At 41.6% G+C, this 283316-nt stretch overlaps 4 protein-coding genes, 2 long non-coding RNA genes and 3 pseudogenes across 11 annotated transcripts; 3 read left to right on the plus strand and 6 right to left on the minus strand.

The window, feature by feature from the left end:
- Nucleotides 1-5526: 5526 nt before the first annotated feature.
- LOC111755147 (uncharacterized) lies at nt 5527-6926 on the minus strand. The gene is made up of 2 exons (XR_002789726.2): nt 6596-6926; nt 5527-6401 (listed from the first exon to the last, which is right to left on the minus strand). It is a non-coding gene; the product is annotated as an uncharacterized LOC111755147 (long non-coding RNA).
- Nucleotides 6927-7048: 122 nt separating this feature from the next.
- On the plus strand, nt 7049-79931 carry Tbc1d2b (TBC1 domain family member 2B). Of its 2 annotated transcripts, none has more exons than XM_013145578.2 (13): nt 7049-7402; nt 26705-26858; nt 38801-38969; nt 49069-49232; nt 52880-53055; nt 53680-54060; nt 56826-56936; nt 57998-58191; nt 64932-65426; nt 68484-68601; nt 72627-72812; nt 74249-74370; nt 77123-79931. In XM_013145578.2, exons 1-13 carry the CDS (start codon nt 7076-7078, stop codon nt 77316-77318), a joined length of 2793 nt encoding a protein of 930 aa, XP_013001032.2. In that variant the 5' UTR covers nt 7049-7075; the 3' UTR covers nt 77319-79931. The 2 variants fall into 2 exon arrangements, with proteins under 2 accessions (XP_013001032.2, XP_005000858.2); XM_005000801.3 differs by having other exon boundaries at nt 7050-7402; nt 52829-53055.
- On the minus strand, nt 27866-32384 carry LOC134474778 (uncharacterized). 3 transcript variants are annotated; one of them, XR_010045626.1, is made up of 2 exons: nt 31875-32384; nt 27866-28603 (listed from the first exon to the last, which is right to left on the minus strand). It is a non-coding gene; the product is annotated as an uncharacterized LOC134474778 (long non-coding RNA). The 3 variants fall into 3 exon arrangements; XR_010045628.1 differs by lacking the exon at nt 31875-32384 and adding an exon at nt 30215-31868; XR_010045627.1 differs by lacking the exon at nt 31875-32384 and adding an exon at nt 29090-30208.
- On the minus strand, nt 73334-128270 carry Adamts7 (ADAM metallopeptidase with thrombospondin type 1 motif 7). 3 transcript variants are annotated; one of them, XM_013145575.3, is made up of 24 exons: nt 127945-128270; nt 120697-121076; nt 118650-118815; nt 117693-117889; nt 114800-114883; nt 114352-114476; nt 113286-113435; nt 112038-112181; nt 96468-96612; nt 95905-95997; nt 95422-95567; nt 94433-94602; nt 94053-94186; nt 93200-93320; nt 91856-92103; nt 91490-91631; nt 91035-91161; nt 90495-90708; nt 89273-90280; nt 88335-88487; nt 87235-87408; nt 87003-87149; nt 86056-86218; nt 81358-81713 (listed from the first exon to the last, which is right to left on the minus strand). In XM_013145575.3, exons 1-24 carry the CDS (start codon nt 128042-128044, stop codon nt 81556-81558), a joined length of 4689 nt encoding a protein of 1562 aa, XP_013001029.1. In that variant the 5' UTR covers nt 128045-128270; the 3' UTR covers nt 81358-81555. The 3 variants fall into 3 exon arrangements, with proteins under 3 accessions (XP_013001031.3, XP_013001029.1, XP_063099497.1); XM_013145577.3 differs by lacking the exons at nt 81358-81713; nt 127945-128270 and adding an exon at nt 73334-73735 and having other exon boundaries at nt 120697-124467; XM_063243427.1 differs by lacking the exon at nt 127945-128270 and having other exon boundaries at nt 120697-124465.
- Nucleotides 128271-137606: 9336 nt separating this feature from the next.
- LOC100728490 (ubiquitin-conjugating enzyme E2 N-like) lies at nt 137607-139538 on the minus strand (annotated as a pseudogene).
- A 2571-nt stretch (nt 139539-142109) lies between these two features.
- On the plus strand, nt 142110-143248 carry LOC100728203 (guanylate-binding protein 1-like; annotated as a pseudogene).
- Nucleotides 143249-185355: 42107 nt separating this feature from the next.
- On the plus strand, nt 185356-186306 carry LOC100719568 (olfactory receptor 7E178-like). The gene has a single exon (XM_013145558.2). The coding sequence runs from the start codon at nt 185419-185421 to the stop codon at nt 186304-186306; it is 888 nt and encodes a 295-aa protein (XP_013001012.1). The 5' UTR covers nt 185356-185418.
- Nucleotides 186307-237856: 51550 nt separating this feature from the next.
- On the minus strand, nt 237857-238747 carry LOC100719291 (olfactory receptor 4P4-like; annotated as a pseudogene).
- A 39463-nt stretch (nt 238748-278210) lies between these two features.
- On the minus strand, nt 278211-279143 carry LOC100719012 (olfactory receptor 4C16-like). Its single transcript, XM_003463560.1, has one exon. The coding sequence runs from the start codon at nt 279141-279143 to the stop codon at nt 278211-278213; it is 933 nt and encodes a 310-aa protein (XP_003463608.1).
- Nucleotides 279144-283316: the final 4173 nt, after the last annotated feature.

The following is a 283316-nucleotide window of genomic DNA, read 5'->3' on the forward strand; positions in this document are numbered from 1 at the left end:
TTCTAAGCTGTCTATATGCTTCATCAGATTCCCAAGAGGTTCATAGCACAGAAAAGGCTGAGGATGTAGAGTCCAGCCCAGAGTTGGTCTGATGCCAAAGTGAGGCCTGGAAGTATTCAAATACAAAGAAATGTGCCTCTGCGATTTTCCGTGACACATTATCTCTCTACCTCTCTTAGCTTGGGTGTTTATGGGCAGAACCTGGTCTTTTTCCTAAGAATATAAAGGTTTTGTTTACAGAACAGGGCAGAGCCCAGGCTGGCTGTGGAGATTCTGAAATCAGGCAAATGAGGAGTCTATATTTATACACAAGGAAAGTGGAGGCCTGGAGAGGAGTAGGGCTCAGGCTGGGGAACTGGGTGGGCTCTGTGAGAACCTGGGATTGGGTAGGAAAAGATCGTCCTGGACAGTACTCTGCATCCCATAAGTTCAGTTCCTTGCCCTTGATCACCCAGTGAGTGCTGGCACTGGGAATAGAGAAGGTGCTGGAGTATTCCTGCCCTCTGCCTCCACCTCCAACCCCCAAGGTGTGGGGACAGGGAGTGACCTCAGGCTCTGCAGTCAGGTTGAAAGGACTAGGGCCCTCTCCATTTGTCAGCTCTACTTCCTCCTCCTCTTCTTTTTTTCTGTTTTTCTTTCTCTTTTCTTTCTTTCTTTCTTTTTTTTTTTTTTTTTGGTACCTGGGGTTGAACTCATGACCTCATGCTTGGCAGGTGCTTATGCTGCTGAGCTAAATGCCCAGCCTCTTTCTGTTTTTGTTTTTGTTTTTATTTGTACTGGGGATTGAACTCATAAGCTTGTGCTTGCCAGGCAGGCACTATGCTGCTGAGCTATATCCCTGTTCTGTTCTGTTCTGTTCTGTTCTTGAGACAGGTTCTTATCATGTAGCTCAGGCTAGCCTCAAACTTGGAGAAAATAGACATAAAGCTTTTGTAAATAAGGAGAGTATGAGGGGATAGAAGGGAAGGTAAGGAACTGGGGGGGGGAAACATCAAGTTATAGCATATACAGGTACAAAATCCCTATGATGAATGTAATCATTATGTATACGTAAAATGTAATGATAAGAATAATTTGTTTTGAAAAACAAACACAAACTTGTGGAGATCCTCTTACCTTGGAACCCTGAGTTCTGGTATTACAGGTAAGTGAGACAATAGCCAGCCTACTTGATCTTTCTTTCTTTCTTTCTTTCTTTTTTTTTAATGTGTCATAGTTTATTTCACAAATAGAATTTTACAAAGGATACCTATAAATACCAGATGAAGAGAGGAACAGGGTAAGATATAGGAAAGGAATGGTGCTTCCAGAGGGTCTGCAAGCTTTGTCTTTTTAAGTTCCTATGGCAGCAACATCACATTGGCCTGACTGATTATATCACTGGTCAGTGTCATCCATTTAACCTTCAGATCTTCTTCATTCTCAAGAAGTTAGGTGTGGCTGAAAATTCTCTACTTCTCCTTTTTTGAGCCTATGCAATGGTGACTATGCACAGGCCCTGGTGCTGTGGGTAGCCAGGTCCTGGGAGGAATGCCTGTGAAGGCTCCTCAGTAAATGCCCATCCTATGCTTTTCATGGTTACAGACATGACATTCCCATAGGCTTTGTGGACAAGACTTTCTTCCACGAAAAGGGAGTAGAGAATGAACAATCTAGTTTTGTCTTGTGCCTAGAACAGTGCTTGACACAAGTAGAGTTTGAAATTGTCATTCCCGGGGCTGGGGATTTAGCTCAGCGGCATAAGCACCTGCCTTGCAAGCAGGAGGTTGTGAGTTCGATCCTTGGTAGTGATAAAAATGAAAAAGACAAAAAAAAAATAAAATAAAATAAAAAGAAATTGTCATTCCCTTAGATGACATATCCACATGATTTTTAAAAATATAAAATGTAGGCTAGACGGAGTAGTGCACACTTGTAATCCCAGCACATGGGAGGCTGAGGCATGAGGATTGCTGTGAGTTTGAGGCCAGCCTGGGCAGTGAGTTCAAGGCCAGCGAGAACTGCACAGTGAAACCCTGTCTCAAAAAGACAATAAATAAATCAATAAATGTCATAAAATGTATTAATATTTTCTAAGCATTAAGCCCATAGATCTAATTTTGATTTCATTTCATCTCCACTCATACTTGTTCCTTGAATGTTCAAATAAATATCTGTATTCCTATTTTCCTTGTCTTGCTTTTTTTTTTGAAACAAATCTCACTCTATCACCCAGTCTGGCCCCAAACTCCCACATTCAAGTGATCCTCCTGCCTCAGCCTCCCTTCCAAGTAGCTCAAATCAGAGGTGCTCTGTGCTGGCTCCCCAACCCACGCACATAAAAGGTAAAGTACTGAACAGTGTTCTACACTTCCCCTTGTAAAATTAACATGTCTCAGATTTCCTTGCACAAAAATACAAAGAAAGTGCCATTTTTAGGTTTATAGATGCATAGATCCTACTGCTTGGATACATTATCATTTTTGTAACCAGTCCTCCATTGATGATTTTTGGGTTGTTTCTAGTCTTCTTTATTCCCCAAAATGTGTTGACTGACAATTTTGTACAGAACTAGATAAACCAGAGTAATCAGATTTACTCTAAGCTTCCCAGAGATGGGATCACTGATCCAAAGGGAATTTGCATCCATCACTCTGACGGAGATTACCCAATGGTGCTCTTTCTGCATTTTATTGACTTGTGTGCAGTGAATATTGAATGAATCCACAATATTCACTAATATTTTAAAACTCAGTCATATTGGGGGTCTATAGTATATTAAAACAAGGGAGGAGGGTGGTGCTAGTTCAGAAAAATTGCCAATTTTATTGTGACTAAGCTGTCCCCTTGAGGCCACTCAGTGAAATCATCTTGTCATTTTTAAGTATGTGCCAGCAGGAAGGGGTATCCAGAGATGTCCTTCTTGGCTGTCTGCCCAGAAAACACAGATTGTGGGTTTTATTCACAAGACAACAGCCGAGTGCTGGGAACTTTCCAAGGACCCCTTGAAATATCCGAGGCCTTGGGAAAACAACAGCAATGACACTGTTGTTCCCAAACACAAGTCACAAATGAAATGTTCATGCAGCATCTGCCTCACTTGATTGCCTCCCATGTTAAAACTGCAGAGGCTGGGTGATCTCACATCACAGGCATCCTCAGATGCCGGGAGGCTGCCAAGGGATTGTCTCTAGTGGTAAATTCAGTGAATTCCTCAAAGCAAAGCCACTCCCAAAGCAAAACCAGAGAAACAGCCCTTTCAAAAAAGTTTAAAGCAGAAAGAAAAATACATATTTTTAATTGAAGATGTCCCCCTGTTGCTTAAAAATATGTAGAGGGAGAGTCTGCCTTCATATCCCAGGCTTCATCAACAGCTGATCTCACTAATCATAGATTGAAAATACAAAGGAAGAAATTGTGTCCGCAGTGAACATTTATAGACTTATTTGTGGTCATTAGTTCATAAGTAATATCACAATTGTTGACATAGAATGAACAGAAAGGTAGGTATTACAAATGGTTTAGGTATGTAGAAGGATGTGGGCAGGTTGCACACAAACATGGTACTTTTTTTTTTTTTTATGGTACATTTCACTAAAGGGATTTGAGAACTTTCAGAGTCAGATACCTGAAGGGGCCTGGGAACCCCTGCCCTAGGGGTATTGAGGGACACCTGGATTGATGTACAATAAATGGGGACTCAACGGTAAAGGGGCCTAGGGTATGTGTTAATACTGCCAGCACCACTGCCCTACTCAGTGTTCATCTTGGGTGTCCTGGGCCTATACCTCCCAAGGACACCCAGGCCTCTACCCCATCAAGGGACTAGGAGCTTAGCCAGCACCTTGGATGCCTGCCCTCTTGGAAAAAGAACCATCAGCCATCAGATTTGCCTAGTGATTTGGCAGGGAAATGAGGCCCACTCGTAGCCAGAGCTCATGACTGGAGGCCCTGAGACTGGTGAGGCTCTTTCCTGTGGAGTTCCTTTCCCTCCTGGACCTCCCACAGCAGTGACAAGGCCCTGTGCCCACATGAACTCTCAGCATCTCTTGGTACCACAGGCAGGCATGGAGGTTTATGGAGTGATCAGTTGCATGTGGAGATTCCACAGTGTCCAGGGCCAGGCCAAGGGTTGGCTTCATCTGCTTGCGAGAACCCGCAGCAGTGCCAGATGGTATTGTTATACCCCATCTGTGGATGAGGAAGCTGGTACCCCTGATTCTCCCCAGCACCCCAGGATGTAGGCTGCAAGTGGCCTTGCACAGCCATGCCGGTAGCTCAGGAAGCCTGCTTCCTAGTCAGGGCTCCCAGGGTCAAAGCATTTCTGCTTCAAGGGCCACCTTGTCTCTCCCAGTTCCTCCACCTTCTTGGGACTATCAGGATTCTTTCTTTATATGTGCCCTGGGCTCCATGTCCCCCTAACCCACCAGCAGGGCCATCCTTGCCTCTCTGCCTTGGAGACAGTAGACTCCATCTGTGCCTTGGTGGTGCTGGTGATGGTGAGGGTGATGGGTCCCCAGCAGGGCTCAGGGAGGAAGCGAATATGTTACCCGTAGAAGCAGTGCTTTGACTAACTACAGTGGGCAGCGGAGCTCATGGATGGAGTAGAGCCCCGAGGAGAAGGGAAATTTGCTTGTGACATCTGGGAATATTAAGAGGGCTCAGAGCATGAAGACATGAAGGGTGGAGCCTCTGTTAGCTTGGGGAGCTGAGGAAGGATGACTGGGGTCCTCACAGTTAGGGTTTGCAACACTGTTACATTCAGAGCAAGCAGGGTGGGGGCTCTGGAGATCACATAGCCATCCAGCCCCTTGTACAGGTGGGAAACTGGGGCCCAGAGAGAGTGGAAAGGCACCCAAAGTCACATAGCATTCATATGACTGTAGTTGTTTTTTTCTCTAGGCTCCCTGCAGAACTTAAGGTTCACATCTTGGTGGCCCTGTGTCCCTGGGGTCTAGCAGATGCAGAAGGAACCTTTCGCCTGGGTGCTTCTTCTTAGCCTTTGCCTGCACCCTACACTCTGAGGAAATGGTCTAGGATGAGTCAGGCACTGGCCCTGTTTTCTCCAGGAGTTTGCCCAGAGGCTGGCCATGTGGGAGCAAGTTCACTGCCCCGATTTTCCTTTTTCAGTGGGCAGCTGCAACTTCTTCCAGGGTCAGCCACTTCCCTCTGATCACTAGATTCCTAGGAGGCTGGAGGGGGCAGGGGCTCATGTGGTATACAAGGCAGGTACTTTGGTCAAAGGCCTGTCTCAGATATACAGGCCGCAGGAAGCCGGTACCTGGCCACAGGATGTCAGTGTTTAATCTCGGGACTGCAATGTCTACTGGCCATTGTGTACTATGGTTTCAGTGTTTCCTCCTAATCCCAAGTCCTATTATAGTGTTCAGAGGCAGGGCCTTGGGAGCTAATTAGGAAATTAACTGAGGCTATAAATGGCCTTCATCTGCTGGATTGCAGCTTTCTAGGGGGAGGAGGAGAGACATGAGCTGAGATTCTTTGTTTGGCCACACAATGCCCTGGTTGAATGATCTTGAACTTCAGAACTGCACGCCTAATAAAGTTTTATTCTCTAGAAATTACCTAGCTTATGGCATTCAGTTACAGCAACAGCAGAAGACTTAAAACATCACTTAAGGTCTCCAAGGAATGAGGAGCCCTCAGAGATAGCTCCCTCTATATGAAAGGATGCCTTCCTCATGTCCAGCAGCCTCTGCCTCCATGTGACACCCACAGGCCTTGGTTCTGTGCTCTGGGACCCCAGGCCATTCCCATTCCCTTCTCACAACTCACCAGTAGAGCTAGAATGGGCCTGCTGCTGCTGGTGGCCTCTCCCCCTTTGCATGCTGCTTCTCAGCTTCTCCTTTTTGGTGCATTTCAAAGGCGCACTCCAACTTAACTGCTAACCCATAGGTCAAAGAATCATGCCCCTGTTACCATGAAGAGAGTGCAAGAGAGCAAAGTGGCAGCATCTTTGCTGTGGGTGCCCCAGGACAGGGGCCCTAGGGACAGTCAGATGCAGGTCGCTGGTGGGCATGGTGAAATCCTCCACATGTTTTTCTCACCTGCCTGGCCAAAAACAGGCAGTCTCATTGGTGTCTTTATCTACCTTGGAAAGCTGGGTTTTTGCCTGTGCCTTCTAGAGCATGTGTCAAATATGTAGAACCAGGAAGGGGAGTGAAGTATTTGCTTGATTTGGCCTTCTCACCAATGCAGCTACCAGCTTCCTTTTCTTTGGCTAAGGTGGAATCTGGCACCACTGTTCCCTTTGTCTGGAATGCTGTCCTTCCCTCCATGGCTGGTCACAGTGGTTCACGGCGTGTGCTTGGACCTGCTCTCAGAGTCACCTAGAGATACGGCTCCCTCTTCTCTGTTTTATTACCTGGTATCAGCATTTGCCTCTGACGTTGTTAGAAGGTTGTCTAGGTGAACACAGAAAACACAGTGGTAAGCGCTAGTTAGGTAGTGATCCTTATTTAAATAGCATCACAGCATTTAAGCAACGTGGCAATATTTACTTATTTTTTATCACTTCACTCCTTTACTAAACACAATCCCCCAAGGGCAGTGACATGACTGACTGCCACCCTTCATCTGCTGGTGCTTGGAACCCTACCTGGCACACAAGAAAGCGCTCTATGAATATTTGTTTAATTCCAGGAAGGACTGAGAAGTGGAGAGGCTGGCGGACTGCTTCGATTTTCATTCATGAACTCCACAAGTATTTACCGAGCTCCCACTCAGCACCAGGCAACAGGCCCTCTGGGCTTCACAATGTTGGCCTGTGCCTCTGGCAGGGCGGAGACTAACGCGTTTTCCATGGAGGAATCATTCAGCGTGCAGCTTCGCGCGGTCACTTGGTGGGCTGTGGGTCACTCATCCTCCTGCGGGACACGTGCTCGCGGGGCGAAACAGAAACCTGTCTTGGCGAACTACCAGCCTCCCGGAGAGGCGGGGAGGTGGGCCAGGGGCGGGGGCGGGGAGGCGGGCGAGAGTCCGTCGCGGGGGCGGGGCGGAGGTGGGACTACAGGTCCCAGGCTGCCCCGCGCGGCGGTGCGTTGGGAGCTGCGAGCTGCGGCTGGCGGGCGGGAGGGCGATGCCGGGTGCCGGAGCCCGTGCTGAGGAGGGCGGTGGCGCTGGCGGCGGCGAGGGCGCGGCGGGGCCGGCGCGGTTGTGCGGCTACCTGCAGAAGCTGTCGGGCAAAGGCCCGCTGCGCGGCTACCGCAGCCGCTGGTTTGTGTTTGACGCGCGCCGCTGCCACCTCTACTACTTCAAGACCCCACAGGACGCGCTCCCGCTGGGCCGCCTGGATATCGCCGACGCCTGCTTCTGCTACCCGGGTGCCGACGAGGCCGCAGAACCTGGCGCGGAGCTGCCCGCGCACTTCCAGGTGCACAGCGCGGGCGCCGTTGCAGTGCTGAAGGTAGGCTGCCCCCTGCGCCGCACGGACGGTCCCCTCGCCCCCGCGCCACATAGTTGGTTCCCAGGGCCCCTAGTGCGGGAGTCCCCCCGCCGGCGCCCACGCCCCGTCGCTGCACCCCTCTGCCGCACATCCCGCGTTTTGAGGTCCCTCGTCCCAGGTCTGACCCCAGCCTCACGATTTACGTCTGCTAACCTCACCCAGGGCCTGGTCCCCACCACCCGACTCGGGCCCCTAGGTCAGTACCCACGCCCCAGTCCTGCAGCCCGTACCCACGTCCCGCGTCCCGCGCGCCTGTGCTCAATCCCCACGGCCTCTCGCCCTGCGGTTGGTCACACCCCAGCACAGTTCCCTTGCCTCCTTGGACGCCCCACACCTCTTCCATCTTACCCCAGTTGGGCCCACCTCCATGCACTCTTACTTCCCCTTGCCCTTTCCCTGACCTTGGCCAGCGGGGCTGGGGGCTGTTCCTTCGGGCCTCAATCGTTGACTTTACTCCCCCCGCCCCTGCGCCCGGGTGCCCTGTCGTGTCCCCACCCCTCCATCCCTCAGATGTTAGTGGCAATCCTCCCAGAGCTGAAAGCTTCCTTTCGAAGGGCCACTTTTCTGAGTGGAGCTTGGTATGTCCTTTAACATTTCTGTACTTGAGCTGCCTCTCCTGGAAAGCTTCGCGGGAGTGTTGGATGAAATGATTCACTCTTTGCCCGTGGTCCTGGCCTAGCCTGGGCAATTAAGCAGTGTAGTAGACCTAAGGGTGGGGTGGGCTGGAGATGTAGCTCAGGTGAAAGCCCTGCGTCAGTCCCCAGAATCACACAAAGGTTTTCTGAACTGGTCTGTAAATGTTAGTGGACTTAGTCAGATGGCTGAGACCCTGAGATGAACTCCGCCCTTCTCTCTGGATGGGTGGAGGGGGTTGTGCTCCTGCTTTCTTGCCTCATTTGCACCTGGAGAGGTGGGAATGTTGCTTGGTAGTCCTGCCTTGTTGACTGGAGGCCTTGGTCCCCTAGCAGAAGTGTGTAGAGACATGTGGTAGAGTGGGTCCTGGAGCTGACAGCCAGCCCTAATCTAAAGGAATCGGATGGAGGCTTTCTTATCCTTTTTTTTTTTTTTTTTTTTTTTGGTCTTTTTGAGACAGGATTTCACTAAGCAGTTCATCCTGGTCTTGAGCTCATTTTGTAGCCCAGGCTGGTCTCAGAATTGTAACAATCTTTCTGCAGGGATGCACCACCATGCCCAGCCTTTTTGTTTTTCTTTGTTTTGGGGGGCCTCTGTCATCTTTTAAGCTCAGAGCACCCAGAGGGACCCTTGCTCACTGTCTGGTTCTTTGAGTCCCCTCTCTCAGGCTTCTTTCTAATTGCTCTTCCCTATTGCATTTGGGTGTTGCTCCAAAGCAGCAGGGCTGGGCTCTCTCAATGCTGGCTGGTGGAGAGCAGAGTGGACAAGTGCCCAGGCCTTGCGACCACAGGCCTGTTCCCGGATCCCTCCAGAGCCTGGCCAGCTGGAGCTGCTCCCAAGTCATTCTTAGAGCTTTGTGGATTCCACTTTGCCAATTGGCACAGGACCAGACTCCCATGGTCTCTAAGTGGGTGCAGGTGATCTGTTTCTGCAGAGGAAACCGAGGCACATTGCAGTTCAGTTTGAGGTTACTTAGCATCTGCACAGATTCAAGAGTGGCTGCACTAGTTCATGGTAACTTTCAGAGAGAGGCTTGTTCTCAGAGTACCTGAAGATCATCTTATGTCAGATGAATTTCCGGTGGAATTGTTTGTTTAAAAAAATGTGGAGCATCCTGTTTCAGGTTTTCATATGATTTTAGAGCCCTCCTCTATCATTCTTTTTTCTTTCTTTCTTGGCAGTACAGTACAGGGTGTTGAATCTAAGGCCTTTGTACTGAGCTGCATCCATACCTCCACAATCCCCCCCCACCCTTAAAAACATTTGAGACTGGGTTTTGCTAAATTCCTCAGTCTGGGCTTGAATTTGTGATCCTCCTACCTCTAGGAGGGCTAGGATTACTGGTGTGTGCACAGATAGTTCTGTCTTTTTCTTTGAGACAGGGTCTCACCATGCAGTGTATCAGTGGGACCACAAAGCTTACAATTAACAGTGAGGCTTCAGGCTTGGATTTGTAGCCTCAGGCTGCTGTTCACAGGTGCTGGACAAGTTTTATACCTCTCTATCCTGTTTCTACTTTGGTCTAGTGGGAGTTTTGTTCTCCTCAGGTGGTTTTGAGGATTCCTGAAAATGGCTGGTACAAAGGTGAGTACTACGTGGCAGCCATATGAAAGATCAGACAGTGTTTTAGGCTAAATCTGTGGCATATTCTTAGTATTCTTATAACAGAATGTTATGCAGTAGTGAACAGAAACAATCTCGAGTGGTGGGTGTCCGTTTGGGTGATTGTCACAAACATAAAGTTGAGCAAGAAATAAAAAATCACACAGTGATACCTTTTATATGAAGATTAAGAAGACTGAGTGAATCAGTATTATAGATTGTAGGAGTGCAGTATATGCTGCATCAGGAGAGGGAGAGCCATGTGGAGTGTGAATTTGGGGTAGTAGTTAACTCTGATGGGAGGAGAGGGAGTATGGCTGTGGAGAAATGTTACTTCTCAGACTGGGTGATTGATCAGTGCGTTAAAGTCAGCATATTTTTTTCCTGTCCAACTTTTCATATGCTCAGACTGGCTTTTTTTTTTTTTTTTTAAAGGAACTACATTTTAATATGGGTTATTTGCTTACTTGAAATTCTTTCATGAAATTCACTGACTTCATGAATATTCATGTATATATAACATTTGTCACAGAACAAGACACAAGACTTGAGGCCAAGTGTTGGCTTCTTAAAAGCGATGGAAACAGCCAAAGTTTTCCAGAAAGGAACAGTTGAGACAGAGGTTTTAGAGTCAGTGTATTTTAAGAAAGGAGAACTCTCCACAGTAATTCCTGTTGAACTGTAGAGTAACAATTTTATGGTGTTGAAACTGAAAAATAGTAATTCATCATTCTTTTCACATGGACTAATCCAAGAACTGATTTCTTTCTTTTCTTTCTTTTTTTGTCTTTTTGGACAAGGTCTCACTGTACAGTTCAGGCTGGCCTTGGGCTCACTTTGTAGCCCAGGTTGGTCTTAAATTTGCAAGGGACCTCCTGCCTCAGCTTCTCAAATGCTGGGATTACAGGAGTGCACCACCATGCCTGGCAAGAATTGATTTCTTTAGGCAGTAATGCAACTGTATAGGCTTAAGGCTGGATAATAGACCCTGACTTCCAAGGAGCTGTGAGTGTTAGCGAGGGGTTTGTCCCACTGGACTTTAGCTAGTTCTGTATAACTGCAGACTGTTTCTTCTTACAGATGATTTAAAAAGAGAAGAAAATTCAGCAATTTGCTTATTGTATTGTCATATGTTTTTCATTTTAAAGAGTCTTTCTGCCTTTTCTGGAGAAGCTGTTGTTTTGTTGGGCTTCTCCAAAATGCTTTATTGCTTGAGTTTTCATGAAAGCTGACACTGGAATTTCTTAGTAAGTGCTTTTGTTCCTAAAGTTGGAAATTGGGCTCAGTGCTGTTTTATAGAGGAGGGAAAGTAAGGGATGTGATTTACTAAAGATCATGAGCTAGACTGATACCCCATTGGAGGCGGAGGCTCTGGGAGCAGAGTGTGATGGACCATCTGATTGTCTGCCTCTGTGGTGATAGATTAGATTGATTTGGTTCAGATAAGGTATGGTGACTTTTCCTTCTACTGCATGAAATGTCTGTCCTTTGCGTGCCGAAAATAGGCCCCAGAAATGATTTATTGTTTGATTCTTTACCAGGATGCATAGATGGTGGGCATTTGAAAGTGACTGCCAGATTCTGGCAGAGCTTGGGCTGTGTGCGTGTGTGTGTGTGTGTGTGTGTGTGTGTGTGTGTAGATTCAGGTCTGGCCTGGGGCAGTTGTGAAATGAGCTGGTACTTATGGGCAGCTGGGCATGTTCCTGGCTGGGGGTAAAGCTTGAACAACCCTGTGCTTCCAGACCTACACAGTCTCCAGCACAAGAATCATCACCTGCCTGGCCATACTTGGAGTCTCTACTTGCCATGTGCTATGAATTGAATATTTGTGTCCTCCTTAGAATTTTTAGGTCACCACCTTAACTCAGAATGTTATGGTATTTGGAGGTGGAACCATTGGGAGGCAGTTAGGCCTGGAAGATGGAGCTTTAATGAATGGTGTTAGTGCCTTTAAAAAGAGATCCAGAGAGGTGTTCCCTATCTTTGCCTGCGAGGGTACAGTAGAAACATCTTGCTGTGCAACCCAGAAAGTGGGCCTCACCAGGACCTGAACTGGCCACCCCATGGCCTTAGATTTCCTAGCTTTCAGAATTGTGAAGGGGTTTCTTTTGTGTAAACCACTCAGTGTATAGTATTTTTTCTTTTTTTTGGTGATGGTGGTGGTACTGGGGGTTGAACTTAGGATCTCGCCACTGAGCTAAATCCCCGGCCAGTATTTTTCTCATTTGTTGAGTAAGGAATAGTAAGCCTTGATTTTGGTGTGAGCCTTGGCCCTGTAGAAGTGATACGCTGAACTCCCAAATCTATGGGTGTGGCATATGACCTTCTTGCCTTTTGTCATGGGGGTGGCTGCCATCAGTAACAGCCCACTGAGTATAATAATAGGCATAAGGAATCCAAAAGAGGGCTGTGATTCTTCTTTTCCCCAAGCAATGAGAGTATAGCTCTGTATTTTTGGGTATTTTGTATTTCATATCCACATTTTGGACTCTGGGTACACTGCACTGTAAGGAGAGATTTTTTTTTTTTTTGAATGGAAAGGGCCATATATCTACCTGAGAGTTGTGGGTTGTGCCAGTATCCACTGTTGTGGTACAGAAACAACCATTTAATACATGTGGCTGTGTTCTAGTTTTTCTTTATGAATTATGAAATTGGAACTTCATGTAATCCATGTAAATTTACATGTCACAAAACAGTTTTTCTTTTGCAGCCATTTAAAAATGTTGGAATTCTTTTTGACTTGTAAGTGGTACAGAAATAAGCAATGGGCAGAATCTGAGGCTTTAGGTTCAGGGCAGGGACCTGTCTTAGAAAGGCTTCAGGAACTGCTCATTTTAATTCTCTCACAGTTTGTATTTAGGCTCTAGGCATACAGACTGAATTAGACAACATACTTCCTGTCTTTCTCTGCTTTCAGTATAGTGAAGATGGGGTTAGGGAAATCATTCATAAAAACTGAGGATAGAGTTGTAGTGCATGTGTAGGGGTAGTCTGGATCTAATTTGGGATTGGAGAGAGCTAGGTGAGAATGTGATTTTGATGACTGTAGTTACCTGGGGGAGAGTGGAGAGGAAGAGGTGGGGTATAGAGGAAAGGGACGTGCTAACCCTAGCAGAGGCCTGGACAGAGAGCTGGTTACACACAGGATGTGTGCAGTGCCAGGTCATTGCTAGGGGATGGAACCTTTGGGAAAGGCAGGCCTGGCTTCTTTGCACAGTTTTTGGGAATGTGGCAGGATATTGTGGTCATCAGTGAATGAAAGAGATTTGGTGGCTTATTAACAACGGATGCATTGCTTCCAGGTCTAGGGGGATTCGAGGTCAAGGAGGCATCCGATTCCTTTGTGCTGAGGGTGCACTCTGCTTTAGAGATATGGTACCTTTGAGCTGTGTGTCTCCACTTGGCAAGAGAGTCAGCCAAGCTCCCGCTGACCTGTTTTGTAAGAGAATATTTCATATGCTAGCTTAATCACACCCCAAAAGACCCTTCCTTCCTCCTCCCTCCCCTTCCTCCCCCCCCTTTTTCTCCTCCTCCTCTCCTCCCTGTGTTAGGGATTAAACCCAGGGCTGTGTGAGTTTTAAGCACACTGTCTACCACTGAACTACAGCCCCACCTTACTCTTAATATTGTCATAGTGGGGCTTTAATATGAATTTTGACGGCACACAGACAGACCATGACATTGATGGTTTGGTCATGTCCAGGTTTTTTTAAATTTATTTTTTGCATTGCTGGATATTGAACCCAGAGCACTGCATGTACTATATTCCAGCCCTTTTTTCAATTTCCTCTGAAGTAGGTTTTCCATGTTACTAGGTTGGCTTCAAACTTGTGATTTTCCTGACTTTGCTTCTGTTCCATTGCGTCTGGCTGTGTCCAGTGTTCTTATTTAACTGTTGGAGGATTTCTTGTCTGTGTATTAAAAGTTCAAGTATTTATGTGTTATGCCCTGGCAAGCAGGTTTAAAAGTGGGCAAATATAAAACTGAGCTATCTTCAACAGTTGCTTTTGAAGCACTTTGTTTCTGAATGGGATGTGGTGAAGTCTGTGAGGGTGGCCTTGGTCTGTGTGGCTCGGACCTGTGTGTACTGTTGGGTTTCCTTCCCTGCAGCCTTTCTGACTGACTTCTCTCTTGAGTTCTGAATTTTGCCTGTTGTGCTCAGATGCACATTGTTTATTTCCTTCCCTTTAGAGGTGACCATCTCTTTACACTTTAATTTTTATTTTAAAGAAAAAAAATAAAAACCAAAACAATTCCAAAAACAGAGTAATAAGAAATTGACAGTAGTTAATATAGTGTCTATTTTTTTATTTTAAAGAGAAAAAAAAAACGAGAAAAATCAAGAAGCAAACAATAAGAATAAAAACAAAACAACAAAAACAATAACGATACAGAATTTCAAAACGAGATGATAGAAATTTAACAGTGGTTGTTATATTGCATGTTGTTATCTTCAAAATACTTGCTCAGACTATCGCTTAAGAAGTAGAGGGTTGGGCTGGGGATATAGTTCAGCAGCACAAGCGCCTGCCTGGAATGTGCAAGGTCCTGAGTTTGATCCCTGGTACAGAAAGAAAGAAAGAAAGAAAGAAAGAAAGTAAGTAAGTAGAGGGTCAATAGTCTGAGGCTTTTTTGAGACAGCATCTCACTGTATGTTCCAGATTGGCCAGGAACTGACTGCATAGCCCAGGCTAGCCTTGAGCTCACTTGAGTCCTCCTGCCTCAGCCTCCCAAGTGTTGGCATTACAGGCATCACCACCATTGCCAGTGTGGGCTTCCCCATTAATTGCTGGATTTCAGCCTTCCTATCTCCAGCAAAACAGACTACAGACAGTTACCTCCTCCACCTCCCACTGAGAAGAAACTCTACCACCTGTTGTTTAGAAATGACTTAGATTAGGGGAAGTGAAGGAGTTTTAATAGGGGATTTTTGGTTCTGATGGAGAGAGATTTGTACAAGGTTTTAATGCCATTTGAATCAGTGTTTCCCTGAGTCCTCAGATGGGGTTTCTTGCTTTCTTATAAATCTTTTCCTGGGGTGCTCAGTTTAGTAAACACTTGGGCACTTCTGAGGGGTGAGAAGCTGCAGGGAGTAACCGTGGTTGCGTGACTTGCCTAGTAGGCAGTGGCCCATGAGGTAGCACAGGAGCGCCCTGAGCTGACTGGAGACTTGAGAGGATTTGCTCTCTGCTATGATCAGGCATTTCACAGCCTCCAAGCCTATGTGCTGTGCCCCCCGGGGTGCACATGCACCACTGTCTCTCTCATATTTAAAGGGAAACCAGGCACCTGTTAAATGTTCAGGGTATGTGTATTGGTGAAAGGAATGCTTGGAGCTCTCTAGTCACCCTGAGAGAGCGGGTGTGGTGTGCATATGGATGGAAAATGGTGATTTCATGGCCGAAAGGAGGTTTGCAGTATCCCTTTATTTTGTTTTCAACATTGTGCATCTTGCTGCAAATAGAGCAGTGAAAACTTGATTGAGTTAGGAAACTATAGTGTTAAAGTGTTACACATAACTTAGCACATTATATAATTGAAGCATTGTAAGAGTTTTGGAAAAATTTCTGGAGAGAGAGACCATGTTTTTCTATAGTATTCAGCATTGGGAGATAAATATCAACTGTGTAATTTTTGATTCTAGGGAAGGTCTGGCATCTTTCCAAATAAATAGGGGGCGAGGCACCCTTTATATAAAATATTAATCTGGATAGGGCTGGGCTCAGAAATCTGTGGCTTAGCTAATAGTTTCTGAGGCCATGGTGCAGTTGGAGAGATCTGTATTGCAGTACTAGTTTTGTCAAGAGACACTCCCTGGCGAAGATGGGCAGGGAGTAGGTAGGTTTTAGAGAACTGTGGAGCTGTACAGAGACTCGGTTCCTCTTGTGACCCACTGAGATGAGGACTAGCGTTTTTGGATAAATGTGTGCACTTGCTATTGGCTTAACTCTACCGAGATCAGCTGTGTGCAGAAGTGGAGTCTGGTAGAAAAGAGCTTGGGAGCTAGCATTGTCTCCATTCCCACTGCACCCCCATCCTTTCCTGGGTTGGTATACTGGAAAGAGCTGGGTGCCCTGAGCAGACTGTGCAGGCTGAGTGTTGTGTGATGAAGGTTAGGCAGACCATGATATCAGGGGTGTTGATCTTGGATTACAGGAATTATTTCTAGGCAGCAAGCTCAGTTTTCATTTCCCTCTCTTTCCTTCTTTTCTTTTTCTTTTTTCTTTTCTTTCTCTCTGTCAGTCTGTCTGTCTTTTTCTTTCTGGTACCAGGGATTGGACTTATATGATCTTATACTTTCCTGGCAGGTACTTACGTTACTGAGCTATATCTCCAGGAACCTCTTCCCTTTTTTGGTTTTTAGAGACAATAAGTTTTAGTCTGTAGTCCAGGTTTGCCTTGAACTCACTATGTAACCCAGGCTGGCCTTGAACTCAGGCAGTCCTCCAGCTTCAGCCTCTGAATGCTGGGGTGACAGGTGTGGACCATCCCACCCAGCTTTCAGCTTTCTTGATGTTCAAGAGAAACTGCAGGAAACTGGCTGGGATTTCTATACTTTTTTTTTTTTTTTGAAATGATATGTTGCCATGTTGTCCAGTCTGGCCTTGAACTTGCATCTTCCCACCTTTGTCCACAAGTGGCTTGTACTGTGGCACATACCCCCACTAGAGCTCTGTGTACTATGGTTTCCTAGATTACTGATATATTTTTTAGATAGGATCTCACTGTGTAGTCCAGGCTGGCCTTGAACTTGTGATCCTGCTGCCTCAGCCTCCTAGTGCTGGCACTACAGGTGTGGGCCAATTAACCAGTGGCCACTTACCCCACGGTCCTTGCAGAAGAAGGGTATCTGGCAGGAATTCAGGTTGCCTCTGGCTCGGGGAGCTTGCCCCACGCCTTCTCTGGGTGCTTTGATACACTGTCATTGAGGGGTTTTGTGAAGAGATAGTCAGTGGTGTTTATGTTCTGATAGTTATCCCAAAGTCAGTGGGGAGGACTCAGTTCAGTCTGCCTTGTGCCACATGTTGTAGTGAAGAGACTGACTCTAAGCCAGGTGTTTGCTGAGTCTTCCCCAGATCTGTGAACACTACCCTTTGGAGACACTTCATACATGTGTTGTGGTGCATTAGGAGCAAAGCTGCTCAATCTTTCATTATTGTTGTAGGAGATACTCAAATTGTATGTTGAAGGATTTTGTGTTCAGCATAAGCTGAAGTTTAGTCAGAGGCCACAGCTGATCTGAGTGAAGGAAAGGATCTCTCCCTCTGTATTGTTAAGGGTAGTACCAGACCTTGCTCTTGTGGGTACTGATTGAGCCAGAAGATTAATTAGGGGAAAGGGTAGTGATGTTCCTTGAGGACATCCCCTTTAGCTGCCTCTCTGAGGGTGAGGTATTCAGCAGAGGAAGGGGATCTTGGCTTCTTTCCTCAAGAGGGAGCCAGTTTTTTTTTTTTGTTTGTTTTTGGTTTTTTTGAGACAGTCTCATTTGGTTCAAACTGATCTTGAACTCACTCTGTAGCCCAAGATGGCCCTTGAATTCATAATCATCCTCCTGCCTCAGCCTCTTAAGTACTAGGATGTAATAGGAAGCTGGAGGACTGCCTGAGTTCAAGGCCAGCCTGGGTTACATAGTGAGTTCAAGGCAAGGTACCTGAGTGTCATTGGAGATTTCCCTCCTCCTCCAGCTCCCTAAGATTCCTACTCCTGTAAAGACTACCAGAAGTCAACAGGGCTCCCAGATTCTGGGTACTGACTTTCTGCCCAAAGTCTGTGATAGATGGGACTGAATCTGTGCCCCTCCCTATCTCCTAGAGCTTCATGGTCAGCTGCCCTGTATGCCAGGTTTGAAACCAAGATAATGCAATGTTGCCCTAGAATAGTGTCAACTTCCCAAGTGCTAGGATTATAGGTGTGCACTTCTGTGCCAGCTAGAAACCAGTTTTTTTAAGCTTTCCAGTTTACCCAGCTTTCTGGTGTATGCTGTCCCAGAGGCAATGAGCTGATTGAGACCCTTTTATTTTTGTCCTACAAAGGGAAGCAGCTCCTTTAGAACTATAGTTCTCACACTTGGATGTGGGAAGAAAGCCTCCTCTGTGGAGACTGTGGGCTCCTGCTCTAGAGATTCTGTTCCAACAGTTGGGCCAGGTGGGTCTTGGGATCCACATTTCCCCCAGTATCAGCTCTTTGCCAAAGATCTCCATGGCTTCTCCCTGGAAATTGCCTTCCCCAGGTTACAAAAGATCACTTTTCTTGGCTTGGCTTGGCTTGGTAGCAGCTTTCTGAGTGGACTAGAAATAACTGAACTGCATGGGCTCAGAGCAGTGAAGCGTGAGCCTTTTGCTGCCATCTGTGGTTTGCAGCTATAAATTCTTTGCATTGTGGGTTTCTATTTGCAGTAAAATTTTGAGTCCAACTCCCAGGTGGCCTCAAGGTTCCTTTCTCCCCTGCCGGGGCCCCTCTGCACGTGTCATCTTTAGGGAAAGAGTTTTGCATGACATCTTTGGGCATTTCTGAAATGCATTCTGATGAGTGCTAGAGCCACATAATTGGTGAGAACTTTGTCGAGGGAGATGTTTTACCTGAGTGTCATTGGAGATTTCCCTTCTCCTCCAGCTCCCTAAGATTCCTACTCCTGTAAAGACTACCAGAAGTCAACAGGGCTCCCAGATTCTGGGTACCGACTTTTTGCCCAAAGTCTGTGATAGATGGGACTGAATCTGTGCCCCTCCCTATCTCCTAGAGCTTCATGGTCAGCTGCCCTGTATGCCAGGTTTGAAACCAAGATAATGCAATGTTGCCCTAGAATAGTGTCGTCCTGGAGGCCAATGGCTGTGGCTGTGAGAGGTATTTATCCTGAACTCTAAACCCTGCCCTCTACTCTTGTGCAAAGCAGTGATAAGAACTCACAGGAATGTAGCGCTGTGATCACTGGAGGCCTTGTGCTCCTGTTCTAAAACTAAGCACTTGGAGAGGTTTCCACATTTCCTGTTGGAAGGACAGGCCTGGAGAATGTCTTTTTCCTTGCTTCAGTCCCAGCACAATCCATGACCACCTACGGGTGGGCAGCTGGGCAGGGAGAAACTCCAGGTACCCAGGTTCCTCGTAAGCTACATATCCTTCTCATCCGCTTCCCCACGGGTGCATGTGGCTTCCCTCGGTTCTGTGTGTGGGCTCCCTTTGCATACCACTCTAGGGGAGGTTTCTCACTTCCATAAAGTGGTCAGCATTTAAGAAAAGTATTGCTTCAAGATGAGCCTAAGAAGTGCCCTAGGCACTGGCTTTAATGTCAGAGAAGCGGTGTTCCCCACCAGCTCCTGTCAGTGCAGTTCCCAGTGAGGCTTTTCCCTGGGACCAGCCACCACTCCTCAGAGTGGGCCTGGTGTTTGGTAGACTTTTGAGGAGTCAGACCTAGTTCAGGTGATTATCTTGGTGAGATACAAGACATGCTGATCTAAGATAATTGAAAGAGACCCAGAATGAGAATTGGTTGTGTCCCTTGAGGACTGGAGGTTTGCACAGTTGTATTCTGTCGCCAAGGAGTGGGAGGCCGAAGATTGTCTTTTGTCTCTGTCTCTGAGCCAAAACAGACCTCAGAATCTTCCAAGGGAAAAAGACATTATTTTCCATTGACACTGAGCCAGGTCTTTTAAAAGTATTTTCAAGCTCATGATTTTGAAACATTCGAAAGAAAGTTTGAAACCTAAAGTTACTCACTGAATTTTGGGTTTAGCCTGTTTTCCATTTGAATTTTGTTTTGCATTGTCAGGCTGTCTATAGTGTCCTTGTGCTTTTTATTGCTTATAGACAAAGAGTTTTAGACATGTTTTGGAAATCCAGATATCCATTCCTGAGTTGAAGAAAAAAGGAGTTCCTTTATCATGAGCAGCCATTGTTGCCTCTAAAGAACTAGGGGTGAGACTGCCACACGGTGCAGTGCATCCTGTGAGGTGTGTGGCTGTGGCCCACCTGTATGCATGGTCTGCTTAGAACCATGATGGACCTGAGTCAGATTCCCGAACAGTAAGGGTCACCATCAACTAGGACTGTGTGAGTGCTTCCATGTGGGATCCTGGATAGCCTCACCAGTGCGTTTGAGCTGGGCCTTGAGGAGCAGGAGAGGAGTTGAGGGGCACAGTGGTCTTGAGCACAGTGGGAGCAGAGCTGGCTCTAGGTATAGAGGTATGGGAGGAAGTTTGTGATCCTGTGGAGTCAGGGGCAGTGTGGGCCTCATGACTACACCAAATGCTTGCCGTTGGAAACTTTAGGAGTTTGGAGCATAGAATACCTGTGACTTCACTGACTCAGTGCCTAAGAAGGTTTGGAGGAGGAGGCTGATGACAGCAACTCCATGAAGAGGAGGAGGTTGCAGCAGGCCACGGTGAAAGAGACAGGAAAATGTCAGGGGTAGGGCCCAAGAGGCTGACGGGGTCAGGAGAACTGTCACTGTCCTCCTTGGATTTGTTTATGTGTGGTCTTGTTATTTTTCACTGTGGTTTATTTATTTTTTTGGTACTGGGGATTGAACTCATGATCTTGTGTATGCCAGGCAGGCCCATTGCTGTTGAGCTAAATCCCTAGCCCACACTGTAGTTTACTTTTAAGAAAAGTTCCTGAGAGCCCAGTGTGGTGAGACATGCCTGTAACCCAGCTACCCAGGAGGCTGAGGCAGGAGGATTGAGAATTCAAGATCAACCTGGACAACTTAATGAGACTGTTTCAAAAAATAAAAAATAGTTGGAGATGTAGCTTAGTGCCACTACTGAGTAGCACCCTGTGTTTGACTCTCAATGTCAGTGTCACATATACATACTCTCTCTCCTCTCTCTCTATATATGTATGTATCTATATGTATCTCTCTCCCTGTCTCTCCCTAGAGCAGAAATGTTGCTGTGGTAGCTGTGCTCTGTCAGGCTCAGTGATACCACACTGTCTTCTGGAATGATGGGGGACAGCCTCTTCATGGGAGTTGTCTTTGCCCTGGAAGTTAATCCACAGGGTTTAAATTGAACTTCAATGTTGCTTGAGGTCATGAGCATTTCAGTATTTGAGAAAAACCAGAGAGGAACTTGTGGTTCCGGCTGAAATGCTGAGAAGGGCTTTTGTCTGGTGGACACTCTCCTCCTTTGTAGCAAGCGGTGCAGCACTGCAGTTGAGTTTTGCAGCAGGCCGTGAGGTCTTAGGCAAGCCCTGGAAGCTGGAAAGTTGATACTTCCTGGGTACTTGCTGTGTGCCCAGCCCCTTCTGAGTGTCACACCTGGGAACCCTCTTCATCCTGCGACTGCATCAGAGAGCAGGCTTCCTAACAGAGTGTCAGAGTTCTGGACAAGTTAAATAACACAGGTTGCAGGTGCAGGGTTGGGACAACCAGGCAGCAAGGTGCCAGGTCTGTGGGCAAGGAGATGGCTCTGTTTATGAGAGTTAAATGGCAGCATGTGTGAAATGAAAGTATCTTAATGATATTACTAATAGACAGGAGTAAGTATATTAGATTGAAGAGTCTGTCATTTCAATTTTATGAGGAAAAATGCTGTATGTGTTTACAAGTAGAAAATGTTTAGAAATACATCAGTAGAGGTTATTTTTGGTGATGGCGTTATATTCATTTTGTGTTCTTCTTTGTTTTTCAGGTTTTTCATAGAAAATGTAGCTTATTTGAAATAAAATCGGAGATGTATTTTTAGAAAAATAAAGATAAACAGGTACTCACCAGGCAGAGAGGAGCTCTATGAGACCATGGGAGGTGAAGCTCCCACCCACACGTGCACACCTGGGCTTTCCCTGCATTTTTACTGTCTTTTAATTTTATTCATGGTGTTTTAGACACAGATGTGTTCTCTGCATGCTCTCTTTTTGCGTTTAAAGAGACCCTTTTCAACTCAGGATGGAAATGTGAGCACAGTAGTTCCTCTGCATTGCTGGGAAGTGGCACCCAACCCTAGGGAAGTCGCCAACTTCCTGTGCAGCCTAGCCTGCCAGTGCCCTTGGGAGAGGCTTCCAAGTGTCTGTCCCTCTGGTGTTCACTTTGAGGCTCAGTCATAGAAGAGTAGTTTGTTTTCCTGGCCTTACTCTGTTGTGGTATGCATGACATTGTGAATCTTGTGGCAAAACTTTGGTTTTGACTGTTCTGGAGATCTGTGTAATGAGTTAGATATTTGGGTGTTTTTTGTATTTAAGGCACTGAGCGGGGCACTAGTTCCTGTTGAGATTGTTATGAATTTAGGAATCCAGGCTCATCTGACCTCTTGAGTAAGCTCCTCTTTCAGAAGATGGAGGGGAAATGCACACTCACCCCAGGGAAGCCTCTTCTGAAGAGTTGGCATTTGCACAGCACTTTCGGCAGTGAGTAGAAATTGGGCAGACTGGTGTTATGAAGACCTAGGGAATAGCCTGGGGAGCTCTCAGACAGTGGACACTGGCACCTGGGCACTTGTGGGTTGGTTGCGTGGTACCTGCTGAGTGGTAGAACTTTGCTTCATTTCTGTTCCTTCCTGTGTGACTGGAATACCTGTCTGTCAGAGCTTGGGACTGCAGCATTTTAAGTGGCCAGTCTCTCAGCCATGTCTTCATGTCTCTGGCCAGGGGTATAGGGCAGATACCATGTGGTGGTGGTGACCGGCTCATCAGCTGACTTGAGGCTCAGTGGATGGACTCTTGATGATAGACTGTCGAAGTGCTATCTGTGAAGCCAGACCGTTCAAAGGTCATACCCACCCACTGTGAGGGAGCAGGAAGGATACCGAGACCCTAAGCCATCAGCCAGAACAGCTGATGTCTTGGTACTTAAGAATGTTGATGGCTGCTTGGACATCAGTAGAAGTTGGTGTGGGGAAAAATGAGGAGGTGCTGTTTAAAGGAGAGAGAAGTTGTTCTGAGTCAAAAAACACTGTGGAAGGGGATACTGTTGGCTGCCCCACATGTGTGGACCCTGTGCTCAGACCTGCATCACAACCCTCTGAGCAGTGTCTCCTGCCATAGTGTTTCTCAAGTGAAATCTTGTTTGCTATCATGATGAAGACCAGCACTGGTTGATAAAAGTACAGTGTGAGCCACACACGTACTTTCAAATTTTCAAATAGCCTCATCAGATGGACAAAATTGATTTTAGCATATTTAACCCAGTATATTCTAAATATTTCATGAGGTGGCTTGGTAGTCAGGTATGATTGGTGCCTACTGTGTTGGACAGGACAGATCCGAACTGATTTTACCAGGCCTGGCCCTGGAAAGATGTGTGTGTGATCGCCTATCTAGTAGGATCAGGAGAGGCCAAATGGTAGTCTCTCTCTGTTAAAAAGATACCAGATGGAACACGGAGCAGCAGTCTGCATTTCTGCTGACTGCGCTGTTTTTCCTCATGCTTTGCCTTAGAAACCTGTGTGTTTCTGCTTTTGACTTTCACCTTCCTAAGGGAAGCGCTTTTTGGGACTGGTACCAGGTGTCTCCAGTTGCAGCTCCAGAGGGTTCCAGGCAGACTTTTTTCTAGCTGCTTTGGGACTGAAGTTAGGATTCTTCTAGAGCCCTCTAGACTTGTAGAAGACAGTGAGCTCTAGTTGTTCACTGTCTTGAGATAGCTCTCTGCCTGTCTTGTTGACTAGATTTCCACAACATAATATTAGATAGTAAGGCATGTGATCTGAAGGCTTCTTTGCCCCAGGAATTCAGTGAGAGGTAAATAGGTGATTATTAATTGTTCCCAGTTAGATTTAATACTAAAGACTGAAAAGGAAAAGGTTTTCCTGTAGTACAAGGTTTTCACTGTGGCCACATCACAGGAGACAGTAGAGAGCTGATGAGGATCTCATCACCTCAGACACATGCCCACCTCACCGCTGGGATGGAGGATGGGGTCACAGTGTTGACAGTCTTTAATTCATATGTGACCCCAGGTACTACTTCCCTTCTGGGCCTACCACAGCAGGGAGGAGAAGTAGGGACTTTGGCTTTGAGTTTAGCCATAGTTGTGTCTCCTGTCCCCATCTGCTTCCAGAATCCCTGTTGCCCTCTTGTAGGGACTCCAGTGTTCCCTTGGCCCAGCCCTTCTGTCTACCCTGCAGTTGGCTGCTGTCTGGACTGCAGGCTGTGGGGTGTGTCTTCCAGATAGGTTCTGGGCTTCTGGCCCTGTGCTGACCTTCTCCTCTTCCTAGTCATCTCTGGAGTGGTGACATTGCTCATTGGGGCCATTATCTTGTAGGCTTTCTGCTCCCTTCTGGGTAGGAGTAGGTCCAGCCACACCAGTTGTTCTGGCTCCTGGTATCTCCCTGGGGCTTTGTAGACATCCTATGCAGATGTTCCCCTCATGGCCTAGAGCACTTCTGTTCCCTGCTCTTTCTGGCTGCTGCCTGCTTCACCTTTAAGACCTAGCTTTGGTATCACCTCCCGATTTGGTACACACTTATTCCTTCAGTATTTGGTAAATAAATGTCCTGCTGTGCAAGTGGTGCTGAGCTGGAGGTTACAAAAATGAGACCATCTTAGACTTTGTGTTTATCAAAGCAAACTGACAGGGAGCCAGTACTCTGCAGCTTTCAGCCTCTGTGTGGGTGGTGATGTCAATTCTGTGTACCTGGGTCTTCTTAGTGCTCTCCAGGCACCACGGCCCCACTTTATCCCCTCCCTTCTCTTAGCACTCAGCACACCGTGGAAACAGCTGGTATTTTTTTCCCCCTAGGCCAGTCTCACTTCAACTTACCTCGTACGTGCAGTCAACATTGGTTGAATTCACCAGTGAAGCTTACCTGATAGAATCATTTCTCATAGATACCCAGATGTATGGATGGTTTTCTTTATTGAGGACCAGTGTTCAAATGCTGCTAAAAACAGCCCTAGCTGTAGCCTCAGTGCCTGGGGGTTATCTTGTGCTTACCAGTAATGCAATGTGGTCTCTAGGTGTGTCACTTGCTGTTAGGCCCGCAGAGCCGGTTTCCACCCCGCCTCTCCTGTGGGAGTCACTGCGTCTGAGGTCTGCACATTTTGTTGGATGGCAGTGTAGATGAAGTTCTTTGGTCTTTCTTCTTGGGATTTCTTCACAGGGGCAGTCTGGAGGTCTGTGGCCTTTAACTTGTGATCCAGTCTCTTTATTTAAACCATGGTTTGTGGTTTGTTTTTCTCCTATATCCTGGTTACCTTTTTAAGATGTATTTTCTTTCAGAATACAATTAATTTATGGCATGCAGTTTTTTGGATTTGGACTGGTGCATGAAATCATGACTCTGTCCTGATAGTCACAGTGTAGTCAGCTGTCACCTTGCCTCTAAGCCCTGGCCACTCCAGTTTTGTTTTCTGTGTGTGTAATTTTGCCTATTCAGAACATTGCATAAGTGGACTCAGACAGCATATGGCCTTTATGGTCTGGCTTCTTGCTCTTAGTGGTGTGCATTTGATATCATCCATGTTGGTGAGTTAGTGGTTTGGTCTGTTGTGTAGATGTGCCACAGTCTGTTTATTCTCCAGATAAAGTAGACTCAGGTTATTTGCAAGTTTTGATGGTTGTGTGTAAAGCTCTATACACATTCACACACAGGTGTACACATAGAGTTGCTTGATGAATGTGTCACTTAGAAATGCTAGTGTTTCCTAAAATAGCTCGCTCTTTGGTATTTCCACTAACAGTTTATGAGCATTCTGGTTGCTCAACACGCCTGTCAGAGTTTGATATTGTTAGCTTCAAAAACTATTAGCCATTAGAACTAGAGATTTTTGTTTTTGTTTTTGTTTCACTGCATTGGGGAGTGCAGTCAGGGTAGAGCTATATTTTTGACCATTTTACTTTTTATTTTGAGATAGGGCAGCTGTATTGTCCAGGCTGGTCTTGAACTTACACCTACAGCTTTCTGAGTGGCAGTGATTACCGGCATGTACTATGCTCAGCTGATCTGCAACTTTTTCTGTATATTCTGGCCATTAGTTGATGTGATTTGGCAAGTGCCCTCCATACCTATTCGAGGTTTGATTTCTTGAGATGGATGGGTGCTCAGAGTGAAGGAGCAGCTGGGAAATGAGTCTTTCCTAAAACTCTTTGAGGAAAGTGTCACTGTCTTGGGATTTAAAAAGATTTCTTATTAATTGGATTAAAAATTTTTGTTAGAACAAAAGCTTCTGTGGTGGATTAACTAATGGTTAATTTGTAACACCCAGCTGAACTGAATCAGTGTGGTTCTGGTTGTAGAAGGTCTATCTGAGGATTGTTGCCAACAACATAAAAAGAGAGCTGGAAGGGAAGATGGTGAGCTGTTGACCCTCCTGGAGAAGCTTGTCATGCTGGCTTTCCTGCTATGAACTCAGCTGTTCTCATCATTGGAGGAGCTCAGGTCCTTGCTGTCACTAAGGACAGCTGTGGTTGTCTTTGGGGGAAGCTCTAGTCCTTACCTTGAGCATCACTTCCTGGCTCCAGCACAAGATCCCTCAGCCTGCTGGCACAGATCCTTCATCTCACTGGAATAGACTTTTTAGCTTCTGCCACTGAGCTTTGGGCCTACCCAGTGCAGATCCTTGATACAGACTTGCATGAGACATTGTCATTGGCTCCAGACCTCAAGATGGACTTGTAGATGATGTTGCTATGGGCTCTGGGTCTTCATCTGGACTTCTACAGGCCCTCAGCTGGATTTTTTGGATATCTACTGCATCAGATCTTTTGCATTCTTCTGCATTTGACCTTTTGGATGAATATTGTAAAATAGTCCTATAGGGGCCAGGGATTTAGTTCAGTGGCATAAACACCTGCCTGGCAAGTGCGAGGTTATGAGTTTCATCCTTGGTACCAAAAAAAAAAGTCCTATAAATTATGTGTCTTGTCTCACCTCCCCTCCAGCAAGTGTTCAAGACTATAAATTATGTGTCTTGTATTAAATTTATTATCTTGTACATCCTGGCTATAACAGCTACCAATCCTGTAATTCAAATTTCCTTGTTTTCTCCTTATTGCTCCCTTTCACATGACAAGGTGCACAGTCTCCATCAGACATAAGTTTTTAAGCTCTTGGTCCTACTTGTGGCCATAACAAATTTTTCTTACTCTCTTTCTAGGCTCCTAATCGTCAGCTCATGACTTACTGGTTACAGGAGTTGCAGCAGAAAAGATGGGAATATTGCAACGGCCTGGACATGGTGAAGTGGGACAGCAGGACGTCCCCCACTCCTGGAGAGTTCCCTAAGGGCCTTGTAGCCAGAAGTAACACAGGTAATGTGGCGGGGAGAGAGGCCATGCCAGTTCTCTCTGTGTAGCCACTTGACCCAGCAGGTCACCTTGGCTGTGGATAAACGTGAATTCAGAATGGAGATAGCAGTGATGGTCCCTTCTAAACTGGCAACATCCCACACTTATGGTGCTTCTAGGTTCAGAGTCATGTTCAGCGTAGGGATTTTAACCCTCAAGTACTCATTTTTTTTTTTTCCTGGATTCATGGCATTTGAATAACTTTCAATAATTCCTGACCGTTTGCAATCCAGGGATGTGCTGTTATATTTGAATATCAAAAATTAACCCTTATGATCTTTACACCACTATGTGGTTGTGTTGAGCCCTCTAGAGAGACTGAAAATTATTTGCTGACCCTGTCACCTACCTATCTGTCCTGTTACCTGTAATGGGGGAGGACTTCTTTTATGGCCCTCACCAATCATTTAGGGAGAAGAGTAGGCCCAGAGCAGGGCAGGAACCAGGCTCTGAGTTTTGACATGGGACTGAAATGGCCAAGCCATTGTCCTAGTAGTTTTGAAGGTCACAAAGAGTACATATATGATTTCAGCCTCTAAGGCCTGGTTCTAACCCTTCCCTGAAAAGGGTGGTCTGTACTTCCTAAAGCTTGAGGACCCACTGCTGGACCACACACAGCCCCTCTGAGAATGGTGTTGGCACATACGCAACTGCTTTGTTCCAGAGACAAACACCCTTTTAGAATTTTCTTCTTCACATTTGTCACAGTGTTGTTTAGCAGGCTATCTGTGGACAATGAGAAGTCATAGCACTTTGTGTTTTCCTGAGAGCTCCCCAACTTTTCCTGTGGATGCCATAGAACCAACCTCATGTTCAGGTTCATGTCTCTCTATTCTGTTCAGGAGTCTCCTGATGCTAGGCTGAGTCTTTGAAAGGTCACTGTTGACATGCTTTCTGTTAGGTCTGTGAGAAGGGGGAGGCGGAGAGAGAAGTCTGCGGGAGGAATGGAGCGGAGTGGACGGCCGTAACAGTAGTGGTCAGCGGTGGCTTTATTCCGGGAATGCGGGGAGGGGGCCCCCGCCGCCGGCGGTGCCGGCCCCGGGCATCTCTGCACGGAGCCCGGGGCCGGGCTGTGGTGTCTCTGGGAACACGGGGAGTGGAGACTGGCGCGCTGGAGTCTGGCAAGCTCTCTCTTTCTGGCGAACTCCCTCTGGCAAAACTCCCCGGCGAACTCTCTCAGACACGTGGCGTGGGAGATCTAAATAGCCTAAGCTTAGGGCAGCACCCTAACTTCATTAGAGATGCACAGATATCTCATTGGCGCACAGGTCCTTAAGGATGGGGATACAGAATTACAATCAAGTCCATAGGGGGCAGGGTGGGGGAGGAGTTTAGGTGCAGCCTTTTCTGGTTACAGTGTTTTATCTGGGCCGGCAACTCTTTCATATCCCGTCTTCTGGTTATTAGGAAAAGGGGCGAAGATCTCTCTCTGTAACTACTTCCTGCTGGCTGAGGGCGCTGTATTGGGGTCTAGGGGAGTTTGACAGGATGAAGGTTGATGCCCAGGTAGACACTGATGCCAGGTGTTTTAGCCAGGACAACTTCACTGGTGAATGTATGTATGTCAGACTGGAAAAACAAAGAGACATAATGTTATTAGGAGACATGGCACTATTATATTTAAGGACCCAGGTGAGGTAGATAGGAAGGTGACTTTGGTTTTGAGATGGTATTTTATCAGGGTGACGTTGAGGTGGCAAGGCAGAATTCTGAAAAATAAACGTGGGATTAGGAGGAGTGAAGTTATGAGAGGTGTTTACTCCCCCCTATGAAAGCATAAAAGTTAAAAGGTAGGTAGGTAAGGCTTGTCTCTGGTATATATGATGTTGGAGTCTGTAGGCAACCGTGTTAAGGACTCCCGCTATAGAAATGATTATTAATAGAATGTAAGAAATTAAGAATCAAACTGGACAACAAAACATGACAACCTGTGAGTCATAAGGCAGAGATGAGCATCAAAAGGATGGTTAGATCTAGGGCCTGAGTAATGTGAGACCAGAATGGCAGTTTAAAAGGGAATAAAAGCATTTTATGATTTAGGACTGGGACCTGTATAAAAATGGGCCTGTTTGTAAATGGCATAGGTTGACCATCAATACCATGTCATAGAGATTGATTTAATATAGCAACCTGAATACTCAGGAAGAATCCTGTATATATGGCCTCTATGTCCACAAATATAGAGAATATCTTACCTGAGACTGTAGTGTGACTTGGAATCTGAGACGGACACCTTAAAGGGGGCTGTTGTTATCTTGAACCCCCTCAGCCTCCAGCAGCGAATTTTTGTCGGTGACGAATCTGGCAGTGTCGACATTTCCTATGAGGGCTAGAACTTAGGATGGCTTACCCACTCTCTGGTGGCTAGGACAGTCCAGTAGCCCTGGAGTAAGGTCTCAAAGAATGCCAGGATGGGACATTTTTGTCCAGTATCTTCTGCTGCATTTGAGCGTGGTCCATGGAGGGGGCAGGCAGCTCCACCTTGTGTAGGTTTACCTGTCTCAGAACTCCAAGTGTCACAAGTGTTAAAAATATAAAAAACCATATTAAGATCTCTCTAAGGTTTGAAGGTCAAGTTTTGCCTTTTTGTTTGGGATTTGGACTATAGTAGAATTAAGTAAGTATAGGTTTAGCAATCTTATGAATAAATCAAAACTGATATAATACTGTCAGATTTTGAACACAGTTACTTTTAAAGTTGTTATTTGCAGTACTATGAATCAAGACAAATAAAATAAAACTTTGAAGAAAACCCTTGTCTTGAAATAGAGCTAGTGGTTCCCAGCAAAAAGGAATTTATAAGCTTAGTTGTTAAACAGGAGATTGGTGAAGGCTTTGATAAATAAGGTTGGTAAAATAAAATAAAACTTTGAAGAAAACCCTTGTCTTGAAATAGAGCTAGTGGTTTCCAGCAAAAAGGAATTTATAACCTTAGTTGTTAAACAGGAGGTGGTGAAGGCTTTGATTGATAAACAAGGCTGATAAAATTATCAGGTGGCCAGTAACTTTGATTAAACGGTTTGAGAATTGTAATAAAAAAGCATCTCTTGAGCGGAGCCAAATTGTAAAAAAAGCATGCCTGAGCAGAGCCGCTGAGCTGCTGTGTGTGCGGTGCCGCGGAGAGGTAGGCAAGGAACGTGTAGAGTGGGCGGGGCGAACGCGGGACACTGTAAGCAGACAGCGGAGGCTTACTGTGTCGCGCTAATTGTCATGCGGCACCAGTGGCAGCCTGTGTGTGTGGTGCCGCAGAGGGGCAAGCAAGGAACTGCAGAGTGGGCGGGGCGAACGCGGGACACCGTAAGCAGAGAACGGAGGCTTACCGTGACGCGCTAAGCGGCGCAGGGAAATGACGTCGTTCCGCTGCGATCGCGTAAGGGGGTGGGGCTTGGAGGCCCCGAATGGTGATCCCAGTTAACGCCTGGCGTCAGTGGGAGCTGCAGCTCGCGTTCGGTCCCCCGGACGGACGGGGCGACGGCCGAGGCGGGCAGCAGAGATGGTGGCCGCGGCGGGCAGGGGCAGTCAGAGGCAAGGCTTTGCTGATCCCAGTTGGCGCCTGGCGCCAAAGGGAGCTGTGGCCGCGTCCCGGAGGGGCGGGGCGGTGGCAGAGGCAGTCAGAGGCACTGCTTGCTGGCTGCGCGGAGCCCCGCGCGCGTGGGGCGGGGCGACAGAGGGGGTGGCCGCGTCCCCGGAGGGGCGGCGCGGCGGCCAAGGCGGTGGCTGTGCCCCGGAGGGGCGGGGCGACAGCCGAGGCGGGCGGCAGAGATGGTGGCCGCGCCCTGTAGGGGCGGTGCAGCGGCAGAGGCAGTCAGAGGCATGGCTTGCTTGCTGTAAGGAGCCCGGTGTGTGGGGCAGGGTGTGGCCGCAGGAGAGGCACAGCGTGAAGTTAGGTGGGCTTTGTTTTGAAAGGCTCACGGCCACGCCAGAGCTGGGCGCGCTGTGAAAGCCACGGCTTTTGGGCGGCTACGGCGGGTGGCGTATGGCGCAGGGACGCTGCCGCCATGTGGGTGGTGAAACAGGAAATGAATGGGCTGGGCTGGAGACCAAAGCCAGAGAGGCCACAGAATTGGAACGCAATGTGAGAGGGAAAGAAAGAAAAAAAGGCTGTTTTTAAAATTAAAAGCAGTTTGATGTGAATTTTAGGTTTGTCTGGTCTTATTTAACTTCGGGAGAACGGCGTAAAGTGGGAAACAAAAGGAAGAGGAGCCAGGCGCGGGCGGAGCCAATGAATGGAGGGGCCGGGGCTTGAGCCGCTGCGCCGGCGAAATAAACAGAGCTAAAACATGGTGGAGGGGGGGAGAGACGCCTGGCGCAGAGGAGCCAGGCGCGGCCCCCCCCTGGGGTGACCAGGCCCCGCGGGCCACGCGGGAGACCGTCTCATGACCGCAGGACCAGCGGCGCCTAGGCGGCGCGCGGAGGCAGCGCGCGGCGGGGAGGGATCTGCGCCGGGAAATAAAGGCGCTTTAAAAGTCCTGTAAAGGGCCCCCCTCCCTGGGGTGACCAGGCCTCACGGGCCACGCGGAAGGCCGTTATGACCGCGGGACCGGCAGCGCGGAGGCGGCGCGCGGCAGAGAGGGAGAGGAGCCGCGCTGGGAAAGAAAGCTGCTTTAAAAGTTTTGTAAAGGGCCCTCGCGCCCAGAGCCGCTGCGCCGGCAAAAGAAAGGGAGCTATAACGTGGGGGTGGGGGGGAAGAGGCGCCGGGCGTGGGCCCCCCCTGGGGTGACTAGGCCTCGCGGGCCACGCGGAAGGCCGTCATGACTGTGGGACCGGCGGCGCCGAGGTTGTGAGTGGGAGCCGGAAGAAGGGCGCGCGGGTCGGGGACACAGGAACAAAAGAGCGCACTCTGGGAGAGAAACAGCCTGTTTTAAAAGTTATCAGGGGAGTTAATTATCCGAGTGGTAGTGGATTTTTGACTGCAGAAGTAAAGAAATTTTAACAGCAGGGGGACTATAAAACAAAACTGAGAAAAGTATAGTCTCTCACCTGCCGCCGAGTCACAGGGCACCATCTGTTAGGTCTGTGAGAAGGGGGAGGCGGAGAGAGAAGTCTGCGGGAGGAATGGAGCGGAGTGGACGGCCGTAACAGTAGTGGTCAGCGGTGGCTTTATTCCGGGAATGCGGGGAGGGGGCCCCCGCCGCCGGCGGTGCCGGCCCCGGGCATCTCTGCACGGAGCCCGGGGCCGGGCTGTGGTGTCTCTGGGAACACGGGGAGTGGAGACTGGCGCGCTGGAGTCTGGCAAGCTCTCTCTTTCTGGCGAACTCCCTCTGGCAAAACTCCCCGGCGAACTCTCTCAGACACGTGGCGTGGGAGATCTAAATAGCCTAAGCTTAGGGCAGCACCCTAACTTCATTAGAGATGCACAGATATCTCATTGGCGCACAGGTCCTTAAGGATGGGGATACAGAATTACAATCAAGTCCATAGGGGGCAGGGTGGGGGAGGAGTTTAGGTGCAGCCTTTTCTGGTTACAGTGTTTTATCTGGGCCGGCAACTCTTTCACTTTCTATGAAAAGATGCTCTGTGACTCAGTTCCAAGTCACTTGAGACATGGGACACTTTGGGAAACCAGCAGCATTTTTAATGGTGGCTCATGACTTTTCCCAGAGGACACTCTTGTTGGCCTTTGTTAGTTTACTTTGGTGACTCAGTGCTGCTGTATAGCAGAGATGCTGACATGTGACCTGGAAGGATGGCAGCTTCTCTAGAACACCTCTTTTGCTTTCTTGAATGAGAGCACTGACACTAGTGACAGAGTTGTATGGAGGTGATCTTTGTCTGAATTTGGGGATTCTAGTGTGGACTTTGGAGTTCCTGCTGTCTGACATTCTGCATTCAGCCTGATCCTTGCCTCCTGGAGTTTCCAGTTAAGCAAGGTAGTCATGCAGAGACAGATAAGAGAGAGTGAGGGGGAGGCATGTGCAGGGGCCCAGGCCCATGTTTGGGCTAAGTGTGCTTTTTTAGACTTTAGGAGATGAGCAGAGGCCAACCTGATTAAAGAACAATTGAGGCAGGAGAGCTGGAGTGCTGTAGGGCCAGCAAGCCAGCCTGGGCCCACTGAGGTGGAGTTAGTGCCATAGCTGGCCAAGGAGCATCCTGACTACAGGGTTTTAGACTATGTCCAAAGCACAGTGGAGCATCTTTGAAGAGACCGTGTGTAGGAATGACCAAATTTTCTACCAAACTTTAGATAACTTCACAAACAATGAAACCCCTGGGTCATTTTCAATACCATAACATTCAGGAGATAAAAAAGTCTAAAGCAGGAAGCCAAGGAAAGGAGGCTGTATTTTAGCTGCTTTTCTTTTATCACCAGAGAGAAAAATGGGTTAAAGATAAATTTTTGGTGGTGCTGTGGGATGTCCTGAACCCATGCATGTAGTTAGTTACCTGCTCTGTTTAGCGTAGCCATGCTAACTTGAGCTAGAGTTAACAGTGAACATTTTTAATAATGCTGGTTTGCATGGGAAAAAAAACAAAAACTAAAACCTTCTACTGCTGTTGTCTCCCGGTCATCTACTTTGTCTAATGGTGCCCCCTTATCAAGACCCTTTAATACTGAAGGTACTGGGGAAAGGTTGAGGAATTGACTCTCTCTATAGATAGCCAAGCCCCTCTGATCTGAGGAAAGAAGCCCTGTGCATCTGGTTGGAGGTCTTTCATCCGGTAGCTCCTGCTAATCAGGCTTTAACCAAGTCACTTTACTTCCCAAACAAGAGTACAGATTGCTGTGGAAAGTTTGTTCACTTCTTTCATGTTGGTGTTGTTGGGATTGAGTGGAAAACCAGTTGTTAAGATGAAGAGTTATAACATAAAAGCACTTATAATATATGCATGCACCCAAACACAGTGTACATGCACACATACGTATATGACATGAATGGGTTAAGATTATGTTCAATAGCACTTGACAGTTGTTACTTGTTGCTGGGATTAAACACCTGACATCCAAAGTTAAAGAGGGGAAGAGCTTTATTTAGCTCACAGTTTGTAGTGGTTTCAGTCTATAGTCGGCTGGCTACAAGGCAGGGTAGCACATAATAGTGGGGCAACAGTTCATGGTGGTGGAAGATACCAAAAGCAATAAGAGAGGAAGGAGCAAAGTGAGCTCAATAGGGAAACCATAAACAGATGCCCCTCTACAACACCACCCTGCCCCAGAGCCAGCCGGTTATGGACTGAGACCGCTGCAAACTGTGAGCTAAATAAACTTTTCCTTCTTTAACCTTGGGTATCAGATATTTTGTTTCGGCAACAAGAAAAGTAACTACAACAACAGGAAACCTCACAAGGACTTACAGATAGTGTGTACTTGTCCCACATGATGGGCAGTGGATGACTGGCATAGCTATTCACTGCTATTGAGGGATCCAGGTATTTCTGACCCTGTGCTTTCCATTCTTGCAGTATACTTGCCTTCCTGCTCATCTTTGTTGTTCCTGGGAGTTGTGTCTATATGAAAAAGGAGGATGCTTTCCCAGAAACTGCAGTGCATGGGTCATTAGCTAGCACTGTGTCACATGGCCATTCCTCATGGCAGTGTCACATGGCTGGAAGCAGTCTGGGGAGCCAAGTGATTCAGCAGAGACATAGCCTCCATCAAAACAGAGGTCTCTGAACAAGGAAAAACATGAATGAATATTTGACAGTGAACTGGCACTGTCCCTTAGCTGCCTGCATTCATGTTTTGCCCTAAAGTCCTGTCTTCATGGTGAGACTCTTACCCAGTGCTGGATTTTCAGCCTTGTGCAGGTCAGGAGTGTGAAGCCTGCGTGGGTGCCACAGGCTAAGTGTCTGAGGCCTGTTCGAGGATGGATGCTGTTTCTTGCAGAAACTTGTGACGATGGTTTGAGGGATGACCGCACATTTCCTCCCTTGCAGCAGCTGCTTTTTTGTATTTCATCGTAACCCTTAGCAGCTGTGAGTGGGAGGAGGAGCAGCACCTGAGAGCACCCAGGATGAGTCGCCCACTAGGCTGGTTAAAGTTTATACATCTGTTCCCACCCACTGCAAGAACACACACAGCAGAGTCCTGAGGGCAAACCATTGCACACCCAACACCCAGCTCCAGAGGAGGATTCAGCTGTCATCCGTAAAACAACTATCCTCTGCACCTGGTTCAGGCTTTCTGGGCAGGAATGGATGGAAGGCAGAGCTGGCATTGACCACATTCAGTCAGTTCATGTCCTCTATTAAGGCTGTGGTCTCTCGTAGTGATCCCAAAAGCACTGCTTCTGTGTCATCCCATTTGGGAAATGCTGCAGAATGTCACATCGCATTTTAGTGTGAGGTGCTATACGCTGACCAGTGTTGTTTCTGAGAGGCTATTTCTTCATGGAGCCTCTAGGAGCCCACAGAGAGGTGAAAGGATACTATCTGGGTAGGCTGGGGGGCACAGTCTTGTGGGGACACTTGGACCTGCACGTTTGGTGGGAGTTGGTGGTGATGAGAGGGGAGGGTTGCTGTGGATGGGGGTTGGTGCCAGGTGACTGCATGTCGTTGAGCCCATCAGAGGGAGGTGATTGGAGAGGGAGTCAGGAGGGACCGTGCCTTTCTCATTCTCTGCTAAACATGGGAGTGAGTTACCATCTTCTTCACTTACTTAGCTGTTTTACGGATGACAGCTGAATCCTCCTCTGGAGTTGGGTGTTGGGTGTGCAGTGGTTTGCCCTCAGGACTCTGCTGTGTGTGTTCTTGCAGTGGGTGGGAATAGATGTATAGCTTTAACCAGCCTGGTGGGCGACCCATCCTGGGTGCTCTCAGACCCACCTCTCCATTTGTCGCTTAGATGGTGCCATGTACTTACTTGGAAGATGATTTCTCCTCATGACTGCTTCTTCAATCTGGGTTAAAACTTGATTTGATTATGAAAAAGGCATTTCAGATTCATCCACCCCATCTGCCATGGTGATGCCTTGGCTCCCATTTGTGCTGTGCTCTGAGGCATGGTGGACTTCAGGGGTGTCATGGTTTATGTCAGTGGCCCCCAAGCCTCATGAATTATGGACTCCACCAAGTCTAAGTCTAGCATTTGATTGGTTCACTGTCTAGGCTCGGATTGATGGTATGAGTGCTACACCCGCCTATGGGTCGAGTCGGCATACTATGTAATGGCAGGAAGAGGGTGTGTCTCTCTGTCTTGCTGGTTCACAAGTTGCTGTTTGCAGCTGCCATGAATGGTTGCCCACCATGCTACCCCTCGGCTTGTAGCTAGCTGAGTATGGACTGAAACCTCTACAAACTATAAGAAATAAACCTTTCCTTCCCTAATTTTGGGTGTCAGGTATTTTGTCTCAGCAACAAGTAAAAAGTAACTGAGACAGTGGGATTCTCCTGGTCGTGTAGTTTCCTGGGAGCAAAGTTGCTTGTGAAATGGTAGGCTTGGCTGCTATGGCAGGGTAGGAGCTGGAGGGAAATGGGAGTCTCCTACGGCAGGGCAGGTGTGAGCAGGGGCCTCCCTAGAAGACCCCCAGCAGGAAACCTGGGCTGTCATCCAAGCTGAAGCCTCTTAGGTTGCTGGAATTAAGAGAGTGCTAGTGGGCTGGGGATTTAGCTCAGTGGCATAAGTGCCTACCTTGCAAGTGTGCGTGGTTGTGAGTTTGATCCTTGGTACAAAAAAAAAAGAGAGAGAGAGAGAGTGCTGGAGTCAGGACCCAAGAGATATAGACATTGCAGTCTGAGCTCCCAAGAAGTGTCACTTAGGCACTGGAAAAATGTTTAAAGAGAACAAAGGAATCAAGCATTATGTACACCTGTAACCCCAACACTCTTGGGGGCTGAAGCAGAAGGATTTCAAATTTGAGTCCAGCCCAGGCAATTTACTAATTTCCTGACACATTGTCTCAAAATAAAAGGGATGTAATTCGTGCAAAGGTCTTGTTCAATCCCCCAGTATGGGGAGGGAGAGAGAGAGATAGAGAGAGAGAGAGAGAGAAAATAAGTCTGTCTTCCCTGGCCTCCAGTTCTTTTGTACTCACCGCCAGCACTCCTGCATTCCTCAGGAAACTCTTTTGGCTTGGGACAGGATTTCTGATGTTGAGTGCTCAGGGACACCAGAGTATGGTAATTGTTGCTGCACAGGAAGGAGGGCTGTCCTGAATGCCCACAGAAATGAGTGTAGCTGGCCAGCCTGGAGTCATTTGTTTTGCCTGTGGTAGGTCTGTGAGCAGCAAGCCCTGGATGCTGGGTAACACTTTATCTTTTCTGAGGTAAGGGGTAGAGCCTTCCCCATTCTTCCTGAGCCCGTTGCCTGACATGAGCTCCAAACTTGCCCAGCATGGTCCTCTACCCTCACCCTGTGATGTTGGTCACTGCAGGGACAGGCAGTACCTCTGTCCCTGGCTCTGGAGTTTGTAACTCCTGCCTTTTGCCTTGAGTTAGGGCTCTATTCCCACACCCATGATTCTTCCATCCCTAGCACCCTCCTTGGCTTTTCCTGGTCAGAACCTTGGCATAAGCTGGTGTTGATTTTCCTGACTGAACTAAATGCCCCTAGAAGGACAGCAGCCTCTTACTCATGTCACACTCTGGATGTCTCCCACATGGACATCAGAACTTTGCATATCAGTGCTGAACCAGGGTCCAGATAGTTGCTTGTTCATACATGGCAAGCCTGTCAGCAGGTTCCTGTGAGGACACTGGTCTTTGAGGATCACTCTGCTGTCTTAACCCTGCCCAGTGATCTTACAGAGGGCTTTCCTAAATGATGTGGCATGTGCTGGTTGGGTTAGAAGCTAACATTAGTCAGAAGTTCCCTTATGATTTTCTTCTCCTAGAAAGAGTGAGGGCTGATACTGCTGATGTAGGTATGCTTTATAAAAAAGTATAGACCACATTGACTATGGTGAAGTAATACTAAGTTTTGTTTCCAGATGTGTCCTGTCCCTTAGTTGTGTCATTTGAAAGAATACCAAGTGTTTGTAGTTTGGAAAGCATTTAGCAGTTTTTTAAAAGTGACTTTTAATTATGAGAAATTTTGAACATGTAAAGAGAATAACAACGCATCACTTCCGTGCTTGTTAGTTTCAAAAATTATTTCATAGCAAGTGACACAGGCATGTAATCCTAGCACCTTGGAGGCTGAGGCAGGAGGGTTGCCATGAGTTCGAGGCCAGCGTGGACTACACAGTGAGACCCTGTCTCAAAAAACAAAATGAAACAAAACAAAACTTAAAAACATTACTTAATGAACTTTTTTGGTCTCTTTTATTTTGTTATTTTGAAGCAAGTAACATGTTTGAACAAATACTATTATATATTGAAGTAAGAAAATAGCATTATTGTGAAATAAAACCTGGATATATCACATCAACCTTAAACATGTCTAAAACTTAAATTTTAGGGATAGATTTTGAAACTTGGTTGTATGTTAGCACCACTGTGTTTGCTTATAATTTACTAAACTATGATGTGCAAACTTTTTTAGTGTTGCTATTTGCAAGAACTAGCAAATACATTTATCTTTGGATTCCTCCTACTTTATTGATGGAAAGGGAGTGGCCGTAATTTGATTGACACTTTTCTTTCTACCTACTGGTTTGTTCTGAAGCTGGTTCCTTATCAGCATAGGTGAGTGGACTTTGCTCTCAGTTCCACCAGGCTTACTAATCTACAGTGGGAGGAGTCCTGGATGTTCTGTCCTTGTCCAGTGCTGGTAATACTGGGTAGTTTGAAACATATTACAGCCTTTCTTCTAGAAACAGGTATCTACTTTAATGAAAATGGCCTCAGATTGTGGTTTTTATATGATAAACTACCCACAGATGTGATTTTTATCTGGTAATCATTAAAAATGTGCTATTATTCATATAGTTGAGATTTTCTGTGTAGCGTATCAAGTCCATGTTTCATGTAGGTGATCACATTTCATGTGGAGGTTTTGAGTAACTGACATTTATTTGATTTTCTTTCAGATGTTATTTATCCGCACCCAAATACTTCCGCAGAAAAAGCCAGAAATGTCCTATCCACGGAAACTATTCCTGGAGAGCTGGTGGGAGAACAAGCTGCAAACCAGCCAGCCCCAGGACACCAGAACCCCATTAACTTCTACTCTCTGAGACAGTGGGGCAGTGAGCTCAAGTGAGTGGTACATGGCATAGGAAACTGGAAAAGGCTTATTTCTGATAATACACATCACAACATACTTGTTCGTATATGAAATTATAAAGTCAACTGTACACTTGAGTGAGTTGTCTTTTACAGCATATTTCCCCATGACTAATTTTTTTTTTTAGTTTATAAATGATGTTTTTGTTCTGTGGCTGATACCCTGCTGAACATCATCATTTAAATGCTTGGGTCTGAGATAAGTTGTGTGGTTGATGTTTCAGAGGCTGAAACTGGCTGATGTCAGTGTGTCTAAGGCCTCAGAGCTCCCAGGGCCTCTTGCTCAGAGGTTCTTGCTCTGACTCTACACTCCAGGCTGGCCCAGGCCTCTGCTCGAGACCTCCGTTCTCACTTGTGGTTGGGGCAATGAGAATGGAAGTTTTATTAAAAATGTGTTTATTCTTAAAGAAAAACATCTTTTTTGAGATACAATTCACAGACCATATAATCCAATCATTTAAAATACACAGTTTGGTGGTTTTCAGTGCATCCACAGAGTTATGCAACCATTACCACGTTCCATTTGAGAACATTCTCATTGCCCCATAAAGAAACTCGTTACTCGTTAGCAGTTGCTTCCTATTTTTTCTACCGCCTTGTCTTCCTTCCCACCTTTAGGCCTAAGCAACCCCTAATCTACTTCCTGTTTCTATAGGTTTGTTTATTCTGGACATTTCACATGAATGGAATCACATGAGACCTGTTAGGTCTGGCATTTTTCACTTGGCACAATATGTCCACGGTTTTTTTCATGTGGTAGCATGTCAGTATTGTACTTCCTTTCCCTAAATGGCCAAATGATATTCCCTTATATGGCTGGGCCATGTTTTGTTTATCTATTTATCATTTGGCAAGTTGAGTTGTTTCCATTACTATTACCAATAATCTTGCTGTGAACGCTCATGTGTACCTGTTGTATGTATTTATTTTATGCCAATCTTGCTGTGAACACTCATGTGTATCTGTTGTGTGTATTTATTTTATGCCAAGCTGCGAGATTGCTGGGTCTCATGATAGCTCTCTGCATAACCTTTTGAAGAACTGCCAAACTGTTCCTCAGTTGTACCATTTAACATTGACACCAATGGTGTGGTGTATGTGGGTTCTCCATATCCTTACCAATGCTTGCCATTTTGTACTGTGGAGTGGTTGGCTGTAACATTGGTGTTCCATTGTGGTTGGACTTGTATTTTCCTAGTAACTGGTGATGCTGAGCATACTTGCACTTACTTCTTTGTAAGTCTTTGAAGAAATGTCTATTGAGACCCTTGGCCCATTTTTAATTGGATTATATAATTTTTAATTAGCTGTGTGCATTATTTGAACAGAGGGCTTTGAGACAGTCCACTTTGCAGCCACAGAATCTAAAGACTTGGCCTGGTTTAGAAAATGGGATCAAGGGGCTGGGGATTTAGTGTCGGTGTCACTCCCGGCCGGCAGGAAGGACACACAACAAAGTCTGGCAGTGGACAACCTTTTCTTTTATTTTCCTTCTCCGTACAGCCTGCCCCGGGAATCCTCCCGGCCGAAGCCTCTGTTGGTCCGCTCCCCGCGGCTCCTTGCGTGCTTCTCCCTACAGTCTGTCCCGAAGCCTCTACCGGTCCGCTCTCCACGGCTCCTTGCGTGCTTCTCCCTACAGTCTGTCCCGAAGCCTCTACCGGTCCGCTCTCCGCGGCTCCTTGCGTGCTTCTTCTGCTTCTTTTGCTTCTTTTTTCGTGGCGGGAGAGGCACTCACTTTTATAGGGTTACAGTGGCCAATCAGTTCAAAGCGCGCGATGCGGGCTGATTGGCTAACATCAGTTGTTGCTAGGCAGACTATCTTACAGGGCGGGTTGTGAAGCAGGAGATCTTACAGGGCGGGTTGTTTACCAAGCAGGAAGCAGGAGATCTTACAGGGCGGGTTGTTTACCAAGCAGGAAGCAGGAGATCTTACAGGGCGGGTTGTTTACCAAGCAGGAAGCAGGAGATAAGCGCCATCTTAGCACACTCGATGGGAGGGGTAATCTAGCTCAGGCTTTGCTCTTTCCTACAGGCCTCACGTCCGCCAAGTAAGGCGACCGGGCTCGGGGCTGCGGCTCCCAACAATTTAGCTCAGCGATATAAGCGCCTGCCTTGCAAGTGTGTGGTCGTGAGTTCGATCCCTGGTACCGATAAAAAAAGAACAAGACAAAAAAAAAAAAAAAAAAAAAAAAAAAAGAAAAGAAAAGAAAATGGGGATCAGTGGAAAGGTTGTGTGCTGATGTGTTGTGGGACCTGGAGGTTTCTTGCTGTGCCACAGGGCCTGGCCAGTGATCAGGCTGTGCGGGCCAGGCATCTACACTGCAGAACTCAGATGTCCAGGGTATCCAGAAACACATTTCAAGAGGTAGCCTCTTTCCTTTGATCACTTTCTCTTTTTGTGTGTGTCTTTGTGGTTGAGTTCAGTATGATGAAGCATTTTTAGTTCATCAGACCTGGGTTTACATTAGGACTGGATAGGATATGTTCAGGCCCACACCTAAGAAGACTGGCACCATGAGGGAGAGTGCTGTGGGGTTCTAATCTGTAGACCTGCACTGATCCAGCTGTGTCTTGCTGTTCTCTTCTCAAAGCCTGTGGAGTCAGCTCCACTTATATGACATTAAGGTTCTTGGCAATGTGGCTTCAGTCCGTACCTTGGATAGGTGGACAGTGGTTTAGCTCAGCAGTGTAAGTACCTGCCTGGCAAGTGCAAGGTTGTCAGTTCGATCCCTGGTATAACCACCCCCCCACCCCGCGCAAAAAACAAACAAACAAAAAAAACAGAAAAAAGAAGTGTTCCTTGGGTGGCTGTTCCCCTAAGTTCTTGATCTTTCAACCTCTGTGTTCTGGTCATTTGTGCCTTCCTCTTTACCATAATTCTGTACTGTACCCATCTGCTCAGTCTGACCATCCCATCTGGTTGAGCCCCACTTACTCACTGTGCCTGTGTGCTCACTGTACTCTGTTTCATGAGGTTGTGTCCCACTCACTTTCCAGTACCCAGGGGCAGGGTGAAAGCAGCAAGGTGTCCCCACCTTTACCTAGAGCAGTACTGCTCCTCTGTGTCACAGCAGTGTGCTTCTCAGCAAAGAAAAAACTCATTTGTGCTTCCAGAATGTCAGAAAACCATGAGAAGACTCTCCCTGCGTTACTGCAGGTTGTAAAGGTGAGACTTAGAGAGTTAAAGTGATTGCTCAAGGCAATGGGGCAAGTGTGTGGCAGAGCTACAAGGCACACCTGGTCTCTTCCACCTTTACATGAGAGCATATGTGGAGGATGATGGATTTGCCAGGTTTTTGTTCCTGAGTAGTCTTTTCTGCCTTCAGAATTAGGTAAAGGAATGGGGCAGTGACACTCCTCTTCTACTGCTTGTTTTTTTTTGTCTTTGAGCTTAAGATGAGTTTTGAGTGCTGCTACCTAGGAAAGGGAGCATACGTCATTTTGGCATGTGACAACTGACAGAGCACGCTCAGAGTTGAGCATCACTGGGGTTACCGCCTGGCAGCCCTGCTTTTGTAGTGTGGCACATGGGTAAGAGCTAGGCTCCCTGAGTTCATTTCCCAGCTGTACCCCTTGGTAGCTGGGTGTTGTGGACAAATAAGTTAACATTCTTGTGCCTCCATTTCTCAGTTGTAAAAGAGGAGAGATACTGTATGGGCTTCATGAGGTGGAATGTTGATGATGAGCTAATAGTGCAGAGGGTCAGAGCACTGACTGGCACTGAGTTAGTGGGAGGTAGAGTTGGTGGCCAAGGTTGGGGGTACAGCTCATGACAAGTGCTCTTTTGCAGGATCACTTTCTATGGAGACCAAATGTGATGCTGTATGGATCTTAAGTGTTTATGGTGTTTGGCTTTTCTTTTGCTTATCATTTTATTTGTGACATGTTTTATGGAGGTTTAAATAAAATGTTTTGGGTGCCTGGGGATATTTTTATTTTTTTCTGTCCTGGGAATAGTACCCAGGGCCTGCATATACTAGGCAAGTCCTCTGCCATGAGCTACATTGCCAACCTGGAGATATTTTAATGACTTTTGAAACAATAAAACTATTTTATCTCTATAGTGTAGAGGAATAGCTCAAAAGTTGTGTGTCTTTTTTTTTTTTTAATGGATTATAAACAGTAACCAAATTGAGCATAGTCAGGGCTACAAGGAAAATTGAATGCTTGTATTTTCTTCATCACAGCATTTGTTAAGAAGCTGTCCTGATGAACTGACACTCAGAATTCCCTCTGCACTGTGGTCAGTGCTAGCTATATGAGATTAGAGGGCTCTGCAAACTGTACATTCCCCAAGACTCATCTGGGTTTGTTCCTGACCAGCTGATGCCTGATGCACCTGATAATTTTGTAATTTAGTGAAATACTTAGCAAACTCATAAAGTAAGGAAATGACTCATTTCTATGAAAAATAAATCAGACACAAGCAAAATTAGTAAAAATGGGTCACTAAAAAAACTGCTGTGTGGGTGACATAATTGTGAAAAAAAATCAGAGAATTATTAAAAGTTTGAGATTCTATGCTTATGTTGTTTCTAACTGTAAGTCTCCGTTCACTTTTTTTTGTCTTTTTTTTTCTTTTGAGATACAGTTATACTATAAACTGTAGGCTGGCCCAGAACTCACAGCTATCCTCCTCCTGTCTCAGCCTCCCAGTGCTGGGATTATAGACAGGTGCCACCATAACCAGCCTCTGTTCACTTTTATAAAAGTGACACACGAAATTGAAATAGCATGAGGGGCTGGTCCGATGGCAGTGGGTTATCAGAACTTATTAACATTAGTATCACTAATGTTGGTATACCACCCCCCCCCACTGCTAAATTTGACTGGCTTTAAAAAAAAAATAGCATGAGGATGTCTTTTTTTTTAGTTTGTGGTTTGTTTTTCTTTCTTTCTTTCTTTTTTTTTTTTTCCCTCTCTGTCTTGAGACAGGATCTCACTGTATAGTTCAGGCTGACCTTGAACTCTTTGTGATCCTTCTGCCTTACCCTTCTGAGTGCTTGGATTACAGATGTGTGTCACCGTGCTCAGCTGCATGGGGGTGTCTTAGTGTGTGGTTTATGCAGGAAGGTAATGAATGGCAGGCAGTAACCCCACACACAGAAGCCTGGCAGGTGAGAGTACACTCACATATCCTTTATAGGTGTGTGAATTTTAAGTTTAGTTGTTTCACTTGTTTCCTTTTTAACGACTTCATATAACCAGTACATGTCCAGACATATCAGGTAGGAAAACTAAACCTTTTGTGAACTCTGGTGGTCCATGTGCATCTGAGAGTGCAAGCAGAGTGAGAATGCAGTGTGGGATGTATGTCTGCATTGGCTGCCACAGGGCTGAAGCAGTAACAGTGCCTGTGTGGCATGGGCTGTGCCTGGTGTGTGCCTGGGGGCTCCTGGGTCATGCTCATCATTGAGTGGGGTCACAGAAAGGCTGTCCATGGTTTTTGTGATCAGTCTGGGCTTCAGAGCCCCAGGACTGCACTTAGTAGCTCTGTGCTGCTGAGCCAGTCCCTTGGCTTCTCTGGGCTTCCTTTCCTCCGTTGTAACTGGCATATGTGAGTAATGATGTCTTGCAGTGTCTAGCTCACTGCTGGTGCCGGTGAGTGGTGTCTGTATGCAGGTGCCAGTGCTTGTTGTTAGCCTGACTCTTTGACCTGGTGAGTGGGGAGGAGGGGATGCCTGCTTTGCTGGGTGAAGCCCCAATGCTGTGTCCTGAGCCCTTGCCTCACTGTCATCTCCTGGGTCTCTGCTCATGCTGCCATTTTCTGACTTTGTTTCTGTTTCTCTTCTGACACCCAAGCTTGGTAGGAGTATTGATTTGCGTGCATGGCTGTTGTCCCCAGGAATCTAACAAGGGCTGTGCTGTCCTGGACATAGCTAGTGATCTAGCTCTTTGGTCTTAGGAGGCACAGCAGAGGGTCTAAGCCAGTCCAAGGCAGGCACCAGATGTGTGGTGAATTTGGGGAAGTCATTCGTGTCCGGTACTGTGACGTTGTGTTTATTTGTATTTTCCTTGCAAGACACAGCTCTGTGTTTGCCAAGAAGGACAAGGAATGTAGTCAGGCTGCTCACGGGCATGTTCAGAGCTGGGTCTTGGGGAGGGACGTGTGAAGGAAGGATGTGGTCTGGCCTGTGGAGTCACCGTGCCTGTAAGAAATTGCAGGAGCCCCATCCTCCCTGATGGCTCCCAGAGCACATGTTGTTATGTTTGGTTGTTCAGCAGCCCTCTACCTCTTGATTCAGTCCGTGCCCTTCCAGGCCCTTTCATTTGCAGGGCCACTGTTGCATGGAAATCATTGTGATTGTCAAAAAGATGATGATTTTGGTTCATGGACGCAGACTCTAACCAAAGCTAGGATGTGCAGTCACTGACCAAGACTGGGAAACCAGGCTCAGAGATCCTGTGCCTCATCTCATGAAGGAGTGCTCGCTTGGCTCATGTCTGCAGTTGGGGGCTGGGGAGTGGGTCTGTGTGCAGGCACTACTGTCTTGGGCCCATGCTGCTTGATGGTTGCACGGGCCCTATGCTCAGTGGCCTGAGCCGTTTTACTCCACTCCTTCCACCTTTCAGAGACTGTGGCCTTCAGCTGCAAGCCAAGGTGCTGAGCATACTGCTGAATGTGGCCTTTTTGCCACCCTGGGCCTACTCCTCAGCCTGCTTCGTGACAGGTCCACTGTATGTCTCTGTTCCAAATGTGCAGTCCCCTCTCCAGGGCCCTGTGCTGGGAGGGCCTTCTGCTTTCTTCCTCTTTCTTGCCCTGCCCCTACAGGAAGCCATCCTGGTCTTCCCACTCCTTGCTGCAATGCTTCATCGATTCCTTGCTCCCATCTACACTTGCTGCATTTTTGAACCTGGTCTCCACAGTGTGGTGCACAGACCAGATCCTTGGTCCCTGGTGAACCCTGCTTAGTGGTGTAGGTAGCAGGCTTGTGCTTGAGAGTCTGTCTTGCCAAGACCCATGGTGATGTAGAACTGGTTTCACCACATCTGAGCTCACCCAGGGATTTTGCTTTGAGCCTGATCACTATTGTGTGGGCTTGGCAGTGATACTGCACCCCATGCCACCCCTCCTACCAGCTGTGGGCGAGAGCATGGGTTTGTGCAAACAGCTTGTGACAGAGTTGAAACTGCAGAACCCTGGTGGGGAAAGTGGGTGCCCTTCTTCCTGCTCAGGCTGTGTGTGCATCTTCCCCACTTTCATTTCTCCCTTCCTGTACTCACTCTTTGAGAACCAGAGCAGGGGCACACTTTGGAGCCCAAATGAAAGGAGAATTTGTTTCTCAGAGGGACGCAGATGACCAGTCACTGCATGGAAGCTTTCTGCTGTGAGACCCTCACTGTAGGTGGGGCCACTGAAGCTGGTATGGCAGGATCAGAGGTACCAGTGCGCACGAAGGCAACAAATCAGTTGGGTTAAGAATGAACAGAAGTAGTTAGAGCATTTGCGAACCATTCCCTTTCCTTCTAGAGCAGCTCTTCTGAAATAGTTTTCCCCACAGGTTTATGACGTTTGTAAAGCCAGAATTCAGTATCTTGAGGACTGGCTTTTTGGGGATTTAATTTTTTTTTTTAATTTTTAATTTTTTTGTTTTTTATCGGTACCAGGGATCGAACTCATGACCGCCTGCTTACAAGGCAGGCACTTAAGCCGCTGAGCTAAATCCTTAGCCCCGGGGATTGAAATTGACCTGAGTCTCTCTGTGCAGGTGTAGCTTGGTGCCAGGCAATACAAGGGCTTAGGAAGTGACTGGTATATGTAGGTTGCATGCATTATCTGTTTGCCAGATCCATTTTGGTCCTAAGTCAGTAACATTAAGAAAACACCTGCCAGGTCTTACACAGGTGCAATCACTGGGTTCTGGGGTTCTCCTTGTTAAAGCAGTTTAACAGAAGAGTGTGTTTTTTTGCTTTTTTTTTTTTTTTTTTTTTTTTGAGACGGTCTCGCTGTGCAGTGTAGGCTGGTTTTGAGCTTACTTTATAGTCCAGGCTGGTCTTGAACTTGCAGTGAGCCTCCTGCCTTAGCCTCCTGAGTGCTGGGATTACAGGTATGTGCCACCACACCTGGCACAAGACTGTACCTTTGTTTATTGCTATGGCAGGCTGATGATCTGTTGTAAAATTTCTTTGCATTATTCTAAATCTTTTTCCTTTTTTGGTAGTAGGATCAAATCCAGGACATTAACACTGAATTACACCCCTGGTCCTTTTAAAATTTTATATTATGAGATAGGATCTTTCCACGTTGCTAAGTTACCCAAGCTGGGCTCCAATTTATAGTCTTCCTGCTTCATCCTTCCAGAGTGCTGAGATAACAGGTATGTACCAGCTCTGGCTTCACTCTTTTCAATTCAGGGAGCTGCTGGACTTTTTAGGGCCTCCTTTGCCTGCCCCTGGCCTGGAAACTACCTGTAGGCAGTGGTGGGGCCCACTCTCCTTGTTTTCTCTCTCACGGGGTTTGCTGTCCTGAGTTGCATGACAGCCAGTGTCTGAAAACTATCGTTTCCCAGATTTTGTTCCCTTTTTTTAGTTTTCAGGAGGGTAAATAAATCTAGTCCCTATTATTCTATTTTCACTGGAAACAGAATGCCAACCCAGTTTTAAAAACCTCTAATTAAATATTTTGGCATACAGGCTGGTATACAGTATATTGATTGCTTGGGTAGCCACTGCCCATCTTTAGACTTTTGTCATATTTCTGCTGCATTTAAAAACCAAAGTAAAACATAGTTAAAATTCTCTCTTCTTGATCACACTTTCTTGATCTTAGAAAGATAGATAGCCAGTAATCTACAGTTGATGAATATTGTTAATGTGTGGGTTTTAGAAATGCACATACACATATGCAAACACGTAACCTATTAGAAACATTAGCATGTACATTTAAAACAGTGTCATTCTTTACCTTTCCTTCCTAAGTTTTCTTTCCTTTTTTATCAGCATTTAAAAAATCTCTGTGCCTGTTCTATATGCAGCTTTAGCTGCAGTATGCATCCCCCAAGGATGAGAAGCTTGATGTGTTGTGTTCCCTGGGAGTCCCATGACTCCAGAAGGATACCTGGTATAGAACAGGTGCTTGTTAAATATGTGTTGAATGAGTTCATTATTAGGGCTATGTAGTATTTTTTTTTTCCCTTTTTGTATTGGAAATCAAACACACGACCTCCCATTAGCCAGGTAGGCCCTCATGCCACTGAGCTGAATCTCCAGGCCTATAGTATTTTTTTCTTTTTTTTTGTTTCTTGTTATTGGTACCGGAGATTGAACTCATGACTGCCTGCTTGCAAGGCAGGTACTTATGCCACTAAGCTAAATCTCCAATCCCTATAGTATTTTTTTCAATCAGATTTTATTTTAGATGTACATAATGATCACATTCATCATAGAGAATTTATACTTGCACATGATATAACTTATTTCTCCCTTACCCTCTTCTCCTTCCTACTTACAAATGCTTTGTTTCTATTTTTTGTTTCTTTTCTCATTTAAAAAAATTTTAGGGCTGTATAGTATTTGACTGCACGTATATAGTACAGTTAATCTATTTATGAGTGTGAAGGTAATCATATTTTGTTTTTTTGCTAATATGAACAGTGCTTATATGCTTGAATCGATATTCTTGCTTGTGTCTCCCTGTATACATACGTAAGATGTTTTTTTAGGAAATTCTGGGGTCCTAGAATAGAAACTTCTTCAACTTCACTCTGTATTCCTGGAATTATTCACCATAGTAGTACCAGTTTACACTCCCACTAGCAATATACAAGAGTTACCATTTTTTCATACCTTACTAACATATGGTATTACTATATGTTTTAGTTTTTGCCAATCCTACACGCATGAAATTGTGTTTCATTTTACTTTTGTTTATTTATTTATTTGCTCCTTTTTCCCCTTTTTTTGAGGCAAAGTCTCACTGTGTAGTCCATGCTGGCTTAAACTTGCTTTGTAGCCCAGGCTGGCCTTGAGCTTGCGATTAGCCTTCTGAGTGCTGTGAGATTATAGGACCGTGCTGCCACACCTGGTTTACTTTTCCTTATTTTTAAATAACACTTTTCTTCTTTCCTGACAGGAATTCAATGTCATCATTCCGTCCTGGCAGAGGGCATAATGATAATCGGAGGACTGTGTTTTATACTAGTGAAGAGTGGGAACTTGTAGATCCACCTCCGAAGGACCTGGAGGAATCTGTGGTACCGGAGGAAAAGAAGAAGCAGATCCCTGAGGGTAGCAAAGGTACAGACATGTTTCTGTGCTGTCACTTTGTCCTTCTGTTAACCACCAGTGACCTGGAGATTCTTTACTGACAGGCGTGTTTGGCAGCATCATCTCTATGGGATGTAAAGCATAAAGGCTTGAAAAATAAGAAATAGAGGACTGTGCATCCTAGTGGTTGTGGAACTTTATAAGGAGGTAGAACATCTGGAAATCATGTCCCTCTACATAGAAACACTGGTTTAAAAGCTGTTTACAGAAGTTATAGACATACTCAAAAGATAACATAGTGTCATTAATTTTTAGTTACACATTTAGTCAGTCAGCTTTCTAGTACTGTAACAAATACTCAAGGAAAAACAGCTTACAGAGGGGAAAGTTTTACTTTGGCTCTTGGGTTTGGATGTTTTAGCCCGTGGCCAATGGGCAGTGGAGCCTGGTGGGAGCATGTACAGATCAAAGCCATCGCTCTCTCAGCCTTGGAAGCAAGAGAGAGGAAGGATGGAGGCCCAGGCCTGCGAGGCCCCTGCTTTCCAGTTTTCACCCCTCTGCAGGCCACTGGGGACTAGACCTACTACCTGGGCCTCAGGGCTTCAGGGAATCCAGCACCCTGGCTTCTGCAGCTTTGAACTATGGCTTCTTACTCTTGTCTGTTTCTCTTCTAAGCACTTCTCCTTTCCTGCGTTCACCATGAATGGGATTATTACTTTTAAAATTAATTTTATTGGCATTCTTTTGGTGTACATAATGATCACATTTGCTATAGGGAATTTCTACCTGTACGTAATATATCTTGATTCTTCTTTTTTTCCCCATACTCCTCCCTTCTCTTTAATCTTTCTTTCCCTCCTTATTTACAAAAGCTTTGTTTCCATTTCTCCTTTTCCCTTCCTTTCCCTCTTTCCCCCTCCCTTGTTCTCCTTCCCATTTGAACATTTTCTTCCTGCTTTCAAATATCTGTCATTCATTTTCATCCTTATTCACAGCAGTTATTTTAAAGTAACTTCTAGATAGCCCTTCATTGCATTTGGAAATACTTTAGCAACTATCTTTTTTTAAAAATTGTATTTTTTTTTTTTTTGATGGCAGTGAGGACTTTTACACTGAACTACAGCTTCAGACCTTTTTATTTTTTGAAATAGAGTCTTGTTAATTTGCGTGGGCTGGGCTCAAACTTGTGATTCTTCTGCCTCAGCTTCCCAGAGTATTAAACCTGCACATGTGTGACCCCCCTACCAGACTTTTAATAGTGGTTTTTAAGATACAGTGATTCTTTAGAAGAATTACAAATACAACTTCATTACTATATCCAAAAGCAATTATGGTAAATCTTAATATGACTTGATTCCCAAAATCTTCCTTAAATATGTTTTTTAAATAATTGTAATGTATTTATTTATTTTATTTATGTATTTATTTTGAGGGGGTACTAGAAATTTAATTTTTTTTTTTTTGTCTTTTTCCTTTTTATTGGTACCGGGGATCGAACTCACGACTGCCTGCTTGCAAGGCAGGTGCTTATGCCGCTGAGCTAAATCCCCAGCCCCCGGGGTACTAGAAATTAAACTCAGGACTTTGTGCTTGCCAGGCAGATACTGTGCTGCTGTTATATCCCAGGGCCCAATGTATTATTATTTTAAAATTTTTATTGGTACGTGTTTGTAGTACATAATGATTGCTTTCATCATGGGGGGTTGGTAAATGTATACAGCACATCTTAATTCTTTCAACTTGGGTTCCTTCCTCTGCCTCCCTTAAATGTCTCCTGATAGTTTATTCAAATGAGGATCAAAAGCACCACATTGCATTTAATGGCAGGTTCCTTGTTTTGTTTTATTTGTGATGCTGGGGATAACCTAGGGTCTCACTCATGCTAGGCAAGTGCTTTACTATTGAGGTACAACTCCAGCCTCTTAACAGTTGTCATAAGACAAGATTTATCAAAGTTGTCAAAGCTGGTCTTGAACTTGTGACCCCCCTCTGCTAATCTCCCTGGTAGTTGGATTACGGTTGTATGCCACCACACCTGGCATCTTAGGTCTGTCTTGTCACAACACCCCCGCCCTCCGTTACTTGTGCCCAGAAACCCAATGGTGATACTAAGGAATTTCGCACCTCTGGTTTTACTGAATGTATTTGTTGGGGAGCTCATTTAACATAATTCTCTGTCCTTGCCTTTCCTTCATACTGCAGTTGCAGCTGAAGCTTGGCCAGATTCAGGATTAACTTTGAATTTTGGTATGAATATATTTTCTGTAGGGGTTGGAGTGCTGTGAACTTCCTGTTGTACATATTTGAAGCCATAGCATGTGTTCACTGTTACAGTTGATTATGGTTTGATCCATTCACAAAATTTTCCATCAGTCTTTTTGCCTGATGCTAAGAGAATGTTAATGTTTTAAACATAAAATTTCAGTAAATAACTTTGAAATTCTGCCTTATGCTTGATTCTAGCATGGGCCTTCAGAAGTCAGGATTTGGGGAAGTCTTTATTGGGAGTGCAAGTACTACTGTGACTTCTTTGAGAAGGGGCTTTCCTGTGTTCCAGGGATCATGATGTGGACCCCAGGTCCGAATGTATGCCGAACCCAGTTGAGTCTATCTGGTTGCCTGATGGTGTGGCATAGCCAGCTGGAGCACCCAGGGTGGGGCCACTGTGACCTGGGCAGCTTCCTGGAATGAAGGAATGTGGATAAGGAGTTTCCTGAGCATATGACTTCTAGTTGAAATTGAGTGAAATAGAAGTGGAACTATGGGGCTCAGTGCCTGAGGAAAGATGAAGAACGCTCAGCACCCCTTGAGGAGTCTTTTCTCTCTTGTTGACAGCCGAGTCCACCTCTGCCCAACCTCTTTCCCTTGACAAGACACTTACATGAGTTGTGGGCATTTCTGGAGCTGCTGCAAGAAACATTTTGCCAACTTGTCCACATTTTTCACAGGAAGTGGGCAGCCCTTCCTTGTATTCCTCTCCCCTCGGGAATATTGTTTGAAGTGTCACAAAGCCAGCACAACATGACTCTAGTGTTCACTCAGGTGCTGGCTGCTTCTGCCCTGCCTCTGCCTGATCCCAGGGACAACTGTGCTGCCCTTGACAGCATAGGTGTTTGCCTGCTTTCCGGCTTTGTATAAATTGAACTTGTATAGCATTTGCTTGTCAGTGTTGCTTGTCTGTGTTTTGAATATATTTTTTGAAGTCATCTGCATTAAAATTTATTCAAATCCGACAATATTTTAAAAATACTATTGTAAAGAAAAAATGGGGAAAGTTACATTTTAAAATAGGTGTTCACAATTTAAAATGGACATATGGGTTTTGCTTTGTTTTTATTACAAATTAGAAAAATAGGAAGCCAAACATCACTGGGCCTTAGTTTTCTTTTAAGGTGATTACGTGGTGGGTGTCGAGGAAGGGACCCCACAGGGGCATCATCTCTGATTTTGGGCATGTTGGTTTTTCTCTGGAACAGGGAGGGCAGAGGGCCATCTCAGCCTGCCTGTGTTTTGTGGGTGATAAGTACACATCCTAGGATTGATTTATGAAGAAGTTTTCTTTAATTGTACTGTCTAGAAGGATGATTTGGCCAGCTCTTAGAAAAGCAGGTTTTGTTTTTGTGTAGGAATATCTGGCTCAGGATTCTCTATTGATTTTGGACGTAACCCCTATAAAGGGAAGCACCCTTTGAAAGACATCATTGGATCATACAAGAATCGGCACAGCAGTGGAGACTGTGTGAGTGGGATGTCGGGCACTGGCAACGTCAGGCTGGCCTCTGAGATGCAGCTGCAGGTTCAAAGCCAGCAGGAGGAGCTGGAGCGTTTGAAGAAAGACCTTACCAGCCAGAAGGTAACCATCTTCAGGCTCCTGCTTTACCCACTTTTGCAATCTCATCTTCAGGAGTGTAGTCCATTCACGTTCTCTTTTTCCCTTCTCTGTAGCTTCATGCTGCCATGGCCACTGGTGCTCTGTCCAGTGGTTTGTCCTGAAAGTTTTGATTATCAGGGCAGGGATGACCCCTTCCTTATAAAAGGTTGCAGGGTGGTGTTATCTGTTCTCTGGCTGGCTCCACTGTGAGTTCTGTGCTCTTTATACATGGCGTTAGCCCAAAGCTCTATAATAGTTGTTTAAAACTTGCAACATCCTTTCTGAACTAATCAGACCTGATTGCACCTAATGGCTTAGCGGTTCAGTGAATCTTAGGGCAGATTCTCTAATCCTGATTAATACTTGCCAGTACCATGGCTAATGACAGTGCGCATGGCCATTGTTTCCTTTTCCTATCATTGTTCTGTACAGACTGTCTTCATGGAATAAATATTTTTCCTCTTTAGCTTTAATGTCTTTCAAGGGATTTCTAGTGAAGTTTCAATGTTTCCTCAGACTTCAACAGTTGCTATTTGTGGTGCTGTCATTATTTCTTCCTTTTGTTTCATACTCCCCTCCTCACCTTGTCCTCCTCTTGGCTCCCAGGAGCTGGTCAGGCTGCTGCAGCAGACAGTACGGTCTTCCCAGTATGACAAATATTTCACGAGTGGCCGATTCTGTGAAGGAGTCCCTGGGGCCACGCTGGAGCTGCTCCACCAAAAGGACGATCAGATTCTGGGCCTCAGCAGTCAGCTGGAGCGGCTGAGTTTGGAGAAGGAGAGTCTGCAGCAAGAAGTGAGGACCCTGAAGAGCACGGTGGGCGAGCTTGATGAGCGGCTGGGAATGCTGATGGAGACCATCCAGGCCAAGGACGAGGTTATCATCAAGCTCAGCGAGGGCGAGGGCAGCATGCCTTCCCCCTCAACACCGGGATCCCCCCTGGCTCCCCCAACCAACAGGGACCAGCTGGAGGTGGACAGGCTAAAAGTAAGAGCAGGACAGTGACTCTGGTCATGGGGACGGGGCTCCCACATATAGTATCTCCATCCAGATCACCCTAGAGGTCCTGGTGTCTGTGAGCTCATTTGGTGAGACAGAAGAGCACTGTGCCTGTGCCTGTTCTTGTTTTTGTGTTTCACAAGTATAGCAGATCTTATCCCAGTAGTTCCCCTGGGAAATGTGAATGCTGTTGCCACTGCTTGAAGCAGGTTCAGATCTCTTTTCCTGTGCTTTCAGGCAGCTGACCATTCCCTTTCTGTTTGGATCACCCTAGGGCTTCGTTATTCCATGGACCTTGTGGAAATGGTCACTTGGCCCTTCTGCATGTACAATGCACACTAACTTGCACAGCTTCCTGCGGAGCCTGACAGGCCTGAATCAGGAGCCTCATTCCTTTAGCTGGTAAAGAGCCAGCCAGGGGTGGACCCAGCTCAGGTGGGTCTGGCAGAAGCTGCACCCCTGTATACCATGTGGAAGGGTTTTGATGCTAAAAAGGGAGACAGAACTCTCTCAGCATCCTTCTCTGGGGCACTTCTGGGTGAGAAGCTGTGATTTTTCTGGGTATGACCTAGGATGCTTGCACCAGATGCTCTTGGCCCACCCAGCACTAGGAGACAGGGACAATTGGATTCCCATGGCTACAGAGAAGCTTCATCATCCAGTGCATAGAGCTGAATGGTCTTGGACTGCTGTTGAGCCATAGAGAGGGTCGTCAAGTCCTGTGCCACAGTCTTGTGAAATTTTGGGAGAGGTTTCAGATGGACAGTTGTTTCTTAGAACACAAAATGTTGGGCAGAGCCAAGGAAGCTCAACACATTACAGTTGCCAACCCTACTGAGCCCAAAGTATTCCCCACCTGGCCACTTCCTTCTTGTGAGTAAGTTGGTTCCAGGCATGTTTGCCCCTATTGGAGTTTGTCCTTGAAAGGCAAAGGATTACAGCTGCCGAGCTCATGTCATGAGCATGTGCTTCACCTCTCCCACCTTCTTTCATGCACTGCAGCAGATTAGGTTAGTGATGAGCAGGCTAGGCATGTCCAAGTTCATTCCAAACAGCTAAAAATGTCAGAGTGACAGATAGCAGCACTGTCAGAATGTATAGATGATCCCCTGTAGTGGCTACTTTTGAGTGACAGCACCCTTTGAGAGGAACAGGATTTGTTAACTAGAAAACCAAAACAACTACAAAATCCCAACTTTATATTTACTATAAAATAGCTTTTCCTATAAAAGACATCTTTGTTAGTGCTGCCAGGAGAACTTGATTTTCTTTATGTATGCAACCTTGAATATTTCTGAACATCATCATATATCCCATTGAAAGTGTTCATGTTGCAAACACTTCTGTGTTCACAGCAGGTGGAGACTATGTCAAAGCCAGGGTTTCCAGGCCACAATGGGCTATACCTGGCAAGAGAGAGATGCGGGTCACATTGCCCCAGAAGCTGAGCCAAGTGCCTGGCATAGGGTCTCCCCCCATCGCTGTGGCTCTGCACATCTCTTTTGGAAACCACTAATGGAATTAGGGTGGGCCCTTCTTTCCGTTTTCTTTTTGTGGCATAATAGCTCAGATGTTTAGGGTCGGTAATAAAATAGTTTTCTTGAACATTTCTCAACCATTTTAGAGACTTTGGCTCCAAAATTCCACAATTGTAAGGTTCAGTGGGTGGATCTTTTGAAGAGGCAGTGGCTGCCAGGTGGGTTCCAGGTGGAATGCGTGAGTCCTATCTTGATCAGGAACTCGGGTTTTCTGTCCCTGTACCCTGTGGACCTAGCACATGCTGAAAGGCTTGAGAGAAGACATGGATAGTGGATGTCTTTACAATTTTTCCTCCTTTTCCAGGGCTGGATTACATATTTGAAGAGGGAGTACTGATTTCTCACATCTAAAATGATTAGGTGAAAAATAGCATGTATATACTTTACAAATATATATTGTTATGTAAACAAAATGTTAAAATATTTTAAATCTATTTTTAGATTATCTTTATTATTTTCATTACTGGCCAGTTTTCTTATTTATTGTCAGTGGATATGGCTTGTAAAATTTTCTGGTCTTTTGGATTTTACTCTTTTGTCTCTGCTAATAGTTATGTCTTGCTTTTGTAGTTTTCTGAGGTGGGAACAAAACATTGGTCACTTTTTTTTGCAGTACCACCAAGGTCTTTCACGTACAGGAAAGGCGCTCACCACTGAGCTACTCCCCAGACCTTTGCCTTCAGCCGAATTTTGAACTTTTTAAGTGTAGAAATGTTGAGAAGCACGTTCTCTTAGGTTGAATTTATTATGTGTAAGCTTTTAGTCAAGGGCTTTTTGTATATGTTTGTAGCCCTTTTTTTATTTATACAAAGTACGTAAGTAAAAATGAGAATTTTGAGAGAATATGTTCAGTTTCTCTAATTTGAAAAAAAGAATGTACACTATCACTTTCTTTGTACCACCTCAACAAATACGAGTAAAAGCAGTTGCACAGATTTAGAAAATAAGTGCTGTTCATTTCTTTTGTCGTCAGTTGAGAAAAATCAGCACCATCAGGTCACTGTTTCCTCTGTCTCCTTCATTATAGTAGCAGTGGCTGCCTTCCTTCTGCTGCCACAGGTGGCCAGGAAGATTAACCAAAACATTTCTGTTAACCTCCAGGTCCTTAGAACTCACCCTGACTTAGAAATTGGTGAGGCAACAAACCCTACTCACAAAGGTAATCGTAGTCAACATCTAGCCAGTGTAAATTGATGGGATTTCCTCCCCCCACAGGATAATCTACAAGGTTACAAGGCCCAAAATAAATTTCTAAATAAGGAAATTTTGGAACTCTCAGCTCTACGAAGAAATGCAGAAAGGAGGGAGAGAGAGCTGATGGCCAAGGTGAGTCTGTATGGGGATATGATTATCTGGTGAGAGGGAGTGTTAGAAAACTACATTTTTTTAAAGGGATGTATTTTAAAAGTAGTTTCACTGCCATGCTTGGAGAAAGATGATTACTGGTATCAAAACATTTTAAAAATACGTATAATATGTAGAGCTGTGCACTTTGTCTTTGATGCAAAGAAAGGCCTGTAGATGTGGCTTCAATTATACGTATGCAATTTAAGTGAATTTTTTTTAGAAAAGTTATGTACAACTACAGATTCCCAAAATTACAGTTATTTGGGGTTTATTTATGTCACATTTCATGTCTATAAGATGAGTGATGAGGATGCTGCCACTTTTCTGAACCAGTGGGTTGGCCTGAGAGTCAGACATGATTACATCTGGAAAGGGCTTTGCAGAGTATAAAGGGTCAACAAATATTCCAGTCATAATTGAATTATAATCAGATAACACCCATGGCTGCTATATATACCTCATGTAATTTTTTGAGCAAACCTTAAAGCATCTCTCCACATTTTACTCTTTTTCCGATCAGCTGGCAGGTGGGAGCCAGTCCTGGGTCACAGTGTCTTAAGAATAGTGGCATGAGGGGCTGGGGATTTAGCTCAGCGGCATAAGCGCCTGCCTTGCAAGCAGGCAGTCGCGAGTTCGATCCCTGGTACTGATAAAAAACGAAAAAGACAAAAAAAAAAAAAAAGAATAGTGGCATGGTGTGGGGTGATTACTTATGGCTCATGTGCCAGGTGGCACCAGCTTGACCTCAGTGTTGACATCTGGTGTCTGCTGCTTACTCCAGCCCTGTCCAGGATTGTGGAAATTTTTGGCACCTAGGCATCTGATTATCAGTGCCCCTTCTGTGCCAGAGCTGAAGGAAAAAGCTATGTTAAACATAGCAATTGGCCTGTGGCATGAATTAACCTGGTCTTTCTTAATGTCTGTCTCTGGCTCACTTCCTGATAATCTTGGACTTGTCATTCATCAATTGCTTAAGCCATTTGAGGGAGGCTTTTCCTGAGTCTTGTCTAGATAGTGGTAACCTCCCACTTTCTCTGTAGTATTCCAGCTTGGAAGCCAAGCTCTGCCAGATAGAAAGCAAATACCTGATATTGCTTCAAGAAATGAAGACACCAGTGTGCTCAGAAGAACAGGGACCTACCCAGGAAGTCATTGCCCAGCTGCTGGAGGATGCACTGCAGGTTGAGAGCCAGGAGCAGCCAGAGCAAGCCTTCGTGAAGCCTCATCTTGTCAGGTAAAGGTGCCAGTGACTTGGGGGTGCATCCTGTTTCTGAAGTCCCTTCAGCAGAATAGCTGTTCACAGAGAGCTTCACACAACTCTTATGTCTCAACTGTTGCAGATGACAGTGCTATCAGGTCGGCAGAACAAATGAAACCATCTCTTCCCCCACCATCAAGGGGTAGAACTGGGGATCAGGTCTCATGTACTATGTCGAAGTCACCCTGCTTCCAGACCCTGTCTGCTTCAGGAGGAGCCAGTCTTCCACGCATAGGGATTGTTTTTTGGCACACAGCTGTACCCACAAAGGATTCAGAAACATGAGTTTGATTTATTTCACTTAGGAGTGTTGTCTCTTTTGCTTTCTGTTTTTCTTTTCTGTGTTTTTTCTCTTTTAAACAAGATTTTAAAAATATAAAAATACTGATCAGCATAGTAACATCAACGTGTATGTGTGTTTATGTATTATACATATACAAGTGAATAAATTTATGCCTTGAAAGATAACAGGGTCTCCTTGTGCAGCTCAGACTGGCCTTGAACTCTCTATGTAGCCCAGGCAGGCCTCAAACTTGGGAGACTGAAGCAGAAAACAGAAAGCAAAAGAGACAAAGAACAACAATAAACCCAAAACAATAACAATATAGGCTTTCAAAACAAGATGATAGGAATGTAACTGGTTGTTATATTACATATTGTTATCTTCAAAAAGAGTTGCTTAGATTACCAGAAATAGACATGCAAAATTGATCTAATCATGAGTAGTAACTGTTCTTTTTCAAGAACTAATAGAATTAGTAGTATATTCATCTTGGCTATCTTATGTATATAGATATACAAATTGATACTCATTTTTTCCTTTTCCCCTTCTTCCTTTTCTTCTCTCCCCATCCCAGTTACTTTTCCCCTTTCTTATCCTTACACAATATTTATTGTACATTTTGGATCTTACTTGATTTCCCAGTTTGTTACACTAAGGAGACAATACAGTATTTACACATGAGTTTGATTTATTTCACTTAAGAATGTTGTCTCAAGTTGCATCCATTTACCTTTTATAGGTGAACGATATGATCCTTGTTTATAGCTGAGTAGTACTCCATTGTATAAAAATATCACATCTTTTTTTTTTTTTTTTTTTTTTATCTGTTCCTCAGTTGATGGGCATTTGGGTTGTTTCCAGGATTTGGCTGTTACAAACTGTGTTGCTGTAAACATGAGTGCACATATATACTGTGGTATGATGTTTTCAATTCTTCTGAGAAAGTGCTCAAAAGTAGGATAGCTGGGTCACATGGAACCTCTCCACACCAATTTCCACAGTAGTTGTACCAGTCTACCAACATTGGAGAAGAGTTCCTTCTCCCCCACATCCCCTGCAATAATTGTTGTTGATTGATTTCTTGATCTTGGCCTTTCTTTACTGGAGTGAGATGGAATCTCAGTGTTGTTTTAATTTGTATTTCTCTAATGACCAATGATGATGAACATTTTTCTTGTATTTATTTGCCATTTGTATTTCTTCATCTGAGAACTGTGTATTCATCTCAGATGCCCATTTTTGGATTGGGTCTTTGAATTTTGGGGGCCTGATTTTTAAAAATTCTTTATATGTTCTAGATAGAAGCCTTTTGTTTGAGAGATGATTGGCTAAGAAATTTTTCCAATTTGTGGGTGTTATTTTCACTCTGTTGGAAATTTCTTTTGACATGCAAAAACTTTTTAGTAAGACAAGATCCTAGATGTTGAACTCTCTGCCTACCCCATGTCTTCAAGATTTCTACCTACTTTGTCTTCCAGCAGATTTAGTGTTTCTGTTTTAATACTTGCATCTTTCATCCATTTTGACTTTAGTGCATAGTGATAGACATGGGTCTAGTTTTAGTTTTTGGCATATGGAAAGCCAGTTTTTCAGTACCACTTACTAAAGAGTCTATCTTTCTTCAAGTGAAGGTGTTTGGCCCCTTTGTTGAAGAAAAGGTGGCTGAGTGTATTTGTAGTTGTGGTTGTATCTTCTAATCTATTCCATTGATCTTCAGGTCTGTTTTTATTCCAGGACTATCTGATTTTATCACAGCAACTTTGTAGTATAGTTTCAAGTCAGTGATTGTAATGCCTTCTGCTTTGCCTTTGTTGCCCAGAATTGTCTTTGCTATTCTTGGTCTCTTCTGGTTCCAGATGAATCTCAGGAACAATTTCTCTAGATCTGTGAGGAATGGTAATAGTATTTTGATTGGAATTTCATTAAGTCTATATAATAATTTTGGGAGAATGGCCATTTTCATGTTTGTTCTTCCTGTAAGAAATGTCTTTCCATTTTCTGAAATTCTCTTTGATTTTCTTTTTTAGAATACTGTAATTTTCAATGTATAGATCTTTTACTTCCTTTTTTAGATTGATACCTAAGTATTTCAGTTTTTTTTGCATGCTGTTGTGAAGGATGTGGTTTCCCCTATTTCTCTCTCAGTGAATTTGTTGTTTGAATACAGGAATGCTATTGAATTTTGAGTGCTGACTTTGTATCTAGCTACATTACTGCATTGGTTATTACATCTAGAGTCTTTCAGTGGAGTTTTGGGGTCTTGATGTAGAGTATCATGTCATCTGTAAATAATAATGATTTAACGTCTTTTTTTCCTATTCTTACTTGATTTATTTCTTTGTCTTGTCTAATTGGTCTGGCTAATGTTTCCAGGACTATATTGAATAGGAGTGGTGACAATGGACATCCTTGTCTTGTTCCTGATTTTAGATTGTAAGTTTTCAGTTTTTGTCTGTGTTGGTTGTAGGTTTACTGTATATGGCTTTTACCAGATTGAGGTAAAGACTGTCTGACCATAGGGTTTTCTGTAGAGTTTTTATCATGAATGAGTGTTAGATTTTTTCAGAAGTTTTTTCTGCATTTATTGAGACGATCATGTGATGCTTATCTTTGCTCTGTTGATATGGTGTATTATGTTTATTGATTTGCATATGTTGAACCATCCCTGCATTCCTGGGATGAATCCCACTTGATCATAGTGTATAATCTTCATGATGGTTTGCTGTATTCTATTTGCCAGTATTTTATTGAGGATTTTTGTATCTGTGTTCATTACAGACATTGGCCTGTAGTTCTCTTTTGTGGTCTGGTGTCTCTCTGGTCTTGGTATTAGGGTAATATTTGCTTCCAGGAATGAGTTAGGGAGAATTGCTTCCCTTTCAATATCATTGAAGAGTTTGAGGTGTTTTGGCAAGAAGTCTTCCCTAAATTTCTTGTAGAATTCATCAGTAAATCCATCAGGACCTGGGCTTTCCTTTTTGGTAAGGTTCTAATTACATTTTCAATTTCATTAATTGAAATTGGGTTATTCAGCAGTTTTACATCTTCTTGATGCAGCTTTGGCAATCCATATGTTTCTAGGAATCTGTCTATTTTTTGTGTGTTATCAAACCTATGAGAGTAAAGGTTTTCAAAGTAGGTATTGATGATTTTCTGTATTTCTGCAGGGTGTTGTGATTTCACCCTTTTCATTACTTGTGTGAATTTGAGTCTTTTCTTATTCTTTTTTTTTTTTTTTTTTTTTTTTTTGGTAAGGGGATTGAACTCGTGACCGCATACTTGTAAGGCAGGCACTTATGCCGCTGAGCTAAATCCTCAGCTTTTTTCTTATGCTTTTCGATAAGGGTAGCTAGGGGTTTATCAATTTTATTTATTCTTTCAAAGAACCAGCTCTTCAATTCGTTAATTCTTTGTATTCTTAGTTTTAGTTGCTTCGATTTCTGCTCTGATATTTATAATTTCTTGTCTTCTTTGGGTTTAAGGCTCGATTTGCTCCTTTTTCTAGAAGTTTAAGGTACAGAATTAGATTACTTGTGTTTTCCTGATGTGGGAATTTACTGCTATAAATTTTCCTCTGAATTCTGCTTTCATTGTGTCCCACAGGTTCCAGTGGTTGTATTTGCATTTTCATTTGATTGTAGATACTGTTTTATTTCTTTTGTGACCCATTGGTTGTTTAGGAGAGTGTTATTTAATTTTCATGTCTTGTGAAGTTTTTTGCCATTAATTTCCAATTTTATTGTGTTGTGGTCAGATAATATGCATGAGATTGTTTCAATTCCTTTGCGTTTACCTAAGTATGTTCTGTGCGTTAGTATATGGTCTGTTTTAGAGAATGACCCATGTGCAACTAGGAAGAGTGTGTATTCTGATGTTGTTGGGTGGAACGCTCAGTATACATCTATTAGGTCGATTTATTCACAAGTTCGATTCAGTTCTGTTATTTCTTTGCTGATTTTTTGTTCGATTGATCTGTCTTTTTGTGACAATGGGGTGTTAAGTTCCCCTATTATAACTGCATTATTGCTTATTTGATTTTTCATGTTTATTAAGATTTGTGTAACATAGTTGGGTGCTCCCATATTTGGTACATTATTTATGATTGTAATCTCTTCATTTTGAAATTTTCCCTTAACAAGTATGTAGTGACCTTTTTAATTTTTATCTCTTTTGATCATTCTTGGTTTGATACTCCTGTTGTCTGCAAACAGAATAGCTATCCCTACTGTTTTCTGGGTTCCTGTGGTATGGAGTATTGTATTGTAGTCTGTGAATTTTCTTTTAAGTTAAATGTGTTTCTTACAGAATTTTATTGGATTTTGTTTCTTTTTTTTCTTTTTCTTTTCTTTTCTTTTCTTTTTTTTTTTTTTTTTTTTTGTCTTTTTGAGACAGGATCTCACTGTGCAGTTTAGGCTGGTCTTGAACTCACTTTGTAGCCCAGGCTGGCCTCAAACTTGAAACAATCCTCCTGCCTCAGCCTCCTGAGTGATGGGATTACAGGCATGCACCAGCACATCTGGCTTGGATTTTGCTTCTGAATTCCCTCTGTCAGTCTGTTTTTTTTTTTTTTATTGGTGAATTGAGGCCATTTACCTTGATGGATATAACTGATATATATTGCCTCATCCTTGTCATGTTATCTTTCTGTTGTTGGTTCTCTACTTTTTTTCCCTGTTTAAGTGTTTGCCCTGCTTGATGGTTTCCTTCTGCTGTTGTTCTTGAAATTGTAGTTATCTTTCTCTCTTTCTAGAGTATCTTTCAGTACTCTGTAGTATTGGTTTGGTGGTCCTGAATTTCTTCAGTTCTTTGTCATGGAAGTATCGTATTTCTCCATTGATTTTGAAAGATAGTTTTGCATGTTATATCAGTCTGGGTTGGAAATTTTTTGCTTTGAGGACTTGAAATACTTCACTCCAAGCTCTTCTTGACTTGAAGGTTTTTGTTTAGAAGTCTGCTGTGATTCTGATAGATTTTCCTGTGTAGGTGATCTCTTTCTTTTCTCTGACAGCTTTTAATATTCTGTTCTTGTGCTGAATTTCTGGGATCTTAATTATTTTATGTCTGGGTGAAGATTTATTTTGATTATGGCTAATTGGGGTTTTATTTGCCTTACTTATATATATATCAGATTCTTTTCCCATGCTTGGAAAATTTTCTGCTATTATTCCTGTAAATAATCTTATGTCAATGTGTGTTAACCCCTGCTGTTTCGTTGACATCTATAAGCCTTATATACTTTTCTTTGCATCATTTTGGAGCTGTTGAATTGTTTCCTGGTTCCTTGTTATTTTTAAGAGATCTTTTCTTTGTGATCATAAGCTTCTTTTTTGTCTTCAAGGTCTGAGAGCCTATCTTCAGCCTCATTCAAGTGATTTTGCCAGCTTTCAGTGGAATTTTTAATTTCCTGAATATCTCTTTAAATCTGTTTATTGTGTGCTAATTCTGTCTTATATTGTTCATTCAAGGTTTCTATCATTTTCTTATGTTCCTCTATTTTCTAGATCTTCTTTTGATGTACTTATTATTTCTTTTTCTTTTCTTTTTTTTTTTTTTTTGGTACTGAGGATCAAACTCATGACCTCATGCTTGTCAGGCAGGTGTTTATGCTGCTGAGCTAAATCCCAGGCCCAGCATTTCATGTTTGTCATTTATTCTTTTACCTGGGAGATTATTTCTGAGCTGATTTCCTCTATAGCTTCATGAAGTTGTTTCTTTACTTCAGTTGCTATCATTTCAGAAAGTTCAGTTGTGTGATTTCAATATCTTTCATTTCATTGTCACTTGGGTTTGTTCTCATTGGGCTAAAAGTCTCAGACTGTATCTTTCTCTTTCATTTTGTTATTTTCCTCTGGGACTTGTGCTGCTGACCACGCAACCTCTTGATGGATTGCACTGGGATGCTGGGCTGGTCAGAGCTCAGTTTCCTTGATATCCATGTGGCTAGTCAGGGCACATCCCTGAACTATGGTGCTGGAGCCTGGCACTGTGATGGGCAGAGCTCGAAAACTCCAGGACCCATTGGCTAGTCTAGGCGCTCCCTGATCAATGGCTCTGGGGCTCTGGGCTGGGATGGCTCAGAACTTCTGGGACCTGTGCATCTAATTGGGCATTCCCCCCAAAGAATGTACTGGGATACTGGGTTGGGCTGACCTCACATCCTCTGGGACCCAGGCAACTAGCCAGATTGCATATATGGAATATGGTGCCTGGGCCTAGCATTTGGCTGGGTGGAGTTCAAAACTTCTGGGACTAACCAATCAGTCTTGTTTTTGTGACATTGTCTATATTTTCTTCTGTGTTTTTTACGTTAAGTAGTTTAGACCATTTGGAATTGATTTTTTTTCCCATCTAGATAGCAATTGTCTTTTGATTATCAAGAAGCTCATTGTTTGCTTAAGGTCATTTTTATTTCCATTTTTGTTTTTCTGAACAGCGAATATGATATCTATGGGTTCAGGACTGTGCCTGATGACGATGAGGAAGAGAAGTTGATTGCTAAGGTCCGTGCCTTGGACCTGAAGACTTTGTATCTCACAGAGAACCAGGAAGTTTCCACTGGGGTCAAGTGGGAAAACTACTTTGCTAGCACAGTGAATAGGGAGATGGTGTGTTCTCCAGAACTAAAGACCCTGATCCGCTCAGGCATTCCTCACGAGCACCGTTCCAAGGTATGGAAGTGGTGTGTGGACCTCCACACGAGGAAGTTCAAGGATGGTGCAGCGCCAGGCTATTTCCAGGTCTTGCTGCAGAAGGCCCTGGAGAAGCAGAACCCGGCCTCCAAACAGATTGAATTGGATTTGCTCCGAACCCTGCCTAACAATAAGCACTATTCCTGCCCCACCTCCGAGGGTATCCAAAAGCTGCGCAATGTCCTGCTTGCTTTTTCCTGGCGGAACCCAGACATTGGCTATTGCCAAGGGCTGAACAGGTAGGCACAGTGATAGCATGTTCTCATTGCCATTCAAAGAATTGTGAATACCAGACACTGCCTGGAAGCTCCCTCCCTTCCTGTGTAACCGAGAAAATCCAGTGTTTTAGGGAAAAAAGCAATTGCAGCAAGCTACTTTTAGTGAAGAACCATGCTCATCTCTGGAATAACAAAAGCAAAAGTGCTTCCAGAAAGTATCAATACAGAAGTTGGGCTGGGGATATAGTGGTAAAGGGCACAAGGGCCCGAATTCAGTCCCTGTACCCAGGAAAAAGGAACACAGAATCTAATGCAATTCAGTTTGAAATTTCATTCTTCCTTGTTCTGTAACACATAGATTTTGATCAGAGTTTGATTTCGTTGGTTGATAATGCGTGTAGTGAGAACTCAGGGTTCTTCCTTATTTATATAGGACTCTTGTAAATTAGGAAATTGCCTTAAACAGTGCTTCAGATGATTGAAACCCAGCTCTTGAAAGACCTAAGCTTGTTTTCCTTACACTTATCTCTCAACATGTCTTCCATATTTCTCTAAGCAGGGCGTATAGAAGCCACTGGCTTGTCCTTTAATGATCTAGCTCAGTTGTGGTGAACCAACAGCATGCGTTCCACAGCAGGCTGTTTGTATCATTGAAAGCTCTACCGTTTGCCATCACTGATGTGGCTTTTAGGTCTGGGCCATGTTGTGCCAGAATGAGGCCTCTGCATACGGCTTCTCTATGACAGGGTGTTGAGAGCTAGAGATGGCTTCCTGCTTCTGACCCCAAGTCTGACCATATCTGGCTGATTCACCTCCTGCTGTTTGTGGTTTCTGTTGCATTGTACTTTGCATTTGTATTCCTCTCTGGTAGTGATGTAGGTAACCAAGCTTATTGGAAATACAAAGAATGAAGACTGTATGTTCTTGCAGAATCCCCTGTAAGCCAAGTGCATGAGCTTGAGTTTTGAATGCTGGTGTTTATCCTAGCTGCATAGAGGCCTTTATGTTTCTGGTTCATGTCTTATGCTGGCCTCGGGGTAAGAGCTGACTATTTGCTTCGGAAATGAAAGTATGGCAGGAGGCAAGGTTTCAAACTGCACTGTTCCTTGGGTAAGATCCAGACAAAACCAGATGATTTTCTGGAAGGAAGGAAGCCCTTGCTTGTGGTGAGAACAGGGCAGCTGTCTCTGTGCCCTTAGAAAGTAAAGGGAGTTCAGCTGTTCCTAGATAGTCTCCATTTTAAAAAGAAAAAGCCCATAAATGGGTGACTGCTTAATAAAGCAGTCTTGTTTCACTTAAAGCCACAATTCACTTATTATTCCCAGCTCTGAAACTAACTGGAAGCTGACAACCTCTGAAACCAAGGGGGACTTGAACATGCCTGTTGGGAGTGCAGTGGTACCCTGCTTACCAGATGATGACTTAGAAGCCAATCTTTGTCTGTAAGGGATGCTTCCAGATAAAGCTCTTTCTCTGTACCTCCACCTCTACCTCCCTTAAAGTATTTGAATTTTAATTGTTTCACTGGATGTTTCTCTTGACTGTTTGGTTCATGCCTGTGCCTTCTGAATACCCAGAACTTCATTAGAAAAACTTAAGCCTTCCTAGGTGATTCAGGCCTCTTGTCTTCATCAGTCCATTTTAGTGATGTTTTCAAAGGCTCTGCTGTATTTTCTGGCATCATCAGGTGATAGAGATTTGGCTCTGTGCTTTTGTGCAGTGTTTTTCTCCATCTGTCATTTGTCATCTTTGTCATTTGTCATCCTTTTCATGATGACTGGAGACCTCTTCATCTAGCTCAGGCCTTTTCAAAAAAAAAATTTGAGATGAGTTCATTATAATTTTGTGTAAGGAAGGGGTAAAAAGCAAATCTGAGATGGAGCATCAGAGTTTTCCCATGAGTGATGCATGTAGGCTTCATATCACACATGGGCAGAGCTGGATTTTAGCTAAGTAGAAAGAGCATTTTTCTCTTCCCCTTTACCTACTTTGAGCCAAATGTGGACATATTGGATGAGTAGTCTCTTGATTAGTGACAGTGTGTAATAGCTAGACCCAAGGTTCTGTTATAAAGAATGTAAAAGTTGGTACACATGGTCTCCTTTCCCACCTCCCCAGGTGCAGTTCCAGATGTGCTTGTCTCAGAGAATCTCCCAGCGGGGTTCCTTTGTCTGTGGCCCTGTTTCATTCCTCCAGTGTAGAAGCAGGATAGATGTGTAACAGAAAATGGCTCCCCCAGCCAGTATACTTCAGTTTCTTAGTTGCCCAGGTAATAGTTTCTGTTGCATTTCTGATTGCTTCTGTCTCCTATAAACCCTGTGATGCATACTGTAAGAACCAATGAAAGACAGGCTCTACCTCTGTACTTCTCCTTTCAATCCCATGAATACCTTCCTCCTTGGCCTTTGGGACCTGATATTTTGGGAATGATCCAGATCAGTGTTCTGTTGATGTAAACAAATCTGCCTCCAAATCCTGGGTGTCATTTTGGTGTTTTCTGCTTGCCATTGCACATGGATTCTGGAAAGTTGTTTTTAAACTATCTTGTACTCTTTGTTACTTATATCCACATCTGTTTTTTTCATTGCATAAAAGGAGTAGTTGAGACTTTTTTTTATTTTTAAGAGAATAAAACCAAACAAAATAAAACAGAATAACAGAATAAAGCCACTCAAGACAGTGAAAGTGATACAGGACTCAAAACAAAATAATTGAAATCAACAATAGCTGCCATAATACCTCTTGTTATCTTCAAAATAGCTGTCCATGCCATCACGCATAACTTTTTGAACAGTGACATCAAAGAATAGCTGCATTATAGCTGTATTAGCAAAATCTTAGATTTTTTTTTTTAAATGAGGCTGGCCAGTCATTGGGAAATAATTTCATCAAATGAAAGGGCAAAGGAAATGTAGCTTTGTTTCTCAAATTTTAGGAAATGCCTCACTTGTTCAGGAACATTCATTTATTAGTTATTGGACAGCTAGCTGTAGTTTGGCCAGAGGAGAGATATGGCTCGTAGACATCTCAGTGAAGACTGGTACAGGGGAGGCATTGACTCTCCCTTCTTGCTTGCAGGTTGGTGGCAGTGGCCCTCCTGTACCTGGAACAAGAAGATGCTTTCTGGTGTCTGGTTACCATCGTGGAAGTTTTCATGCCTCGAGACTATTACACAAAGACCCTTTTAGGATCCCAGGTAGTGTGTGTGTGTGTGTGTGTGCGCGTGCGTGTGTGATACATAAAATAGTGAGATACACATGCATATACGACATCTCGATCATTTTCAATCGCTTTGTCCTCTGCTTCCTTCCTTCTTCCCTATTCCTTTTCTCATTTCCGGTAATCTGTCTTCTAGGTGTGTGTGTGTATGTGTCTATCAGTCTGTCTTTCTATATTTTTTAGGTTTCTCATATAAGAGAAAACGTGAAATATTTAACTTTCTGAATTGGGTTATTTTGCTTAGCATGATGTTGATTTCCATCCACCTTCCTGCAAATGACATGATTTCATTCTTCCTTACGGCTAAATTTGTAGCTAGGTATGTAGGCTATTTCCATTGCTTAGCTGTTACGAATTGTATTGTAATAAACACATATATACATGGATTGCTATAGTATATTGTCTTTGATTCTTTTAGGAATGTACCCAGGAAAGGTATAACTGGAATAGTATTTCTGTTTTTAGCTTTTAGTGGAATTTCCACACTGATTTCCATGGTGGTTATGGTACTTTACATTCCTACCAATAAAGTAGAACGGTTTCTTTTTATACCTATGCTGGTCAGTATCGTTTTTTGTGTTGATGATAGCCATTCTGACTGGGGTAAGAATGACTTTCACAGTTTTGATTTTCATGTCTCTTGATGGCCAAGAGACTTTTACTTCTTTTGAGATGTATTGACCATTTTTTTATTGAGTCATTTGTTTTTTGGTGGGTTAATTTTTTGAGTTCTTTATGTATTCTAGAGGTTAGTCTTGTATCAGGAAAGTAGCTACCAAAACTTTTTTTCCTATTGTGTAGGTTGTCTCTTCACTGCTGTGTAAAAGCTTTTAATTTGATGTAATCCATTTTGTTCTTTTTTTTGGTGTTTTTTGAGGCAAGGTTTCACTGTATGGTTCAGGCTGGCCTTGAGCTCACTTTGCAGCCCAGGCTGGTCTCAAACTTGCAGTGACCCTCCTGCCTCAGCCTCCCGAGTGCTGGGATGACAGGCTTGTACCCACCATACCCAGCAGTCTTTTCACTTTCTAATGTCCTCTTCAATGCTCCCTAATTTTCATTATGGGATTGTTCACTTCCTTGATTAGGTCAGGTCCTAGTTTCTTAATTTTTGAAGCTGTTATGAATGGGATTGGTTTGTTTCTTTGTTGGTAGGTTCATTATTGGTGTATAGGAATGCTATTGACTTTTGGGTACTGAATGTCGATCATGTAGGTGTTTTTGAAAGTATTGTGCTTCAGTCACCAGCTCATAGAATGAGAGCTGTAATGCAACCCAAGTTAAGCCCCTGAGGGAGGGAGGCTTTTTGTACTGGATTTCAGCAACTGATCCCAGAGGCTGTCCACCTCTGTGCTGCTTTGTAAGAATTGAGTGTTAGAAATACACAGGACCAGGGGCTGGGGATTTAGCTCAGCGGCATAAGCACCTGCCTTGCAAGCAGGCAGTCATGAGTTCAAACCCCGGTACTGAAAAAAAAAAAAAAAAGAAATACACAGGACCTTGAGGCACGGGAATGTGTGGTGGACGTGTGAGTATAGAGACAGGAGGGACACCAGCAGGAGAGCACTGTCCCTGGTGTGATGCTGACTTCCCAGGATGGGCATGGGTAGGCATTTTGGGAAGGGATGATGGGCCTGGCTTGGCCACATCCAAAGTGCCTTCTGTGGTAGTTCTGACACTTACTCAGGGGTCACCTGGCAGGGGGATGGGAGAGGAAAGCTAGAGGCCCATATCCTGGAGGCTTCACAGCTTTGTATGTACTTTTGTTTTCTAAGTGTTTAAGAGAATTAATTATAATTCATTTCAGCCAAATATATCTTTGACACTTTGTCTCTTACTCTAATCAGGAAGCAAATTGGCCAAAAATATGTATTTCCAACCCTGAGTTCTTACGTGTTGTGGTCCTTTACTCTGGGGTGTGTTTAAATCTTGTTACTATCATTTTTGTAAAAGTAGCAATGCTTTTTAGTTTCATAGGTTATATAGCCTTTTAAAGTTTTAAAATTTTAACCAGTAGTAGCATTAAGACCTATGTAACCATAGATTTTAAAAACAAAAAACAAAAACATTTTTGATTTTTGAAACTTCTTTTAAAGAAAAAAAATTTGTCTGCATCAGGTGTGTCCAGCCTGCAGTGCTGAGTGAAATGGGGCCTTTCTGCTCAGGCAAGCCATGTATACCCTGTGGGCTTATGTTGGACAGCCTCAATCTTGCTTCAGGTTTTTTAGTATTCCAGGAATCTCAAGAGTGACACACCTATTGTTCTAACTTACTGATGTGTGGTATATTTTTGCAAGTTTGAGGATAATATCCTCCAAAGAGTAGTTTTCAAAGAGTAGTTTTACTGTGAGGGGAAGCATCTTCCTAATTCTAGGTGCTGCCAAGTTGCTTTCCACAATGGCTGTTCAGTTTGTGCCTATTGGCTGCCCATGAGAAGACACACTGCACCACGGTCTTGGTGCATGTGTATGGTTCATGAAACCCTGCAGGGTCCTTCATGCTGGCTGCTGTCACTCTTGCCCTGACCGCTAGGGTCTGGCTTGGGGCCTTGTTACTATCTAGTTTTTTTTTTTGTTTTGTTTTGTTTTTTTAATCCAGATCTGCCATTCCTGTGTGGTTCTTTGAGTCCAGGTCTTTCCTGAGCTTCAATGTGGTCTCCCAATAGAGTTGCCATGGGTACCCATACATGCCACTTTCCCTGATCTGGCCCCAGCACCACAATTCTGCCCTGCCATGCATGTCAGCATGGGACCCTGAGCATCTCTCCTTATCTCTCTCAGTATGGGAGTTTTAAGTTCTGCAGATTTGTCTCCACGAAGTCATGAATCTTTGTGCCCTCTTTCCTGCTGCCTTTCATGGGCTCACATCCACTGCCTGCATCTGGCCATGGGCTCACTGGGACACCAGTGGGTAGGGCTTCACTGGGCTCTCTGGTCAGCCTTGCTGCCCTGCTTTAGTGGAGGGGACGGCCCTGAGTGTTCACAACTGCAAGACACTGCTGTATCCCTCTTATGTCTTTCAAGTTGAGTATAGAAAGTGGTTTTGGGGACTGGTGTGTCTGGTAAAGTTGAGTAGACTGGAATTAGGAGTCCATTGTATGGGAATAAATGCTGTTCTGTGCTTTTGTTCCTGTTGTATATGTACACATGGATAATGTTGACTGAGCCACAGATGAAACTGGCTGTTTTTGTGTGGGCCACAGAAAGTCGCTAGCCTGCAGGACAAGGATTTGACCTGGTTATGGCAGCTTTTGTGACTGGCTTCTGCCAGGCAGTGCCACCTCATCTGTACCATGCTGTCTGGAAGCCAGGGGGCTTGAACATTGGGTGCTGTTCTTTCCCATGAGTGACCTTTACAGGACCTGCCATCGTCACTGTGCCAGTTCATGTGTCTATCTGCTTACCTTCTGCATCCTTGAGATCAGGTTGAGACTGTGCCATCCCATCTCCTACAGGCCCCTTGCCTGGCATGTCTGTGTTCAGTAAATAGGTAGCTCACATGAGCCTTGTGTGAGCCTCACAACAGCCATCTTCGCAATAGGGCACAGACTACAGAAAATTCTTTGCTGACAGCACCTAGCTGGTGGTGGTGGAACTGAGATCCCCACCTGGGTCCCTCAGGCCAGAGTCCTTGCTCCCCGCCACTCCCTCAGCTTGGTGAATGTGTGTCATGTGGATAGGTGGGTAATGTCACACTTTTTGGCTCAAGGGTAGTTTTGCTATTTTTGCCTAGGACTCAGACTTCTGGCCTTACGTCTCTGCATCACTGTGCTCTGCTTTTCCCAGGGCTTGGATGTTGGATGCACACCCATGCCACTCAAGTTCAGTCATCCCTGAGCTGCAGAGCAGCTTAGCCTTGTGACAGTCCCGACAGTGGGTTTGGAACAGCTACATGGTCTCTGTCTCTATGACTTCACCCTCTGCTCTCAGTTTGAATGATTGGCCTTGTGTTCTTGCCCAGTGCCGTGGCCAACCATGACCCTTTTCTCCTCTGCTCCCTCCTCAGGTGGACCAGCGAGTGTTCAGAGACCTCATGAATGAGAAGCTGCCTCGATTACATGCCCACTTTGAACAGTACAAAGTTGATTATACTCTCATCACATTCAACTGGTTCCTGGTGGTGTTTGTGGACAGCGTGGTCAGTGACATCCTCTTTAAGATATGGGACTCTTTCCTGTATGAGGGTCCAAAGGTGGGTATGTTTGGCTGTGTTCTTAGTTATATTCCTGGTGGCTGGCAGGCAGACAGCAGGGCAGAGTGACTGCCTCCCACAGTGCCTTGGCGGTTTTGGTACGGTGTGGCCCTGGGGACCTTGGGCGGCCATGATCACTGCTTATCCATTTGTAGTGCTCAGTGGTAGGGATGTGGCTAAGGGACAGAGTGCTTACATGGGACCTCAGTTCCATCCCAGCATTGTAGAATAGAACAGAAACCACAGTACTGAGTCCTGTATTAGGTCTAGAAGCTTATATAGTTTGTAGTCTGAGCCTCAGCATTTATAGGTGTCAGCATCATCTGCATTGTGTGGTTGAGGAGATGGAGGTGCAGATCTGATCAGAGAGGATGGAGAGCCAGCCCAGCATCACAGCTTGACTGCTCATAAGCCTCCTCTCGTCCTGTTTTTTTGGTTTTTTTGGGGGGGGAGGGTACTGGCAGCCTAACTCAGGACCTCACGTTTGCCAGGTTGGCACTGTTCCACTGAGATAAATCTCCGGCCCATTCCTATTATGTATTTTAAAAAACTAGTATACATTTTAATATGTAAATACACTACTTATCAAAAACTAAGGGTAGATAGTAGAAAGGAGGCCCCTCTCCCCAGTCTCCTAGTTCTTTTCCATGTATTGTAAGTATTCAGTGCATATTTATGTAGGTTTTTACCTTGGTGTATCTTGGAGACAGTTCCAGGTGTCCAGGTCTGACACACGTTTTGTAACTGTACAGCATTTGCTTGTATAGATGAACCAGGTTATACAACAGCCCCGGTGGATGATAGGATGTCAGTTTCATGCCACTTCCGATTGCTATGCCGACTCTCAGAGACCATTGTCTTTCTGTATCTGTGCAGCTGCACCTGTGGGCTTGATCCTCAGGTGGAGGTGCTAGGCCAAGGACCTAGGGGTCACAGATATTCAAACTTCTCTGTAACATAGTGCATTAACAACCTGATGATCCAGTCTGCTATTACTGCAAAGATTTCTCAGTGAGGGCAGAAATGGTATAGGAATCAGGCCTCAGGTAGGGAAGTACAGAGATATACGAGATATTCAGATATTCAGAGTACGAGGCCTTCTCTGAATAAGAAAATGGGCTGGGGATGTAGCTCACAGTGAGGCCCTGGGTTCACTCCCCAGTACTCCACGCAAGCAAGCAAATAAATAAGATTTTTCACTTTATTGTATTGACCTAAATATTACCTGAACTTGGGATTCCACGTCTGCTTACTGCACAGGAAGTGGTTGGGGCTGGATTGTGAGTTTATGCTCCTATGAGAAAGCTCACATGGCCAGTGAGAATTGGCCCAGGGGCCAGTGTGTACATAGGGTAGGGCTCGTTCTGGGAAGTTCCTCAGGACTTCAGCACCCAGGCTTGTGTCTTCATTCACATGCTTTTCTATCTTTCCTACAGGTTATTTTCCGTTTTGCTTTGGCAGTTTTTAAATACAAGGAAGAGGAGATCCTGAAATTACAGGACTCAATGTCTATATTCAAGTATCTCCGCTACTTTACCCGCACTATCCTTGATGCTCGGTGAGTCCTGGGAAGCACCTTCCCTTCCCCAAAAAGATCAGAGGAACAGAAACTTACACATCTAACCCCGCAGAATAACTGGTCCCACACTGTTGTCAGACTCTGGTGCTGTGTGGGAGAGGGAATTTCCTTCCTAAGAGAAGAAATAGCTTTGGTCTGTGTGCTTATAGCTGTTTGCTGAGTGTCTGTTATGAATGGAGCCTGTTCCAGACTCAGGGCGCTAGATGGAGTTTGGTGGTGGGGGAAGCTGGCCCTACCCTTGGTGCTGTGACCAAGAGGTCCAGGCAGAGGGCCTAGGCTAGGAAGGGTGATGAGGGGAGAGGCTGGGCAGAGCTCCCCCTGGGGAGTGCTTAGGGACCTGTGGAAGTGATTTAGCTGGGTCACCAGTCCGAGTGTGTAGCTGGCTACGGCAGAACTGACTGACTGGGCTTTTGCAGGTGTTCTAACACACTGAGACCGGATGTCACTATGAACAACTTAGGCAGAGAGGGACAGGTTATTTTGGCATACAGCTGGCCCCTGGGAGTCCAGGAATGATGGGTATGCGAGGGGTCTACCCTCTGCTTGGGGAGAGATGGCCTGGGGCTGGAGAGCTGGAGCAACTTGAGGTGAGAGGGTCTGAATCTGGAAGAATGCAGGCTCTGGCTTGGGCAGTTCCTGTGTCCCCTGGACCACAATGGGGGTGTTAGCAGCAGGAGGAGCTGGTGGATACTGCATAGGCTCTCTGGCATCCTCACTGTTTTGGTGTCTTTCACTTCAGGCTGTCAGGATCAACACTGACACACATAACACATGTTCTCTGCCCAGAGGATATCTGAGGGTCATACTTGACTGTGAGCACTCCTTGGGAGCCTTGAAAGCTTTCTGCCAATGTCAAGAAAGACCCTGGATGGGCTCATGCAGGCCAACAGCTAACCCCTGTGTTGAAAGGCTGTGTAGTTCAGAGATGGAACCTCTCCAGCTTGTCAGTCTGTCCTGAAACACCCATTAGGACTGGGCAGTGCAAGTGCCCACCAAGTCATGTATGGTCCTGCAGCGCCATCTTGTGAGCAGCATCATGCAGTTCCCCTTTAGAAAGTCCAGGTCTTCATATAGCTTTGAATGTGCACTGGCAGGATTATGGGTGGTGCTAAGACTGCAGGTGTCCAGGACCTTCTGCATGGGGCCCCTAATAGTTTAATAAGCCCCACAAGAATGGTTTTAGGATTACCAGTTCTGCAGCACATGATGGGTCTTGCATGACAGGAAGGAGTGATTTCTATAGCCAGGTACATACAGGCTATATTGGGTGATACAGGTTGAAATGTTCTCTGCAGCAAGACCCTGGGTGCCCTGTGATGCTGGGTCTGCTTGTGCTGCTCCTGAGATGATAGAACCAAGGAGTGGGAATGTTAGTTTTGATTCCTAGTGCTCACTCTCTTTCCTTTTTCTGTGTGTGTGTGTGTGTGTATGTGTGTGTCTTTTTTTGTCTTTTTCATTTTTATCGGTACCAGGGATCGAACTCACGACTGCCTGCTTGCAAGGCAGGCGCTTATGCTGCTGAGCTAAATCCCCAGCCCCATGTGTGTCTTTTTTTGAGGCAGGGTTTCACTTCACTGTATGGTTCAGGCTGGCCTTGAACTCACTTTGTAGCCCAGGCTGGCCTCGAACTTGCAGTGATCTTCCTGCCTCAGCCTCCCAGGTGCTGGAATTACAGGTGTGTATCACCACGCCGTAGCTCCAGTATTCATTTTCTGTTGCAAAGGGGAGAACACTAGGTTTTGGGTTTGTGAGGTCATGGGCTGCAGCAGGGAGGGCTGGTGTGTGGGCTTCCAGGACCCAATACTCGCAGTGTTTTGTTTCCCCACCAGTCTGCACAGTGTCTGTTGCTCAGAGCTGCTCTTATCTCTGGGACTTTACCTGTCCTAGAGCACTGGAAGATTGGCACTAAACAGTGGCCTTTCTTGCTTGTTATGTCCTTATCAGTTTGTCAAGCAAGCCTCAGACATAGAGTAGTAAATATGGAGAAGGAGTTGTGATTGAAGCTTGTACCTCTGCACTTTGCACACCAGGTGAAATATAGCCCACATATCTGGGTGATGACTGGGGTGCCACTCTGACCCAGCCCTGCTGGCTGCACCTGTATCAGACTTTTAGTAGGCAGCAGGATATAGAATGCCTGCTGGGGAAGCTAGCTCCTCCTGGGCCCAGGTGTAGTGGGCTGACCTTGTGCTGGGAGCAGCAGCAGCCTTGGGGGCAGGTCTTAGTTCTGTCTTAAGACAGCTAGGCAGTGGTTAAGGCAAGTTACAGTTCTGCTGCGAATCACTGCAAATTGGTCCCTGGCCCAAGGGTGATAGAAACCCTCATGCTGCACAGGTCTGTGTTGCTGATTGTCATTGCTGGTTTGCTCAGGCATCTGCTGCTGCCCAGTCAATCCGGCCTGGCATTGGCCTGAGGACTCATGCCCACCAGCACCCACAGATGTGGAACAAACACTAGGCACTGCTTGCATGAACCCTCATTCTCTGGGAGGGGACACTGAATGTTCTGATGGTAATCAGACCAAAAGACAAGCATAGCAGAGCCAGAGTCTGTGTCTAGGTAGGACTCAAGAATATCCCTTGGCCACTGTGCCCCTCTGTGGGAGGAGGTCTCTCCACCCACCCAACCCCCCAGCATGGTCTCCTTCCTGCCTGCCCCCAGGCTTTACTGCTGTGGGGGCTGAAGAGCACTCAGCCTCACTGACCCCCTTTTCTGCCTTTTATCACACCAGGAAGCTGATCAACATCTCTTTTGTGGATCTGAATCCCTTTCCTCTGCGCCAGATCCGGAACCGACGTGCCTATCACCTGGAGAAGGTGCGGCAGGAACTGACCGAGCTGGAGGCCATCCGTGAGGACTTCCTGCGTGAGCGGGAGCCTGGCCCTGACAAGGGTGGGCTGGTCAGTGATGAGGAGGAGGATGCCTGAGACCCCTCCCCCAGATGCTGCTCTTTGCTATGGTAACCAAAGTATGTCCAAAGTGAACTGCAGGGGTCGCTGCTCACTTAATGCCCAGGTATAACATCTGTGGCCTCTGTGGGGCGGATGTCCAGAGCCAGACTACACTTCCTTATCCTGCTTGGACCTGGAGAGGAGTCTGCTGCATTTACAGCCACATCACACTGTAGCGTTTAGTCACATGCGTTGCAGTCCTGCTTTCTGTCTGATCAGTGTCACTATGCACTTATCAGCTGGTTGTCAGCTGTTTACAGCTTCTGCCAGCTGGGTTGGTTTTCACCCCAGGAAAACCGGCCTTTCTGGGTGCCTCCCATGTCTGTTACTCTTCTTGTGCTCCTCTTGTACATAGTGAGCAGATGTGAGTGTGTTTTAATGGCAGCACTTGGAGGCTGCACCAAGGGTTCAGAGTGAGGCTGTTTCCATGGGGTGAGGTCAGTGTGCACAGAAGGGCTTCCTTAAAAAGCAAGCACACCTTTGTTCTGGAGTGGCCTTTGCTGAAAGCCCATGAGCTTTCCTCTGCCATGCCATGCATAGCCTTTCATTAGTGGTTCCCCCTCCACAGTGGGGGCCTGGCCCTGCACCAGCCCTGTGTGAGAAGGTCATGCCCCAGCTGGCCCTCTGCTTGGCATCTGTGGAAAAACTTCCCAGCTGAAAAGGTGACTTATGGAAGCCATTCTCCACGTATGGCTGGGATAGGACTCTAGGTGAACTGCCTGCCCCTGGGGAGGGTGTAGATGCAGGTATGGAGTTGCTTTTCAGGTGGCTGCACAGCTAGTGGACAAGATCCCAGGGTGGCCAGTGCTCCTGTGTCTTCCTGTACCCGAGCTTAATGATACTTTTGCTGAGGTGGGGGCTCACGGGAGCACTCACCCAGCCCCATGCGGCTGCCAGACAGCCTTGTTCTTGGTGAAGACATGGGATCCCCGTGGCCCCATGTGTGGCGTGGCAGGCTGCCAGGCAGGTCCTGGCTATTTTTTTATTTTGAGCTGATTGGGACCATCCCTAAGGTGTGGGTATTGTGTTTCCTGACACAGTATTACTCAATACAAGAGAAGCAGTCTTACATGAAGTATTTTACACTACCCGGAAAAAAATTGAAAACGTCTCTAGTTGATATAATCATACTCCTAAGAATCAAGGCAATGCAGTTTTTTTTGTTGTTGTTTTTTTTGTCTTTTTTTCTTTTTTATCAGTACCAGGGATCGAACTCATGACTGCCTGCTTGCAAGGCAGGTGCTTATGCCACTGAGCTAAATCCCCAGCCCCTAAGGCAATGCAGTTTTAAGTGCTCCTGTAACCAGTTTTCCTATGGTTTTTCTTTCTTCTGTCAGCCTTCTAGTGGGTTTTGTGGCTGGATTACTACTTTAGCACATATACTGAACTCAGCTTCTGTATTATGCAGAGGGAGCTGGTCTCTCTATTCAGCAGCTTGTATCAGAAATGTGTCTTGCCATTGTGTGTGTCTTGGAAGTGGGTTTGGAGGCCTGGCTTCTCCAGACAGCAGCCCCTGAGTGGGGAGCCACAGTCTGCTACTGTTCTCAGGTACAGGTCACTTGTTGGTGGACCTCATCCCTCCTCTGGAGAGGCCATTAGCTGGGGACAGCTGCTGAGGAGGCACAGGGGACAGGGGTGGGTACCTTCTGGGTCAGCTCCAGGTCAGTTTCCACACGAGGTGCCAGCCCAAGCTGCCATAATAGCTCCTCAGGAGTGTACATGTTTGGTCTGGCTTGCCCTGGAAAGATGCATCTCTGTGGTGCCTGCAGGGTGGGGGCTCCTCTGTGACCAGGCAGTATGTAGGAACAGTGATCCTGGAAATGGACTGGGTATCTTCCTGAAGGGGTGGTAGGGGGAGGTGTTGGTCTGGTTCCAGGTTGGGGACAGGATAGGCTGAAGCCCCACTGTCTCCTGTAGCTGAGACCTGTCCTATCCCTGGCACCCCCCTGGCCCCTCCACCAGCTACATGAAGAGCACCTCTGGCTACAGCGGGTGCGCTGTTCGTCTTGCACATGGTCTGCACGCTGGGGCTGGTGGAGTTGCCAGCTCTGCAGTTGTTGTTTTTAAATAGGTTGAACTTTTTAATACTTTTATATATTTTTACTACAGTTTATATTTTTGTAGGCTATTTTATCAACATTTTTCTAGATTCTGTACATCTATTTTCTGTAACAAGTTCTATTTTGTGTGCACGACTCCCTTGTATGTATTTATGTAAGCCTGAGTCTCCCGACTGCTCTTTCCTCTATATCATCTTTACCTTCAGCCATGAACTTGGTGTTTACGTGCCCTCTCCTCACTTTCCTTTCCTTGGTAGCTTGGTGCTGCTTGTCATCAGGCTAACAGCTGGACAGTGGGAGCTAGGACTTTGGATTGCAGAAAACACTGTGATTTCCAATATGTTATGCTGACATAGGAAGCACCCTAGGCAAACCCCAGTCAGGTTTTCCTAATGAAGCATTTGCATGGTTGCATGAGCCCCCCTTGTTTTTTATCTAATGTTGTATTTTTGTGCAGCAGGTGACTGTCCTTCCATATGACAGCAGCTTCTGTACTGATGTTCAGGATAAAATAAACTCCTTTATGTAATGTTGTGTTTGGGTTCACCCAAGGGCATTGACTGTGGCCATCAATTTTAGGTGACTCTGCCCAGTGGGGTGGCTGGGACAGGATGCCTCTGCCAGCAGCAGTGGCCCTAAGAACGGTGGCCAAGCCATAGGCCAGGTCTGGGGACAGTAGCAGGAGACAGTAGCAGGAGCCAGCCTACAGAGGACAGGTGGCCTTCTGCCAGCTACCCAGGCCTGCCTGGTCATTGGCTCATTTGTCTCCTGCTCAGCTGCCACTGTGGAGACACCTTGGCTACCACTAGAAAAACAACGAGACCAAATGTCTTTGCGTGGGGTGAGGTGGCCCTAGAAAGAAGAACTATGAGGCAAGCCAGGGCTGTAAGATGCTTTCTGTGGGGAACCTGAGAGCAGCAGCAGAGGTGCGCTAGGGACTCTAGAACTACACCACCATGTGTGCCCCTGCTCCTGTCCTTGTGAGCAGTCTGCCTGATGAAACTCGAAGATGCTGTTACTCTGTGAGTGTACCCAGGACCTCCTTACAAAGACAGCGGAGATGCAGGGCTGTGCTTTCCTGATGTACCTCAGATGACTTCCTGCCTGGTGCATAGAGGGCACCGTGGAGGGCACTCAGTGCTTACAAGAGGAGACAGAGACTTGGGGTCTCCATTGGGCCTGTGCCGCCTGGGATGTCACCTGGAATAGGGAATGGAGGTGACTTAAAGAAGAAGTGAAGGTCTAAGGCTACAGCCAGAGGGAAGGCGTGGGTGTAGCTGGGCCTGGGATGATGACAGTGTCCAGTCCTTCCTGCCTGAGAACCATCACGCTCAACTGCTTCCTCATATGTATACACCACATGCTGGCTCCTCCACTGGGAAGAGGCTGTGGTTAGGCAGATGCCACAATGCTGGGCCACAGTCAGGGTGGTAAAGCCTGGTGCCTAAGCTTGGCAGTGGAGAAGGGGACACGAAGCCCTACCCCACCATCTAGCACTGTTCAAGATGAAGGAAAAGGACAAAGGAGGAGAAAGGCCAGGCTGCTCCTCCCCTCCCCATTGCATGTGGGAATTAGCAGAACTGTGGGGGGGCGGGGCAGGGCAGCCCGTGAAGGGGACAAAGGGGCTCTGCAGCTTGGGGATGTGTGTGCCTCCACCCTGTGAAACAGGTCTGAGGACCTGAATCGGGGCCCTGGGAAGGCTGGGTGGTGGACATGAACTAAACTACACGGTGTGGACAGAAGGAGACCCATACACTTCTACGCGGTCTCCCATGCCCAGTTCTCTGCTACAGACTCCCCACATGCACCTCTGCCCTGATGGCCTCCATGCCCACATTCAGTGCTGCTCTACCCACAAACAGGAATGGCTGCAGCCACAGAGGGTCCAGGGCGAGGAGTGAAGGATAGAGGGTAGAGTTCTGATCGAGGTTTACTCATCTGAGGTAAAGCCAAGCTATGTTTGGAACAGTAGATATTTATGTAAAATAATAAACACAGGCAAACCTTTATAATAAAAAAATACTTTTCCTGAGGGGATGGGTCCCTGCCTGCCCTAGGGTGGGCAGGATTAGCACCATGGGGTATGAGGGGCGGTGCTGAGGTCTGTGTGTCATGGGCAGCCTGACAGTCTCTGTGTCCTGCCCAGGTCCTTGTCAGCGATGGTCTATATGCGGGTGGCCATGGGACAAGCCCTCATGGCTAGATGGGTGACATGAGCGGCAGCACTGGACACGAACAGTGGGCAGCTCGCAGTGGCCCATGGTGTGAAGGAGCTCGCAGAAGTTGAAGGGCAGACGGTCTCGCTCGCAGCCTGGGCACAGGGCAGGCACAAGTCAGGCAGTGGGCCAGGTGCTACGTTGAGAGGCTCTCTGGAACATTTACCTGTGCTACCCTCTAACCCCAGTCTAAAGAGACAACAGCAGGCAATACCAGGGCATAAACTCCCTGCTCTCCCATTTCTGGAGGAATTCTGGCCCTAAACCTACAAATTATCAGTTGTGGCTACCACTTGCCCAAGGCTGGATCTGAGATACAGAGAGCTGGCAGGGCCTAGCCTGGGGTTCTGGAAAAAAATACTAAGACTCCATCTTAGCTCATCTCAGGGGATGCCATCCTAGAGCAGCTCAGGGCATCAGTCCAAGACTTATCTCAGGGGACTAAACCTAACCCTCCTTTCCTCATGAGACCCCATCCTAGACTACCTGAGATGAGCTCATCCAGATAGCCTCAAGAGGTCCCATACTAAACCACTCAGGTGACCCATTCTAGTCCATCTCACCTGACAGAGGTCCCACTGCATGTCAGATTGCATCCTGAACACCTGAGGACACCCCAACTAGACCACCTCAGGTGACCCATCCTAACCCTCCTCAGGAGATACCATGCCACCCATCTCACCTTAGGATACCCCAGCCTAGCCTACCTCAGGTGACCCCTATCCTAGCTAAGCTTTACCCCATTGTATTACCTCAGCTGACCTCATGGTAGACCAAGTCAGGTGACTCATCCTAACCCTCATTTCAAGTGACACCATTCTAGACCACACTTCACCAAAAGAGAACACACACTAGACTACTCAGGTGACCTACCTCATCTAAGGATACCCTATTTAGGACCGCCTCAGGTAATGGCACTGCTATACCACTTTGTAGCCCACCTCACTTCAGAGGACCCCATCCTAGACCACCTGAGGTGACCCATTCTAGATTACCTCATAAGATCCCATATCACTGTAGGAGATGCCACCTCATCTCAGTAGACCCCATTGTAGCACACCTCACTCCAGAGGACCCCATCCCAGACTACCTGAGGTGAGCCATCCTAGACCACCTCAGAAGACCCCATTGTAGCCCATCTCACTTCAGGAGATGCCATTTTAGCCCCTTCATCTCATACTCCACCCTAGCTCAGTTCAGGTGACCCATCCCAATCCATCTCAAGAGACCTCATCCTACCCCTCAGGAGATCCATTCTAGCCACTTCAGGTGACTCAGCCCACCTCAGGAGACCCATCTAGGACCACTCCAGGAAACTGCTGTCTTAGTCCACGTCAAGAGACACCAGACATCCTAACCGACCTCACCTCAGGAGACTCCATTGTGGAACACTTCAAATGACCCATCCTAGCTCACTGTAGGTGATCCAACCTAACCCCCCTCACTTCAGGATACCTTTTCCTAGATCGTTGTAGCAGACCTACTCCAGACCACCTTAGCAGACATCTAGACCACCTAAGGTACCCAAAGGACCCATCCAGGGGGTTGTGTTCCCCCACCTCTGCTTACCCCTAATACCTTACAAGTCCTGGCACACCACTGAGTTTCAAGGCTGCAGTGGTCTGTGCCTCCTCAGTCCCTAGAGACCACACTGGGCTTTAGGCAGCGCCTCCCCATGATGGGCCTTGGCAGGTTCTCAGGCCAGAGTAGAGGTCCACCCCTCAGCCAGCCCTCCGTTTCTCATGAGCAGTGAAGCCCAGGGAGTAGGCCTTGTGTGCAGTCACAAAGGCCATCAGGGTGAGACAAGAGGTAGAGCAAGGACAAGTGAACAACAGGAAGCACTAGAGTAGGAGTCGAGAGGCCAGACCGACCAAGGACGATGACGTCAAAAACATCAGGAAACCAACAGATAAAGGTCACCCTGTTACCCAGAACCTCTAGGCATGTGTAAAAAATGAGAGGACTGGCCTGTGTGCAGCCATTTGTATATACACATGCATGCATGAACGCTGGGTTTTGAACACTCTGATCCTTGTCTCTCGAAATCTTGCATGGAGAACCTCCCTGAGGCAGTACACTACCAGGCCAAGACTCCTGTCAGTCCCAGCCACAGGTCTTCCCCAGGCTAGAGAGAGCCAGCATGGTCTCTGTAGACGCAAGCTTTTCTCCTAGGCACTCTAAACCAAGTGACATTCGCTTCATTCCCTTTAATGCATCTCTTGCTGCTCTTGATTAATATGCTCAGTTCTTTGGGACACCAAGAACCTGGGAACAGCTCCCCAAGGCCCCCACATAGTTATAAAGGGACACCTAAGCTGAGTGTAGGCCCTGGGGAGGGGGCTGCAGGCTGCTTTCAAGGACTAGGCCTGGAGGCTTTCCTGCCCTGAGCTATCTATTTTGGGATATGGCCTTCAGCCTCTGGCCTTGCTTCCTGTGTTGCTGATGGTCCCCAGCTGCCTCCCAGCTTGCCACACAGATTTGGGTCCAAGGAGTGCAATCCCTCCTCCCAATCGAGTGCTACAGACCTAACTTGTACTCTGCTGAGGATCTGGGAAGCTTCTTAGCTTCTCAGGCCTGTTTGCTCCACTGGCAGGCAAGGTGGTCATATATCCTGAGGTCCCAGCGTTTCCAAATGTCCTGCCACAGTTGCATGACTATTCTAGCATCCTGGGAATTTCAGTCTCAGCCCAGGATACCTCCCAGGGCATCTTGGCTGTGGCAGAAAACTCACTTGGGAGGACTGCCTGTTCAACCACCTCCCTTTCCTCCAGGTCTCCCCTACCGCCCACACTACCCTGGAGACCATAAAGCTCAAGCCCCCAAGCCAGGCTTGTTCCTAATTCCTGCTACCCATTGGACCATCCTTACCACCCAACTTCCTGTGGACTCTGAACTACATATGTGGAACAGAGGGTCCCAGCCTCTTCCAACCCCAGGTGGCATGCAGGACAGTGCTGAGGCAGGCAGGGGCTACACAGGCAGGCTCAGTGACTGGCACTTCTGCAGGGCCTTGAGACCATGGACATGAGGTGAATGGGACATTCCCGTCAGACTCAGTGCAGTAAGCTATGGCCACTGGGCAACTGGCTGCTGGTGAAGGATGCTGTATAGAGCAAAGGAGGGAGGGTAGGCTGGGGCAATTGCTGGACACCGTGGGCTGTGCAACAGCCAGTGGCCTGGGGACAGAGACAGCAGGCAGAGGAGTGCTGCTCTGTATGGAGTGCCACGCCTGTGTTTCCTTGTTGTACAGGGGCCTGGGTTCTGCCTGACTACAATGGAGGACAGCAGTGGCTGCCTCAAGGAGGGGAAGTAGTCACATACCCTGAGCACTTCTTAGGAGAAGTAAAACAGTAGAAAGGAGACAAGGAAATCAAGATTTTAAAACTGTACTTAACTGCAGCTTCAGAATACAAACTTAAGCTCTTTTCCTTTAAAGAAACTCAAAACAAAATTCCCAAAGGTCTTACAGCCACACCTGTCCTTTGCACCTGTAAACTGTGTTTCCTCCACCCCCAAGGAAGCAGCAGTATTGGTAGGCAGCAAAGCTCAACTTCAAACATAGGCAAGTGGCTTGCATTGTGAGCTGACAGTGAGAATATGCATCTTAGATCACTGATCTCAAAGACACCTTGAAATACACCCAGTTCCGGTGCACTGCCTGTGCTGCACTCTTGAGTGCACCCTAAAACCTCCATCTATTAGATTAGCCTTTCTCTTGCCTCTTAGTGAAGAGTCCTAAAAATTCTTTTCTCACGTCAGGAGTCAAAGAAACTAAACTTATTCTACAAGGGTGGGCTATTTCAGCCTCAGAGACCCCAGATCCAACTGAGTGACACTTCTAGGTGCCTTGCACCCCAGGCCTTCACCCCAGACCCTATCTGTGCAGGGACAAGGGCTGCTAGCCTCTCACACATGAAGAAGGGAAGCAGAGCCCAAGGCCATGCAGTTGATGACCAGACCCAGGTGTGAGTCCAGGGTCATGGGGTTTCCTGTGCTTAGCACTGCTGGGGGCAGCTGTGGCTCAGGAAGGAAGTGGGGGGGTGGGATACAGAGCCACCTCTGGCCTAGGCCCTTCTGCCTGCCCAAAGGACCCAGCTGGCCCGGAAGCCAGGAGCACAGGGTGCCAGCAGCACCCTAGGGGAGGTCCTTCCTGTAGTCCCTTTGCTTACTCCTGGCTCCTTCCTCTAGCTAGCTGGGAATGGAAGGCCTTGAGACATCCTGGCCTTCCCAGAAGGGAAAAGGGGCTCACCTGAGGATGCACAATTTGGGGGGCTAACCCCCACTCTTCCATGGCTGGAGAAGCTGCCTGTGTCCCCTGGGGGGGGGGCTAGTTTCCAGCACAGAGCCCCTTCTGCCTCCGTGCACCAGTACTTTGTGAAGTTGGCATGTCCTCACCCCGCCCACTTGCGATCCAGTGCTGGGAGAGGGGACACTCACGTGGAGGCTCAGTGGCTTCACAGTCCTCTGCGCTGCATAGCCGGGAGCCCTCAGGCCTGGCCTCATGGCTGCACTGATTGCTGTCTTCCTCACGAAGTCCTGTCCGCACATTGACACACTTGACCAGGCGCCGCTGGATACCACCTCTACAAGGTGCTGAGCACTACAGGGGATGAGGAGAGTCCTGGTGGCCACACCCACAACGGGAGTGGTGTTTCCCTGCTAGTGCCCTGGCCATAGCAGCCTCCACAGGGTTGGGAGCATGGCCAGCGGGATCCGCTCTTATGCAGCGGAAATGGGCAAGGCAGTGAGCATCCCATACAATCCCACCTGAGGCCTGGCAGAGTAGTCAGAGACCTGAATAGGAACCACAGTACTCCGGGGAGCAGAAAAGGCTGTAAGTTTCTCAGCGCCCCCTCTTAAATTAGGTATTATCTCAGCTAGGGACCTGGTGGTGTGAAATGCTCTGAGAGCAAGCTTTATCTGTGCTGACCATATGGGCCTTATGCTTGATTGTGCAGCTTTATTTATGGCTCCCAGTCCTGCCCTCCCATGCCATCCCCATTTTTAAGATGGGACAAGTATGGTCCAGCAAAGCAAAGCTACCTGCCAGTCACTTTGCAGTTTCTGCACTCTGCAGAGTGCAGGCCCTGCTACCTTCAGGGGCTGGTTCAGGAGCAAATCAGAGATTCCTGAACCTCTAGGGACCAGACTAATCTGGTAGGGAGCAGTCCTGCCCACCATGGGCTCCCTCTCTGTCCCCTTGTCCCATTGTATCTGGCCCGGGAGCTTCTGTTGCTTTGCCCCTCTTCTTGGCATCGCTGACCCTCTGCTGGGTCTCAACCCAAATTTCCCTCCTCCCAGGCTTCCCTGGTGTCCTGGCACCCAGCCATCCCACACCCTCTTTGTTCTTCCAGCTTCCTGACCCTCCCTGCAGCCCAACTCACCTGGCCCCAGGGCCCCACCACCCACTGTGTGCAGGGGTGGGTGTTGCAGGGCTGAGTGGCGTTGGGTCTTAGTGCCTCTTCACAGAGGCCTGGCTCTGGGCAAGTCACCAGCCGCTGCTGCTCACCACCGCCACAGGCTTCAGAGCACTGGGAAGGAGGAAAGGTATCAGCATGGCGGTGAGCCTGGCTAGGTTCTTTGGGAGGACCAGGTCCACCCCAGATGCCCCCTCACCTCTCTCCAGGAGGAGGTGTACCAGCTGAGGCAGGGCTGGGTCCCACAGGGCTGGCGAGCAGGTGGCTTAGTGGGCCCAGGCTGGCAATGGAATGGCCTCAGTGGCCGAAGATCCTGTGTGTCCACACAGTGCACGTCCCGCACTGCAGAGCCTCCACCACAGCTGCGGGAACACTGAGGGACAGGGACATGTGTGACACAAGCTTATAACCTGGGGGCAGAGGAATTTGTGACCTACCCCACACATGTAATCCTGGAGCCTAGGGACATGTGTGGATACACCCTACTTGCACACACATGCTGATAACCCAGAGCCCAGGGGCTGGTGTGTGGATGCACCGATCCTATAGGTGTGCACACACTTATTAACCTAAGGGTCGTGGACCTGTGAATGCAGCCCATGTGCATGCATATGCTTATAACCCAGAGGTCCAGTGATGTGTGTGACATACCCTATGTATATGCACACACAGCCTAGAGATACAGGAATACATGTGTAGATATACCCTATACCCATGCACACATAATTCTGGGGACATACCTATGTGTGACTAAGTACATGTATATGCTTATAATCCAGGGACATGTGTATGGACTTTCCCTATACACACATTTATAACCCACAGGCCCAGAGATACTGCTCATATGCATGTACACACAACCCACATGTGTGAATGAACCCCATCAGCGTTCACACATATCCCAGGGACCCCAGGACATGTGTGTGATTGCAACACTTATAACTCGTGAGAATATGGCTGGGTAGATATCGGACCCCATCCCCATATAAGCACGAGACAAAACTCCAAGGGGAAGCTGGAAATAGCCTGCTCTGGGCAACAGGTAAAAGGCCAGGGGCTGCCACAGCACGAGGCAGATGGAGAAGAAGGCAAAGGAGAGAAATCCAGAGAGGCTGGGAGTAGAAGGAGTCCCCACAAGAGCAAGGGCTGAGCTGAAGAGGTTCCAAATACATAAGCAATGAAACAATCTGCACAGACAGGTATGTGGCACTCCTGCCAGGCTGCTCTTGAACTCTGGTCCTGGGATGCAGGGGCTCCATCCTACACCTGGGGCTGTGCCCTGGCTTCCCCCTCACATACCTTACTCCAGTTGCCCGTGTACCAGGCAGCACAGGGCCGCAGGTGGCAGTGGCGAGCAGGCTGGGGCCGTCCAGCAGGGGCACAGTCCTCATCCCGGCCAGAGCTGCAATATACGGCCCTCCAGACAGCACCCAGGCCACAGGTAGTGGAGCACTGTGGGGACACAAGGCCATGCACATCAGGATGGACCTACCTGGTGAAGCTGCCTCTGCCACTGCTAGGGCCCCTCTCCTCTGCATCTGAAGATGGAGTCCTCCATCCACATCCCAGGGAGATGGTGAGAAAGATGTGGAATCCTGCCACCCATTCTGCCCATGAAGGACCTGCAGGGATACCATATCACCCTGCTGACAGGGCTTGTTGCTCTCAGTCTCTAGGAAAGTAGATCTGGCTCCTGGTCCTGCCAGTTCACTTGCTAGAAATCCCAGACAAAGCCAGCTCTTGGCCCCAGCCTGTGTTCCCCTCTCCAAGGCTGGGGGCCCTGAATTTAGGCCTATTTCTCTTGCAGTGACAATCTGGGGACATGAGAGGGTGTCCAGGCCAACTCCTTCCTATCCCCTGTGGGTTCCTGACAAAGCAGTGGAGCCACTGAGGGGACTGCTGGTGGCAAATCTGAGCAGCCCCAAGGGGGCCCATGTGCAGAGTCCCACTCCTACACCAGAGCAGGAGGTAAGCTCCTATCCCCGAGGGCATGCAAGCCTGTGACTCTTGGTTCTACTGCTGCCATCCCCACATCCCCATGGTGAGTGGGTCTCTGGGAACTTAAGAAACAGGTAGATGAGGTCCTCCTCTCCATCACTGTTCAGAGTGGAAACAGGGCACCTAGCAGGTTGCAGAGAGCAGCACATGCACTGGCCAGGCCGCCTCCACCTGCCGTGGGATCTCCATCCCCCTGGGAGCAGATAACCAGGAACCTAGCCCAGTCCTGCACCACTTACCTGGCTCCAGTTTCCCACTTGCCAGCTGGCATTCCCGGCGGGTGGGTTTGTGGGGCTGTCCTGGTCCCAGTTCCTGGGCACAGGGGAGGTGGGAAGAGGAGAGGAAACAGCCACCCCTGCTGTGGGCCACATCTCGCTGTGTGGGTCCCTCTCAGGCGCAGGGTCCCAGGATATGGTCCTTGTCCACAGCAGTACCATGTCAGGATCAGGAAAGATAGGGGTGGGGTGGACAGGGGGCCAAGGGAACTGCATGGGGCCAGGGCCTTGGGGCAGATGGGGTGCTCTGCGATCTGCAGTCTCCTCACTGTCCTTGGAGATGTCATTGGCCCCATCCCACTGTGGAGGGAGTGGCCAGGTCTTACTGTCCTCTCTCACTGGGAGCTCGTTGGGGCTTTCAGGAGTAGAGGGTGTCTCTGTGCTTTTGACTGAAATAGGGAGCCCAAGATCAGGGGCACCCATGAGGACATCTTCAGGCAGGGAAGGGACTGCTGGGCTCTTGGGGAGCTGCTGCAAGGGAGGGGGGTTGCTAGCCCCCTGCTCGGCCCCCTCCTTGGCTCTGGGGGCCTCCACGGGGTACTTAGAAGGACTGCTCTGGGATGGGGGCATTGGTGGTTCTGTGCCCACTGGGTCTGGGCTGGGCTCCTCAAGGGTGCCATAAGATAGGTCTTCATGAAAGGTGATGAAGTTGTAGTCGTAGTAGAAATCATCCACCCACTGAGGCTCAGGTGGATTCAGGTCCTCGATGTGATTGCTGATGCTATCCAACTCAGGTGTGGAGTTGGGTAGGGGCCGTGTGGCCAGTGAGTCTGAGATGAAGTCAACCTCATTGAAGAGCTCAGGGCTGGAGGCACCACTGCCGGAGGCCTCGGGGGCCAGAAAATTCAGGCAGGGCTGCAGGGTGCAGAGGGCCTTGGTTGCTGGCCGGTTGGCCTCATCACAGGGAAGGCCCGTGTCATTGGTACAGACAGTAATTCGCTGTTGAGTGCCATTTCCGCATGTCACCGAGCACTGTAGGGAGGCCACAGTAAGGCTTGGGCCGGCAGAAGGCACAGAGGACACGGGCACAGTGGGTGCCACGCTGCCCAGTGTGTGTGCCTGAGCCTTTAGGGCAGGTGCACAACACTGAATGCCCTGGCTCCTTCCCACAAGCCCTAGGCAATGAGGGTCCTCATGGGCTCTTTTCGTCCCATCCAGACCAGGGTGCCTCCTGCCCCATACTCACCTGAGACCAGTTGCCCACAGCCCAGGTGGCTGGGCATGGCACATTGGGGTTACAGGGGGTTTCAGCTGGGGGCCGGGGAAGGTGCTCACAGGCGGACAAGTCCAGAGCACTCTGCTCCTCCATCCCCACGCTCTGGAGGCAGAGCACCGCCCGGCGGGAGATGCCCTTGGACCCACAGGAGCGGGAACAGTGCTGCCACTCCCCAGTCCACCACCTGTGAGGGAACAGAGTGGCATCAGCATGCCATGGGATGGCCAGACTGGGGTCCTGTGCCTCAGTATCCAAATGATGAGTCCCCAGAGCTCCAAACCTAAAGCCCAGTGACAGGAGATGGCCCTCTCATCCCTTTTGACCTCCCCAGTGGACCTGTGTGAGGCCTGAGGTCTCTTTCCACATGTGGGGCCCCAGAGGAGTGACTGGTACCAGGCCTAGCTGCCCAGTACCACCCAAAACTCAGGACTAGGGACAACAGGGGCATCAGTCATGAGCCTGGATCCTCCCTCCATGGGTCAGGACAGCAGGAGCTGGTGGGCAGCTCACCGGGCGGGGCAGGGCTCCTCGTTGCAGGTCCTGTGGTTGTCATCGGGCCGGGTCAGGGGATCACAATGTCTCTCGTCCACAAGCTCTGCCTGCTGCTCTGCACAGTACACAATCTGCCTCTGCATGCCTGGGGATTCACAGGGGTAGGTCCTGCCCAGGTTACCCCTGCATCTCAAGGCCAGGCAATCCTAGACAGGGCCTGCCTGTGTTGGGATGGGAACCTTCCTCTCCCTCCTCACCCTCCACTGCAGCTCCCTGCAGGATGCCTTGGGATAGGCAGTAGATGGACTGTGGAGGGTTCTATGTGGACACCTGCCCCACTGCTCTTAGGTGAGGCCCAGGTGCTCATTTATATGATGGAAGTGAGTGTGCAACACCCCGGAAGCATGTGTGAAGGTTGTGTGTGGCTGCAGTACAGGCTTAGCCAGCACCAGCAGGTGCCTTCCCCATCCTACCTGTGCCACAGGTGGCTGTGCACTCGCTCCAGGGCCCGTGGTGCCAGGAAAACTTGGGCAGTGGCATTGCACTGAGGTTCTCGGTTTCTCTGTGGATTGTGTACTCGTAGCGCACTCCAGGGTTGTGCTCCTGGAACAGCAGCTGAAGCAAGTAGGGGAGCCCTGTGAGCATACGGGGTCCCTCCATCTGCCAACTGGGAGTACTCCTTGGGGCCACTTTAATGTAGGAGAAACTAAGGCAGAAGGAGTATAGCAGGGGCCTGCCCAGAGCCGGCTCTGTGCTACCCGAGTCATTCCCTAGGACCATACCCTGTTGTGTAGGGGGTTCTACCTCTGCACCCCCTCCTGGGCCCCAAGATGCAGCACCTGGATCCAGACAGGCTCCCGGGTGGGGCCTGGGGATGTGAGGTTCTCTCGGTTGCCTGTGCGGGTGTAGGTGAAAGTGGTGCCCGCTACATGGTAGTCCCCATTCCACTGGATAGTCCAGCCACCGTTGAGGAAGTACTTGTCTGGGTCCTCACTGCTGCGCAGGGCCAGGAAGTTGCCAGCGTCGGCCACCTCCTCAACGTGGATATCGCGTGCGCCCATAGGAATCAGCCCCACGTCTATGTACCCTGTTGATCAGGGGTGTGCACAGGCCCTGGGTAGGAGGCGGGTTGCCCCTGGTCTTTCACTGGAGCCCACCCCAAGTTTGAGCTCCCCAAAGGCAGATGCAGTCAGGTCTATCCTGTGCCATCAGTCTCCCAATGCACAAAGACTCTGCCTCTGTGGCCCATACCCGTCACCCTCTCCTGGGGACCTGAATTAGTCTGACACGCAGCTGGGTCTAGCTCCTGCCTTCCCAGCCTGCGAAGCCTTCCAAAATTCCAGAACACCAGGGCCTTCCTCCCAGTACAGCCCCCACCTCCCCACAGGGCTGCTGCTCTTTGGCTAATGAGCCCCTTGCAGCTGGATGACTCTAAGGACCCAACTGTGTAAGCTCTGGGAGACAAGCCTGTCACAGGATACCATCGTCACCACCAATTTATAGGTGCAGAGCCTGGGGCATCAGAAGTTAGGCAGCTTATACAACGGTGTTGCCAGAATATGAAGCAGGAACAGGGGCCGAGTGGTAACCACCAGACCGTGCTGCCTCTCTAGGAAGAAAGCTACTAAGTCCAGGCCGGGCATTCAAGGTCTCAAGCCAGCCAGCCTGCTGGGTCCTGGGCAGGGCACACTTGCTCCTGCCCCAGGCTTCAAACAGTTTCCCCTCTGCCCTCACTACCACATCTGGGTTCCTCCTCATTCAGCTCTGTGTCTACTTCTTGCAGGAAGTCCTCCCTGCATACCCAGGGCAGGACCTGAGATCCCTCAGTCTGCTGAACATCCTTATACCAAGCTGTCACAGTGAAGGCTGTCACCCTGTCAGACTGTGAGTGCCCCTTCTCCTCCCACTCACACTTAAGCAGTATGGCCCCAGGATGAGGGTATGGAGCTGGGGAGGCCTACATCTCTGCATAAGTAGATGGGAGCCTCTACAGGGCCCAGTACCTGGGTCATCCCCAGCCATGGCTGGCCAGTTGGCCTGGGCTCCCTGGGACAGGAAGACCCCCATGAGGACAGGTCTTTGCCCTCTCTAGTCTGGAGTGATCAAATGGGCTGGTAACAGGGCCAGGAGAAGAAGGGAGGCCCCCAGGTCAAGTGCAACTCCCATAGTGGTCCCCTCCATACCCTGGCCCTCGGCCTCCTCGAAGATGCCGCTCACGGTGTGGCAGGTGGAGCCATTGCCACGGCACACTCCACAGCGGTCCTCCATGGCACCCGAGTCAATCTCGAAGTCACAGCCCACACTCTGCAACAGGAGTGGGAGCCAAAACCTTGGCAATGGATGCTGATCCTCTTTTAGAACTTTGCCCACTCTGCCATCTGACCCCAGAAAAACCCCTTTCCTCTGGGCTTGTTTCATGGGACAGGAATCAGTCCATGCCTCAGGGGCACATGATGAACCCTGGGTGGCAGAGATGGGGAATGGGCACATGAGCTCCTGAGCAGGCACATGGGTTTCTGAGACTTACTATCAGGAGTACTGGCCTAGCACCAGCAGCTGGGCTTCTCTGGGCTCAGGCCTGCACAGAATGAAAGAAGCAGCGACAAGAGGTGGCTGGTACCAGAATGAGACTAGGAAACATTACCAAACACTGAGTGCTTCCACTGCCAGCTCAGAGCCCTGTGCCGCCTGTACCACCTTCGAACCCTTCTCATAGTGGAGCAAATTGCTGCCTGGGCTCCTCTAGCCAGCAAGGGCAGGGGTTGGGGGGTATGCTGCCTGGGCTTCAGTCTCTGGCTGGGGCTATGCTGCCTGGCTGCTGCAGGGCAAGCAGCTGCAAGCCCAGGTTGGGAGGCTGACTTGGGGGGCTTCTGCAGTTATGGGGTAATGGGGTCTTTGTTTTTGCGGTTCATGAGTGCAGAGGCTAGGAGGCCCAAGAGTGTAGCATGGGGTAAATGGGGCCTCAGAGGAGGAGCTGGTGCTCTCCAGAGGGCTGAGGGCAGTGTGCTGGATGCTGAAGTTGATATCCACGCGCACCTTGCAGATTCCATTGATGCAGAGGTCACGGATGGTCTGGTCCTGATAGCAGGGAGTGCCATCGACCACGGCGTCCCGCAGCTTCTCAGAAAAGTGCTCAGTGGAGGGTCGGCAGTTCAGCTCACAGGGGTTCCCTGGGGAAGGGGGGGACTCATTAGGACAAGGTCATGACCTTCCAGGAAGACCCCTCCTCAACATGTAGCTATGGTGCTGGGGGCTCTGGGTGGACAGCTGGCTGCATGTGGTGCCAGGAGGGGACCTGGGGATGTGGCCCTGGGGACAGTAGAGGTGATGACTGGCTGTCTGCATCACTGAGGAACTGAGACCCTCATGTACCTAGCTATCCTAGGGTCTCAGTGTTCCCAGGGTGAAAGACTTACCATAGTCGAACACGGGTACCCACGTGTGCAGTTGGCCTTTATAGGGCTTGGAGTCGAAGTGGCTGCACTGGACATGGCGGAAGGAAGGCTGGCCGGGTGGGCAGGCCTGCAGGTTGCAGAGGCGTATGCGCCTGCGCTCGCCCAAGCAGAACCTGCCCTTGTACTTGGGCCTGTGGGGAGCAGGCAGGCCATGCTTAGGGTCTTGCAGTGCTGACCCCACCTTCTGGGCCAGGGAACCTCCATCTCCGCCTGTTGGTGAGGACCCAGGGATGGAGGTGACAGGATGCCTGGGCTCTGGGTCTTGGCTTCCTCTCAATAAGTGGGGCTGGGGCTGTGGGATGGGATACAGTGGGCATGGCTGGCACCATAGCCCACCCTGAGTCTGCAGCCTGTGGTGAGTAGGGCCAGGAAGAACCCAGTGGAGGAGCTGGCCTGGTGGCAATACCCATCTCCACTCCTCTAGCTATGGTCCAGTCCACACCAGCAGGGATGGGGACACTGCAGTGTGTCACTGCAGGAGGGGATTGAATCTCACTGCCCCAGCTGCCATGTTGCTGGGCCTGTGCCACTGGTTCTCATTGCCCTCTTTAGGGGAAACAGCCTAAAGGTGGGAAGGGGCCCACCTCAGACCCACTGGACACTGCTGGTGCACTGAGGGTGCCTGCTGAGTACTCACCACACACTGGCTGCACCCATGTGGCCTATGGCATTCACCCTGAAAGCCGTATTATACCAGGTAGGCCCAGCCAGGGAAACTGAGCCTAGAGAAGGCCCTCTAAAATGAGGTGGAGTAGACTTGAGCCCTGGTCTCTCTGAAGTCTGGTGGCTAAGCACTGACCACTGTCCTCTTTGGCTGCTCTCCAGCCAGATGCTCCTGTGGCCTCTGATGCATCTCCCCAGTTTTTCAGCAGTGGGGTCACCACCAGGACGCTGTCAGTTCCTAAAGTCTGCCCAGTCCTTTGCTCCTAGATACCTGTGACCCCACTCACTCAGGCTGTGTGCACCACCGCTCAGCACTCTGCACACCCATGCCACAGCTCCGTGAGCAGACAGACCAGGCGCTCCAGTCGGACCAGCTGCCATCCACTGGCTCAGGTCGGAAACCCATAGGGACGCAGTCCCCATTGAAACACCACTGCCAAGACAGATGGGGGAAAAGTCACTCCCCACACCTATCAGTCATCATCAGCCTAGTGAGAATAAAGTAGGTGGACAGTGGGGAGAAATGGAAAGAGTGAGAAGGGCCCCCCAGATGTGCATGTTCCAGGGCCCAGGGTCAGGCTGGGAGGATGAGTCAGGGCCTGCTGTGACTCTAAGTGCAATACCTTAGAGAATCATTTCATTAGGCCTGGTCCCTAAGGCCCCTGTCTTGCAGAGTGAGGGGTCTGCTGCACTGAGGGTAGGGATGACCCCAGAGCAGAAGCCCAGTGAGTCAGCCCTCCCCCAGACAGCTGGGGCGGGAGCATCCCTACCTTGCCAGGCCCACACTTGGTGCCGTCCACAGCAGGGTCCAACTTGGAGTGACAGGTCATCCCCACAGAGCACCAGAGCGTGTGGCAGACATTCTGAAGGGAGGAAGCACGGTCACACCCTCCCTCCTGCCCGAGGGCCATCATGCATCTGCCTCCCTCACTGTCCCCAGGGGTCCCTTATACACTGCTGGCATATCATGGGGTCTGCAGTGTGAAGGCCCCAGAGGTGCCCTTTCTTCCTTGTCTCCCTACACTTGGACATCTCAGCTCGGCCTGTCCTTTGGGAGGAACTTGGGGAAGCCAGGGTTCTGTCACAAGCTGTGACTGAGACATTACCCATTCTGCTCCAGGACCTCAGAGCACAGAGTCAGTGGCGGGAAGCTGAGGGAGGTGCCCAGGCCCACAGCATGGGAAAAGTCAGCTCAGCATCCATGCCCAGGCCCCTTCTGTGGGCAACTGACTGGGGTGCTCCAAGGTGAGGGACAAGCAGGGTTTCTCCCAAGCTGGTGGTTCCCGACTGCTGAAGACCATCTCTGTATTTTCCTATCTCCTGCCACACTCACATCCACACCCTCGCAGAAGATGGAGTTGGCACCATACTGGAGGCGACACTGGTGGTCCACGTCGTACAGGACCCCGGGCGGCACGGAAGGGAAGTCAATGACGTCGGTGGTTGGAGAGTCATCCAGGCATGTGCCCCACCCACGGCTAGAGGTGGGACAGGAGGAAGGATGAAGGGTTACTGGCCCAGGGAAAGGGAGACAGCATGTGGGGCTGGGAGGGCAGGTATGGAGTTGTTGCCCAAGACACTCGTCCTTGTGGGTGATGCCCCTTCTCGGGCTGCAGTCCCGCACCCCGGGGTGGGCCTGCTTTGTGCTCCTGCATCCCCACCTCTTACTTTGCTCCTGGATCTGGGGGGTGAGGGTCTGTAGAGCACCATAGCAGGGCTGGCAAGCAGGGCTTGAGCTTATCTAGGGAAGGCCAAGCTCTGTGGCAGAGCTGGGGATATGGCTGCCCTGATGCCACAGCAAGCAGGGAGGTCTGGAGAGATGGTGGCAGCTGGGCCTTCTTGGGAACCATACAGTCGTTTAGTGCTAGAGGCCACAAGGCAGCTAGGATGCAGGGCACCTGGCTTGGCAGGGTCAGGAGGCAGAAGCCTTCCAATCATCCAGTCTAGGAGGCCCAGATCAGGCAGTGCCAGGCCAGGGAGAGGGCAGGATCAATGTGTTCTGGGGCCTGGCCTGAGAGAGGAGGAGGAGACCCCATATGATGAGGCTGTGGAAGATGCTAGGGTCCAGAAACAACATCAAATTGACCATGGTGGTCTATGCCTGCCATCCCAACTTTTTTGGGAGGCTGAGACAGGAGGTTCACAAATTTGAGATCAATCTGGGCAACTTAGAGAGACCCTGTCTCAAAATAAAGGAGGGCTGGAAATGTAGGTCAGTGGTGAGTGCTTGCCTAACATGAGTGATGCCCTGTGTTCCATCCCCAAAGCTGCAGAAAGCAAGTAAGCAAACAACAACAACAACAACAACAAAAAGAAAGAAAGAAAGAAAGAAAGAGAGCAAAAAGAAAAAGAGAGAAAGGGAAGGAGAATTCCAGAAATAGAGAGAGGAAAAGAGGGAAGAAGGAAGCAAGGAAGGAAGGAAGGAAGGAAGGAAGGAAGGAAGGAAGGGAGGGAGGAAGGGAGGAAGGAAGGAAGGAAGGAAGGAAAGGAAAGGAAAGGAAAGGAAGGAAGAAAGCAATAAAACAAGGTCAGTGTCATCCCTGGTGGGGATGGTGGGCTCACACCCAGAGATCTTTGAGTTCAGAGGATGAAGACATAGGCCAGGGTGGTGGGTGGTCTGAGTCTCAGCCCAGGGCTGACAAGAGGCTCCAGGCTGCGTGAGTGTAGTGAACAAATCCCTGGAGACCTCATTGCTGCCAGGGACCTGAGGGCCCCCATGGAGTCATTTGTGGGGGTCCAACATGGACCTTTTATAAGGGCCTGGGCTGGTCAGCTGCTATGGGACACACCTGTGCCCTGGGCAACCACACCAGGTTGGCTCGTGTGCTTGGCACATGCTGTCCTGGCACCTCACAACTGGTCAGACTATGCCAGGGTCACCTCTTCACACCATCCGGCTCAGCATCATTGATTGCCTGCCTGGCTGCTGAGCCCATGTCATCCCCTGCTGGAGCTGTGACCTTCAAACACTTCACTCAAAACACCAGATAACTACCACTGCAGGGAGGCCTGCTAAGGGCAAGGACGTGTCCCCAGGTGCTTGCTGAACCTGTGGGCTCCCTGGCAGTACACTGGGGCAGAGGGGCTGACAGAAGCAGTGGGACAGTCTGGTCTGGGTGCCCTTCTTCCCTCCAGCTTGCTGGGACCATGGGGGGGCACCCTTGTCCTGTGATGGTCACCTGCCAGCTGCCCATCCAGCCCAACACCATTTCCTGGCTAGGACCTGGTGCCAAGCAGCTGAAGATACCAGTCCTGTGCACAACGACTTGGGGGACCCTGTGCTATGTGTGTGGGAAGTTGCGGATCATGGCCACACCCACAGGACCAAGTTCCAGAGTCAGGGCCACATGTGGTCAGGGATGGTCTGGGGAGTACAGCGTTCTCCTCTGCCTGGCTGTGGATCCGGTGGCTTGGGGCCACACCATGTCCTCATTGATGGGAGGCCTGTCCCAAGCCTGGAGTATAAATAGCAGTGTCTACTTAGGAAGTCACACGATGGCCAGCGGCCGGCCCTTCCTTCCTTTGTCTGGCTCCCTGCCATTTTCCATACTACAGCACACACCCAAGTCTCCAGGACTTTTATCCTCCCCTTGGCTCCCTGGTCTGCTGACAATGGGGCAGGGTTAGAGTAGATACCGCGGGGACCTTCAGGATGGTACAGAGCTGCCCACTCTTTGGGTACAGACCTCATGCTCTTGGGCTAGTCCCAGGAGAGGTTCAGGATATGGCATGAGACAGCTTGCAGGGCAGGCTACCTTCCTGCCATCTTAATTGACATGACCTCTCTCCAGGGACCCCAAAGCATTTCCCAGCATGAAGAGGCTCCTGAGTTTTTGGGCCAAAAGGCTGGGACTGGACTGGGGAGCCAGCAGCAAAGACCTTTCAAAACTGCCCAGCTCTCACGTCCACCTTTGTGTGGGCCTTAAGCTCCACCAAAAGTGCCCTGATCCCTAACTGGCCACCAGGAGGTAACTCCGAGGCTCCTGACCCCAGAGGAGGCTGGTGTCCCTCTTTGTTTTCCTAGATACCCACAAGGACTGTCTGCCATGCACTGGTCACCGAGATCGTCATCCGTCTGTCTCCTTTGTGGATGGTGACGGCTGCAGACAGGCATCTGGTCTGTGTCCTTTACCGCTGTCCTATGATGTGACCTTGGGGCCATGATGACTATGACAAGGCAGGGTGAGAGCATGGATTCATCATGCCTAGGTTCAAGCAGACAGTAAGCAGCCATCTATCTGCAGTGAACCTGAGGTGCTGGTTCCCTTGGGAAGGTGAGAGGGCTGCATGCCCCACACCCTCAGGCCCTGGAAATGCTGCCTAACTCACTCATTAAGCTCCCTATCCTTTTTAGGGGGCCTGGTTCCTGTCCTACCCCCAGAAAGGAGACTGACACCATTGTAACTGTCTGAATATACTCTCTTCCTTCCCCTTGCTGCCTGATCCCTTGGTAACAAAGCTGGGGGGATGGTGCCTCCCTCCAGTGTACCCCTTGATCCATAGGGCAAGCATCTCCATTTCTCAGCCTCTCTGGCTCTTCCCAGGGCTGGCTTAGGCAGCTTTCCCTCCCACCCTCGCCCAGGCCCCAAGCCAAGTCTCTTATGCATTCCAGCAGTGACCACAGACAGAGACTTCCCTGTGTGTCTGTCTGTCCCACAGCCAAGGTGCTGAGTGGCACCCTGGGTGGGGCAGCTGGGAACAAGCCCTAGGGGTGTTTGGGAGGTTCTTACTATTCTGATATTCCAACAATTCTCTCATTCTCTGCTTTCCTTCCCATCCCAGGCCACACATTTATCACTTAGAAAAAGTAGAGAAATAACAACACTAACTGCAGCACTGCATGGAAGGTTTACCATGTGGCAGGCGCTGTGCTAAACACTGCCAGTGCTAAACACTGTGCTAAACACTAAACTGCCAGTTTCCTCATCCGATGCTCAAGCAAACATATAAGGCAATCCCATTATTATCCCATTTTTTGAGGCTTAAGGGATAATACAAGGTATCTGCCAACACGGGTAGGAGTCTGGGCCATGGTCCAGGTTTTTAACTGCCAAATTAAACTCTGCTTCCGTTCCGAAGCCCATGAGTTAACAGGAGGCCAGTGTCCTTACTCCCGCCTCCCTTGTGCATCAGGCAGTGGGCAGACTTGGGAGAACCCAATCTAGGGTGTGGTGGTGCATGCCTGTAATCTCAGTATTTGGGAAGGTGAGTCAGGAGAATCCCTTGAGTTGAAGGATAGCCTGAACTATATAGCAAGACACTGTCTTTAAAAAAAAAAAAAAAAGGACCTAGTCTAGCCTAAGCGGCGGAAAGAAATTGAGAGGGAACTATTAGATGATCTGGTAGGGATTACTTTCCAAAAATTACATTAAGACACATTTTATAGAACTATTAGAGGATGTGAGAGACAAAATGGCCAAAGACTTAGACAAATAAAAACTCATTTTAAAAAATAAATGTCACCTTGTTATAATGTTTGGTTCATCCAAAAAGACTGACATGGCTGGGGATTTAACTCAGTGGTGTAAGCGCCTGCCTGGCAAGTGCAAGGTTGTGAGTTTGATCCCAGGTACAAAAAAAAAAAAAAAGACTGACATCATGAAGAAAGAACTTAAATATTGGGATACGCAGAATGAGGGGCAAATGTGTAGTAGGAAGTGATGTAATCAGCATTACTGATAATATCTAAACTGAAAACACTGATCCATAGCAGTCTATAGAGGGTTTCAAGAAACATGAAATATAGGGAAAAAACAAAAAAGAGAAGAGTTAAGATTGCAAGAGGTTGTCTACAGAAACACAGGAAGAAAGGGGAGGCTGATACAGGAGATGGGTGGAAAAGCTGGCTGAGAAATAAGGAGGACCTGTTAATGATAAGATCCAGAGACAGTGCCAAATACCCTTCAGGACCCCGTATGTGGAACTTCTCACGGGCTTCCACGAATTGTGGACAGCATAAAATAGAGCAGGTGCGTGAGGAGACCACCATGACTCCTCGTGGTAGCTCAGTTTGTGTCTCCTGGACATGGGGCACATTTTTATTTTTGCTTTTATCTTTTCTGTCTTTGTTCAATCCCAGTTTACATGACAGGGCTAGTTTTTCCCTTATTCTATTCACCTCTCACTTTTCAAATAAACTTTTGGCACTATTTTTGGCTTTTCTTGTCTAATTCTTTGTTTGAAGCAGGAGGACCTGGAATACTTATACTTGGCAAGGCATTTGGACAGGAACTACCTGTGAGGTTCCAATTGGACCTGACTCTCCCAGCCCCCAGCCTGCTTATCCCCAGAAGCACTGCTCTCTGCAGGGAACTCAGCTTAGCATCCAAGGCTGTCATCAGCAAGCACAGGATGTTGTGGAAGAGATAAGATAGGAGGGGAATTTTGCAGGTTTGGGGACATCTGGAGACATCTGAAGATTTACACTGGACACTTCAAGGACTTTGCCCACTGAGACGCAAGTCTGCCAGAGAACTTTAACCACAGATATTAAGTTTTTCCATCTGCTTTCTTTACATCCATATAAAAGGGATACACTTCTCTTTGCTCAGCATAGGTGGTCTTATGTTGTTCTCTGCCTGTCTGTACCCAGTCACAATAAATTCTGTGCCATGCTGCCTTTACAAAATCCTGGTGGTCTCTGTTGGCTTCCCTCTACTCCCCCATATGTTATGCTATCTGACAACATTTTGGCATAGCCAACCAGAAGCTAACATTTTGGTGGAACCAGACAGAGCTAACATTTCAGTGTGGCCAGTCATGATAGTAAGGCTCAGGTACTGGAGAACATAGTAAGGCTCATGTTGGGCATAATTTTTGTTTCTCTCCACAAGGATTTTTTTTTCCTTTCTCTTTTTTTCTTCTTTTCTTTTTCTTTCCTTCACTCTCTCCCTTAGACCAGGATTTGGGGGATTCTTCTCAAGGTGCCAAAGAGGGTCTTCCCGGCCCAGCTTTGGGGATAAGGAGTATAGGTTTGTTTCATCTTTCTAGCCAATTGTGGGTATGCCTTATTGTCTGCACATTTGTTTGTTGTATTTTTTTGCTAGGAGCCTACTCCTTTCCTGGTAGGCCATGGCCATTTTTCTGTAGCTCTGGAGGAAAAGATGGGAATGCAGTAAAAAATTTTTGTTTGTCTGTTTTAAAATGCCTAAGGCTTCTGGCCACTCTAAAAGCCTGTCCAAGGCCATTGACACCTGGCTTTTGTGTTTCCCTGTTTAAAAACAGATAAGTTAAAGATGGATGCCAAATGCTGGCACAGAACAACATCTAACATTTCAAAATTTAACTAAAGTGACTGTGAATGTATGAAAATAGCCAGTTCATGCTACATTTTTCAACAGAATAAATGCAAGAGAGGTTTTGTCACATGGTTTCATATCGTGCTCTGAGGACTGAAGAGACCCAGAGGACCTTGCAATGTCCCTGCCAACAGCCATTACCATCTCCTCTGAGGAACTATTATATACAGCTAAGTTAGATAGAAATACTATAGGCAGTGGCTAGACCTTCAAAGGAGTCAGTGTGAAGACAAGATGCTTTGTAACTGTGGGGGATACAGATCCCTCCAGCTGAGGGCCAGACTTCAAGACAAAAGATGAAAGAATGTACCCACACACTTCCCCTAAAGATAAACAACAGTGATTGACATCCTAAAAAGGCCTACACCAACACCAAATTGAGTCCGCCTGGTGGTACAAGGCTGGTAATCCCAGCACTTGGATGACTGAGGGAGGAGGATTACTGTGTGTTCAAGGCCAGCCAGGGCTACAAAATGATTTCAAAACTAGCCTGAACTGCATAGTGAAACTCTCTCAGAAGTTTTCTTTTCTAAATGGACATATTCTGTGCTTAACTTCTGGTGTTTCTAAAACTCTTAAATTTTAGAGAACACAAACTCATACTTAGACATCTAACAGGCTAGGAGTTTCTTTCCCCTACATCCATCCGAACTCAGTGTAATCTTAGATGTCAAGGATTAAGTAATTCAACTACTTACAGATGGGCTGAGGGGCTCATTCTGTTTTGTTTTTCTTCTCTAGAAAACTCTCTTCTAAGTCTATAGCCATAGTTAGGGTTAAAGGGACCCCTAGTCAGAAATTTTTTACTCCTCCTCTGATCTGTTGCTTTGAAGGTCAAATGTTCAGTTTTAGGTTTCTAATTGTCTCAGTGTCCAACTCCCTTGGTAGGAAGAGATTAATCAACAAAATTTGGAGTGATTCTCAGATTCCAGCTAAGGTCAAAAAGGATTTTATTTGCCAAGATTATGCCAGATTTCCCTGACCAAATTAGCCAACAAGTAAATCCTGCTGTAAGGTACAAAGGAATAGTTGGTAGGGCAAATTCAGCTATGCCAGTAATTATAAGACCAAAAGTCCCCAGCCAATTTCCTAATCAAAAACAGTATCCAATCAAGAAAGAGGCATATAAAGGCTTCCATCTTCTTATAGACAGATTTCACAAATACAGCCTTTTAAAACCTTGTCAGTCTCTTACAATACTCTCATTTTTCCTGTAATAAAGCCCTCATGGAAATATAGGATGGTAACACGCCTGCATATCCTTAACAGATTCATACACAGTTCTCTCCTAAATTCCAGGTAACATTAATTGGTTCTCAGTCTGAGATTTAAAAGATGCATTATTCTTCTCCCTCTACATCCAGACTTTCAGTTTCTGTTTGTCTCTGAATGGGAACATCTCATTACAAGACAAAACCAGCAATACACTTGGACACTTCTATCACAGGATGTTAGAGACAGTCTTCACTTTTTTGCTTGGGCACTAGAAAAAGACTTGAGGAACCTAAAGCTAGAATAAGGAACGCTCCTGCAGTATGTGGATGATATTCTAGTGTGCAGCCCAACTCAGGAACTATTTAACCAAAACACTCTCCAAACTCTTAACTTTCTAACTAAGATGGGATATAAAGCCTCCAAAGAAAAGGCTCAGATATCCCTTGAAAAAGTTAAATATCTGGGATATATTCTTATAGCTGGGAAATGACAGCTGTTTAGGGAAATGACAACTGAATCTAGGCTGTTCGTGACCTTGGGCCTCCTGTTGCCAAACAACTTAGTTCCTTCCTAGGAATGACAGGCTTTTGTAGGATCTAGCTACCTAATTTTGGACTGATGTCAAAGCTTTCATATGAGGCAGTAAAAGGCTCTGAGTCAGTGCCCCTAGAATGAATAAAAGCCACTGACAATGCCTTTAGAAAAATAAGGCATGCCCTTATTTAGGCTCCAGTTCTGGGAATACCCGGCTTTAAAAAACAAGGCAAGAGAAAACAAGACAAAACCCTTTTTTCTCTATGTATCAGAAAAAGGAAGAATTGCTTTGGGGGTTTTGATTCAAAGGCTAGGACAAGAACCCTGCCCATAGAAATTAGATACTTTTAAAATAAATTAGATGGGGTGGCTGCTGTGTGGCCACCCTACCTAAGAGTAATAGCAGCTAGAGCTCTACTAACAGAAGATGCTACAAAGCTAACTTGGACAGACTAGAAGTTCTGACTCCCATCAGGTCAGAGCTATTCTGGAGACAGGACATCACTTATGGTTAACCAGAAAACAGCTTATGAAGTATCAGGCTGTGCTCTTAGACACCCCTGAGGTTATTACAAAAACTTGCACTGCTATGAATCCTGCTTCTTTGATGTCTACAAGCCCAAAGGTTAGCCACTCTTGGGAACAAGTAACCTGCCAGACCCATACAGCAGGCAAGATATTGGTGACTTTGCATATTTAAGATCCTGAGGAGCTATAATTCACTTGGAGAGTTCTTGGCAGCCAGTCAAATTTTTTAAATGTAACAGTCGGAGATAAATACATATGTAAGAAAGAAGAAGAAGGAGAAGGAGAAGAAGAAAAAGAGAAAACAAAAAAACAATAAACCAGTTTAAAATCCAAGAGGCAACACCCCACCTCTCCTCTCCAGTCTAACTGATGCTTTCAGACAAGGGCTTTAACCCTCATTTCTGAGATTAATGCTAGACCTGAGCTTTTTCACATGACTAATAGGGACACCTAGATAAGTCAATGATAAAAAAACAGGGTGAAGCTGCTTCCTTGGGCAATTCTGACCTGGTTTACAACACTCATTATTGCTAATGGGCAAATGTATTCTTTTGGATAACATTCTATTAAAAATGATAAAATTGGGTAAGAGTTTCTTCGGGCCATTTAATATCTTGTGATTAGATATGGGGAACTAGGATTGACTAAAAGGTTCTCTACTAAGTTAAACTTTTAAACATATTTCAGAGATAATAAAATCTAATAGTTCTAACATAATAATGTCATCACAATCATGCAAAAATATTATGATCTCAAGTTTGCTCTATAAAATTTTATAATTGTTGTCTGTTAACATTCTATGGGTATTCAACTTCTAAAACAACAGTTTTCTATAGTATCTATTTTTTAATACCAGAAATCGAATTCAGCATCTCATTGTGCCAGGCAGGCATTAAACCACTGAGCTAAATCCCCAGCCCTATGTTATCTATTTCAAAATGTCATCTAGATAAAATCATAAAATTAAACCTACTGCTCTCATCACAATGCTGATATAACTAATCCTTCTGGGTGTTCAACAACTAAGGTTTAGATATCAGAGATAAGAAGATAATGGGTCTACGAAAACAGCCAATATTTTAGGCCTGGCCCTCCCAGGTCAACAAGGACCCAAGACAGAAGGAGACTTCTCCTTTTGATAAGTCACCCAATCTCCTGAGCCAAGCAGTCTGTTGGATCTCAAAGAACAAGAATCAAACACTGTACAATGTTATAAAAAGGAAAAAAATCTCCCCTGCTTCTATGAGAAGCCACATAGTCAAGCAAGACCATGACCCATCTTGGCAGCAGACACTGACAGAGAAGCTAAGAGGCTAAGAAACCCTGGAGGGCCTTAACTGACTTTGATATTTGGCAAAAGGATAATTTTTATTAATATTGGTCTCATTTTAGCCTGGTCTTAAATATTCAGCAAAAAAGTATAACCAAATATATAAAAGGTATATTTTAATACAGAATAGACATAAACAGGGAGCTCTAAATCACTAATCCTACTACCCTTGCCGGCAGTTTTTAGCTACACCAGGAGATAGATCTAAGAGCCAACTGGTTACAATTGTCCCTTTTATACTAGTGCACATGCTTTTGTCATACATGCTTCAATCTCTTTGGAGGGTTTGTTTGTTCTCACCTAGGGGCTACCAAACTCCAACTTACAATGCATGGCTCCATGGTCTTCCAGATGGAGTCAGCCATCTCCTTCTTTCTACTATGGTGCATATAACTGACCTCTCAGTGCACATTATTCACTCACTGCTCAGGCTGATGCCCTCTTCTAGCCAGAAGTAGCTAGAGCCATTGTTGCCCCTAAGCCCAATAGTAGCTGGATGGTCATTTCCAGAGGGAGGAATGTATGACAGCTGAGACCCCAGACAAGATTAGATACATGGCCTTTGTGTCACAGCAAACAAATGAGCTGACAACCTGCAGTTTCATACTTGTGTCTCTGTAGCATCAATGCTATCAAGATGGAATCTACTTCCTTCCACCACAGCCACCTAGATCGACCCTCCTCAACCAACATCACCTGCCCTTCACATTGCCCCTCACCAACAAGAAGCAATCACAACAATCACTGGCCTGTTCCCATCCTATGGAAGTAGCATGATTGAGTCAGAAGGGGAATTTAGGAGCAGATTAAAGAGACATAAAAAACCCAAGGCAAAACACAGATGACTAACACTGTAAAATCATCACATGCTTAACTATGGCTGTGACTGTAATACTTATCTGTGTAGGATCATCACATGCTTATTGTGTATCATGAGCTTGAAAAATACATGTACTACTGTATCCTTTGTAAAAGTATTACTCACATTTACTTTATGCTGACCGTATACCCTTCCCAGAAACAAAGGCTTAGACCTTGACTGGCTCAGCCCACATCAATCAACAAAACAGTTTGCCCTATAAGTGTGGATACGTCTCACACTCTTCAGGCCATCTCAAGTAGGACGCCTCATGTCTTGCAGCACCACTCTACTGCTAAGATAGCTCTTCTACTTTCTCTGCGTTTGCCACAACTTAAATAAACTTCCATTTTGTACTATGTAAGTCTTTTTTTTTTTTGGTACCGGAATTGAAGTCCTGAACCAGTGCTTTCCATGCAGGTGCTTATGCTGCTGAGCTAAATCCCAGCCCCTTTATGTAAGTCTTAACTCCACCATTTTCTGCTAAGAGCCCCACTTTCCCACTATTTACTAGAGTGAAGGCAAGGACCTGAAAAGAGGTGGAGGGTCACTCAGAGACTTCCCACTGGACACAACATGATCTATGCAAGCAGACAAGATATCCATATCCTGCTTCTCCAAGATCTAAGGAGATACAGTTTACTGATGGAAGTAGCTTGGTCCAAGAAAGACATCAAAAAGCAGGTTATGCAGCTTTCAGCTCACAACAGGTCACTGAAGCTAAATCTCTTTTCCTAGGTACATCTGCTCAAAAGGCAGAGCTGGTGGCTCTTATTTGGGTATTGATGTTAGGAGAACGCAGAAGGTTAAACATCTCTATATACTCCAGATATGCTTTTCTGGTGCTACATGGGCAAACCCCATGTTGCAATTTGTAAAGAAACAGGTTTACTGACAAACAATTATCTATGAAACACAAACCAGAAATTTTGCAACTCCTAGAGGCAGTCCATGTTCTCAGACAGGTCGCACAGTCATGCAATGTAAAGGACACCAGAGAGATATGTCTAAAATCTCTTTGGGAAATGAAAAGACTGATAGAAAGGCAAAAAGGGAAGCCCTATAGCCCCTAAAACTCTAGCCTTACTTCCAGTTCCCAAGGAACCATTAAAACCAGTCTATATTTCTTTTTTCTTTTTTTTTTGTCTTTTTTTTTTGTTTTTATTGGTACCGGGGATCGAACTCACGACTGCCTGCTTCCAAGGCAGGCGCTTATGCCGCTGAGCTAAATCCCCAGCCCACCAGTCTATATTTCTGAGGAAGATAAATGGGTGTTAGGACAAGAAAAAATTAAAATGGGATTATGGTGGTATTTAGGAAACAAACTGGTCCTTTACCAAGGAATACAGCGGAAAGCTATAAAGACAATTCATGATTCCTTCTGTATGGAAAGAGCTGGAAATGATCACTAGAGTTTTCACAGAACTAGGACTAGCTGAAACCACTAAAGAGGTCTGCAAAGTTTGCCCACTTTGTGCCTGTAACAACCTGGGCAAGCTCAAATTGCCTCCTTTATTAGAACCTGTATAGTGGAAAGGAACCTACCCTGGAAAAACTGGCAATTAGACTTTACCTACATGCCACTCCAGAGAGGCTTTATAAATAGATGTTGGTCCTATGACATCTTCATAGGCTGGATGTAAGCCTTTCTTACTTGTTCAGAAAAGGCTACCTAGGTAGTCAAGGTGTTCTTAAAGAAACTGTCCCTAGGTTTGAACTACCCCACTCTCTCCAGAGAGACAATGGATCTTCTTTTACCTCCCAAATAACTCAGGGAATGGTGAAGGGTTTAGGAATAAAGTATCACCTTCATTCTGTTTGGCAGCTTCAATCTTCTGAGAAGGCAGAGAAAGCCAAGCAGACTCTAATCAAACTCTGGCAAAATTCTGTCAAGAGAAATCTGAGTCCTGGGTCTAATTGCTACCAACAGCACCCATGAGGCAGCTTTAGCCCATTCCTAAAACTGAGCCAAGTTTGGGCCATTTGAGATGTTATACAAAAGCCCATTTTTATGCCCTGATATGACAGTAGACCCACAGACTATGAGACTCTTATAATATCTCTTCAATCTGGGCCAAGTACGACAAGCTATCCAGATATATGGGAACAGAGTCCTGCCAGTTCCTAGCCCAGGGATACTACTTAGTGTTGCCCTGGAGGATCAGTGCTTGTGAAAACTTGCAGACAGGGAACACCAGTAGGTCAGTCAGAGCCAAAACGGAAAGGACCCTTCTCAGTGATCCTTGCTACACCCACTATAGTAAAGATGGTGAAATAGATAGATAATTGGGTTCCTTTTTCCAAATTAAAATGAGTCCCATCTGAACTGTCTAAGGACCAAGTTTGGTCTAGAGCGAGTGTGGCATCTGACCCGCTCCTCATATTTGAGCTAAAATGTTTCTCGCATCAAACAGGCAGCTTGAGGGTCACTAACAATTTTCTCAATTTGTAACAGGTTGCTTCTTCAACCAGTCATAAGCCACAACATGCCAAGACAGTTGGAGAGTACATAATCCCTATAGCTCCTTTCAGCTCAAATAAGCTATAGAAGACAGAAATCACCACTCCCTTAGCATCCCATAAAAATTTATGGGATTTGTCTTTTAGAAGGATACAGGAGGAAAGATGTGTGAAAACTGGCTGGGGAAATAAGTGGGACCTGTCACTTATAACATTCTAGGTCAGCGCCAAACAATTAGGACATTATGTGTGTAACTTCTTATGGGCTTCTATGAGATGTGGATGGCATAAAAGATGAGATGCCCAGGGAGCCCACTCCTGTGACTCTGCACAGTAGCCAATCCTGTGTCTAGTCTGCATCTCCCAGATGCAGGGTATGCTTTTATTTTTGCTTTTATCCTGTCCTTTCTTTGTTCAGTCCAAGTTTGCTCTACAGTGCTAATTCCTCCCTTACCCTATTCACCTTTCACTTTTCAAATAAACTTCTGACACTGTTTGTAGTTTATCACATCCAATTCTTTGTTCGAGGCAAGAAGGACTGGAATAGTTTTAATTGGTGAGCTGCTTCTAAAGGAACTACCTGACGAGGTGACCAAGGGCTCTGCTGCCACTATCTTGAATACTCAGGGTCTCTGAACTTGAGCTTTGTTAAATCAGGTCCCGTGGGACATGGGAGCATGGGCATGAGCAGAAGAGACACACCCATATCTTCCCACTGTGCCCTCCACTCCTTTGCCCCCTGAGCACAGAGTCCTGAGAGTCTTACAACATGCTGTTCAGAAAAGACAATAACAAACCATGTGAAGATATGCTTATCGAGTTGACAACGATAGATAAAGGAACTTATACAACCCAGAAGCCTTACTTCCCACCCAAATGTGCTTCCAACACAGAAAGAAGGCAACAAGTTTCTGTCACCTGTTCTCACCAAGGTTCTGTGCCGCATGGAACATTTTGCAAAACAGATCACATACTAGCTCATAGCACATACGTAAGAAACATGCTCATAAAACATAAAACATGCAAAGGAAAATTCTCCCACGATTATCAGACCATAGTGCAATGAAACTGGAAATCAACGGTACAAGAAACCATAAGAACTTCATAAATACATGGAAATTAAATAACACTCTCCTGAACAACAAATGGGTTACAGATGAAATTAAAGAAGGAATTAGACAGTTTCTACAATTAAGTGATTATGATAATACAACATACTGGAACTTATGGGACACAATGAAAGCAGTCCTAAGAGGAAAATTTAGAGCCGTGAGTGCTCACATCACGAAAGTAGAACAACTGCAAATAAACAACTTAATGTGGAACCTCAAACTTCTAGAAAAAGAAGAGCAGGTGAGCCCAAAGCTCATAAGAGAGGAAATGATAAATCAGAGCAGAAATTAATGCATTGTAAACTAAAAAAAAAAATCAATGAAAAGAAAGAGGATCAATGAACTGAATAATTGGTTCTTTGAAAGATTAAATAAAATCATCAAACTCTTAGCCAACCTTATCAAAAAAAAGGAAAGAAAAGACTTAAATCTACAGAATTAGGAATGAAAAGGGTGAAATCACATCAGATCCTGCAGAAATCCAGATCGTCTATACCTACTTTGAGAACTGTATTCTAATAAGATGGAAAATGCAGAAGAAATGGACAGATTCCTAGGTATATATGAATTATCAAAGCTGAATCAAGAAGATATAAAAATTCTAAATAAACCAATATCAATCAATGAAACTGAAGATGTAATGAAAAACCTACTAAGGTCCTGTGCTGGTCAGAGTCAGCCACTTTACTAACAAGTATGATATGGGAGACAGAGGAAAGAAAGGCCACTGTACAACTCCTCCAGCTCGCCACTTCTCCTTACGTCTCAGTATGCTGAAGGCAGAGTGCACATATTAAGGAAGAAAATGAGTCTGGAAATAACTGAGTGAGTGTGAGCAGCATCTCCACTGCTCAGTAAATGTGCATGTTGAAAGACGAATTGTGCATACTCTTATATGTATTTTCATTTAAAATTAGAGTTCATGGCAGTGGCAGAGCCCTTGTCTTGCACATGCACAACTCCAGGATCAAACCCCAGCAGTGCAAAATGGAAACTGCATGTGAAGATGGGAGATAAAATGCATGCTAATGACTTAAATTTAAATTTTTTCTTATGTAAAACATTACATGTGAATATCTTAGCAAATTAAGAGATGATGAAAGAAAGGAAAAACTCTATTTCAGTTCCCCTGCTTCTCACTGGGACATGTAGCCTCCCTCAAGGCTCACAACCTCTGAAGCCTTTGCCCTGAGAGCTTTTCATAACTGCACACTTCTCTGAGAACATCAGGGACAACTGGTGGCACAAAAGTCCTTCCTGCACAGGTGGAGAGAAGCAGCTTCAGAGAAGGCCAGGCTGCTGCTAACCCAAGACGGGAAGTGAGAAAGGTGTTCTTTGCTAGATGGCTGGCTTTGCCTGTGTCCTCTGCCAAGAGCATCCTTGCTTTTCACCTGTGTTCATGAGTATCTACCCAGGAGTCCCCTTTTAGCAGAACCTTGGGGCCCTGGGCCTGCAGGCCTGCACCTATTGGGCTTCTCTGTGCATCCTGTTCCCTGGTACTGCAGTGCCACCATCTGCACTGTGACCCGGAAGTCAGGGCAGAGTGCCCAGGCTGTGGGACACTTACTCGAGGAACCTGGTGATGTACTCGCTGCTGCAGCGGGACCAGGTGAGCGGGGCAGAGTCGTACAGGAGCTGTGGAGACATGATGAAATGCAGTTTCCCAACAGGCTCACAGTCATTGCCGCTTCCGTCATGATGAATGCCAAAACTGTGTGAGAGCACAGGCCCCAGGGGCAGGTGAGCTGGGAGGGAGGCCATGGGCTGCCCTTCCCCCAAGGGTCCCCTAGGCTGGCTGTGTCACTGGATGGCTGTACGCCTTCGCTGAGCCATTTCCTTAGTGCCCATTGTGGGTATGACAGCTGAGGTCCCCTGAGATCTTCCATCAGGTGCATTAACCTTAGCTTGACATAAGGGCCAGGAACCCAGAACAGCTCTGTCCATGACCCCGAGATAGCCAATAACAGCAAGCAGATGGCACATGTGGGAGTCTGTTATGGCCATGTAATTTCATCCACATCAAGAGCTGGTGGGCAGAGCCTTCCCCCTAGTCCCCATCCCAAGGGATGTCCTTGGGTCAAAGGATCTGAGCTATCACCTTCCAGAAAGGTTTCCAGAGACCACTCTCAGGAAGGACACAGGGAAATACTCTTCCTCAAGGCATGTTCAGAAGTAGCATTGCCTCAGTCCTTGTCATTGCTCCCAGAAGGCTAAGGACTGATCCTAGTAATGGTTAATAAGTGGCAGAATAGGGCAGAGAGCTCTTCTACCTATGCCTTCATGGCCCTAGGTATGTGACTGCCACCAGAATGTCTGAGTGGGTGACTCCACACCTCTGTCCCGTCCTGACCAGCCTGCTGGACATCTAAGGTGCCACTATTTTCAGCAGGTAAGTAGCCATGCTCTAGATGAGCCCCAGGCTCAGGTGTCAGAAGCGGCATATTGGATATCACTGCCTATCTCTCAATCTATGGGGAGCACACAGTGTTCTGGGGCTTGACATTTGCCCAGGTCATGGAGCAGAAAGAACAGGGACAGCTAAGGGCTGCAGCCCCATCCTAAACCTCTTCCAATAAGGCCCCACTGGGTCAGCCCTGGACATGCCTCATGGGCCTCCCTTCTACTCAACAAGGAAGCAGCCCAGCCGAGTGGTGGATGGGGACAGTGCAGGGGGCTGGCTGTATGTGGTACAGTTTGATGGCCTGGTCCACCCTAGAAAGTTTCATTTCTTGGTGACTTTATAATCTATCTACTGGTCTCCAATGTGGGAAGCTGAAGCTGGGATTTGGGGTGGCAGAGAGGAGAAACATGGTACCTGTGCCCAAGCTCGTGGGCCACGGTGAAGGCCAGTGGCAGGCCCGTGTCCTCATTGATGCTACAGCTGTGGTTCAGCTGGCACATGCCTCCCACATGGGACAGGCCCAGGGTCTCACAGGGCTGGTTCATGGCTAAACACAAGTCCTTCCTGTACAGAGGGAGAGATGCAGCCTTCAGAGGAGGCAAGACAGGGCCTGTGCTCACCCAAGAGAGGGCTCAAGAGGGATTCCCTCTGCCATCTTGTGACATCGGGCCAACACAGTGGCCACTGCAAAGCAGGTACCCTCAGTCACACACAACCCACCAGACACCCATGTGGGCCTGAGGTGGGCACGTGCCTAGTGCAGGTTTAGTCCTGTCTTAGTTAAGGTGCTGATAGAAGCTGCTGGCACTCAGTAGAGAGAGAACAAGTCCAACACTTAGTCTTTGGTCAGATGAGGAGATGCCAGAAGTGGGCTGGAAACTGTGACATAAACAGGTGGTATGTCATAGACTTCTGATGTGATTGCTCTGTATCTGGACTGTGGGCATGTGAACCTATACAGCAGGTGTGCAGTAAACACACACACACACACACACACACACACACACACACACACACGAAAGCCTGATGAAATCTCACTAAGTGGACAGTATTCATGTCAACCTCCTGCTTGGGATATTGCACTGCAGCCATGTAGGATGTTACCAGTGGACAAATGGTATGGAGGAGATACATGGCCTCTCTGCATAGTTTCTGACAACCTAATACAAATCCAGTTACAATAAAACAGTCTGGCATGGCTGCACACTCCTATAATCCCAGCACTTGGGAGGCTAAGACAGGCAAATCATTGCAAGACCAGCCTGAACTACAAAGTGAGCCCAAGCCAGCCTAAACTACATAGCGAGACCCTGTCTCAAAAAGACAAAAACAAAACAAAACATCAACAACAAAACCCCCAAAGACTTCCCAGTGTTGCAGCCTCAGGCCAAGCTATGCAGAACCTGAGCAGACATACCTCTCCCCCAGTGCCCCCATTAGAGGTGATCTTCCTGTCCCTACTCTCCTGTGGCAGGTATACCTTGTGAGCAGGATGGCCGTGTCATGGTGCTGGGGGTGGGCATCCCCCTTCATGTTGATGTTCCTCTGCCATTTGCAGAAGCTTCTCAGGGTGTTGTCTGCATGGTGTGTGATCTTTAAGTCCTTCTGCAGCAGAGAGAGCGACCACTCATGCTTACCCTGGATTTCCACAGGACAGGCCCAATTCTCAGCACACAAAGGTGATGCAGAAGTATAGGGGGCAGTGGGAGGGCAAGCAGTTGGCCTCTAGCCTCTCCCCTTCCTGTAGCTACCCCTTGGGGGACCCGGAGGCCTAACAGAGGGAGAGTCAGGGACTAGAGCATAGTAGAGGAAACTGTCCAGGTCCAGGGGTCTTTACTGTGTATTTACATACAGGGAAACTCAGGGTACAGGCAGGAGGGCTCAGCGGTCAATGCTAGAAGGCAGTATGGGTCCACATGACCTCTTACCTCTTCATCTTCCAGCAGGATCAGGCGCACAATGGTGATGTGGATTGGGTTCCCAATGCTGGGGTCATGAAACAGGCCAGCCACCTGTCCAAAAGATGTGGCTTATTACAGTTTATATGTAGATGTCCCCCAAGAGCTTCATGTACTCAGTGGTGGGCTTTTGTAAGGTGCCTGGATTAGGGGCTGTTATAGCTGATTCGCTATCAGGAAGCAGGTCTGGGAAGAGGCAAGTTTCTGTTGCACAGCCTTGGAAGTGTTCATCTCTCTCCCTAGCTCCTCCCTTCTCTCACTGCTTTCTGTCTGCCATGACATGAGCAATTTTTCCTCTGCCATGCTGTTCTGCCTTGGAGCCAGATAACTAGGGACTGAAATGTGAGTGATGGGTATTTGTCTCAGTGAAGAAGCGAGTAAGACAGATTTTGATACCAGAGAAATGGGGTTATTTCTGTGACATGGCCTGACCACATAGTTCAAAAGCCTTTGGAATTGGTTCATAGGAGGAATCTGGAAATGTCTGGCAATGCTAGCTAGAGATGCTGATCAGAGATTCTGGGCAGAGCTCAAAGACCATAATGCTGATAAGAAGGTAGATAGTAAAGACTGGGCTCAGGTTTCAGTTAGCAACAAAGACTCCATTGGCTTTTTTTTTTTTTTTGGTACTGGGGATGGAACTCATGATCATATGTTTGCAAGGCAGGCACTTTATGCCACTGAGCTAATCCCTGGCCCTCCACTGGCTTTTGGACTCAAGACCATGTTATACTCTGGCAGAAAATTTATCTATGGTTTGCTCATATCTTGAGGCTTTTCAGGAGACATAGATTAAGTGTGGAGGCCCATTTATTCTGGCAGAGGAAGTTTCAAGGCAGCCCAACATTCAGGCTGTGGCATGGTTACTGCTGAGGGCATTTAGCTTGTTCTACACTGAAAATCAAGAGGAAACAGCACAGCTGAGTGATTTCAAAAGTTTCTGCTGGAAAGGAGTGCCCTATAAAGTTGAGGTCTGCAAATATAGAGGACAGGAGAGCCTAGATGAAAAGATTAATATTAAAAAGAAGCCAAGTACTTTGGATTAGGATAACAGAAAAAAATGGATAATGCCATGATAGCAATCAGCAAGATCTTATTTTTCTCAGGTTCAAAATTGCAAAAGTGAAAGACTTTCCTTTTAGAAGACAGCCCCAGGGTACCCTACTAGGAAACACATCTGGGAAAATGGATTCCTGGGATTCTTCTCATGGTGCTCAAATATCCAGGCACCCAAGAGTTTCTACAGTCATGATGCAAAAGGGTGTAGCTATTATTGGAGCTGGCAGCTGCAGACCTTGGCATCATCTATGTGGTGCAAGCATGTTATACAATCATGGAGGTTTCCAGCCAGATTTCAGATGAAGGCTTGAGAGGCCAGGCTGTGTTTTACTGAGAGGACTGTGTGTGAGGCTGCGGGAATAAAGCCAAAAGCACAGTGGAGACCCCAGGAAGATGGAGAAGCCAGGAACACAAAATGTTTGAGGAAAGCCATAGGCAGTCAGTAGAAAAATGTCATGAGGGGCAAAATCAGTGGAAATGCCTTAGGGGTAAGGATACTCAAGACATTTGGAGCCCATATCATGCCACAGATTGCCCTGAGTGTTGGGCAGGGAGTTATAGCACTTCAAGTTTGCCCTTCTGCATTTCAGTGTGTTTTGGTCCCATTGCTTTCTATCCCTTTTCGAAGGAGAATGTTTACCCTGTGTCATTGTATGGCAGCAGTGTTTAACTTTCTTTTGATTTTACAGAAATCCACAGCTAAGAGTTTGCCTTAAGCCACAGAGGGGACTTTGGACTTGGACTTTTCAGCAATATTGAGACTTAGAGCTTTGGCAACTCTTAGAGATGGACTGAATGGATTTTGAAAAAAAAAGGGATATGGTTGAGTCTTTTAGAGGTTAAAGGTGGGATGTTAGAGTTTATGAAGATGTCCTTCAAGAGCCTCATGAACTTATAGGTGGGGCTTCTGGAAGATGGTTGGATTGCAGGGCTGCATAGCTGGAGAGAAGTAGGGCTGTGCAGAGGCCTGTTGGGGTTGCTACAAGTGCTAGGGCTGAGCTTTCTCCAGGAGCTGCAGGAGGAGTCTGGCTGCTCAAAGGTTTCTATCTGTCCCTCAGGGAAGGCACCACTTGCCTGCCATTGGCTCTGGGAGCCACAGTGCTCCATGCCATTGGACTATAGCAGACATGGTACCTATGCAGCTCTCCAGCCACTTGTTTCAAGGGGCTGTGTTGATTCAAGTGTCAAGGGAGCAAAGGCAGTTTTCCAGCCCTATGAAGTGCTACCCTCCTCCCTCATTCATCGATGAATTACTTGCTCAAGGTAACCAGATGATCAACCAAGAATTGAGCAGATCCTTGCCCCTCTAATGTATGCACAAGTCTAGGCAGGACATGTGTCCTCAGCACCCAGCATAGGTCTGGACATAGGAGAGGGTTGGTTCAGGGCAGGATGGATGAATCACATGGTTGCTGAGCTTCCCAGGCGGCACAGAACAGTGGCCATCTTGGTGTCCCACCCCCCCATCCAAGTGCCAATGAGTGGCATGGCACCCACAGTGTCCCCATGCAGCACTCTACCCAGCATTCTGGGTGCCAAAAGTGGGGGATGGGTATATGTTTTTCAGCTGGGTGATGTCTGAGGAGCCTTGTGGCAGCACCCTCTCCTGATGTACCTTCCAGGTCACATCCCTTGTGGACTTGGAAACTTGGGAACCTTTTTTCCTGCTTGGAGCCTGGATTTGCATCTGGGATGCAGCTTGCCAGTCACTCTGCCCCACACCCTCCTTGAATATCACCCACTGCAGTCCCTCCTCCCCTACCAAATACCACTGCTATGGTATTTGGTACCATGACAGCCTCACCATATTCATGATGGTCAGCACGTAGTTCTCCACTTGTGGCTGCCCGTGGTATTCCACCATTTTAGTGTCAGCCACCACCAAGGTTTCTACCCACTTCTCCTCGCTGACCGAGCCATGGTACAAACGCTTTTGCCGTTGTTGCTTTCCCGGTTGTGGCTGCTCCCGGTCCTCTTGTTGACGCTCCAGCTCTGGGGACACTAAAACCCCCAATGGGGTATGGTTAGCTGGCCCAGAACCTGTGTCCTGAGGGCCTTTCCTGAGTGAGCTCTTTCTGGCACAGTGCAAATAGAACCAAATCACAAAGGAGAGGCCTGATTTCCTTCCTGGGGCTCCCCCAGACTACACTGTGTGGCTCTGGCCTAGCCACTTCCCTTCTCTGATTCTGATTTCCAGGATTACTCCTACAAATAGGATTAGATGATCTACCTCCAGGCTGACTCTTCATACGAGGTTGTCCCGTCTCCTTGCATGTTTCTTTCCCTGACTCCACATGTAGATCCCTGGTCTAACCTCTTCCCCAGGAGGTCCAAGACTCAATCCAGCTGATCCCACTGAGGGTCCACTGCCCTGAAGCACCTCCATGAAGCTGGGGAAACTGAGGCCAAGAGGTGTGTCTGTATGGATATCTCTTCTGGCAAACAGTCCCTGAATGGTGGGCAGCTGGAGTTAGTAAAGCGGTCCTCAAACTCCAGGAGCTCTCAGCAGTCGGTTTCTTTCCTAGACTGGCTGGCATTATGGCTACTCTGCAGAGGGGGCCCTAGGTACTGTGCTTTAGGTCCTCAATGATACAGCCAGTTATTCTGCACCCAGAACAGAGATGTGAGGGCCTAGCTAAGGTCTCTGCTGCCACTGGCTGGGACACTTGAAGAATAGTGGTTGGCAGAGCCAATGATGCCACACAAAGGCCTTCCAAGTCCCCAGGCCCACTAGCGCCACAAACTACAGAGATGAGCATACCTTGTACCCCACAGGTGCGTGAAGCCTGGATATCACCTTGCTCTGCCCACCTCTCAGGGGTCTGGTACTTGTATACCACATGGGGCCATGCATGGTTGGGCTGCTTTGGAGCCTTGTCTAGGGGCTCAATGAAGTAGTCCTCGTTGGACAGCCAAAAAACTCCTTTCTAGAGAAGAAGCAGCAGGGTCATACAGGGAGGGTTGGTGCCTGGCTGCCCATCCCACCACCCCGGAGACCTGTTCTGCTCCACTAGCCCTCCCTGTGCCTGCCACAGATATGCACAGCACTTGTCTCCCTCTGGGCCTTTGTCCATACTCTGCCCTCTGCCGGAATGTCCTTTTCTGCCCTCTGCACAGAGGCTTTGCAGAGGAGTTCAGAGCCCTTCTCTTAGGATGCCAGGTCCATCTCCTGAGGAAGGAGAAATGGTTTACCCCTAAATCTGGGGACAATGGTTCCTGCAGAGTCCTCTATATTTCTCTAGCTCAAATAACTTGTATCCAGGCTTTCAGGCTACTTTGTTTTCCCAGCCATCATGCTCTTCCCAGACAACCAGACTGTGTGATCTTCCCTTGGCCCCCTTGATGTAGTGGTCACTTCACAAGTAACTCTGCCCATGTCCAAGCCACTGAGATGTTCACAGCCCAGGACAGCCCACTCCCTGGGGCAGAACTGATCACGAGTGGGAAACAAAGGTGCCTTGGCATGTCCCCCATAAAAGGGAGGGAATGGAAGAATCTCAAGAGAGCCCACCTCCCTGGGATGTTCAGGACCCCAACAGGGACAAAGGTGCCACTTGCTTGGATCTCCCCTCTGGCACCAAATCTACCCTTGCTTGGGTCACACAGGCCCAAGGAGCTTAGAGGGCAGAACTATGCATCCATTCTGGGGACTAGGGACCCCATCTGAATGTAGTCTATAGCTCTGGATGACCAGAAACCTTAGGCATATTCTTCCCTGAGTCATTTCTTCATCTGTGAAATTGGAACCCTGCATGATAAGCACAGATGCTGTCCAGGCTCCCTGAGGCATTATGCAAAGGTAGGGTGTGGGGAATCCAAGGTCTGGGGTCTGAAACTTGTACTGGAGGCTGCCCTGTCCTTACGACTTTTGCTATCATGGTTCAAGATACTGATGCAAGGGCCCTACGGGAACAGTGGATGGCCAAGAACATGTGCCTGTCACCACTGCTCCCACACCTCATCCTCAGAACTGGGAGGGCAGTATTGGGCACAAAGCAGGGACAGAATGGGGCCCTGTGCCACCCTTAGCAGAAGTGGCTCTGGCAGCTGCAGTAGGGGAAGCAATTAGGGCACAAGGCCCAAAAACTGAGGCCTGCTTTCCCCAGACCTCTGGTCTGGGTGAAGGGGTCAGGGGGCTTGAAGACCCCTGCAGAGTGGTTAAAGAGCAAGGGAGGGGGTTGTGGTTTAGATCCAGATGTCCCCCAAGAGCCTCATGAGGCTTGTGGAAGATGACTAGATGACAGGCTTACAGTTGGCTTGCAGTTTCGAGGTGAGGCCTGGCTTGGGTCTGCCTCTCTCCCTGGTTATGCCCTCTGGTCTCGCTGCCTTTGGGCTTAGCCTGTCATGCAGTGAGCAGTGTTTTATCCACCAGGCCCCTCTGCCATCATTTCTTCATGCATGCAGAGCATGGGCTGAAACATGAGCCAGAATAAATCTCTCCTTTAAGTCGTGGGTGTTGAGGATGGTGTCTTGGTGATGAGAACTAAGACAGGGAGCTGGTCTACGGAAGACTAAGGAGGAGCAGCCCCAGGTGACAGTAAACCCCAGGGTCCACTGATTAGCTCCACAAACAGTGATGTTCCACATGGAGCCTGCAGCATCAGTGCTGCCTGGGACATTCTCAAAAGGGCAAGTGTGAGGCCCTTCCCACACCTGCTTGTCAAAACCCAAGGGTGATTCTGGCTCAGGTAAAGCCACTATCCTAGTGACCAACAGGCCCTGTGCTCTCACTTCTATTTAGGAGACTGGCAGAGGAAGACACAGTGGGTGACCAAAATGCCAGGCCAGGAAGGGTTCCTGGCACTCACCAACCCATCGCAGGCACTGATGGCTGCTCGGCCGCCCTCAAGCTGTGTGTCCTGTACACGGCCTAGCAGGTGGCAGGCAGGCTTGTGTGGTCGGATGTGTGTGTGGCCCAGGCCACCCAAGCGACGAGTTTCGAGAACAAAGCCTGGTGCCAGCAGCCTCGAATTGGCTGAGAGATTGAAGCGCAGCTCCCGCCCACGGTAGCGCAGCTGGAAGAAGGTGGGCATAGCACGAGGTGCAGGCCCTGAATCTAAATCTGAATCTGGTGCTGCCCGCTTCTGCACAGTGTGTGGCCAGAGCTCAAACGACAGGAAGGTGCCGGTTGCGTCCACACGCACTGGGTGCACAACATCCAATGACATCAGGCTGTCAGTTGCAGATTCTGCTGGGAGAGAGAAAACCATGACCATGGGACCTGAGAGTAGCTGTGAGGGCCCTGGGCCAAGGATGTGTGGACTCTGGTCCTGCTGGGTGTCCACTAACTCTGCCATTTCATCTCTGGTGACTTCTCAGGTACCCCACCATCTGCCCTGGGAAACGTTCAAGAGGCAGTTTCTAGCACTGCAGCCAGGATTCCTTAAGCTCTTGATCTGATGACCAAGGTCATCCTCTGTTCAGAACCTGAACAGAGCTCCCACCTCATTAGAGTGATGGATTCTGGTAGTGGTGCAGGAAGCCCAGGGAGAGGATGGCAGCAGCCTTGCTTCCTGCATCTCTGTCTGCAGCCATGGCTCCTTGAGGATCCAGGACAGCCCAGTAGGTTCATGCTTTAAGGGTTTTTACCCCCATTCCTGCTCCAAGCACTCCTCTCAATTTCCCATGGGCTAACTTCACCTATTTGAATGGGCTCCAGACTGACTTCTGGGTGAGAAAGTGCTGACCTCCCCATCCCCAGTACTTTGATACAAGATTTTAATTATGTTTTCCATTTGTTTTCTTCCCTTCCTTCCAGTATAAACTCTAGAAAGGCAAAGGTCTTTATTTTCTTTGTTGATGATTTTATGTGCTGTAAGTGGAGATATTTGTTGACTGAATTTGCGGAATAATAGAACTTACTCCTGGGGCTGTGTGAGGAGTGGATGAACTGAGTTTCTCCACTTAGTGCCTGGCCCACTGGTTGAACCAGGAGGCCAAGATGATGGTTATAATTGCTACTATAAAACACGCTGTCACCTGCCTGAGGATGCTGCAGGTGTCTCCAAGTCTCCTGGGATTGGGAGATAGAGAATAGGGGAGGTGAAGTGGGGAGGGGACTCCCAGACTTCTGAACTTACCACTTCAAAGGAGCAGCTTTCGTTTCTTTTAGATGCAAGAGCTAGCTGGCTGCAGTGTCTCATGGCCTGTAAGCTCTGCTTATCTGAGGCTGCAGGAGGAGGACTGCAAGTTTGACACCAGCCTAAGCAACTTAGCGGGACTGTCTCAAAATTAAATAAAAAGGGCTGAGGATGTAGCTCAGCAATTAAAGCGTCCCAGTATGGGGGCAGGTAGGGAGAACAGAGTATGAAATTACTCAGTCCTTTATTAATTCACTAAATAAGGCCTAATGGGAAACTTGGTAACTGTGGTGATTTTGAAGTACTGATGAGTGTGTGTCTTGAGTTACCTGCAACTGTAATGAGAGAAGATGAATGGTTTTTTCCCCTTACTGACAGAAAAAAATCACAGATGCTGCTAAAGCTATTGAGACTTATTGGAAATATGCATAATTGAAGGAAATAATGAGTTTCACCTGGAGATTAGAAAAATTAGAGCTGGGTGTGATGGCACACACCTGTGATCACAGCATTTGGGAGGCAGAGGCAGGAGGATTTCTGTAAGTTTGAGGCCGGCCTGAACTGCATAGCGAGATCTTGCCCAAAATATTCCAGCACTTGGGAGGCTGAGGCAGGAGGATCGCTTTGCATTCAAGACCAGCCTGGACTACAAAGTGAATTCAAGTCCAGTCTAAACTACAAAGGACTGAATCTGCAGAATGGAGATACACTGGAACTTATTCTTGAGGTTGTGTGAGGAGTGGATGAACTGTTTCTCAGTTTTAGAAACCTTGTCTAAAAAAAGAGAGAAAAAAAAAAAAAGAAAAAGGAAAATTAGAGATGTAATATTTTTGATTCAAGTTTATAGATCCCTGAAATTCAAGGCCCCTTAGGTTACAGACACCAGGCTGAGACACCTATAGAAAGATCTCCCAGACCCGTGATGGTGAACCTTTTAGAGCTTCCAATGATATGAGTAGCCTGCTGTGGCACATGTGCCATCTGTTTGCCACCACTGTGGCAAACACCTAAATTGTCTCCTAGGTGAGAAAGTAAAGGAAAGAAGTCTCCAAGAGGCAGAAAGACAGGTCTAAAGGCACACAGTGAGCTTGGCAGAGCTGAGACATAAGTGCACATTTTCTGAATGGTTTTTGTCTCTTCAAAATTCAAAATATTCTGCTGTTTTCCCAGCAGTTTGTCTGAGAGAGAGCCTCAGTTTCCTCTGAAATCCCCAGGCTCTGAGAAACGGTTAAAAAACCCAACAGCCCGGGGTTTCTGCTAGCCCCAGGTGCCTCAAAGACCTGCTGGGTTTATGCCCAGCTCTTGGATCCTAACTGGTCACAACAGGGACTCCTCAGGCCCACAGCAATGTCTGGTGCCCTGCAGATGTCCCACCAGGACTCTGGGCTGCCTGCCAAAGCTGAAGGGAAGCTGGGCCAAAGCTGGAGGTTTCCCTAGCCTCACTGTGGAGCCAAACTCATCCTCTCCGCGTCCTGTGTGTCATGGGTATGTGGAGCACCCTGCACACACCAGCCACGTGCCTACTCCTACAGGCGTCACATGACCCACAGCTGTCCCAAAGGGCAGGACCCAAAGAGCCTTCTCCTGGAGTCCCTGGCTGTGGGCTGGGGACGCTGGCCTGTGGCTCTGAGCAAGTGTTTCCATCAGTGAGCTTCAGGAGGGCAAGTACAAAGATTTTCCAGACTTCCTGGACAAGAATGTCTTTAAAAACGTCCCAGGCCCCAGCCCAGGCTCACTGACTCAGCATCACCAGGAAATAGGACTGGGAAGCTGTGTTTTTATCAGCAGTTCGGGGGAACTCTGACCATGAGGCAAGTTAGGAAATTTTCTCTCGGAGTGAACTTGGCTGCCCATAAGAGATACCTACAGAGCTTTGAAAAAGTGCAGGCACCCTGCCCCAGCCCAGATACTCTGATTCCAGATCTAAGGCCCTGCCCTCCCCCCCGGGGGGGCCTGAAATCTCTGCAGTTTCCTAATCCAGGGAGTCTGAGGGAAGATGCTGGGCTTGATAAGTTCAGGTGACTTACAGCCCTGGCCACTTAATAAAGCATTTGGGACTGTAACTACATCTACAGCTTGCAGACCTGATTTTGTTTAGGTCTGTTTTAGCTGGAAAAAACATTGAAGAACATTTGAACCAGCTGCCAGTGTTCAAGAATCCCATGTTTTTCTACAAAAATATCAATACTCAGCTTCTCTTGAAAAATCACATTATCCATCCATGTCAGGCCTAAATTTCTACCTGGCAGAAGTAGCTGGGGAAGAAGAATTGGTCTCTTTTAGAGGGGTCTATCTCCCCCTTCCGGCTCAGTCTCACACTCCCTCATCCCGACACTGTGGCTGACTGTAGGTTGCCCATGAGCATCACATTTTATTTTCTTTCACTCTGTTAAAACTAACTCTCTAACCAAAATGTGGAAAAGAAGAGGTAGACCAAGTGGCCCCATAGTCCCATTTGCAAGACAAATTTCTCTCCTTATCAGCCTTGTTCTCTCTCTCTCTCTCTCTCTCTCTCTCTCTCTCTACATATATATATATATATATATATATATATATATATATATATAATTATAATTGTTTTTTTTTTTTTTTTGATGGGATCTCACTGTGCAGTTCAGGCTGGCCTTGAGTTCACTTTGTAGCCCACACTGGTCTCAAACTTACAACGATCTTCTGGTCTCAGCCTCCCGAGTGCTGGGATTACAGGCAGGTGTCAACATGCCTGGCTCATTTCTGTTATAAAAGGCTGGTCCATTGGTATATGGTGTATGGTCCTTGGCTACTAATTGTGCAGGAGAAACAGGTGCTCCAAAAACCAGGAAAATGCAAACAATATCCTCAAAATAGAGAAGTGGGAAGAGGGAATCTATGCCCCTTCCCTGGCATGGTGCTGAGAAGGTCCAGCCCAGAGGAAGAGACACACTATGGAGGGACTGCAGTGAAAAAATGTCTCACCAGAGACGGCCCACTGAGATGGCATCCTGAGGTAAAGACCATGAGACAGAGCCTCCAAGAAGTGGGAAAACTAGAAAGGAAGAGAAGCAGCAAGACATTACCCTTCGCACAGACATATGAAATGAGACAATGAAATTACACTGTAATATCCTGACAAGTACATGGGCTTGAAAGTAGAAAGACCTTGACTCAGGTCCTAAGCAGGCCACACAGCGGTTGTGTGAGCTCAGTTATGCCACCTCTCTGGGCCTCAGTCTCCTCACCTGCATGGAGAATCCAAATCAGAAAACAGAAAGGAGGACAGCCCAAGTTGAGGGCTGAAAATGGCAAAGAGACAGAGAATAAGATGACAGCAGCTCTCCAAGCCTTTGATGAATGAATGGCACCAACAGTTTCCACAATAATAACGATAGCCAGAGCAGCTGAAGGCACGAAGTTCATGTAGCATCAATGAGAGCCAGACTTGAAGTCTCTATATAGAAGAACAGAAGCTACTGGCATATGTCTAGGAACTGTAGTGTCCTCAAATGAAGGGCAGGGGCAGGTATCTTCTGGGATAATGGCCCCAATAGCCTGAGAAACTGTCCCTGGGAGGGACCCATGCTCTCATGGGTGTGCAGTCCTGGTACCAACCCCTGCTCTAGACCTTGGGCAAATATTGCAAGATGGGATTGTAGCTGAGTCATAAAGAAACAGCCCATCAAATTCAAAAGCATGAAAGGGGTTGGGGTGTAGCTCAGTGGTGCAGTGCTTGCCAGGTCATGGGTTTGATCCCCAGCACTGCAGACATAAACAAAAGACCCATGAGTAGGGCTAAGTAACACTACGCTGTGTATAAATGCCATTAGGACCAGTATGCTGTGGAGCTGGAATGTCTGTTTAAATCCAGCTCCATTACATACAACTATATTATAAACCAAGTGCATAAATGTTTACACCATTGCTGGCACACAGAAGAGCAAGAAAAGTTCTAAATTGCTCTTACTTCTTTTCTCTTACATTTCTTCCTTTTTTGTCTTTCTTGTCACATGCCAGGCAAGTGCTCTCTGAGCTCATGCCCAGCTCCCTTAGGTATTTATTTAAAAATTTGTTTCATCTCTGTTTAGGTTTTAAAAATACTTATAGGATGTGACTTTGTTATTTTCTTGTTTTATTCTGAATGACTTTTATAAACAGCTTATGTTGTTTTGTCATTAAAATATAGTTAGAGAGGGGAACAATGAATTAAAAATTTAACGACTGTCCTATAGATCCTGGTGGAGTCTTGGGTGCCTGAAACTGGCATTACCCAGTCTACTCTACTTGAGTGTGTGCAGTCTATAAGGTTAAAGCTGGCTTAACTTAAGATAAGCATTAGTGTTTTGTGGCTGAATCTGTTCTGCTGCATCTGCTCTGACGGGACTGAGCACCTATTAAATACTTTGAATATCACCCCTGGGTGGCAAACTGTCACTGTGGGGCTCCTTCCAGAGAAACGCCAACAATGTGTTCACCTTCACCTCCCTATCAAGAGCCCGAGCTAAAATTCAGCCTTCAAATGACCTGCAGCACATGGTAAGGGGAAAAATAAGCAGAGTAGGGAGGTGCAGCAGTTCTGAGTGACACCAGCCTTGCTGAGCCTACTCCTTGGTGTGCATAGTGCCTGTCCACCCCGCAGCACAATTTGTGGGGTAGGAGACAAGGGAGCCCCAGCAGGCCTGCAAGTCCCTGGTGAAGAAACAGTCAATAACCCTCTCCTAAAACCCAGTCCAGAAAGTGATCTTTGGCCAGAGAAGGAAAGCCTTTGGGGCAAGAACCTCCTAGGCTTAGAAGAAAAAGGAGGCAGCCTCAGGTCAGAGATCTGGAGTAAGAGGGTGGGGGAGTCCCATGCTGGAGGGGACAACAGGGGCACATAGGGCAGAGTTTAGTGCCCAGGTCACTAGCGGAGAGTGCCCAGTGATCTCCATTCCCAGACAGAGGTTCAGGTTGCAAGACTCTCCAAGAATTCCTAATTCTTTCTATTAATCTTCTGCCTGGAAGATTAACATAAACCATTGTCCTGTGTGAAGTAACTGATATTCAGGATCTCAGTTCTCACGCGAATCCCATGAGGCTGGATCACCTCCCCCGTCACTTCCCACAGTTGCCGCGGGCTTGGACCCACATCCGGCTGGGGGTGTTCCTTGGGGACACTTTATGCCGCTCACTCCCTGTGCCAGTTCGTCCTCATCCAGCCTGAGATGGAGACAAACAGCTTCGACATGCGGCCCGCCCAGGAGTCTAGTCTCAACCCGGGTGCAGCCCCCTAATTGGCTTCATTGTGGCCGATCGCCAGTGAGGGTTTGTTCTGCGCTGCCTTCGGGAGCCTTTAAGATCTAATGAGTGTGTACCCACCGGGCTGGGTGCTGCTCGATGTCGCCCCTCCGAGCCCTGCGTCCAGCTCCAGCAGCGCGACCAGACCTCGCGCCGGCTAGGATCCGGTCAAGCGTCTCGCACCAGGTGCAGTCCCCCAGCGGACTGTCAAGTCCCCGGCTGGCCCATCCACACCACAGCCCCGTGACCCGAGCACCGCTTCCACGCACATGACGCCGGCCAGAGCCGCAGGCAGCAGGGCTGTCAGAGGCTGCTGAGGACCCTGGCGCCTTCGCTTAGGAGGCAGCTTAGAGGGAGGAAGTGTATCGGAGCGGGGCTGGGCTGGGGACTCGCACCCTGGCTGCCGCGCTATGGAGGAGCAGCTGGACCCCGGGAGGAAGGCGCTCCAGGGTCAAGCTGGAAACCTAGGACTCAAGGAAGGGAGGATCACGAGTTCGAACTCACCCAGGGGTCATTAGTGACTCAGCGACACCCAACCTCAGAATAAAACCTGAAACTAGGGCTGGGGGCGCAGCTCTTCCAGAGGCCCCGGCTTCGTCACTGCCACTGGGAGACACAGGACCAGGCAGCGCTGGGGGAGGAGGCGCTTAGCACTGCCGGGTGGGAAGCGGGGGCTAGTCCGGCAGGACCGGTGACGGCGGCGTGGGGTCCCGAGGAGAGGCCACCCACCTGGTGCCGGCCCGGGGGCGCCGGGCGCCAGCGCACAGAACAAGAGCAGCAGCGGGCAGAGCAGCGGCGTGCGGCCACGGCGGCCGGGGCAGCCGGGCATAGCGGGGCGCTCGGGGGCGACTGCGGTGCACGCGCCGGTCCCTAAGTGCAGCTGTGGCGTCCGGCGACAAGGACGGCAAGGTCCGCGACCCAGGCCAGGGGCGAAGTTAAGACACAGCAAAGACGAAAGAAAGAAGAAAGAAAGAAAGAAAGCAAGCCGGGGGCGCGCGGGGCCGCCTCCGCCCCGCCCCGGCCCCCTCAGGCTCCTATCTCAGTCCCGCTGGGCTTCGCCCCGCCCCCTCGAGCGCCTACCCTCGCCCCAGTCAGGACTCGGCCCGCCCCGTCCAAACCTCCTGGCCCCGCCCCACAGGCATGCCCCCGCCCTCCTTCCTGCCCTCTGCCCCGCCTTGGCGCCTTCGGGCTCCTATCCCAGCCCCAGCCGGCCTAGCCCCGCCCCTCCTCGCCCCGCCCCCAGTTTACTCCGCCTCCTTTCCCTGCCCGCTCTGCCCCTCCCCACTCCTCGTTCCTCCTGCCCCGCCCTTCCCCGCTTCTCGCTCCTCCCAATCCCGCACGCCCCGCCCCTTCCCCTCCCCCCCTCAACCTCGCACGCTCCGGCAGCAGCTCTGCCCATGCCCCACCACCTACCTCTCTGCCGCCCTCTACTCATCGGGGCCCCTCCTCGCCCTGCTGTGCATGGCCCCCTCCCCGGCCCTCCCCACTCCTTGCCCCACTCCGCTTTGTCCACTCTCTTAAAGCCACGGATGGCGACTGCGCCTGCGTGCTGCCTTGGCGCCCTATGCCGCGGTGTGGAGCTGGGGGTCCGTCTCGCGTGCGCCCTCTAGTGTCCCAGAGAATTCGCGGTTCAGAATTTCTGCCTGGCTAGGACCCAGAGCCCTGAGTGCTACCTCAGGCAGCCGCTGCTCTGAGAAGCGATTGGGGATCAGCCGCCGGCTGCAGCTCTGGGTCGCTGCAGGGTCCGCGTCCAGGCCGCCTCCGCGCGTGGCCAGACCGAGTTCTCGTGCTCCCCCCGCCCCCCGTAGTCCCGTGTCCATAGAGACTGCATCTCTCTTAACATAGCGGTTTATTTTGCTCTTTAAATTGTTTATAATTAGAGAAACCATGTGATATTTAACCTTTTGTGATTTATTATCCTTAGCATTATGGTCTCAAGATCTGCCCATTTTCCTACAAATGACTCAAATTTATCCTTTTTTATGACTGTGTAGTACTTTATTGTGTATATATATTATGCTTTAATCGTTTGTTGTTGAGCATATAGGCCACTTTGTGATTTAACTGTGGTGAGGTGTGCAGCTATAAACATGGGCATGCATGCACTGATGTAGTTCAATGAATTTAGATCTTTCAGGAAAGTACTGAGGACCTGAATCAAATCAAAATAGTTGCACTAGTTTACATTCCCATCAACAGTGTAGAAAACCTACCCCCTGCCTTTGTTATTTTCTGAGTCCTTGATAACAGCAAGGTGGAATCTCAGTGTTATTTTGTTTAGATTGTATCTTTCTAATGACCAAAAATACTCAAAATTTTCATGTATTTTTTTGGCCATTTGCATTTCTTCTCCAATGTATTTAGATAGTAGTCTTCTGACCGAGGAGGGACTGGTAAAATTTTTGCCCATTCTGCAGATTTCCCCTCAACTGTGTTGGTTGTTTTCTGTGCCATGCAGGAGCTTTTTAATTTGATATAATCTGGTTTGTTGAGTCTTGGTGTTATCTCTTGTGCGACTGTGGTTCTTTTTCAAAAGTCTTTGCCTATGCCTCTATCTTCAAAAGTTTTATCATTTTTTCCAGTAAAGTCAGTTTTGTGTTTTTATATCTAAACCTTTGATCCATCTTGATTTTATTTTAATACGTGGTTAGAGGTATGAATCCAAATTCATTCTTCTGAATGTGGATAACCTGTTTTCCAAGCATAAAAAGGCTAGTATACATTATTGTCAAAAATCAGCTGACCCAAAGTGCTTGGGATTTATTTTTCTGCATCCTCTATTCTATTCCATTGTTAATATATCTGCTTTTGTGCTAGTACTGTATTGTTTTTAATTACTGTAGCTTTGTACTATAACTTGCAGTCTGGATTTGTAATGCTCCTGCCTTGCTGTTGTTGCCCAGGATTGCATTGGCTATTCTAGGCCTCTTTGGTTCCATATACATTTTAGAATTATTTTTTCTAAGAGAGAAAAGCTAATGGTATTGTGGTGGGTATTATACTAAGTCTATATATCTTATTTTTGTAACATGGCCATTTTGATGATGTGAGTTCTCCTTATCAAAGAACAGAGGCTGTCTTTCCATTTTCTGATGTCCTCTTCAATCTCCTTTTTCAGAGTACTGTAGTCCTCATTTTCCTTGTAGATGTAGAGATGATTCCTTGGTTAGATTAATATCTAGCTATCTTTTTTTCCTGAAGCAACTATGAATGGTGCTGTTTTCCTAATCTTTTCCTCAGTGAGTTCATTATTGGTGTACAGGAATGCTATTGATTTTTGTGTGTTCATTTTGTATCCCAGTACCTTGCTGAATATTTGTTTTAGTTCTAGGAACTTCTTAGTACTGTGGTACCTTGGTTTATAAACTTATTTTGTCCCACAGTTCTGGTCATGAACTGAATTGGTTGTGAACTGAATCAAATTTCCCCATAATTTCAATGTAAATAAAGAATCTGTTCTGAACTGTGTATGTCTTTAACCAGACAAATGTGAAAGTACAATGTAGTAGGAAGAGAGAGAACACCACCTCTTCTTCAGGTAACTTACCACATGAAGGACTAGAAAGTGGGTGGGGAGGAGGTTATTGTTTAGAGGGCGAGATACCCTTCAAGAGTTTCCTTTCTTACCTCTTAGACACAGGGCCAATTCTGATGAAAACTTTGTCACCTGTATTATCTTATGCAGCATGAGACATCATGTTATAGTTCAGGAGGTTCAGCACTCTGTTAAATTTACATTGGGGTGGTGCTTCTCAAAAAAAATCCTGGCACTTATTCCATCTTTCCATAGTGAATTTTATCACATCATTATTAATCTCCTCCCTGTCTTTCCCTTCCTCAGTGGATGCTCCTCAACAAGTGCTTTCAACAATGCTGCTCACTCTGGAGTTCAGCAAGTTTTCTCTCTGTCAGCTCCTCCTTATGGTTCTTGACACCTGCTCTCTGTCTGCACCATTGATGTCCACATTAACAGAGCCAAGCCAAAAACTCATCTCAATAGATGCAGAAAGGAGAAGAGGAGAAGAATTCAACCAAAAAAGGGAACAACAGGTTAGCCTCATTAATGAATACAGATACAAAAATCTTCATAAGATACTGGCAAACAAAATGCAGCAAGTTATCAAGAAGGTTATATACCATGACCAAATGGGATTCATCCCAAGGATACAAGGATGGTTTTATATATACACACACATATATATATAAAATATATATGTGTGTGTATGTATAAAACCAAGAACAAAACCAAGAACAAAAATCACATCCATAGATGCAGAAAAACCATTGGACAAAGTTCAAAGCACGTTCATGATGAAAATGCTAGAGAAAATTGAAATTACATGGCCTTTATCTCAATTTGATAAAGGCCATCTATGACAAGCCAACATCATACTAAATGGTTGAAACCCAAAAACTTTCACTCTAAAACCAGGAACAAGACAAGGATGTCCACGATCACCACTCTTATTCAATATAGTTTTGGAAACATTAGCCAGAACAGTTAGACAAGACCAAGAAGTAAAAGGAATAAGGATAGAAAAGGAAGAAATTGTATTATCATAATTTTCAGATTATTTTATACTATACAAAGAAGACCCCAAAAACTCAATCCAAAGACTTCTGCATTTAATAACTGAATTCGGTAGCATATCTGGATACAAAATCAACACTTAAAAATCAATAGCATCTCTATGCACAATCAAATTTACTGAGGGGGAAATTAGGGAAACAATATCCTTCACAATAGCATGCAAAAAATAAAATACTTAGGAATCAATCTAATGGAAATAAAAGACTTTTACATTGAAAACTAAAGAACTCTGAAAAAGCAAAGCAAAGAGGATATTAGAAAATGGAAAGATAGCACTTATTCTGGATAGACAGAACCAACATAGTGAAAATGGCCATACTTCTCAAATTGTTATACAGATTTAATGCAGTACCAGTCAATAGCTTATCTCACAGAATGAGAGAAAATAATCCTAAAATTCATTTGGAACCAGAAGACACCTAGAATAGCAAAGGCAGTTCTGGGCAACAAAGGCAAGTCAGGGAACATCACAATTCCTGCACTGAAACAGATTAGAAGATGCAGAAACAACTCCAAACACACTCAGCCAGCTTATCTTTGACAAAGATGACAAACACCTTCACTGGAAGAAAGCCTCTTTAATAAACAATGCTGGATAAACTGATTTTTCATATGCCAAAGATTAAGCCTAGACCCATATCTTTTCCTATGCACTAAACTAAAATTGAAATGGCTCAGAGATCTAAATATTAAAAACAGAAACGTTAAGTCAGCTGAAAGATAGAATAGGTAGACATTGGTGTAGGCAAAGACTTTATGAATGAACTCCAATCACATAGAAACTGTCACAAAGAATCAACAATTGGGATCTCATCTTATTGAAAACCTTTCACACAGCAGGAGAAACCAACAACAGAGTGAAGAGACAACCCACAATGTGGAAGAAAATTTTACCAGCTATCCCTCAGTCAAAGGACTAATATCTAGAATATATGAAGAACTTAAAAAAAAATCAGACCTTCCAAACTGAAAGACCCAATCCAAAAATGGGCTTCTGAGATGAGTACATATTTCTCAGGTGAAGAATTAGAAATGGCAAATAAACATATGAAAAAAATGTTCGCATCATTCATCATTTGAAATATGCAAATTAAAACAACACTGAGATTTCATCTCAGTCCAGAAAGAATGGCTACTATGAGATCAACCAATAACAAATGCTGGCAGTGTCATGCAGAAAAAGGAGTTCTTTTGTACTGTTGGTGGGAATTTAGATTGGTACAACCACTGTGAGAATCAGTGTGGCGATTCCTCAAAAACTAAAACTAGAGGTTCCATTTGATCCAGCTACTCACTTTCTTGGTGTCTTTCTAAAAGAATTAAAAGCATCATACCACAGTGATATAGACACACCCACGTTTACAGTGGCACAGCTTGTAATAGTCAAACCTTGGAAACAGCCCAAACTGATCATCAACTGATGAATGGACAAATAAGATATGTGTGTTTTGAAAAATCTACAAGAGTACTACTCATCCATAAAGAAGGATAAACTTGAGACATAAAAATGTCTAGAAAGCCAAATGGATTCACCTTGAGACCATACTCTTAAGTAAAATAAATTAGGCACACATGTTCAAATATTTCATGGTTTCTGTGATGTGAGAAACTAAAAGTGGAAATAAGGACCAAAATGTTTATTAGATATTGGCAAATAGGAAGAAAATGTCCAGGTGAGACAGAGAACAAGGGAGGGACAAGAGAAAAGAATAGGAGGAAGAAATTAAAGAAAGTTTTTGTAAATAAGGAGGGGAAGAGGGTTCAAGAGAAGGAAGGGGGATGGGAAAAATGAAGCAAGATATATCATGTACAGGTACCAATTCCCTATGATGAATGTTAGCATTATGTATATCTAAAATGTAAAAGATAAAAACATTTGTCACTTGTTGCACTTGTAGAGGGGTTTTCTTGCAGTAATCACTGTGCAGTTTCCTCTGTCAGGTGATATCTCAGCAGGTCTTCTTTGATGATTGTGTCATCAGTGCAGTCCCTGAATTGTGAGCCTCTTCCTCTGGGCTGAACCTTTTCAGCACCACGCCAAGGTGGGGGTCGTAGATTCTCTGTGCATACAGGTGATGGCAGTAGCAAAAGGTTCACTCACTCAAGCGGAAAGCAGCTTGTAAGGGTAAGAAAAATTTCTTTCTTTCACCTTCTGTTCTATCAAGGTTGCGAGAGTCTTCTTCCCTCAGTTCACTGGCCTACATACTAATCTTTTCTGGATACACCCTGAAAGATGCACACCTAATCTCCTAGATGTCTTGTCTAGTCAAGTTGACAAAAAGAGTTAATTTTTAGGGGAAAGAATTAGGAAGGTTAGAAGTAGGCAAGGGCCAAATCATCAAGGCCTCATTCATGGCCAGGGAAGGAGTAAGGATTACATTCTAACTGGAATATGATGCCACAGAGATGAAATACCTTCATCAGGGGCATGCTGTGATCTGGCCAATCTCTGGCTTCAGAGGTGAGAGGGATCCTGAGATGAAATACCCAGCAAGCCATCCACTGAATGTATGGAGATAAGACATACATAGAGAACTCTCAGAACATGAGAACTACAAGGGGGCCTTACAGACCGTTTTATGGATGAGAAAACCAAGACCTGAAAGGGCCAGTCTCAGTTTTATTCAGAGAGTTAGTGATCAGGGCAAAAATATCAGAGCCTAGGTCTATTGATTCTCAGTGACACCACTCCCTAAAGGAAGAAAAAGTCCAGATCCCAGTGCTGACTGGAAGAAAACCCTGGGAATTGTGATCTACTTCTGTAAACTTCCCATCAGATTACTAGTTCCTCCAGACTCTAGCACAGCCTAAAGCCAAGGGATTCAGTTAACTTACCCTTTTCTGACCACTGGGCAAAGAATCTGACTTACAGGTTTCCTGTTTCCTGGGTGTGGAAGTAGCAGACTCTGGCACTAATGACTGATCTAGAAGACATGAAGGGAAAAAAAAAGGAAAGATAAAGGCATAAAGAAGATAGATAAAGGGTTAAGAGAGAATTAAAAAGAAGATGGGAGAAAAAGGAAACAACCACCTTCCTACTCCTTTGTGGCTGCAAAATACAAAATCAAAGCACCATGATAGTTCCATTTAAATTTCAGTCTAAATTTAATTGTGGGCCTCTGAACCCCCTACCCCCCAATTTACTCAACTGCCTGCCTGTGAGTAAGGAGGCTTGTTGGTCCTGATGCCTTCTGGAGCTTCCTCCTCCTAGCCTCAAGCTACAATTTGTAGCTGATTGTAGGTCTTTGCCTCTGTCTCAATACCAAATCACCTTAGTTCATTTCTGAAAAGGAATGTTGTTGGGGCTTGTGTCTAGATGCCCTGCCCCAGAGCCTTGTGTAGTCATAGGTGGGGATTTTAATTTTTTTTATTTTGAAAAGAATAAAACCAAGTGAGGAAAAAAAATACAAAATAGGGTCATTCAACAACAAAAGGATGTATATAGTACATAATTTAAAACTACAATACAAGGTGATCTACAATGGTTACCATCATGTCTCTTGTTATCATTAGTAGAATTGCCCATATCATCAGATACATTAAAATTGAACATAGCAGTATGGAACAAAATCAATAAAAACAAAACATTAGAGACATTATAGGACTTCAAAAGCGGGTAATAGTCAAACCAGAATGGGTATCATAGTGAACCTTATTGTCTTCAGAGTAGTTGCCTATACTATCAGGCTTGATACTGTCGAACAACAGATTCGAATAAAATCATTGAAGACAAGACTACAACTGAACAAGACAGATTCAAATAACATCAGTCAGAACAAGGCAGTGAAAGCAATACAGGATTTCAGATTAAGTTAATAGGAGATTTAAAATGTTTACTGTAGCATATCTTGCTATCTTTGGGATAGTTGTCTATGCCCTCAAATCTAGTACAAGAAGACAAACGAATATAACCAAATATAACCAAACTAAACAGAGCGATGAAAGCAACATGGGTTTCAAATCACGATACAAGATTAACAATGTCCTCTGCCTTCCCTGGTTAGACAATTCCTCCCCTTTCACTTTCCCAGGGTGTATTGTACATTTTGTATCCCACTAACCCCTTTAGTTTTTAGGTTAGGGAGGCAACCTGCTATTTACATAAGTGGTTTTGAACCTTTTTACCCCTGAGCTTGGTCTTACGTTGTATCCATTTACTTAAAAAAGCCTCAAGGTCTTCCTGCTTTATAGCTGAGTAGTTCTCCATTGTATAAAAGTGTTATGTCTTTCCAAGTGTGTTTAGGGGTGTTAAAATAGCTGACTATATTAATGTTTTTGGATCATTGAACACAGCTGTTTGCAGTCTCTCTGTTTGAATGTCTACTTTGTATTCTTTGATACTGTGATTTGAGCAACTATTTCCAAGATGATAATATGTAATCTATTAACAGGTGATTTCTTACTGTTATGTTTTTTTTTTGTAGTTCTGTATTATGTGTAACCTTACACTGCTTTGTTTTGTTTTGTGTTTTTCTCTTTTTCCTCTTAAATAAAAGAAAAGTGTTATGTCTTTCTAACCAATTTGCAGCTGTTTGGCAAGCTACCCCAACTTTTTTCTGGTTCCCTGTCACATAGAGCATTATTTTCTCACCTTTGACTTTCATTCCATAAACCCTCTTTTAGGTTAAATATATTTCTTATGTAGAGCACATTGATGAACCCTATCTCCTGATCCACTCTGCCTGTGTTTCTTTTTATTAGTGTATCAAGGCCATCCATGTTAGCAATTATGGCCAGTTTTCTCTGCCTCATCTCTGCCATGCTATTTTTCTGCTATTGGTTGTCTACTTTTCCCCTTCATTCCACTGTCTGCCCCATTCAGTAAACATCCTCTGTTGCTATTCTTGAAACCATGGTCTTGTTTTCCCTCTCTCCCTAGAATGTCCTTCAGTATTTTTTGTGGGGTTGGATTGGTGGTCATGAACCTCCACAGTTCCTCTTTGTCATGGAAGCATCTTGTTTCTCCATTAATTTTGAGAGATAGTTTTTCAGGGTACATCAATCTGGGTTGGAGGTTATTTTCTTTCAGGGCTTGGAATACTTTGCTCCAAGCTTTTCTTGATTTGATGGTTTGTGTTGAGAAGTCTGTCATGATTCTGATGGGTTTTCCTTTATAGGTGATCTGTTTCTTTTCTCTGACAGTTTTAATATTCTGTTCTTGTGTTGGATTTTTGGGATCATTATTATTATATGTCTAGGTGTAGCTCTATTTTGGATATAGCTGGCTAGAGTTCCGTATGCCTCATATATCTGAATATCATTTTCTTTTCCTATGCTTGGGAAGTTTTCTTTAATTATTTCTGTAAATAGCCTTTGTATTTCATTTGTATTTACCCCTGCTTCTTCACTCACATTTTTTATTCTTAAGTTATAGATCCTCTTGTCATCTTCTAGCCTTTGTATTGTTACTTCATGGTTCCTTGTTATTTTTTTTTTAGAATAACAAAAAATATTTTACTAAAACATAAGATTTACAGAAGTTTCCAGACAAGCCATACAAAATGGTCACAAGCTTTTTTGAAGGAGGGAATCTATGCTTGACTGCAAAATCACAATGTTATTAGTGAGAGCTGTGAAGTTGTTAATGTTTCCCATTTTGGTTTGAACATTCAGCTTGTCCATCTACAGTGTCTAAGTAAAGCTAGACTTGGCTAGAGAGCATATCTTAAAAGAACTGGTTAGCTGCTTTTTTAACCAATGCATTAGATCACCATAAAAGTGGGGGTGGGGAGCCCATAAAATTTTGAAACTACCTTTCCTCTCAAAAAATAAAATAAAATAAAATAAAATAAAGAACACCCATACCCTGCAGCTAACCTTGACAACTATCTTCATTCACAGTGCTTTATACTTAAAACCATGATGGGGGAAATGAATAAAAGCAGAGGGCCACTGCTTTTCAATGTTTCACGACAATCTGAATGAAACTTCTAACCTCTGCTCATGCTTTACAACAGTGAATCAGGACAAGACATAGATTTGCTAATGTGCATTTAATCACCAAAGGACTGAAAATGTCTGGGCTTTTATTCTGTAACGTTTCTAAGACTGTGTCCATTAAATGCAAACAAAAAGGAAGGAGTCTTGCAGAACAGGAGAAGTGACACAAACATGATGATCAGATCGACTTAAATATTATTCACGGCATATAGCCTAGTCCATGCTCTAGCTGTTTCTATGGCTTGGGCTTCGTTGGTCTTCCAATGCTCCACTACATCGTTTGCTAATGGGTCATCTGGATTAGGAGCACTTAACAAAGCCTGGATCGATAGCAGAACTGTGCGGATCTGCAGTGCTGGTGACCACTTATCTTTCAAAATATCTAAACATATTCTTCCCAACTTGTCTACATTAGGATGATACATTTTGGTCATGAAACGTACTTTAGGTGCTGCCATTGAGTATTCTTCTGGCAGAAATAGTTCAAGTTTAAAAGTCCCTCCTTCTAAGGGGGAATCCTGGGGACCAGCAATGACCACTTGAAAATAATGGGCATTGCTCTCGTCTGGTTCTGCTTTAATCCCAGGAACTGGCTCTGCCAGCAAATGCTAGGTTTCCTGGGCTGCCACACCTCCGCGCTCCAGCCCAGGCGGAATCCGATGCTAGGCCACAGTCCCCACTGCGAGTCTGGGCCACACCGTGATTCCTGTGGCCTGCAGCTTCGGCTGGGGTGGTCCGGGAGCCCGCAGCCCTCCAGTCCATCTGGGCGCCAACCAAGCTGCATTCCCGCCCGGTTCCTTGTTATTTTTAGGAGATCTTTCCTTTCACGATTGAAAGCTGCAAACCTGTCTTCAAGGTTCGATAGTCTATCTTTAATTTCTTTCAAGCAGTTTTGCCAGCTTTCAATGGAGTTTTTAATTTCCTGGTAGTCTCTTTGAATCTGTTTCATGTATTCTAGATTTTTAAAATATTCGTCATTGAAGATTTCCCTCCTTTTTCTATGCCCTTCTATTCTTCCATCTATGTCTTCTTGAGAGGTACTTAGCACTTCTTTTATTATTTTTCTTATATCTTCCTTTACTTGTATTAGAATTTCTGTTTTTAGTTCTTTTACAATGTCACAAAGATAATTTTTCATGTCAGATGCTCTTTTTTCAGGCACCACAGGTGTTAAACCCCTGATCTTCTCTGTATTTACCTTTCTTGGGCTAGTATTGTTTGAGTTGGGGGTTGGAGATTTCTTTTTGTTTCTTCTCTTGTCATGTTTCTGGTTGCTTCCAGAGGAGTGGTTAGTGAGAGTCCTCAACACTTCCTGTATTGGCTATGATTAGTCTGAAGCACGTTGGCTAGGGATTGCTGCCCTCCTCAGTCTGCTGATGACCACTGAAGTACAAGCAGGGGCAAGGCAGGCTGGACTCTCCCGTCTGAGCTGGTCAAGCACTAGGAGTCTTCACCATGTTAATGTGTGCCGCACGGACAGGGCCAGTTAGGTATAACTTCAGGGAGATCTCGTCCTTGGCTATTGGATTGTGCACAGGGGTGGGACTCAGTCCAAGCAATTTTCACCAATATTCTTTGCTAGGAGTGGCTGACCGAAGTTGCTGCAGTTCTGGTTCCGTGTTCATCCTCCCCAACTCCAAAATGTCATCCAGCCAGTCGCCCTCTCCCATGGGAGGACTGATTTCCCTGCACTCACTGCGAGCCAGTACAGATCTCCAAGCTGAGTGCTGTTCTCCATTCCACCACTCCCCTCCATGATTGCATCCTCCTGCTGAGCCCTCAGGCTCACCATTCCCCAACTTCATTGCAACTGCATGTCTTTGGATTCCAGTGGCTTTTTGTACACAACGGGGCTGGCTCTGGTGAGAGCATGTCTGGCTACATCTTCCTGTCCACGATTTTCTTTTCTTTTTTTTCTCCCCCCCCTTTAGTTTCTTTCTGGGTTGAGAGCTATATCTCCTTCCATCTGGTCTTCTCTAGGATGCTTTATTCCAGCATCTGAGGTATTTCTCTCAGAAAGGCTCTTTATTTTGCTGCTTACTGATCCACCATCTTCCCAGCTCTCATAAATGGGGCTTTTAAGAGGTGACTGTATCAAGAGTGTGTGATGCTGGCCTTAAGTGCAAGATGCTGGTATTAAGGGTGCATTATTACTAAATTAGTCCATTAATTGGTTTGGCATAGTTCTGAGGGTAGATAATTGGAAGACCCCCATAGGTGTGAGTGCTACTTGCCCTAGTGGTGTATAGTTTGGGTAGAATATAAGGACAGAAAGAGGGCTACTCTCCCTGCTTGCTGCTTGCTGCTTTTGCTACCTCCTGCCTTCCACGCCATGAAAATTTTTTTTCTCTTCTGTGATGCCCATATGCAAGGCCATCTTTCCTTGGAGCCAGCAAATTAGGGACTGAAAGTTCTACAAACTTTGAGCCAAAATAAACTTTTCCTTCTTTAACTTCATGTGTTGGATGTTTTGTCTTAGCAATGAGACAAGTAACTGTGGTGGACTGGTCAATTTGTAATGCCCAGATGAACTGAATCAGTGTGGTTATGGGTGTGGAAGGCCCACCTGAGGACTGTTGTCAGCAGCATAAAAGAACTAGAAGGGGAGGTGGAGTGCTGTTGATTCTCCTGAAGTTTTTCAAGTTGATTTTCCAGATATGAACTTAGCTGTTCTCATTGTTGGAGGAGCTTGGGTCCTCACTGTCACTGAGGATGGCTGTGATTCTTTTTTGGGAGACTTCTAGTCCCTACCTTTGCCATCACTTCCTGGCTCCAGTGCAGATCCCTCAGTCTGGGCCACACCCTGCATTTTGCTGGTACAGACATTCTAGCTTCTACCACTGACTTTTGGGCCTTCCTAGGGCAGATCTTGCATACAGACTTGCATGAGACATTGTCGTGGGATCTAGGCCTTCAGCTGGACTCATACAGGACATTGCCAATGGATCCAGGCCCTCAACTGGGTTCTTTGGGTCTATAGTGTGTGGACAGATCTCTTATGCTCTTCTCCATTTGACTCTTTGCATGAATAATATAAAATAGTCCTGTAAGGTATGTGTCCTGTATTAAATCGATTCCTTTGTAAGCTCTGACTACAATAGTAACTGAGGGTGCAATGTAATTGGTCCAGTGTGCAATTTTCTTTTGACCTTATCAATGCTCCATGCAGGTAGTACTATACTGTTACTAACCATAACCCAGGATGTAGAATAAAGAGGAAAGGAAAACTGAAGAGAGAAAAAAGTGAATTAGTATGGAGAGAAGAGAAAGAAGAGAAATCTCAGTAGGTGGAAATTGACAGGTGGTCAGATTCTATAGCAGTTATTTTTATATCTGGAGCAAAGTGCCAGTGTTGAGGGGGTTTGGTAAAGTATTATAGTATTTGTGGGAGCAGTAGAGGGGATGTGAGGGAAGAAAGTGTAATTGGAGATTGAGAGAAGCTGTGAGAATATCTGAATCTGTTAATAACATAGGAGATTAGGACTTGTCAAGTAGGCATGACCTGTTAATTACAAAATCCCAGAACACATGTATGGATCAGTTCCCAAAACCCTTCATACGAAATTCTTATGAAGATCTGAGCAGGTTTTCAATAAGATGACTGAGACCCAGTGTCAGCCTGAGGCTGGATACCGGCACCATTTCTCAGGATTTTTATGTAAAACTTTTTGTGGGTTTCCTTGAGATTTTCCGGGAGATTTCCTTGACATTATGAAAGGCCCCAGACACCACGAAGAACCCCCGTCTTATGATTTTCCTCATCATGGCTCATGCTGCTTTCTCCAGTTTGTTCTGTTACCTTACTTTTCCCTCTTTTACTCAGCCCAAGCTCACTCTGTAGATCCAGTTTCTCCCTCACTCCTCACTCTTACTTTTCCAAATAAACTGGCCCACTGCTTTCTGCCTGCTTTATTCAATTCTTTGTTAGAAATAAGAAAACCTGGAATCCTACTCCAGAAGGAGAGGCGAGAAACCCCAAAAGCCCACTAATGTCTGATTGATGAGACCCTGTTTGAAGGAGCTGTCCAATAACATTTGGTATAGCCAGAGATTCCGATAACACTAATATGTGGGCCTTTAGCATATATTTGGATCCTCTATGCACTAGGTTGGTGAGGGTTGCCCTAACTTGCTCACAACAGTTACCAGTGAAATTAAAGCAGTAGGCCACTGTGTTTTTTCATGGTAGCCCACCCTTGTCCTGCTGAGTGTACTTATTTCCTACTTTTTCTTAGCCTCAAACTCACTCTGTAGAGCCTGTTTCTTTTCCTACTTTTAATAAATATAAAATGTTGCTGCCATTTGCACTTGTCTTGATCAATTCTTTGTTCAGGACAGAAAGAACCTAGAAACCACCTCTAAAATGAAGCTCCAGCGAAACCTGGTAATGTATTTGGCAGAGACAGCCTGGAGGCTTTTCTACTGGCTCCACAATGCAGGCTCAGACCTAAGGAATCTAGATGCAGTGTGTGCTTCATACCGGGAGGCCAGACCAGACTTAGGTCTGCTTGACACTAAAGGCCTGGAAGATGTTGAGAAAAGTGACCACCAGAATGACTCCTAGGTCTCGGCCCTGGCAACAATGCTGAGCAGCGCCTTGGTGTTACAATAGTGTGGGAATCATCAACAAGCAGACAATGAGCCAACTGCACCATGTAGCACAGCTGTCAGATGAGAGAAGTGCAAATTCTTCACCTGAAACAAATCAGGTTGAAGATCTAGCTGACTTTGTGAGCTTCTTCTCAGACTGTGTGTGGGCACTGAGAGATTTTGCCCAGAACCGGAAGTAAATGGACAATCCATCTCTGCAGATACCTATCTGGAGAATTCCTTGAAGCTAAATCAACGTACTGATCAGAAAGACAGAAATTTTAATCTGCTCCAACTCTGTATCTGGAAATTCTTCTGAAACAAGAAATGTGTTATCTTCCATAGCACTGCCTGTGAAAAGAGACAGGCCCAACTCCCGTATGATGATGAGCTGGATTCCCAGTCTGTGCAACAAGTTGCAGAATTCCATTCTTACATCTTCAGCTCTTCCAAGACCAAAACTTTTCCAGGAGGCATCAAGGTCAATGGACTTCATCTAGAGAGCCTGGTGCTGACTTATGGCAGTGCCATCAGTGGTGAGGATCTGTCCTGCAAGGAAAATACTGTTATGCCTTGGCTCAGTTAAAGAACTCAGTTGCAGTGCAAAGTGCCATGTCTGCTACAACCAGCAGATGGAACAGAAGATGCAGTTGCCCACAGAAACATTCCAGGAGCTGCTAGACCTTTACAGTATCAAAGAGAGAGAGAGAGAGGGGAGAGAGAGAGAGAGAGAGAGAGAGAGAGAGAGAGAGAGAGAGAGAGATTAACAAGGTATTCATCAAAAATTCATTTAAAGATGTTAAAAAAATATTTCAAAAGGGGCTAGCAGCCCAGCTAGAAAACAAATGGGATAACTTTTATAAAATAGAAGATGTTATCTTCAGAGTGGTGCTCAACTTTACTCCTACATAAAAGGTTTCTGATGTGGCATGATGGCCTGTTCATTTCTTTAATTTGATTTATTATATACAGACTTTGAAATTTCCTAATCTCAAATGAACTATCTTGGAAACAAGGTCCAGTAGTTGAATGAGCTGATGTTCATTCATTTTTTTATTTAGAGAAAAATAGTAAACATAAAAAGGGGTAGAAATAATACAGAATTTAAAAAAAACTAAGAAATCATTAGTTGATAAATTACATATTATCATCTTAGAAATACTTGTTCAAGTTACAAAATTGAAGCATATAAAGTGGACTTTCAAACAGTGAGAGTGCAAACAGTTTTGTTCAATGATCCAAAAAAACTCAGTAATATGGTTATCTATCTTATACATTTAAACATATATACAGTTATAAACTTTAGAGCACTTTCTTTTCTTTTGTACAATGACAATTACACATTTTGGGTTTTATTACTCCCACAATTCTTATTACTTTTTTTTGAAGAGAATAAAACCAAATGCGACATATCAGAACAGATTCAGTCAAATCAAAAGGATGGACATAATAGATAATGTAAAAACAAAATACAAGGTGATCAACAGTGGTTACCATACTGCCTCTTGGTATTTTAAGAAGAATTGGCAGTTATAATAAAATTGAACAAATTGAACAATAAAGAATAAAATGAAAGCATTGGAGACATTACAGGACTTTAAAAGAAGATAATAGTCAACTGGAATGGGTGTCATAATGATTCTTATTGTCTTCACAGTTTTGCCTATACTTTCGAATTTGGTACTATCAAGCAAAGCAGAATAGGGGAAAAATCAGTCAAAACAAGATGGTGAGGGCAATACAGGATTTCAAATCAAGTTAATAGGAAATCAAAGTAGGTTACTGTAATGTATCCTGCTATTTTTTATTTATTTTTCCCTTAATTAAAAAGATAAAAAGAAAAAAGTAAATAATTTAAAAAAAGGGGATTGAGATAAAAGAGGGCATAACAACAGACCAGCGCAGGTCAAAACATAACCATTTAAGCAAAATAGTGTTGCACCACAAGATATCCTGACATAAAAATAGTTACCATAGTGTCTCTTTCCTTGAAATCCTTGAGTATAACTTCGTATACTGTAGCACCAAACATATCAAGACACTACAAAACCATTCAAGAGAATGACATTATTACAGAGTATTTAGAACCAATTAACAGAAAATGAACAATGGTTTCCGTATAATCTCCTTGTCTATAAAAGTTTTTGCTTACATTATCATATATAATAAAATCCAGTAAGGTACAACCTTTTAATACTGATGGAGACAGAAGCATACAAGTTTGATGGGACTTCAAAACAAGATGATACTAAATCAGCACTAGCTATTATGATGTCTTGTTTTCTCCAAAATAGCTGTTCCTACCATCCGATCTTCTCTGCCTCATTTCTGTTGAGCTCTTTTTCTGTCATTTGTTGTCAGTTTGTCTTCTTCATTTCACTTTCTGCTCCATTCATTGTGGCCCCTCTGCCACTATTTCTGGAATCTTGGTGTTTTCCTTTTTTAGAATATCCTGCAGTATTCTCTGTAGAATTGAATTGGTGGTCGCAAATTCCCCTAGTTCCTCTTTATCTTGGAAGCACCTTGTTTTTCCATCAATCTAGGGACAGTTGTGCAGGATATATCAATCTTGGCTGGAGGTTATTATCTTTCAAAGCTTGATTTATTTTCCCCCACGCTCTTCGTGATTTGATGGTTTGTGCTGAGAAGTCTGCTGTAATTCTGATGGGTGTTCCCTTGTAAGTGATCTGTTTCTTGTCTCTGATGGCTTTTAATATTCTGTTCTTATATTGTATTTCTGGAATTTTTATTATTATATGCCTGGGTGTAGCTCTGTTTGGGTTGTAGGTAGCTGGGGTCCTGTATGCCTCATACATCTGAGTATCTTTACCATTTGCTAAATTAGGGAAATTCTCCTGGATTATTTCTGTGAATAGCTTTTGTAGTCCATTTGTTTGTGTTCCTACTTCTTCTTTTATGTTCTTAATTCTTAAGTTATAGATCCTCATCATCTTCTAGCCTTTGTATTGTTGCTGTTTGTTTTTTTGTTATTTTTAAGAAGATTTTCATTTCATGCTTCCATATTACAAATCTGCCCTCCAGTTCAGATCTATCTTTAGTTTCTTTCAAGCTGTTATGCCAGTTTTCAATAGAGTTTTTAGTTTCCTGGTAATCTCTTTGAACCTGCTTCACATATTCTGTATTTTCTCCATCAAACAATTCTCCCCTTTTTTTTCTGTTCTTCCCTTCCATCATCTGTTTTTTCGTGGATGGTGCTGAGCATTTCTCTAACTATTCTACTTATATCTTAAACTTATGAACTTAAAGAAGTTCATAACTTCTTTCCTAAACTTGTCTATGAGGCTCTGGAGATAGCGCTTTATGTCTATTGGTGCTGTGTCTGATATTGCATGTTTCTCAGGATTGGGGGCTGAGGATCCTTTCTTGTGGCTCCCTCTTCCTATATTTTTTGTTGCTTTTATACAAGCATATATAGGAGACCCAGTTTCTTTTCTTTCTTTTTTTAAATTTTATTTAAAAGGAAAAAGAGAAAAACACAAAACAAAACAAAGCAGTGTAAGGGTACAAGTAATACAGAACTACAAAAAAAAAAAACAGTAAGAAATCACCAGTTAATAGATTACATATTATCATCTTAGAAATAGTTGCTCAAATCACAGTATCAAAGAATACAAAGTGGACATTCAAACAGTGAGACTGCAAACACTTGTGTTCAATGATCCAACCAAAAACATTAATATGATCAGCTATTTAACACCCCTAAACACACTTGCTGTTGTATCCTTTAGAGCTCTTTTTTTCCCTCTCTTTTTTACAACAAAATTTACACATTTTGGGTTTTATTACTCCTTAGTTCTTATTACTTTTTTGGGGGGGAGAGAATAAACTCAAATATGGCAAAACAAAGCTGTCAGTCAAAACCAAGGATAGACATAGCACATGATGTAAAACAGAGTACAAGGTTATCAACAATGGTTATCAACGATGTCTCTTGTTTCCTTAAAAAGAATTGTCTATCTCATTAGATATTATAAAGTTGAACAAAACAGTAGAGAACAAGACCAATAAAACTTAGGCATTGTAAACATTACAGGGCGTCCAAAGGAGACAATAGTCAAACCAGCATGGGCATCTTAGTGAATCTTATTGCCTTCAAAGTAGTTGCTTATACCCTCAAACTCGATACTATCATACAGAATGGAACAGAGTTTAACCAGTCAAAACCAGATCGTGGGAGTATTACAGGACTTCAAAACAAGTTAATAGGAAATCAAAAAAAGTTACTATTATACCTCCTGCTAATTTTTTAAATTTTTCCCCTTAATTAAAACTAACATAAGAAATAACTAAATAATTTTTTTTAAAGAATAAGGGAGAGATTGAGATAAAACAGGACATAACAATATAACAATACGGGTCCAAGCATGACTGTTTCAGCAACCTAGTGCTTCACCACCAAATATCCCGACATAGTAGTTACCATAGTGTCTGTCTTTTTCCTTGAAATATTTGAATAAAACTTCATATACTATAGCTTCAAATATTTCCATATCAAGAAGCCCAGAATAAAGCCTTTCTAATTAATAAGTGAAAACTTTATAAGGCTTCAAGGCCACATAATGGGGAATCATGATTACCACATATTTTTATATATTTGAATCATTACTTACATTAGGGAAAGTATTCGGTATTCACACATGCGAGATTGATTTATTTCACTTATGAGTATGGTCTCAAGCTGCACCCATTTATTGATAAATATATCAATGTGATCCTTCTTTATAGCTGAATAGTACTCCATTGTATAGAAATACCACAACTTTTTTATCCATTCCTCAGTTGATGGACACTTGGGTTGTTTCCAAGATCTGGCGATTACAAATTGTGCTGCTATAAACATAGGTGCACATATATCACTGTGGTATGATGCTTTCAGTTCTTCTGGGAATATGCCTAGCAATGGAATAGCTGGAATAAATGGGATTTCCAATCCCAACTTTTTGAGAAATCTCCAGACAGATCTCCACAAAGGCTGTACCAGTCTACACTCCCACCAACAGTGCAGGAGAGTTCCTTTTTCCCCAAAGCCTCTCCAGCATTTGTTGTTGTTGGTTTTCTTGATCCTGGCCATTCTTTCAGGAGTGAGATGGTATCTCAGTGTGGTTTTAATTTGCATTTCTCTAATGACCAAAGATGACGAACATTTTTTTCATGTATTTATTTGCCATTTGTATTTCTTCATCTGAGAATTGTGTATTCATCTCAGATGCCCATTTTTTTATTGGATCTTTGAATTTTGGGGGTCTGAGTTTTTTTAATTCTTTATATGTTTTAGACAAGAGTCCCTTGTCTGAGAGAGAGTTCACTAAAATCTATTCCCAGTTTGCGGGTTTTCTTTTCACTATGCTGGAGATTTCTTTTGACATGCAGAAACTTTTTAATAAGAAGTGGTCCCAGTTATTGATTCTGGGAAGTATTTCCTGTGCGGTTTGAGTCCTGTTCATGAATTCTCTACCTACTCCTATGTCTTCAAGGTTTCTACCCAATTTGTCTTCCAATAGATTTAGTGTTTCTGTTTTAATATGCAGATCTTTGACCCATTTTAGATTTTAATTTAGTACATGGTGATAGACATGGGTCTAGCTTTAGTTTTTGGCAAATGGAGAGCCAGTTCTTCCAGCACCATTTATTAAAGAGACTGTCATTCTTCCAGTGAACCTGCTTGGCTCCTTTATCAAAGATAAGGTGGTTGAGTGTGTTTGTAGTTGTGGTTGTATCTTCTAATCTATTCCATTGATCTTCAGCTCTGTTTTGATTCCAATACCATGTTGATTTTACTACTGTTGCTTTGTAGTATAACTTCAAGTCAGGTATTGTGATGCCTCCTGCTTTGTCTTTGCTGCTTAGAATTGCCTTTGCTATTCTAGGACTCTTCTGGTTCCAGATGAAATTTAGGAGTGATTTCTCTAGATCTATAAGGTATGTTGACGGTATTTCTATTGGGATTGCATTGAATCTGTACAACAGTTTTGGGAGAATGGCCATCTTCACAATGTTTGTTCTTCCTATCCATGAGCAAAGCATGTCTTTCCATTTTCTGAGATCATCCTCAATTTCCTATTTCAGTGTATTATAATTTTCACAGTATAAGTCTTTCACTTCTTTTGTAAGAGTAATTCCTAAATATTTCATTTTTTTGCTTGCTAATGTGAAGAGTGTAGTTTCTCTTATTTCCCTCTGTGATTTTGTTGTTTGTGTATAGGAATGCTATTGATTTCTGAGTATTGATTTTGTATCCAGCCACATTACTGAATTCATTTATTGTATCTAAGAGTCTTTCCATGGAGTTTAGGGGGTCTTCTATGTAGAGTATCATGTCATCCGCAAACAATGACAACTTAACTTCTTCTTTTCCTATCTTTACCCCTTTTATTTCTCTTTCTTGCCTAATTGCTCTGGCTATTACTTCCAGTACTATATTAAATAGGAGTGGTGATAAAGGACATCCTTGTCTTGTGCCTGATTTTAAAGTAAAGGCTTTCAATTTTTGGCCATTTAGTATGATGCTGGTGGTTGGTTTGTCATAAATGGCCTTTATTATATTGAGGTAAAGACCAGCTATTCCAATTTTCTGTAAAGTTCTTGTCATGAATAAATGTTGGACCTTATCGAAGGCTTTTTCAGCATCTATAGAAATGATCATGTGATTCTTATTTTTGGCTTTATTGATATGGTGGATTACATTTATTGATTTGCGTATGTTGAACCCTCCTTGCATTCCTGGGATGAATCCCACTTGGTCATGGTGTATAATCTTCTTGATGATTTGCTGGATCCTATTTGGCAATATTTTATTGAGGATTTTTGCATCTGTGATCATTAGGGAGATCGGTCTATAGTTCTCTTTTTTAGTTGGGTCTTTCTCAGCTTTTGGTACTAGAGTAATATTTGCTTCCAGGAATGACTTAGGAAGGATTGCTTCCCTTTCAATTTCATTGAATAGTTTGAGGAGTGTCGGCATTAGGTCTTGTTTGTATTTCTTGTAGAATTCTGCAGTGAATCCATCTGGGCCTGGGCTCTTCTTGGTGGGTAAGGACTTAATTATATTTTCAATTTCATTAACAGAGATTGGGTTATTCAATAGTTTTACATCCTCTTGATCTAGCTTTGGTACTTCATATGTTTCTAAGAATCTGTCTATTTCTTCTGTGTTATCAAACTTTTGAGAGTAGAGGTTTTCGAAATAGGTGTTGATGTCAGTATTTCTATTGGGTCTGTAGTGATTTCACCTTTTTCATTTCTTATTGCATGAATTTGAGCTTTTTCTTCCCTTTTTAAAATAAGGTTGGCTAGGGGCTTATCGATTTTATTTATTCTTTCAAAGAACCAACTCTTTGATTCATTGATTCTTTGGATGGTTTTCTTAGTCTCTATTGCATTGATTTCTGCTCTGATTTTTATAATTTCCTCTCTTCTTTTGGCTTTGGGCTTGACTTGCTCATCTTTTTCTAGCTGTTTGAGGTGTAGCATCAAGTTATTTATTTGTATTCGTTCTGTTTTCCTGATGTGGGAACTCAGTGCAATAAATTTTCCTCAGGATGGCTTTCATTGCATCCCACAGATTCCGGTAAGTTGTATCTGCATTTTCATTTTCTTTTAGGTATTGTTTAATTTCTTCTTTAATTTCTTCTGTGACCCACTGATTACTCAAGAGTGTGTTATTCAGTTTCCATGTGTTTGTGGGATTTTTGCAGTATCTTTTATCATTAATTTCTAATTTCAGAGTGCTATGATCCGATAACATGCAAGGGATGATTTCAACTCTTTTGCATTTGTTTAAATATGTTCTGTGAGCTAATATATGGTCTATTTTAGAGAATGATCCATGTACTGCTGAGAAGAATGTGTATTCTGATGTTGTTGGGTGGAACATTCTGTATATGTCTATCAAATCCATTTGTTCGCAGGTGTGATTCAGTTCTGTTATTTCTTTGCTCATTTTCTGTCTGGTTGATCTGTCCCTTGGTGTCAATGGCGTATTAAGGTCTCCTGTTACAATTGTGTTACTGATAATTTGAGTTTTCATTTCTGTTAATAGTTGTTTTATATAACTGGGTGCTCTGGAGTTTGGTGCGTATATATTTAAGATAGTTATCTCTTCCTCTTGGTGTTGTCCCCTTACGAGTATGTGGTGACCTTCTTTGTGCTTTATGGTCATTGTTGGTTTAAAGTTCACGTTGTCTGCAAACAGAATGGCTACTCCTGCCTTTTTTTGGATTCCTGCTGCATGAAGTATTGTTTTCCATCCTTTGACTTTCAGTCTGTGAGTATCCTTCTGGGTTAGATGGGTTTCCTGTAAAGAGCATATGGTTGGATTTTGTTTCTTGATCCATTCTGCTAGTCTGTTTCTTTTGATTGGTGCATCGATACCATTTACATTAATGGCTATTACTGTTAAATGCTGGTTTATTGTTGGAATGTTATCTCTCTGCTGTTGCATCTTTATTTTTCTGTTCTGTTTAATTATTTGCTTTGTTTAGTGGTTTTTTCATTTGTGTATCTAAACTGTGTTTCAATATTTTTTGCAGGGTTGGTTTGGTGTTCATGAAGTTCTTCAGCTGTTCTTTGTCATTTAAGTATCGTATTTCACCATCAATTTTGAATGATAGTTTTGCAGGATACATCAGTCTAGGTTGGAAATCATTTTGCTTTAGGATCTGGAATACTTCACTCCATGCTCTTCTTGACTTTATTGTTTGTGCTGAGAAGTCCGCTGTGATTCTGATAGGTTTTCCTTTATAAGTGATCTGTCTTTTCTCTCTGACAGCTTTTAATAATCTATTCTTGTGTTGGATTTCTGGGATGGTGATTATTATATGTCTGGGTGTAGTTTTATTTTGGTTATGACTATTTGGAGTTCTATATGCTTCACTGATCCTGATGTCAGTTTCTGATCTCATGCTTGGGAAATTTTCAGCTATTACTTCTCTAAATATCCTCTTGACATCCTTTATGTTGTCTCCTTCTTTTTCATTAATCCCTATCATTCTCATGTTATTCTTCTTTGCATCATCTTGCAGTTGTTGAATTGTTGTTTCCTGATTCCTTGTTATTTTTAAAAGATCTTTCCTTTCCTGTTCACTAGCTGCAATCCTGTCTTCAAGGTCTGAAATTCTATCTTCACTTTCATTAAGGCGGTTTTTACAACTTTCAGTGGAGTTTTTTATTTCCTGTATATCTCTGTGCATCTGCATTATGTATTCTGTTTGTTTCTTATATTGCTCGCCTAGGGATTCTATCTTTTTGTTTAGTTCCTCCAATTTTTTATCTGTTTTCTTTAGATACATTCAGAATCTCTTTCATTTCTTTTATCATTTCTTCATTTATCTGGGAGAATATTTCGAGTTTGAATTTCTTTAAAGCTTCCTGGAGTTGCTTGTGAATTTCAGTAGCTATTGTGTCTGATATTTGAGGTGAATGGCATATATTTTCTTCTATATACATTGCTCCTAGAGTTTCTTGAAATGGGCTGGAGGTTTGAGGTTGTAATTTGGTCTTTTGTTTTGTCATTTTCCTATATTTCTGTGTTTCAAGTGTTAGTTGATAGCTTCCTCAGGATCTGTTGAAAATCCCCTTCTATGTTTGCAGCTACTGAGACTCTGGCACCACGCTATCCCAAGCCACTGGGCCTGCAGAACCAATGGCCCTCCTCTGCCTGCTCAGAATTCCGCAGTTCCAGACAAGCTGGGCCTCAGGGACACTGTGCGCCCACCTGCCCCTTGGAAGCTCCACAGCTTTCCAATTGCAGCCGGGATGTGGAGGCAGATGTAGATGTCTCTAGCCCACCTCTCCACTTCACTGCACCTGGAAGCCTGGAGGGCTGAGCTATCCACAGTCCTCCAGACACACAGGGAGGCCGATGCAGGCACCTCAGATCCTCCCTGCCCCTCCTCTGCACACTGATGGCTAGGCGCGGCAGTCCGGAACAGGCTGGGCTCTGGGGATAGTGTGGGCCCGCCCACCTGTCCGAAGCTCAGCAGTTCTCCAAGTGCAACCGGGATGAGGAGGCAGATGTGGAGGCCTCAAACCCACCTCTCCACTTCACTGCACCTGGAAGCCTGGAGGGACCCAAAGAGTTCAGGCCGAGCTATCCACAGTCCTCCAGACACACAGGGAGGCCGATGCAGGCACCTCAGATCCGCCCTGCCCCTCCTCTGTACACCGATGGCTCTATTCTGAATAAGTTAATATTCTGGTTAGCTCAGAGTTATGCAGAAAATCCATTTTGTTTTATTTTTCCATGAAAAATTCTTTCTGAAATATGCTATTTTATGATTTTATCAAAGAGACTCATTAAAATTTTTTTTGATAAATGAGGATATTAGAATGCATTTTGGTAATTTTTACATACCTTAGTTCTCATATTACATTACCCTATATGTAAGAAATTTTGGGGGAAGGAGCTTCGGATTGTGTCTAAAAGTTTTCAATATTTAGCTTTGTATGTTACTTTTGAATAAGAAAAATTCTTTCTCTCTCTATATATATATTCATACATTGTACATTCTGAGAACAAACACCACTGGGTGATTTCTGTCACTGGGAAAACATGATAGAGTGTATGTACTGAAGAAAAGATAGATATGATGTTGATAGGTCAAATATTTTTCAGGGATCATGGATACATAGTGGGCTGTCATTTTCTGAAACACTGATCTTTTTTCTCTTTGGCTACTGGAAATCAAACTCAGGACCTTGTGCTTGCCAGGCAGATGCATGATGTTGAATTATATCTCTGGCCTGCTTAAACATAGAAATAAAGCACATGATTATAGATACACTTTTATAATCTTAATGATAGAAAGAGCTAGAATATGTCCTTTAGTTTGTCTTAATGAATATGTTCTTTATCTTACAGAATATTTTCCCAGTCTTTTGTTATATGTAAGTTTTCTTGAAATTTTGATTTAATCAAATATACTTATATTTAATATATGTGGCGTTTTTGCTATTTAATCTTTGATTTAGCCTTTTTCACCCAGAGATTTACATTTATAGTTTTTCTGAATTATGTGTAGTTTTGAATTTTTTTGGCACTTTATTTTAAAAAATATTAAGATAAAACAGGACAAAACAACACAGGTCAGAACAGAACAATTTAAGCAACATAGTGTTTCACAAGACAACCCAACATAATAATAGCTACCATAGTGTCTCTTTCCTTGAAATATTTGGGTATACCTTCATATACTATAGTAGCAAACGTAACAAGACATTGTAAAACCATTCAAGAGCATGAAAGTATTAAGGGTATTCAGAACCAACTAACAGAAAATAAACAATGGTTACTATATTATCACCTTGTCAATAAAAAATTTTGTTTATACTATCACATATAATAAAATCCAATAAGATACAACACGATAAAACAGATGGAGACAGAAGAACAAAAGCTTGGTGGGACTTCAAAACAAGATGATATTAAATCAGCACTAGCTATTATACTCTCTTGTTTTCTTCAAAATAGCTGTTCATATTATCACAGACAATAAAATCAAACAACCCAGAATAAAACCATTCCAAGTAATGAATGAAAACATTATAAGGCTTCAAAGCAATATATGGGGAATCATGATTACCACATACTTTTATGTATTACCATTTCTAACACTAGGAAAGCTTTTGGTATTTATACATGTGGTTTGATTTATTTTGCTTCTGAGTATGGTCTCAGCTTGCGTCCATTTATTTATAAATATCTCAGTGTGATCATTCTTTATAGCAGAGTAGTACTCTATTGTATAAAAATACCACAACTTTTTTTATCCATTCCTCAGTTGATGGACACTTAAGTTGTTTCCAAGATCTGGCTATTACAAATTGTGCTATAAACATGGGTGCACATATATCACTGTGGTATGATGCTTTCAGTTCTTCTGGGAATATGCCTAGAAGTGGAATATCTGGAACAAATGGGACTTCTAATCCTAGCTTTCTGAGAAATCTCCAGACTGACCTCCACAATGGCTGCACCAGACTACACTCCCACCAACAGTGCAGGAGAGTTCCCCCCCCCCCCCAGCTTCTCCAGCATTTGTTTTTGGTAGTTTTCTTGATCCTGGCCATTGTTTCAGGAGTGAGATGAAATCTCAATGTGGTTTTAATTTGCATTTCTCTAATGACTAACTATGATGAACATTGTTTCATGTATTTATTTGCCATTTGTATTTCTTCATGTGAGAATTGTATATTCATCTCAGATGCCCATTTTTGGATTGGATTTTTGAATTTTGGGGGTCTGATTTTTTTTAATTCTTTATATGTTTTAGACAAGTCCTTTGTCTGAGGGACAGTTCACTAAGATTTTTTCCCAGTTTGTGGGTTTTCTTTTCGCTGTGCTGGAGATTTCTTTTGACATGCAGAAATTTTTTAATAAAAGGTGATCCCAGTTATTGATTCTGGTATTTCCCATGTGGTTTGAGTCCTGTTCATGAATTCTCTACCTACTCCTATGTCTTCAAGGTTCTTGCCTAATTTGTCTTCCAACAGACTTAGTGTTACTGTTTTAATATTCAGATCTTTGATCCACTTAGATTTTAATATAGTACATGGTGGTAAGCATGGGTCTAGTTTTAGTTTTTGGCATATGGAGAGCCAGTTTTTCCAACACCATTTCTTAAAGAGACTGTCATTCTTCCAGTGAACATGTTTGGCCCCTTTATCAAAGATAAAGTGGTAGAGTGTGTTGGGAGTTGTAGTTCTATCTTGTAATCAATTCCATTGATTTTCAGATCTGTCTTTTATTCCAGTACCATGTTTTGCTTTGTAATGTAACTTCCAGTCAGGGATTGTGATGCCTCCTTGTCTTGCCTTTGCTGCTTAGAACTGTCTTTGCTATTCTAGGTCTCTTCTGGTTGCAGATGAATTTTAGGGAGTGATTTCTCTAGATTTATGAGGTATGTTGATGGTATTTTTATTGGGATTGCATTGAATTGTATAACAGTTTTGGGAGAATGGCAATATTCACAATATTCATTCTTCCTATCCATGTGCAAGGGATGTCTTTCCATTTTCTGAAATCCTCTTCAATTTCTTTTTCAGTGTATTATAATTTTCCCTATAGAGATCTTTCACTTCTTTCGTGAGTATAATACCAGATATTTCATTTCTTTGGTTGCTAGTGTGAAGGGTGTGACTTCTCTTATTTCTTTCTCTGTGATTTTGTTGTTAGTGTACAGGAATGCTATTGATTTTTGAGTATTGATTTTGTATCCAGCTACATTGCTGAATTTATTTGTTATATCTAGGTGCCTTTCAATGGAATTTTAGGGGTCTATGTAGAGTATCATGTCGTCCACAAATAATGACATTTAATTTCTTTTCCTATAACCCTTTTATTTCTCTGTCTCTCTTTTTTACATTTTTTAAAATTTTATTTAAGGAGAAAACGAAAAAAAGCAGAAAAAGGGTACAAGTTATACAGATTTACAGAAAAAAAATAAACAATAGGAAATCACTAGTTAATGGATTACATATTGTCATCTTAGAAATAGTTGTTCAAGTTACAAAATTAAAGCTTATAAAGTGGACATTCCAACAGTGATACTGCAAACAGTTCTGCTCAATGATCCAACAAAACTCAGTAATATCATTATTTATCTTATACACTTAAATATACATGCAGTTATATCTTTTAGAGCACTTTCTTTTACTCTCTTTTGTACAATGACAATTACACATTTTGGGTTTTGTTGTTCCCACAGTTCTTATTACTTTTTTGGAAGAGAGGAAAACCAAATGTGACATAACAGAACAGAGTCAGTCAAATCAAAAGGGTGGATATAATAGATAATGTAAAAGCATAATACAAGGTGATCAACAATGGTTACTATAATGCCTCCTGCTGTCTCTAATAGAATTGCCTTATCATCAGTTATAATAAAATTGAACAAAACAGTAAAGAACGAAACCAACAAAACCAAAACACTGGAGACACTACAGATTTTAAAAAGTAGATAATAGTCAACCAGAATGGGCGTCATAATGAATCTCACTATCTTCACAGCTGTTGCCTAAACTTTCGAACCTGGTACTATCAAGCAAAACAGAATAGAGGAACCTTAGTCAAAACAAGATGGTGAAAGCAATACAGGGCTTCTAATCAAGATAATGGAAAGTCAAAGTGGGTTACTATAATATATCCTGCTATTTTTATTTATTTTTCCCTTAATTAAAAGGATAAAAATAAAAAAGTAAATAATAAATTGCAGATTGAGATAAAAGTGGGCATAACAGCAAAACAGCCCAGATCAAAACATAACCATTTAAGCAAGATGGTGTTTCACCACAAGATAATCCTGACATAAAAGTAGTTACCATATTGTCTCTTTCCTTGAAATCTTTGAGTGTAACTTCGTATACTGTAGCATCAAATATATCAAAACAATGTAAAACCATTTAAGAGAATGACAGTATTACAGGGTATTTAGAATCAACTAACAGAAAATGAACAATGGTTTCTGTATAGTCTCCTTGTCTATAAAAGTTTTTGTTTATACTATCACATATAATAATATCCAATAAGATACAACCTGTTTAGACCAATGGAGACAGAAGAACAAAAGCTTGATGAGACTTCAAAACAAGATGATACTAAATCAGTATTACTTATTATGATGTCATTTTCTCCAAAATAGTTGTTCCTATCATCCAATCTTCTCTGCCTCATTTCTGTTGAGCTCTTTTTCTGTCATTAGTTGTCAGTTTGTCTTCTTCATTTTGTTTTCTGCTCCATTCCTTGTGGCCTTTCTGCCACTATTTCTGGATTCTTTGTATTTTTCTTTTTTAGAATATCCTGCGTATTCTCTGTAGAGTTGAATTGGTGGTTGCATATTCCCCTAGTTCCTCTTTATCCTGGAAGCACCTTGCTTTTCCATCAATTTCCAGGGATAGTTGTGCAGGATATATCAATCTTGGCTGGAGATTATTACCTTTCAAAGCTTGAATTATTTCCCCCCATGCTCTTCATGATTTGATGGTTTGTGCCAGGAAGTCTGCTGTAATTCTGATGGGTGTTCCCTTGTAAGTGATCTGTTTCTTGCCTCTGACAGCTTTTAATATTCTGTTCTTATATTGTATTTCTGGAATTTTGATTATTATATGCCTGGGTGTAGTTCTGTTTGGGTTGTAGGTGGCTGGGGTCCTGTATGCTTCATACATCTGAGTATCTTTACCTTTTGCTAAATTAGGGAAATTCTCCTGGATTATTTCTGCGAATAGCTTTTGTAGTTCATTTGTTTGTGTCCCTATCTCTTCTTTTATGTTCTTAATTCTTAAGTTATAGATCCTCATCATTTTCTAGCCTTTGTATTATTGCTGTTTGTTTCTTTATTATTTTTAAGAAACTTTTCATTTTATGCTCCCACTTCTCCTGGATTACTTCTGTCAGTAGCTTTTGTTGTTCATTTGTTTGTGTCCCTACTTCTTCTTTTATGTTCTTAATTCTTAAGTTATAGATCCTCTTATCATCTTCTAGCCTTTGTATTATTGCTCTTTGTTATTTTTAAGAAGTTTTTCATTTCATGCTCCCATATTACAAATCTGCCCTCCAGTTCAAATAATCTGTCCTTAGTTTCTTTCAAGCTGTTATGCCCATTTTCAATAGAGTTTTTAGTTTCCTGGTAATCTCTTTAAACCTGCTTCATGTATTCTATGCTTTCTCTATTTTCTCCATCAAACAATTCTCCCCCCTTTTTATGTTCTTCCACTCCACCATCTGTTTTTTCTTTGGTGATGCTTAGCATTTCTCTAACTATTCTGCTTATGTCTAGTTTCAGGTCATTAATAACTTCATTCCTGAACTCGTTTATGAGGCTCTGGAGATAGTGCTTTATATGTATTGGTGCTGTGTCTGCTATTGCCTCTTTCTCAGGATTGGGGGCTGAGGACCCTTTCTTGTTGCTCCCTCTTCCCATATTCTTTGTTCCTTACATATGCAAGCGTATATAGGAGGCCCAGCTTCCTTCCTTGTCAGCCACAGTCTGATTGAATTGCGCTGGCTAGGTGTTCCCACCCACTGCAGCATACCAGGAAGTTGCAGACCAGGCAGCCTATGTGGGCCCCGCCCCTCCATGTCAACCTACCTTCAGGCGCTGGGACCTGGGTTGTGCTAGCCTACTGGGTCTCAGCCAGCAGCGTCATGTAGGCTAGGCACTGCTCACCAATCCTGCTTGAGAGGGGGATACGTGACTGAAGTCACTACATCTGCCTGTTACTGCAAGTCTGCCTGGTCCCAGAATGTCCTCGTTGGAGTCTCCTAGTCCGTGGAAGAGTCCCAGTTTCTCTCACTCACCGCAGGTCGATGCACAGCTCCCCGCCTGTCCTGCTTTCAAGTCTGTTCACCGATTCCCGTTCTCAGAGCTTTCACACGTCTCTCTCCCTGCCGAGCTGATGCAGATGCAGCAGCGGCAGCAGGAAACCCAAATTGCAGCTTCCAATGGCACAGGCTCCAGCTTTCACACTGAGGCTTTTCTGTTCCTGTTATAGCACCAAGATTGCATTCCCAGTTGGTTTCTCTCAGCCCAGTTCATTCTTGGGTCAGCAGGGCATATCTCCTCTTGCTTATGATTCCTTACTCCACACCATTCCTGAATTCTAAGCTGGGTCTTTCAGACAGCCTCCGTAGCTGCTGCTATCTGTCCGCCATGTTCTCCGAAGTCCTATTTCTCACTCTTGTCTAATTGCTCTGGCTATATTTCCAGTACTATATTAAATAGGAGTGGTGATGAGGCACATCCTTGTCTTGTTGCTAATTTTAAGGTAAAGGCCTTCATTTTTTGGCCATTTAGTATGATACTGGCTGTTGGTTGTCATAGATAGTCTTTATCATATTGAGGTAAAGAATATCTATTTCAATTTTCTGTAAGTTTCTTTTTTTATCTTTTAAGGAGGTTAGACCAAAGAGGACATAACAAAGCATATCAGATCAGAACAATGCAAGTAACACAACATTTTACCACAAGATAACCCATAATTAGCAGTAACTACCATAATGTCTCCTTCTTTGAAATAGTTGAGCATAGGTTCATATACCATAGTATCAAGCATAGCAAAACAGTATAAAACCATTCAAGAGAATGAAAGCATTACAGGGCCTTCAGAGCCAAATAGTAGAGAATGAACAATGACTACTATATCATCTCATTTTCCATAGAAAATTTGTTTATACTATCACATATAATAATATCCAATAGGAAATAATAGGATAGAACCAAAGGCAACAGAAAAACAAAAGCATAGTAGGACTTCGGAGTAAGACGATACTAAATCAGCTCTGGCTATTCTAATCTCTTCTTTTCTGTAAAATAGCTGTTTATATTATCACAGATAATAAAATCAAACAAACTAGGATAAAACCATTCCAACTAACGAATGCAGACATTATAAGGCTTCAGAGCAATGTAATGGGGAATCATGATTACTATAAACTCTTAGGTACTCTTACTATTTCTTACACTAGGGAGACTATATGGTATTTATATATGTGAGTTTGATTTATTTTGCTTATGAGTATGGTCTCAAGTTGTGTTCATTTATTTATAAATATCTCAATGTGATCATTCTTTATAGCAGAGTAGTACTCCATTGTATAAAAATACCACAACTTTTTTATCCATTCCTCAGTTGATGGACACTTAGGTTGTTTCCAAGATCTGGCTATTACAAACTGTGCTGCTATAAACATGGGTGCACATATATCACTGTGGTATGATGTTTTCAGATTTCTGGGAATATGCCTAGAAGTGGAATAGCTGGAACAAATGGTACTTCCAATTCTACCTTTCTGAGAAATCGCCAGACTGACCTCCACAATGGCTGCACCAGTCTACACTCCCTCCAACAGTGCAGGGGAGTTCCCTTTTCCCTCACAGCCTCTCCAGAATTTGTTGTTGGTAGTTTTCTTGATCCTGGCCATTGTTTCAGGAGTGAGATGAAATCTCAGTGTGGTTTTAATTTGCATTTCTCTAATGACTAAAAATGATGAACATTTTTTCATGAATTTATTTGCCATTTGTATTTCTTCATGTGAGAACTGTGTATTCATCTCAGACTCATTTTTGGATTGGGTCTTTGAATTTCAGAGGTCTGATTTTTAAAAATTCTTTATGTATTTTAGACAGAAGTCCTTTGTCTGAGGGGCAGTTCACTAAGATTTTTTCCCTGTTTGTGGGTTTTCTTTTCACTATGCTGGAGAGTTCTTTTGACATGTGGAAACTTTTTAATAAGATGTGATTCTAGCTGTTAATTCTGGGAAGTATTTCCCATCCAGTATGATTCTTGTTCATGAATTCTCTACCTACCCCTTTGTCTTCAAGATTTTTACTTAATTTATCTTCCAACATATTTATTGTTCCTATTTTAATATTCAGATCTTTGATCTATTTAGATTTTAGTTTAGTACATGGTAATAGGCATGAGTCTAATTTTAGTTTTTGGCATATGGAGAGCCAGTATTTCCAGCACCATTTCTTTCTTTCTCTTTTTTTTTTTGTCTTTTTCCTTTTTATCAGTACTGGGGATCAAACTCATGACTGCCTGCTTGCAAGGCAGGCACTTATGCCGCTGAGCTAAATCCCCAGCCCCCTCCAGCACCATTTCTTAAAGAGATTGTCGTTCTTCCAGTGAACATGTTTGGCCCTTTTATCAAAGATAAGGTGCTTGAGTATAATGGTTGTATCTTCTAATGTATTCCATTGATATTGGCTCCGTTTTTATTCCAGTACCATGTTGATGTTACTACAGTTGCTTTGTAGTATAACTTCAAGTCAGGGATTGTGATGCCTCCTGCCTTGCCTTTGCTGCTTAGAACTGTCCTTGCTGTTCTCAGTCTCTTCTGATTCCAGATGAATTTCAGTAGTGGTTTCTCTAGATCTATGAGGCTTGTTGATGGTATTTTTATTGGGATTGCATTGAATCTGTATAACAGTTTTGGGAGAATGTCCATTTTTACAATATTTATTTGTCCTATCATTGAACAAGTGATGTTTTTCCATTTTCTGAGATCCTTCTCAATTTCTTTTTTCAGGGTATTATAATTTTGCCTGTATAGATCTTTTATTTCTTTTGTGAGATTAATTCCTTAGTATTTCATTTTTTGGATGTTACTGTGAAGGGTATGGCTTCTTTTATTTTTTTCTGTTATTTTACTGTTAGTGTACAGAAATGCTATTGATTTTTGAGTATTGATTTTGTATCCAGCTACATTGCTGAATTTTTTTTTACTATATCTAGGATTCTGCAATATTGTCTTCATGGTCTGCAATTCTGTCTTCACTTTCATTGAGTTTGTTATGACAACTTTTGATGGAATTTTTGATTTCTTCTATATCTCTTTGAATCTACTTCTGGTATTTTGTTTGTTTCTTAAATTGTTCATCCAGGGATTCTATCTTTTTGTCTTGTTTCCTCTAATTTTTTAACTGTGTCTTCTTTAAATGTGTTCAGCATTTCTCTGATTACTTGTATCATTTCTTCTTTTAACTGGGAGATTATTTTTAGTTTGAATTCCTTTAAAGCTTCCTGGAATTACTCCATTACTTCAGTTGCTATTATTATGGGTATTTCAGGTGTATGGCATATATTTTCTTCTATGTACATGGCTCTTAGGCTTTCTTGGGAGGCTGGAGGTTTGAGATTGCATTTGGTTTTTAGTTTTGTCATTTTCCCGTATTTCTGTGTTTCAAGTGTTGTTCTAAGGCTTCTCCTGGATGTTTTAGAAATCATTTCTTACGCTCTGAGCTCCTGGGACTGAATGGAGGTTGCTGAGCGTGGTCCAGTCAGGCCCTCAGGCCCTCCCATGCCACCTTCAGTGTTCCAGGAAGCTGGGCAGGTTCCTGCCTACTGGGGATGATGGGCTAAAGCTCTCCCTGGGCAAAGACCAATGCCCTGGAACTCACTTCACCTGCTCTCAACTCCCACAATTGAAGAAGGTTCCTGGCAGTAATATAGTTGGTCCACAAAACCTCCCAAGGCTAATCTAGTGTGACTGGGAGCTGGGCGGGTCCTTGAGCGCTGGGAGCAATGATCTTCAAGTCTCCCATGGTTGGGATGGTGCTCGAACTCATCCCAGCCACCAGCTGAGTTTCACAGTTTGAAAGAAGGTCCTGGATAATTTATTTTAAAAGAATATGATCATTTTGGATCTCACCTATAAAATTGATAGGAGAAATGAGAAAATGTTTATGTGTATATAACTGTCATATACATTTTTACAATTAAAACTATACTTTTTAATGTAAGTTTTCTTCATGTTAGGTTGCACCTTTTCACAGATTTATTGAAACCATCTATTAACCATTTTCATCTTTCTTTGAGATAAATTTGACAGGTATCAGTTGTATGAATTTAAGTTATACAAATTGACATTTTGCTATACATATACATTGGGAAACAGTTCCCAATATTAAACTAAGGACCATATGAATGACTCCACATTACTGTTTTTATTTTATTTTTCTTCTCCTGTTTGTGTGTGTGTGTTGTGTGTGTGTTGTGTGTGTGTGTGTGTGTGTGTGTGTGTGTGTGTGTTTGTGTATGGATAGTATGAGGTTAGAATACATGATGTTTTTCCAAAATTAGGTTTTGTACTTTTGATTTCAGAAAAGGAAAGCTTGATAATTCATAAACAGCAAAATGATACTTAAGTTTCAAGTGAATCTCAAATTGGAGGAGGAACATTTTTCTCTAAATGTCACCATGAACAAATTTCAGATGTGTACAAATCAAAGAGCATGTCAAAAACTGAATCCTTGGCAGATTTTCTCAAATTCAGGGGTCTTTAATGCATATAATATAAATTTTAAGTATTGATAGTGAGGCATATTTCTTTCCTGTTCATATTACTTCTTAGCATTATGTCCCTGTATGTGGATGCTGAAGACTGAAGTTGTTACTTGGTGATGTCTTGGGGAAAGTTCAGGAAAGTAAATTTTCTAGGAACAAAGTTGAACTATGATGTTGGTACTTAGCAGAATACCCACAGCCAATCTGTGCTGAAAACTAAACCAATACTGATTCCCCCCAATTTTTGTAAACTTAAACTGCTACCTTCAACTGTAACTGTGATATACAGGATTTTGAGAGAGTATTTTCCAGATAATTCAAATAAATTTGCCCTTTTAATTAGAATACAAAATATGTAAAATTAAGGGTTTTTACTACAGGATAACAGAAAAAAGTCTATGTATGAGTTGTTTGGGCTTGATAGCTACATGGTTAGTAATGAATAGATATCTTTCTGCATAGCCCTCATTTACCAGTCATACTGTGTGGTTTTTTTTTTTTTTTTTTTTTTTTTTTTTGTGTCTTTTTTGTCTTTTTATCGGTACCGGGGATTGAGCTCACGACTGCCTGCTTGCAAGGCAGGTGCTTATGCCGTTGAGCTAAATCCCTGGCCCCCATACTGTGTTTTTAATTTTCACCATTTTGGTAACTACCAAAGTCATGAGTTTTAGTTGATTGTTTAATTCACATTTTTAACCTGAAAATTTAAGAAGACATCTGGCATGTGAATGTTGACCATTAATATCTAAAATGCATGCACTGTAGTTTATGGCTGTTATATTTTGTATGCTTTGACCTGTAATGTCACTTCTGGTTATTATAAAGTGTAGTTAAATTTGGTAATAACAAACCATTTTAGCCCCTATTCTACAAGCCAGTTAGTTCTATGATTCAGTCACTGCAGACTTTTATCCAACATAATCTGTTTCAGTTAAAAGACAAATATCTGAACAATTAGATACAATTATTATTTTCATATTGAGTAACATTGTAATATCAAAGTGTTTCTTTTGATTTACTATTATTTATGAATGGCAATGATTCAAAATATTTTAAGTTTCTGCATTTTCTTCAAGCTCTGTTAAATATCTGAAAAACAAAACACAAATACATGAGGACTATTAAGTTGAAAATTCTAACTACAATTTGAAAGATTTTTCACATAAAGGGTTCAAATGAAGTGGCTTTTAATTTCTCAGATTAAATATGAATTAAGCAGTGATATGAAGGGGAAAACAAGATATCAATGTATTAGTGATTTGTAACTCCTTTTAAAAACATTTGATCAGACAAAAGACAAGGTGAATGGAACAAAATGCATTTTATTGTGAAGTACAAAATGTACAAGGAAGGTTATGAGAATAATTAGTAGATTATGGTAAGTATCTTTTTAAAATTTCAATGAAGTTTTGACTTCCGGGAGAACATGGCGGACAGATAACAGCCACTACCGGAGGCTCTCTGAAAGACTCAGCTCAGAAGCCAGGAATGGTGCGGACTAAGGAGACATAAGCAGGTGGAGATATGCTCCGCTGACTCAGGAACGAACTGGGCTGAGAGAAACCAACTTGGAATGCATTCCTGGTGCTAAAACAGGAACAGAAAAGCCTCGGTGTGGAGGCTGGACCCTGCGCCATTGTAAGCCACGATTTGGGTTTCCCGCCGCGCGGCGGCTGGCTGCCTCTACAGTGGCTCGGCAAGGAGAGAGACGCGCAGAAGCTCTGAGAATGGCAATCTGCGAACGGCAGGGAGGCGTGCACTGACTTGTGGTGAGGTGAGTGAGAGAAGCTGACACTCTACCAGAGTTTGACTCCAGCGGAGGACTTTCTGGGTCCGAGCAGTCCTGTGGGAGCAGGGCGCGGTGGCGACTCCAGCCACACATCCCCCTCTCGGGCGAGATTGATGAAAAGTGCCTGGCCTGCGTGACGCTGCCGGCGGACCTGGTAGGCTGTCCCAACCCAGATCCCAGAGCCTGACGGTGGCCGGGAGGGGAGACGCGTAGGCTGCCTGGTCCATAACTCCCTGGTGCGCAGCAGTGAGCGGGAACACCTAACTGGCGCAATTCGATCAGGCTGTGGCTGACTGGGAGAGAAGCTGGGCCTCTTATATAAGCTTGCATATATAAGGAACAGAGAAGAAGAGGCAGCATGGGAAGAGGCAGCAACAAGAAAGGCTCCTCGGCCCCCAATTCTGAGAAACAGGCAATAGCAGACACCGCACCAATATACATAAGGCACCATATAGAGAGCCTCATAGACCAATTCAGGAATGAAGTTATCAACGACCTGAAGCTAGAAGTATGCAGAATAGTTAGAGAAATGCTAAGTACCACCCAAGAAAAAACAGGCGGTGGAATGGAAGAACAGAAAAAAAGGGGAGAATTGTTTGATGGAGAAAACAGAGAAAGCATAGAATACGTGAAGCAGGTTCAAAGGGACTACCAAGATACTAAGAAGTCTATAGAAGACTGGCATAACAGCTTGAAAGAAACTAAGGACAGACTATCTGAACTGGAGGGCAGACTTGTAATATGGGAGAATGAAATGAAAAACTTCTTAAAAATAACAAAGAAACAAACAGCAATAATACAAAGACAAGAAGATGATAAGAGGATCCATAACTTAAGGATTAAGAACATAAAAGAAGAAGTAGGGACACAAACAAGTGAACTACAAAAGCTACTCACAGAAATAATCCAGGAGAATTTTCCTAATTTAGCAAAAGGTAAAGATACTCAGATGTATGAGGCATACAGGACCCCAGCTACCTACAACCCAAACAGAGCAACACCCAGGCATATAATAATAAAAATTCCAGAAATTCAATACAAGAACAGAATATTAAAAGCTGTCAGAGACAAGAAACAGACCACTTACAAGGGAACACCCATCAGAATTACAGCAGATTTCTCGGCACAAACCATCAAATCACGAAGAGCGTGGGGGGAAATAATTCAAGCTTTGAAAGATAATAATCTCCAGCCAAGATTGAGATATCCTGCACAACTGTCCCTGGAAATTGATGGAAAAACAAGGTGCTTCCAGGATAAAGAGGAACTTTGGGAATTTGCAACCACCAATTCAACTCTACAGAGAGTATTGCAGGATATTCTAAAAAAAGAAAAATACAAAGAATCCAGAAATAATGGCAGAGAGGCCACAACAAATAGAGCAGAGAACAAAATGAAGAAGACAAACTGACAGCTACTGACAGAAAAAGAGCTCAACAGAAATGAGGCAGAGAAGATTGGATGATAGGAACAGCTATTTTGGAGAAAATGACATCTTAATAGGTAATACTGATTTAGTATCATCTTGTTTTGAAGTCTCATCTAGCTTTTGTCCTTCTGTCTCCAATGGTCTAAATAGGTTGTATCTTACTGGATTTTATTATGTACGATAGTATAAGCAAAAACCTTGTAAAGACAAGGAGATTATACAGAAACCATTGTTCATTTTCTGTTAGTCGATTCTAAATACTCTGTAATGCTGTCATTCTCTTGAATGGTTTTACATTGTTTTGATATACTTAATGCTACAGTATACGAAGTTGTACTCAAGGATTTCAAAGAAAGAGACAATATGGTAACTACTTTTAGGTTAGGATTATCTGGTGGTGAAACACTATTCTGCTTAAATGGTTATGTTTTGATCTGCGCTGTTTCATTGTTATGCCCTCTTTTATCTCAGTCTCCACTCCATTATTTACTTTTTTATCTTTATCCTTTTAATTAAAGGAAAAAAATAGCAGGATATATTATAGTAACCCACTTTGACTTTTCATTACCTTGATTTAAAGCTCTGTATTACTCTCACCATCTGGTTTTTAACTGATGTTCCCCTATTCTGTTTTGCTGGATAGTATCAGGTTCGAAAGTTTAGGCACCAGCTGTGAAGATAATGAGATTCATTATGACGCCCATTTTTGTTGACTTTTATCTACTTTTGAAGACCTACAATGTCTCCAATGTTTTGGTTTTGTCGGTTTTATTCTTTACTGTTTTGTTCAATTGTATTATAACTAACGATATAGGCAATTCTATTAGAGATAGCGGGAGGCATTATAGTAACCATTGTTGATCACCTTGTATTATGTTTTTACATTATCTATTATGTCCACCCTTTTGAATTGACTGATTCTGTTCTGTTATGTCACATTTGGTTTTACTCTCTTCCAAAAAAGTAATAAGAACCGTGGGAGCAATGAAACCCAAAATGTGTAATAGTCATGGTACAAAAGAGAGGAAAAGAAAGTGCTCTAAACTATATAACTGCATGTATATTTAAGTGTATAAGATAGAAAATGATATCACAGAGTTTTATTGGATCAATGAACAGAACTGTTTGCAGTATCATTGATGGAATGTCCACTTTACAAGCTTTAATTTTGTGACTTGAACAATTATTTCTAAGATGACAATATGTAATCCATTAACTAGTGATTTCCTACTGTTCATTTTTTTTCTGGAAATCTGTATAACTTGTACCCTTTCCCTGCTTTTTTTTTCTTTTCTCCTTAAATAAAATTAAAAAAAAATTTCAATGAAGTTTTTGATGTGAAAGAAATTTTGAAGAAGAAATTTTGAGAATGAGGATGGTCAATAACAAAAAATGAAAAAATCAAGGTTGAATTTCTATTGTTTCTTGTATGAGGCTCTTTTTCCTCCAAACAAAAGAATGTTTAGTAAATATAGATATAATTGGGACTATATGTTTCCCTAAGAATTCTAGCAGGAAAATGGTTGCTGGTATAAACTTTGATAATGTCAGACTCCTACTTATGCTTCAGAACTTTATGAAAGATAATATTTTTTAATCAACAACGTTCAATTTCAGCTTTTAGGCACACATTGTCACTATTACTATCCTGTTACTATTGAGAACAATGGTGCGCTTTCAAACAATAGTTACTTTTATTAGAGAATATGTTAAGTAAACATATTAGAGAATATGTTTACTAGGTTTTGATGAACCTACAAGGATCGTTATGGATGTGGTCATGTCCTCCCATTCAGCACTGAAATATTCACTTTCCTAGGTACCCACAGCCTTGTCCCCTGATGGTCATAATGAAGTTGTCCCCAGCAACTGTCCTCTCTCACAAGGAAATGTTACTTCTTAAGTTACTTCCCTCCTAGAGAGCCTGTTATTTTTGGTTTTGTTTCTGTAGTCCAGTGTCACAGACTGGGTAATTTGTAGAGAATTAACATTTATTTTGCTCAGCTTATTTGGACTCTAGGAGCTCAAAGTTCGAGGGGATACATCTGGTAAAGGCCTTATTGTTGGTAGAGACTCTCCACAAAATCTGATACAATGCAGGGCATCATAGTGGAGGTGATTGGTGCATATGAGAGACAGAACAAAACTTGCTTTTAGATCAAACCTGCCCTCATGACCTAATCATTTTTAAAGATTTCACCTGGCCTCATCTCTTAATATCTCATGATGGGAGTTAAATTTCCACATGAGTTTTAGTGGGAGTATCCAATTCACAGTACATCCCATTGGCCCCTTTGTTTCAGTTTGGGACAGCACATATAAGGTGGTGCAGCTCTGCATCTGTAGTTATCTTTGAAGTTAAGCTTTTCTTCTGCCCACTCTTCTTTCACCTGCCCACAGGTGTGCCAGAGCACTGTCCAGTCAGCTTCAGGGAGGAGACACCAGCAGTTATTTTCTAGGGAACCTGTCTTATGATAATATGGAATTTAGAGGAAAATTAGAGATAATTAATGGGCTAATTTTAGAGTATTCTGCAATTTTTGAAGGTCAGTACACATTGCCTATCACATTCCAAATTGAAACTTGCTGGAGAAGCAGATATTAGAGCCAGAAGTTAAAAATCAAAACATCAGCTTTATTATTGATGTAACTAGAATTGATGGTTGTTGCACAGATGTCAAGATAAATACAGTTTTTTGATGTTTCCTTGAAATAAATGTGCTTCCCTCTGAATTGTATACCATTTTACTTTGTAGAGCCTAGATTTCACTGCATCTGTCTCTGGGCAGGAAGCCTTCAAAGAAAGCACTTAAATGGGGCAGAGATGAGCATAATTCCAATGATCAATAGAATAGAAGTATGTTGATGATAGCTAAATATCCACCTCTACATGAATGATTCTAAATTCATATAATTTTAGATTCCATGTTATGAAACTATCAAAATGTAAACTTGCGACTTCTGGGAGAACATGGCGGACAGATAGCAGATACTACGGAGGCTCTCTGAAAGGCTTGGTTCAGAAGTCAAGAATGGTGTGGACTAAGGAGACATAAGCCGGTAGAGATATGCTCTGCTGACTCAGGAACGAACTGGGCTGAGAGAAACCAACTTGGAATGCAGTCCTGGTGCTAAAACAGGAACAGAAAAGTCTCAGTGTGGAGGCTGGACCCCGTGCCATTGGAAGCCGCGATTTGGGTTTCCCGCTGTGCAGTGACTGCCTCCACAGCGGCTTGGCAAGGAGAGAGATGCGCAGAAGCTCTGAGAATGGGAGTCTGCGAACGGAGTCGAAAACAGGACGGACAGGGAGGCGTACACTGACTTGTGGTGAGGTGAGTGAGAGAAACTGACACTCTACCACAGTTTGACTCCAGCAGAGGACTTTCTGGGCTCGGGCAGTCCTGCGGAAGCAGGGCGCAGTGGTGACTCCAGCCACACATTCCCCTCTTGGACGGGATTGGTGAACAGTGCCTGGCCTGCGCGACACTGCTGGCGGACTCGGTAGGCTGGCCCAACCCAGATCCCAGAGCCTGACGGTGGCCCAGAGGGGCGACTCCACGTAGGCTGCCTAGTCCGTAACTCCCTGGTGCGCTGGGGTGGGTGGGAACACCTAGCCAGCACAATTCGATCAGGCTGTGGCTGACAGGGAGGGAAGCTGGGCCTCCTATGTAAGCTTGCATATATAAGGAACAGAGAATATGGGAAGAGGCAGCAACAAGAAAGGCTCCTCGGCCCCCAATTCTGAGAAACAGGCAATAGCGGACACTGCACCAATAGACATAAAGTGCCATATAGAGAGCCTCATTGACCAATTCAGGAATGAAGTTATCAACGACCTGAAGCTAGAAGTATGCAGAATAGTTAGAGAAATGCTAAGCACCACCCAAGAAAAAACAGATGGTGGAATGGAAGAACAGAAAAAGAGGGGAGAATTGTTTGATGGAGAAAACAGAGAAAGCATAGAGTACATGAAGCAGGTTCAAAGGGACTACCAAGAAACTAAGAAGTCTATCCAAGACTGGCATAACAGCTTGAAAGAAACTAAGGACAGACTATCTGAACTGGAGGGCAGACTTGTAATATGGGAAAATGAAATGAAAAACTTCTTAAAAATAACAAAGAATCAAACAGCAATAATACAAAGACAAGAAGATGATAAGAGGAGCCATAACTTAAGGATTAAGAACATAAAAGAAGAAGTAGGGACACAAACAAGTGAACTACAAAAGCTACTCACAGAAATAATCCAGGAGAATTTTCCTAATTTAGCAAAAGGTAAAGATACTCAGATGTATGAGGCATACAGGACCCCAGCTACCTACAACCCAAACAGAGCAACACCCAGGCATATAATAAAAAAAATTCCAGAAATTCAATACAAGAACAGAATATTAAAAGCTGTCAGAGACAAGAAACAGACCACTTACAAGGGAACACCCATCAGAATTACAGCAGATTTCTCTGCCACAAACCATCAAATCACGAAGAACGTGGGGGGAAATAATTCAAGCTTTGAAAGATAATAATCTCCAGCCAAGATTGAGATATCCTGCACAACTGTCCCTGGAAATTGATGGAAAAGCAAGGTGCTTCCAGGATAAAGAGGAACTGGGGGAATTTGCAACCACCAATTCAACTCTACAGAAAGCATTGCAGGATATTCTAAAAAAAGAAAAATACAAAGAACCCAGAAATAGTGGCGGGGAGGCCACAACGAATAGAGCAGAGAACAAAATGAAGAAGACAAACTGACAGCTACTGACAGAAAAAGAGCTCAACAGAAATGAGACAGAGAAGATTGGATGATAGGAACAGCTATTTTGGAGAAAATGACATCTTAATAGGTAATACTGATTTAGTATCATCTTGTTTTGAAGTCTCATCTAGCTTTTGTTCTTCTGTCTCCAATGGTCTAAATAGGTTGTATCTTATTGGATTTTATTATGTATGATAGTATAAGCAAAAACCTTTTAAAGACAAGGAGATTATACAGAAACCATTGTTCATTTTCTGTTAGTCAATTCTAAATACTCTGTAATGCTGTCATTCTCTTAAATGGTTTTACATTGTTTTGATATACTTAATGCTACAGTATATGAAGTTGTACTCAAGGACTTCAAGGAAATAGTCAATATGGTAACTATTTCTGGGTCGGAATTATCTGGTGGTGAAACACTATTCTGCTTAAATGGTTATGTTTTGATCTGCGCTGTTTCGCTGTTATGCCCTCTTTTATCTCAATCTCCACTCCATTATTTACTTTTTAATTTTTATCCATTTAATTAAAGGGAAAAAAATAGCAGGATATATTATAGTAACCCACTTTGACTTTCTATTATCTCAATTTGAAGCCCTGTATTACTCTCACCATCTTGTTTTTGACTGATGTTCCCCTATTCTGTTTTGCTGGATAGTATCAGGTTCGAAAGTTTAGGCATCAGCTGTGAAGATAATGAGATTCATTATAATGCCCATTCTCGTTGACTTTTGTCTACTTTTGAAGACCTACAATGTCTCCAATGGTTTGGTTTTGTCGGTTTTGTTCTTACTGTTTTGTTCAATTGTATTATAACTAATGATATAGGCAATTCTATTAGAGATAGCGGGAGGCATTATGGAATCATTGTTGATCACCTTGTATTATGTTTTTACATTATCTATTATGTCACCCATTTGACTTGACCAATTCTGTTCTGTTATGTCACATTTGGTTTTACTCTCTTCCAAAAAAGTAATAAGAACCGTGGGGGCAATGAAACCCAAAATGTGTAATAGTCATTGTACAAAAGAGAGTAAAAGAAAGTGCTCTTAACTATATAACTGCATGTATATTTAAATGTATAAGATAGAAAAATGATATCACAGAGTTTTATTGGATCATTGAACAGAACTGTTTGCAGTATCATTGTTGGAATGTCCACTCTACAAGCTTTAATTTTGTGACTTGAACAATTATTTCTAAGATGGCAATATGTAATCCATTAACTGGTGACCTCCTACTGCACATTTTTTTCTTCTGTAAATCTGTATAACTTGTACCCCTTCACTGTTTTTTTTTCTTTTCTTTTCTCCTTAAATAAAAAAAAAAAAGAAAGAAAATTTCCATTGAAAAAGTTTTCGAAACATATTCCTTTGTTAACATCAGAATCACTTAATATTGCTCTGGAGTTATAATCCAAACAAGAAATATTCAACAAGTTAGGAGGGGAAAAAAGAATGGGAGATACAAGCAGAAATTAGCACTCCATTACGAATAAGACTATTCACCTAAAAAATAAAACAGTATGACCAAGCACAAAACAGTTACATCACTAGGTCAGAGGAGCTTCCATTTCTGAAATTCCAATTCAAGGGTCAAGTAGCTCCTTCTTATGGTTTTCAGGATTCTGATTGAGAAGGGTTTAGGCAAAATGTCCTCTTTATGGTTCATGTCCCCAAAAATTCTACAAGTGAAGCCCCTTAAAATCCAGCTGAGACAAATGTGTCATGACTTTGTGCATGACCAGAAGCAGGAAGTCTCTACACCTAGACCTAGCCAGGCACCTGTTGGTACAAACATCTGCATCTTCTAGACAGGTGGTAAAGAAACTATTTGGCAGCTGTCCAGCCTAACAACAGTAACTTTCTGCTCATATCAGATTGATATTTGCTAGAATTCTTTGATCCTTTGGAAAAGTCATTATTTACTTACATGTGTGGTATGAGACCTGATGATACAGTGTCTGAACACAGAAAAGATACAGACATCCAACTAAGGGAGTACTGCATAGTGGGGGATTATCCCTTATTTTGGACCCATCCTGTAACTCTAGGAGTTCTGAGGTACCCTAAAGTTTATTTGAAATAGTAATTGAATATTTACAGGAAGCAGTTCCTCTAGGCACAAAAGTTAGAAATACCAGAAGACAATCTGTAAGAAAGTAAGGAATTTTTGCATAATTAGAGAAATATCAGCAAACTCTCCATTGTATTAGGAAATATTTTGCAATAGGCACTTAGCACTCAATTTAGTCCAAGGGGTTCCATTGTGATGAAGAGTATGACCTAATGCAATGCAATGGCATCTAACATCCCAGGGCCACCTGGGCAGATTTACTTCTAAGTTTTGTCAATAAGCAATTAGTATAGATTAGCATTAGAGGTTATGCTGACTCTGCCTTAAAAGTCATCTCATTTCTTTGATCTCAATTTCCCATCAAATCAGTCAGTCATGCTGGGAATTGGGGATGTGTAGCTTTGAGGGGAACACAAGGGGGCAGTTGCATTTCTGCAAATTTGTTTCTCACGGAGCAATGCCAAATTATTGTCTTTTGTATTTTAGTTGTACTGAAATTTTGATGAAATATATTGGGAACATTGAAAGAGAACAATAAAAGAATAAAATTGTCCAGTTCTCCATTTTGTTTTTGTTTACAATTTTCTCCCTTATCCAATTCTCTATTTCATTTACTCCCTAGTTTTCCTTCACTTTTTAGTCCCATTGATGTACCCATGAAGTCTGCTCATACTTCTTTGCCTTTGATACTCTTCCCATCCATCCTTGTTTCTGTCCACCCATCCATATAATCACTCCTTCAATCTGTTCATTTATGGAACAGTTTTTATTGCATACACACACTCAAAAGTCCAGTAAAGGAGAAACACTGTCTCCTTCTTTTAAAATACATGGCAAATATTGATATTAAGTAAACTCTCAACAGTTTTGAAGATCTACACCCTGTGACCAATTAAGATTTTAATCAGAAATCAATTTTCAGCATTATTAAAGAAAATCTTCAAATTAAACATTTAAAGAAAAAGAAAAGATGACTCAAAGCCAAAAACTGGATGTGGGCACACAGTGAGCTACATCTACTGTGTTATTTAATATGATTTTCAGACAGATGCTGGTTACGCCTCAAAGTATTCCAGTTTGAACTCAAACTTACAATCTGCAGCCTCACTACCCCATAGTGCTGAGATCACATGTTTACCACAGTGAACAGAAGTAAAACTTCATATAGATGGATTAATATGAATATATGGCAGGTAAACCATTTCCTGTCACATTATCTAAAAATCCTTTAAAATACTTGGGTGTAAACAAGACAAGAAAACTTATTTTATAAACTCTATATAAGGAGAAAAAAGATGGTAGGTAGATAACAGCAGCTACAGAGGCTCTCTGAGATAGCCAATTTAGATTCCAAAAATAATACAGCATGGGGAGTCACAAACAGAGGGAGATACACCCTGCCGACCCAGGAATGAACTAAGCTGAGAAAAACCAATTAAAAATACAGTCCCAGTGCTATGATTGGAATAGCTACAGTCTTGGTGCCGCTGCTTGAACTTGCAGCTTGAATACCCTGCTGCTGCCGTGCCTGAATTGGTGCAGCTGGGACAGCCCACTAGTTTCAACTCACTGGAGACGCAAATGCTCTGAGAGTGGGAATTGGTGAACCAAATTGAGAGCAGAGCTGGTGGGGAGCCTTGCATTGACCTGCAGTGAATGAAGGGAATAAAAACCCTTCCATAGACAAAGAGGCTCCAACAAATGACATTCTGAGACCAGGAAGACTGGTCAGAACAAGGCACCACAGGCAGATATTCCCCTCTCAAGTGGGATTGGTGGGGAGCACTTGACCTGGGTGACGCCATGGACTGAGACCAAATAGGCTATCCCTAACCAAGTCCCTATGCCTGACAGTGCACCCTAACACAGTGAAACCTTCAGTAGGTTGACCTGGAGAGGTGGGCCCAACATAGGCTGCCTGGTTCTGTACCTCCTAGTACACTGCAGTGAGTGGGACCACCTAGTCAGTGCACTTCAGACAAACTGAAACTGACAAAGAAAGAAACTGAGCCTCCTACATAGGCCTGTATGGAAGGAACAAAAAATACGAGAAGAGGAGGCAACAAGAAAGGGTCCTCAGTCCCCAATCCTGAGAACACTGATCCAGGAAAGGTAAATGCAAAGGAGAATGAGGACAGAAAACATGCAATATCAGGCATGGCACCAATAGACATAAAGCGATATCTTCAGGACCTCATAAACAAGTTCAAAAGTAAAGTATTTAACCAAGTAAAGCAGATATAAATAGAATAATTAAAGAAATACTAAGCACCTCCCAAGAAAAAACAGGTGGTAGAATGGAAGAACTAAAAAAAGGGGAGAATTATTTGATGGAGAAAATAGAGAAAACATAGAATACATGAAGCAGGTTCAAAGAGATTACCAGGAAATTAAAAACTTTAGTGAAAGCTGGCATAACAGCTTGAAAGAAACTAAGGATAGATTATCCGAACTGGATGTAATGTGGGATCATGAAAGGAAAAATTTCTTAAAAATAACAAGGAAACAAGCAGTAACAATACAAAGGCTAGAAGATGACAAGAGGATCTATAACTTAAGAATAAAGTGATTGAAGGAGCAGGGGTACAAACAAAGGAACTGCAAAGACTATTCACAGAAATAATTTAGGAAACTTCCCAAACATAGGAAAAGGAAAAGATGCTCAAATGTATGAGGCATACAGAACTCCAGCCACCTACAATCAAAACAGAAGTTTTTGATTAACACTGCAGTACTCAGTGCTAATTCCAGAGTGTTATGATGTGAAATCCAGCAATATACCCAGGCATATAATAATCAAGATTCTGAAATCAAATATAAGAAAAAAAGTATTAAAAGCTGTCAGAGACAAGAAACACATCACTTACAAGGGAAAACCCATCAGAATTAGAGCACAGTTCTCAACACACACCATGAAATCTAGAAGAGTATGGGGCAAAATAATCCAAGACTTGAAAGACAATAACCTCCAGCCAAGATTCATGTATCTTGCACAATTGTCCCTAAAAATTAATGGAGAAATGAGGTGCTCCCAAGATAAAGAGGAACTGGGAGAATTCACAACCACAAATCCATTTCTACAGAGAATATTGCAGGACATTCTAAAGAGAGAGAAAAGCACAAGGACTTCAGGAACAATGGCAGAGAGGCCCCAACAAATGGAACAAAAAGCAAAATGAAGAAGACAAACAGACAGCTAATGACAGAAAAAGAGCACAACAGAAATGAGGTAGAGAAGGTTCTATATAATATCTAATATAGATGGCTTAGATACACTGACTTAAGGAAAAAAAGAGAGAATCACAGGCAGAGTGGATCAAGAGGTAGGGTTCACCGAGAGGTTCTTTATAGGAAATATAATTAACCTGAAGAAGGTTATATGGACCAAAATCAAATATGAGAAAATGGAACTCGATGTGATAGGGAACCAGAGCATAATAGGGGTAACTGGACCAGTATTTATGGGTAGGTTGAACAGACAGGCTTTAATAAGTGAAGAAATATAACTAGAAATCCAGTCCAGAAGTGAGAAAGTTCAAAAACACTTAGGTAAATAGCAGGTTGCCCCCCCCAAATAAAACCGTGAGTGTTGGGGGGACCCAAAAATACACAGTTTATTCTGGGGGAGTGAAAGGGGAGGAATAGTCTTTAAAAAGACAGCAGAAGATATAGCTAATAGTGTATCAGGAATTAAAAACCCTTGTTACTCACACCACTCTGCTTGGTTGGAATTTGTCCCATCCTAGCTTGTACACAAGCACTGGATCTGAGGGCACAGACGCTGTCCCGAAGATATCAGGATGTAGCATAGTGGTCATCTTTAATTTCCTGTTAACTCAATTAGGATCCCTGTATGACTTATACTGTTGTATCATGACTGATCTTAGTTAAATCTGACTTGCTTGATTGCTGCTTATTATTGACACATTTTATTCAGAACTGTTGGGTTGCTGGTATAAAGTTGAGGAGTATCTACAACTATACTGAAAATGACAATGATGCACTAGGATATCCATTCTGATTTGATTACTATCTGTTTTTGTAGCTCTGCACTATCTACAAAGTTATATTTCTATTAATACTGTTATGTACTGATGCATTCAATTATACTTTATCTGATGATATAGGCAATTCGGTTGATGATAACAAGAAACAGCACAGTGACCATGGTAGAACTCCTTATACAGCAGTTTTATATGTCTTTTTAATTTTATGTGTCTATAGAAATATGTTTAGTTCTGTCCTGCTTTGTTCTGTTTCTCCCTCTAATATAGAAAGGATAGAAATACATGTTAAAACTCATGCTTGCACAAAACCTATAAACAGTTTATGGGAACTGATCTTATGACACACGATGAAATGAACAAATAATTTGAAGGAAAGAAAGGGGCACTGCAGTACCCAGTGCTAATTCTAGAGTGTTATGATGTGAAATCCAGCAATATTATTATTAATCTTTGTTCATAATGATTTTAATCTAATAAGTTTTGTTAGGTCTCAACATAAATGAAGATATGGATAAATGTATACATGTCTAAGTGTATAGGATTGATAGCCGTATTACTTACTTTTTGTTGGATAGTTGAACAGAACTGTTTGCAGTCTCCATTGTTGAACTGCCATTTATATGTTCCACTTTTGTATCTTGAACAACTATTTATGGGGGGACAATATGTATACATCAACTAGTAATTTATTACTGTTTATTTCTTTTCTTGAAAGTATGTACTACTTCTGCCCATTTTTGGTTTTGTTTTGTCTTTCTTTAAATAAAAAAATAAACCATATATAATGTAATTCAAAAGGTACATTGTACACATGTATAACTCTCAGCCAAGAATAATTACTTAGGAGACAATGAAATACAAATGTGAGGTGGAAAAACATTCTACTGCTTATCTACAAGCTTTTCTCACAGTAGTCTATAAATTCAATACATTGGCATCATAAAATCAACAATGTTTATACTTGCATTAAGTCAGTTGTAGAAGTCAGTTGTAGAATCCTAAAAACCACTTAAAAGTATAGGAGGGAGAGATAACAGATGAAAACGAATAGTTGTAAAATTAAATTAAAAAGAGTAGAAGAAAAACAATGCAAAAAATCTTTGTGACGAAATGAGGAAGAAATATTGAAAGGAAGTGTGGGGCATAGAAAACACCAATTAAGATGTATTATATAGAGATACAAGTTCCCTGTGGTGAATATGATCATTATGGATATCAAAAGTGCATGAAAGTTTAATTCAAATAGTTTACAGGTATGAAAGGAAAAATAAATAAATTTATAGACTAATGATGGTGAACTTATCTGAGACCAAGTTCCAACACTGCAACTGAACCTAAATATGGGGACTTTAGAAAAAAAAAACTTCTACATTAAAATTTTTCATCTTTAAAGAAAAAAAAACCCAATAAGACACAAGCCATAGGTTCACCAACACTGGATTAGATCGTAAGTGTGAATATTTTTGTGAATTCTCTAAGTGAAAATACATATAAGTGTCTATGTATGTGTTTTCTTTATTTTCAACTTCTTTTCTCCAAAGGCGCTCCTATAATACAAAGCCATGAAATCAAACATGTGCCTCAGTTTCCCAATTACCAGGACTCTTGGAAGTTCCAGGTCTGTAATCTGTTCACTTTGGGCTATTCCTTTGCACCTGTTCATGGTGTTGGAAATGTGCTCATCACCCTGGCTGGCTTCTCACACTTCCACTATTCCAGTATGTGTTCATGTACAACCTGTCTTTGTTTGACATTTGTTTCATTTCCATCATAGTCTGAACAATGGTTGTGGACATTATTTTACTCATGAGAATCACCCCTTATGTGGCTGCCTGGCAAAACATTGTATTTTTTGTGTCTTTCTATGGAGATGTTTCTGACTGTGAGGATCTATAATCTTTTGTGCCCACCTGTCATAACCTGCTGTGGACAGTCCTTATAAACTCTTACTTCTGTGTGGCCTCCCTGATTTGGCATATTTTTGTTCAGCCTCCTGAACTTCTTGCAACACAGATTAGCTGTTTTATAACTTTTATATTTCAGGGATTTGGATATTTGTAATTCATCTCATGACTATCCCCAAGTGCCTTTTTTGTCTGTTTTAATACTTCTACCAATAATATAGTTATGTATTTTACTGGTGTCACCTCTGGTTTTCTTACTACTTAGAAATAGGTTTTTTTTAAACTAAAAATATTCAGTTTAAAAACCTCATCACCAGCTAGGAATTACAAAGTCTTCTCCACTTGTGATCTAACCTGTCAGATAGCTCCATCTTTCTGGCCTTGAAGTGCATTTTAGGTCAGCTATTTCACAATCTCATGGAAAGGATGCCAAGTAGACTTGACACTCACTCCTTTGACAAATTCTTTCATCTATAATCTAAAAACAGGGACATCAATAGGTATTTTAGGAGATTCTACAGGATGACAACACTTTAATCTCAAGATTATGACAACCATTTTGAATGTAGACAAATTAGTAACAAAATAAACATATTAAAATGTAATCTGTGCATCCTTTTTCACACTGTTTTTCTAGTCAGTAGGTACTGGATGTGGTGCATAATTTTACAATGTAATGTCACTTGTATGAAAGAATAACCCACAAAAAATTGCCAAAAATGACAGGTATTTTTTGTTATGTCCATTGAACCGTGATAAACAATAGAAATAAAATACAAGTTAATGTTTTAAAAAGGAAATTAAAAATTTTTCAGTAAATACTATCCAGACCTTTCTTCTTGATATTGGTAGAGTCCCAAAAGTTTGATAAGCATTCATTCCCTTTTCTTTTTTCCCATTAATAGTAAGTCTTTAGAGATTATAATAAAATAGTTCAATTTTGTTAATGATGCCCTGTGTGAATTGAGCCTGCAAGATCATCTAATAGTCAGTAATTGGTTAGGCTTCTACTTCTTCATTTTGACTTTTACCAGTCCTGGGGCTCTATGTCCATGCCCCACTTTGTGTGGTTGTCCATATTAGGAATCTCCTAACAGACTTTGTATTTACAACATGTCTGTGTACAGAGTCCAAGCCTTCACAGGACCCCAGGCAAGAGTTCTGAATTCAGTCTGAGCACTGTGACCATGACCCAGCAGAGAAGTGACCTTACCCGGTAAGTGTGGATGGAAATCCCTAGTAAGGGACTATTAGAAATATTACATCTTCATTTTTAGGGCTGACAGAATAGCTTTTTACCCAGTTTTCAGATGCTAATGTGAGAATTATGAAATAGGAGAAACTTCTCTTCTTTTTTTTACTATGTGCCACAAATACATAATAAGTTTTGCTTTCTTCTCACATGTATGTTTTGTAGACACCTCACTTCAAAATAACCTAAAATGTGTCCCTGAACACCACAATAAATTGATGAAAACGATGGTGGGGAGGAGGAAGAGAGTCACTGTAACATCATGTGTTCTTTGTAGGTTGTTTCATTTCATTTCACATGCACAGTCTTTATAAAGTCCAATAAAAGAAAGTAAACTATATTTTTATATAACTGCTATCAGATTATTATGCAAAAAGAGTGATACGTATCTGAATTGGATGGTTTGCACATGGACTCAAGGTACTAGCCAGGACAATGCTAGAAAGGGACCCCCTAAGCAACACAAAACATGTTGTCATGATGAATTACTTTTGTCCATCCAAAAAGAGATGCTCTGATCACTGTGCATTTTTCTTTTTGTCTGTAGATTACAGGGTAAAGCACTGGATGTTCCCTGCTAATCTAGTAAAAAAGGACAGTTATATATTAAGGGAGAGCAGCATAGAAAGAGTAGACACATAATAATCTGGCACATACCTCCTTTATGTTCTCCACAAAATTACATTAAAAATGTTCATATTACCATACATTCTTATAAACTGCCGACTTGATCTCAATAGGAGACATATGGCAAGGTATTAATTTCAGCTCTGCTCAAGAATAGATGAGAGTACAAAGCTGTCCACATATGTATATGTCCTTAGACACCTAGTTATCGGCTTAAAACTCTGATGGGTTCAAAACAATCAACATCAGGTGACTAGATACTGAATCTGATAGACCAGTTTTAAACGCTATTTGCTCCACTTATTTCCTGAACAAGAAGTAGGTTGTTAGCGTCTCTGAGACTCAGCATTGTCGTTTGAGTTTATTTCTAGTTGACAACTGAGTTGAGGGAGTCATGAACAAATATGGGTTCATTCGTGATTAATATGAGCTAGATGTGGAAAATAAGGGGAGATACAATTGAAACATTATTATTAATAATGTGAATTTTCTTTCTTTGCACATAAAATACTCCAGATGTTACTATTTTCTATTTTTTGAAAGAGAAATTCAATTTTTCCCTTTTATAAGTGTATGTTGTGTGTCTGGAGTTGAATTACTCAGTGACTCATCTGGGTTTTCAGAGCCTATGTATTTTTGGAATATGGGAGACATGTAAAATAGAAACTTCTGTTAAACAATGGATATAACTTTCTTTGGTTCACAAAAATTGGCTGCAATCTGTGTAGCTTCAACATAAGTGACATTTTCCTGTCTGAATTATCATTTCTTTCAGGAGCATAATATAGAACAAGAACAAAAATGATAGCTCTTGTCTGTGTCTGTTTCATGGGCCTAACATTTTATTCAAGAGCACTACATAATAGTTTTGAGATCATTGCATATCTGTTCATATTGTTAGAAAAATAAATAAGCAAGTAATCTCAATCCTTCAGGTGTTTCACTTCTTAAACTCACACCACTTCAGTTTTGAATATTAACATTTGTTTTCTTCAACAAGCCCATTATTTTCATGATGATGGAAATGTCCATTTGAAAAATATGAAATTTTATTGAGTCCCAAAAGATCCTTAGTTACTGTTATGGTTTATGTCTAGATGTTCCCCTCTAAGTGTCATGCACTCATGAAGAGCAGGGTTTTATGGAGGTAGTTGAATTTACAGTGTGTTACTGATTTATCATACAATACTTAGACTAAGAGTGCTGAGATTACGGCTGGGTGACTGCTGGTCCTGTCATAGATTGGATTGTCACTACCCTGATCCCAGCAATCTGGATAAGATAAAAGAACCAGAGAGAAGTGTGTTTCTACTTTTTGCTCTTGCTGCTTTTATTATCTCACACTGCTTCAGCCACTAAGAAATGCTCCTCTACCATGACCCACTCTGCCTTGGAACCAGCTGTTTATAGGTTGAAGCCTCTACAAACTGTGATCTAAATAAACCTTTCCCACTTTAATTTTGGGTATCAGGTATCTTGTACCAGCAATAGAGAAAAATAACCAAGACAGACCAGAAAAGTGGGGTTGTTCACACGACTACACCTGACCATGTCGTCCTGGAACCTTTGGGAATGACTTGTGGGAAGACTTAGGAAAGGTTTGGGAACTTCACCAGAAACTATTGTCAGAGCTCAGAAGATCAGAAGGCTGATACAAATTCTGCCAGTAAAGACCAGCCTCAGGAGGTTTCTGCAGGGGAGAACCGCATTGGTTGTTGGACTCCACATGATGTACATTAAGGCTTGAAAGAAAGTTTACATTGTACTCGCATTCAGAGACTTTGATGAAGACTGAAATTAACGGTGGTAGAATAATTAATCTGGCATAAGAAATTTCAAGGTGAAGTGGAGGCAGTGACATGACCTCAACATTAGACTGCCCTGAAATTTTGTCTGCCAGATTAATTAATGGCATGGCTATGTTAGACAGATTTGTCTTTAAAATGAAGAAAAAAGAGCCCAACAAAGTGATTTAAAATGTGGTGAGTTTGTCCAGAAAGGAAGCTCCAGGAAATCTGTGGACAGCAATGACACAACAGAGCAGAGCTAGTTTACTGAGAAGAAACAGTACAATAGAAAATATGGCCCTGAGGACATCAAAAGAAACAAAAGAACTCCACCCTTTGCCATTTCAAAATTGCCAAAATGAAGGACTTTGCTTTGAGGAGAAAGCGGCAGAGCACCATGTTGTGAATGGTGGTGGCCGTACCATGCTCCAAAATGACTAAAGCATAGAAAAATTGTTCCTCAGAATTGGATTCAGATTGCCCAGATCCAAGCACTCACCCCCTACAACAAAGAGAGTGGGAAGCTTGACTACTGCTCCAACTGTCAGCAGACCTTGACATCATCCACCTGGATCTCGTTTAGATACAAGAGTTGAGGGATTGGGAAGACTTGTACACAAATTTCAGAAGGCCTGGGAGCCCAGGCAGTGTACCTCTGAAATAGCAGTGTGTGAAGCTCTAAGGGTGAAACCAAAGGTGCAGTGGAGACTCCAGAAGTTTGGTAAAGTCAAGAACATGTATTGTCTGAGGAAAACTACAAGGAGGAAGAAGAGCAGGTCCGAAAGAAAAGCCATGGGAGCTACAACCACTGGAAGTGACATAGGCCATAGCCGCTGAAGCTCTTTAGAGTTCACATTTTACCACAGATTGTCTCAGTTGTGGTGCATGGGACAATAGGATTTATGTTTGCAGACAGGACATAATGTTTATAGGAACCAATCAATATCATTAGGTTGAATATTAAATTTCCTATTTCTTAAATAAATACACAGACTCTTCTACAGGACGAACATTGAAATGTTAGCCCAATACAAGTAATAATTCAAAGCTATATTAGAATTCAAAGCTATATTAATAATATATTCAAAGAATTCAAAGCTATATTAATAATATATTTAAAAAATTTTGACAGTGTACATTATCATTCATAGGTTGTATATTAAGGACTGGATTTTTGAGACAATAAATATAAGAAATAAAATGGAACATGCTTCAGTTGGTGGAAACTAGGTAACCATCCCTCCCACATATTATATGGTTCTATCGCTATCTGTAATAGGGCAAGACAAAAGAACTTTGAAAAGATTGTTGTAAAACGCACTCACTATTTAAATTATGTTCATGCCATTTGCACTCAACCCATTAAATGGTTTTTTCCTTTAGGTGCATTGATTAGTGCATTTGAAGTCAATGTGCATAACTTGGAGAAAAATGTCAATGTAACCTAGTACATATCAGGGAGCTGAAATTTGTTATGCTGCAAAAAACATAGAAGAGAATTATGTGCTTTATAGATGAACTTCAAAGAAGCTTCTTATGGATATATAGTCAATTCTGAGGTATATATTTTGATATTCAAATGCACACATTATATTAAGTTTTTGGAGAATCATAATTATGATCATGTATGAAGGAGTGATGAGATAATGTCAAATTTTATAGGGGATTACTCTATAGTGAAAGACTGAAACCTACTACTTTAAGCAATGTAAATTTATTAGATAACTCTTTTATGATCACACTAAGCCATTGTTAATTATTGTCTTAATTTTATAGGAAGGATGCCATCCAGGTGCATTTACATTATTTTTTTATTTATTTCTTTTTCATTTTACCAATTAAATCATGGTATAACGCAACAAATACTAAACACAGGTTACCTATAAGAAGCTGAGGTGAGAGATTTTTAGTTTTGTAGGAATAAAATGGTGATGTCAGTGTCTATTAAATTTCTTAAGAATATTAAGACTCAGACTTGAATTTTGGTATCTTTCCTGGTGCTAAACCTACCATACTTAAGAAAGGTTAAGATCAGAAAACGAAAAGTTATATTTCTAGAGATCTCCCTATACTACAGCTAGAAAGAAAAAAGTAATATTCTGGGTTACTGTACATTTTACTGAAGTTGTGTAGTTTAGATATCAATGGACATGAAGAAAATGAAAATATTTCAAAGCATTTGAGCACTATTTAATTATTGACAGGTGCAGTTCACACAAATACCACACTTGTAGTCAATGATGACATTAGTTATGTGATCTTGATTAATCATACTTACCCAAATTTGAAGCCTAACAAAGGTAAGGATAGGATTTATGTGATGAATAAATTTAGAGGTACAAACAAAATGTAAGTGAGGACATCACTAGCAAATAAAGCCATTCATGAAACAAAACAAAGTCAAAACTCTGTGAGTTAAATGGCTCCTAACTGTGTTTACTGGTTATGAAGAACAAACTTTAATTTAGAGCTCATATGAAGCCTAAGTCTTGAACAGTACTTTAAACATTTAAAGTCAAACCACTTTGTACCATTGCCTAAAAATTAGTAGCTGCTTCTTTCCTTTTTTCAACTCCGTTTTCTTTCTCTCAAAAGCTGCCCAGACAATGCACAAGAAAAAAATGCAACACGTGTCTCAGAATTTCATCTCATGGGACTCTCAGAAGATCCAGACTGGCAACCAGTTCTTTTTGGACTCTTCCTGACCATGTACCTGGTCACAGTGCTGGGAAATCTGATCATCAGCCTGATCATCATCTCTGACTCCCACCTCCACACCCCCATGTACTTCTTCCTCTCCAACTTGTCCTTAGCTGATGTCTGCTTCATCTCCACCACAGTCCCAAAACTGATTGTGGACATTCAAACTCACAGCAGAGTGATCTCCTATGAGGGCTGCCTGGCCCAGATGTCTCTTTTTATCATTTCTGGATGTTTTGACGATATGCTCCTGACTGTGATGGCCTATGACCGGTTTGTGGCTATCTGTCACCCCCTCCAATACCATGTCATCATGAATTCCCATTTATGTGCCTGCCTGGTCTTGCTGTCTTTTTTATTTAGCCTTTTTTATTCCCAGTTGCATAATTTTATTGCTTTGCACTCTGTCTACTTCAAGAATGTGGAAGTTGCCAATTTTTTCTGTGAACCTTCTCAAATTATTAATCTTGCTTGTTCCGATTCTATTACCAAATATATAGTCATGTATTTTTTTGGATCCATCTCTGCTTTTCTTCCTCTTTTAGGGATCTTTTTCTCTTACTATAGAATTATTTCCTCCATTCTGAGAGTTTCATCATCAGAGGCAAAATATAAAGCTTTCTCCACTTGTGGATCTCACCTCTCAGTGGTTTGTCTGTTTTATGGAACAGCCATTGGTGTATACCTTCATTCAGCTTTATCACATTCTCCCAGAAATAGTGCAGTGACCTCAGTGTTGTACACTGTAGTCACTCCCATGCTAAACCCCTTCATCTACAGCCTGAGGAACAGGGATATTAAAAGTGCACTGTGGAGGCTGAAGAGCAGAACAGTGTAGTCTCATCATCTCTGCTATTCTTTTCATGGTTTATGACGCAAAATTCCTTCATCCAAATCTGCAAACTCTTCACCATAGGTCACTTTTCTTGTCTTTTTGAGACGAGATTTCACTTTGCAGTTAAGGCTGGTCTTGAACTCATTTTGTAGTGCAGGCTGGCCTTGAATGCACAGTGATCATCCTGACTCAGCCTCACAAGTGCTAGGATTGTAGGCATGTGCTACCACTCCCAGCAGTCACATTATTCTTTTAGCTCCATGGCTTTTATTACTCTGTGTTTCATATCCAAATAATGAGTTAATCTTATTATTATAACTGAATTTCATGAATCTTCTAGGAGCCTTTTATCATAATTATCAACATCATGACAAAATTAACCTGAAATAGATGCTTATGTAGTTTGTGACATAAGACACTGATCTCCATGTGAAAAGCTAAATTCTCCTCATGCCTAAAACTGGCATCCTCCAAAAGGAAATTCATCTGACACATTTATTTACCCAGGAAATTCAACATTTGTGATCTTGCTTATGTCTAGATGTCACCCAAAGCCTCATGCAGCTATAGTTGGAGCTTTTTCAGAAATGACTGGATCTAGAGTGCGTGACACTGGATTGGTTCATGGTAAAATGCTAGGATGTAGGGAACTATCCTTAAGGGTATGTGTGCTATACACCCAAAGTAGCCTTGTACGGTGTGAGGGATGGAAAGAGCTGTGATCTTCCCTTGTTCCTTTGCTACCTTCTGTCTTCTGTGAACTGTTTCTGTCCTGCCATGTCGGTCTGCCACATCACTCTCTTTTGAAGACAGCCTATTATGAATTAAAACAGTACAAATTCTGAGCTATGTAAACATTACCTTCTTTAACTTTATGTGTCATGGATTTTGTCTTGGAAGAGGGAAATGTAACCAAGACAGAATTGGGTACCAGATGTAGGGTCATTGTTGTGACTACACCTGACCATGTGGGTCAGCACCTTCTGAAAACTGCTTGCTTCAAGAGTTTGGAAAGGTTCAGAGATGTTGGCTGAAAAAGTAGTGCTGAAATTAATGGGTGATTCTGATCAGATCTCAGAATTCCACAGTGCTGTTGCAAACTGTCCGGTAAAGTCCAGTTTTTCCTGTAAAAGACTGCCTTGCTGTTCGACTCCTTATTATATGTCCTATGCCGTGGAAGAAGGTGTGTCTGCATCTTGTTCATGTTCAGGGACTTTGCCTGAGTCTAAGATTAAGGGTGGAAGACTAATCTGTGAAAATAAATTTCAAGACAATTTTACCTCGAGTCAGTGGAATAGCTACTGTTAGCCTGATTTATGTTGAGAATCAAAGTCAAAGATTCCAGCACAATGATTTAGAATGCTGTGAGTTTGACCAGAAATGAAACTCTAGTAAAGTTGAGGCCTGAAATGATGAAACAGAGGAAAAATTGGTCATTGCAAAAATTAGCATTAAAAAGCCAAGTGCTCCAGAAGAGAACAACAGAAAAAGTTTCCTGTGAAAACACAAGAACCAGCAGGGTTCCATATTTTGCATCTTCGAAGTTGCATAAGTGAAAGGCTTTGCTTTGTGAAGAGAGGCCTAGAACAACATGTTCCAGAATGGCAGCAGCCTAAAAAATTTGCTCCTCAGAATTGAGTTCAGAGCACTTAGTAAGCCAGGTACTTGACTCCTACAGCAAGAAAGAAGGAAGCCTGGTTACTCCTCCAGCTAGTGGCAGAACTTGGAATCATTCACCTGATGCTGGCTATACATGAATATAGGATCAGAAAGGCTTCCACCTAGATATCAGAAGTGCTGAGAAGCAAACTAGTGAGTTCCTAAGAAGGCAGAGTGAAAAGCTATGTGAAGCAAAAGGTGCGGTGGAGACATAAAATTTTAGAGAAGCCAGAATTGTGGATGTTTGGGAAAAACTGCAAAGGGAACAGACTTAGCTAAAAAGCAAAGCCTTCAAGTGCTTTAAGGGTAGTTGAAGGGGCCCTTTGGTGTTCACATTTGGATGCTGCATATGGAACTACAGGATTTAATGTTTGCTTTAATGGATGTTGAACTTGCTTTGGTTTCATTCCTTCGAATCCCCCATTTATACCTTTTGGAACAGTATATTTACCTTGTGCCACTGAAAGATGGAAGTGTTTATATTTCTTCTCATTTGTACCTCAGTTTGCAGCTAAGAGAAATCCTTAAATCTCAGAGGAGACTTGGGAGTTTGACTTTACTTAAATGCTGAAATTGGAAGGACTTTGACAGCTCTTAGAAATCGATTAAATGCCTTTTATATACAGGGATGCAAATGAGTTTTGGAGGAAAATAGTAAGACAGAAATATAACTCTTGTGGCAGCAAGTGACAGTATTTTTGCTATTATTTTCAACTGTATTTTCCTTCAACACTCAGCAGTTTGTCATTTTATAGTCCTGTAGTGATGTATATATTATTATAAAATAATGACATTCATTATGTTAGATTTCCATATCAGTATAACATGTTTTTACTTCTTTTATATTGTATTTCTTACCTTTTGCTCCCTTCCCCTGATCCATTTCACTATTTTCATATCTACTAGTTTAGTTTTACCACTACATTATTCAGTGTTCATGTGTTTATAAAGGAAAACACTTTTTATATTTCTGAGTCTTGTTTGTTTCACTTAGAATAATGGTATCTAATTCCGTGTAAGTTTCTACAAATGTCATGATTTTATTTTTTTATGACTCAATTGTATTATATATACATATTTTATTTTCTACTGTTAACAGCCATCTATAGTGTTTGTATAGCTCCATGTATAAGTATGTATATCACTTTACTTTACTATTTTAATTTTTTAATGAATTTACCCAGGAGAGGTATAGCTGGATCAAGTTGAGTTTCTATTTTTTGCAAGTAATTAAATAGATCACACAGCATGATTAGGTTTGTTTTATATCAGGGATGAAAGAATGGTTCAGCATATATAAATCAAAATATTTTATACACCACTAAAAGACAAAAGGACAAATATTACATGATCATCTCAATAAACATAGAAAAGGTCTTGACCAAATACAAAAACCACATATGATAATAAAAAGACTTTGATGAAAATAGCTATGGGTGGATGTTATCTCAAAATTATAAAAGTCACATATTGCAAACCCTTTGCCAACGTTACACTGGATGGTAAAAAGCTGAAAGCTTTTATTTAAAATAAAAAGTGGGGCAAGGATTTCCACTCTTATCCTATGTGTTCAATGTAGTACTTGAAACTTTGCAAGAGCAATCAGTGTTGGGCAAGATATAATAGGAATAGGTATAAGAAAGAAATAACTCGTACTATCCCTATTCATTAGAGATATGATCCTTTAGGTAAAAGAACCCATAACTACACCAAAAGGCCTCTAATCCTCATTGACAACCTTCACAGAATAGCAGGATATCAAATTAACACACAAAAACTCACAGAGTTCCTGTTCTTACATCATGTACTATGTCTATCCTTGATTTTGACTGACAGCTTTGTTTTGCCATATTTGACTTTATTCTCTCCCAAAAAAAGTAATAAGAACTAAGGAGTAATAAAACCCAAAATGTGTAAATTTTGTTGTAAAAAAGAGAGGGAAAAAAAAGTGCTCTAAAGGATACGACAGCAAGTGTGTTTAGGGGTGTTAAATAGCTGACCATATTAATGTTTTTGGTTGGATCATTGAACACAACTGTTTGCAGTCTCACTGTTTGAATGTCCACTTTGTATGCTTTGATACTGTGACTTGAGCAACTATCTCTAAGATGATAATATGGAATCTATTAACTGGTGATTTCTTACTGTTTTTTTTTTTGTAGTTCTGTATTACTTGTACCCTTACGCCGCTTTGTTTTGTTTTTTCTCTTTTTCCTTTTAAATAAAATAAAATTTAAAATATCACAGAGTTCTTTTGCACCAAGAATGAACACATGAAGAAAGAAATTATGAAAAAAATCCTTTTTTTATTTTAAAGAGAACAAAAGAAAACAGAATGAAACAAAGCAAATCAGAACAGGAAAATGCAAGCAACACAGCACTTCACAACAAAACACCTGGACATCAACAGTAGCTAATATAATGTCTCTTTTCATTGAAATAGTTGAGCATACCTTCACACGCAATAATATCAAACGTAACAATATAGTAAAAAACATTCCAAAGAATGAAAGCATTATAGGACTTCAAAACAAAATAACAGGAAATGGACAATGGCTGCTATAAAACCTCATTTTCCTCAAAAAATTTGTCTATAACATCACACATAGTAAAATCAAATAAAACACAAAAGGATAGCACCAATCAAAACAGAAGGAAAAAAGCATGGTTAGGGTTGAAAACAAGGTGATAGTAAATCAGCAATAGCTACCATTATATCTTGTTTTCTTCAAAATAGCTTTCATGACATCTCACATAATAAAATCAAACAAAACAAAATAAAATCAGACCAATGAATGAAAGCATTATAGACTTCAAATCAATATAATAGGAAACCACGATTACCATAATATTTCCCATTATATTCAAAATAGCTGCCCTTACCATCTGAAAGCATAAAATCTAACAAAAGACAGCACAAAGTCAAACATAATAAAATTATGTAAACAATTCAAAAGTTCAAGATAAGACAATAAGAAATTGACAGTAGTTTCCACCTTTCCCTCCCTTTGCTCTTTTTTTTAAAAGGAAAGACTAAACAAAACATAAAATAAGTAGAAGTAATACATACTTTCAAAGAAAGAATAAACAGTAAGAAATCACTAGTTGATATTTACATAATGTCCTCTTACAAACAGTTATTCAAAGATACAAAAGTGGAGCATATAAAGTGGGGTTTCAAACAGCAAGACTGCAACCAGTTCTGTTTAACAAAAAATCACTCTGAGCAGAGAATAATAGTATTGCTGGGCTTCACATTATGATACTCCTGGATCAGCAGTGGGTACTGTAGTGTCTCTTTTTCTTCAAAGTATTTGTTCAATTCATCATGTGTCATAAGATCAGTTCTCAAAAACTGTTTATTGGTTCTACACATGCATGAGTCTTAATGTGTATTTCTATCCTTTCTATATTAGAGGGAGGAACAAAACAAAGCAAGACAGAGCAAAACATATTCCTATAAACACATGAAATGAAAAAGACATATAATACCACAATATTAAGTGATCTACAGTAGTTACTATGCTTCCTCTCATTATTTTCAATATAATTGTCCACATTGTCAGGCATAATATAATTGAACATAGCATTACATAGCTATTTTAATAAAAAACATTGGAGACATTGTAGGACTTCGAAAGCAGTTAAAAATCAAACTGGAATGAGTATCTTTTACATCTTGTCATCTTCAGAGTAGTTGTCTCTACTCTTAGACTTGATACTATCAAGCATACCAAATTCGAATAAAAGTAGTCAAGGCAAAACAGTAGTCTAACAAACCAGCTTCAAATAAGATCAGTCATAGTAAGACAATGTAAGTGATACAGGGTTTCAGTGTAAGTTAATAGGAAATAAAGGATAGTTACCGTGGTATAACCTGCTATTTTTGGGATAGCTGTCTGTGCCCTCAAATCCAATATGAGTAGACAGACTGGAACAAAGCAAAATCCAACTAAGACTACTGTGACTTTTAAATCCTGGTACACTATTAACAATGTCCTCTGCCTTCCTTTTTTAGGCAATTTCTCACCTTTCCCCTTCTCAGGATGCTTTGTATATTTTAGGTCCCACTAGCTCTTTTAGTTTTTAGATTAGGGGGTCAACCCATTATCTATCTGAGTGTTGCTGAACCTTTTTACCCCTGAGCTTGTTCTTGAGCTGTACTCCTTTATTTACTAAAGTCACAAGGTTTTCCTTCCTTCCAGCTGTGTAGTTCTACACTGCTCAAAAGGGTCATAACTTTCCAATCTGTCTGCAGCTGCAGGATGAGTTGTCCCTATTTCTCTCTGGTTTCCTGTCACATATAGCATCATTTTCTCATATGTGACTTTCAGTTCATTAACCCTCTTTCAGGTTGAGTATATTTCCTAATCAGAGCATCTTGATGGATTCTGCCTCCTAATCTACTCTGCCTGTGTTTCTTTTTGTTAGTGCATCAAAGCTATATATATTAAAGATTATAGCCTACCTTCTCTGCCTCATCTCTGCTATTATATTTTTCTGCTATTATTTATCACTTTACTCCTTCATTCCCCTGTCTGCCTCATTCACTGAGGCCTCTCTGCCACTGTTTCTGGAATCTTGGTCTCTCTCTCTCTCTCTCTCTCTCTCTCTCTCTCTCTGAAATGTCCTTCAGTATTTTTGTGGGTTGAATTGGTGGCCATGAACTCCTAAAGTTCCTCCTTGTCTTGGAAATATCTTGTTTCTCCATTAATTTTGAGATAGAGTTTTTCTGGGTACATCAATCTTGGTTGGAGGTTATTTACTTTCAGGGCTTGGACTATTTGCCCCCAGGCTCTTCTCAATTTGAGAGTGGGTGTTGATAAGTCTGTTGTTATTTTGATAATTTTTCCTTTGTATGTAATTTGCTTCTTTTCTCTGGGTGAGAAAGAATATTTAATATTCTGTTCTTGTGATGGATTTCTGGGATCTTGATTATTGTATTTCTGAGTGTAAATCTGTTTTGGTTGTAGGTGGCTGGCGTTCTGTATGCCTCATTTATCTGGATATCATTTTTCCCCTATGCTTGTGAAGTTTTCCTTAATTATTTCTGTGAATAATCTTTGTAATTCATTTGTGGTTACTCCTGCTTCTTCGCTCACGTTTTTCATTTTTAAGTTATAAATCCTCTTGTTGTCTTCTAGCCTTTGAATTGTTTCTTCCTGGTTCCTTCGTATTTTTAAGAGATCTTTTCTTTCACAATCACACATTATAAATCTCCCTTTAAGTTTCAAAAGGCTAATTTTAGTTTTTGTCAAGGCATATTTCCAGATTTAAATGGAGTTTTTAGTTTCCTGGTAATCTCTTTGGATCTGTTTCATGTATTCTAGGTTTTAATTATATTCTTCATCAACGATTTCTCTTCCTCTTCTGGGTTCCTCTGTTTTTCTATCTGTGTTTTCTTGGGAGAGACTTAGTGTTTCTTTAATTAAGTTTTTTATATCTTGCCTCACTTAGATTAGAAATTTCAGTTTTAAGTTCAACTATGAGGTCACAAAGGTATTTCTTTATGTCCATTGATGCTGTGGCTAATATTGCATGATTGCTACACTGGTTCTCTTCTGTATTTACCTCTTCTGGGCTTATTTTCCCAGGGTCAGTGGCTGGAGGTTTGTTTAAATTTTTATGTCTTGTCATGCTTCTGGTTTCTTTCAGATAGGTGTGTTGTGCAGGTCCCTGGCCCTCTCTGTATTGCTTATGGTTTTCCTGAAGTGTACTGATTGGAGTTTTGCTGCCCTCTCCAATTTGCTGTTATCTGAGGTGCATGCAGGGATGATGCAGCCTAGTCTCTAGTCTCTGAGCCAGTTAACCCACAAGTGCCTTCAGCAATTTAGGCTGTGCTTTGCGGACATCACAGAGTTGTGACCTTTTTGTCCCTGGCTATTGGGTCCCAACCAGGGGCGTGGCTCAGCCCAAGCAGATCCCACCAATCTTCTCTGGGCCAGGGGCAGCTGACTGATGCCACCATGGTGCCAGGCTCTGCCCCTCTCCAAGATGTCCTCCAGCCAGCAACACCCAGTGCGGGACCCAATCTCCAGCACTCATGGGGAATCAATGTAGTTCTCCATCTTGGCTCCACCCCATGCTGCACCCACATCCTCCTGCCAAGGACCTGGGACTCACCAATTCCTGCTATTGGTGGCTTTGGCTTTAGCATGACCTTGAGTTGCCCGACTCCACAGTGCTCCCAGCACAGTGTGGACCAGTCTCAGTGAATGCGTCGGGCTCTAGCCCTCCACTCACATTTTTCCTTTCTCTTCCTATTTTTCTTTTCACTTCAGTGTCCTCCTGGGTTATTGAGAGTCCCTCTCTGCTCATCTGGCCCTCTCCATGTTGTCAAATTCCAGTGTCTGAGCTGTTTTTCCAGAGATGCTCTCCACCTAGTGACCTAGCAAGCCATCATCTTCTCTAATCTCCCCCAAAACAATTCTTTTTAAAATAGCTTCAAAAATTAAATATAGTGGTACTTCAGTTTATGAAATTAATTTGTTTTATTTTGATGGAAGACAGCCACATCTGTGTTTGTGTGAGGAAGGTGGCTGTGGCCATTCTTGTCATTCAGGGTGAAGCTTAAAGTTGACACAAATTTTGCCAAAAACTTTGGTTTGTGAACCAAAGTGTTTGCAAGCAGAAGGGATCATGAACTGAGGAATTATTGCACTTATCATTACCCTGAGCAAAGAAATGAAAGACCACTATAATTAAAACAATAACCAGGGAAATGCAAATTGAAGAAGACATTAGAAAAAGGATAGACATCACCTCTTCCTGATAGGCAGAACCACTATTGTCAAAATGCCATAATTCCAAAAAGGATGTATATATTTAATGCAATCCCAATCAAAAAACTAATGACAGTTTTCACTGAACTAGAAAAAAATTACATGGGATCAGAAAAATCCCAGAATAGCGAAGTAATTCTGAGCAATAAAATAAAAGAAGAAGACATTGTAATTCCAGATTTTGAGCTACATTACAAAATAAAACAGAATGGTATTGACAAAAAAGTAGACGTAAGGATCAGTAGAACAGAATAGAGAACAGTGCATTCTGTCACCTGATCTTTCACAAAGGGACCAAAATGAGGTGCTGTAGAAAATGCAGCCTCTTTCTCAATGGTGTTGGGAAAAGTGGTTACCCATTTGCAGAACACTGAATATAGGCCCATATTCCAAACCCTGAACTAAAGTTAGATCAAAACATGTCAAACTTGTATATTAAAACAGAAACGTTGAATGTCCTGGAAGATTAAGTAGATAAAACTTGAAACCATAGGCATGCTGAAGCACCTTCTACACAGAACCCTTTTGTATAAGAAATAATACCAATCATCAAGAAATTAAATTATGTCAAATAAAAATATTTCTTCACAGCAAAGTAAATACCCAACTGATTGAAGAGACAACTTACTTAATGGGAGAATTTTTTCCAGTTGTTTAAATGGAAGATTTATATCTGGAATATGCAAAAACATTAACATTGTAATACTCTCAAAATAAAAGGCCCGATCCAGTAATAGGTAGTTAGAATGAATAGAACTTTCTGAAGAGGAAAAGCATAGATAGACAGTAATTACATGAAATATGTTCAGCAGCTTTGGCTGTTACAGAACTGCACATCAAAACAATATTAACATTGTGCTTTATCACAGAAGTCATGCCTATTACCATCAACTCAAAAGCAAGAAATACTGGCGATCTTTTCAGAAAAGGAGACTCTCCTACAATTTTGGTGGAAATATGAACAAGTAGAACCACTATGGAAATCAGTGTACAGAGATTCCCCCCCCCCTGCCAAAAAATCTCTAAAATACAGAAATCTTTTGTAACCCAGCATTTCTCCTTTTGTACATCTTCCCAAGTGAGTTAATGAAAACATATGACAGTGATACATGCAGACTCTTGTTTATAGCAGCACAAGTCACAATAGATAAATCTTGCAAGTTGTCTACATACTATGAAAAGAAGAGTGGAAAAAGGAAGTGTGAGATATGTACTCAGTAAAGGAACCATTCAGTGGTAAAGATGAGTAATTTATAAAAACTGGATACACTTTGAGGCCATAATTTTAAGTGAGTCAAATAAAAAGTAAATAGTTAAATATTATATTGTTATGTTACATGAGGAATCCAAGGTATAAATAATTTAAACAGCAACAAAGGATTTGTTACGGGAAACATGAAGGCACATTTTTGCAGATATTATAGTGACCTTGAAACAAAGGGAAAGGGGAGGGAGCAAAGGGGGAAAGGAAGGAAAAAGCATTAACTTGCTGCATGGACATGTGCCAACTCTCCACAAGAATGTATCCATTTTATAAAAACAGGTATTTTTATTTATATAAAGGTATAACTTTTATTTATATAAAAGTTAAAATTTGTACATTTCAGTGATGTACCAAATAATATTGTGACATATACATACACTGTGTATCTTTGTAAGACATTAAGTATTCCTGCCTTTTTGAACATTTGCCATGTGTTTATAGTGAAAAGTTTCAAACTCATCTTTCTAGTTTTTTTTAACACATACAGTACGCTATTCTCATCCATAGTCACCCTTCTATACATTCATATGCAAGTTTTACCAAGATGATCTAGCAATACAGAGCAGAATGGTGGCTAAAAGAGGCTGCAATAATGTAGGGAGTGTGTTGAGATACTATAAATAATTTCAAGAGAAAAATTGTACAGCATATTAGGTACAGTTCAAAATGATAAATTATATTCTTGAAAAATTGAATATAGATGTTTGTTAAGTGTTCTTAAAAAAGATAACTAGGTGAGGGGATGCATGTAATAATATTTGTTGAATTCATGATTTTGAATTTATCAGACTTTAAAACATATGCTGTATGTAAAAACACATCCAATTGTATTTGACAATTTAAAGCAAAAAAATTGAAAAAACAAAATGTAAGACTTTGATTCTTACATATCTTTGTGGTTATAAAGTCTATAAATGTACTTCAAAAATCTATCAAAGGAAGATTTTTCTTGCAGTTTAGTTCCTTGAAGAACTCACACATTGATTAGAGTAAACCCTGCCACTTTGAAAATAATCTTAAGAGAAAAAAATGTGTTCCTCCTTTGAGGAAATAAATTTATCAACTTTCATGTTACCTCAATAGACACAAACTCAACTGAAATTCTTTCATTCTTTCTTTGATCCTCAAGGGAGCTGAATTGTTTGGAGACTGAAAGGACTGTACAACAATTTATTTAATTAGAACCCCTGAGATTCCAATTTTAAGATGCTAGAAACTGTAAACACGACCCTGTTGCTGCTTGGTTATACTTACACGGTCTCACAAGTGGGATTTTGGGTATATTATGTACAATAAAATGTTTCAGTGATAATCATTGGACTTAGTCCATGTGTGGAAAGGCAGAAGTAGAAAGGAAAAAGAAGACAAGCAGATAGAAGAAAAGGAATTTAAAAAAAAAGTGAGCACAAGCCTTCATTTCTAGAATTACAGTACTAACAGGCTAATATATAATCTATGATGGAGAAGTCTCTGCACTTTGAAGGAACTCTGTTTTCGAGAGATGTATGTCTTTTTCAGCTGCCATTCTGCTTCCCTTTCTCAATATTTAGAAATTCAAAACTCTCCCCAATTAGAATTTTTTTTGGAGAGTCCCCACATTCTTCTCCACTTTTTCATGTGAGTTGAATTCTCCTGTCAAATTTGTTGCATTTATTTGCTTACTTACAAATTTTTGGTACCAGGGATTGAACTCATGACCTCATGCTTACCAAGCAGGTACTTATGCCACAGAGCTAAATCTCCAGCCCCTAATTCATTTATTTTTGCATGTGGAAAATCTATTAGGCATTAGGTATTTTCCATATTGTTCCAATTTAATTGGTAGTTGTGTGTTGTATTCTCTAATTACTTCTACAGGTAGGCTCCATTTTAATAACTCTTATTTGTCTCATTTATTATAGTTATAATTATCTGTGTCCACAATAGCATCTACCAATAACATTATCATTTGTTATATTTAATAACTTGCTGAAGAAAATATCAAATCATTTAAGTTGAAGAATCTTACTTTGTTTTTTTTTTTTCTATTTTTTTTTTTATTTAAGAGGAAAAAGAGAAAAACACAAAACAGAACAAAGCAGTGTAAGGTTACACATAATACATAACTACAAAAAAAAAACATAACAGTAAGAAATCACCTGTTAATAGATTACATAATATCATCTTGGAAATAGTTGCTCAAATCACAGTATCAAAGAATACAAAGTAGACATTCAAACGGAGAGACTGCAAACAGCTGTGTTCAATGATCCAAAAACATTAATATAGTCAGCTATTTAACATCCCTAAACACACTTGTTGTTATATCCATTAGAGCTCTTTTTTTTTCCCCTCCCTCTCTTTTTTATAACAAAATTTATACATTTTGGATTTTATTACTCCTCAGTTCTCATTACTCTCTTGGGGGGGAGAGAATAAAGTCAAATATGGCAAAACAAAGCTGTAAGTCCAAACCAAGGATAGACATAGCACATGATGTAGAACAGAGTACAAGGTCATCAACAATGGTTATCAACATTGTCTCTTGTTTCCTTAAAAGGAATTGTCCATCTCATTAGATATTATAAAGCCGGACAAAACAGTGGAGAACAAGACCAATAAAACTTAGGCATTGTGAACATTACAGGACTTCCAAAGGAGACAATAGTCAAACCAGAATGGGCATCTTTGTGAATCTTATTGCCTTCAAATTAGTTGCCTATACCTTCAAACTTGCTACTATTGCACAGAATGGAACAGAGTCTAATCAGTCAAAACAAGATCTTGGGAGTATTACAGGACTTCAAAACAAGTTAATAGGAGATCAAAAAGAGTTACTACTATATATCCTAATTTTTTAAGTTTTTCCCTTAATTAAAATAAACATAAGAAATAGCTAAATAATTTTTTTAAAAGAATAGTAGTTACCATAGTGTCTGTCTTTTTCCTTAAAATATTTGGATAAAACTTCATATACTATAGCTTCAAATATTTCCATATCAGAAAGCCCAGAGTAAAGCCTTTCTAATTAATAAGTGAAAATTTTATAAGGCTTCAAGGCCACATAATGGGGAATCATGATTATCACATATTTTTATATATTTGAATCATTACTTACATTAGGGAAACTATTCGGTATTCATACATGCGAGATTGATTTATTTCACTTATGAGTATGGTCTCAAGCTGCGCCCATTTATTGATAAATATCTCAATGCGATCCTTCTTTATAGCTGAATAATACTCCATTGTATAGAAATACCACATTTTTTATCCATTCCTCAGTTGATGGACACTTGGGTTGTTTCCAAGATCTGGCGATTACAAATTGTGCTGCTATAAACATAGGTGCACATATATCCCTGTGGTATGATGCTTTCAGTTCTTCTGGGAATATGCCTAGAAGTGGAATAGCTGGAATAAATGGGATTTCCAATCCCAACTTTTTGAGAAACCTCCAGACAGATCTCCACAAAGGCTGTACCAGTCTACACTCCCACCAACAGTGCAGGAGAGTTCCTTTTTCCCCACAGCCTCTCCAGCATTTGTTGTTGTTGGTTTTCTTGATCCTGGCCATTCTTTCAGGAGTGAGATGGTATCTCAGTGTGGTTTTAATTTGCATTTCTCTAATGACCAATGATGATGAGCATTTTTTCATGTATTTATTTGCCATTTGCATTTCTTCATCTGAGAATTGCGTATTCATCTCAGATGCCCATTTTTGGATTGGATCTTTGAATTTTGAAGGTCTGAGTTTTTTTAATTCTTTATATGTTTTAGACAAGAGTCCCTTGTCTGAGAGAGAGTTCACTAAAATCTTTTCCCAGTTTGTGGGTTTTCTTTTCACTATGCTGGAGATTTCTTTTGACATGCAAAAACTTTTTAATAAGAAGTGGTCCCAGTTATTGATTCTGGGAAGTATTTCCCGTGCAGTTTGAGTCCTATTCATGAATTCTCTACCTACTCCTATGTCTCCAAGGTTTCTACCCAATTTGTCTTCCAATAGATTTAGCGTTTCTGTTTTAATATTCAGATCTTTGACCCATTTAGATTTTAATTTAGTACATGGTGATAGACATGGGTCTAGCTTTAGTTTTTGGCAAATGGAGAGCCAGTTTTTCCAGCACCATTTATTAAAGAGACTGTCGTTCTTCCAGTGAACCTGCTTGGCTCCTTTATCGAAGATAAGGTGGTTGAGTGTGTTTGTAGTTGTGGTTGTATCTTCTAATCTATTCCATTTATCTTCAGCTCTGTTTTGATTCCAATACCATGTTGATTTTACTACTGTTGCTTTGTAGTATAATTTCAAGTCAGGGATTGTGATGCCTCCTGCTTTGTCTTTGCTGCTTAGAATTGCTTTTGCGATTCTAGGTCTCTTCTGGTTCCAGATGAAATTTAGGAGTGATTTCTCTAGATCTATAAGGTATGTTGATGGTATTTCTATTGGGATTGCATTGAATCTGTATAAGAGTTTTGGGAGAATGGCCATCTTCACAATGTTTGTTCTTCCTATCCATGAGCAAGGGATGTCTTTCCATTTTCTGAGATCATCTTCAATTTCCTTTTTCAGTGTAATATAGTTTTCACTGTATAAGTCTTTCACTTCTTTCGTAAGAGTAATTCCTAAATATTTCATTTTTTTGCTTGCTAATGTGAATAGTCCAGTTTCCCTTATTTCCCTCTCTGAGGTTTTGTTGTTTGTGTATAGGAATTCTATTGATTTCTGAGTATTGATTTTGTATCCAGCCACATTCCTGAATTTATTTATTGTATCTAAGAGTCTTTCAATGGAGCTTAGGGGGTCTTCTATGTAGAGTATCATGTCATCTGCAAACAATGACAACTTAACTTCTTCTTTTCCTATCTTTACCCCTTTTATTTCTCTTTCTTGCCTAATTGCTCTGGCTAGTACTTCCAGTACTATATTAAATAGGAGTGGTGATAAAGGACATCCTTGTCTTGTGCCTGATTTTAAAGTAAAGGCTTTCAATTTTTGGCCATTTAGTATGATGCTGGCTGTTGGTTTGTCATAAATGGCCTTTATTATATTGAGGTAAAGACCATCTATTCCAATTTTCTGTAGAGTTTTTATCATGAATAAATGTTGGACCTTATCGAAGGCTTTTTCTGCATCTATAGAAATGATCATGTGATTCTTATTTTTGGCTTTATTGATATGGTGAATTACATTTATTGATTTGCGTATATTGAACCATCCTTGCATTCCTGGGATGAATCCCACTTGGTCATGGTGTATAATCTTCTTGATGATTTGCTGGATCCTATTTGCCAATATTTTATTGAGGATTTTTGCATCTGTGTTCATTAGGGAGATCGGTCTATAGTTCTCTTTTTTAGTTGGGTCTTTCTCAGCTTTTGGTACTAGAGTAATATTTGCTTCCAGGAATGACTTAGGAAGGATTGCTTCCCTTTCAATTTCATTGAATAGTTTGAGGAGTGTCGGCATTAGGTCTTGTTTGTATTTCTTGTAGAATTCTGCAGTGAATCCATCTGGGCCTGGGCTCTTCTTGGTGGGTAAGGACTTAATTATATTTTCAATTTCATTAACAGAGATTGGGTTATTCAATAGTTTTACATCCTCTTGATCTAGCTTTGGTACTTCATATGTTTCTAAGAATCTGTCTATTTCTTCTGTGTTATCAAACTTTTGAGAGTAGAGGTTTTCGAAATAGGTGTTGATGTCAGTATTTCTATTGGGTCTGTAGTGATTTCACCTTTTTCATTTCTTATTGCATGAATTTGAGCTTTTTCTTCCCTTTTTAAAATAAGGTTGGCTAGGGGCTTATCGATTTTATTTATTCTTTCAAAGAACCAACTCTTTGATTTGTTGATCCTTTGGATTGTTTTCTTAGTCTCTATTGCATTGATTACTGCTCTGATTTTTATAATTTCCTCTCTTCTTTTGGCTTTGGGCTTGACTTGCTCTTCCTTTTCTAGCTGTTTGAGGTGTAGCATCAAGTTATTTATTTGTATTCGTTCTGTTTTCCTGATGTGGGAACTCAGTGCAATAAATTTTCCTCTCAGAACGGCTTTCATTGTATCCCACAGATTCCGGTAAGTTGTATCTGCATTTTCATTTTCTTTTAGGTATTGTTTGATTTCTTCTTTAATTTCTTCTGTGACCCACTGATTACTCAAGAGTGTGTTATTCAGTTTCCATGTGTTTGTGGGATTTTTGCAGTATCTTTTATCATTAATTTCTAATTTCAGAGCGCTGTGATCCGATAACATGCAAGGGATGATTTCAGCTCTTTTGCACTTGTTTAAATATGTTCTATGAGCTAATATATGGTCTATTTTAGAAAATGATCCATGTACTGCTGAGAAGAATGTGTATTCTGATGTTGTTGGGTGGAACATTCTGTATATGTCTATCAAACCCATTTGTTCACAGGTATGATTCAGTTCTGTTATTTCTTTACTCATTTTCTGTCTGGTCGATCTGTCCCTTGGTGTCAATGGCGTATTAAGGTCTCCCATTACAATTGTGTTACTGATAATTTGAGTTTTCATTTCTGTTAATAATTGTTTTATATAACTGGGCGCTCTGGAGTTTGGTGCGTATATATTTAAGATAGTTATCTCTTCCTCTTGGAGTTTTCCCCTTACGAGTATGTAGTGACCTTCTTTGTCCTTTATGGTCATTGTTGGTTTAAAGTTCACGTTGTCTGCAAACAGAATGGCTACTCCTGCCTTTTTTTGGATTCCTGCTGCATGAAGAATTGTTTTCCATCCTTTGACTTTCAGTCTGTGAGTATCCTTCTGGGTTAGATGGGTTTCCTGTAAACAGCATATGGTTGGATTTTGTTTCTTGATCCATTCTGCTAGTCTGTTTCTTTTGATTGGTGCATTGAGACCATTTACATTAATGGTTATTACTGTTAAATGTTGTTTAATTGTAGGATTCTTATCTCTCTGCTGTTGCATCTTTATCTTTCTGTTCTGTTTAATTATTTGCTTTGCTTAGTGGTTTTTTCCTTTGTGTATCTAAACTGTCTTTCAATATTTTTTGCAGGGTTGGTTTGGTGTTCATGAAGTTCTTCAGCTGTTCTTTGTCATGGAAGTATCGTATTTCACCATCTATTTTAAATGATAGTTTTGTAGGATATATCAGTCTAGGTTGGAAATCATTTTGCTTTAGGATCTGGAATACTTCACTCCATGCTCTTCTTGACTTTATTGTTTGTGATGAGAAGTCTGCTGTGATTCTGATAGGTTTTCCTTTATAAGTGATCTGTCTTTTCTCTCTGACAGCTTTTAATAATCTATTCTTGTGTTGGATTTCTGGGATGGTGATTATTATATGTCTGGGTGTAGTTTTATTTTGGTTATGACTATTTGGAGTTCTATATGCTTCACTGATCCTGATGTCAGTTTCTGATCTCATGCTTGGGAAGTTTTCAGCTATTGCTTCTCTAAATATCCTCTTGATATCCTTTATGTTGTCTCCTTCTTTTTCATTAATCCCTATCATTCTTATGTTATTCTTCTTTGCATCATCTTGCAGTTGTTGAATTGTTGTTTCCTGATTCCTTGTTATTTTTAAAAGATCTTTCCTTTCCTGTTCACTTGCTGCAATCCTGTCTTCAAGGTCTGAAATTCTATCTTCACTTTCATTAAGGCGGTTTTTACAACTTTCAGTGGAGTTTTTTATTTCCTGTATATCTCTGTGCATCTGCATTATGTATTCTGTTTGTTTCTTATATTGCTCGTCTAGGGATTCTATCTTTTTGTTTAATTCCTCCAATTTTTTATCTGTGTTTTCTTTAGATATATTTAGAATCTCTTTCATTTCTTTTATCATTTCTTCTTTTATCTGGGAAATTATTTCGAGTTTGAATTTCTTTAAAGCTTCCTGGAGTTGCTTGTCAACTTCAGTAGCTATTGTGTCTAATATATGAGGAGGATGAGATATATTTTCTTCTAAATACACTTCTCCTAGGGTTTCCTGAGATGGGCTGGAGGTTTGAGGTTGTAATTTGGTCTTTCGTTTTGTCATTTTCCTATATTTCTGTGTTTCAAGTGTTATTTGAAAGCCTCCTCAGGATCTGTTGAAATACCCCTTCTATGTTTGCAGCTACTGAGACTCTGGCACCACTCTGCCCCAGGCCATTGGGCCTGCAGAACCAATGGCCCTTCTCTGCTTGTTCAGAACTCCGCAGTTCCAGACAAGCTGGGCCTCAGGGACACTGTGCGCCCACCTGCCCCTTGGTAGATCCACAGCTCTTGGATCGCAGCCGGGTTAGGGTACTCACCACAGACCGCAGTGCCTCAGGAGCCTGTGATCCCTCCCTGCTTGCAGAGATATCCACAAACCTCCAGACAAAGGAAGGGCCTCCTGCGGGCACTCCGGATCTACCCCGCTCCTCCTCTGCACGCAGATGGCTATGCGTGGCTGGGCTCAGGCCGAGGTGCCTCAGGAACCCGGGACCCCTCCTCCTCCAGACAAAGGAAGGGGCCTCTGCAGGCGGCTCCGGATCCGCGCAGCTCCTCCTCCGCACACCGACCGCCAGGCGCGGCTGGGTACGGGCCGAGGTGCCCCAGGAACCCGGGACCCCTCCTCCTCCAGACAAAGGACAGGGCCTCTGCAGGCGGCTCCGGATCCGCGCAGCTCCTCCTCCGCACACCGACGGCCAGGCGCGGCTGGGTACGGGCCGAGGTGCCCCAGGAACCCGGGACCCCTCCTCCTCCAGACAAAGGAAGGGGCCTCTGCAGGCGGCTCCGGATCCGCGCAGCTCCTCCTCCGCACACCGACGGCCAGGCGCGGCTGGGTACGGGCCGAGGTGCCCCAGGAACCCGGGACCCCTCCTCCTCCAGACAAAGGAAGGGGCCTCTGCCCTCAATTTATTTCTTAGTATCTTTTAATTAAGGGAAAACTAAATTAAAAATAGCGGGATATATTACAGTAACTTTTTTGTTATGCTATTAACCTTGTATTGTTCTCCACATCTTGTTCTGACTGATTTTATTATATTCTGTTTTGTTTAATAGTATCAAACTTGAGGGTATAGGCAATCACTCTATGATACCCATTATGGTTTGACTATTATCTTCTTTGGAAGTCCTGTAAGGTCTCCAATGTGGGTTTTATTGGTTTTGTTCTGTACTGTTTTATTCAATTATTTATTCTAGCTGATATAGGCACCTCTTTGAAGGATAACAAGAGGCATAATGGTAACCATTGTTTATCACCTAGTAATCTCTTTTTGCATTATATACTATGTCTACCCTCCTGTTGTAACTGACTCTGTTTTGCTTTGCCACATTGGGGTTATTTTGGCTCTGTTTGTTTTGTTTCTTGTTATATATATAAATATATATATTTATATATATATTCTTGTTTCATATATATATATATATATATATATATATTTCTTTTTTGTCTTCAAAGAAAAAGTTATAAGAACTGTGGGAGTAATAGAACCCAAAATGTGTGATTTTTAGTGTAAAAAAGGGAGGAAAGAAAATGATCTAATGGATATAACTGCAAGTGTATTTAAGGGTGTAGGATAGAAAACCATATAATTGAGTTTTGTTGGATCATTGAACAGAATTGTCTGTAGTCTCACTGTATTTATGTCCACTTTGTATGCTTTAATTTTGTAACCTGGACAATTGTTTCAGAGATGACTATGTAATCTATTTACTAGTGAATTCTTACTGTGTATTTTTTCTCTTGAAATTCTGTATCACTTGTAGCCTTTTATTGTCTTACTTTGTTTTGTTTTACTTTACTCTTTCAATAAAAAAAAGAAGTGAAAGACCTATACAGGGAAAATTATAAATACACTGAAAAAAGAAACTGAAGAGGATCTCAGAAAATGGAAAGACATCCTTTGCTCATGGATAGGAAGAATAAACATTGTGAAAATGTCCATTCTCCCAAAACTGTTATACAGATTCAATGCAATCCCAATAAAAATACCATCAACATACCTTATAAATCTAGAGAAATCACTCCTAAAATTCATCTGGAGTGAGAAGAGACGTAGAATAGCAAAGGCAATTCTAAGCAGCAAAGGCAAGGCAGGAGACATCACAATCCCTGACTTGAAGTTATACTACAAAGCAACTGTAGTAAAATCAACATGGTACTGGAATCAAAACAGAGCTGAAGATCAATGGAATAGATTAGAAGATACAACCACAACTACAAACACACTCAACCACCTTATCTTTGATAAAGGAGCCAAACAGGTTCACTGGAAGAACGACAGTCTCGTTAATAAATGGTGTTGGAAAAACTGGCTTTCTATATGTCAAAAACTAAAACTAGACATATGCCTATCACCATGTACTAAATTAAAATCTAAATGGGTCAAAGATCTGAATATTAAAACAGAAACACTAAATCCATTGGAAGACAAATTGGGTAGAAACCTTGAAGAAATAGGGGTAGGTAGAGAATTCATCACAAGACTCAAACCAAACAGGAAATACTTCCCAAAAGCAGTAACTGGACCACCTCATATTAAAAAGTTTCTGCATGTCAAAAAAAATCTGCAGCATAGTGAAAAGAAAACACACAAACTGGGATAAAATTTTAGTGAACTCCCCCTCAGACAAGGGACTTTTGTCTAAAACATCAAAAGAATTAAAAAAACTCAGACCCCCAAAATTCAAAATCCAATCCAAAAATGGCCATCTGAGATGAATACACACTTGTCAGATGAAGAAATACAAATGGCAAATAAATACATGAAAAAATGTTCATCATCATTGGTCATTAGAGAAATGCAAATTAAAACCACACTGAGATTCCATCTCACTCCTGAAAGAATGGCCAGGATAAAAAAAACCAACAACAACAAATGCTGGAGAGGCTGTGGGGAAAAAGGAACTCTCCTGCACTGTTGGTGGGAGTGTAGACTGCTACAACCACTGTGGAGGTCAGTCTGGAGATTTCTCAAAACCTGGGATTGGAAGTCCCATGTGTCCCAGCTATTCCACTTCTAGGCATATTCCCAGAAGAACTGAAAGCATCATACCACAGTGATATACGTGCACCTATGTTTACAGCAGCACAATTTGTAATAGCCAGATCTTGAAAACAACCTAAGTGTCCATCAGCTGAGGAATGGATAAAAAATGTGGTATTTTTATACAGTGGAGTACTACTCAGCTATAAAGAGGAATCACATTGAGATATTTATAAATAAATGGGCACAGCTTGAGGCCATACTCATAAGTGAAATAAATCAAACTCACATGTGTGAATACCGAATAGTTTCTCTAGTGTAAGACATGATTCAAATATATAAAATATGTGGTAATCATGATTCCCCATTATGTGGCCTTGAAGCCTTATAAAGTTTTCACTCATTAATTGGAATGTCTTTATTCTGGGCTGCTTGATATTATGGTCTGTGATTAAATGAACAGGTATTTTGAAGAAAACAAGACATCATAAGAGCTAGTGCTGATTTAATATCATTTTACTGTGAATTCCCACCAAACTGTTGCTCTTCTGTCTCCATTGGTTTTATCATGTTGTATCTTACTGGATTTTATTATGTGATAGTATAAACAAACAATTTTATAGGCAAAGAGATAATATAGAAACCATTGTTCATTTTCTGTTAGCTGGTTCTAAATACCCTGTAATACTTTCATCCACTTCAATGGTGTCACACGGTCTTCATATGTTTGATGCTATACTATACAAATTTATATTCAAGTATTTCAAGGAAAAAGACACTATGGTAACTAATATTAAGTCCGGTTATTTGGTGGTGAAGCACTAGTTTGCTGAAACTGTCATGCTTTGAGCTGTATTGTTATGTTGTTATGTCCTCTTTTATCTCATTCTCCCCCTTATTCATTAAAAATTTTATTTATTTATTTATTTAGTTTATTATTTTTTTAATTAAGGGGAAAAATTAAAAATTAGCAGGATATGTTATAGTAACTTTTTTGATTTCCTGTTAACTTCATTTGAAGCCCTGTATTACTCCCACTATCTTGTTTTGACTGATTAGACTCTGTTCCGTTCTGTTTGATACTATCAAGTTTGAGGGTGTCGGCAACTTCTTTGAAGGCAATAAGATTCACTATGATGCCCATTCTGGTTTGACTATTATCTTCTTTTGAAGTCCTGTAGTGTTTACAATGGTTAGGTTTTATTGGTATTGTTCTCTACTGTTTTGTTCAACTCTATAATTCCTAATGAGGTAGACTATTCTTTTTAAGGAAACAAGAAGCATTAAGGTAACCATTCTTGATAACCTTGTACTCTGTTTTTACATCATGTGCTATGTCTATCCTTGGTTTTGACTGACAGCTTTGTTTTGTCATATTTGACTTTATTCTCTTCCAAAAATAAAGTAATAAGAACTATGGGAGTAGTAAAACCGAAAATGTGTAAATTTTGTTGTAAAAAAGAGAAGAAAAAAAAGTGCTCTAAATAATACAACTGCAAGTGTGTTTAGGTGTGTTAAGATAGATGACCATATTACTGAATTTTTGTTGGATCATTGAACATAACTGTTTGCAGTCTCACTGTTTGAATGTCTACTTTGTATGCTTTAATCCTGTAACTTGAACAACTATTTCAAAGATGTAATATGTAGTGCATTAACCAGTGATTTCTTACCATTTCTTTGTAATTCTGTATTATTTGTATCCTTACACTGTTTTGTTTTGGTTTTTCTTTTTTCCTTTTAAATAAAAAAAGATCATTACATAAATCATACAAAAAAGGAATAGTCATTTTTCAGAAGAAGAAATGTAAAATAAATAAAAATATTCAATTTTTCTGGATTTTTAAGAAATACAAATATTTTAAGTCATATTTTAAATGCTAGTATTTTATTTATTTATTTTCTTTTCTTTTTTATTAATTATTTTAAGAAGAAAAAAGTCAGAAAAGAAAAACAAAAACCGAAACAGACAATCTACAACAACAAACCCAAAACAATAACAATATAGGTTTTCAAAACAGAATGAAAGAAATTTAACAGTTGTTATATTGCTTATTGTTATCTTTTTTTCAAAGAAACAAAGAAAAGATAATTTAAAAAACAGAAAAATAGTTTAAAAAGGTAGAACAACACAGAATTCAAAAAAATCAACATAAAATCACTAGTTGATACACTACACATTATCATCTTAAAAATATTTGCCAAAGTCATAAAATCAAGGGTTTGACAGTGCAAACCCTTCTGTTCAATGATCCAACAGAAATTCAGTAATATGGTCATCTGTGTTACACACTATACACACCGTTATACCCTTTAGAGCACTTCCCTTCCCTTTCACTTTTACAATATCTATTAAACTTTTTGGATCTCATTACTCTGTCAGTTTTTATTCATTTTCACTAGAGAGACAATGTGATATTTAGTAATGTGAGTCTTGTTTATTTCACTAATGAGAATATTCTCAAATTGCCTCCATTTACCTATGAGGGCCTCAAGATCATCCTTTTTATAGCTGAGCAGTATTCCATTGTATAAAAATACCAAATTTTTTTCATACACTCTGAAGTTGATTGGCATTTGGTTATTTCCAAGATTTAGCTATCACAAATTGTGCTGCTATGAACATGGGTATACATATATCACTGTGACATGACCTTTTCAATTTTTTTGAGATACAAATTTTAAAAAAGGAAAAATTGAGATTCCATCTCATCAACAAAAAAATGTCTGCCATCAAGAAATTAGAAAATAACAAATTCCAGAAAGGCTAAGGGAGAAAAGGAACCTGCCTCAATTGTTACTGAGAGTATAAATTGTTACAACCTCTATGGAAATCATTATCAAGATTCTTCAAAAAATTAAAAATAAAAATTTCATTTGATTCAGCTATTCCTCTTATAAATATGATCCTGAAAGTATTAAAGACATCATTCTACAATGATATATGCATATCTATGTTTAGAGAAACATAATTCATAGTAGCTAAGTCAGCCAATGGATAAATTGTTATAGAAAATTTAGTACTTGTACACAATGGAATACTATTCTACCATAAAAACTTGAGTCATTTGTAAGGAAATAGAAGTACTTAGAGATCATAATGTTAAGTGTAGTAAATCAGACATACAAGCTAAAGATCTCATGGTTTCACTGATATAATATATAAATAAAGTACAAAATAAAACATTGATAGTGGGAAGTAGGAATATAGGTTTTTCTCAAATAGCAAAGGGATCAAGAAATGGAGTAAGTGAGGAGATAAAAGAATTAAGTTGTATTATATACACATACCAAACTGCATGAGGAATGTAATCATTAAATACTGAAAACATGTTCTAACAAAAATGAGTATGTAAATTCTAATAGGTTATATAGAAGAATTAATTATATTAAAATCAGTTAAATTTATAAAATCACACATTTATTTTGCCTCGGGCAGTGAACTATAGATGCCACATAAAGAATAGAAAGTAGATAAAAGGACTGAGTGCCAACAGGGGCCCTCTCCCCCAGCACACTGACCGTTGTGACTCCTCCCATCATGCAGACACACTTCTCCATCTGGCCTCCAGAGTTGATTTCCTTTTGCCTCTCCATAATCCCTCTCCATAATCTTCTTTGCCTCTTCCTAATCCCTCTCCATAATCTCATATTCTGTCCCCCACATTTTAATATCTGTGCTCAAATGTTAATATCTTTGTCATGATTTCCTTAAAACTGCATTTAAAATTAAGTCTGCTTCTTAACACATTGCACACTTCATTTTCATAAAATGAAAAAGTATATAATTCACCTTTTCACTTTTAATTTTGTATGTCTCTATGTACATTGTTGTAGTCAGGGGTTACAAGGAAAACAATTACATACAGGACATAGAATTTATAATACTATTTTATGATAGTCACCCAGAGTTAAATACAAGAAAGCACAGGAAATCAGTTCAAAATACTAAAGACTTAGAAAATTCCTCTGAGGGCCTGGATCCCACAGTAATACCCTGCACCAGTCTAGCTGAAAACCTAGGGCCCATGACAATGCCTCCCACAAGTCTGACTGGAGGTCTAGCACCCATGACAAGGACTCATGCAAGTCTGTTTTACTGGGAAGTAAAACACTGGGAAGACCCAAAAAATCAGTGATGAAAGCTAGAAAGTCTATATCCGCAGGGTGTAGGGTCTGAGTTAGTAGGTTGAGGGTTCTACAGTGGAGCAAAGAAATGACACTCAAACTAAGGGCTAGGACTGCACTGAAATGACCTCAGCCATCCTCAGCAATGATGAGGTCCTCAGCTCCTCCAATGATGAGAACAGTTGAGTACATGTCAGGAAGCCAGCATGACAAGCTTCTCCTAGAGATTAAACAGCACAAGTCTTCCCCTCCGAAGCCAGGAAGCAAAGGTCAACATTAGGACCAGAACCCCCCAAAAGTGAACTGCAGCCACATCCAGTAACAATGCCCCAGATTCTCCTATGACAATGGCCAAATTCGTATCAGGGAAGCTAGCCATGACAAGCTACTCTAAGAGAACAAATGGTTCCAAACAGCAACACTTAGGAGAATTCACCACACCTGACTCTTCCTCTCTGTGTCTCATTTTTATGCTGGCAATTTTCCTCAGGTGGACCCTCTACACTCAGCACCAAGCTGACTGGTATTCAACTGGTATTAAGTTAGCCATCAGTTTTTAATCCATAACACACATGCATGCACACACTGAACTGAATTGAATTTCTGTATGTAAACAAGATTTTTTTCTCTTTCAATTTATCCTTCCCTAGCCACCCTGTTTTCTAAACATACCATAATTTTTAGTACCATTTTTAGCACCTAAAATACCACTTTTGTAATGGTGATTATAAATGAAATTAAGGTTATGTTCTTTAAATAACAAATTGACAGCTAATATTGATGAGCAAGGTGTATGTTCTATTTTCTCAAAATAGAAACAGGAATCTAAAGGTAGATCTTCTTATTGAAGCTATCACAACAAGCTCTATTAATAGTTTAATTATTCCCCAGGAGTCTTTCATAATGCCTTGTTAAAAAGCACAGGACAAATTTTACAAGTGCTTTGTTCCTTGGGGGAAAAACTTGAGTTCATTATTTCATCATGAAAAAATAAAATTACAAAACTATCTTGTGTGTTGAAGAAATATTTTAGAATATCAGGGGAAAGGTTCTCAAATCTCAAAAAAATCATGATGCAAGTGCCTAAACAGAAACAATATTTACATCTGTACTTTTATCTTAGCAATAAATATGAGTTTTGTAGCTGAAGACAAAGTGAAATATTTTCATGTTCACTCTTTGAATCTCATGGCACGTTACATACTGGATCCTCCAAATTCTCAATTTTTTACACTGTGGAGTAATACTTTATTTCCTTCTCAAAGAGTTTACCCCAGCACATTACATAGAAGTGAGTTAAAATTTTATATACCATATTGCAATAAGTATTATTCATAAATGAATTTACTATCAATTTACTTTCCTTTTATTAAAGATACATAAAATTTGATTAAAATAAAATTAAGACACATAAGCATGCAAATATTAACTTTTTGTCTTTTTGACTGGGTTTCACTATGTAGTTCAGGCTAGCCTTGAACTTAATTTTTAGACCAAACCAGCCTCAAACTTGTGAAATTCTGCCTCACCGTCTTAATTTTCTTTCTGGTTCATCAAATATTTGGAAATACATTTACCTACTTTTTCTAGACTTTTAGAATATTATATGGTATTGTTTGCAAAGATTCTTGAGCACTTGAAATAAAAATGTGTAAATGACAAATTTCTGGAGTCAAAATTCTTATCAGCATTACATTAATTTGTTGCTTGTTCAATTGTCAAAATATGGAAAGTCTGATTCACTTCTAATGTCTTATATCTTCAACCTATATATTTCAACCTATAAACTAGCTGTTTCACTAGTTTAGCTTGCTTTGGATTTACTTGAAATAACCTTTCTTTGTGTGACACAACCCTTTTAGCACTATAGTTTTGATTATTGCAATTATGATTTTCTTTGGATTGTTACTTTGTATATCACAAAAATATATTATACAGAATTTTCGAGAAGGGTGAGTAACATCATTGATTTTATACAACTTTGCTATATTCCACTGTCAGAGTAGTAATTAAAGTAGTTGAGAATTGGGTTCCCAGAACTTCAAACACAGATAGAATAAAATTGACAAAAATAAAATGAATTTTAAAATTTAATCAGAGGAATTATTTTGAAATTGAATGATCACTAAGTCTTCTGTTGCAGAGAAGTAAATATTCCTTCAATAATAGGTAGTAGAAGAATAAATTTTTAAGTATCCCACAGTAAGGATATTTTTGTAACAATTTCCTCTAATACTAATAACATCCTTCTGCTTTTTCCCTGCTCATATATCTTGTATGATTTAGATGTTTTCACAGCAAATACACTCTTGTTTTATTTTCTAATGTCTGAGAAGAACCAAGGTACCCTTGCATCATACCTTTCTGTCTTCAGACAAAATGACATATATTGCTTTTCAGATACTATATGATAGTCTCAGTTGAAAGCAAAAATTCTACAGTCATTCAGAATAAAAAACATTTTTGTTTTAATATTACTAACAAACACAGCAGATCAAGAAAGAATCTATGGGGCTGGGGATTTAGCTCAGTGGCAAAAGCACCTGCCTTGCAAGCAGGCAGCCGTGAGTTCGATCCCCGGTACTGATAAAAATGAAAAAGACAAAAAGACAAAAAAGAAAGAAAGAAAGAAAGAAAGAAAGAAAGAATCTATATGTACAAGAATAATGAAACAGAGCTAGTAAAACATTTCTTCTAAGAAACTATGGTATCTGCTATATGTTGACATGTGAATAACATATATTACTGAAATGTAGTTGAAAGGAAAACAGAACCACAAGCCTATGATCAGGTTTCAGTCTTCATAGCTCAATAGGCAATGCAATATAGTTGCTCCTCAGTGTCCTTCAAGGATTTGGCTTCAGAATAACATGAGAATAGCAAAATCTACATATGTTCAGGCTCTTTTAAAATATAGCATAGTATTTCTACAAATCTGTACAAAAAAATTCCAAAAAATTTTTGTTATTCCTAAAGTATTTACAGTACTTAACAGAGTGTAAAGTCTATAAAAATCATTATTAAACTGTATCTTTTAGAAAACAATGAAAGACATTAAAGAACTTCTATATGTTTAGTGCAAACAGAATTCTTTGTAATACTTTTATTCTGCACTTTGTTAAAACCATAGATCCAAAATCAATGAACATAGATGACTATAAAATAGCCTCCTTCTACTTAGATATCAAATGTGATAATCAAGAACAGAATACTCAGAACAAGACATAAAAAAGTTAAGTTTTATCTGAGCAATGGCAAACTGCAAGGAAGAGGCACAGAGGAGTATAGAAAAATATTCAGTGTTTCAGTGTTTCCTGTTTTTACAGGTAATGCCTGCCAAAGTGACTGGGTCGGGAGGATCTATTTTCCTCTGTTTGGGACTCCCCATGCTGTATTATTTTTGGAGTCTAAGTTGACTATCTCAGGGAGACTGTGTAGCCTGCTCTTATCTATCCATCATTTTTTCTCCCATTTTTTGGTAATTTTTGATAAATTAATAAACCTGAGATTTTTCCTTAAGGCAAGAAGACAATGCTCTTGATAAACTGTGTCTGAGGAATATGATTTTATTGTAGTACAGTAGAAATAAAAATAAAAAAGCAATAGTACCAGAGAAAATATATAGTTCAGAAAAAATATACAATCTTTGTAATTTTAGCAAGTGGTTTTACTTGTCCATGTGTTTACCACAGGTGTTACAATACAGACAAAGCAGTGTATGTTAAATTATTTTTAAGTACAATATAAAGATAATTTAGTGTAATTGGTTACATTGTTAATGAGAGTAAATGTTACAACAAAGCATTCTGAGGGGCAAGTCTCATGGTGCAATAATGAGTGAACAAATGTGTATTCCTCTTATGGCTTCTTTTGACATTGTATAGTGATGAAAAGAATCTTTCCAGGCCTAGGATAGATGAATTTTAAATGCCCATACCCAATGAATACTTAGCTTGATGAAATAATTTCTCTCTGGACTGCCAGTTTCAGGTTCACAGGTCAGGGAAGAGTCCTAAAGTCTTGTACCTAAAATTATCTGGATAAAAATTTTTAATTTATTTTGTCATAAATGTAAAAATGGAATATACTACATGGGCTACCTTGTCTAAGTTAGGGAACTTGCTCTGAGTATTTCAATAGCTTAATGTGCAAATTTTTGTTGCACAAATTTCATTGTAGATAGAAAGGTCTATTTGTGTAGCATTTCCATAGTATTTTCTTAGTCAATGATTTTGCATTTACTTTTTGCTTTCCTTTTGGATATAAATGCAAAGGAGATTGAGGACAGCAAACATGCAATACCAAACATGGCACCAATGGACATAAAGCAATATCTTTGGGACCTCATAGATGAGTTCAAAAGTGAAGTATTTAACCAAATAAAGCAAGATATAAATAGAGCCTCCCCATTCTGACTGTGCTTGGAGAACTGTGGAGTTTCCAGTGTGTAGGCAGGTGCACACTATCCCCAGAGCCCAGCCTATTTGGGACTCCTGCACCTCACCATCTGAGTGCAGAGGAAGGGCTGAGCGGATCTGGGGCGCCTGCATCCACCTCCCCGTGTGTCTGGAGGACTGTGGATATCTCAGCAAGCAGGCAAGCATTGCAGGTTCCAGAGGCCCTGCGGTCTGCGGTAAGTGCTCAGTGCACTCTACCCAAAGCCCAAACTGTTCGGGACCCTCCAGGTTTCCCACCACAGTGAGGTGGATAAGTGGGTTTGAGGCATCTACATCAGGCTCACCATTCCGGTTGCACTTGGAGAACTGTGGAGTTTCCAGCAAGCAGGCAGGTGCACACTATCCCTGGAGCCCAGCCTATTTGTGACTCCTGCACTGTCTGGGTGCAGAGGAAAGGCTGCGCGGATCTGGAGCACCTGCGTCTGCCTCCCTGTGTGTCTGGAGGACTGTGGATATCTCAGCAAGTAGGCAAGCATCGCAGGTTCCAGAGGCCCTGCAGCCTGTGGTAAGTGCTCAGTGCACTCTGCCCCAAGCCCAGACTGTTCAGGACCCTCCAGGCTTCCAGATGCAGTGAAGGGCATAAGTGGGTTTGAGACATCTAGATCTGCCTCCCCATTCTGGCTGCGTTTGGAGAACTGTGGACCTTCCAGCAAGCAGGTGGGTGCACAGTTTCCCTGGAGCCCAGCTTATCTGGAACTATGGAGATCTAAACAGGCAGAAGAGGGCCACTGGTTGTACAGGCCCACTGGCTTGGAGGAACTGGGTGCCAGAGTCCCAGGAGCTGCAAACATACAAGTGGATTTCGAACAGACCCTGAGGAAGCTTTCAAATAACACTTGAAACACAGAAATATAGGAAAATGACAAAGCGAAATACCAAATTACAACCTCAAACCTCCAGCCCATCTCAAGAAACCTTAGGAGCGATGTATATAGAAGAAAATATATGCCATTCACCTCAAATATCGGACATAATAGCTACTGAAATTAACAAGCAACTCCAGGAAGCTTTAAAGAAATTCAAACTCGAAATAATCTCCCAGGTAAAAGAAGAAATGATAAAAGAAATGAAAGAGATTCTGGGGGCTAGGGATTTAACTCAGTGGCATAAGCGCCTGCCTTGCAAGGAGGCAGTCATGAGTTCGATCACTGGTACCGATAAAAAAAAAAAAAAACGAAAGAGATTCTGAATATATCTAAAGAAAACACAGATAAAAAATTGGAGGAACTAAACAAAAAGATAGAATCCCTAGACGAGCAATATAAGAAACAAACAGAATACATAATGCACATGCACAGAGATATACAGGAAATAAAAAACTCCACGAAAGTTGTAAAAACCGCCTCAATGAAAGTGAAGATAGAATTTCAGACCTTGAAGACAGCATTGCAGCTAGTGAACAGGAAAGGAAAGATCTTTTAAAAATAACAAGGAATCAGGAAACAACAATTCAACAACTACAAGATGATGCAAAGAAAAATAACAAGATTGATAGGGATTAATGAAAAAGAAGGAGACAACATACAGGATGTCAAGAGGATATTTAGAGAAGGAATAGCTGAAAACTTCCCAAGCATGAGATCAGAAACCGACATCAGGATCAGTGAAACGTATAGAAATCCAAATGGTCATAACCAAAAAACTACACCCAGACATATAATAATCACCATCCCAGAAATTCAACCCAACAATAGATTATTAAAAGCTGTCAGAGAGAAAAGACAGATCACTTATAAAGGAAAACCTATCAGAATCACAGAAGACTTCTCAGCACAAACAATAAAGTCAAGAAGAGCCAGGAGTGAAGTATTCCAGATCCTAAAGCAAAATGATTATCAGTAACACGATTGTAACAGGAGACCTTAATACGCCATTGACACCAAGGGACAGATCAACCAGACAGAAAATGAGCAAAGAAAAAACAGAACTGAATCACACCTGCCAACAAATGCATTTGATAGACATATACAGAATGTTCCACTCAACAACATCAGAATACACATTCTTCTCAGCAGTACATGGATCATTCTCTAAAATAGACCATATATTAGCTCACAGAACATATTTAAACAAATGCAAAAGAGTTGAAATCATCCCTTGCATGTTATCAGATCATAGTGCTCTGAAATTAGAAATTAATGATAAAAGATACTGCAAATATCCCACAAACACATGGAAACTGAATAACACACTCTTGAGTAATCAGTGAGTCACAGAAGAAATTAAAGAAGAAATTAAACAATACCTACAAGAAAATGAAGATGCAGATACAACTTACTGGAATCTGTGGGATGCAATGAAAGCTGTCATCAGAGGAAAATTTATTGCACTGAGTTCCCACATCAGGAAAACACAATGAATACAAATAAATAACTTGATGCTACACCTCAAACATCAAAAAAAAGAAGAGCAAGTCAAGCCCAAAGCCAAAAGAAGAGAGGAAATTACAAAAATCAGAGCAGAAATCAATGCAATAGAGACTAAGAAAACAATCCAAAGAATCAACGAATCAAAGAGTTGGTTCTTTGAAAGAATAAATAAAATCGATAAGCCCCTAGCCAACCTTATTTTTAAAAGGGAAGAAAAAGCTCAAATACGTGCAATAAGAAATGAAAAAGGTGAAATCACTGCAGACTCTACAGAAATACAGAAGATCATCGACACCTATTTTGAAAACCTCTACTCTCAAAGGTTTGATAACACAGAAGAAATAGATTCTTAGAAACATATGAAGTACCAAAGCTAGATCAAGAGGATGTAAAACTGCTGAATAACCCAATCTCTGTTAATGAAATTGAAAATGTAGTTAAGTCCTTACCTACAAAGAAGAGCCCAGGCCCAGATGGATTCACTGCAGAATTCTACAAGAAATACAAAGAAGACCTAATGCTGACACTCCTCAAACTATTCAATGAAATTGAAAGGGAAGCAATCCTTCCTAAGTCATTCCTGGAAGCAAATATTACTCTAGAACCAAAACCTGAGAAAGACCCAACTAAAAAGGAGAACTATAGACCAATCTCCCTAATGAACCCAGATGCAAAAATCTTCAATAAAATATTGGCAAATAGGATGCAGCAAATCATCAGGATTATACACCATGACCAAGTGGGATTTATCCCAGGAATGCAAGGATGGTTCAACATGCATAAATCAATAAATGTAATCCACCATATCAATAAAGCCAAAAGTAAGAATCACATGATCATTTCTATAGATGCAGAAAAAGCCTTTGATAAGGTCCAACATTCATTCATGATAAGAACTTTACATAAAATTGGAATAGATGGTCTTTACCTCAATATAATAAAGGCCATTTATGACAAACCAACAGCCAGCATCATAGTAAATGGCCAAAAACTGAAAGCCTTTACTTTAAAATCAGGCACAAGACAAGGATGTCCTTTATCACCAATCCTGTTTAATATAGTACTGGAAGTACTAGCCAGAGCAATTAGGCAAGAGAGGGAAATAAAAGGGGTAAAGATAGGAAAAGAAGAAGTTAAATTATCATTGTTTGGAGATGACATGATACTCTACATATAAGACCCACTAAACTCCATTGAAAGACTCTTAGATATAATAAATAAGTTCAGTAATGTAGCTGGATACAAAATCAATACTCAGAAATCAATAGCATTCCTATACACTAGCAACAAAATCACAGAGAGGGAAATAAGAGAAATTACACTCTTCACATTAGCAAGCAAAAAAATGCAATATTTAGGAATTACTCTTATGAAAGAAGTTAAAGATATACAGGGAAAATTATAATACACTGAAAAAAGAAATTGAAGATGATCTCAGAAAATGGAAAGACATCGCTTGCTCATGGATAGGAACAACAAACATTGTGAAAATGGCCATTCTCCCCAAACTGTTATACAGATTCAATGCAATCCCAATAAAAAAACCATCAACATACCTTATAAATCTAGAGAAATCACTCCAAAATTCATCTGGAGGGAAAAGAGACCTAGGGTAGCAAAGGCAATTCTAAGCAGCAAAGGCAAGGCAAGAGGCATCACAATCCCTTTCTTGAATTTATACTACAAAGCAACAGTAGTAAAGTCAACATGGTACTGGAATCAAAACAGAGCCAAAGACCAGTGGAATAGATTAGAAGATACAACCACAACTACAAACACACTCAACCACCTTATCTTTGATAAAGGAGCCAAGCAGGTTCACTGGAAGAACGACAGTCTCTTCAATAAACGGTGCTGGATAAACTGGCTCTCCATTTGCTGAAAACTAAAGCTAGACCCATGCCTATCACCATGTACTAAATTAAAATCTAAATGGGTCAAAGATTTGAATGTTAAAACAGAAACACTAAATCTATTGGAAGACAAATTGGGTAGAAACCTTGAAGACATAGGGGTAGGCAGAGAATTCATGAACAGGACTCCAACCACATGGGAAATACTTCCCAGAATCAATAACTGGGATCACCTCTTATTAAAAACTTTCTGCATGTCAAAAGAAATCTCCAACATAGTGCAAAGAAAACCCACAAACTGGGAAAAGATTTTAGTGAACTCTCTCTCAGACAAGGGACTCTTGTCTAAAACATATAAAGAATTATAAAAACTCAGACCCCCAAAATTCAAAGATCCAATCCAAAAATGGGCATCTGAGATGAATATGCACTTCTCAGATGAAGAAATACAAATGGCAAATAAATACATGAAAAAATGTTCATCATCTTTGGTCATTAGAGAAATGCAAATTAAAACCACACTGAGATACCATCTCACTCCTGAAGAATGGCTGGGATCAAGAAAACCAACAAGAACAAATGCTAGAGAGGCTGTGAGGGAAAAGGAACTCTCCTGCACTGTTGGTGGGAGTGTAGACGGGTGCAACCATCGTGGAGGTCTGTCTGGAGATTTCTCAAAAAGCTGGGATTGGAAGTCCCATTTATTGCCGCTATTCCACTTCTAGACATATTCCCAGAAGAACTGAAAGCATCATACCACAGTGATATATGTGCACCTATGTTTATAGCAGCACAATTTGTAATCACCAGATCTTGGAAACAACCCAAGTGTCCATCAACTGAAGAATAGATAAAAAAAGTTGTGGTATTTCTATACAATGGAGTATGACTCAGCTATAAAGAAGGATCACATTGAGATATTTATCAATAAATGGGCGCAGCTTGAGACCATACTCATAAGTGAAATAAATCAATCTCGCATGTGTGAATACCAAATAGTTTCCCTAATGTAAGTAATGATTCAAATATATAAAAGTATGTGGTAGTCATGATTCCCCACTATGTGGCCTTGAAGCCTTATAAAGTTTTCACTTATTAATTGGAAAGGCTTTATTCTGGGCTTCTAGATATGGAAATATTTGAAGCTATAGTATATGAAGTTATATTCAAATATTTCAAGGAAAAAGACAGACACTATGGTAACTACTATTAAATCGGGTTATTTGGTGGTAAAGCACTAGGTTGCTGAAACAGTCATGCTTTGACCTGTATTGTTATGTTGTTATGCCCTCTTTTATCTCAACCTCTCCCTTATTCATTAAAAAAATTATGTAGTTATTTTTTATGGTTTTTTAATTAAGGGGAAAAATTTTTAAAAATAGCAGGTTATATTATAGTAACTTTTTTTGATTTCCTATTAACTTGTTTTGAAGTCCTATAATACTCCCACTATCATGTTTTGACTGATTAGACTCTGTTCCATTCTGTAGGATAGTATCAAGTTTGGGGGTATAAGCAACTACTTTGAAGGCAATAAGATTCATTAAGATGCCCATTCTGGTTTGAGTATTATCTCCTTTGGAAGTCCTGTAATGTTTACAATGCTTAAGTTTTATTGGTCTTGTTCTCTACTGTTTTGTTCAACTTTATAATACCTAATGAGATAGACAGTGCTTTTTAAGGAAACAAGAGACATTATGGTAACCATTGTTGATACCCTTGTACTTTGTTTTTACATCATGTCCTATATCTATCATTGGTTTTGACTGACAGCTTTGTTTTGCCATATTTGACTTTATTCTCTTCCAAAATAAGTAGTAAAAACTAAGGAGTAATGAAACCCAAAATGTGTAAATTTTGTTGTAAAAAAGAGAGGGAAAAAAAGTGCTCTAAAGGATACAACTGCAAGTGTGTTTAGGGGTGTTAAATACCTGACCATATTAATGTTTTTGGTTGGAACATTGAACACAACAGTTTGCAGTCTCTCCGTTTGAATGTTCACTTTGTATGCTTTGATACTGTGACTTGAGCAACTATCTCCAAATGATAGTGTGTAATCTATTAACTGGTGATTTCTGGTTTTTTTTTTTTTGTAGTTCTGTATTACTTGTACCCTTACACCACTTTGTTTTGTTTTTTTTTCTTTTTCCTGTTAAATAAAATTTTTAAAAAATTGTTTCAAAGATATAAATAGAATAATAAAAGAAATACTAAGCACCTCTCAAGAAAACACAGATGGAAGAATGGAGGAACGTAAAAAAGGAGAGAATTGATTGTTGAAGAAAATAGAGGAAACATAGAATACACGAAGCATGTTCAAAGAGATTACCAGTAAATTAAAAACTTCACTGAAAGCTGCCAAAACTGCTTGAAAATAACTAAGGATTCATTATCCAAACTGCAGGACAGGTTTGCAATGTGGGATCATGAAAGGAAAACTTTTAAAAAAATAACAATGAAACAGGCAGTAACAATACAAAGGCTAGAAGATGACAAGAGGATCTATAAATTAAGAATAAAGTATGTGAATGAAGAAACAGGGGTACAAACAAAGGAACTACAAAGGTTATTCACAGAAATAATTAATGAAAACTTCCCAAACATGTTGGGAGCCGCAGCCCCGAGCCCGGTCACCTCACTTGGCGGACGTGAGGCCTGTAGTAAAGAGTAAAGCCTGAGGTAGATTACCCCTCCCATCGAGCACGTTAGTTTCCTGCTTACCGCGTAAGCAACCCGCTCAACAATATAGTCTGCCTGGCAACTGATGATGTTAGCCAATCAGCTTGCCTTGCTTACTTTAACATGATTGGACACTGTATCCGTATATATACTGGTGCCACCCCTGGGGGGGAAGAGGAAGCCCGGTAGAAGCCCGGAAGTAGAAGCCCAAAAGGAGCCGCGGAGAGCGGACCGGTAGAGGCTTCGGAGCGAAGCCCAGTAGGAGCCGCGGGGAGCGGACCAGAGGAGGCTTCGGCTGGGAGCGATCCCAGGGCAGGCTGTACGGAGAAGGAAAATAAAAGAAAAGGTTGTCCACTGCCAGACTTTGTCGTGTGTCCTTCCTGCCGGCCGGGAGCGGACATCGACACAAACATAGAAAAAGGAAAAGATATTCAGATTTATGAGGCATACAGAACTCCAGCCACATACACCCAGAACAGAACTATACCCAGATGTATAATAATCAAGATCCCAGAAATACAATATAAGAAGAGACTATTAAATGCTGTCAGAGACAAGAAACAGATTACTTGCAAGGGAAAGCCCATCAAAATTATGGCAGACTTCTTGGCAGAAAGTATCAAATCAAGAAGATCTTGAAGCGAAGTATTCCAAGCCCTGAAAGAAAATAACCTCCAGCCCAGATTGATCTACCCTGAAAAATTGTCCATTCGCAACCACCAATTCAGCATTACAGAGAATACTACAGGATACTCTAAAGAGAGAAAAGCACCAGGATTTCAGGAACAGTGGCAGAGAGGCCCCAATGAATGGAGCAAAAAGCGAAATGAAGACAAACAGACAACTAATGATGGAAAAAGAGCACCACAGAAATGAGGCAGAGAAGGTTGGATATAATTTATAATATAGATGGCCTAGATGCACTAAATTAAGGAAAAAAGAGAGAATCACAGGCAGAGTGGATCAAGAGGTAGGATCCACTGCTCTTTATAGGAAATATAATTAACCTGAAGAAGGGTATATGGACCAAAAATCAAATATGAGAAAACAGAACTCTATGTGATAGGGGACCAGAGAGTGATAGGGGCAACTGGACCAGTATTTATGGATAGATTGGAAAGATAGGATTTAATAGGTAAAGAAATACAACTAGAGATCAAGCCCAGGAGTGAGAAAGTTCAGAAACACTTAGGTAAATTAGCAAGTTGCCCCCCCCCAATATAAAACAAGGGTGTTGGGGAGACCCAAAAATGCACAGTACACCCTGGGGAATGAAAGGGGGAGGAATAGTCTTTAAAAAGACAGCATAAGATATTGCTAACAGTGTATCAGGAATTAAAACCAATATTACTCACACCACTATGCTTAGATAGAACTTATTCCATCCCAGTTTATAGACAAACACTAGATCTGAGGACACAGACAGCTATCCCAAAATTATCAGGATATAGCACAGTAATCATCTTTAATTTCCTATTAACTTCATCTGGATCTTGTATAACTTATACTGTTATATCATGACTGATCTTAGTTAAATCTGATTTGTTGTTTTGCTGTTTGTTATTGGCAGATTTTATTCAAAACTGTTAAGATTGATATTATCAAGTCAGAGAGTATAGACAACTATACTTAAAATGACAATGATTCACTACAGTACCCATTCTGGTTTGATTACTACCTGTTTTTGTAGTCCTACACTATCTACAAAAGTGTTATACAGATTCAATGCAATGCCAATAAAGATACCATCAACATACCTCACAGAACTAGAGAAATTGCTCCTAAAATTCAACTGGAGCAAGAAGACACCTTGAACAGAAAAGACAGTTTTAAGCAGCAGGGGGCATCACAATCCCTGACTTGAAGTTATACTGCAAAGCAAGTGTAATAAAATCAACATGGTAATGAAATAAAAACAGTTCTGAAGATCAATGGAATACATTAGAAGATACAACCACAACTACAAACACACTCAATCACTTTATCTTTGATAAAAGGGCCAAACATGTTCACTGGAAGAGTGACAGTCTAGTTAATAAATGGTGTTGGAAAAACTGAATGTCCATATACCAAAAACTAAAACTAGACTCATGCATATCGACATGTACTAAACTAAAATCTAAATGAATCAAAGATCTGAATATTAAAACAGAAACACTTCCCTGACTTGAAGTTATACTACAAAGCAACAATAGTAAAATCAACATGGTACTGGAAGCAAAACAGAGCTGAAGATCAATGCAATAGATTAGAAGATACAAGCACAACTGCAAACACACTCAACCACCTTATCTTTGATAAAGGAGCCAAGCAGGTTCACTGGAAGAACGATGGTCTCTTCAATAAATGGTGTTGGAAAAACTGGCTCTCCATTTGCCGAAAACTAAAGCTAGACCCATGCCTATCTCCATGTACTAAATTAAAATCTAAGTGGATAAAAGATCTGAATATTAAAACAGAAACACTAAATCTATTGGAAGACAAATTTCCCCTGTGACCCACTGATTACTCAAGAGTGTGTTATTCAGTTTCCATGTGTTTGTGGGATTTTTGCAGTATATTTTATCATTAATTTCTAATTTCATAGCGCTATGATCTGATAACATGTAAGGGATAATTTCCACTCTTTTGCATTTATTTAAATATGTTCTGTGAGCTAATAAATGATCTGTTTTAGAGAATGATCCATGTATTGCTGTCTTCTCTGATTTTTATAATTTCCTATCTTCTTTGGCTTTGGGCTTGACTTGCTCTTCTTTTTCTAGATGTTTGAGGTCTAACATCAGGTTATTTATTTGTATTCGTTCTGTTTTCCTGATGTGGGAACTGAGTGCAATAAATTTTTCTCTGAGAACAGCTTTCATTGCATCCCACAGATACCAGTAAGTTTCATTTGTATTTTTGTTTGCTTGTAGGTATTGTTTAATTTCTTCTTTAATTTCCCATGTGACCCACTGATTGCTCAAGAGTGTGTTATTCAGTTTCTATGTGTTTGTGGGAATTTTGCAGTATCTTTTATCATTAATTTCTAGTTTCATGGTGCTATTATTCAATAACATGAATGGGATAATTTCAACTCTTTTGCATTCATTTAAATATATTCTGTGAGCTAGTATATGGTCTATTTTAGAGAATGACCCATATACTGTTGAGAAGAATGTGTATTGTGATGTTGTGGGATGGAACACTCTGTATATGACTATCAAGTTCATTTGTTCACAGGTGTGATTCAGTTCTGTTATTTCTTTTCTGATTTTCTGTCTGGTAGATCTGTCCCCTGGTGTCAATTGTGTGTTAAGGTCTCCTGTTATAATTATGTTATTGCTAATTTTTTTTCATTTCTATTAATACTTGCTTTATATAACTTGGTGCTCTGGAATTAGGAGCATATATATTTAAGATTGTAATCGTTTCCTCTCGAAGTTTTCCCCTAATCAGTATGTAATGACCTTCATTACCTGTTCTGATCATTATTGGTTTGAAGTTCACATTGTGTGCAAACAGAATACCTACTCCCACTTATTTTTTGGTTCCTTTTGCATGAAGTATTATTTATCATCCTTTGACTTTCAGTCTGTGAGTTTCCTTTTGGGTTAGACTGGTTTCTTGTAAATAGCATATGGTTGGATTTTGTTTCTTGATTCATTCTGCCAGTCTGTTTCTTTTAATTGGTTCATTGAAACCATTTACATTAATGATTATAACTGTTATATATTGGTTTATTGTTGACATGCTATCTTTCTGCTGTTGTCTTTATCTTTCTGTTCTGTTTAATTGTCTGCTTTGTTTAGTGGTTTTTCCTACATGTATCTAAACTGTCGTTCATTATTCTTTGTGGTGTTGGCTTGGTGATCATGAAGTTCTTCAGCTGTTCTTTGTCATGGAAGGATTTTATTTCTCCATCCATTTTGAGGACATTCTTGCAGGGCACATCAGTCTGGGTTGGAAATCATTTTCCTTTATGATCTGAAATACTTTACTCCATTGTCTTCTTGACTTTATTGTTTGTGCTGAGAAGTCTGCCATGATGAGAATGGAAATTGACATCAGGATCAGTGAAGCATATACAACCCCAAATAGCCAGAAACAAAATAAAACTACCCCCAGACATATAATAATCACCATCCCAGAAATCCAACATAAGAATAGAATATTAAAAGCTGTCAGAGACAAGGAGTCAGATCACTTATAAAGGAAAACGTCTCAGAATCACAGCAGACTTCTCAGCACAAACAATAAAGTCAACAAGAGCATGGAGTGAGGTATCCCAGATCCTAAAGGAAAATGGTTTCCAACCTACACTGATGTACCCTAAAAAACTGGCCTTCAAAATCAATGGTGGAATAAGATACTGGCATGACAAAGAACAGCTGTAGAACTTCATGATCACAAGCCAACTCTGCAAAAAATATGGAAAGACAGTTTAGATACACTTAGGAAAAAACCACTAAGCAAAGCAGACAATTTCGCAGAACAGAAAGATAAAGATGCAACAGCAGAAAGATAACATGTCAACAATAAACAAGCATATAACAGTTCTAAGCATTAATGTAAATGGTCTCAATGCACCAATTAAAAGAAACAGACTATCAGAATGAATCAGGAACCCATTTAACCAAAAAGGATGCTCACAGACTGAAAGTAAAAGGATACAAAACAATACTTCCCACAACACGAACCCCCAAAAAAGCAGGAGTAGCCATTCTGTTTGCAGACAATGTGAACTTTAAACCAGTAATGAACAGAAGAGATAAAAAAAGGTCACTATATACTGGTTAGGGGAAAACTTCAAGAGGAAAAGATAACTATCTTAAATATATATGCACCAAATTCTAAAGCACACAGTTATATAAAACAAGTATTAAGAGAAATGAAAAACCAAATTATCAGTAACACAATTATAACAGGAGATCTTAACAAAAAATTGACACCAAGGGACAGATCAAACAGACAGAAAATCAGCAAAGAAATAACAGAACTGAATCAAACCTGTGAACAAATGGACTTGATAGACATATACAGAGTGTTCCATCCAACAACATCACCATACACATTCTTCTCAACAGTACATGGGTCATTCTCTAAAATAGACCATGTACTAGCTCACAGAACATATTTAAACAAATGCAAAAGAGTTGAAATTATCCCATGCATGTTATTGGATTATAGTGTTATGAAACTAGAAATTAATGATAAAAGATACTGCAAAAATCCCACAAACACATGGAAACTGAATAACACACTCTTGAGTAATCAGTGGATCACAGGGGAATTTAAAGAAGAAATTAAACAATACCTACAAGCAAATGAAAGTGCAAATACAACCCACTGGAATCTGTGGGATGCAATGAAAGCCGTCCTCAGAGGGAAATTTATTACACTGAGATCCCACATCAGGAAAAGAGAATGAATACAAATAAATAACCTGATGTTACACCTCAAACATCTAGAAAAGAAAAGCAAGTCAAGCCCAAAGCCAAAAAAAGACAGGACATTATAAAAATCAGAGCATAAATCAATGCAATAGAAAAAAGTCCAAAGAATCAATGAATGAAAGAGTTGGTTCTTTGAAAGAATAAATAACATTGATAAGCCCCTAGCAAACCTTATTTTAAAAAGGGAAGAAAAAGCTCAATTTCAAGCAATAAGAAATCAAAAGGGCAAAATCACTACAGACTCTATAGAAATACAAAAGATCATTAACACCTATTTTCAAAACCTCTACTCTCAAAGGTTTGATAATACAGAAAAAATAGACAGATCCCTAGAAACATATGAAGTACCAAAGCTAGGTCAAGAAGATGTAAAAGAGCAGGATAACCCAATCTCTGTTAATGAAATTGAAAATGTAATTAAGCCTTTACCTACAAAGAAGAGCCCAGGCTCAGTTGGTTTCACTGCAGAATACTACAAGAAATACAAAGACGACTTAATGCTGACACTCTGCTACTCTTCAATGAAATTGAAAGAGAAGCAATCTTCTAAAGTCATTCCTGGAAGCAAATATTACTCTGGTACCAAAACCTGAGAAAGACCCAACTAAAAAAGAGAACTACAGGCCAATCTCCCTAATGAACACAAATGCAAAAATTCTCAATAAAATATTGGCAAATAGATGCAGAAAATCATCAAGAATATTATACACTATGACCAAGTGGGATTCATCTCAGGCATGCAGGGATGGTTCAGCATACATAAATCCATAAATATAATCCACCATATCAATAAAGCCAAAATAAGAATCACATGCTCATTTCTATAGATGCAGAAAAAGCCTTTGATAAGGTCCAACATCCACTTATGATAAAAACTTTACAGAAAATTGGAATAGATGGTCTTTACCTCAATATGATAAAGGCCATCTGTGACAAACCAACAGTCAGTATCATACTAAATGACCAAAAACTGAAGGCCTTTACCTTAAAATCAGGCATAAGGATCTCCTTATCAGGAGATAAGGATGTCCCTTATCTCCGCTCCTATTTAATATAGTACTGGAAATACTAGCCAGAGCAATTAGACGAGAGAGAGAGAGCAATAAAAGGGGTAAAGATAGGAAAAGAAGTTAAATTATCATTGTTTGCAGATGACATGATACTCTACATAGAAGACCCCCAAAACTGCACTCATAGATATAATAAATAAATTCAGTAATATAGCTGGATACAAAATCGATACTCAAAAATCAATAGCATTCCTATACACTAACAACAAAATCACAGAGAGAAAAATAAGAGAAGGTACACCCTTCATAGTAGCAACCAAAAAAAAAATGAAATATCTAGGAATTGCTCTCATGAAAGAAGTGAAAGACCTATACATGGAAAATTATAATACACTGAAAAAAAGAATTGGAGACAATATTAGAAAATGGAAAGACATCCCTTGCTCACGGATAGGAAGAATAAATATTGTGAAAATGGTCATTTTCCCAAAACTTTTATACAGATTCAATGCAATCCCAGTAAAAATATCATTGACATATCTCATAGATCTCGAGAAATCAATCCTAAAATTCATCTAGAGTGAGAAGAGTCCTAGAATAGCAAAGACAGTTCTAAGCAGCAAAGGCAAGGCAGGAGGCATCACATTCCATGACTTCAAGTTATACTGCAAAGCAATGTAGTAAAATCAACCACAACTGCAAACACGCTCAACCACCTTATCTTTGATAAAGGGGCCAAACATGTTCGATGGAAGCACAACAGTCTCTTTAATAAATGGTGTTGGAAAAACTGGCTCTCCATATGCAGAAAACTAAAACTAGACACATGCCTATCACCATGTACTAAATTAAAATCTAAATGGATAAAAGATCTGAATATTAAAGCAGAAACACTAAATCTATTGGAAGACAAATTGGGTAAAAACTTTGAAGACATAAGGGTAGGTAGAGAATTCATGAACAGGAATGAAACTGCACAGGAAATACAGTAACTGGGATCACCTCTTATTAAAAATTTTCTGCATGTCAAAAGAAATCACCAGCATAGTGAAAATAAAACCCACAAACTGGAAAAAGATCTTAGTGAACTGTCTGTCAGATAAAGGATTTTTGTTAAACATATAAAAAATTTAAAAATCAGACCCCCAAAATTCTAAGATCCAATCCAAAAATGGGTATCTGAGATGAATACAGATTTCTCAGATGAAGGAATACAAATGAGAAATAAATACATGAAAAAATGTTCATCATCATTACTCATTAGAGAAATGCACACCGATATTCCATCTCACTCCTAAAAGAACAGCCAGGATCAACAAAACTGCCAAGAACAAATGCTGGAGAGTCTGTGGGGAAAAAGGAACTCTCCTGCACTTTTGGTGAGCGTGTAGACTGGTGCAACCATTGTGGAGGTCAGTTTGGAGATTTCTCAAAAAGCTGAGATTTGAAATCCCATTTGTTCCAGCTATTCCACTTCTAGGCCTATTCCCAGAAGAAGTGAAAACATCATACCACAGTGATATATATGCACCCATCTTTATATCAGCACAATTTGTAATAGCCAGATCTTGGATACAACCTAAGTGTTCATCAACTGAGGAATGGATAAAAAAAATGTGGTGTTTTTATACAATGAAGTATTACTCAGCTATAAAGAAGAATCACATTGTGATATTTATAAATAAATGGGCGCAGCTTGAGACCATACTCATAAGTGAAATAAATCAAAATCACATGTATGAATACCGAATAGTCTCCCTATTATAAGAAATGGTACAAATGCACAAAAGTATGTGGTAATCATGATTCCCCATTATATGGTTTTGAAGCCTCTTAATGTTTTCATTCTCTAATTGGAGTGGTTTTATTCTGGGCTGTTTGATATTTTTGTCTGTGATGATATGAACAGTTATCTTGAAGAAAACAAGACACTATAATAGCTAGTGCTGATTTAGTATCATCTTGTTTTGAAGTCCCATCAAATTGTTGTTCTTCTGTCTCCATTGCATTTATCATGTTGTATCTTATTGGGTTTTATTATGTATGATAGTATAAACAAAAAATTTATAGGCAAAGAAGTAATATAGAAACCATTGTTCGCTGTTAGCTGGTTCTAAATATCTTGTAATACTTTCATCCTCTTGAATGGTTTCACACTGTCTTGATATGTTTGATGCTATAGTATACAAAGTTATACTCAAATATTTCAAGGAAAGAGACACTATGGTAACTACTGTTAATTTGGGTTATCTTGTGGTGATACGCTATGTTGCTTAAATTGTTCTGCTCTGACCTGTATTGTTATGCTGTTACTCCCCCCTTTTAAAAATTTTTTTATTTTATTATTTTTTTAATTAAGGGAAAAATTTTTTAAAAATTAGCAGGATATATGATAGTAACTTTTTTGATTTCCTATTAACTTGATTTGAAGCCCCCTATTGCGCTCACCATCTTGTTTTGAGTGATTTTACTCTTTTCCGTTCTGTTTGATAGCATCAATTTTGAGGGTATAGGCAACTACTTTGAAGGCAATAAGATTCATTATGATGCCCACTGGTTTGACTATTGTCTTCTTTTGAAGTTCAGTAATGTCTCCAACGTTTAGGTTTTCTCGGTTTTGTTCTGTACTGTTACGTTCAATTTTATTATACCTGATGATATAGGCAATTCTTTTTAAGGTTGCAAGGGGCATTATGGTAACCATTGTGGATTATCTGGTATTCTGTTTTTACATTATGTACTATGTCCATCCTTTGTTTTGACCGACTCTGCTTTGTTTTATCACATTTGGTTTTCTTCTCTTCCAAAAAAAGTAATAAGAACTGGGGAAGTAATAAAACCCAAAATGTTTAAATCTTATTATAAAAATCAGATGAAAAGAAAGTGCACTAAAGGACAAAACTGCAAGTGTGTTTAGGTTTGCATATTACTAAATTTTTGTTGAATCACTGAACACAACTGTTTGCAGTTTCACTGTTTGAATGTCCACTTTGTATGCTTAATTTTGTAACTTGATCAACTATTTCTAAGGTGACAATATGTAATTTATGAACTAGTTATTTCTTACTGTTTATTTTTTTGAAATTGTGTATTACTTGTACCCTTTTACTGTTTTGTTTTTCTCTTTAAATAAAAAAAGCCAAGTCTATCAATGTCATGTACTACATTAAATGGATAAAGGAAAAACATATTGTCATTGCTACAGACACAGAAAATTTATTTGACAGAAGGCAATATCTCTGCCTAATAAAGACTATAAAAAATTAGGAACAGAAAGAATGTACCTTAACACAGCAAAGGCCACGCACAACAATCTATCTCCTAATATTGCACCCAAAGGCAAAAAGTTGAAAGTTTACAAGTTTCTTCCTAAGACGAGAATGAGATAAGGATGCTTGCTCTGGTCTCCTCTATTCTATACAGTTCTAGAACTTGGATTTACAGGCATGGAAATAAGTCTCAGTCAACTGAGTCTCAACTGCCTGAGGGTGCAATGGAAATAAGTCTCTTGCAGGCTGCAGAGCAGCTGGAACTCAGTTAGGGGTTTGATACCAAGTGGGACTGATACCAAGGCTGTGGGATCAGACTTCCTGGACACTGTTGCCCTGCTGCTTCGGGGTCATAAGAATAGCCTGAAGCCTATGTCCATGCAGTCATTACACTGACAGTGAGGCAGGTGTATGAGGCAGGTCTGTAGTCCACAATCTCAAACAATGGTATGTATCAGAAAATGAGGTCTGTGAGAACCTTCCTGGGTTCTGGATTGATGAGTATGGGCTATGACTCATGTCTGTTGATGCTGGCATGTTATTTGAGGTGAACGATCCTCATCTGATGCCGGGGTGAGACTAAAGCCTTGGAACCCAAGGGCTTCTTGGCCCTGGATGTGTCTGCATCCTTCTTACACAGGGTACAGCCTGATGACTTGGGATCAAGGGTGATCCTACTGCTGAGATGGTCTGAAATCTGATTCAGTGGTGGCTTCATGTGGCCTCTGGGATTAGCCGAACCCAGGGGTATATCAGGAGGCTGGATCTTGCTGGCTGGATGAGAAAAGATATCAAAGGCTCTGTATGAGATACCAGCCTGGGCCCTAGGATCACAGAGGCAAGTAGAATTGGACAGGCCTGGAGGCTCAGTCTTCAGGTGTTCATCTGTAGTGCGGGACCATGGACAGCTCCATGGTGATGACTTTTCTTGGAGCAGGTCCAGTGTTGGGAAAAGTCTACTATTTTCCCCTCATTAATGCGTGTTCTGAGTGGCTCTTGCATGCTTCCTAGGGTTATGTGAAAGTGATGAAAGTGTTGTATATCTGCCTTTCCTATGCTTTTTTCTTTTTTCCACAACCTCCATAGCTCCAGCATAAAAGGAAAAATAATAGTAGATATTTGAAGGACTTCTAGCAATAAAATATTCATGGAGCAGTTCTAGACCAGAAAACAAATCCTATCCTGGATGTGTATTTTCTCTGGATCTCTTGCAGGCTGCAGAGCAGCTGGAACTCAGTTAGGGATTTGCTTGTTTGTAAAGTAAACATGGTCATTCTATGGGGGAAAGACAGCTATTGGGAGGAGTGAGGTGATGGGAAGTGTTAATCATGACATGGAGCTGAGATTGAGGTACAGAGTTATAACCTCATAGGGAAACTGATAATCAGGATAGCATCACCTCCTAGCACAGAATGTAAATGTATAAGGGAACCTCACAGGGTCTGCAAACCACCTGAGTTTCATTTCTTCACTGATAGGTAAACTTTGATAATTATTAAACTTTTGAGCTGCTGGCTGTCATTTACTTTACCATTTATTAATGATGATTCAGGTTACACAGGGATGCTCTAGACTTGAGAGAAGAGTGTGTAATTGCCATATTTGAATTCCTCTTAGAAAATACTTTAATTTTTAAAATACTTCACATAGGCTTTTATGCCCTGAGGGCAATAAAATAGCAAAGGCTTTATTTTGTTTTTTTATAATCTGTGAAATACATATTGTTGTATCACATAATCAATCGTTTTCTACACACTAACTTCCAAGTTTTATATGAACAAATATGATGCTTTACAAAAGTTAAATTTAAACTTGCCAGTATTTTGTTTCACTGATGACAATCACTGATGTTTAATTAGGGAAATACTTTCTAAATTCTGCTTAATTTTACCTTCTTCATAATTTTTATTTATTTTCTACTTCTTAATGCACACTTAACTGAGGGAATGTCTTAAAGTGAGTAATACAATGACATAAGGGCGAAAACGGTCCAACAGAGGTACCTCGATTGGCATACAGTGGGTCAGGTACTAGCATAGAGAACGTTTAGCAAAAGAAAACTATTACAAAAACAATGAAGAATTTAGCAAAAACTGTAAAAGCAGACAAAGACTGGAGACCGTGCTACCTGCAGCCAGTTCTAACAGGTAAGACTAGCTGATTGCGGTTTCTCCTGTTTGTGATATTCTTGTGCTGAAGAGGTTGTGGGTGGTGACACAACGATAAAAGGTGGCGGCGGTTATAATGAAGACCCAAGTACCTCCAGAGAGGGGTACTGAGCTGCGCTGCTCAGTGCCCTAGAAAATAGATTCTGTTCACTCAGTAAACAGAGTATGTGTAGCACTAGTGATATGGAAGAGGTGTATAGAAGATAAAGAGCTGAAGAATCTGCACTTACTTTGTGTAAAGAGGGCTGCATGGAATAGAAATGATTGGAAGGTTACCACGCTGCCTTGCAACATAACAAAAAATGAAGAACACAAAGACAAATATTTGTGTGTACTGGTCATCAGAAATTCCAAGAAGATAGGTTGGTTGCCAAAGTAAATTAGTATATCCTGCCAGGCTAGTCTTAAAAATAGAAGGAGAAACATGCTTCAAAAACAAAAGGACTTCCAAGATGGGGGACTGCAGTGATCCATAGCATAAGATAATTCCAAACAGAGAGATTTGGAAACAACCGCCAGAAAGGCAAGGGAAGGAACAAATTTCACAGGTAGATTAGAGAGAGAGAGAGAGAGAGAGAGAGAGAGAGAGAGAGAGAGAGAGAGAGAGAGAGAGAGAGGGAGAATAATGAGTCAAACAGTGCAAAAAAGTCAAGCCTTAGTGCATAAACTTCAACAACACATAATATAAAGATTTTTAAGTCTGCAATTAAGACATCCTGGCACTCAGGATAAAAAATAAGACCCATTTCAGGTTGCCTAAAAATATATACCTCACGTATAAAGAGGAAGGTGAAAAGGTAGAAAAGGAGTCAAAACAGTGGAGAGTAAGCACAAGTAGCTACTCTTATGTCTGATGAAATGGACTTCAGACCACACTATTCAGAAGAGAGAAACAGTTGCTAAAGCCAAGACCACCGTGAGAAACATTAGCAGCTACAAATATATAAGCAGTTACTTTCTTTGCAACAAATTTCTTTAACATATCTGTATGTGAGAAAAGGACACCTCGTCCTGAATGTCATCATATCAGGGACTTCAATACCCCGTGCTCAGGAGGTGGGCAACCAGAACCAAAAGCAACAAAGAAATGTCAGAAATTAGGGGCTGGGGATTTAGCTCAGTGGCATAACCACCTGCCTTGCAAGCAGGCGGTCATGAGTTCAATCCCCGGTACCGATAAAAATGAAAAAAGGCAAAAAAAAAAAAAAAAAAAAAGAAAAGAAAGAAATGTCAGAAATTGATCTATGGAACAAATGGACTCAACTATCTAAAGAGGTTTTCTTTGAAAAACTGTAAAATAAATTTCAGTACAACTTTGTGGTCATTATAGTAGAATAGGATAATAAAAGCTTTTATTTTTTCTTGTTTTGTTTTGTCACCTAGCATTCATTCTAATTGGACAGGCACTTTCTTACCCATTCTGATAATCTACGTGACCTGGTCACAAGCACATGCACACACTCTTCATGTGTGGGAATATTTGCACATACTCTGTGTCTATACTTAAGGAAAAATCCAAATGCTCCATGGAAAACCTTGAATCAAATAAATGTTTGAAGCAATATCTAAGTAGTCAGAACTAATTTTCTTTTTGAATGGACAGCGTCTCCCCTAATATTCCAGGTTTTGCATAGATTCAGGAGGAAGAAGTGATTATTAAGCCTGGAGCAGTAAACATAGGGAATCAGAAGCAAGAGCAAGGAGTGCAAAAGAGGAGGAAGGGAAGGAGGGAAAGGAAAAAGAGAGAGAGGAAGAGGAAGGAGGGAAAAAAGAAGAAGGAGGAAGATGACTAATTTGATATATTAAAATTTCTTAGAGTTCAAACGTGATAAATGAGATTCAGCACTAGCGACAAACCCTACAACCCTTACTTTTTCCTTTGGTATTGAGATTACTTTGAGCCAGGAAAAACTCAGTCAGGGAATCTCTGAAGTGGATTCATTCAACCATTCTGCTGAGGAAAGACAAGTACATGAGTGTAGGAAAACACCAGGCAATGGGAACAAACACTCAGAGGTCAGATCAGGTCCAGTTGTTTATGAGACATGGGGAGAACTACAGCTAACATAGTACTGCCACTCTCATACAGAAAATCAGGGAATGAAGCGATCAGACAAAGGGCTGACGGGAGGCTGGGTTTATTGCCTAACTAAAAGACACGTGTAAATGTTTGCCGATCTTTTTCTCTTTCAGCTCTTACCTATTATTAATGCACAATAGATATTTACATATGGAAATATTCTAAAGATTTAAGAAGAGCACACACTATCAAATAGAAAAGAAAATAGCACCTTTGAATGTAATTCACTATTTCCCCCAAATTTGAGCAGACTATTACTCAGAAAAGGAATGATATGAGCCAAAAATAAAAATATAACACATAAATTTACAGTTCACTCAAATTGTAAAAATTATAGCTTATGAAAGAGACACGGTGTATTACTTGGACTTTGAGAGGTGATAAATGCACAGAGGAGAAGCAGTGTAGCAAGAGAGAAAGAATTCAAAATACTTTCAGCCCGTCCATGAGTCTCCAGCATCTTCCTGAAGAATGCAGCACCCAGTGTGTGATGATCTGTGGGATTCAGGCACTTGAGCATAGCAGCAGGGACACCCCCAGGATAAGAGAGGACAGGACCAAAGCCCTAGAGGTGTGAGAGGGTTTACCCCGAAGTCACACAAAAGGAGATGCAGGAAAAGAATAAATAATAGGGACATGACATTCACTTTTCCTATATCTACTATTAAAACTTCACACATGTCAGGGCAGTTGGAATTGGTGGCACAAAGCTGCAATCCCAGCTTTCCAGGAGCCTGAGACAGGAAGATCCAAATTTGAGTGAAGGGGCCTGGAAAAAGTGGTTTAGTGAGACATTATCTCAAAGTGAAAAATAAATAAATGAAAAAAATTACATACAGGCTGTGGGTGAAACTCAGTACAAAAGCCCTGGGTTCAATCACCGTACTAAAAATGTAAAGAATTAATAATAATAATGATAATAATCATAACAATAAAACAAAGAAATGGGATACAGTTCAGTTTAACCTGCAGTATCACCCAAAACAAATAATATATGTAATCCAAGCTTGTTTTTATGAAATATAGTATTACTTACTACTATTGTGTGAAAACTCACACAATTAGTGAAAACTGCCAAAAACATGAAACCAGACAGAATCAGCATGACAAGTTATTCCTGACATGAACTCTAATTATTGAAATGACATAATTGCAATATGATGAATTCTGAGATGAACCATTTAGATATGACCAGATTTGAAAGATTAACAAATGAAAAGCCTGGATTGTGTCTCAAACAGAAGATTTCATGTGAATTCTTTTATTGGAGGAGAAGAGACTCATATGAAACAAAGGGTGCTTTCGAAGGCCATTTTTCACATTCTTCAAACTGGCCCAGTCGCATGTGGAGTTATCTGAGCTATTTAAAAGTACAGTTTGCAATTTCAGCAGCAGTCATGTGAGAGGTCAGTTATGCCAGAAAGCTTAGATTGTTCCCATAGTCTCTCACAGGAATAAAAGCATGATGAATGTTCCCTTATCTACCTTAATTTTGAGTGTGACATTTGAGACCATACCTTGTGCATAGCGTTTTTCATCTCCATATTTCTCAGCACATAGATGAGAGGATTCAGCATGGGTGCAATCACAGTGTAAAATACGGAGATCTCCTTGTCCTTGTTCTGGTTCCCTGAAGGTAGCATGTAAGTACAAGCACAGGGCACAAAAAATAAAACTATAACTATTAAGTGAGAGCTACAGGTGGGCAGAGCTTTGGGGCACCTGGAAGATGACCTTGTTCTAAGATGATACAAAATAAGAAGCCCCAGCATGCCCGAATTAGCAATCAGTAAGATACTAACAACACGAATGTCTTTGCAAGCAAGTTTCAAAAGAGGCTTCATGTCTCATAGGTATTACTGTGGTTAGGACCACAGAAGGGCAGACTGAGTACCATGAGAAGCAGCATGATTGAGTGCCAAAACCCAAGGCCCCAGGCCATGGCGATCATCATGCTGCACTCTTCTGGTTCATGATGACCATGTAGTGCAGTGGTTTGACGATGGCAACGTAGCGGTCAAGAGCCATGCACACCAAGATGAATATTTCCACACCTGCCAATAGGTGGGCAGCGAAGAGCTGGGTCATATAGTTGTTGTAGGAGATGCTTTTTCTTGCAGCAGCCAAGTCCCTGACGAGCCTGGGAACCACACTGGAGGTGTAGCAGAGGTCCATGAGGGAAAGATGGCACAGAAAATAGTACATGCATTGCTCGATTAGATGGCTGCATGCGATGGTGAGTAAAATAGTGATATTTCCTGTGAGAACTGCAGGTAGCAAAGCAAGAACAGGAAAAAGAACAGCAGCCCTATGTTCTGATTTCCCCACAGCCCCAGAAAAATAACTTCTGTAACATTCTTCTGATTTTCCATGAGGTCAGTGTGAATCCACAATAAACAGAGAAATTCCTTTCACCTGGAATAGTGTTGAACAAAATACATCTTCAATAGACTGCATAAATCTTGGAGACATTTATGTATCAAAAAGATAGTTGCAGTCATGGTAGATTTATTGCAAGGTTAATCTGTGAAGTCCTTTAATTAGACACATTGTTATATTTTTAATATTTAGTAAGAGTATACTTGGAATTTAATAAATATTTTACATGCATTTAATACTCACAAGAACCCAATAGGTTCTGTTCTGATATTCACTTTCCATATGAAAAAATAGAGAAAAGGAGACATCTGTCAATTATATTCACCATTAAGATATTAAATAGAAGATCCAAGATATGAATCTATGTCTTGTGCTGAGTTTCAGTCTCCTAAGCACTATTCCACATCATCCATACACAAAATGAAACTCCAGCTGCCTTCTGTCCCTAAGGAAAGCTACTGTCCTTCATTATCACCTTCATTTTCCAACCGTATAATATGAAGCAAGTCTCTCTCTTCCCCTATTTCACATATAATTTACCTAAGACATCCTAAGCTCTCAGTATCTTAAAAATCAAATGAAGTTTATTAATTTAAAAATTCAAGGCTCTAAATCATCATAATGAAATAGTCTGAATTGCTTGATATCATTTTCTGTAATTCTCCATAGCATGTTTGGTCAAAGTTCAGGACATGGAGAGTATAAAAGTAAGGAACAGGGGAAGCAAGGCTGAGCATCTACATAGAGGAACATTGTTTATTATAAAGCCTTTTTATATGGAAACATTCACTGTTTCTCTAAAATTCGAAATGCACTTAATGCAAGGTTACTACTGACATGTTAGGCACACTGTAGATAGCTAGTCACTTCCTGGTGAATGATAGAAGGACCTATTGTGATTCTTTACAAAGAGCCTGCTGGTTGAATCTCACATCCAGAAGAGATCATGAGTCAGACGCTGTCCATCTAGGAGATCAAAGTGAACCTGTTGAAATATCACCTTTACCAGTACCTAAATGTCTTCTTCAGCAAAGCCAGGCTGAAAGAAGGAATAATAATTTCAAACAATCCATCTTCTTTCTGTGGAAAAAATGAGGAAAGAATGTATTGCTATGTGTAGATGCCTCATCTAAGGAGCAGAGACAAGCACTCCTCTCATATTATCTGCTGATTTCTTTGCTGATAGCACTCAGCAACTGGTCCTTCCAAGCCTCTTTTTTAAATTGCTTTCTGGAAGCTGTGGTATCAAGCTATTTGTCTCATGCCAGAAGCAAAATTAGTCCATGTGACATGACCTGTGACATAAAGGACTTGCAAGGGACCACAGCAGCCCAAAGTATTGTTTAGAAAGGAGCAAATTCTTGTAAAATGCAGACACCACCAGGTTTCATTTGGGAAGATTTACAACTGCTGTAAGTTTTGTGTTCTGGGAACCACAAAGAGATGGGCTGATGAACTCATATTAAACACACATTAAGTACAGAATAAAAAACCTGAGTGACATAAAAAAGTAGGTGTTAGTCTGTTTTGTGCTCAAATCCTGTTGATCAAACTGTGAGTTAAAGAACAAAAGAATCTAGAAATATTTTCTGATCACAATTATTTTAAAAGACAAGTAAAATAAAAAAAATTAAAATTGCAAAAGTGCAAATCCTCTGCAAAATATTTTCTTTGTAATATTGGGGCAAGTCTCAGGATATCTTAACTAGTAAATCTAGGATTTCACACTTACAATGATGAAATATTGGGAAAATGTAAACCTATGTGGGCATCAGTGCTACTGAACAGTCCCCATGCTGTCTTCACTAAGAAAAACTCTGGGCTCCTTCCCCAAGATGGCAGGTAGATAAGCAGCAGAATACAGAGGTTCCCTGAGACAAACAACTCAGATGCTGGAATAAAGCATCTTGCAGAGGTCCGGACAGGGGGAGATGGATCTTCTTGACCCAGAAAGAAACTAAAGGGGAAAGAACTGGTAAAATATGCAGTCCCAGGGCTACCACTGTATCAGCTAAGAATAGTGGCCACGGTGCCCTCACTGGAATGTCCAAACTCATGTGGCCCCGACTCACTGAGCCACCCAAATACCTGCCGCTTCAACCAAACTAACTGAACTCCTGCCACTGTAACTCACTGGAACTACAGTCATGCTGAAGTGGGAGGTCTGGTGAGCCCAACGGAGACCTGGAGCCAGCAAGAGACCTGCATTACCCGCAGTGAGTGCTGGGATAAGACCCTCCCAAGGGAAAGGGGTGACCAACTGGACTACATGTTGGAATCAGGCAGGACAGGCAGAAATAAGGAACAGCAGTGACTTCAGTCTGTTGTTCCCTTCCCAGACCAGACTGGTGGAATATGCTTGGCCTGGGTCCCACCTCTGGCCGGGACCCAATAAACCATTCCAAACCAATTCGATTTGCGTGGCACAAACTAACACAGTGACTGACCCACAGGTTGACTGACCCAGAGGAGAAGGGCCAGCATAGGTTGCCCCTGCTTGCACCTCAGTGACCAACAGCAAACTGGAGAGCAAAGAAAACCCTGTCAGAGCACTTTAGAAGAACCATAACCAACAAGGAAAGGGGCTGGGACCTCCTCTATGCACCTGTTTGACAGAAACCAAAAACATGACAAGAGAAACAAACAATAAAAAGCCCCCCAGCCCTGAAAATAGTGATCCAGGAGAGGTAAATACAAAACAGACTGAGGGCAGCAAATATGCGATATCATATATGGCATCAGTGGACATAAAGAGTTATCCTCAAGACCTCATAGATGAGCTCAGAAGTGAAATATTTAATCAATTATAGCAAGATATAAATAGATTAATAAAAGAAATGCTAAGCACCTCTCAAGAAGACAGAGACAGAAGAGTGGAGGAACACAAAAAAAGGAGAGAAATGTTTGATGAAGAATATAAAGAAACCCTAGAATACATGAAGCAGGTTCAAAGAGATTACCAGGAAATACAAAAACTCCATTGAAAGCTGGCAAAACTGCTTGAAAGAAACTAAGGATAGACTATCAAAACTTAAAGACAGGTTTGCCATGTGTTATCATGATAGGAAAAAAATCTCTTAAAAATAACAAGGAAACTGGTAGTAACAATACAAAGGATAGAAGACGACAAGAGGATCTATACCTTAAGAATAAAGAATGTGAAGGAAGAAGCAGGAGTAGAAACTAAGGAACTACGAAAGGTATTCAGAGAAATAATTAAGGAAAACTTTCCAAGCATAGGAAAAGGAAATGATATTCAGATGTATGAAGCATATAGAACTCCAGCCACCTACAACCAAAACAGAGCTACACACCCAGACATATAATAATCAAGATCTGAGAAATCGAATATACAAACAGAATATTAAAAGATATCGGGGCTAGGGATTTAGCTCAGCGGCGTAAGCACCTGCCTTGCAAGCAGGCAGTCATGAGTTCGATCCCCGGTACCGATAAAAAAGGAAAAAGACAAAAAAAAAAAAAGATATCATAAAAAAGAAACAGATCTCCTAAAAAGAAAAACCCATCAAAATCACAGCAGACTCCTTGACACAGACCATAAAATCAAGAAGAGCTTGGATCAAACTATTCCAAACCCTGAAAGAAAATAACTTCCAGCCCAGATTGATGTACCCTGAAAAACTCTCTAGAAATGAATGGAAAAACAAGATACTTCTAAGACAAAGAGGAACTGGGGGAATTCATGACCACCAATCCAACCCTACAGAGAATACTGAAGGACATTCTAGAGAGAGAAAAAAGTACCAGGATTTCAGGAACAATGGCAGAGAGGCCTCAATGAACGGAGCAGAAAGTGGAATGAAGGAGAAAAGAAGACAACTAATGACAGAAACATAGCATAAAAGAAGTGAGGCAGACAAGTTTGGCTATATTCTCTAATATAGATGGCCTTGATAACACTAAAAAAAGAAAGAAAAAAGAAACAGGCAGAGTAGATCAGGAAGCAGGGTCCACCAAGATGCTCTATGTAGGAAATATAATTAACCTGAAAAAGGGTTTACAGACTGGAAATCAAATATGAGAAAACAATGTTCTATGTGACAGGGAACCAGAGAGTAATAGGGGCAACTCGACCAGCACCTGCAAATAAGTTGCAAAGACAGGTTTTGTAGGTAAAGGAATATAACTTGAGATCAAGTCCAGGAGGAAGAAGGTTCGGAACCACTTAGGTTGCCCCCTCAATCTAAAAAGTGAAGGAGTTGGTGGGACCCAAAAATGCACAGTGCACCTGGGGGAGTGAAAGGGGAGGAATAATCTAAAAAAAGAAGACAGAGGATACTTGTTAATAGTGTATTAGGATTTTAAACACACATTACTCACACCATTCTGTTTAGATAGATTATATTCTGTCCCAGTTTGTCTACTTGCATTAGATCTGAGGGCACAGACATCTATCCCCAAAATAGTAGGATATAGTACAGTAATTATCCTTAATTCTCCATTAACTTAAGCTGAAGCCCTGTATAACTTACAGTGTTTTACCATGACTGATCTTAGTTGAATCTGGGTTGTTAGACTGCTGTTTGGTGTCGATGGATTTTATTCAAAACTGTTATGATTGACAGTATCAAGTCTGAGAGTATAGGCAACTACACTGATGATGACAAGATTCACTACAATAACCCATTCTGGTTTGATTATTACTTGCTTTTGAAGTTTTACTCTATCTACAATGTTTTGGGTTTTTTAATATTGCTATGCACTGCTATATTTAATTGTACTATGCCTGATGATATAGACAATTCTATTGAAGGTAACAAGAGACAACACAGTAACCACCTTGTACTGGGGTTTTATATGATTTTTTGTTTCATGTATTTATAGGAATATGATTTGTTTTGTTTTGTTTTGTCTTGCTTTGTTTTGTTTCTCCCTCTAATATAGAAAGGATAGAAATACATGTAGAGACTCATGCATATATAGAACCTAGAAACAGTTTATGAGAACTGATCTTTTAATGCATGATGAAATGAAGAACTACTTTTAAGAGAAAGAGACACTACAGTACCCAGTGTTGATCCCGTAGTGTCATGATGTGAAATCTACCAATACTATTATTCTTTGTTCAGAGTGATTTTAGCCTGCTTTGGTTTGTTTAATCATAACATACATGAAGACATGGATAATTGCATGTAAGTTCAAGTATATAGGATTAAAAACTACATTACTAAGATTTTTTGGGATAGTTGAACAAAACTGTTTGCAGTCTCGCTGTTTGAATTCCCACTTTGTATGCTTCACTTTTGTAACTTGAACAACTATTTGTAAGAGGACAATATGTAATTATCAACTAGAGATTTTTTACTGTTTATTTTTTCTTTGAAATTATGTATTATTTCTACCATTTTCCTGTTTTATTCTCTCTTTAAATAAAAAATGCAAAAAAACCTCGGTAAAGTTATTTTGTATCAAAATATCCAGAGATCACAATCTATCCTCAATCTCACATATTCTGGTAATATGGAAAAGTCTCATTCTCTAACCCATCTTTCATGCCCATAGAAACACACACACACACACACACACACACACACACACACACACACACACACATACATCAGTTGTATATATTAATGGATACACAACACTTTAGGAGTGAAGAACATTTAGCCCATTTTCTTATCTATCTTGTACTCACTATCAGTTGTCCAGAAATCTGTCCTTTGCTGTTTAAATTCTTTCAGAAACATCTTTAGAGAAGTTTGCTTCATGAAGATATACAAGCTTCTGTTTGACAAGAAAAGAAGTGAAGAAAAATTTTAAAGTGCAGTTCATGGAAAGTAGATTATGACTAAGCCATGAGACAGAATGGGTAATGTAAATTTCATCAAGAAAGATCTTATAAGGTTTTCTGTTTATCTACTAGGTATGTCAATGTCAATAAAATATGTGAAGTGGAATGGTAAAGACTTAATTATTTGATGTCCTTGAAGTAAAATGTTTACATTCCATATGTTAATAATATTTTCCAAGAATAGCATTTAAAGCTTTTTATTTTGTTACTCATTTCATTATTACTATGACTGAGTATACGTTATTGTATCATTACTTTTGTTTTGCAAGTTAGACTACTATAGCACAAGACTACACACATATTGAGAATAAGATCTATATCTAAATCATGAGAGTATGTTCCAAAAACTGTAACATTTTTTACTATGTAAACTACACTGTTCACAACTACAAATCAAAGTTTAAATTTGTTGCTATGGATTTAACTTTTCCTAAACATCATTCAATTTTCCTAAGTGTCAGCCATTGAGAATCATTCCAAGCAAAAATACTCCAGAAAATAGAAGTTTAAAATTAAAATGCACTAATGTCCATTTTCATTAAGTAGTCACAAAACCAAAATTGTACCCCAATGTAAGAAAATATATATAGGTGCTATTCACAATTCTTCTGCCAGACCTTACCTTTCTTTGAAGAGTCCCACTGGCACTTCTGGCTGTTCCACTCCCTTTTCTTGATCATAACATGAAATAGCAAATAGATGTAGAAAAATCTGTATCGATGAACCTTGACTTGAAAACTACATTTGAGACATGCATATCTGAGAATATTTTGAATTAAAATCTATAAAAGGCCCCAAGGGAAATAGTGCCATGGGTGTTTTTTGTGTGGCAAACTCGTGTATAGTGATTAAGGTAAAATTACTGTCAATACTACTAACGTGGTCATGCTGACAGTTTTAAAGTTCCCGTTAATCTTTTGGGTTATGAGGTAAGTGATTTAAGATTTCAATCTTGTTAGAGTGTGAATGAAATTTTATGATTTTTTCCTATCTTTACTCATCCAGAATAACTTAAGTACTGAATTCACTGAAGTTTATATAACATATATTTCCTAAGCAATGCATTACTAATAATGCAATTCTATTATTATGCTTAAAAAAGTATCATAAGATCCAGGTGTGATGGTACACACCTATTATCTCAGTGCTCAAGAGGCTGAGGCAGGAGGATCACCATGAGTTCAAGGCCAGCCTGTATTACCTAGTGAGTTCAAAGCTGGTGACAGTCTCTGTCTCAAAGTCAAACAAACAAACAAACAAATAAATAAACTGTCAGAAGAAGGTCATGGCTGTTGTTATTACAAATATTATCCCTAGAATCAGTGTCATTATCAGAGTTTTTCAAGAGTTCCTAAATGTCTGATTACTCCCATTAGATATTTAGAAGTTAATTCTTTTTTTTTTTTTTTGGTACTGGGGATCAAACTCACAACTGCACACTTGCAAGGCAGGTGTTTATGCCACTGAGCTAAATCCCCAGAAATTTAGAAGATATGGACACTGCTTTGTATCCATAGATAGCAGTTACTATTAGGTCAGTAGTTAGAACCTGGAAGATGGTTGAATTATAATATGTTTTTCTCTATTTTCATTTATTTTTGTTTATTACATTTTCACAGCAAATCTAAAGGGAGCAGGTTATATAATTCACAGCTCTTTATTATACATGTATCAGGTCATCCTCCTAGGTCTATGGAAGGCTTCTCATCAAATTTACTTTGTTTTAATTTTTATAGCACACTTCTGTTTCTCACTCCTGAAAACCAGCTGTGTTCTAATCAGCATATTCATCTCTTGGTAGTCCAGAGTTTCACATCTTGCTTGTGGTCTTCTTACGGCTGCCCTTAACTTTAGTACTGTCTTGTCTATACCACCATGAATCAGGGCATTTGACACTGCTCTCTTTACTGCGCGGGCTTGGCTATGTTTGTTTAACAATGTGGCCTCAAGATTTATAAGACATGGGTCAAGACTTTCCTCTGCTTGTTAGTTGAACAACTACTCAGATAATGATAGGCAAAATATTACTTAGTGTTAATTTTCTACTATTTTTTGAAATTCTGTATCATTTCTATCTTGTTTGTTTTTAAAATACAAAAAATGTTTTGGGTATCCCGTTCCAGCCTGCTGGACTGCCCTCTCTCACCTGAAGGCCACACCACAGCTGCCTTCCAGGAAGAGTGAGTTGGGCCAAGCCGCAGGACCCCATTCCAGCCAGGCAGACCACCCTCTCTGACCCAAAGGCCACTCCGCAGCTGCCTGACAGGACGACTGAGCTGGGCCAAGCCACAGGACTCCGTTACACCCTTTCTAATCATCCTCTCTCACCTAGAGGGCACACAGCAGCTGCCCACCTGAAGGAGGGAACTGGGCCAAGCTGCAGGAAACTGCTCCGACCTTGCCTGCGAGCTTCTTTTGGCCTAGAGAGCACCAGCACTACTGCTACCACCTGGAGGAGGGAGCAGCCCTGCTGAGTAGGTTTGAGGCCTACCTAGGACACAGAGGGCCCCTCTGTCAGCCTGGGGAGCTTTGCCATCCAAGGAGCTGAATGGTTACACAACCTCCAATCCCCGGGAGAGTATGAGACACTTGCTTTAGGGGGTTGGGGGCCCGCTGGGCTTGCAGCCACACTAGATTGGGCTTAGTGGGATTTGGGATTGCCTGGACCACACCAGGTGGATTTCTTTCCCTCAGGGAAGCTTTGCTGCCACAGGGAGGAGCTGTGTAGTTTGAGGAGGCTTTAGGTCTACCTGAGAGTAGCTTGGCAGCCTTCTCTTAATCTGGGAGCTTCACTTCCCAAGGAGGGAGCTGTACTATCAGAGGAATCCCAGGAGTCCAGGACATGAGACAATTTACAACACACCCAGGGGAAGCATGGAACAACATTTGAAGCTCGGAAATATAGGAAAATGACAAAACAAATGACCAAAATGCAATCTCAAACATCCAGCCCATCCCAAGAAAGCCTAGGAGCCATGTACATAGAACAAAATACATGCCATTTACCTGAAATACCTGAAATAATAGTAATCAAAATAAAGAAGCAACTCTGGGAAGCCTTAAAGGAATTCAAACTAGAAATAATCTCTCAAGTAAAAGAAGAAATGCTAAAAGAAATGAAGGAGATGCTGAACATATCTAAAGATGACACAGTTTAAAAGTTGGAGGAACTAAACAAAAAGATACAATCCTTTGATGAACAATATTAAAAAACAAACAGAATATATAAAGCAGATGCAAAGAGATATACAGGAAATGAAAAACTCCACTGAAAGTTGTAAAAACAGCCTCAGTGAATGTGAAGACAGAATTTTAGACCTTGAAGACAAGATTACAGCCAGTGAACAGGAAAGGAAAGATCTTTTAACAATAACAAGAAATCAGGAAATAATAATTCAACACCTGCAAGATGATGCAAAGAAAAAGAATATAAGATTGACAGGGATAAATGAAAAAGAAAGGGACAACATAAAGGATGTCAAGAGAATATTTAGAGAAGTAATAGCTGAAAATTTCCCAAACATGAGATTGGAAACTGATGTCAAGATAAGTGAATCATATAGAACCCCAAATAGCCATAACCAAAATAAAATTATACCCAGACATATAATTGCCATCCCAGAAATCAAACAAAATAATTTTCAACCTAGACTGATACACTTAGAAAAAAACCACTAAACAAAGCAGACAATTAAACAGAACACAAAGATAAAGATGCAACCACAGAAAGATAACATATCAACAATAAACCAACATATAACAGTTATAAGCATTACTGTAAATGATCTCAATGCACCAATTAAAAGAAACAGACTGGCAGAATGGATCAAGAAACAAAATCCAACCATACGCTGTCTACAAGAAACTCATGTAACCCAAAAGGATGCTCACGGACTGAAAGTCAAAGGATGGAAAACAATACTTCATGCAACAGGAACCCCCCAAAAAAGTGTTGAAAGCTATTGTTTGCAGACAATGTGAACTTCAAAGCAGTAATGATCAGAAGGGATAAAGAAGGTCACTACATACTGGTTAGGGGAAAACTTCAAGAGGAAAAGATAACTATCTTAAATATATATGCACCAAAATCCAGAGCACCCAGTTATATAAAACAAATATTAACAGAAATGAAAAACCAAATTAGCAGTAATACAATTATAAGAGGAGATCGTAACACACCATTGACACCAATGGACAGATCAACCAGACAGAAAATCAGCAAAGAAATAAAAGAACTGATAACACCTGTAAACAAATGGACTTGATAGACATATACAGAGTATTCCACCCAACAACAATAGAATACACATTCTTCTCAGTAGTACATGGGTCAATCTCTAAGATAAACCATATATTAACTCACAGAACATATTTAAATAAATGCAAAAGGGTTGAAGTTATCCCTTGCATGCTATCGGATCATAGTGCTTTGAAATTAGAAATTAATGACAAAAGATACTGAAAAAATCCTACAAACACATGGAAACTGAATAACACACTCTTGAGTAATCAGTGAGTCACAGAGGAAACTAAAGAAGAAATTAAACAATACCTACAAACAAATGAAAACACAAATACAACTTACTGGAATCTGTGGGATGTGATCATGATTCCCAATCATATTGGTTTGAAGCCATATGATGCTTTCACTCATTAATTGGAATGGTTTTAATCTGGGTTGTTCAATTTTATGTCTGTGATATTACGAATAGCTATTTTGAAGAAAACAAGACATCATAGTAGCTAGTGCTGATTTAATATCATCTTGTTTTGAAGTCCCATCAAGCTGTTGTTCATCTGTTTCCGTTGGTTTTAACATGTTGAATCTTATTATTTTCTATATGTGATAGTATAAACAAAAATTTTTATAGGCAAAGAGATAATATAGAAACTGTTGTTCATTTTCTGTTAGCTGGTTCTAAATACCCTGTAATTCTTTCATTCTCTTGAACGGCTTCACACTGTCTTGATATGTTTGATCCTATAGTATATGAAGTTATACTCAAATAATTCAAGGAAAGAGACACTATGGTGACTACTATTATGTCAGGTTATCTGGTGGTGAAACACAATTATGCTTAAATTGTTTGGTTCTGACCTGTGTTGTTCTGTTACTATGTCCTCTTTTATCTCAATGTCCCCCCCTTTTCCCCTTTTTTAAAAAAATTAATTTATTTTTTCTTATTTTTTTAATTAAGGCAAAACAATTTAAAAATAGCAGGATATATTATAGTAACTTTTTTGTTTTCCTATTAACCTGATTTGAACCCCTGTATTGCTCTCCATATCTTATCCTGACTGATTTCACTATATTCTGTTTTGTTTGATAGTATTACGTTTGAGGGTATAGGCAACCACTTTGAAAGCAATAAGATTTACTATGATGCCTATTATGGTTTGACTATTATCTTCTTTTGGAGTCCTGTAAGGTCTCCAATGTAGGTTTTATTGGTCTTGTTTTGTACTGTTTTGTTCAATTCTATTATACCTGATGATATAGGCAACTCTTTTTAAGATAGCAAGAGGCATAATGGTAACCATTGTTGATCACCTGGTATTCTGTTTTTGCATCATGCACTATGTCCATCCTTCTGTTCTAACTGACTCTGTTTTGCTTTGTCACATTTTTTTTCTCTTCAAAAAAAGTTTTAAGAACTGTGGGAGTAATAAAACCCAAAAAGTGTAACTGTTATTGTAAAAAGGAGAAGAAAAGAAAGTAGTCTAAAGGATATAACTGCATGTATATTTAAGTGTGTAGGATAGAAAACCATATTACTGAGTTTTTGTTGGCTCACTGAACAGAACTGTCTGCAATCTCACTGTATTAATGTCCACTTTGTATGCTTTAATTTAGTAATTTAGACAACTGTTTCTAAGATGACAATATGTAATCTATTAACTAGTGATTTATTACTGTTTTTTTTGAAATTAGTTGTACCCTTTTACTTCTTTGTTATTTTTCTCTTTAAATAAAAAAATGTTTTATAAAAGAATGCTAGGTTAGTCTGAAAGAAGAAACAAATCCACATTTACTCTGGAAATTTTAACTTTTCAAATATTAATAGATAAAGCTAGCATTCAATCAGGAGGAATATAAGAGATCTCAACAACGTAATTCACAAATGTGCAAGAACATGAAGTTTCACATTTCACAAATGGAGAATATACATCTTTTCATACAGTACCTGTTTCCCAAAAAATTAAACCCTTGCTGGAAAATAATCAGCCTTGAGAAATAGAGGTCAAAAATGCCAGCACCAGGGCTGGGGATTTAGCTCAGCAGCACAAGCGCCTGCCTTGCAAATGCGTGGTCATGAGTTCAATCCCCAGTACCGATTTAAAAAAAAAAAAAGGCCTGTTTATAAAAAAATGCCAGCACCAGCCAGCCCATCTGTGCCTAAAGAAGAAAACTCTGGGTTCATCTGTATGCAAATAAGAACATCTTGAGGCCACAATGCTAAGGGAAATAGAGGAGACTTAGGTTTCTGTTACATGAGAATCACAAAATATAACGACAGACTCAAGTGACAGATAGATGATAGGAAAAGGGGAAAAAGACTTTATTGATGTAGGAAGAGAATCTGGGAAGTAGGGCAGACAGGAAGATAGGAAGGTTGGCAGCACAGAAGCATGATTAAGGTCTGATATGTGTATGTGTCAGTTCCCCAAGATGAATGTAATTATCAGTTATCAGAAATGTATACAAGCAAAAAAGAAAGTAGAAAATGAGAAATGGAGGAAAAGGAAAATGAAAGGAAAGGAAGAAAGGGAGAACACAGAGTACCATTAGATCTTGGAAAAATCCCACCAAAAAAGATAAACAAACAAAGCCAACTATATGGATGATGTTGTGTATAAATATGTAAAACACAGAACAGAAAGATGTAGTATATTATTAACAATACAATGTCAGTAACTGTGAACACAGCAAAGCCAAATGAGTTCTAAATCAAGCTCAATTACAAACCTGCCCAATTTGTAACCATAAAGAAACTCAAGTATCATAATTTGCAAGTAATAAGTTATTATTCCCTAAAAACAACAACAAAAGGATTTGCTAATTCCAAATAGATTAATAAAATTCTAAAATGCTTTTCAAAAATATATTCTATTTTGAAGTCTTCCATAGTAGAATACTAAGCACACTATCACTCATTTATTTTGCACGATTGTTGTTCCAAGGAAGTAAAATGAATTACTGATCAATTTCCCTGTGTAACAAAATTGTAATACAACTTAAAGAATTAGTACAACTCCTGTGCACATAGAAAATGCTTCACAACTAATTTTATCTCATGTTCTAAAATGCTTTAAAATTATAAAATTGTTGATTATTAACCAAATGATATTAATGCATGATAAATTGAAAGTTAATTTTAATGTTGAGAAAGTAGATACATGTAAATATTTAACATTTAAATGTTTATCACCTCTAAAACTCAGAGGATCCTAATAATATGAATACATATGCTAAGACAAAAGATGATATTATTGAATTAGTATATAAAATATATTTTCACATATTTTAATATATTTCAATATATTTTCATATATTTTTATATACTAATTCATTGAGCCATGCAGCAAAAATCAGCTAAAAACGCAGATGTTTGGAGGAAAGGGAGAGACATACATCCTGAGGCCAACATCACTCTGAAATGAGAGACTTGTAGATCAAAAGAAAAAAACACAGACTTACCACTTTACAAAATGGCAATCCAGAACACAGGGCTGCCAAGGCACTGCCGCCTGCATGCTGAAAAAGAAACACGGCACTCTGAAGTCTCCAAGAAAGTGTGAAAATGTGTGCCTTACTCCAAGCAGTATTGATTTGGGACACAAAGCTCCTTGCCCTTTGTTCCTTCCACACAGAGGATGTAGCAACCTAGTGGAAAATTTCACCAGCAGTGCTTCTCCCTCCCAATGAACCAACAGTCCTTTGCTTTGCTTTGTTTCTTTTCTTTTCTTTCCGTTTCTTTTCCTTTCCTCTTCTTTTTTCTTTTTCTTCTCTCTCTCTCTCTCTGTCTCTCTCTGTCTCTCTCTCTGTCTCTGTCTGTCTGTCTCCATCATCATGTCCCCTAGCTTGAGCAGTGGGTCGGCTACACTGGGTCATGACAATAGTACCTCTGAGTGCCTACAAGGCTGAACAGACTGAAATTACTCCTGACGAACTTGCTCCTGGAAGACTCTTTACACACGGGCTCCTATGGTATTTCTTCTCAAAAGAATGTGTGACCAATCTGCATTGCTATGCCTATAGAGAATAAGGCCTTGCTGATTTCTGAAATGCTCTCAAGTCATATATCCTTTTATCTTTGCCCAACAGTCATGGCTTCTCTTGAAAAGAATTAACTTCTTCATCAACCATGCATATTTTTGCCCCAAGTGGACAGATCTTTCTAAGGCTTTCAAAATGTTTTCTCTGATTTTTGCCTCAGTCTCACTACAAATCTGGCTAAAGTCATATCACAACCCAAATATCAGCTGTCTTGAAAGTACTCCTACCAGATTACATTTTAGGTTCCTAGAAAGTCTCAAGACAAGGGGAAATTGTAGATGAACCTTCTGCTAGTGTGTAACACACATTGCTTCTAGTCTGTCAGTAGAGTTTTTGTTCCCAGAAGGAACATCTTGATCCCGGACTTTATTGTCTTTATTGTCAGACACACAAGCAACCATCTTCATCAAAATCATAAAGCAAGTTAAGTTGGTAAACTGAGGCACCACTGAATATCTACAATATGATGATTTGATTCACTTAGGCATAGGCTGATAAATTGTGTAGCTGAATGAAATGGTAGCTCTCTTGTTAGATTTTTAAAAAACATCCACACCAGCAACAGTAAACCTCTTAGAGCCTTTAGTGATAATGGACAATGTGCTATGGTGCTGGAGCCACAGGTTCCCCACCACTGATCTGCACTGTGTTACACACTGTCTGTAATAACCTACCTTTATACCACAGTGTGTAAGGGATCTTTATTTTATTCCATGAATTTTCATCAGCATCTGATATTTCTTTGTGTTTGCTATGAAGCCATTTGACCTGATGAGATGGAATCTCAAGTGTACCTTCTAGTCATCCTAACTTCCCCTAGGAAAGGTCTGTCCAAATCATTTGCCAATTTATTGACAGGATTATGTTTCTTTTGTGTTAAATTTCTTGTATCCTTTAGAAAAGGAGTTTTAGTCTGTTACATAAGTAACCAGGATGTGGAAGAAATACAAATAACCATTGACATGATAGATAACACAAGTTGTATAAAAATATAGACAATTTTTTAGTCTCAAAATTTAAGAAGATCCATCCAAGAGCAACATAGAATGACAACAGAAAACATCATGCTAAGAAAAATAGATCAGGCTTAGAGGGGCAAACAAGTCATGATACCCTTTACAGAATACATCTAGATTAGACTAATGCATAGACTCAGAGAGTGGAATGGTGGTGCTCTTGACCTGGGGTAAGAGAACAGTAAGAGGTCAGTCAGAGTGTAGGAACTCTTGGTAGCACATGATAAGTAAGCTGTAGAGATCAACAGACCATCACACTTAACCTATATCAGTACTGTGGTGGACACATAAAATTTTGTTGAGAAAATAGATTTTCGTGTCAGGTATTCTTAAGAAAACAACATAAATAATAATAATTGTACTACTGTGCACTTGATGAGTTGATTTGATAGATAACTGGAGGGACTTATTACATAGGCCATGTAACAATAAGACATATGTGTACCTATCTCCAAAATAATGAAGTTGTAGATATTATTCATGGAAACTTTTTGAATATTAATTGTACTTCTAAGAATTGGTTTCAAAATAAAATTGCAATATACCTTGTATAAATATATTTATTTATGTGTATTTACATACATATGTTTACTAGTTATAAACACAACCAAAAATATGTATCAGAAATATGATGACCCCTAAACCTATATAAGGAACTATGACTCACTATTTTAAGTTAATAAAAAAGATGCATAGAGACCTCAAAAATGATGATATATGAAAAGCCAATAGTCATGGAAATGTGCACAACTTTGTTGGTCATCAGGAGCATTCAAATCAAAACCACTACATTTCACCAGTATGGGACAAGAATAAGTAGCATGCACTGCAATGGCAAGAACCCTCTCCTTGTGTTTAAGTAGCCCTCCCACAGAGTTCTGTGCTGGCCAGATCCCAGGATCCCAGGAGTGGCAGTAGCATGGAGCCTTCTAGGTTTTCTGGCTACTTCCAAAACACTCAGAAATAAGAAAAGCAGCACTCGATGTATTTCTAAATGGCTGTCATTAATTTTAAGTCCTCACTGTTCGGAGCTCTCTGTACACCCAACAGTGGGATGTCATAAGTGTCTTATTATTGGTAAGAGAAAAGAACTTACTCCTGTGACAGATGTCGCCAGGACCACTAAAAGGAGTAGGAGAACTACTCTACCAAAAGCTGGAGTCACGCCATCACATTATTCATGTGGCACTTACATGATTTTCTTTATAGGAAGGGACCTCTCATACATATGTGTTCCAAGTTCAGGGAATGAGTTCCCATTTGAGAGTGGGTGAGCTCTAGCATGTTGCTCTGAACAAAATCCTTTCATCAAAAGGCATAATTTGTTCCTGAGAAATACAGGAGAAAATACAGATGGAAGTCTAGATCTCTCAGTCTTTATTGAAACCACTTTGAACAGTCTTACATGGCAAGAGGAAAATATCTTTTGCTGTGTTTCACACATGCAGAGCAACACTCATCCTGAGTAGGTGAAGCGGTTCAAAAATTTCCCTTCAAACTTTGTGTTATCTTCATTGCCGAACCACTGTCCCACAATTCAAACCATTTTTCTATAGTGTATCATGAGTTCCCATGCTAAATTGAAGTGCTGTTTTTCTGTGAAGTCATTTTTCAGCTTTAGATAAGAGTTGTTGACTTCAGATTTATGATGGCACTTCCTTGTGGATTTGACATAGAATTTTCAACATAATTTCTTTGCAAGTGCATGATTTTCCTCTTAAGATGTTTATTTGACAAAATCATGATGAAGATTGAGTTGTTTCTAAAAGTGCCCAAGGATTATTGAAATCATCTAAGAGTATGAAAGTAAGATTTAAACGTTGTTGCTATTTGTTTAACATGGATGGTTATTTTTCAAATACAGCAACCAGTACATTTAGCAAATGTAGTCATGGGGTGCTGAATCACTGTAAGTTCTTAGAAGATTGCTAGTAAACATCACCACTCCAATTTCACACTGACCAATCAGAAACTCAAAGATAGCAATTTATAAGACTCACTTCTCTAAAATAAAGAGCAACATTTTGTCATGTGTAACCTCATCTACTAACCAAGACTAATTTTCAGCATGAAAATGTATTTTGAATAAACTTCAAATTCACAAAACATATACTAATATTAAGTGATGAAAGACATACCCTGGTTAGTTCAAGCCCTAATATGGAGAATTGTGCCTGGGATCAAGCACTTAAAAGAATCTTTGTGGCTCTTATATTTGTCAGATGGTAAAGACTTTCCTGTGCTTATGACACAGTAAAATGTTTGTCTATTTTATTGTTCAAGCTGTCAATTCTGCTTCTCTGTTGAACGCATCATGCTACAGAAATAAACGCATTCCTAAAACTATGTTTTATATTTTCAATTCTCATAAAAAAAATGTGAAGCAATATTCTCAATAAGACTTTCAGCATAATGACCCAGGCCTGAAAAGTGCCAGAAAACACACCCAGAAATTTCAAATAGAAGAAGGAGGATTCTAATTTCAGCATTTGATTCTTCTTGCTCTTAAAGCAATACACTTGACCACTGTGACAAATGTATTCAAACAACCTTGGCATAATCTGACTTCACAAACACCTGAGGGACAGCTCAAGATTCATTTTCTTAACCCTCGGGACTTGAAATACACTATCTTTCACCTATACAAAGGACCAAATTTCCTTTGGAAAAGTATAAATGTAATCATAATCAGTATGGTTCTATTAAACAAGATTGCAGTCCTATTGCATGTCCTAATGTGACAATATAGGGTATTAAAACTTAAAGGAACATAGAAATTGGAGGACAAAAGATGAAATAAAAACAATATGATTGTCCTTCTTGGCTATGCTATGTGTTAGCTCCCTCTCCTGAAGCAGGACCTTCGACACCCTTGGGTGTCTCTTACAAGTTTGATAACTTAAACATAGATTAAAAATGGAAGTTTTAACCAGATAGTATGTTTTAAATGACGATTAGCCCAGCAACTGTCCAAAGAAATACCTAGAATGCCTGACACATTGAGTGGACATTAACTAATATCAGTGTCACACAAACAGGAAACATTAGTTTCTGAGTCTTTCTACATCTGTAAAATGGACTAACTAAGTCAAACCACAAACATTATCCTCAGTACTAAAGGGAACTGTATTTAAAAGTCTTGGCATCATGGTGTGCATGAGATAAATCCTAAGGTTCTAATTACAGTATTACCTATTTAAATATATTGGACATAAGGATTAAAATATTTTACAATGGCTCTTTTATACTTTCATCGTTTTCTCATTATTGTCCTGCCACTGTTTACATGAACTGGTACAGATTTAGAGAACCAAGAGTTCTGTCTTTGGCTTCCTCCTATCACTAAATGTAATATAGATACTTACAAAGACAGAAGACATTTACTAGAGTATTATTGGAGATTTGCCCGTTCACAAGTTTCATGTCATCTTTTTATTCATTTTGTCAATTACTTTCAAAAGACCTCATTTCTTATTAATAAAGGATAGTAGTGTTCTTTTCATCAATGGCTATAGTACCCTTTTTGTACTTATTTTGTTAGATGTAGCAGCCACTTTGTTTGAAAAATATTACCTCAGTGGCCTCCAGTCTTGTGTTTTGTAGTCATTCTTCATGAATGACCTGTATAGAATTTTCACCCAGAACAAAAATTGACTAATACACAAGAATTTATACCTATTTATTTTTCTGAATAAGAAAACAAAAATTTGCACAATTTTACAACTCAGTAGAATGTAGATAATTATTATTTATTAAGATGAAGAAGTTTGTTCAATTCAAGAAGTGTTAACATTTTTCAAATAACTCAAAATTAAGTACATAGTGAATAAAAACATGTGACTGCATTTGTTCTACTGGGGCTTAATTATTAATATGGTTGGCTTGAAGCAGCCTAGAGGATTACACAGCTCACTGTTGGGTATGTCCTGTTGGGTCACTGCAGCCTGACCTTGAGTAATGTGTCTGGCTGCCTTTGCTTGTGTTCCTCTGCTCTGCCTCCCTCACCTGTGAATTAAGCCCTGATGTTCCAGGACCCCTCTACCATTGTACCTTTGATTGGAGCTGAATGGTCTGAAACCATGAATAAAATTTTCCTGAATATCATGGGACTAAAATGAGCATAACAGGACTGCTTACCTTTTTCTTTAAACTGAATGAATCACATAGTTCAAATAAATAGTAGAGGTGTTTGCTCATATCTTTAATTATAATCCACTATGTGATTTGGAGGCCTATGGAAATGGTTTCCACAAATAATTTGGAGAGTTCTGGAAATTAAGGGCAGAGAAAGTCTAGAACGCTCTAAGCAGAGCTAATGAGTGATGTTCCTCATAATTTCAAGACAGCTCAAATATGAGTGGTGCATGTGTACTGCTAGCTGCTTTTAGACAAATGTGTAGTGAGAATTGGGGAAAAAAATCAAGATAAAAGGTTTTTTAAAAACTTGACTATTAACCCCAAGTGAACTGTGTATAAAGATGTGGATAACAGAAATATAGTTGCTAAAGTTTAGTGCCATTAAAATATCAATTATTTTGTACAATACCAAGAAAAAAGACTTGGGGGCAGCTTAAAAATCAGCACAGCCCACCCATTTTCAGGTGGGAGAAACACCAAAGTTTCAGGGTCCCTGGGACCCTGACTTGAGAAGGGCCTCCCCGGGAACTGGCTGCCTGGGACTCTTTCATGCTGCTCAGATACCCAGGCACTTAGTGTCCACTCCACTCTTGTCCACGGGGACCCGGCTGTGGCTCCTGCTGACAGCAGAACTGTGGGTCACCCAAGAGTTGATCGTTCTACCAATATGTGGAAGGCAAGAGTTGTGGGCCACAGGGCTGCCATCTAGATTTCTGAAGAAGGTCTGGGAGGCCAGAAAAAAGGTCCCTGTGGAGACCATGTCTGAACTTATGGTATGGAAATCAAAGATGCAGTGGACCCCATGTCACAGAAGAAGTGATTTACACACTCACTGAGGCTGAGTATGGCAACAGTGAGCTTTATTTAGGCAGCAGATGGTGTGGTCAGCATTCAGCCAAGGCCCACATCAACCCTGAATCTTTTTCCTGAGTTTTTAATTCACTAAGAAGTTCCTCAGGCACTGTAGCAACCTTTTCAGCTTTACTGCAATTTCACAGGAGTGTTACAGGACCTTCCAGAACATCTGGATTGTTAGTCAAAGATGTGGCAGGAGTCAGTATGCCCCTTGTTTGAGGTTACCACTTGTTCCTCCTTTATGGGAGCAAAAGGAATCAGAGCAAACAAGGCTGAATCCTAACACTGCAAACAGGAAGTCTTCAGCTCCTCATGCAGCATCCAAGATTCATGACAATAACGTAGGAGTTGCAGAGGACATCCTTTTGCTCTCACTGTTCTTTCCTTTCTGATTGAGAGTGTTTACTCCATGCCATGGCTCCTCAAGATTATTTAACCTGTTTTTTTATTGTCACAGAGATACACAGCTATGAGTTTGCCCTGAATCTTAAAAGCACTTTAATTTGGACCTACTGGAAGTGCTGGAACTTATGAAGCTTTGGGGAAATGATTATTATTTGATAAATTCAGGCTTTGGATAGCAGAGTTTTTGTTAATTTTCAGTCCCATTTTTTCATTAAAATTTGCTTCTAAAACTACCTAACTATCTAGATGCAGAACAATTTCTGGATTAAATATTTTTCATTCAGTTCTTATCTCATTCTTTCATACATATGTGGGGTTTGCCCCAAGGATCGTGGATACTTTCTGGACACAGAAGTGAATATGTCCTCTCCCAAACTTTGCTGTGCATCCCTCTAAAACTGTTAAGAGAGGAATTTGAAATTTTACTCCACATACACAAAATAAGGGCTGAACTGAATATGTTCACCTCCATGACTGGGCATTTCAGACTCAAGTTGATACACTCAGTTAACTCAGTATATTTAATGATTATTTTCTTCACTGAAAATAAGTTTGTAGCTTGCCGTAGTCCCATGTGTCTGTTTTTGCTTTGGTGTCCTGGGTGTTAAGGGTTTCTTTCTTAAAAAATTCTCACACATTCCATTATTCTGAGCTGTTTCTCTTTCATCTTTTCAGTAGTTTTGCAGATTCAGGTCTCCGTGTTAAGCTGGTTTATGAATCTGGTGAGAGCCAAGGGTCTACTTTCACTTTTCTCCATGACGAATGAAAAAGTTTCTCACCACCGTTCAATAAAATAAGTGTCTTATTTTCAAAGTGTGTTTTTAGCATCTTTCAAAACTCTGTTGTTGGAGGGCAGAGCAAAGATGGCAGATAAATACAGAGGCTCCCTGAGATAGTCAACTTAGAATTCAACATAATACAGCAAGGGCACCCCAAACAGAGGAAGATAATTCTCTCATCCCAAGAAGAAAACAAGGTCAGCGGCGGTAAGCGGCGGCGGTGTGGCAAATCCCTTCCAGGGAGAGAACCACCAGTGTCTCCTGAGATCCACACCATGTTGGAACTTAGGACCCTGGGAAGCCAAGAAGCAGCTCCCCTACCTGGTAAGCAGCGGCAGTGTGGCAGACTGTGGCCCTTCCAGGGGGAGAACCACTAGTGTCTCCTGAGATCCACACCATGTTGGAACTTACGAAGCTGGGAAACCAAGCAACCAGCCTGCCTACGGGCTAAGCAATAGTGAACCTACTGGTGCAGTCAACATCCCACTTCCCCTATACCCCTTCTTTTGTCTCCCCCCCTCCCCCTGCCCTGTTAGCAAATGGGAACCAGAAATCTGAGCATCTCCTGGGAGGTTGACCATAGCAAATAAGGGGGATTTCCTTCTACCATCTCTTTGAAGGCAAATATTTTTATCACTGTTTTGCTCTATTCTGATTTATGGTATTGCTCTATTCAATATTCTGTTTTGATAAGTTCTACAATGTTCTATATTTCATTTTATTTTGATATATGTGATTGAAAGAACAACTATTGTAAAGAAAACGAAATATATTGTGATACCTATTACTGTTATCCCGGTAACCTGTTGTGAAGTTCTGTACCAATTTCACTGTACGATCTTAGTTGGCTTTATTCTGTCTTGATCTGTTGTATTTTACTACTTTGAAAATAAAATTAAAAAAAAAGAAAAAAAGAAAATAAGGTCAGAAGAACCAATCAAAGATACATCCCAGTACCATTATTGGAACAGCTAAAGGTTCAGTGCTCTGGCCTCAGCAGGCAACTTGCCGAGCCATCTGAGGTCCCACCGCTTTGACTCACTGTGGTTGCAGTCACACTAAGGTCGGGGTTGGCCAACTGAACTGAGAGCTGAGCTGGCAGGGACCCTGAATCGACCTGTGGTGAGTGATGGGAGTGGAGCCATTCCACAGAAAGGGAGTCTCCAGTGGATGACATTCTGGGACTGGGAAGGACTGGCAAATACAAGGGGCAGCAGTGACTTCAGTCAGTTGTTCCTTTCCTAGACAGGATTGGTGGAGTGAGCTAGGCCTGGGTCACATGACCTGGCTGAAATCCAATAGGTTATCTGAAATCAATTCCCTATGGTGGCAGTGAACACTAATACAGTGAAGCCTCAGAAGTTTGACTGATCCAGAGGGGAGGCGGCACACAGTAATACAGTGCAGCCATCAGCAGGTTGACTGATCTGGAGGGGAGGGGCCAGCATACACTGCCCTTGTTTGCAACTCAGTAGCACAGTGCAGGGGGAAGGGTCACGCAGCCAGCATGCTTCAGATGAAAAGAAACTGGGGCCTCCTGGAAGAAACAAAAAAAGATGGGAAGAGGACGCAACAACAAAAAGTCCCCAGGTCCCAACCCTGAGAATATTGACCCAGGAAGGTAAATACAAAGGAGAATGAGAACAGCAAACATGCAATATCAGACATGGCACCAGTGGATGTAAAGAGATATCTTTGGAACCTCATAAATAAGCCAAAAGTGAAATAATTTCAGCCAAAAGTGAAATAATTAGCCAAGTAAAGCAAGATATAAGAAGATTAATAAAAGAGATGCTAAGTACCCCTCAAGCAGACACAGATGGAAGAAGGGAGGAACTCAAACACAGGAGAGAACCATTTGGTGAAGAATATAAACAAAATATAGAATACACGAAGCAGATTTAAAGAGATTACAAGGAAATTAAAAACTTTATGGAAAGATGGAAAATTGGCTTGAAAGAAACTAAAGATAGATTATCCAAACTGTAGGACAGGTTTGCAATTGGGATAATAAAAGGAAAAACTTTTTAAAAATAACAAGGAAACAAGCAGTAAAAATACAAAGGCTAGAAGTTGACAAGAGGATCTATAACTTGAGAATAAAGAATGTGAATGAAGAAGCAGGGGTACAAACAAAGGAATTACAATGGCTATTCACAAAAATAATTATGGAAAACTTCCCAAACAAAGGAAAAGGAAATGATATTCTGATGTATGAAGCATACAGAACTCTATCCACCTATAACCAAAACAGAGCTACACCCAGGCATATAATAATCAAGATCCCAGAAATTCAATATAAGAACAGAATATTCAAAGCTGTTAGAGACAAGAAACAGATAACCTATAAACAAAGGCCTATCAGAATAATGGCAGACTTCTCAACACAAACCATCAAGTCAAGAAGATCTTGGAGTGAAATATTTCAAGCCCTGAAAGAAAACAGGCACTTCCAGGAGAACATGGCGGACAGATAGCAGCAGCTACAGAGGCTCTCTGAAAGACCCAGCTTAGAATTCAGGAATGGTGCAGAGTAAGGAATCATAAGCAAGAGGAGATATGCCCCGCTGACCCAAGAATGAACTGGGCTGAGAGAAACCAACTGGGAATGCAATCCTGGTGCTATAACAGGAACAGAAAAGCCTCAGTGTAAAAGCTGGAGCCCACGCCATTGGAAGCCGCCATTTGGGTTTTGCACCGCCGCCCCTGAGTCTACATCGGCTCGGCAGGGAGAGAGATGCGTGAAAGCTCTGAGAACGGGAATCAGTGAACCGAGTTGAAAGCAGAATGAGCAGGGAGCTGTACATTGACCTGTGGTGAGTGAGAGAAACTGGGACTCTTCCACAGTCTAGGAGACTCCAACAGAGGACAATCTGGGACCGGACAGACTTGCGGGAACAGGGTGCTGCAGTGACTTCAGTCACGGATCCCCCTCTCAAGCAGGATTGGTGAACAGTGCCTAGCCTATGTGATGCTGCTGGCTGAGACCCAGTAGGCTAGCACAACCCAGGTTCCAGCACCTGAAGGTAGATTGACCTGGAGGGGCGGGCCCCGCATAGGCTGCCTGGTCTGCAACTTCCTGGTGCGCTGCGGTGGGCAGGAACACCTAGCTGGCGCAATTCAATCAGACTGTGGCAGACAGGGAAGGAAGCTGGGCATCCTATATAAGCTTGCATATATAAGGAACAAAGAATATGGGAAGAGGCAGCAACAAGAGAGGCTCCTTGGCCCCCAATCCTGAGAAAGAGGCAATAGCAGACACAGCACCAATAGATATAAAGCGCTATCTCCAGAGCCTCATAGACAAGTTCCGGAATGAAGTTATTAATGACCTGATGCTAGACATAAGCAGAATAGTTAGAGAAATGCTAAGCACCACCCAAGAAAAAACAGATGGTGGAATGGAAGAACAGAAAAAGAGGGGAGAATTCATTAATGGAGAAAATAGAGAAAGCATAGAATACGTGAAGCAGGTTCAAAGAGATTACCAGGAAACTAAAAATTCTATCAAAAACTGGCATAACAGCTTGAAAGAAACTAAGGACAGATTATCTGAACTGGAGGTCGGATTTGTAATATGGGAGCATGAAATGAAAAACTTCTTAAAAATAACAAAGAAACAAACAGCAATAATACAAAGACTAGAAGATGATAAGAGGATCTATAATTTAAGAATTAAGAACATAAAAGAAGAAGTAGGGAGCCGCGCCTAGCCATCAGTGTGGAGAGGAGGAGCTGGGCGGATCTGGAGTGCCTGCAGAAGCCCATTCCTTTGTCTGGAGGACTGAATATCTCTGCAATCAGGGAGGGATCACAGGTTCCTGAGGCACCTCGGCCTGTGGTGAGTGCTCAGCACACTCTGCCCAAATCTCAGACTGTTCCGGAACCCCCAGGCTTCCGGGTGCAGTGAAGTGGAGCAGCGGGTTAGAGACCACTACATCCACCTCTCCATCCCGGCTGCACTTGGAGGTCTGCTGAGCTCCCGACGGGTGGGCAGGCCTACACTATCCCCTGAGCCCAGCTGCACCTAGCCATCGGTGTGCAGAGGAGGAGCTGGGCGGATCTGGAGTGCCTGCAGAAGCCCCTTCCTTTGTCTGGAGGACTGAATGTCTCTGCAAGCAGGGAGGGATTGCAGGTTCTGGAGGCACCTCGGCCTGTGGTGAGTGCTTAGCACACTCTGCCCAAATCTCAGACTGTTCCGGACCCCCCAGGCTTCTGGGTGCAGTGAAGTGGAGCAGTGGGTTAGAGGCCACTACATCCGCCTCCCCATCCCGGCTACACTTGGAGGTCCGCTGAGCTTCCGACGGGTGGGCAGGCCCACACTATCCCCCATCCCAGCCTGTTTTGCTGCCGCGCCTTCCTTTCTCTGGAGGACTGTGGATATCTCTGCAAGCAGGGAGGGATCACAGGCTCCTGAGGCACCATGGCCTGCGGTGAATACCCTAACCCGGCTGTGATTGAAGAGCTGTGGAGCTTCCAAGGGGCAGGTGGGCGCACAGTGTCCCTGAGGCCCAGCTTGTCTGGAACTGTGGAGTTCTGAACAAGCAGAGGAGGGCCATTGGTTCTGCAGGCCCAATGGCTTGCGGTAGCATGGTGCCAGAGTCTCAGTAGCTGCAAACATAGAAGGGGATTTTCAACAGATCCTGAGGAAGCTTTCAAATAACACTTGAAACACAGAAATATAGGAAAATGACAAAACAAAAGACCAAATTACAACCTCAAACCTCCAGCCCATCTCAGGAAACCCTAGGAGGAATGTATTTAGAAGAAAATATATCCCATCCACCTCATATATCAGACACAATAGCTACTGAAGTTGACAAGCAACTCCAGGAAGCTTTAAAGAAATTCAAACTCAAAATAATCTTCCAGATAAAAGAAGAAATGATAAAAGAAATGAAAGAGATTCTAAATATATCTAAAGAAAACACAGATAAAAAATTGGAGGAACTAAACAAAAAGATAGAATCCCTAGACGAGCAATATAAGAAACAAACAGAATACATAATGCAGATGCACAGATATATACAGGAAATAAAAAACTCCACTGAAAGTTGTAAAAACCACCTTAATGAAAGTGAAGATAGAATTTCAGACCTTGAAGACATGATTTCAGCTAGTGAACAGGAAAGGAAAGATCTTTTGAAAATAACAAGGAATCAGGAAACAACAATTCAACAACTGCAAGACGATGCAAAGAAGAATAAGATAAGAATGATAGGGATTAATGAAAAGAAGGAGACAACATAAATGATATCAAGAGGATATTTAGAGAAGTAATAGCTGAAAATTTCCCAAGCATGAGATCAGAAACTAGCATCAGGATCAGTGAAGCATATAGAACTCCAAATAGTCATAACCAAAATAAAACTACACCCAGACATATAATAATCACTATGCCAGAAATCCAACAAAAGAATAGATTATTAAAAGCTGTCAGAGAGAAAAGACAGATCACTTATAAAGGAAAACCTATCAGAATCATAGCAGACTTCTCATCACAAACAATAAAGTCAAGAAGAGCATGGAGTGAAGTATTCCAGATCCTAAAGCAAAATGATTTCCAACCTAGACTGATATATCCTGCAAAACTATCATTCAAAATAGATGGTGAAATACGATACTTCCATGACAAAGAAGAGCTGAAGAACTTCATGAACACCAAAGCAACCCTGCAAAAAGTATTGAAAGACAGTTTAGATACACAAAGGAAAAAACCACTAAGCAAAGCAAATAATTAAACAGAACAGAAAGATAAAGATGCAACAGCAGAGAGATAACATTCCTACAATTAACCAGCATTTAACATTAATAACCCTTAATGTAAATGGTCTCAATGCACCAATCAAAAGAAACAGACTAGCAGAATGGATCAAGAAACAAAATCCAACCATATGTTGTTTACAAGAAACCCATCTAACCGAGAAGGATACTCACAGACTGAAAGTCAAAGGATGGAAAACAATACTTCATGCAGCAGGAATCCAATAAAAGGCAGGAGTAGCCATTCTGTTTGCAGACAATGTGAAGTTTAAACCAACAATGACCATAAAGGATAAAGAAGGTCACTACATACTCGTAAGGGGAAAACTCCAAGAGGAAGAGATAACTATCTTAAATATATACACACCAAACTCCAGAGCAACCAGTTATATAAAATAATTATTAACAGAAATGAAAACTCAAATTATCAGTAACACAATTGTAACAGGAGACCTTAATACGCCCTTGACACCAAGGGACAGATCAACCAGACAGAAAATGAGCAAAGAAATAACAGAACTGAATCACACCTGTGAACAAATGGGTTTGATGGACATATACAGAATGTTCCACCCAACAACATCAGAATACACATTCTTCTCAGCAGTACATGGATCATTTTCTAAAATAGACCGTATATTAGCTCACAGAACATATTTAAGCAAATGCAAAACAGTTGAAATCATCCCTTGCATGTTACCGGATCATAGCGCTCTGAAATTAGAAATTAATGATAAAAGATACTGCAAAAATCCCACAAACACATTGGAAACTGAATAACACACTCTTGAGTAATCAGTGGGTCACCGAAGAAATTAAAGAAGAAATAAAACAATACCTAAAAGAAAATGAAAATGCAGATACAACTTACCAGAATCTGTGGGATGCAATGAAAGCCGTCCTGAGAGGAAAATTTATTGCACTGAGTTCCCACATCAGGAAAACAGAACGAATACAAATAAATAATTTGATGCTACAACTCAAACAGCTAGAAAAAGAAGAGCAAGTCAAGCCCAAAGCCAAAAGAAGAGAGGAAATTATAAAAATCAGAGCAGAAATCAATGCAATAGAAACTAAGAAAACAATCCAAAGAATCAACGAATCAAAGAGTTGGTTCTTTGAAAGAATAAATAAAATCGATAAGCCCCTAGCCAACCTTATTAAAAAAAGGGAAGAAAAAGCTCAAATTCATGCAATAAGAAATGAAAAAGGAGAAATCACTACAGACCCAATAGAAATACAGAAGATCATCAACACCTATTTCGAAAACCTCTACTCTCAAAAGTTTGATAACACAGAAGAAATAGACAGATTCTTAGAAGCATATGAAGTACCAAAGCTAGATCAAGGGGATGTAAAACTGTTGAATCACCCAATCTCTGCTAATGAAATTGAAAATGTAATTAAGTCCTTATCCACCAAGAAGAGCCCAGGCCCAGATGGATTCACTGCAGAATTCTACAAGAAATATAAAGAAGACCTAATGCCGACACTCCTCAAACTATTCAATGAAATTGAAAGGGAAGCAATCCTTCCTAAGTCATTCCTGGAAGCAAATATTACTCTAGTACCAAAACCTGAGAAAGACCCAACTATAAAAGAGAATTGTAGACCGATCTCCCTAATGAACACAGATGCAAAAATCCTCAATAAAATATTGGCAAATAGGATCCAGCAAATCATCAAGAAGATTATACACCATGACCAAGTGGGATTCATCCCAGGAATGCAAGGATGGTTCAACATACGCAAATCAATAAATGTAATCCACCATATCAATAAAGCCAAAAATAAGAATCACATGATCATTTCTATAGATGCAGAAAAAGCCTTTGATAAGGTCCAACACTTATTCATGATAAGAACTTTACAGAAAATTGGAATAGCTGGTCTTTACCTCAATATAATAAAGGCCATTTGTGACAAACCAACAGCCAGCATCATACTAAATGGCCAAAAATTGAAAGCCTTTACTTTAAAATCGTGCACAAGACAAGGATGTCCTTTATCACCACTCCTATTTAATATAGTACTGGAAGTACTAGCCAGAGCAATTAGGCAAGAAAGAGAAATAAAAGGGGTAAAGATAGGAAAAGAAGAATTTAAATTATCATTGTTTGCAGATGACATGATACTCTACATAGAAGACCCACTAAACTCCATTGAAAGACTCTTAGATACAATAAATAAACTCAGTAATGTGGCTGGATACAAAATCAATACTCAGAAATCAATAGCATTCCTATACATGACCAACAAAATCACAGAGTGGGAAATAAGAGAAACTGGACTATTCACATTAGCAAGCAAAAAAATGAAATATTTAGGAATTACTCTTACGAAAGAAGTGAAAGACTTATACAGTGAAAATTATAATACACTGAAAAAGGAAATTGAAGATGATCTCAGCAAATGGAAAGACATCCCTTGCTCATGGATAGGAAGAACAAACATTGTGAAAATGGCCATTCTCCCAAAACTCTTATACAGATTCAATGCAATCCCAATAGAAATACCATCAACATACCTTATAGATCTAGAGAAATCACTCCTAAATTTCATCTGGAACCAGAAGAGACCAAGAATCACAAAGGCAATTCTAAGCAGCAAAGACAAAGCAGGAGGCATCACAATCCCTGACTTGAAGTTATACTACAAAGCAACAGTAGTAAAATCAACATGGTATTGGAATCAAAACAGAGCTGAAGATCAATGGAATAGATTAGAAGATACAACCACAACTACGAACACACTCAACCACCTTATCTTTGATAAAGGAGCCAAGCAGGTTCACTGGAAGAACGACAGTCTCTTTAATAAATGGTGCTGGAAAAACTGGCTCTCCATTTGCCGAAAACTAAAGCTAGACCCATGTCTATCACCATGTACTAAATTAAAATCTAAATGGGTCAAAGATCTGAATATTAAAACAGAAACACTAAATCTATTGGAAGACAAATTAGGTAGAAACCTTAGAGACATAGGAGTAGGTAAAGAATTCATGAATAGGACTCAAACCGCACAGGAAATACTTCCCAGAATCAATAACTGGGACCATTTCTTATTAAAAAGTTTCTGCATGTCAAAAGAAATCTCCAGCATAGTGAAAAGAAAACCCACAAACTGGGAAAAGATTTTAGTGAACTCTCTCTCAGACAAGGGACTCTTGTCTAAAACATATAAAGAATTTAAAAAAAACTCAGACCTCCAAAATTCAAAGATCCAATCCAAAAATGGGCATCTGAGATGAATACGCAATTCTCAGATGAAGAAATGCAAATGGCAAATAAATACATGAAAAAATGCTCATCATCATTGGTCATTAGAGAAATGCAAATTAAAACCACACTGAGATACCATCTCACTCCTGAAAGAATGGCCAGGATCAAGAAAACCAACAACAAATGCTAGAGAGGCTGTGGGGAAAAAGGAACTCTCCTGCACTGTTGGTGGGAGTGTAGACTGGTACAGCCTTTGTGGAGGTCTGTCTGGAGATTTCTCAAAAAGTTGGGATTGGAACTCCCATTTATTCCAGCTATTCCACTTCTAGGCATATTCCCAGAAGAACTGAAAGCATCATACCACAGTGATATATGTGCACCTATGTTTATAGCAGCACAATTTGTAATCGCCAGATCTTGGAAACAACCCAAGTGTCCATCAACTGAGGAATGGATAAAAAAGTTGTGGTATTTCTATACAATGGAGTATTATTCAGCTATAAAGAAGGATCACATTGAGACATTTATCAATAAATGGGAGCAGCTTGAGACCATACTCATAAGTGAAATAAATCAATCTCGCATGTATGAATACCGAATAGTTTCCCTAATGTAAGTAATGATTCAAATATATAAAAATATGTGGTAATCATGATTTCCCATTATGTGGCCTTGAAGCCTTATAAAGTTTTCACTTATTAATTAGAAAGGCTTTATTCTGGGCTTCTTGATATGGAAATATTTGAAGCTATAGTATATGAAGTTTTATCCAAATATTTCAAGGAAAAAGACAGACACTATGGTAACTACTATTAAATCGGGTTATTTGGTGGTGAAGCACGAGGTTGCTGAAACTGTCATGCTTTGACCTGTATTGTTATATTGTTATGTCCTGTTTTAACTCAATCTCTCCCTTACTCTTTAAAAAATTATTTAGTTATTTCTTATGTTTATTTTAATTAAGGGGAAAATTTTTAAAAATTAGCATATATAATAGTAACTTTTTTTGATTTCCTATTAACTGGTTTTGAAGTCCTGTAATACTCCCACTATCTTGTTTTGACTGATTAGACTCTGTTCCATTCTGTATGATAGTATCAAGTTTGAGGGTATAGGCAACTACTTTGAAGGCAATAAGATTCACTAAGATGCCCATTCTGGTTTGACTATTGTCTCCTTTGGAAGTCCTGTAATGTTTACAATGCCTAAGTTTTATTGGTCTTGTTCTCTACTGTTTTGTCCAACTTTATAATATCTAATGAGATGGACAATTCTTTTTAAGGAAATAAGAGACAAAGTTGATAACCATTGTTGATAACCTTGTACTCTGTTCTACATCATGTGCTATGTCTCTCCTTGGTTTTGACTGACAGCTTTGTTTTGCCATATTTGACTTTATTCTCTCCCCCCCCCCAAGTAATAAGAACTAAGGAGTAATAAAATCCAAAATGTGTAAATTTTGTTGTAAAAAAGAGAGGGAGGGAAAAAAAAGGGCTCTAACGGATATAACAGCAAGTGTGTTTAGGGATGTTAAATAGATGACTATATTAATGTTTTTTGATCATTGAACACAGCTGTTTGTAGTCTCTCTGTTTCAATGTCTACTTTGTATTCTTTGATACTGTGATTTGAGCAACTATTTCCAAGATGATAATATGTAATCTATTAACAGGTGATTTCTTACTGTTATTTTTTTTTGTAGTTCTTTATTATGTGTAACCTTACACCGCTTTGTTTTGTTTTGTGTTTTTCTCTTTTTCCTCTTAGATAAAATTAAAAAAAAAAGAAGAAGTAGGGACACAAACACATGAACTACAAAAGCTACTCACAGAAATAATCCAGGAGAATTTTCCTAATTTAGCAAAAGGTAAAGATACTCAGTTGTATGAAGCATACAGGACCCCAGCACCTACAACCCAAACAGAGCAACCCCCAGGCATATAATAATTAAAATTACAGAAATCCAATACAAGAACAGAATATTAAAAGCCGTCAGAGACAAGAAACAGATCACTTACAAGGGAACACTCATCAGAATTACAGCAGACTTCTCGGCACAAACCATCAAATCACGAAGAGCATGGGGGGGAAATAATCCAAGCTTTGAAAGATAATAACCTCCAGCCAAGATTGATATATACTGCACAACTATCCCTGGAAATTGATGGAAAAACAAGGTGCTTCCAGGATAAAGAGGAACTAGGGGAATATGCAACCACCAATTCAACTCTACGGAGAATACTGCAGGATATTCTAAAAAAGAAAAATACAAAGAATCCAGAAATAGTGGCAGAGAGGCCACAATGAATGGAGCAGAAAACAAAATGAAGAAGACAAACTGACAACTAATGACAGAAAAAGAGCTCAACAGAAATGAGGCAGAGAAGATTGGATGATAGGAACAGTTATTTTGGAGAAAATGATGTCTTAAGAGGTAATACTTATTTAGTATCATGTTGTTTTGAAGTCTCATCAAGCTTTTGTTTTTCTGTCTCCACTGGTCTAAACAGGTTGTATCTTATTGGATTTTATTATATATGATAGTATAAGCAAAAACTTTTATAGACAAGGAGATTATACAGAAACCATTGTTCATTTTCTGTTAGTTGATTCTAAATACCCTGTAATACTGTCATTTTCTTAAATAGTTTTACATTGTTTTGATATATTTGATGCTACAGTATCCGAAGTTATACTCAAAGATTTCAAGGAAAGAGACAATATGGTAACTACTTTTATGTCAGGATTATCTGGTGGTGAAACACTATTTTGCTTAAATGGTTATGTTTTGATCTGTGCTGTTTTGCCGTTATGCCCTCTTTTATCTCAATCTCCATTTTATTATTTACTTTTTTATTTTTATCCTTTTAATTAAGGGAAAAATAAATAAAAAATAGCAGGATATATTATAGTAACCCACTTTGACTTTCCATGATTTTGATTAAAAGCCCTGTATTGTTCTCACCATCTTGTTTTGACTGATGTTCCTCTATTCTGTTTTGCTTGATAGTACCAGGTTCAAAAGTTTAGGCAACAGCCGTGAAGATAGTGGGATTCATTATGACACCCATTCTGGTTGACTAATATCTGCTTTTGAAAACCTATAATGTCTCCAATGTTTTGGTTTTGGTGGTTTTGTTCTTTACTGTTTTGTTCAATTTTAATATAACTGATGATATAGGCAATTCTATTTGAGATAGTTGGAGGCATTATGGTAACCATTGTTGATCACCTTGTATTATGCTTTAACATTATCTGTTATGTCCACCATTTTGATTTGACTGACTCTGTTCTGTTATGTCACATTTCATTCTACTCTCTTCCAAAAAAGTAATAAGAACTGTGGGAGCAACAAAACCCAAAATATATAATTGTCATTGTACATAAGAGAGGAAAAGAAAGTGCTCTAAATGATATAACTGCATGTATATTTAAGTGTATAAGATACATAATGATATTACTGAGTTTTGTTGGATCATTGAACAGAACTGTTTGCAGTCTCACTGTTGGAATGTCCACTTTATAAGCTTTAATTTTGTAACTTGAACAATTATTTCTAAGATGACAATATGTAATCCATTAACTAGTGATTTCCTAATGTTTATTTTTTTCTGTAAATCTGTATAACTTGTACCCTTTCTCTGCTTTTTTTTCTTTTTCTCCTTAAATAAAATTTAAAAAAAGAAAGAAAATAACCTCAAACCCAGATTGATATACTCTGATAAACTGTTTCTAGAAATTAATGGAGAAACAAGATGCTTCCAAGACAAATAGGAACTTGGGAAATTCGCAACCACTAATCCAACTCTACAGAGAATACTGCAGGGCCTTCTAGAGAGAGAGAAAAGCACTAGGATTCCAGGAACAGTGGCAGGAGAGGCCTCAATGAATGGAGCAGAAGACAGAATGAAGAAGACAAGCAGACAACTGATGGCAGAAAAAGAGTGTAACAGAAATGAGGCAGAGAAGGTTGGTTATAATCTCTAATATAGATGGCCTTGATACTACAAATTTAAAAAAAAAAAAAGAACCACACGTGGAGTAGATCAGGAGGTAGGGTACACCGAGATGGTATTTATAGGAAATATAATTAACATGAAAAAGAGTACATGGACTGAAAACCAAATATGAGAAAACAATGCTCTATGTGACAGAGAACCAGAAAGTAGTAGGGGCAACTAGACCAGTATTTGTGGATAGGTTGGAAATACAGGCTTTAATAGGGAAAGGAATACCATTAGAGATCAAGTCTGAGAGAAGGTTCAGAACCACTGAGGCAAAGAGCAGGTTGCCCTCCCCAATTTAAAACCAAGGGTCTTGGTCAGACCCAAAAATGCACAGTGCAGCCTGGGGAAGTGAAAGGGGAGGGAGAGTCTTTAAAAAGATGGCAGAAGATATTGTTAATAGTGTATCAGGATTTAAAACCCACATTATTTGCACCACTCTGCTTAAATAGATTGTATTCTGTCCCAGTTTGTCTATTTGTATTAGATTTGAGGTCACAGACAGCTATCCCAAAACATCAGGATATAGCACAGTAATCATCTTTAATTTCCTATTAACTTAATCTGGAGCCCTGTATGACTTATACTGTTTTATCATGATTGATCTTAGTTAAATCTGGTTTGTTTGATTGCTGTTTCGTATTGATAGATTTTATTCAAAACTGATATGGCTGATAGTATCAAGTCTGAGAGTATAGGCAACTACACTGAAGATGACAAGACTATGATACACATTCTGGTTTGATAACTGCCTGTTTTTGAAGTTTTATACTATATACAAAATTGTGTTTTTATTAATACTATTATGTACTGATATATCCAGTTATACTATGTCTGATGATATAGCCAATTCTATTGAAGATAACAAGAGACAACACAGGAACTACGGTAGAACTCTTTATACAACAGTCTTATATGTCTTCTCCCTCTAATATAGAAAGGATAGAAATACATGTTAAGACCCATGCATGTGTAGAATCTATAAACAGTTCATGAGAACTGATCTTATGACACATGATGAGATGAACAGATACTTTGAAGAAAAAGAGACACTAAAATACCCAGTGCTGATCCTGGAATGTCATAATGGGAAACCCAGCAATAGTATTCTTTGTTCAGAGTGATATTAGCCTCCTTGGGTTTGTTCAGTCTCAACATAATTGAAGATATGGATAACTGCATGTATGTTTAAGTGTACAGGATTGATAACCATATTTCTAAGTTTTTGTTGGATAGTTGAACAGAACTGATTGCAGTCCATTTGAATTCCCACTTTATATGTTCCACTTTTGTATCTTGAACAACTATTTGTAAAAGGACAGTATATAAACATCAACTAGTGATTTCTTACTGTTTATTTTTTCTCTGAACGTATGTATTATTTCTACCCATTTTGTTTTGTTTAGTCTTTCTTTAAATAAAAATTTTTTAAAAACCCTCTTGTTTATAGGCACATGACTGTTTTTAGGGTTTCTGTTCTCCTTTAATTCCCTGTGTGTTGTTTACACCAGTACAATGCTGTGTTTCAAAGCAGACCTTTCTGTCATCCCTCTGTCAAAGTGCGGGGTGTTTTCATCACATGCTTTCTTGAGATCTTGTAGGTTTCCACAGTGTAAACCTCACAAAAATGCTAGGGCCTCTCAGTGACTGAGTGCCCTTTAAATCAGTGTCTGGCTGGTCTACCCCAAGTTACCTCTGATTGACCACTTCACAGGAGGCCTTCTCTACACCAGTAGTTGGTACTGGAGCTTTAATTCATGGATTTCTATTTCGGTAAGCTGTGTATCTCTCCCTCCAATTTTGAGGTTGCCATTTGACCTGTGGTTTCACTTCCTTTATGAATACATGAAGAAATACTGATTTTCAAAATTATTCCTATTTTTATGGTTGTCTATGTAGAATAGTGAGTCCTAGCAGGTTGCATATAGGACTATAAGCCAGAACACTTTATTTTTCTTTGTAGTAGATTTTTTGAATGTAATAAAACTTTATTGAAATTGATTAATAAAGGTAAGTACAAATTAAATGCATCATACATTAAATATTTCATAGGTATAAGCATTGCACTTCACACTGAACTGCAGAATGATACTTTTACTTGAGATATGACATCTTAAAATTATAATTATTCTTTGCTATGATTGGTGGTGCTATTTCCATATAGTTTGACCTATATGTGCATTAAAATACATAGGGAGCAATCACTGTTTATGTGCTTCAGGTATAAATTATAATTTAAAAAGTGAGGAATGAAATATTATATATAATTTTGTATTTTAGTGTTCTGCATTTGTTCCCATAGATATGAATTTCTGTGATCCTTGTAGCATGATCATGAATCTATGATTCTATTATTTAAAGACATCATTATCGAAGTTACAGTATTATAGTCTATATTCACATAGTATAGGGTTATGCATGTACTAAAGTTCTTTTACCATAAGTGTGATTTTATCTTTTATAATAAGCTACGCGATTTCTAGTAGAAACCGCCAATCATGGTTATCCTTTTCCTCTGAATGCAGTTTGTCATATTATGAACTTTAGTCTCTTCCATCTTTTAAGATTATGTCTCTATATTTTTCTTTCAGGTTTTAAAATATGTACATATACGTGGCTTATTTTTATTTTCCATCATAAAGAAAATTTTCATTCAGTGTGGAAATACTTCTGTTTTGTTTTTTGGTGCCCAGGTTAAAACTCATGGCATTGGGCTTATCAGTCAAGTGCTTAAGCCTCTGAGCTAAATCCCCGGCCCTACTGATTCAGATATCCCTTGAAACATATTTTCTCCACCACTCACTTTTTTCTTTTTCTTCCTAAGAACTCCACTTTTCACAGCATGGACAATGGATACAGATTTCCATGTCACTAACTGAGCCAATCCACTTCAAGGATATTTTCATCATTGTGATGAAAAAAATCACCTCTGTATATAATCCACTGAATAATCCTGAGATTGACTATTAAAAGAATTGTCCAGTCCTAATTGTTATACCATGCAAAAATTTCATATTTCATATTCTTTTTTCTGATATATGAATTGAATGTTGTCGATTGCCTTTCAGTCCTGCTCTCCTGCAAGCTTTGACAGGCTGCATTTCCCTTTAATGTCAGGACAGTGTCTTCAGTTTAAATCTAACCTTCTCTTTGATCTAAGGGGGGTTTAGGGGTGTCTTTATTTCCAAGGATTTGGTAGTTTTCCTATTATTGGTCTCTACTGAATCATTGCATCAGTTTGTATATGATTTCAGCTTCTTAAGAGGCATCAAGACGATCAAGAATTAGCTAAAAATCACAATGGGCAGCATGCCACACCATGGGAACTCTCTTTATATACACCTTACAGGCAGGGGAAAATAATGTACATGCTGATGTTGTTAAATTGAGTATTCAGTAAGCTTGAATTGCTAGATGTTGGCAAGTTCTATAACCTTGCTGATTACCAGCCTTATTCTATCTATTGTAAAGAAATAATTTTTGTGGGTATTTATTTCTCCTAGATATTTTTCATTCTATATATTCATGCATGGACATTAGAATTAATGGTACATAGGCATTAAAATTACTAAATCATATCTTATTTTCAAACAGTTCAACTACTTACAAAACTGTACACTGTTTCTTCTTTATCTGCAATGCAATGTCCATGAAGATGGTATGATTACAAAAAGAGAAAAATGATTAATAATGCAAAATGCAAACAAGTTTAGATACACAAATTTAAAATATCAAAACACTACCTTGAGAAATGTAGGTATATTTTAATGCCAAATTTCATATGTACCAACATTTAAATTAATGCTTGTGATTTTTTAATGCTTCTAATTTTTTGGAAATGGATCACACAAAAATATAGCATTTTGTATTTATTACTGGTGCTTGAATAACACTCTAAATTAAACTGAAGTATTATTATGTGACTTAAAGTTATATTTGTATGAGAAACATGAATACTTCGTGGTTTTAAAATGACAATTAAAATTCAGTTATCTGCTGTGTGTGTAAGTTTTTAAAATAGACTCGGATTTTTCAAGCTTTTCAGGCTTAGCCCAAAAGTATGCAAAAAGTTTAGAGAATACCTTAGCATATTTCACAACAATTATCAGTTTCCATTACTGTATTGTTGTGGTGCATTTAGTACCATTATCAGATTTTTATGAAAATTCACAGATTATATAAGAGTTTACACTTCTTGTTGCACAGGCATATGAGTGGTGACAAAGGGATTATGTCCTCTACCTGCCATTCCAGCATCATATAGCCAGCTTCCGCTGCCCTCAGATACCAGGAACCCTGCATCAACATCTTTTCTGTCCTCCTTCTAAGCTGTGGCATATTTGATCTTTTCTTTTACTGTCTACAGTCTTACCTTATCCAGAAAAAATGCACAATGTGTATATAAATCATATAAACATTTTCTAAGAAACTATAAATCTTCCTGTGTCATCTTCGCAAAGTCTGAGTATAAATACATTACCAAACCTGATCTGATTCTAGAGAAAATGTTTCGCCACAATGTCAAAATAGCATAAAATTAAGATGCTGAAAATATTTCAGGAAAAGAATTCCACTATAAGAATACCATTACAAAGGTCAAAGTTTTCTTTCAGAAAGATGAATTCTCTGTTCCTGTACTGACAGTGATCTAGAGGGTCCTAAGTGAACATCTGATAAGAATCCAAACTATATATACCAAAATACAGGCTAAATTTTACACATGGTTCCATGTTAAAATGAACTATCCAGAATTATTTCAATCTGATGCATCCTTCCGGGTCAGGAAGAAAAACCAAGTTGAGGTAAATGATGAGAGAGGGGTGGCTGAGTTTTCTCAGGAAAGTATAAGAAAAACTGCGGTCTGCCTGTCTCTGTACACTAACTGATAGAAGGGCACCCAGAGGCAAAGACACGCACAAGGCAAGCACCACACAAAAGTCATCACTGACAGCAGGCTCACAAGAAAACTAAGAACAGGGAGCATTATGTAAGTCTGGTTGTATCACATACTAGCTCCTTTTATGCATAAAATCAACACGTGTAGGTTTTCAAATTGTCTATTTTTCCAAAAGAAATAACACACATAATTCCAAGTACTAGTACATTCAATCCAGCAAATTAGAATGTAATCTCTGTTACTTTTTTCAGGTTAAATCAAAACTATAAACATATGGAACTTGCATTCACCTCATGTCATCTGAGGTCAGTTTCTTGCTCCACAACCTGCTCATGGCGTTTTTCACTTCTGCATTCCTCAGTGTGTAAATCAGAGGGTTGAGAAAAGGTGTCCCAATTGTATAAAACACCGCTATCATCTTATCCACGGGGAAGGTGGTAGCAGGACGTGTGTAGATAAATATACAAGGTACAAAGAACAGGATGACCACAGTGATGTGGGAGATGCAGGTGGAGAGGGCTTTTCTCCTGCCTTCGGCACTGTGGTTCCTGAGAGAATGCAGGATGACTACATAGGAGACCATCAGCAGGACAAAGCTCACAGTACAAATGGCTCCGCTATTGGACACCAGGAGCAGGTTTATCACATAGGTGTCTGCACAGGCAAGTTCCAACAGGGGCTCCAAGTCACAGAAATAGTGATCGATCACATTGGGACCACAGAAAGGTAAACTCAAGGCCAGAAGAATCTGAACTAAAGAATGCACGCAGGATCCCACCCACGCAACAGCCACCAACACTCCACAGACCCTGCTGTTCATGAAGGTCATGTAGTGCAGGGGCTTACAGATGGCCACGTAGCGGTCTACAGCCATGAGGATCAGGATGAAGATTTCCAGGCAACCAAAGAAATGGAATGTGAAGACCTGAATTAGGCACTCAGTGAAAGTAATTGTGGCTTGCTTCACAAGGGTGTCCACAATCATCCTAGGGGCTATGGAAGTGGAGAAGCAGGTGTCAGATAAGGATAGATAGAAAAGGAAGAAGTACATCGGACTCGCAAGTGCCTGACTGGTCTTGATGGTAGTAATAATCAGCAAGTTACCACACAAAGTCCCCAGGTAGAAAACCAAAAAAAGGATGAAAATTGTTTTCTTCCAGAGAGGATCTTGTGTCAACCCAAGGAGAATGAACTCAGTCACGGTATTGTTCAGCTGCATGATTTCATGAATGTAAGAAATGTACAAGTGGGAAAAGAGACATCTGCAAAAGACAATGTTATAAGAAGGCATAAAATATTTGATATAATGGACTGTGGTGCTCTGTAAAGTTATGTAATTTTTAAAGCAAAAATAATTCTAAGTTAGAGCATTCTATCTAAGATGTCTTAATAAATTATTTCCCAACTTTACTCCTCAATTTTTATGATGACCCAATAGCCTATGATGAGTCTGAGATAAAGATTTAAACATGATTTTCTCCAGTTAAACTCTTGAGGTACAAACAAGTGTCAGTTTTGTTGGGATTCTGATAAATTTTAATCAACTTAAAATTATGAGATAACATTACATGCTATCATTCCCTTTGTTTTATGTGTCAGAACATACCAGTGACCTTTTTATCATGCTGGATCAATTTGCAGTTAGGATCTACCAGATTGTCCTTGGAGTTCCATCTTTATCCATGCAAAATCCTACAACACCCCCAGCTTTGCACAAATGTCTGCACAGGTAGTACATCATATGCTTATTACATTACACAAATGTGTATTACTCATAAGTATGTGGTAGGCTCCAATTTTGTCCTAAAATATGTCATTCTGGAAAAAGGAACGTGAAATATTTGATGTGACAAACAAAATAGTGAAGCAAAGATAAATGAACATTCTTTCATAGTTTGGAATTTGTCAGATATCTGTAATTTTATTTCTCTATTTTATGAAAAGTATCCTCAGTGAACTCAAAAACATGAGGATGAATTTCAAAATTAAGGGGAACCTATACATCTAAAAGCTTATGTTATAGTGACTCATTTTTAACATAATCATTTTAGGTCTCCAGACTCTTGTTGTATGACCAGATGATGAACAGAAATCCCCAAATCCCACATCCTGTAAAACATTCAGGAAATAAATGTGAGAGGAGCATATCATTCCAAAGATGCATGGAAGTTAGTGTCTGATGTAAAATTTCTTTTCTTCTTTGTCAAAGTAAGAAATAATTCAGTCTTGAAATTTCAGTAACTTAAACAGAATTTTAAATCAAATTCAGAAAGAAATATTTTCAATTTATTTCAGTGAAGAAACCAATTTCAGAACTTTCTAGTAATGATGTTGATGAAACACTCTGAAATTAAAATATAAACTTAAAAGTTATAGACTTAAATATAATCTAAAAGAATCAATTATCATACAGCATTCACATAATATTATATTCCATACAGCAATGCATTATTGTATTTGATTAAGTGAATTTTGTGTTGAATATTAGAGAATGCTTTTCCAATTCAAAACTACTCATGGGAAGATTCTAATGAATTTGTTTATTTTGTAGATCTAAATGTTCCTTTGTACTATATGACCTTGGATAAAAGATTATTAAATAGAAATAAATTGAAACTTGACATCTTAATCTTGAAATAAGGGCATCTTCCTTCATTTAATTACAAGATAGGTACATGATAAAAGATTGGCACTTAAAAATTAGTACTCATTGGTATCAATGATATGTGAAAGTCTCCCAATCTCCCAAGATTTGACCCCCTGTGTCACTGTGTAGTTTAAGAAAAATTTGATGTCATTATATGGATAGATATATAGGTGATAGGTAAATAGATTACTGTACACTGAGATACAGAGGTAATAGGTAGATAGTGATAATTTGTTATCAGTCTCATTAGTGTGTTCATTTCTAAGACAGCATTATATTGGTTTACACATAAATTTTAAGTTAGGCTACTAATATTTATCATATATGAGTACACATTTTATAGTGTAGGTCTCTTATCAAACACATAATAGTTTCAGAATGTTATGTACCTGAAAACATCTGTTGACATAAAGATCATTTGAATCTTTTCCTGATCCAGAAAATTTGTACTCTTTTAATCATGCATTATTAATATTTAACATGTTTCTTTGCCTCTAAATATATTCAAGTGCTTGTTTTTCTTATAAGAATATTTTGTAATCTACCATTTGCTAGAAATATCTAGATATACACAGATCAATATCTAGAAAAAAGACAACATATGTCTGAAACCAGTTTTCAATATCCAGAAAAAAAGAACATAAATCTCAAATCAAGAAATACTTGTTGAAATCTGATATAACCAAGGTAGATTCAAGATAAAATGAAAGTACCTTGAAGATTAATAAACATATGTGGAGGGGCTGGGAATTTAGCTCAGCGGCATAAGCAACTGCCTTGCAAGCAGGTGGTCGTGAGTTCGATCCCCGATACCGATAAAAAAGTGAAAAAAAATAAAAATTAAATAAACATATGTGGGATTATTACACAGAAACAATGTAGGATCTAAAGACTAAAAGTGCACGATGCAGAACAGCCCAAGTCCCCTTGTCTTGTGCTTTCTTCCAGCAGTGCCTTTCCAGGGCAGCCACTGCAACCCTCTGGCTACATTAAGAAGCCACTTCTGAGCAGTGTAGAGACAAGCTGATGAAGGCATCCTCACTCGTGCTACCCAAAGCCTTTCACTGTGGCTTATGCTACATACTAATGCTAACCACACAAGCATCTATGTCTTTAAATTTGTTTCATCAATTTATGTGGACTAGGAAAATAGCTGTTCTTGTCATATGATTCTAATCAGTACCTTGGGCATTGTAGATGCCATTCTGTGCTTTTAAATTAAATATTCTGTATCATGTGCTTCTGAGATGCAGTTAGATGTGTCTTGTGGTACTGCTGCCACTACGATACACATTCACATCTTTAATTCACTGGGCCTTTCCACCTTTGCATTATGATAGAGACAAAAACAGAGCCAGAAAGCAAAACAAGACCTGAGATCAATTTGAAACACACAGCAGAATAGTTGCACAGCCTGAAGCTGCAGCTCTTGTCCCAGATGGTGATCTGTGACACTGAAAGTTTAATATTTATGCATTGACCACCTTAAAAACTTTGGGTTGCTTTTATATTTGCTTTATGATATTTCTGTGGAAACCTTCTCCTATCACAGTACAATAAGATGCTTTGCACATCCTCCTGATGGTAACTCACGGTTTTAGGTGGATGCCTACACATCACCTTCTGTTTATTTTCCTTTCCAGTGAAATCACAAAGGAATCTCAAACCAGGATAGAATTTCAGGGTCTGAAGTCGACACAGCACTAGATGCATTGTCAACCCATTTCAGATCACCTTAGCTAATTCTGAAATAACATGATTTTTCAAAACCATAATAACCAGAAAATGGAGGTAAGAGAGATGAGGATGACCAAGAATCTGTGAAAGCAGAGTGTGGACAGTGCCTGCAGCTGGAGCAGCAACCCTTGGCCCCATCTCTGTGTCCTTTTCATAATGCGGCAACTACAGTGAAAAGCACCTCTGATCCTGAAGACTCTCTGAAATCATGCGTCCCTTCCTAGTTCAGATGCTGTGTTTGCAGAATCTCTGCATTTCTTTGTAAACCATTCCCTGCTGGAAGGCTAACATGCTGCTCCATGCTGTTATATTCCTTTACAGCTCATATTAATGTGATATTATATATATTCCTGTGCCCTCTCAATCTGTGATTTTTGCCTTTTCTCAAAAGGTGCCCTGGAAAACTGCATTCTGTGTGGACCAGAGATCACCATAAAATCTAATCCCCTTACTTACGCATTGTGTATCTACTATGCAAAGCGTAGTAAAATTAATCTTCAATTATTCCTCTTTCTATAGTTTACAGGATGAAGCCCAAGCAGGTAAAATGACCCATACAGGAAGTTTTGGCAAGAGTCAATGTGAAGTAAGAGATAAACTCTTTATCCAACATATTCTCAGAGGCTGTTTTGCTACACCTGTTGTGTTAGATCTCAGCTTTGTTACACAGTGTGTACACCAAAAAACATGATATCCATGATAATAGCTGAGCAACAATGATTCACCCTTGGAAAGTAGGTCTCAGAAATGTGTCAACTGCAAATATATCCTTAGGATGTAATTGATCAAATTAGAAGTTATTTGATTGTGAGGCACACAATATTTGATTCAGTATATCACCAGGAGATGAAAAGCTCTCATTTTACAGAAACTCTGTCAAAGCCATGAACTTCAGTAACCTATTTTCTATGCTGGTCAAACATAATTGCAAATTACCTAATATCAGCATCATCTATTGTGCCTTATCTTGCTACTCAATTACAATTTACTCATAACACTTGACAACAA

The sequence above is a fragment of the Cavia porcellus genome, unplaced genomic scaffold (assembly GCF_034190915.1).
Source record: "Cavia porcellus strain 051 isolate PalLab524CR breed Dunkin Hartley unplaced genomic scaffold, mCavPor4.1 scaffold_38, whole genome shotgun sequence".
In the NCBI taxonomy this organism is placed as follows: Eukaryota; Metazoa; Chordata; class Mammalia; order Rodentia; family Caviidae; genus Cavia; species Cavia porcellus.

Coding starts and splice junctions, on each gene's coding strand:
- Adamts7 (XM_063243427.1), bottom strand. CDS start 121,185: ATGGCAGAGTTAGTGGACACCCAGCAGGACCAGAGTCCACACATCCTT. Junction 112,182..113,285: donor GCCCACGAGCTTGGGCACAG/GTACCATGTTTC, acceptor GCTCTCACACAG/TTTTGGCATTCATCATGACG. Junction 94,603..95,421: donor CGGTGGTGCACACAGCCTGA/GTGAGTGGGGTC, acceptor TGCTCCCCACAG/GCCCAAGTACAAGGGCAGGT.
- LOC100719568 (XM_013145558.2), top strand. CDS start 185,419: ATGGGACTCTCAGAAGATCCAGACTGGCAACCAGTTCTTTTTGGACTC.
- Tbc1d2b (XM_005000801.3), top strand. CDS start 7,076: ATGCCGGGTGCCGGAGCCCGTGCTGAGGAGGGCGGTGGCGCTGGCGGC. Junction 26,859..38,800: donor TGTAGCCAGAAGTAACACAG/GTAATGTGGCGG, acceptor ATTTTCTTTCAG/ATGTTATTTATCCGCACCCA. Junction 58,192..64,931: donor GTGAAGCCTCATCTTGTCAG/GTAAAGGTGCCA, acceptor TTTTCTGAACAG/CGAATATGATATCTATGGGT.
- LOC100719012 (XM_003463560.1), bottom strand. CDS start 279,143: ATGCAGCTGAACAATACCGTGACTGAGTTCATTCTCCTTGGGTTGACA.